The sequence below is a fragment of the Pogoniulus pusillus genome, chromosome 11, assembly GCF_015220805.1.
Source record: "Pogoniulus pusillus isolate bPogPus1 chromosome 11, bPogPus1.pri, whole genome shotgun sequence".
Taxonomy (NCBI): Eukaryota; Metazoa; Chordata; class Aves; order Piciformes; family Lybiidae; genus Pogoniulus; species Pogoniulus pusillus.
This window is the reverse complement of record NC_087274.1, coordinates 24,484,269-24,772,626: the sequence shown is the minus strand read 5'-3', so window position 1 is coordinate 24,772,626 and position 288,358 is coordinate 24,484,269. Positions and strand designations below refer to the sequence as shown.

Below are 288,358 nucleotides of genomic sequence, written 5' to 3'. Positions count from 1 at the left end.
AACCTAGTTTTGCAGAAACTAAGAACAACAAACAATGCACCTTGTCATCCAAAGCTGTAAGTGCACTCAGATAGCTGAACCATTTCTGAGCTGCTGCTCACCACCATGGTTTCTGTACAAATTGAGTAATCCTTTCCATGGCTCTGCTAATCTTCACTAGTTCACCTGCTCTATAGTACAGCTTGTGGCTGTAGGTTGAGAAGAGAACTTAGACCACTGCATTAATAGAGAACGAAGTCCAGTATAAAAATGGAGACTTATATCATTGTATTCTGCTTTGAACTACTTACTAGTATCTAGCAGTATCTTCCACAAGTTTAGAAGCCACTGGTTAATGAACTGTCTATAACGTGACAGTTTTCAAAGCTTACATCTAAGTAGGTTCGTATAATGCAAAAACGCAATACAATGGTTAGGGCAAAAAATCAAATGAAAAGAAGCCATTTAAGGAATGTGATTTGCCAGGTGCAATGTTTTTTTTGTTAAGAAAAAAAAAAGTCCATATTTTCTTCATCAAGAAGAGGAGAAAAAAAGTAGCGAAGTTTTCTCTATCTACTAATAAGCACCAAATGTTCTGTATGAGTCCCTTGGGCATCCACCTTCATTGAACTTTCTTTCGTGAGGAATTAAAAGTGCTCTGAAGGCAATCTGCAGTGCACCGATGGTACACGAGAGGGTGCTCACTTCCCTCCAAACAAATTTAGTGATCCCATCCTTGGGCAAGCGGAGTAGAACTACTTCTGAGACCTTTTCAGTTTGGAATTCATATAGAACAGTACAGAACATGAAAAGAAGGGCAACAAAGTGATGTAGAGGCTGAAGATGAAACATCAGATAAAAGCATCCGAAGATGAACAGCAAATGTGAAGGACTAAAGGAGCTAAGCTGCCCCAGCAATTCAGCCAGGGCAGTCCACAGACATGAGAGGTGACAAGAGGGGCAGGAACTGGTCAAACTGGTGGAGCATGCAGCAGTGGTCTGAAGGAAGAAATTATTTAGATTTTATATTGGGAAGCTTTCTTAGCAGAGTGCTTTAGCAGTGCTTTGGTGTCTTAGGATGGGGTCAGTATCCCACCCTATTGAGTATTGAAGATTTCAAGAGTGAGGGTGCCTGTGCTAAACTTGGTGGTGCAGCTTTGAGAAACAGAGGGCTGGCCTCAAGCTCTTCTTAGTGTTTATCTGCAGCTTTCTGACTTTAAGTCATAAGAGGGCACTAATTTATCCTCTGCAGTTTTCTGGGAGGGAACACAAGAGTGTCTGTTTCACTGCAAGGGTGTTTTATGCACATACAGACAATAGACCGAGATTTGGTTACAGGTCAGAATCGTGCTATTCATGCAGTGGGGTCAGCACTAATGCTGAAAGCATCCTCCTGTTTGCATTAGCCTTGCCAGCTCCAGCTTCGTTTCATAGGCATGACTCCTCTCTTCACAAGGTGCTGCTTACGCCATATAAGGCAGCACCATGTCTGTCTCTTGCTCGGCCACACAAAGGGAGTCTGTTGCAGGCGAATGCTCAGTCTGTTAGACACAATACCTGATACTTGCCAAGCAGTTTTCTGCAATTGTGCCAATTAAAATGGAAATTGCTACCACTTATTGTTGAACTCTGGAGTTCAGGCAGTCAGGAGAAGATGCCATATCTCATCAAATGAGGCACTCTCAGCTTATCTACATTAGTCCTGTTTTGCCTCTAGAATTTAACCTGCTGGTGACCTGAGGAGACAGAATTAGAGGACTCTGTCTTTCTGTGGTCTCTGTGTCAAAAGTGACAGCATACTTGGGTCCAGGTTGGCTTTGTGTGCCTCTGAAGATCAGATGTGTGGTCAGATGTGTGCCATTTTGCAGACCCTTTCTACAAAACTCTTCTGTTCATGTAGAAACCTCCATGCAGGTAGGAAGACACTGATCCTGTCCACACTGGGAGTGTCCTTCCTGCTGCACCTTTTGGATTACTTGGTGTGCCAGCAGCACCAGCAGGCTTTAGCACTTAGCAGTCACAGAATTACCCGTGTCAATAGAAGCCCTGACTGCTACAACAGGGACAACTGCCTGATTTGCACCAACATGCACCAGAGCCCTTCATTAATACAAGCATGGGCTTGCTGAATGTCTGTGGAAAATGTTGGTGATGTCCTGCCCCAAGGGTCCTTTGACCAGTGAGCTCTGGAGAGATTTCTCTCCACTTACGTTAAAGCCCTGGTGCTTTGTTCCTTGGAAAGAGATGAAATATTTGTTCTGGATTGACAAGAGTACAGCAATAGCAAGGACTAGGGTGCCAGCTGTCTGGAGAGGACAGAGAAAGAACTTTCTTGAGACAAAGTGGTGTTTGTGCGGTGATGAGGTGGGGAAGGAAATGACTCTGTGTGTGAAAGGCTTTTCAGTGCTGTGAGTCAGTGAACAAGCTGTGTTATCAAGTTACTCACAATTTACCACCAACAAAAGAGGAAAACTCTTTCTGTTCTACAAACGAAAAGAATTGCTTTCATTTTTTTCCAGGCAGGACATGGGAAAGGCCCCTCATAGCCCTGCCCACAGCAAGCAGCAGTCCTCTGACCTTGGTACCGCAAAGCTACCCAGAAACCACTGCAGCTTGAAAAGAAGCTGATTTACATCCTGGTCCACCTGGCAATACTCCTAAACCAAACAGATAGCACACTTGTGCTATTAAGGCCCATAAGCTAAAAAAAAAAACAAAAAGTTTTTACTCTGTAAAAGAGCAACAATGTCAAAAGAATCCACCTGAACTCTGGCACTCTGGAGCACAACCCCATACAGGTGGCATTTTGTCCTGTCCAGCACAGGACTCACAATGACAGGCATAACCTCCATCTCCTATCAGGCAGCCTCCAAGGCTGCCTATCCCCGTGTTAAGGCATATGGAAGAAACAACAAAGAAGAGAAGGGAAAATCAAGCCCACTAGACATCCTCAAAATATTTTTCTGGTCCCTGACTTAACCCAGCACATAGTTTAGCCATGTTTGACATCCTTGTCCAGCTCAGTGTTGAGTCAAACAAAAGCTGCTGGAGATGGTCTAAGTAGATGTTTGTCTTTGCACATTTGGCTGTACAGGATACAGTGAGAAAACATCTCAGCCATCTCCAGCTGCTCTGAGCTTGACTGATGTCAAACTGGCAGGATAGAACTCTGTCCAGTCTTTGCTATGCCTGTGACCTATCTTTACAAACAGGACCCAGCCTAGGATGGGGACCACTATGTAGGTCAGCTGTTGTGCTAGCAGTTGTAATCTGGGAGAATTATGAACTGGAGATGGCACAGGGGAAGGGCAGTAAAGTCTATCCAGGAGATGGAGGGAGGAAGAGCAGAAGCAGCCAGGAGCATTAAAGAAATATTTTCAGTGTAACTCCCTTTCCCAGGCTTGCTCAGCTTTTCTCCTTGTGTGCACTCAGATGTTCATGCGTGTTCTCCTTTCTGCTGCTGCCCATGCAACATTAGCAGTAGATAGATTCTGGGAGCTGCCTAAAGCAAGGAGAGACTGTGGGATACATGAAGGATACCTGTTTGAATGCCTCTGGTCAAGACTTCTGCCATTTTGTGCTTTTGCATCATTTTCTTGCAGACCTGGATTATCTGTTGCATTTAATTGTAAACTCTGAAAAGGGCACTCAGCTTTCTGTGTCTATTTCCTCTTAGAACCTCTGCAGTTCCCATTAGCAGTGAATAGGTCTTTACAAACTCTTCTGCTTTCCTAACCAAGGAATAACAAGACAGATAATAAGCCAGGCCAATAACCCTCATAATGCAGAGGACTTGTGCTTCCTCACAAACACAGTGCACTGGCTGCTGCTTCTGGCAGCATTTCACAGCTCACCAACAAAGCTTATAGAGTGTGAAAGTAACTCAGCCTAGTAACATCCTGCAGCACGCATTATGTCTGTGGTGAAACATGAAAAGAGAGTTCCAGCCTGTGTGTGTGAAATTACCAACTTTGCAGATTATTAGTGTGAGTGTGAAAAGCTTCTAGCACAGCATATGGTAAATACATTAGTGCTATACTCCAGAAAAGAGCATTTTCCCAAGCTGTATGTCTCACTGACACGTGACGGAAAGCCTAGTTCTGCCAATTGTCTGCTTCCTTCATACCCTCTGATTTTGGTGCGAGTTTAAAGCAATCTGCTCATTAGCCTTAGCCTGGTGCTTTGAGAGATGGCAATACTCTCTGTGTGGAAAGTCACGTAGCAGTGATGTTGGGTTGGCAGAGTGGGCTTTGAGAAACATGGCAAGGGAAAGAGTTGGCACTGAGAGGAAATGTGTCAGTAAGTGTGAGTCTGTGTGCAGTAAAGTGACATTTTATTTGGTCATACATCACTGTGTCAGGGGTTTCAATAGTTCTTGTGGAAAATGTGCAAATGAAATCTAAGGCAGCTTTTGCATGCAGCAAGAATTTTTTCCTTTACCCTAACTGATATTCTCATGCCATGTACTGTGTCCTCCTAAAAGCCTGGAGTCCCCAAAGCAATGTCTTTGTTGAAGAGCCCATCCATCCGTTTTTTCAGGGCATGTGTCAGGGTAGATATGAAACCAGCTGAAACCATCCCAAACACCTTTACACCAAACAAAAACTGAGTCTGCAGTCTGGTGCAAGCCTGAATGCAGCCTGCAAGCCCTGAAGGAAACAGGAGCAGCATTCCCTCATTGCCACACTGGAGATAACGAAGCTGAGGTGATGTGAAGCCAAAGGCACTCTAAATGATGAACTGCTGAGTAAGAGCAAAGCCCAGCTTACAGCACAGTCCTTGCAGCTGCCAGCCAGCGGTGGGGGAATGGGAAAGGTCTCTGAAAAATGTACTCAATCAGAGAAAGTGTCCCACCTGCAGTTCATTAGCAGGATTAAGTCCTGATACAAAGTGACAGTCAGTGTTATTTGCTTAGGCAAAAAGCTCACACTCCTTGTCGGTTTTGGCATATCCAGCTGGCTTTAACAATGTGGATCTGAGACAGCCAGTGGAGCTTTAATGTTAAATTAGCCAGGGTGAGAAGCTTGCCAAGGCCAGGCAGAAACAAAGTGTTCTTTTTCCCAGAGTTGGCACATGGAACCAGTTTCATTTCAGTAGCACCCATGTGGCAGGTACTCCACTTTCCACATTCATGGCAGCACTGATCCAGGTATCAGATGTGGTTTTGTCCCCACGGCTGCATGCTATGCCAGTGGAAGAGAGATTGTCACCAGAGCTGCATGCCATGGCAGTGGGAGGGAGACCAAACAAACTATGTAAACCCCATGGCTTGAGACTGGTGGTCTGTGCTCGCTGGCACTCAGTGTGCTGAGCAACCCCAAAGATCAACCCTTTCTTTAGAGGAGGTTCACACTGCTGAAATCTGAGGTCTGTGCTGTAGTTTAAACAAGAGATAAAGGCTCAGGCCCTCAGCTGGTAAAAAGTAGTGCTGCTACTGTGAACTCGTGGAGCTGCTGCAGCGAGGTTTGTTGTAAGGCAGCTGGAGTGTGGCCTGCAGCGTGCAACTGAGTCACTGCTGCCCCATTTCAGCTTTGCATGGAGGAATGGGTGCTGGAGAGGAAGCTCCTGCTCAGTGTTTGCTGAAGATGGATGGTGGCCTGGGTTTAGCTTTAGAAAATCCATATCAGAGGCTATTGTATCACTTGTCAAATTACTATTTCACAATCAAGGGGATTGTAGTTTATCTTCTTTTCTGTATCTGGAAGGCTCTAGTCTGAGTTTGTGGATGTTAGACAGCAGAGGTTGGGTCAACGTGTTGGGGGAGTTATTTGTGTGTTCCTGTACATCAGCACAGCATCTAAAGCACAGAAATTGGCTTGGTATAGTAACCAATACTTTCTTAATGCAACTACTACATGATGCTCCCTTGTACCTGCTGTTGCCACCCCACTGCCCTGCTGCCCAAGGCCAGCAGAAACCTCTTCTTGCACTGAGAAAATTATATGGAACTAAGTCATACACACACAAACGTTTCACCTTCTGCATGCATCCTTTTCAGAGCTTAATCTACTGCCAGGCCAGGCCTTTTAGGAAGAAAATTTCTTTGGAGGTTCCCCACATCTGCTTATTTGAACCTTTTTTTATACAGCAGCTGGTCTAAGAGCCATGAGTCAGTCTGACCAGAGGCAGTGGCTAGTCCTGCTCCTCTCCAGGAGAGAAGCAATGCTTGTGCCTCTGGGGTCATCCAGCTTAAGGTAACCTGGTTTTGAGAACTGCTATTTATTGTGCTGAAGAGGAGTCATCTTTAAGCTCTACACCATTCAGCAGTGTCAGACAGGACATACTAATATCTTAAATACCTTAAGTAAGCAGGGTAATTTAAAATCTATGAACCACTGTGAAGTTTAGCAGAAAATACTGGAAAAGTTTAATCATGCTTAGCAAAATCCTAATGACTGGGAATCATCCAAGCAGGATAAAAGGAGCAGAGTTGAAGAAAAGAGAAGACTGATGCATTAAATGAGTTTCATCAAAAACCAGAATACAGTCCTTAAGAGGCTGGGGAAGGTCTGTGAATCAAGCTGTACCAAATCTTTACAGACCAGATGTGTTTATGGCTGTTGTTCTGGCAGTGAAAGTAAACGGGCACTATAGCTGTGTAAGGCACCAGTCTGTCAGCACTTAGAGCCAGAACAAGGCCATGCATAATGGACCATAATGCAATCCAAGCAGCACTGCCATGAAACTAGAGCAATTTCATTTAGATCAGTGGATTCAGTCTGTGTGGTGTGGACTTATGAATGTAATGATTCTCAGTCATGACAGATTAGCCTGGCAGTGTAACACAGCACTCTGGGCTTTTGCAGAAACACCATCCTCAGCTACGCATTTTGGTTTAGTCTGTGCCCTGTGGTATGTGTTGGATTCGTGATGTGTATGAGCCACTTAAGACCCAGCTGAAATCCCTAAATCCAGAATAACCTCAGAGATCATAACATAAGATGTCCAAAACAACAACAAGGAATCTGTACCATTAACTCAGAGGATAGAGATGATCGTGAGTAGTTTTTCAAACAAGTTAGAAACAAATTACTCAAAGGCCCAAGTGGCTGGGAGGAATTATCCCTATTGCAGGAGAATGCCTGTAGGCAAACAGTGAAACTAACTTCTTGCTTGTGCTGCAGACGAGGAATTCCACACACTTTTAACCCTATGTGTGGGAAGCAAGAAGGAACTCTTCCTTTGCTTTGATTTCCCTACTTTTTGTTGGTAAATGTTAAACAACACATAGATGTTGTCTGTCCATCTTCTTTTGTGTGTGCATAGTCTCACACCATGAAAAATTCCTCTTTCTGGGCTGAAATCTGTTGTCCGGAGCAGGGATCTTGATGGATCTTGCTTTGGCTTCCTTTCCATCTGTGTGCTAGGGTCCCAGAGGCTGGAATATGAGGGCAAACTGGAGGAGGGTGGAATGGGATGGCGGGGAGTGGAAATTTATACCTATGGTGCTCCTTGTACAGGAGATGAGCTTATACTCAGAATTAGAGCTGAAAAATGCTCCAGGCTCCTGCAGTTCACACTCAACCCTATTCATTCCACTCTTGACATGTAACAGAGGCATCATCACAGGAGAACTGATGTTTCTCTGCAGTGTCTTGCTTTGGAGTGTCAAATCAGTTGTTGGGTTTAAGGTTTTCTCTGGAGCATAAGGAAGTCACTAATGGCCATATTCATGTTCTCTCATTGCAGTTGTCTGAATCTTTTATAACTATGATAAAAAAAGTCTTGAGGGACCTTGGGCCTGCATAGAAAACAAGCCATTTGGATTTATTTAGCTACTGCATGTTGGATCATTGAATAGAAACTTCATAGTAGCTCAGGAACAGAGTAGCATCTTTTTTAACTTGTTTTTATTCCACATACTTTGAACTCCATAGAGGCTCAGAACAGTCATTGTGACCCACAAGTATAGTTAGTTCTTAGCGTGTGAGGCGTTTGCCTGCTGAGCCAAGGTTCACTTGCATTTGCAGCATATGGAGCAGAACTTCTCAGTTCTTTTTGGCCAAAAAAGCATTAGGTCAAACTCCTAGCTGGTGTAACAGTGCTGCTTTTAGTTAGTTCAGCCACAAAGTAACCCATAGGTTTATTTTAGGCCAGATAACAATACCAGTGAAACAACACCAATGACTGTAAGTTTGGCTCACATTAATAGATTTAAAGTGAGTAGCTGCAAACAGATGGCATTGGTTGCTTTGTCCCTTCCTGGCAGAGCTGGCCTCATCAAAACATCAATTTTGCTGAAGCTTTTGTGCATGTGATCGAAGTTGCCAAAACTTTTAAATAGGCAGAGTTTCAAAGTGATATTTGGGACAGTTTCCAAATGTATCTGGCATAGTACAAGACTTGTACTTGTAAAGCTGAATGGTTCTGAGAAGAAAGGAGATCTTTCATTTACCCAATAGGCATTTTTATCATTTTGTGTGTCATCTGCTGTATTTGTAGGAATGTTTGTTTCCCTCCAAAGAAAACAGTCGGTGGGATGTAATGAAGTGTTACTTGGTAAGCAGCATGCTAGATGCCTGTTATAGCACTGGTGCTTCTTCTCTGAGCTTTGTCAGAAACACAACAGGATGAAAAAGTCCTCACAAATGAAAATTTACAAATGAACGTGGGCGAGAGGGAGAGACAAAGGTTTGGAGGCTTGAGTGCAACTTCTATTGCTGACAGTAACTCAAAGTGCTGACAACTGCCAGCTCTTACTGCAACTCTAGTTCGCTGGCTTTGCAGTGAGAGGTGGTGCTGCTGATGGGAAGAACAACTCTGTTCTCAGGTGGGATTCTAGGGTGTCTGCAAAAGCATCGGGGTTCATTGCCCTGGGAAGTGGCTTTCAGAGCTACACTGGCACCCCTGTAAGATGCCTCATCTAGAGAGGTCTAATAAACACATAAGCAAACACTTTAACCTTTCCATCCCCTGATTTTCTCACTGTCAAAGTGGAGGTTTGTTTGTTTGTGTGGTAGTTTTTTGGTTGGTTGGGGTTTCTTTGTTTGTGTGTTTGTCTTTTTTATAGGCTGGACTCAATGATCTCAAAGGTCTTTTCCAATCTGGTTAATTCTGTGAATTCTGTTAATGGAAGAGACCTGGAAATTAAATTGCTACAAGATGGTAAGAAAACAATATGACCTGCTAGTGTCTGTAAAATGGATAGGCATAAGGGTAGAGAACAGAAGTGGTCTTACTTTTGTGAGTTGAGGAAGATGTCATATTAGCAGAAAAGATTTTTTCCTAACTGCAGTTTTGAGCAAGTTAAAAATAGAGGGGTTGATTTTTGCTGTTAATTAAGACTTGGATCTGGCAGTGAGAGATGCTGAATGAAAACTCAGGTGAATTTGTTGAGTGGAAAACTTAAACTTATCTGACATTTGGATAAATTAACCCAATATTTTATAGGTCTGAAATATGTAGCAAACATTGCAATTCCCTTGGTTCCAGCAATATTACAAACAGCCAGATATAAAACCCTGAAGTCTGATATGCAGTATCTGGCTTTGGGAAGGAGATTATGCTTCCCATGTGCTGGGTCTACTGCACTTAATGACATATGAGAAACACAGTTTAATGAGTTCACAGATTATTTATTACAGGAGCAGAACATCATAAATTTGATAACCAGGCCTCAAAAATATGAAAGAAATACATGGATGTGACTCTGCTTGTACTGTATTCACTTGTGAGGAGTAGTTTGATTTGTATTTATGGGAAGTTTCCATTCAAAGGCAAACCATGCAACAGCATCTGCTTCTGTGCACCCATGTGCAGCAATTTACATGGACATGCAAATTTCTTCTATAAAATATTGACATCCCCAGGGCAAAGAAAGCAAAAGTAAATGGACTGTTTTACAGTTACAGATCACAAACTATTCATGAATTTGCAGGTCTCTGAAAGGGAAGTTTTTATGTGACTCTGTTTATGCACATTTATAGATAAATACTGCCCCAGTAGGAAAAGTAGAAATCAACAAAAGCCTCTAACAGGATCTATTCCACTGGTTCATTAAGGCTAGTCCCAGAGATGTGGAGGTCAGTCTGTCAGATGCAATTCTGTCCCATCACGTGCTCTGACTCCCCTTCTAAGCAAGAAGTCAAGAGCAGCACAGCATGAGGGAGTTTCTTGGTGCTCTGTGGAACTTTTCTGTCTTTTAAAATGAAATCAGAGAGGGATCAGTATTGTTCCTGAAAGGTAGCTGGTTGCTGAAGTGACACATTCCCACAGCACCGTGCTTTTATATTTTATAACAACTAGGAAATCATTCATCAAGGGCAAAGCCATCCCCAGTTTAAACTGAAAGCCAGAATCCATTCAGATGGGTGTAATGAACTGTCAATAATAGACAGTCTCATGAGATCATTATTTTAGCTCTTTTCAGTAGCATCTGGCAGGAGAAGGAGGTGGAGGAAGGAACTCAACCAAACTGTGCAAAACCTCTTCTTTCCATGCAGTGAGTGACTCTCACATCCAACTCCTTCCTGCTTCTGCAACGGAAGCTGCAAATTGGTCAATCTGGACACACAGGTTAAGGAGGAACTGTGCTGTCCTCAGGCCAAAAGCCTGACTCTAGCAGGGATACAGCTCTGAACAGTGTGATCCAGCTGACTGATGAGCAGCCCTGATCATGGGTCCCAGGCCGAGAAGGTGATAGGTTACCAGGTGCAGACGACTCCTCTTTTCACTGCACTCTCTTGAAAAGGAGGCACTGGATAAACGTCCCAGTCTGGGCTATGAGCTACCTGGGACTGGAGAGCAGAAACAACTCTTACCCCTTTCCAGGAGTAAGAATGAGGACACTGCACACTGACTGGAGTTTAAAGACAAATTCTATTTACAGAAGCATATATGCAAAAGGCAATTCGGTAGAATGAGCAAAAAAAACCCCCAAACCGAAACGCTTAGGCCCAAGCTGGCCTGCTGGAATCCTCCACCCCTTCCGCCCTCACTCAGCCCGAGGGGAGGCCGAAACCGCCCGCCCCGCCTGGGGCCTGCAAGGCCTGAGTGGGCTGCAGTGCCGCAGCTCCATTCCCTGCCAGCCCTCCCCTCCATGAACCAGATAGGAGTGTGTGCTCTTCCCAGAGAGAAGCCAAGGGAAGAAAGGCAGCAAAGAGAAGGGGGAGACAGCAGTCAGGCACTTTTTCTTTTCAGCTGGGCTGCTGGAAGGCGGAATTGAATCATGATATTACAATACCCTGGGACGGGCAGGTCCCCCCTGCGATGGGCCTCTGTCCCTGTGGTTTTGTTAAGGGAGATTCAGGATCCCCCTAACTGCCACAATAAAAACCACGATGAATCCTCCCACGGCTTGTAAGAGGCCATGGATGAGACCTATGATTTCCCTACTATTTGGCTCCAAAAGACGTGAAAGCACAAGGCATCAGAGAGCTGAGCCATCACGCAGGCAAAGGAGGACCGGGACCATGGCAGCATTTCTCAGGGGCCACTGGGAACGGTAAGCCCTGTCACTAAGTGCCGAGGTTTGAGGGGTTCCAGGTTATTCCAGACTCCCTAAATATCTGCAGAGACCAAGATGCACCCTAGGGGCCAAAGCGAGTGGCCCCGGATAGCGTCGGTTTGTTATTCAGTCCCATAAATCCTGCCAACACTACAAGTAAGCAGCAAGGTCGATTCTTGCTCTTTCATCCCTTTTCCTCTCAACTCTCCAGAGGGATCCTTGTCTGGGTAACTGGTATCTCTGTAGGAGTATGCCATAGGCCACTGCCTTCAAGGCCACCACCACAGGGAATTTCAGCCTGCTTGGGCCTAATTGGGAGACAATGGAGGGGGGGGGAGGGGAGAAAATGAGCACTGGGGTTTTTTGGTGGGTTTGGTTTGCCTGGGGGGAAGGTTTGGGGGGAAATTTTGTGCATCCTATACCTGCATTAGGTGTTGAGGATTCACGTATGCCGTATCTTTCCCTGCACAGTTTTAAATACTACCTTGCTGTGCTTTCTTCTCCCATTCAGCAAAAGCGTTGTTACTATTTTACTGCTCTTTTACCCTTAAAAACAAAAGTAAAGTAAGATAATCTAGGTCTCTAATGTTCTTAAACAAAAATCTATGACGCTGAGTTTGAAGGACTTCTTTGACTTTTAAGGCTGAAGCCCCTAACCCGAAATGCCTAGCAGATTAGCTGGCTGCCCTTGCTGTACTTGCTGTGTGCACAGTAATAGAGAGGTGTGTTTTCACATTTCTGACTGTCAGTTTGTGTCACGGGTCCTGAAGAAGTGTTAAGCCCATTCCATGTGAAAGTATGGACTGGGAATTAGAAGAAAGGCAGCTTTTGTTCTGCAAATAACTAAAAATAACTGTAAGTTTAAAATAGTACAGGAAGGAGTTAAAGAGAAGCTGAAAGACCATTTTTAGTATTCCTTTAGGCCTTGAAAGCTCCTCAGCTTAGGAACCCTGTGCTTCCTTTGGTCTTTGACAGTTAATGTCCCTTGATCTTTGTGGTGTTTAGTTCAGCTGCAGTCTTACATTTGTAGTATTCTAGGAAAAAGAATGGTCCAACAACCAGACTTCCTTACATCCTCTTTCCTAGAGAACTAGATGCTTCATTTGACACTTGCTCGTGGTTATCAGTAGCTGTTACGCACAGGGTTTATTGGCTGCGTTTTGAAGGGAGTGAATGAGTTTAGAGCAAGCCTCTGTGTTGTTCCTCTTTACAAACAGAAAAAGCCTAAGCCTGTGCAAGTGGGCTGAATATTTAAACTCTTTCCTATCTGATGTTGCCCCTGAAAAGCCACATGTCATGTTACCCTTAGTAGGTTCTATTGGTTCATCTCAGTAATGGTCTGTCTGAAGCGCAGCAGGGGAGCAGAAGGGACAGCTGCCTATCGGCAGCATTTCAGAGCCACTAACACTCTCATAGGGGAGAGTGGCTAAACCTTCCTTTGACCAGGCATGACCATGGCTTGCCAAACACACACAAACAAAGCATTGTGGTCTGCCCAAAATAAAAACATTTGCTAATGTGGAAATGGAGCTGTTAGTGGAAAAATGAGACTCTGTAACAGCAGTCAGTCGTATAAAAGCTTTAACCCATCACTCTCCTGGTGTGACAGGGTGCCAGGCCAAACAAACAGGTGGGATATTTGTCAGAAATACCATCCCCACAGTTACTTGCTGTTTCTGCAAAATGAGAAACAACCTTGTTGCACCCCCAACCCCTCACTGCCCACCTACCCACACCCCCTGGTTTGTAATCAGATCGTTCAGAGACCTGCAGAAATTTTAGGCTTGTTTAATACTGTTGGGCTTTTCAGGAAAAGTAGGAACTGACCAAAATTCTGATCTTGGAGGAATAGATCAGTGCAACTGCTCCTCACCCCAGCTTAAAAAAAGATGACTAAAGTGAGCAGTGACCAAGGTAAGGAAACCAGAGCTGGTTTAAATTAACTTCCAAAACCAGTATAGCAAGTGTCAGATACATTGGTCCCACACAGCCGATTTCACGGCTGTGCCAGTGATGCCCAATCCTGTGTTTTCAGTTTAGCATGCATAGCCATAGTGTTAAAAAGCCACCAGTGCACACCAGTGAAAAGAAATCCACCTCCTGAGCACCTAGACACTGACTGTATTCAAAGAAAGACTTGCCTTGAGCAGCTTTCCTCTTTATGAGGACTTCTTTCTAGGTGGGTTGACTTTTATAGGAAGTGAAACATTTTTTCCAGGTTCACTTGCATTTTTTTTTTTAATATGCAGGGCAGAGTGCGTCCAAAGCAGCTCAGCACTTACATGCATGGTAACTCCTTGCTCATACAAAGCTCCTTACACAAGCTAAGGGAAGTCAGAAAAGCTAAAAATGGATGCAATCTCCTCTAGAAATGGACAGAACTGCGCAGAAGGCCTCAGTGTAAAGAAAAATCAGGGAATAGCTGGCAAAATTTTATTTCAAGCTGTTACTTCCCAGAAAAAGGCCTTGCTCTGCTGAAAGCACCAGAGGAGAGGAGCTTGGAAGAAAATCAAGAGGGCAGAGGAGGGAGAAGAAAAGAAACATTTTATAGATCAATATTCCTGTCAAAGGCAAATATTTTCTCCTGTTTAGTCTGGCACAGGCAGTTTTGGAGGGGATATTTTTAGAATACGTTACATGAATTTTTGATTACCTTAAGAGATTTATTTTCTGCCAAAACAAAGGCATCGTATTTCTCTAACCAAAATGTGGCACTTACTGCAAGGAGGGCCAAACCTTGCACATAATCACTGAGGTCATATGCAAATAAAAGGCGCTGTACTTTGTGTAAAGTCCCATTCTCATTATCCTTACAACATTTCTTGTTTATAATATTGTGACTATTTTATGAAAAGGCTCTCTGGAACTGGTCTATTAAATCCTAACCAGCCCATTTTCTTTCTTCACTTCCTGCTTAAGGAACTGTACTCAAGGAATATTTTGAGATTCCTTTTTTGTTGTTGTTGTTGTTGTTGTTGTTTAGTAATGAAGCCATCTTTTAGCAGTTTAATTTGAAACCATTCTTTAAACGCATCGCTGTCATTGCAGCCTTGCTCAACTGTCTCTGTTGTTGGTCAGCACATCAGTGGTGGTGCCTGTGGGATAGGAGGTGCAGGAGGAGATCCCTGTGCTGCTTTTCCTCAGCCTTCAAGTGAGCAGATTCTACTGTGTTCTGCAAAAGAGAGAGTGACACAGCCCTGCTAGACCCTTTGCATGGTGCCTTTCTGTGCTCACCATTTTGTCACTCCTCTTTCTCTCTCCTTCCTCTTCTCTGCCCTGCCCCAGCCTTCATCAATTTTTTTTTCAATATTTTCCTCTTTTTTTTTTCTTCTTTTATTTCATCTTTTCTGTGGAAAAAAATATTTGTCTGATATGTTTAAAGCTTTGTGGCATGTGCATTGTCTGTTGTAATTGTGCGTGAGGAGGCTGAGCAGGTGCTGCTGCACCCTAACTCTTTCTTGTATGCAAGCACAGCAGCTGGGGCACAGCAGTCCACGGCCAGTTTAAAAGGAATTCATGTTCAGTCCAAAACCATTCAGGTTCTGTCCCTGCTGATTCCTCTCTGCAATCATACATTAGAAAGCTTCCTACTGTTCTTCAGAGCCATCTTGTTCTGGGCACTTACTGACATCAAGCAGAAGAAAGACCTTCAACAGGGAAATTAAAACCAGGGGTTTGAGTTATTTCACGCAAAGGATTACCTGTTTTAAAGCTGCACCCAAAATAGCTCCCTTTTTTAACCCTGTGCCTTAATAGGGGTAGATGAGAGTGGTGGGAAGATTTTGCACGCTTGGTCTTGTAATGTGGATTTTTTGTCTTTTCTGGATGATCTTGGAGGTCTCAATCTGGTTGATTCTATGATTCCTGTACAAAAATTTATAAACTTTTTAGCTACCTGTAATCTCTGCTTTATCTTCTAGATGTTATTTCTACAACCCCCACAGCAGAAATCTGTCCCCACCCACACCCCTCTTCTGACTTGACAGTTGCCAAATTAAAGATTCTAAGCTGCACTCTTCCCCCAAAGATGGACCAGGTCCTTTGCTTTTACCTGAATAACAGAGCTCAGCAAATTATTTTTCATATCAGCCTTAGCAGGCTGCCAGCTCATCCAGTCATCACTGGCATCCTGTTCCAATAGAACTGACAATAAAGAAGCTCTGGCTATCCCACTGTAATTGATAAAAATCTTTATTTCGTGGGTAACAGTAAGAAAAGTGCCAGGTAAAGTCAAACACTTCCAGGAGAGTGAAAAGAAGACCTCTCTGGATGACTTGAATGACAGATCCACTTTCTCCAGGAGACAGATAAAGCAGAGTGCACAGGTGCCATCTGGAAGTTGCCCAAAATCAAGGCCATCCACTGTCTGCCTTCCTTGCTGCCTTCCCTTCTGGCATGCGCACTGCTCATAGGGCATGGTAGACATGGTTTATACAGACATGCTCTGTGGGGAGGATATGCCTGGTTGTTTTGACATGGTCTAAAGGCAAAGACAACTGACCTCCTATTTTAAATACACCTTCTGTACTTTATCATAAAAGATGGCCTAGTGTAGGATGGGACTCCATAGTAATCTCCCCAGGTACTTGAGATTTTGGGGTGCTTGAATGGGTGTATGTTTTGTTTGGTTGGTTGGTTGGTTGTTTTTTAGTTTGGCACACAAAATGGCACCTGAACTGCAAAGGTTCTCCATTTTTATAAATCAATTCTTTACTCTGGAAAGTGTTTCTCCTTTGCTAAGGTTGATAAGGCCATTTCTGCCAGTCACAATCTCATTTTAGTTCTGTTTTGGAATAGCTTTCTCTTTGAGAACTAGTGTGTCTGATGTGTGCTATTTGTAATTCATTTCTTATCCTATGAAAGCTATTCCTCCAGTTTATTATTACTGTTTCCCTCACAGGCGTCCCTTTGTAGAGTGCATGTGAAAGCTTTTGGCAAAACTCTGACTTTCTCTTAAAGAAGGTCTTTCTGTTATTTAGTCTTTGCCAAAGACACTCCAATATTCTGCTGCTGTTGGAGCTGTATGAGGTGATGTTGATTAGCAGTGATGGGTGTAATGTTCATGCTAGTCACTTACTCAGGTCTTCCATTTCTGCATACTTGGTGAGTGATGTGACCTTTCCACCTGGTTACTTTGCAAAGGGCCTGTTGTGCTCAGAACTTCTTATTTTGGGTAGGAAAACAGAATACTACTTCTCATGAGCTCTCCAGCAGATGCTGTTTCATGAAAGTTCTCACTGAAAGCAGGAAACGGACTTTGAAATATCTTACTTTTGTGGCGTTACATCCAGCTTTAGGTGCTGATGTAGTTGTAGAGTTAAGGAGGCCATGCTTTCTGCTTGCGTAAACCCAACATGGATTTCTGATGTGGAGCTGGTGTGCTAATATGCTGGTACCTGCTGGTCTACGTTCATTGTGTCCAGTTCTGGGCCCCTCAATTTAAGAAAGACGTTGAAGTGCTTGAACATGTCCAGAGAAGGGCACCGAGGCTGGTGAGGGGGCTGGAGCACAGCCCTGTGAGGAGAGATGAAGGTGTTCAGCCTGGAGAAGAAGAGGCTCAGGGGAAACTTTATTGCCCTCTACAACTACCTGAAGGGAGGTTGTAGCCAAGCAGGGGTTGGTCTCTTCTGCCAGGCACCCAGTGACAGAACAAGAGGACACAGTCTCAAACTACACCAGGGCAGGTTTAGGCTGGATGTCAGGAGGAAGTTCTTCACAGGGAGAGTGATTGGCATTGGAATGGGCTGCCCAGGGAGGCGATGGAGTCACTAATCCTGGAGGTGTTTAAGAGGAGACTGGATAAGGCAATTAGTGCCATGGTTTCGTTAGTAAGAGGGGTTAGGTGATAGGTTGGACTCAATGATCTCAGACGTCTTTTCCAACCTGGTTAATTCTGTGATTCTGTGATTGTGCACAGGTACAGCTCTTCAGGAGCATCAAATGTGATAGAACTTCCTTGTGAAGCAGAAGTTTAGGAATCCATTTACAAAGAAACTTCTGAAATGGCATAGAAAAATCACCCTGCAGGTATTGAGCATTTCTCAAAAGGTCTGGGTGATTTTGTATCTATTGTTTTAATGGAATAGTTTGTTTATTGAAAAATGCAATCCAGCTGGCCCCAAATAATTTAGATATTTCACCCAAATTCACCAAAAATCAGCAAGTAGTCAATATTTTGGGGACTATTTTCAACATGCAAGCATTCTGATGGAGCAAAGCACTTCATGAAGGTGAATCAGTTGAAGCTTACATTTGTTGTTGCCCTCTGTCCAGGGAATATTAGCCAACAGACACAGCCAATGAAGATGCCTGGTCACAGAGGTAGATCCCAGCTGAGCCAGGCAAAGGGAAATCAAGGTCCTTTTGTTCAAGGGGCTTTAACAGCATGTAATGAGATCCCAGGAGCAAATATGTTGTGCTGCAAAAAGTCACAGGATGAGACAGATTGCGCTAGACAAGGTTAAAAAGTTATTCAAGGTCATTGAGCAGCTGAATGGCAGGGCTGAGAGCAGAGAGGGGTCAGTGCCTCATTCTCCAAACTGGATTGCATCCTGCAATTATTGCTGAAGTTTCTTAGTGTTGAGCAGGGCTGAGAGGGGGGAAAGGCACCAGCCCACCCTATGAGGGAATGAACAGAGAGGTGACAGGGTGCTTGGCAGTGTCAAAGAGGTGAAGGACTTTGTGTTTTTCTTTTGACCTCTTATTAGTTTTAATTTGTGGGATTTTGAAAGCAATATTTTGTTAAAAAGGACTTGAATGAGGCAGAGATGCAAACAGAAACACTGTCAGGATGCTCTAGGTACAGCAGCAACAGGGAGAAGAGACACAAGAAGCAGAAGGGAGCAGCAAGCTGGACCATAATGATGGTCCACCAGATGGTGATGAATTTGAAAGGGAATGGTAACAGCTGAAGTGTCCAAATACATACAACAAAGACAGAGAAGGAGGCAGCAACAACAACAAAAACCTGACACAAACCCCAAACAGTTATGCAGTTTCTATGTTAATTTAGAGTGAAGGTCCTGGAGACTAGTGAGAACTAGAACTCTAATGGTCCTTTGACTTGTCCTCTAAAGGTATAAACCCTGTAGTTCCTACAGGTTCAGAACTGACCTTGACACATGCAAGGATGTGAGGCCAGTACGGTTATCTGAAAACCTTTCATCTAGCATCTTGTTGTGGTCTGACTATGCCAGGCCTTCCTAAGTGTTTAGATTGGGGACTCCATTCTTCCTGCATACAATGCAGCATTGCAATAATGCTTTCTGCAGGAAGGTCAGAAAAAATGCATCTGCAAAGGAGGGTTCTATATGTTCTGTAACAAACACTGATGGGGAAAGATGGTACAGAATGGAAGCTCATGGTGTGATTTCGGAAATGAAATGTAGAAATCCAAAACAATCTCCAGTAGAATTTGCTGGAGAGTTCTGTGTCTGCACCCAGAGGCCAAAATCAAACTTACACAAAGAGATTAATCTCTCTTCCCTCTCCATGAGGCTGACACCAGGCTATTTTGTCTGATTTCTGAGCACTTCAGAACCAGCAGCACAGACTGGGCCAGTGATAGAGATTTCAGAGATACCTGGACCTTAATCACGTCAGAAGTTCTCTTAATGCTGTTGAAACCAATTACCCCTTGTCCTATCATCAGTGAACACAAAGAACTGTCTCTTTCTCCTCTACAGCAACTTTGTAAGTCTGTACTGCTCCATCTCAGTCCTCTTGCGTGAAGACTAAAGAAGCCCTTTTTCTGTACTCTTTCTTCAACAGCTCTAACTGTGCTTCTGATGCTTTCTGCAGCTCTGACTGTGCTTTTTTTTTTCCTCCTCTGGACACCCACAATTGGTTCAGTTGCTAAAGTTGATTTAGGGAATTGGAGAAAGCAGATGATATCTTGATATACACTTAGAACCAGAAGGGATTGAATGGCAAGTAAAGTATATTAAAGAAGTCAATACCAACCCCCCTCCCTGACAACCCTTTCTCCTGCCCAGACATGCTGTGTTCATCCGTGAAGCTCCTTCTCCTTTTACTCCAGCAGCTGTGAGGTTTGTCAGCCCTTTTGTGGTAATTACTTTACTTCCCTGAAATCAAAGCACCTGCCAGAGAAGTGGCTTGTTTTACAAAATCAAGGCCTATTGAAACATTTTAAGGAAAACAGTTGTTTCATTCTATAAAGATATAGATCTTCTCTGGAGTCAAGGAGAAAAGATAAAGGGGGAACGTTTGACACTTGACTTCACTCAGGAATGCACGTGAAAGTTTGAAATATAAACTCTGAGATGAACAGGTTTGATTAAGATATCGTTTTAAACTACTGTCCCTCTTTTCCTTATTTATTTGTAACTGTGCAAGAAAGGCAAATAGCCTTATCTTTGCCATTGGACAAAAGGGCTGCAAGCTGGCAGCTTTCATTGGGAAAATCTGAGTGACTTTGATGGCTACCATGAAAGTGTGTTGGTCTGTTTGATCTTTTGTTGACTAACTGCAGGTTTGAGGATGTTACAATACACGTTTACATAATGGAGACTAGTTGCAAAGCCTCGCCTCCAGTGAGAAGATGCAGGTGGTTTTAAAAGCAAGCTAGGTCAGGACAAAAAGAATTATGCAACAAGTTAGGAAGTTTGGAAGTTAACTCATGGGTTATGCAGCTAGCATGAAAAAAGACAAGAAGGTTGTAGGCCAGAGAAGACTGCAAATAGACTGGGATTTGATGAGATCCCTTGTAGTTCAAAGACAGCTTAGTGTTCAGCATAGAGCCAAAAAAAGCATTCCCTTTGAGGTCTGTTTGTTAAGGAAAAGTAGCTAATTCAAATATCATTAGCTAGGCTAATTCTTCTTCTCAGGCAATCTGCTTTCACAGTTCCTCTCTCTTGTGCTGTGTCAGACACAGCCTGCTCCTAGCTCAGCTCGATTTTCTAACGTTGATGATGGAACTAAAATCTTTAGTGCTCTGGAGAGTAAGCAGCTAATTGCCAGTATTTGTGACACAGACAGGTGTAGTTTAAGCGCCCAGCTGCCCCATGCCACAGCTGTGTTCAACTACAAATAGCAAAGTAGGAACATGAATGGTCACTAGAATCACAGAAAAGTCAGATAGCATTATAGCAGATGACCATCAGGTGCTTCTGCTGCTTCAGGAAGTAAGGCTCCTTCCCTGTCTCATGCATACAGACCTGTAGACACCTAAGAACTGGATTCAGATGAGCCAGAAATATGCTTGAAGTAAAACCTCTAACCAGGAGAAAGTGATAAGGACAGAGCTAGGCCTTATGCCTTGCTCACAATAACTTTGTGACTAATATGAAAAAGGGACAAAATTCTTAACTGAGTTTTTACAAGGCTGCTCCTACAATAGCAAGCAACTTAGCAGAAAAGGATTGTCTCAGCTGCTGAGATCCTTACATCCACGTGTGATGTGGTTCAAAACATTATTTCCATTTCCATTATGGTTTCCTGCACAGAAAGGCCCTACTAGGCACATGAGTTGAAGGAATATCCCAGGGAAACAGTCTGGGACCCTCATGTCCCTGTAGAGAACATTAGGAGTTTGCTACAGCAATGCTTTGGTTTTGTTTCCCACAAAAGGAATCTGGTGAACTAAGACTGTCCTATGAACTGCAAAAGTGGTGGAGGGAGTGATGGGGTGGGCGTGTGCTTCACAACTGCTCCAAGCCCAAATATCCTTGTAACATAGCCAAAGTCTACACAAAGAAGGAAGGGCCATAAAACACAAAATGTCCCTTGAAACCACAGTAATGAGGTCTCTTGCCAAGGACTATGAGTTCAGGTTGCCCCCTGTGCCCGAGCAGAACCACACTGGTATTGTGCTGCTCCAATTGCAAACACCATTGTCCTATTGCTTTGGTGTGTGGGTGGAAGCTGAGGAAATCAGTCCAAGCCTTTATGCTGCACATCAGATAGACAGAATGCATTCTTGCTGCTTGGATGGGTGGTGCCAGTGAAGAGTACCTAATGGGTCACTGGGTCTACTTCACGACTTTCAATTAACCACATCATTTTGAAGCTGCAACCTTTTCCACTGACTTAGGAAGGATTTTGAACTTGGGCCTGACCTGCAGAAATAGCCAAGAGAAAATATTCTGATTTTGGCAGTGTTGATTATAAACCACAACTGCTGATTACATGGAATTTTTGTCATAATTGGCAAACCCCTTGTTTTTCACTGTCTTTGTGCTGTATTGAATATTTTGTGGATATAAACAGTCTGTTGGTCTATTCATAAAAACAGCAATTACTTTTTACTCTGTTCTTTGGAGGAAAAGTGAGATTGAAGAGGCCCTGTATAGTCTGTCCATGATTCACCCTGAAAAAATTGCTGTGCAAGTAGTGGCAAACTATGCTGGTAAACAGAGAGGGACAGGGAATAATTTTCCAGTTGTGTAGCAGGTTATTTTCAAGTTTTCTGTATAAAGATGGATGCAGTGCTCTTAGCTCAATGGAGATGGATCCCCTCCAGATGAGACATTCATCAAACTCCGGATAGAAACTGATTTGTCTGGGTTTGGGGAAAGCTATCTAGGATCTTGTCAGAGTGAGAACTGAGTGAGAGGTTGTTCTGAAGTTTCAGGTCAATCCCTGGGTGAGTACAGGTTACTCCTTTTCAGGATGCTCTGCCTAACTTCAGGGAGCAGTAATTAAATGAACAGGAATATGTTTGAAACCAGTATGAGAGGTCTCAGCAGTGCCTGCAGATACACTGAAGGGCAAGCACAATATAAACACAACAGAAAACCCTTGAAGTTAAGCTTAGTTAAGCTGATTGCTTGATGTAGGCATTTTACACTTGAAGAATGAGCAGTAATTCCCAGAAATCTGTAACTAATGAATGAGCAGGCAAAAAGGCTTTGTTAAATATAGAATATTCCTTAGCTCCTCAACAGAGCCATAACTGTCTGCAGGACAATTCTGTGCCTTGGCTCTGCTTTGCCATTGCCACGCCTGGCTGGATGTGGAAAATACACCTTACTGTGAGCAGGGATTTCTCTGAATAAACACATTTATGTGGATTCCTTCTCATCTGTGACTAGCTTTCACTGTGAAAATACAATTTCCTTTCATGAAACAAAGTCCTCTTGCCTCAGGGATAGAGACACTTTTCAGATTACATTTCATAATTCAGTCTGCAGCAGACTAGGTTTGACTATGAGGAGCCTTCTGGGGACCATTTTCATCTCTGTAGCCTGTGGACTCTCTCCTCCAGCCAGCAACTATTTATTCAGCTTCCAAAAATAAGTGAGGAAAGTAGAGATGGGACCAGTGCCCCTGAGCTGGAAATGCCCGACTGATGAATTGTGAACAGGGGAGCTGGTTTCTGCCTACTGCTCTCATTGGGTTTCTAGCTGGCTGCCTGGCCTAGAATTTGCAGTTGCTAAGGTTGTGTCACAAACTGCATCAGCAACCACCGTTGCCTTAGTCCCAGTTGTGCCTTTAAGGGTATAACATTCCTTGCAGTGTTCAGCTGTGGACACCTGTCTGCTTACAACGTGCAGTGCATGCAAGACTTGATAACCAGCTTTCTCTTACTGTGATGAGCATCTTTACCAGCCTGGACCTCAGCCTGTCTGTATCAGTGAGGACATTCTCCTGTCTTGGCTGATCTCTGCTATAAGGCCTAAGAGAGATACTGCAGGAGTTCCTGTGTCTTTGGGGTATTGTTTACAGTGATCTGCTGCTAGGAGGGTGCTAACTCTCACTTATTTTTCTGCTGGGGAATTTCAATGGCAATCTGCTCTGCTGCTGCCATGGCTACAGCACTTCCTCAGTTGTACTCAGCACTGATCAAGCCACACCTTGAGTACTGTGTCCAGTTCTGGGCTTCTCAATTCAAGAGAGATGTTGAGATAGTGGAAAGTGTCCAGAGGAGGGTGACAAACCTGGTGAGGGGCCTGGAACACAGCCCTGTGAGGAGAGGCTGAGGGAGCTGGGAGTGTGCAGCATGCAGAAGAGGAGGTTCAAGGGGGATCTCACTGCTGTCTACAACTACCTGAAAGGAGGTTGTAGCCAGGTGGGGTTGGTCTCTTCTGCCAGACAACCAGCAGCAGAATAAAGAGACACAGTCTCAACCTGTGCTGGAGGAGGTATAGGCTGGATGTTAGGAGGAAGTTCTTCACAGGGAGAGTGATTGGCATTGGAATGGGCTGCCCAGGGAGGTGGTGGAGTCACCATCCCTGGAGGTGTTCAAGAGAAGACTGGCTGAGGCACTTAGTGCCATGGTCTAGTTGATTGGCTAGGGCTGGGTGCTAGATTGGACTGGATGATGTTGGAGGTCTCTTCCAACCTGGTTGACTCTATGATTCTATGACAGGTCAAGGGTGCTATGTTCTATCCCTTGTTAAAGCTAATGAACACAACTTTTGGGGCTATTCTCTCTTTATTTTGACTGATATCCTTCTGTAGAACTGATGAGAGTGTATTCTGATATACAAAAATATCACCAAATGCCCTTTTCACCTTAAAAAATGCATTTTTTTTTTCCATTCAAAGGCTGCTTCTGCTTGCCTCTCTCAGCCCTAGTAACTCTGAGAATTCTTGAGAAAAGAGTGCAGCACAAGCCTTTTCCAGATCCCATCATCCAAACTTCTATGCAATGGGAAGGGGGAAATCAGCCCTGTAAAAGGTTTGTTAACTAAGAAAAGGTAAGTTCAGGCTCCCTGCACAAAAGCCCCTTCCACTCATGGGGTGTTTCCACACTACTCATGCTGTGCTGACACTCCAATTTCAGAACTTTCCAGTGTTTTCCAAAGCATTCTTCCCTCCTGATTTCTATCCTCAGGACACAGTTCTCCTGCAGGAGTTGGGCTTGCATGTAGCGTAGGGTCTCTGCATGCTCTGCAGGACACTACTGTGAGCATCAAGGGCTCATTAAGTACAGAGCAAACTTCATAGATTTAGTAGGAGTTCCAGAGAGCCTCTTGAGCAAATGCACTGAACTCCTAACTACATGGGGGGAAATTAGGAGACAGCATGGCCTGACTAAGGTGCAAACATTTTCCAGCAGAAGGTCGAGGCAAAAGAAAGAAACAAAAATCCCTTGGGAATCCCTGACAAATAAAAGGGGATTTCAGGGTCCACAGCCCTTCATGGTTACCGTGTGGGTTTCTGCCCAAAGCCTGTCTATGGGCCAGCTCTTGTGCTAGGCGTGGAACGTGGGGCAAATGCTAATGACACATTTCTGCTGAAGTCAAACTTTGACATCGTGTTTCCCTGACAGGTGATCAAAACACTGGGTTTCCTACTGTCAGAAGCAGTGGTGTTATGTGGACTGGGAGCTATTAACGCCGTTACTGCACTGCCTTTCACAGAGCCTAAAGGAGGATTTTTTTTCCCTTAAATTGCAATCCCTCAGGCGTGAATGAAGATCTTTATCGGCTGAAAGATAACAGCTGATGTCTTCCCTCCTGCTCCCAGACAGGGAAAGTAATATCCTGCATAATGGAACAAGGGAGCTGTAGTAGCTCCAGTGAGAACAGAGAGAGAAGGGAGCGGATTGTGTTTCAGGTGTAAGTGTTGAGCTATTATGTTTCATGGAGCAATGATGTCCTTCCTTGTAAAACAGAGTAGAAAGAGGCTTTTGATTCAGTCCTCGGGGGCACGGCACGGCTGTAATCCCAATCCCATTGTGTAGGGGTACCAGGGGGTGCAGAAGCCACAAGCTGTTTTCCTACTTCAATTTATCTACCTGAAGGGGAAAGGTTAACACTGATAGTCAAGACAAGCCTTTTTGAATGTGGTTTTGTTTTGACTGGTAGAAGAAGCCCCAATTAACTAAGATGGCAGAGTTATTAAGGAGCCTCAGGAACGGGATGACTTATTTCAGTCAAGGTTGGCCCTTGAATAAGCAGTTGCTGTGGGGTGGCTATGGAGTGGTCTTCAATAATTTGTGTTTCTAGAGCTGGTAAAAGTCATGCTGAATTTATTGTTATTTTAGCAGTCGTGGCGAAGCTGAAGGAAGTGTAATCTGGGACTGTGAGAAGTTAACACCGAGGTCCCTGGTTTGATCACATCACTGACAGATGCTTATGAGGGTGCTTCGGGCTGGCTCAGGAGAGCTAGGAATGCCACCACAACAGACTGCAGGTCTGAGAAAGCTTGATACTCTGCTTCCTAAGCAGGCTTTGCTGCCTTCCCTGAGCTGTGTGCTGCTACTGCTACATGGCTGAAGAAGGTAAGTCAGCAACAGTACAATAGACACAGACAACTGGTGTCAGAAAAGTTTCATGAGGTTCACACCAGTGAAGGAGTGAGAAACTTTGGTTGTCAGAAGGGGCTGTAGTATTGCGATGACATTTTTCTACCTTTCCACTGTGAATCGTGCCAGATGCCCACAATGCAAAGAACATCTTAGACAAAGCATCATTTGCATGTTCACATTCCAAGATCAGGTTGCATCTGTGTAACTGCTAGAAAGTGGGTTTCTTTCAGACCTTTCTTTCTCTACCTCAAATATGACCAATGAATTTTTGCACTGAGCAGATATCAAAGAGGAGGTTGTGGTTTTCTTCACAAAGGAAGCGATATAAGAATGAGAATTTGTTCTGCTCCTCTCCATGTGATGAAAGGCTGAAGCCAGGTTAGTGCATTACTTCAAAATAGAAAGCTTTCTCTTTGCTTTGTGAGACACTTTACAATTACCCCTTGCTGTAATTTACCTGTAAAATTACCTTTACCTGTAACTTGAGACCCCTCTTCACCCACCTACTCACTTACTACACAGTTAAATGCCCTTCTGAACAGGAACACAGAAGCAACTAGAACAGAGAGCAAACAAGTCCAAGGTCATTACACAGGGGTGGGAACAGAGGTATCTTGCTTTGCAGGCTTTGACCTTTCATCCATCTTTAACAAAGACCTGAGAAAACTGTTTTGAATGCTAAATATGATCTCAAGTAGATGTGGAGAAATATGCAGGCAGAGACAGTTCCTCCAAGGATCTGTGGAAAACCCTGCTACATCTGTCGGTGCTACTGCAGAGGGTCCTTTTCCATCAAAGTATTTTAAGATCACCCAGCAACAGTGGTTTGCATCCAGGATGGTCTCTGCAAGAGGAGTGCTCTCAGACTATCACCTGGTGGTGCTTTCAGCCTGTTTGCACATAAATAAATGAGCAGAGACTGCAAGGTTGATGACATGTGCCATGTGGTTCAGTTGTCTCTATGTGTGTGCCTGCTCTTTTGCTCTCAGGGGCACTATGGTCTAAACGAAGTGTAAAAAAAGATCCATTTACACTTAAAAATCCATCACCTTGGCACTTCAGCAGATGGTTTTGGAGGCTCCCTTTTATATTGTGCATCTTAAAACTTATCAGATGCTGCTACTTCTGTTTCAACCCTTCCCCACCCCTCCCCTTTCATCTCATGTTCACTGTCGCTGGCATTGTAGTTAAACTGCCAGACACACAACTGCTTTTTTTTCCATTAAGGTTGCCATGTTACCAAATAAGTACAGGTTTGAAGGAGGAACATGGATTTAATTCCCAAACACCAGTGAGACAGATGTTTCTGTTATGAGAAATTAGCACTCAGGGCTTCCTTTCTCTTACTCAAAACAAACATCCATGTTACAAACATTCCTCTGTAATTAGTAAATATCTACTTGCTCTCTACATCCCCTCTGCTGAAAATTTGACACACTAGGGATTCTGCCATTTGTGGTGTTTTGCAGCATTGTTTAATGGAGCAGAAAAGCTCTCTTGCCAATAACTGCTTGTAATTTCTTAAATAAATTAAATTAATCTCTTAAGTAAATTCTCTGCTGTTCTAAAAGGGGTAAAAAGTTTTCTGAATCCAAAACATTGGATGATCTAAGGTCTGTGTAGCTGGAAGATTCTACAGAGCTATTCATCTGTTTGACATAGGCATCTGCTCCAGGGCAGCTGAATCCCATGCCATGATCCTTTAACTGTGCCAATGGCACCTCTGCCTGTAGAGGAAGCCTGAGCTCTTGATTCACACATGGACACCTATGCCACACCTCTCAATCATCTCTCTTAATATGTGACCTAAACTTCCCCTTGGTGGAATTATCTGGCTGCTTCAGTGAAGGGGCTTTTTGAGAGCATTAGGGCGCTGAGACAACCACGCAGGACTGGTAGAGATAACAAAAGATGTCCTGGAGACCCGTGCCCTTCTGGGGTGGCAGCTGGACACTAGCTGGGCAGTGTAAGAACATCTCAAGTGACACAAACACCAATGTTTTGTCAGTGGAATGGAGTGCCAGGTGTCTACTGTCAGTGGGACAAATCACCCTCTGGAGATGCCTGTCTCCATTGAGTGTGGCTGGAGTCTAGATGGTCAGTTTAGATTAGATTCCCAGCTTTTAGCTGGTGAAATTTATCTCGCTTTATGAAAAACTGGAGCTCTATTGGCTCAAATTTGTTATTTATATTTACACTGCAGAGACACTTAGCAGGCCAGACAGGATTATTTCATTTCACTCGGGCCTCCACAAATAAAAAATGAGTGTTTTATTTTTCTAAACAAAAACTCTAATGTATTTTTATATGCATATTTTAGAGAAGAGAGGACCCACTGTTGTCTTCATCCTACAGATTCTGACCTGAAACAGAGAGAAATGAAGTGATTTGCCTAGAGTGACACAGAAAATTTGGACAGGAGAAAGAAATTCACCAGGCTTTCCTAGCCTTGGTTCTAAGTCTTAATGATTAAAATGTTTTGGGTTTTATTTTCTTCAAATAACACAGTTGTTAAAATCTGTATATAAGTTTTGTCTGAGTGAATGCCTGTTGTGTATAAACTGCATCCAGCCACGCAAGTTAGGCTTCTAAAAATAGATGGATAATAAGAGAGCCTTTTTCTTTAATGGCATTTTATGTATCATAGCAAGCACAAAACTGTGCAGCATAGATTATATGTGTTTAAGCCTTGGTTTCAGTCAAATGGTTTAGATTTAAGGAAGAAGGGTTTGAGCACACCTCTATGGGCAGTGCCATGTCAGTCAAGCATAGACAGAAGTAAGCAGTAACATGCCCTGGAAAGCTTCTGTGATGAAGGCTGTACCCTGGCAGGATGTGGTATACAGAGCAGCTCCAGCTTTTGGAACAGTACATGCAAGGGTTACTTTGGAAAAGTGTTCGGTTAACATCTGCTTGCTGCAGCAGATCATTAGGCCCTGTTTCTTGTGCTGCTTAAGAATTTTATGGCACTTTTCATTTGAATCTCTTGTGATATTTGGAGGCATCGCAACCCCCTTTGTCTTGATCCTGTGGGTTCTTCTCTGTTAAGTCTAAGGCAGTTAAAGGCTTGCAAGGTCATAGAGTTTTCTGTCTATCCTGACATAGACTTCTCATGAAACCTCAACAGACTTTCCCACAAGCTGGTACATAGGTATGGAAACACACTGGGAAGGCATCTGTGATAAAGGAAACTGCCTGGCTAAGACTAATTCTTTTTAGGTCTGGAGTTGACTGCCACAGACCTTATTCCATATGTGTTGTGAAACCTGAAGTTCACAAAAGTCAATAGCAGAGGACTTTGTCAGGCTTGTTTTTTGACACGAGGCTCCTGCCTTCAGTGCCCAAATGCATTGCAAATGCATTCTTGATGAGTTGTTTCTTATCTCTCTCTCTTCTCTCAATGACTTTCCTGCTTTCTACTGCTGCAGGTTTAAAAATTGCAGAGAATTGCCTTGTTTCGCTAGAAATGTAGGTGTGGTGAGGAAGTTTTTCTTTGAGCAGATAAGACGTTCTCTGGTGCAAAAGACCCTAATGTACTCCATTTTTAAGATGCTGGCATGGATTGCTAAAGGGGTCTTTCAATGTATCCTGGCATGCACTGGGTGCTTAGCACTCGTTTCCTCTCGTGAATCTAAGTATCAAACCCAGATGATGAAAGTTTAATCCTTTGGCACAGGTACTGCACTTTGCATCTTTCAGCACAAAGGAGCCCATTTTCTGAGGAGGGGAGGCATGAAAAGCACCTTGCACAGGACTTCAGTGCCAGTGCTTGGGTGGAAACCAGCAGAGGTTAGCAAAGGTGCAGATTCTGCAAACTAAGTCCCATCTCCAAGAAACACGTCTAGTGGGCCAGGCACTACTTAGGAAAGAAGTGAAGTGCCTTAAAGCCATCTGCACAGCTTCTTAAAACTTCACTTCCCTGATGGATAACAGATGGAGGAGGAAATTTACAAGTAAAAGATTAGAGCAACCCTGCTTATAAACAGGAGTACTAATCACTCTGCCTTTGCCCTGGAGACCAGATTTAATCACAGAGTTTAACTTAATGCAACTTCTTTCTGCTGCCAACTGAGAACACACAAATACTCCCATGATAGGAGATACTTTGGGATGATACAAAGCTAAACATTGCTTGGCAGTTGTTGAGCCAGCATTTAATCTACGATTACGCTCAACAAAACATAGTGAAATAATGGACTGGGTAATTTGTGCATTCACCATTAGTCACCTCCCAGTGTTTAAATCTATCTGCTCAATGCTGTTCTTCTGTGTGTGCTTGTGCCATTAGTGCCTGCAACTTTGTACCCTCATCTGATGGTTTTATCTGGCACCCTCTGACTGTGTTGGGAATAAGGCATGGGGAGGTAGATTAGCTGCAGGAGAAGTCTTTAGTATCTTCTCATCCTTTGGAAGAAGTTCTTGTGAGCCGTGTAGGGGACAGTGTGTGGAAACCAGGTCTCAGTAACCTCATGTGATGTCTCTGACAATAGACTTTGCTGGCTGAGAACAGGAGCAGCTTGTGTCCCAGCAGGATTTGTAAGCTTCAGCTAAGCTCTGTGTTCTCCTCACGCATATCTCCAGTCCTCTCAGAATGACTTATGGGAGAGTGGATTTCGCACTCTCTGTTTTCTATACCTCAGGTTTTGTGCTGTGTGTGCTGATTTTCAAATGTTTGCTGAAAACTCACCTAAAAATGTCTTGCCTGTGAGTACAGAAAGGCTGAAATACCACATCTGCTGTGGCATGCTTGACTTAAGGAATACTCACCTGTGTCTGGAGCAGTGATGGCTGTTGAAGACAGTACTGAAATGGGGATGTCAGTCTTTTTCTCAGCAAGAAAGCAAATTCCCTCTAGTGGTGCAACATTTGGACAACGTGGAAAAGTGCTTGTCACTGGAGCTTAAACAGCATGTTTCTTGTTGTTTCTGACTGCTTTCAATGATCTTGTCTTCTCTGCAAGACCAGTCCCAGAGGTGTAAATCTCAAATCCCAACCTTTCTTGTAGATTAGTGTCACATTTACTAACCTCCAATCAGCTACAACCTTGGTGAGCACTTCCACCAGCTCCTTCAGTACCCTCAGGTGCCTGCCATCCATCCCACAGACTTGTGTGTCATGAGTGGTGCAGCAGGTCACCAACCACCTCCCCTTGGATAATGGGATTTTGTTCTACTCCCCATCCCTGTTTTCCAGCTCAGGGGGCTGGGTACTCAGACAACAACTGGTCTTACTCTTAAAGACAGTTGGAGCAAAGAAAACATTGAGTATCTCAGCCTTTTCCTCATCTTTGCCACTGTATTTCCCCCTGCATCCAACAGAATCCTCAACCCTCCTTTTTTGTTGGAGACATTTCACAGAAACTTTTTTCTTTGTTGATGTCTCACTGCTCACAGGGAGCAGTGAACTGCTCATTGCAAGAGGATTTTCCTCCCCTGACACTGCCAGAAGTTGCTTAGATTGGATCAGAGAACTTCTAGTGGATTTTTTTTTTTTGCTATTATTATTTAGAAAATGGTCCATGTATATTCGTTCAGAGTAGCACCCAGCTTGTTAATCTCTCCATTTTATAATGAACATTTGGCCTGAGAGGTGTTAAAATCAATTATGATTCATGCTAGTGACACAGTGGATATTGCAGAAGTGTCAAATTATATATATTTAAAAGACTACCTACATTCAGAATCTGTGTAGACACTCAGGCGTCAGAACACAGTTTGGATCTGGCCTGAAATGTACTTTCCCATGAACCTTCTGAGGATCTCAGACATAAAAATCCCTCATTTCTTCTGTGTTTCTCTCTGCTCTCCCACATTTCACATCTCCCTGGGAACATTTCCTAGCAGCTCAGAAACAAGGTACCACCTCCTGCTAGACTTGGTTTAACCTTGATAAAAATATCTTTTGAGATAAGTTAATTGCTTAGCCTTGATACACTCCTGCCTTGTCTGCACCTTTAGTGTCTTTAGGAAGTGGTGGGATTCTGGTGGGAAAGTGTCTGCTGTTGGTGTGTGGTTGCAGCTTAATGTGCTATGCCTGAAATAAATCACCGAGGGAAGATTTCTTTCCGCTGTCTCGTTGTGGAGGAAGAGTTTTTGAGAAAGCTAAAGACAATACTGAGATTAGGCTGCTGTTGTTTCAGCTCAGTGGCAGACGTTGAAGCTTTGGCTGAAAGCCCATTGACAGGACCAGATGTTTTAGTCTTGCACTTCCTTTGCGATGGCAAAGCATGAAAACTGAGCCTTGTAAATGAAACGGGACTTCGCTGGCTTAATTCCTCCTGTCATTGTGATTCATATCATCAAGACATCTCTCTGCCAGGGCTTCAGGATGGCAAAACAGGAGCTCATAAGGGAGCTGCTAATGGGATTTCACAGGTGCCCTCCTATGCTGTTTTCAGTTTTCACATCTCGCATTTAGTAGCTCCCACCCTGAGAAGCCTATGGGGCTCTCTCAGTTTTCCAAAGGCAGGTGCTTTCTAGGAATTGTTTGTCATCATGTGCATGATACAAACCTCTCCCTTTTTTGCACCAGTCTAGAACTCATGAAGGGTTTCCATTCAAAGTAAAACACAATGCTGAGAGAAGCTAATGACCTTCCCAAAGCTCTGTGTGTATGTTGAATGTCACTGTGCTACCTGGAAACATAAGTTTCACCTGAAGCCATTAGTCTCATGTGTTTTAGCTCTCATCTATCCCATTTGGCTTACCATAGGCACCCTGCCCTTGCTTTGGGCATCCTCCGTGCACAGTGCAGATGGAGATATCTGCAGAAGTGATTCAGACCTTTTGGTGAAGAAATTCTCCTTTGGCAGTGTCTGTTCCTGTGCTGGCTTTGTAAGGAGTGTGAGCAGCTCTAGATGCCTCCACGAAGTGGGATGAACTCGAGTCCAACTATTCTCAACAAAAGGCAAGCAGTCTATTTTTTTATTATTTAAATTGCCTGCTCTTCCTCACACCTGAATATGAACAGTTTGCTCCTCTGGCAGGCTGTGCTCCGGCACATTTTCATACAATGACTCACAGGAGAAGCTGTGTGAAGTAGGTTTAGACATCTTTCTTTTCAAATACAGGCAAATAATGGAAGTGCTAAAGGTGATTGAAAACAGAGTTGGCATTGGAAAAAAAAATCCCTTCAGTTTCCCTTAGAAAAGTGTTTGCAGTTTGCCATGACTTACTGAGCTTTGCTGAAATTTAAGCTAGAAGGAGCCATCATGACCACCTAGTGTGATAGCTCTGCATTTGGTTTTCCCAGAGGCTTTTTTCACTGGAACATTTCCCTGCCAGAAATATCAGCAATGCTCTTCCAGACTCACAGCTCCAGCACCCTGAGGCTGTCTGTGATCACTAGTGCTGATGCTCTCCACAAACCCAGAAATCCATCACAAAAGCCCTGTGCATTCTGGAGCAGCAATTGCAAAAGCAGCAAAGTTGGGGCGGCTCATAAAACAAACAGATGATAGAGGAAGAGAGAACAATATCTGATTAAAACATCATTCTTAGCAACAGTCAAGGAAATGTCCTTTTCAAAAAATCAACAGTGGAAATAAGCTCAAATACATATACTGTTTTCCCCCTGAGAAATGCTAATGATGTTTGGGGGCTTTTTTGAGCTTTGATTATTTTAATGGCCCATATGTATTTTAACATCTATTTCACTCTGTGTTAAACCAGAGTTTAAAATCTAACATATTGCTTACAAAGCCAGACTTTTACAGATTGTCTTATTGTGGCAGAATAAAAAAAAATTGCAGTGCTTCACTCCTATGAAACATAGATGGAAACATGTATCTGCTTAATAGAGTCCAATAATGTCCTAAAAGTATGCCTCAGAATATTCAAAATGCTAAAATCTTGAAGTAGAAGTCATAAAATGTAACAGATTTTCATTTACTGTGAATGAAAACCAGAGGGGCAAGACTCCAATAAGCATTTGACCATCCCCACAGCCAAGCTCTGACAAACGTTAACCAGCTCACTGCTACCAGCTGTCCCTCCTGATGCAGAGCTCAGCAGCTTAGATGAGTTATTGGAAGGTATGCTCCAGTTAGGATCTGGGTTATGGTAGCTGGGAAGAATGGGATTTTTAGCAATCCTTTAGCTCTCTTCCTGTAAACCTTCAGCTGGCTTCAGTAGCTGTGGAGTTCAGTGGGAGCTGAGGCTTTTGAAAATCCAGATGTTTCATGTCTCCATGTGTTGGGTCAAAATGGGTGTTTTTGAAGGAGAGGATGCTTAAGGCAAAGCAGGCAGTGAAGCTTTGGAGCTCCCCTGTTCTACATATGACAGGAGGTCAGGTTTACATTAAATCCAGCAAATTGTCCATAGCATAATGAAAAGACAAGATGCAAATTCTCCCACTGGCAGTGTTTATGCAAGGGTGTAAATGTGTGTGATAATTGTATTGCTCTTCACAAGTTGCTTGCTTTCCTGACACTTTCATCTGCTTGTCATTTGCTTATGAGACATCCTGAGCCTCTATGGCAGCCCATTATGTCCTGTATTGAAAGTCATGTTGTTGAAGGTTTATTTTTTCCTCCTGGATGTCAACAAAAGGAGCTTGTGCAAAAGTTACCTGCACCATAGGCACTATTGTCATAAAAAATAATTAATAATAACTAGCAGCAAGAGTCTGGTCATCAACAGTGCCAATTTCCCAGAGGAAGTGTGGAAAACATAGTTTGTCAAGAAGGAGCCATGTATGTTTCTCCTCTGCACTTTATCATGACAAAGCCATCATATTTCACTGTTTAACTTCCACACACAGCTAAGTGCCTTATTTCCAAGATGACATTATCTGGGGGGAGCCTTAAGGAGGTAGGAACCCATTTCCTTTGACACATTCTCTCTTTTAGATAATTGTGTCATATTTCTTCTTGGGATGCCTCCGCCTTTAATTTTCAATTGTCTTGTGCTGTGTTAAAAAGCCTTTTGATATCTGATATATATATGTGTGTGTGTGTATGCAGTCTTTAAAGAAAAAGCATAGCCTTTTGACACTGAAATAATATCTTCCCTTGGTCTTTTTGAGGACTTTAGAGAAGTGACTGCATGACATTTCTCTGTAAAGCTCTCCAACCATCAAGACCTCACAGGTATCTCTATGCTCTGAATGCTTGTGAATGTGATATTGAAAACGTGCCCAAGATTTGGTGTTGCACCTTACACAGTTGTGTTTCTGTGCACACAGACCTGAACATGCACGTGTAGAAAAACAGCAAGCTAAGCCACCATGTGTTAAGGACATAAGGACAAAAAGAATAGCTGAGAAACAGCTGGGAGAAAATGTGCCACTGTGAATATTTCATATGTTATTGTCCTCCTGGGCACCTGCCTGCTGGGGTCCTCTGTGATTCCCAGGAGATGTCCACAGAAAGAAGAGTCAGACTGCTGACCAAGCAACATTTAAAATAACAGAAATAAAATCCTCACATTTTCTTGCTGCATTTCAAAGAACTAAAGAAGGCTATAAAACTGTCCAGAGCAGTGTAAGCTGACCCCATGTGTGGGAACGTTTTGCTGCTGCTCAGACACGACACAGGCTAGAACATTATTGAAAATTACAGAGCCATTTACATCCTGTTTGGCAAACAAAATGCTGCATTTTTCTTCTTAATGCAATCCATTCAAAAATGGAGACAAATATAATAGAAACACTGACAAGCCATTACTCACAGTGTCACTAGGACATCATCTGTGATTTAACTGCAAGTGATTAAATATGCTGTTTCCAATGATTTTTGAGGGCATGGTGTCTCTGTATTGTTGTGTGCAGGGACAGGTTGGTAGATCTAACATCTTATTCCTGCTAAGTGCATGTCAGGATGAAAGTGATTTCTTCTATACACCAGTGTAGGAGATGTGGTTCTTCTTGGCAAACACAGGAGCAGCAAAATTAAATGGGAGATGTCACTTTGCCTTCATGAAACACTGTAATCAGCCAGATCCTGGAATCTCTTGGCTGTATTAGCATCCACATTTTGATAAGGATATTTAGAGATGGGAGAGAGGTCAGGGAAAAGAAAAAAAATGTTTTATTGCAGCAAAATATCATCACAGTCAAAGAAAATAATTTGCAATGAGGGATTTATGAAGCGAGTTCTTAGGTTATCAGAAGAACACTGAAAATAAAGGCCAAGGGATGAATTAATTTCAGCCTGTATGTTCTTTCGCACAGAGAAAAGCACTGAGACCAATGATCCTTCTGCTTTTAGGGGCAGAGGCATGGCAAGCTGAATCAAGGCACATTTCTATGGAAGAATGAAAGCATGGGAAAATATCCCATGAGAAGTGATTGGATTCTCCACCTCCTGCCAATCCTGGGAAGTGTATTATGCTGGTGCCTGCCAGAAGACTTGCAATGAGTGCACACAAATCACTGGACTCATTTGTGGGGCAAGAGAGCAAGTGTCGATGTCACTTGGACACACTGGTGCAGCCAGTGTTCTGCTCTAAAACTCACAAATGAAAAATGAACAGAAGCTTCCTGTTTCTGCATAGATGCAACATTTTCAAGTCATGATGGTAACTCCAATGCAGTGGACAAATCAAGCTTAGATATACATTCACATTCATATGGGGGAGCTGCAAGTGCCTCTCAAGCATTGTACTGGAATCCAGTGCTTTAATATGGCCACCAAATACATCTCAAGAGAATTCTTTGGAAGCACAAGATTTAAACAAGCACTTTCCTCCTTCATGCATTTCCAGATTCACTTTGAGATGGAGAAAAAACTGTGAATTTCATTTGTCAGCTCCTCACTAAACAAAGACAACCTCCACACCCTAGGAATATATCTTAGTTGTCTGCATAAGGACTTCTGCAGTGGCTGAGGCAATGGAAGAGAGAGATCCACAATGACTTGTTTATTCAGTACAAGAACAGTAATTTCTTTCTGTCAGCAACAGAAACAGAAAATCTTTGTAAGTGTACATGTGTACCAGGCTTCCAACCAAGCAGCATGAGAGCCAATATTTAGAGATGGGACACAGGGCTGCCTTTTACAAGGCTGTTAAAACACCAGTGTAGCTCCCATATAAGGCTATTATTTTGATTATGAGATCTAACCAGAAAAATTGGCTGGGCAATGAATGGGATACTCATCTGACTTCTGCATATGAACAGAGAGGAACTATAGCACAGAAAGAAATTACCCATGGAAGCCTCTGCACATTTTAAGTGCCTATTCAAATTAAATATTCATAGCATTTTGGAAAGTGTTGGCCCAGTGTCATACAAGAAGTTTTCCATGTGTCTGCCTGGGATATTTCTAGGCTTTGCTATTTCAAACAAGCAAAGAATGCTGGAAATTGAATCTTTATTCACTTCCCAGTCTGCTGGGGGTGAAAAATAAAGTAAATAAGCTGAAGGGAACTTTGAAATGACAAATGAGGTCCTGTCACAGGGACTGTGATATCTCTTTTGCCTTTTTCCAGCCCCTGATCAAAGGAAACTTCCTGACTGTGGAGCAGTGCATGGCTTGTGGCACAGGCACACGAGCAGGAGATGGCAGCTGTATGGTGTTCTCAAGTGAAAAAGACAAGATAAGCTGGTGGGGTGAGTGCTACCTTACTGTTGTACAGGTGAGAGCAGAGGGCATAGTTTGTCCCAAGTGAAACTTCAAGAGCCCACAGTGGGGTGCAAATATAAGCCAGAGGCAGATGCCTGCACTATGGGCCAGGTGGGCTCTGCCTTTGGCTTGAACCCATTATCTAGATCTGCTGTGCAGTGGAGAGCATGAGCGAGACATCTCCAGAGAGCGAGGCCTTCTTTTCTCTTCCCTTCCTTTACTTCCCATCCCATACCCCTGCTGGAGATGGGCAGATCATCCAGCACCCTGTGCAAGTGGTGAAAATGAACTCCACCCAGCACCTTCTTTTGGGGTTACTTTTAGCACTTGTTGGTTCCCAGATCTCCAGGAGTTCATGCCATTAGTCTGTAAGCTGGGGGAGCTCCAGGCCAGGTGAAAGGACACAGAGGAAGGTTTACATGATCCAGAGCTGGCAGTGATTGTGTCCTCTACAGCTGTGCTGGTGTGGCACTGAGAAGGGGCTGGGACAAGTCATACTGCCACTGTGGAGAGAAGTCTTAAAGCCATGCTAGCATGGCTGTGGTCTAGACACAGCCTGTGTGGCTTTGCCCTGTGGTCTAGACACAGCCTGTACTTGCTCTGACATGGTGCAGATGAGGGAAAACAGCTGGTTAAATTGGATTAAACTCTCAGACATCCTTAAAAGTTCTGTCATTGTAGTTTGAAATGGTTCTGTGGAATTAGGACCCAAGCTTTTGCTGCTTGTGGCCAAGTCTTGTGTGCAGTGGTTTTGTTCATGCACATAGATTCTGAAGCTGGGGTGAAAAGTTGCACAAATATTCTTTTTACAAATTTGATATGCACTGCAGGCAGGGCAAACCCCATGCTGCTTGAGAGACCCCTTCTTGTAAACCTGGGCATGTGTGTAGGGCTTGGCTGGGAGATCACTAAGGCATTGATACAATAAGCACTATAAATATTTGAAAGGTGTCAACATCAAGGTCTAGATTTTACCCCTAGATGCCAGCACAATGTTTCCATTGATTAGCTGTTCTGAAATATAAGCCTGTGTATGCCTGTGAAAAAGGGTCCCATACAGATCATGCCAGGGTTTCACTTCCTTTGCTTTTGTTGTATCAATCTGAGCTGACTAAACCCTCTGGAAGTTTGCAGATGTTTTTATTACAAGTTAAAATCAGGAGCTTATTGTAAAAAAATAATAATATTTTTTAAAAAAGTTGAATACTGGACTGGCTAAGTCTCAGAACAGGATCATTATTTGAGTCCATCATTTCCTGTATAATATTATCTTTTGGTTAACAGGTCAGCAAGCAGCATTCATTCAGGGTGTTAATATTCCTCCTAGGTGGATACTGAACTGTAGTTTTTCTCTGTCTAGTGGGCTCCTTGCATCGTGCAGCTGTGCTCAAACCTCTTAAGAACGTTTAGGATTTCAAATTCTTTGTTATTCACTCATTTAAGCTTGAGTTGATGCTGTACCACCTGCTTGTGCCAAAGTTACCTGTCACATTGATGGCAGAGGTGGCGGCAAAGAGCAGGTCTGCTGAGTCTGTGGTCTTATCTTCCAGTAAAGCAGCTGACAAGTGCTGCCTCGTTTTATGTGTCTCAAGAATTTGTGAAGCAAATTCTGTGTTTGAGGTTAGCCATGTGCCACATCCAACACCATATCTAACGGAAACAAGTGCCCCATCCAGTGCCATACCTGGTGGAACAGGTCTCCAATGGTGCCGTTAATAATTTAATTTCAACCTGTAGTGCTCTCACACATCCTCACCACTAATAAAAAATGCATTTTCCTTGGAAAATTCTTTCCACATGAGGAAAATGAACATCTCTTTTCTTACAAAAGGATTGCACTCAGCACTGTACTCAGCATTGGTCAGGCCACACCTTGAGTACTGTGTCCAGTTCTGGGCTCCTCAATTCAAGAGAGATGTTGAGATAGTGGAATGTGTCCAGAGAAGGGCCACAAAGCTGGTGAGGGGCCTGGAACACAGCCCTATGAGGAGAGGCTGAGGGAGTTGAGAGCGTGCAGCCTGGAGAAGAGGAGGTTCAGGGCAGACCTCATTGCTGTCTACAACTACCTGAAGGGAGGCTGTAGCCAGGAGGGGTTGGTCTCTTCTCCCAGACAATCAGCAACAGAATAAAGAGACACAGTCTCAACCTGTGCTGGAGGAGGTATAGGCTGGATGTTAGGAGGAGGTTCTTCACAGGGAGAGTGATTGGCATTGGAGTGGGCTGCCCAGGGAGGTGGTGGAGTCACCATCCCTGGGGGTGTTGAAGAAAAGACTGGCTGAGGCACTTAGTGCCATGGTCTAGTTGATTGGCTAGGGCTAGGTGCTAGGTTGGACTGGATGATGTTGGAGGTCTCTTCCAACCTGGTCAATTCTGTGATTGGTCAGAGAGCATTTGAAGGAAAAACTTAGGTTGAAATAGATTCCAAACTTGTAAATTTCATAAACAATGGTCAGTTGTTGGCCTGTCAGAGGAAGATCATTAAAATGCCATAAAATAATGCATTTTTTCCATCTGGACATTTAAAAATGGAGTCCACTATTCTTTTATTTTGAAATATATTTTCATTTTATAGTACCTTTCAAACAGTGATAATAAATGATACGAAAAATATTTCAGTGAAATAAAAAGTTCGTATTTGAGACACTTTCTCCTTCATGTAGAATCTTGAAATATTTGGGGTTTTGGTCTGATTTGGACAGAAGCCTGTCTGGAATTTCCAAGTTCCTTCATAAAGTGTAAGACTGGATCTTCCATTTCCATGCAGCTTTATTACAGAATTACTTAGCAAAGCCCAGAGAGAGAAACCAATGAATTTTTCATTTCAGTTTCCGGTTGAATTGAGCCACAACTGAGGCTTTGCCAGGTCAAATTGAACAAAAATTCAGAATAATGGTTTTGGTTCAATAAAAAAGAATTAGGACTCAGACCAAATTTTTTGTTGTTGTTATTTAAATTTCCTCCCTAAAAAAACCCTACAAAACCCTTGCAAGTAGTTTTTGTGCTGTCAGCCAACAATGATCTCCATCTAGTGCTATAAAACTAGGATGGGCTGAACTAAGCCCATCCAGCCTGTTTCATCTACTTCAGCACTTAAATTGTGTTCTTCAGATGAAAATATTCAATAACTGATTACTGTGGGCTGGGGTTTATTTGTTTCTTTGTCTTAGCTGACAGCAGCTAATACACCCACAGATGTGTACTCCATAGAAATAGTGTCCTGATATTACATGCACAAGGAAATACCCCATAAAGCATTTGATGAGATTTCAACAATCCAGGGACTGTTAATATTTACCCTGTATATGACAGACTTCCTTTGTTTGCAGGTCTTGATGTGAAAATCGTTGTGACCCCGTTGAGAATCATGCCAGTGATGGTTTGTCAATGGTGCTGGCACAGGAGCAGCTGCCCTTTCACTGAGCTGTGTCTCACAGGGTGACTGACTTGTTCTGGAGGGTGCCAAGATCCTTGTAAGGATGAGGAGCCTGCAGGCAGCCATAGGTGGCTGCAAAACAAGAGCTGAACAGCTGCAGACAGCAAACCTGCCCAGGTGACGTAGCACGATTTCATTTAACAGGTTCTTGTGAAGAACTTTAGGTGTCTGTTAGCCAGGAAATACCCCTGCTGGCCCTTGGGTCAGACCATGATGTGCTACACCACAGTAAACCTCTAGTAGGTCCCCAGCATCCTCTGTATTTTGAGATCCAGGAAATGAACTGATGTTGGCATTTTCATATGTGCTGCGTGTTCTTTCAGGTTGTTTTATTACCCCTGGAAGTGTCTCACCTTCTCTTAAAAAACACATCCTGGGCTTTGTGCACGTGTTGGTGAGAGAGAGCATCACCACCAGGCACCTCTGCAGCCTCTGTGCTCAGCCATCAGGGTTTTGTCCCAGATCTGCAAGCTCTCACCAGTAGGAGCCATGACTGTGTCCCCATCATAACAAAGTGCCCTGGGGCAGTGACCTTCAGTCCATACATCTGGGCCAACACACCCCCAGGGCTGTTTATTCAGTGGGACCTGAGGTAAAGTTACAGGTGCTGTGGATCCTGGAGGAACTTGAGATGTGTGAAGAGATGGTACTGGATTCTGTGTTCATATTTAGACCAAAAGAAGCAGAAGACCTTTTAAATTCATTACTGCAATGAGAGTAGCCTTTTAACTACTTTAAATATTATTATTTAAAGGTCAAAAGAGTCTGCCAATTAATCACAAGTGATATTGGAGGACACTATGCATGTGTCAGGGAAGGAGTGGACAAATTCCCTTGCACTTTTGTGCATGATGAGGATGGCCAGGAGGATACCTCTGTTATGGATGGTTGTAGGAGGCAGAAATCTCTGAGTTGTATTAGGGTATTAAAGCTGAAATGATGCCACATCTAACTGTGGCTGAGAGCAAACACAAGTCTGGAAATAGCTTTAACTAATTGAGTGCAGTAATTCCAGATTTCTCTCCAGATCTTCGAGCTGCCTTGCTAAATCTCTGCGTACTACAGCAGGCGCAGCAAAATGACACCACTCACCATACAGTGCACCCAGTATTCACTCCCTGTGAAGCTGCTCAGACCTTAGCCATTAGGTAGCCCAGACCTTATAAACACTTGCAGAAAGGACTGCTAGCACTTAAAATGTTGACTTCAGATGGTATTTTGTTCTGAGGTGAAACTCAGCAATTAAAGGTGATGTATTCTCTTCATAAGCCCAAGGATGGGGCAAGCTCATTCTGAGGACTGAAAAATCCTAGCAATGAACACCATTCCCTGGAAGGAACCAAATGCTTCCTGTACTCCAAAGAAGCAGAACTTGCAGGGACATCGGAAAATATAGTAGAAGAAAATACTTGTGCTGCCTTGGGGCAGAGGGGAAGGTGGCCTCTTAAATCCCTTCCTACTCTTTACTTCTGTGACTCATCCAGACCTGCCTGCAATGGGCTGCCTCGTAGCCACATTGTTAGTTTAACTTCTTTGTATCCTGAACTGCCAGTGGACTGCTAAAAGAAGCTCTTTGTGCCTTTGGTGGGAGAGAATGGCACAAGGGTTGTTCTTGGAAGAGGCCCAGGAAAAGTGTGGGGTGAGGAGGGAGAAGGGAGTAAAACAAAAATCCCCAGAAAGGGGGGAAAAAGGAAAAGAAAGAAGGTGTCTGTTTCACAAACCCTGACCTTCTGCAGAGCTGCTGTTTCCCGAGGCTGCACAAAATGTCCCAGTCTGCAGCATTCAGAGGCCTGGCACAGAAGAATAGAGCCATGGAGCTGGCTCTCCTGGGTCTCAGGGAAAAACTCTCTAATGGCATCCAGGCCAATAAGTACCTGATGCTGCTCAACCACAAAGAGCAATGCAAGCTGAGGAGCAATGCTTGGCTTGGCTTGGAGGGCGAGGAGGAGCTGCCTGCAGTAACCATTGCTTCTCACACCAGGGTCTGGAATGGCAGCACTTTCAACTGCCCTGTTGTCCTTGAAACCTGCTGCAAACAAACATCTTGTGAGTAAAACTCACCCTAAAGACTACACCTCCTGATGAAGTGGGCCCTTGGAGAGCTGTTGGACCTCTCTTCTCTGGCAATCATTGTGCTCTCTGGTGCTTCACGGGTAAACATGCTGCTGAGAGAAGGAAACAGGTCAAATTGCGTGGAGTCTAGAGAAGAACTGGGGTTATTCCAAGAGGAAAAGCCAAGGCAGATGGGGACCATCTTTCTAGTAACAGAGTCCAAACACAGAATATTCAGGGAGGATCCTTATCAGTCAAGAATCACTTCAGTCTCTCTGCTTCAGGAAACAAAGCACTTACTTGGGTCAGCAGTGACACTGCTAGGAAAGGTGACAGGGAATAGCCACATGCTATGGCCTAGCAGCCTCTCTTCAATGCCAACAGTGGTCAGCAGTGTTTTTTTATCACCGAGTTTTCCTGGAAAACCTCAAGGGATGTATTTCTTATTGCCTAGAAATGAGTCTTGAAATGTTACTGATCTCAAAAGCTTCACAGCTGAGAGTAAACTGGGGCACTGAGTACAGATCAAACATTGCCCCCATAAGGATGATGGAGCTGGCAGTGGTGGCACCATCAGGGCAGCTACGTCCTTCTTTCTTCCTGCAATCACTGGGCACATTAATGTGCTGCAACAAGAATCAAAGGAAAATGTCATCAGAAAGATCTCTTCTTTCTCCCTGTCTGTTGTCTTGCTGTTCTTTCTAACAGCAGGGCAGGGATTTGAGGGAGGTGTGCAGGGCTCACCTTCACTAGTGGCTGGAGGTACTGGATAGTCAGGTCCCTTCAGAATGTGAGGTATCTGTGTTCCAGCTCTGACTCAGAAAATAGAAATTCCTCATTACTTGCAAGACAAAGCAAAGGGAGAATAGTTCAGATGTCTTCCATGTTCTGTATTTTTTCTTTTAGTTTGAATCTTACATTTTCCATGGCTTAAAATAATAGTGAACATCTGCTTGGCTAAGGTATCTGGGACACTGCAGGAGAGAGGGAAACATCTTGAGAGGTGTCAAAATATGCATCAATCATGGAAGCAGTGTTGCTATGTTGTACTTCGGTAGTTTAAGCCAAGCTTCTCACCAAAACCTTCCAGAAATGCAATGGACACACACAAAAGGTGGGAATCTTTCCCAGCTTCAGAGTCTTAGGCTGCACTTAGCACATCCTCACTATGCATCAGGAAGAGTCATGGGTGCACATGTCTGACTGTCTGCCCTGGTTTCCAGATGAGTGTAATATGGATAACCAGGGAACTCAGAATGGCAAAAGGATGTGGAACTCACTCTCCCTGCCACTGAGGTACAGCCAAAGTCAGCACAGACAGAGACTAGCAAATTGTGATTGGCACAGATACATTAATTGTTATGAGCACCAAAAAAAAACTCCTGATATCTGTAAAACCAGATGAGAATTTGCCTGTTCCTTCCTTTATTTCTCTCCTCAAATAAAACATAAAAAGATAAAGCCTTCAGAAGCTGCTACCTGAGGGAAAAGACCCTGTGTATACAGATCTTTTGCCCTGTTATTCCAGGATATCTGGACAAAGGAAACTTGGTGAGAGCCAAACGCATTTTGCTGTTTGTTTTCCAAGTGTGTTGAATCGTTAGTACTGTCTGAGCAATGTGCTGGGTTAACCAGATTTATTGGTGACTTTTGGCACCATGACACAGGCTGCCTTTGCCCAAGCACTGCATATTAGCTGATATTTCTGCCACCTAAACCAGGCTGCAAATATCCCTTGGTATCTTGCCTCCTGGTTTAGACTCCCTGACACTCTTCGGCCATCGCACGCTAAGGACAACACATGCTAGACTATCTACAGAGGCTGGTCACAGCAGATCAGTCCTCATGCCTGACAGCAGCTTCAGTTAGTCCTGCTGACCCAACAGCCAAACCGTAAATCACAGTTTGGTGAAGCTTTCATCTCTAAAACACATCATTAATATTAATCTTAACATCCCTGTTAAGTACCAGTAGGTTCAATGGTCAAAATCTAATCACTTGCAGATTTTCTGTCATCCAAGACACTAGTTGCCCACTATGCAAAGCTGAAAGTAAGTCAGCATGTAGCTGATAATGTTTATTGCATCAGTGTTACCTTCTGAGGTGGATCCTGACCAGTCTCTTAGGGCATGCATCAGTTTGGTGGCAGCATTCAGGATTCTGCCTCATGTCCAAAATGTTAAAACCAGGTGCTCATGTATGTCAAAGTTGAGCTGGTGTGAAAATGGCAATTAAGAACTAGACTAGATTTTGCTCTTGGTTTAGCTAGCAATAATAGATGGACTTGGTGCAGTGTTCTGTGTGGAAGGGCTGTTGTTCACTAACGGAAGAAAGCCATACCCCCAAAAGCCAAGGTGGGAAGGTTCAACTGAGTGTCAGTGCCCAGAATGAACACTGTGAGGCTTAAGCCTGACCAAAGGCAGATCAGGTCCCTGTGCAGCATCACATGCAGCAATGCTCTTCAGGCAGGAGCAAGTCAGAGGCTTCTCTGAAGTTAAATAGATTTTGATGTAACATGTGAAACTCCATCCCAAACAAAATCAATGGAAAAGGGATTTCAGCACTCATTGAGTTACAAAACATTAGCCAGCTAGCCGCTTGGAAAACCACTGCTGCTTTGATCCAGTCCTACCAATACCGTTGGACTTCTGCTGTAGAATGAGCTCTAGGTCAGTAAAACATTTGCCAGTCATGGTGAAACATTTAAGTTGAAATTTGTTAAACCAGGGACACAATTCCATGGGTAGAAATTGAACTCTGCATGTGACGTTTCTCTTCTTACACTTTAAAGTATTAAATTGTGCAGGTTTTTACTTCCATTAAAAACAAGCTGCCAGATTTAGCATTTTATTGCTTTGAAGTCCTTCTTTTATTCTCCCCCAAAGGGCTTTAACTTTCAGACATAGCTATCCTTAAAAATATATTTTAAATGTTGGTTTTGAAACCTTACAAAGGATATGGCTTTAGAGAAATTAAAGATGGAATGACTTTCTCAAGGGCAACACTTAGGGAATGGTTAAATATCTCAAGTTTTCTTCCACCTCCACATTTCCCTTCAGTTTCCAGTATATTTAACTTACTGTCAGCTCTTTCTACCCCTTGTATAGAGCTTAATGCTGAACTTTTAAGTAAGCTTTTCTTACCATCAGTTTCTACTGAAATTGGTTCCAGAGGATTTGCAAGTTCCCAGCAGCAATCTGAGTTAGGAACACCTGTGGCTGATCCTTTGTTAACACAACCATAGCCTGCCTATCCTGGATGCTGAGAACATAAAATAACTTCTAGTATTTTTCACTGCCCAGTGAAAAAGGATAAAATTGCCCTTTAAGAGAGAAAGAACTAGAGAGAGCACACTTCTGAACAATTTTCTTCAACAAAACTGATCTTTGCGTGCTGCCAAAGGTAGTAAGAGGATCTTTCAAAGAAAGTCAAGCGAGTCCCTGAGACAGGAACAGTTAATGCTGTTATTGTTATGAAGAATTGCACCAGGGGCTGGCTGCAATTGTTCAGAGAAATGACAGTGAGTCAGTGTCAAGGAAACCAGTTTGAATGAGGTTAGGGTTTTGCAGAGTGACACACTGGTCCTTATCACTCAGGATATTATCATCAGGCAAGGAAATTACTAGTGCTTTTATATTCTTCTTATAAAGACTCTGAGGTTATGATTGTGTTGGTTGGATGATTATCTAAGGAACAACAGTCAAGATTCCTTTTGCTCTCTAAAATTCAATCAGCACAGAAACACTCCTGCCAACTTTAAGAATGTTGTGAGAAAAAATAATAATAAAAAAGTTAGTCCTAACTTAGTTTCCACTTTAGGCAGAGTCTCAGCTTGCTCTCATATACACTCAGAAAAGCTGACTTACAATAGAACTTCTCATCTGACACCTTTGACCTTGCAACTCTCCCACTGAGTGGAAGCAAGAAAATGGCAATTCGGATGCTTTTCTTTGCTGTGTTCTCAACTGCCACTGTACACCATGCAGAGTGAGTTACAATTTCAGCTGTGACAGCATCCCTATCAGATACCACAAGCTGGTTTTCAAGGAATTCCAAAACCTCCTGATTCACTACCACCATCTCAGAGAGCATGAGGAAAGTCTTCAGATAAATAACCATCCTTCAATACCTTATAGAGAAACGTTTTATGGCAGCCTGACACAAGACAGTTGATAAATGACTGAGCCAGTGAGTACATTTAGATGAATTTTCCATTTTTTAACGTGGTACTTTGCATTTTTTTCAGGAGAGAAACCAGGGACTTCCTTACCTTTACCTCACAAATGAAAAATACAGATACAGCAAAGTGATGGATTTAACCTCCAAGTGAGTATGTGTTAATTTCAGTTGCTGAGAATGTGCAGCATTCAACTATTCTTGACAGAACTGAATAGGAATTTTGGACATTGCACATCAATAAGTAAGTGCTACCTTTGTTATTTTAAGTGCAGTGGTTTTCCTTAGTTGAGAAAACCTGGCTCTTTCACTTGATTTATATAATGCTATGCTTTAAAAAAAGGTAGTAATGATACATGTGTTATTCATGTACTTGGAAGTCTCAAAGGATTTTAAATATATCTTGACATATATGCTCATAAATTGTGTCTAAGGTAGACACTTTGGCAAACTGGATATGGAATTAATGTTCCTGAGGCTTCCAAACACCACTGATCAAAAATACTTTCAAAATTCTCCAGTACTCCAAACTGGTTTCTTTGAACCTGCCTGTGTGGTCAGTGTCCCATCTATCAAATTGTCTTCAGCTTAGAGACATAGTTCATGGGCCCAGGCTGTGTGTCAATGCAAATTTTTCCCATCACAAAGGCCTGATTTCAGCAGTTTGAGACAGAGCAGCTAAGTCTCTAATGAAGCAGTACCAAGAGTGAAACATGAATGAGCACAGAGCTCAGCATTCCAAGTGTGTGTCTTTGTGAGTTGCTCAGTGATGATCTTTCTAGGCTCAGTCTTAAGTGTGAAACACAAAGGCTTTTGCAAACAGCCTGTTCACTGTAAGCAGTGTGCCACATGGTTTCCATGGGGTGGATTTGGAAGGATGTTCTTGAGAAGATTTGGAGAGGCAGCATCAAACACAGCATTTGACTGAGGCCAGGATTATGTGTTTGGTTCCCCTTTTGTAGGAGAGTTTAACTCCTCTGGACCTTTTTCTACAAATCTCCTCTAGCTGTTAATATTCTGTCCTGGTTTGGGCACTAAAAGTAATTTTCCCTTACTACAGGTGTCTGTAGCCTTCAGGTAAAGGTGTAGTTTCAGTAAGCATCACTGCATTTTGGTCTCTGCAGCTAGCCCTGAAAGTTGTTTTCTCTAGGAAAAGCAGATGGCAACCTCCTATTTCTTTGACAGAAAGTATTGTTCTGGATACAGCAGTAACAAAATTAAAGTCAGTTCCCTTGCTTGCAGATCCAAGTCCTTTCCAGCTCAGTCCCCCTCCACAAATGAGTAGTTGATGTTTCTCCAGGTGTGCTTCAAGGGCTTCCTTAACTGCTGCATTTTTGATACATTCCACAGCTGGATATTTCTAGCTTTTGGAAAGAAGGATGTAACTGGTGCTGGCTACTCTTCTCCATATCAAAACATCTTTCCACTGTAATTTAGAGCAGGGGGGAGAGGAAAGAGATTTAATTATTTATAATGTTTTTTATTGATTGGTTGGTCTTGGATTTTGGTTGGTTGGGTTCTTTTGGTTTGGTTTGGTTTTATCCTATAAGGCCATTCTAGCATCTACTAGTCTGACCAAATCCCATTCAATCCTTTTTCCCTGATTATCATTACAGCTTGTGGAAGGGGTCATTCGCTGTGTGTGGCACAGTTGAGTTGCTAGAGGACAGGGATCCATCCAGAGGGACCTGGACAGGCTAGAGAGATAGGCCCAGGCCAACCTTGTGAAATTCAACAAGGCCAAGTGTAAGGTCCTGCACCTTGGTCAGCGCAATCCCAAGCACAGATACAGGTTGGGCAGGGAATGGCTGAGAGCAGCCCTGAGGAAAAGGACCTGGGGGTCTGGGTTGATGAAAAGCTCAACATGAGCTGGCAGTGTGAGTGCAGCCCAGACAGCAACCGAGTGCTAGGCTGGGCTTCAGCAAGAGCACATGGGCAGCAGGGCAAGGGAGGGGATTCTCCCCCTTTACTCTGCTCTCCTGAGACCCCACCTGGAGTACTGTGTGCACTTCTGGAGCCCCCAGCACAAGAAGGACCTGGAACTGTTGGAGTGAGTCCAGAAGAGGCCACGAAGATGCTCAGAGGGCTGCAGCAGCTCTACTATGAGGACAGGCTACAAGAGTTGGGGCTCTGCAGCCTGGAGAAGAGAAGGATTCAAGAAGATCTTGGAGTGGCCTTTCAGTATCTGAAGGGGGCCTACAGAAAGGCTGGGAAGCGACTATTTAGAAGGTCTTGTAATGACAGGACAAGGGATAATGGATTTAAACTGGCAGAGGGGAGATTTAAATTAGATGTTAGGAAGAAGTTCTTTACAGTGAACATGGCGAGACATTGGCATAGGTTGCCCAGGGAAGCTGTGGATGCTCCCTCTCTGGAAGTGTGCAAGGCCAGGTTGGATGAGGCCTTGAGCGACCTGTTCTAGTGGGAGGTGTCCCTGCCTGTGTTGGGGGGTTGGAACTGGATGATCTTTGAGGTCACTTCCAACCTAAACCGTTCCATGATTCTATTCTACGATTCTGTGTGTCTCTGGTGGATTCACAGGGTCACAGGATGTTAGGGGTTGGAAGGCACCCAAAGGGATCATTGAGACCAACCCCCCCTGCCAGAGCAGGACCATACAGTCTAGGACAGATCACAGAGGAACACATCCTCACAGGCCTTGAGAGGCTCTAGAGAAGAAAATGCTACAATCCCTCTGGGAAGCTTGTTCCAGTGCTCTGTGACCCTTACAGTAAAGAAGTTTCCCCTTGTGTTGAGGTGGAGCCTCCTATGCTGCAGCTTCCACCCATTGCTCCTTATCCTATCCCAGGGAGCAGTGAGCAGAGCCTGTCCCCCTGCTCCTGACCCCCAGCCCTCAGATATTTAGAAACATTTATTAATTCCCCTCTCAGTCTTCTCTTCTGCAGACTAAAAAGCCCCAGGTCCCTCAGCCTCTCCTCATCAGGCAGTGCTCCAGTCCCCTACTGTTTCTGCAAAATCTGCTTTGCTTGGTTTCGGGAAATAATTTCCTTCTAGTACAACTGTTGCAGTCTCTGAAATGATACTCCTTGATTCTTGTGGCAAAACCCTAAAATAGTCCAGTGACATCTTTTTGGGTGACCCTGCAGCATTCAGAATTCTCCTCCACACTTTATTCAGCCCATTCCTCCCCTGGCTATGCCTACACTAAGTAAAATACTTCTAAAAGTTCCCTGCTTGGATGTGAAAGAAACCTTTTATAAACAGAAAATCACTTCTCCAGCAGAAATTACTTTCTTTTTTTTTTTCTCTTTCACTTTTGCCATGTAGAAGTCTTGTTCCAGATCCACAGTTCTGTGTTTCTTTTCAGGAACCACATATGAGAATTTATGGAGGACCTGAGTTTATGCAGCACTGTGGAAAGTGCCATGATATATTTTACTGTCTTTTTGGAGTGTTGGGGTTTTTCTCTGTTCAAAGGAATGGAATATGCTGTTCCCAGTCTTTCTGGGATGCATGTAACCAGATGAGCTGCTACTGAACCATACTAGTACACCATCAGATTGCTGGTGCAGAGGTGGACATGGAATTTGTAGATTCACACAATCTAATAACAGACAGAGCATTTTTAATTCAAAGTTCAAAAGGCTCAGGGACATCTCCAGTGTCAGTATGACTGTGTTTCCTTAATTCTTTTGGGAGCACATGTGTGGTGCTGACAGTGTGAACCCATGAACAAAAAAGGACCGGGAGCAGAATTTGATTTACTGTAGTGAAGTCAATTTCCCAGGGAGAGGTTGCTGCTTTTACCTGGCAGTGCCATGACTTGTCTGTAAAGTCAAAACCTTGCATAAGCCTGAAGCTCTACAGAAAACTGTGTTGAAAAAGGTTTGTAGAGCCGATTCTTCGCGAAAGCTTCCGTTTTCTGACTGTAAGTGGAGATTTCTCCTTCCTGCTGGGGTTCATAGCAAATATCTTTTTATGCTAAATCCTGTTTCTTTGTGCTATGTCTATGTCCTATGACTTGCTTTGCCATCAGACAGCAGTAGCAAAAATAGCAAGATCTGCTCAAGACTTTAAAACACTCTGTGGTATTATCTGGGTTTAAAAACATATTTTGACACTGGCAGGCTTAGCCATCCAAAACCTGCTCCAGGGGCCTTCCAGATAGGACAGAAATTTTCCCCAGGGTAAAAAGCTGTCATTTAAAATCACTACAGATCATACTTTGGTGTATTTTCCCTTTATTTGGGGCATTTTCCATTTCAAAGACCAATATTATACAACAGACAGGGTGTCCCCCTTTCCTGACATGCAGAGGAATCCTGTGCCCTTCCCTGGAGTAAGATTTCTGTGCTTCAGGCCACAATGACCTCTGCTGCTTGTTCAAGTCATCTCCTTCCTGAGGTTCTGTTTCTCTCCATCCAGCTCCCTGAGTAGAAGAGAAGCTCCCCACGAAGACACAAGATGATCTGCCTGGCCAGCCAGAGTCTTGGCCATGAAACAAATTTCCTAACAATAGCTTTTATCTGGTCCATTTCCTGCATTTTGCAGATTTGCCAATTTTTGTCTTTAAAAACTAAATCAAACAAAACAAAACAAACAAAGAAACACATAAAAATTGAGTTTCATTGTTCCCCTGTAAGCTCATCATGAGCCAAGTTAGAATCCCTTTGTTTTGGCCGTGTCAGGGATTCATCAGTCCTTCAGGGCTCACAGATATCACCTCCCAGCCTCCTTGCTACCAGGGGCTGTTCTCCCCACTGAGGGACTGTTGACTGGAAAGTTGGAACACCAGAGCAACCTATTCCATGTCCTGGGGTACCCTGTGCTTTCTGATTTAGGAGGCATTTGTGCTTCAGGCAAGCATCTCTATGTTGTCTTTTATGCCTTACAAGTCTTTCTCTGAATCAAAGCCCATGTAAACCAAGATTGCACAAGTCTGCTTGGATCTTCTCTCTGTTACTTAAGATCTTCCCTAATGCTTTCCATGCAGCTGCAATCTGTTATCAATCCAGCTCAGGCTGGTGACAGATCTCATGCAGATGTAGATAAAGAGTGCAGTAGGTGTGTTGTGTACAACTTACCAAGCAGGATGCTCAAGGTGATTCTGGTTGGAGAGGCACACAAAACTCCCATCCAGCCTTTTAGGATGTGATATGGGCTGAGGCTTGTAAGGCTTCAAAAAGCCTGACCCTGAGCTGGCACATGCTTTCTCTCCCATTGGAAGTTCTCAGAAACTGGAGTAGAAAGAACGACCATTGTCCTTCCTGTGAAAGTCCTTTAGATGGTCTAAGTCTACACTTATTTAGAAAGTAGGGGTGGATGTATTTTTGTTGTTTCTTCTCAGCTCCTCGAGACCTTGCCTCAGTTGAAATGCATTAGCAGGTCCCAGTTGGAAAAGGCCTCCCACTTTTAGGAGAAGCTTTGTAATCCATCATACTTCATTGCTCAGCACTGTGTTGATCCATTACTGAGTGAAATTCAATAGCTGAAAGACAGAATTTGTGACAGAAGAGCAGAGACAGAAAAATCACCTTGGGGTTTGGTTGGGTTCATTTTCATGCTCCTGCCCAAAACTTCTAATACTGGCTGTTGCTAAAGAAAGGATGCTGTACTATGTGGATCTTTACTTTCTCTTAGAGTAGTTTTCTAAAGCTCTTTTTGTGTACTGGTGTAAATTGTATTTATGTCAGCAGAGATTTTCAATCTGCTCAGACACACTTCATGCTGTCCTCAAAGACTTGGTCTTATTTCTGTCTTTTCTGAGAAGCTAGGGAATTTTGACTCAGTTCCTTTCCAGAAGGCTCCAACAATTGTTTAGATCTTGTTCTAATTATTTTCTGGCCATTGCTGAGCTTTGTGAAAACCTCCATCATGTTCCAGTTTGATTGCAGATAGCAGCCTAGCTTTTCTCCCCTGGGAAATTTGATGCCTCTGCTGATACTTGCCTGCCATATAGCCAATATTTTTGGTGTGCAAAACTGTTTTCACTGGAAGGAGAAACTGGCAACAGGTATTTTTGCAGTGCAATCATGTTTGCTTATAGAGAGTGCTCATACAGACCTCAGCAACGAACTAGGAGTCAGAGTCCTTACTCAATGCCACGTTTCTCCTCAAATAACTCCACCTCTTTCCACTGATTTTATTGTGTAGGTGCTCTTTATGTTTGCTGCCTGCCACTGGTGCTCTCTGTCACTCGTACAGACACATGCAGGCCAACCAAGCCATCAACAGTGTTTAGGGTGTGTGTCAGTTCATAGCCAAACCACCAAAGACAGCTTAATATCTTTGTCTGTCATATTAACAGGAACTTCTGGTGTTAGACAAATGAGCATTTTTTCTGCTGACCCATTTGTCACAGACAAAAGGCTGCAGGTCCTTCTCTTGATGAATCCCTTCTCATGACACTTGTTCTGTGCTCACTTGGTTGAAGAGACATTTTTCTGCTCAGTTAATGGATGAAGAAGGATAGTGCTTTGCCTCCAGCTCATTGACAGCTCTGGTTCCACCTTTAATGCCCTGCTTGAGACTCTCAACTTTCCCTCTAAGCCCTTTCCTCTCTCCTGTGAATATTTTAGGTCTTCTTTCCACAGATTTTTAATTTTATGTCTTTTCATTGTCCTGGGATGTTCTCTCCTATTGGATTGTAAACCCTTTCTTTGTCTTTACAATTCTCTTTTGCTTCTTCAAGCCTATAGGCATGCATTCATTCATCTGCTCTGGGGATGGCTCTGAAACATCTTTCTTTCTCTTCCAGAATTATCTCCTGAAGGAGACTGGCTCTGAACTGACTCAGACCTTCTCCCAAGGAGCCAGGACATGTTTGAGTTTCAATCCTCCTCTTTTGTCTTTTGTTCAGAGATGGTTCTAGTGGTAACATCCACCAAAACACAAACAAGTTTTGCTAATGTATGTTCCCTAGTTATTTTCAGATACAATTTATGCACCTTCAAACTTGCAAGTCAACTGAAGGAACTTTTGGCATGTTAAAAATGGTGTTTAAATGCTGAGAGGAATCTGGCAGAACATTGCTACCCTACCTTTCCAAATGTTGCAAGATATTCTTGGCATATTGCTTATTATATAACAGAGTTTCTAAACATGGATTATCTTTAGAAAGAAAGTCAGAGACTGTTGTCAAATCACAGTGATTAATTAGCTGATGCTGATGACAAGCATTTGCAAAAGGAACTGGCCAAGAGAAGTGAGAAGTAGCCAGCCTGTTTTTGGAATAGCAGTCTTCTTAAAGACAAGTAAATAATAGTTATGATCCCACATTTATTGTTCTCTTGGAATGTTTTTTTCCAACTTCAGAATAAACAGAAACTTTGTTTACATTATGGCTGTCTGCTTTTCATAGGACTAACTACAGACTTCTGGCTGTTAGTGGCCAAAATTGAGGCTTTGGCAAGATAAGCATCTTCATTTCTCTACTGGAAGTCCTACCACACAAGCAATTTCTGACTGATGGAGTCACTGTAACTCGTGTTTTTTCTAGAACTCTAACTAGCATCAGGAGAAGATCCATACTGGTAGAAAAGTTAAAGGAGCAGACTTTTAATGTCTTAATTCACTCCTGCACTTTAAATAGATGCTGCATCAAAGCACTGAGATTTTGGTCTTCAAAAAGAATAAAAGAATGTATCTTGGATTAGCAGTATCATGCTCCTTGTAGAATTATTTGTGCATCCTAGTCTGACTTCAAAAATTCTTTTAAAACTGGGAATACTTTGCCTCATTTGGTACTTGACTTAGCATTAGGGGCTTATGATTTCTGAGAGGAGTAAATTACAACATGCTTTTTTCTGTGAATATTTAATAACTTGATCTTAGTGAATATTTAATGTACAGCCTAAATGAGAGCCAAATCAAAACTCCCATTCCTGCTGGTGAGATTTTGCCCTTTCTGTCAGTAGCAGCTTGCCAAAGAATGTGGTGGATTCTCCATTGCATATAATCTTTAAATCAGACTGAATGTCTTTCCAAGAAAGATGCCCTGAGTCAGCCACAACTTATTGGAACTGATTTAGGAGTTGCTGGGCAACCTCCTCTGGGCTATGCTCATAGATGACAGGGAAGGTGACTACAAAGTTTCCATATGATCTTAGAATATACAAATACATGGCTGATCTTTGAAATATCAGGACCTTAAAACTGGGGTTTTGTTGTTGGTGGTTGTTTTTTGGTGTTTTGGTTTGATTTGGGTTTTTTTTTGGTCAGGAAGGCTTGAAAAACTTTGATGTGCTAACGATCAGAGTCATCTGGCTAGATGATAAATCTCAGATGAAAGAAGTAGATGGTGAGTTAAGACTTCTTTCTCACCTCTGCCTGGGAGCTATGGCACTTCTTAGTAACTTCCTTAATAAACAGTATGTGTGTTCATAGGATTGGGCATGATTTTAATTGCAGCTCAACAGGAAGCTATTTTCCTGTTTTATGAAAGCTCTCTTGATTTTTCAGCATGTCCTCATGCTTTGCAGAGCTGGAACTGTACCAGCCTCACACCCCTCCTAGCTTAAAGCCAGTGTAGAAGGCTCTGGGGCTGCAGTGCTGTGTCCTTGCTCTGGGTCAGACAGAGACTGATCTTTCATCCTCCAAATCTTCCTGAAAGTGTTGGGCTGGGGTCTGTGGGCTGTTTCCTGGTAAAAGTCCATCTCCTTGTTTTGAATAGCAACTCTATCCTGGACCCTGAAATTTTCCCTAGGGAAGGTGGCTGGTGCTTTCTGATGAAAATGTCACTTCTCACATTATGATATTTCTTGGCAAATCCTTCCTCCCCAGACAGTAAAATATTTTATCAGAAGATTCATAACCAAGTCTACCAGCAAAGATTGTGAAAACAACTACACTCAGATACAGACAGAGTTCACGTAAAGCTGTGATGCTTTAAGTATCTCAAAAGCTTTGTGAACCACCAGAGATAATAAATCACAGCAAACTGAAGCCAGAATACAAACTGTGTCTTCGCTTTTAAGTGGCCAGAAGTTTTTTAATGAATATGTTTACATACTTTCCAATCAGATTCTTCTGTCAATGCTAGTGTATACACAGGGCTAAGAAAAGAACAAACCTTTTTCTTCTCAAAATCAGATTTATTAAGCACAAACAAACTCCTTCCCAGTCTGTCTGAAGCTGGCAGTGCTAAATTTTAGCTATGCAGAAAGTATTTAACATAATGAGTGTAAATATTATGCTAAAGATTTCATGTACTGTTTTGAACAGTGGCAAAAATTTCCTTTCAGCCTTTAGGTTTTCCACTAATTTATTTCAGATTAAATCAGAGCAGTCTGAAAAAAAATGCTGATCAGATTTTTACTGAGCTTTATTGTAATGTACTTTAAGTGGATACAGACAGATTTTTTTTCTTCTTTATTTCTTTTTTTCCCCCCCCTCCATGCCTGAAATGTTATACAGGAGACCAAAGTTCTTGTGGCATTAACATGAGAGTCTCAAAATGAGCCAAAAAATAAATATTGTAAAGATCTATCATCCAAATCAAATACTGTGTGAATAAGAGAAACTGGAGAGGTTACAGTTGTGGTTCAAGGTGTTACATGCAAGGTACCTCACAAGCTAGCAAAATACATTGCAGATGGATGTAAAATGCAGAGGAAATGTGCTAAGTATCTTCCTTTGATGAGATCTCAAGCTTGGCTCAAATAACAACCTTGGAGGTCAAGTTCCCTTGTGGTTCACCTATAGGATGATAGAAACAGGCTCAGATCCCCCTCTCCCTGGTACAAAGGCAGAGAATCGACTGTGGCCTGACTGTGCACTGTGGACTTCTGAGGTCACAACAGAACCACGCTGCCGTGCAGGGAGCCTTGAGGTTTCCTTACACTAGGCAAAGGCTTTGGCTACTGACTTCTCATGGTGCTTAGCTGTGTAATTGTCTTAATTATGCTAAATTGCACTGTGCAGTCCCCTAACAATTATGTGGGTATTAAATGACCAAAATGACATAAATGTAATCTAACATTGTCTAGCAGAAGCATGAAAGTCAGTAAATAATAGAGTCTGCAGAGGTTTTAGATGAGGGACTGTTCTGGCAGCTGCCTGTGGCTGGCACAGAGGGTGAGCATCATGTCACTGATTATGTGAAAAGTCTTCTCTTATGGGACAGCTTTATTGAAATGCTTACTTTTGAAGTATTCACTAAGCGGGGACTGTTTGGGTAGAGTTTGCACTCAGTGGTTCACATCAAAGTGATGGTGTTGGCTATCTGCACTTGAGGAACACTTCTTTGCTGAGGAACACTTCTTTGCTGTGAGAGTGCTGGAGCCCTGAAGCAGGCTTCCCAGAGAGGTTATGGAGTCTCCTCTGGAGAGATTCCAAACCTACCTCGGCATTGTTACCCTGGGCAAGCTGCTGTGGGTGACCCTGCTAGGGAGGGTGGTTGGACTGCGTGACCTTCAGAGGTCCTTTCCGACCTCTATTGTGATGGCATTGTGTGATTCTGTGTGGCTGAAGGGTTTTAAGCTGGTATCAAGTGTAACTGTGAAATCTCACCATTGTCACTGAGCTGTTCCCATTCAATAGCTGAGGACAGTTTCTATGGACAGATTATTATCAGGGTGCAGTTCTGGTCAGCAGTTTGACCATATTGCTTTGCCATGGAGTCTTGAAATGAGAGTTTGAGCAGTGAAAACTGAGGAAGAACTCACACAGAATTCTGAGGGTAAAATCCCAAACTTTTTTGCAGGTGTCCAGTTGGTGACTCTGCTGAGCATTTCCTGCAGCCCTGCTGAGCTCTTCCTTCCTCCAAATAGAGAAGGGCTCTGTCTCTCAGGAAAGGTGCAATTCCTTCTGCTTTTCCAGAAAGGCCAATCTGGCTCCAGTAAATGCAGTATGGTAAAGAGATACCTTACTTCCATGCTGCACTCTTTGCAATATTATCCATTTTAATATACATCAACCATATTTAATAATTTTAACATTTCAGGTTTTCCACTTTAATAGACAATAACACTGCATTTGTACAGCAAGCTGTGAGCGACAGATGTGCCTTTTCTGTCATCCACTGCTTCTCATGGGACTTATCTAAAACCTGTGCTCTTTCAGTCTCAGTGGCTGGCAGCAAGAGAGTAGCAACTAAACATGAGAAAGAACTTCAGGGAGCCTAGAATGTTCCAGAGCCAAGTGCCAGCTTTCAGCTGTGCTTTGAAGGCTAAAAAAGGGCTGCACATGGATTATTTAAATATTTGACCAGTCTCACTGTGAAATAACATCAGGAATGAACAGAAACTAGCTTGTTCTGATTGAGTTTTCATGTTGGGGTTCTTTAAAGGGTTATGTAGGATCCTCTGCAGCCAGCAAGCTTATGAAGTGTCTATTTTTAAGAAGGTGTTTCTTGGTTATGGATATGAAATAGCATGGCCACATCAATGAACCCCATCTTAATTACCAGTGATACATTCAAGCTTGTTGTCCTAAAGTGCTGCTCAAATCCAGAGCAAAGACCCTAAGCTGAACTGTGTGATTGACTGCCTCTGCCAGTGAAACCATTTGTAGGCACTAGGATTAATTTATATTATTGCAAAGTAATAACAAATCCTGGAGAAATATTTTTTTTTCTCTTAACCACCTATGGAAAAATCAGTTCCTCTGGAAACACCAGTGTATTCCTTTTTTCATATTCTAGGGTAACTCATAAATTAGTTCCTTAGGAATGTAAGAGGGCAGCTCTGTGTGTGGGATTTGCTAATAAGCCCTCCCAACTTCCAGTTTTGGTTTCTTCTGGTGAAGTGAGCATGCACGTCTTCCCCCCACCCCCAGTAAGCCATTTTCAGACCCTCTTCAGTCTGAAGAATTTAACCCTCCTTTAAGGTTTAAGCATTCCCAGAAATTTTCCTAGTAAATGGTATTTACATTTTTTTAACAACCAGTATGGAAGAGGTCTCCCATTTATCAGCTACCTACTCTTTGAGCAAGGAAAGAGAAAAAAACTTAGAAAAGCTAAGAAAATCTGTCAGGAAGGAGGAGAGAGAGATATTTTCTCTAGATGGTATGCCTTCTTGCCTTTGAAGCTCCATCTTCCAGAATATATGACCAAAGTTCAGAATGCTGTGGTTTTAGCTTGGCTTCCTTTGGCAAATAAAAGCATATATTCCTTGCATGGACCTTCCTTTAATATCAAATTCAGACCCCAGCTCCCTCCACAGTTTGGCAAATTAGGATAAGCTGGGAAAAACAAAAAAGAGGGAGATGTATGCAGAGCCCCAGGATCCGAGATTTCTACCATTTAAAATGCCTTCCACATGCAATGTCCCTACAACTGACTGACCTGTGAAGACATACAAACTGCACTCAAAATGAATGCTGTTTGTATCTGGGTGCCAGCTTTGTCAAAGATACCTGAGTGTGTCCTCCTGAACTCACACTCAGCAGAGCTTCTGAAAGCACTCAAATCAAATTTTGCAGTTAAAGATTTGCTTGATCAGCCAAAATGATCTATAAGAGTAAAAGCTCAAAGATTTTTTTTTCCTGAAGAATAAAATATTGTACTGCAAATATTTGCTCTGCTCTATCCTGGCAGTTTTCCTGCTTTGAATCTATTGAAAATTTGGGAGGAAAGACATGTTATAATTTTGAACTTTGTCTCAGTATTCCTGATCTACTTTCTTCACAGAACATGTTACAGCAGCAATTCCCTTAAAAATATCATTTTGTATTTTGCTACAAGTGGAATGGTGTCAGCTTTGTATCTTTGCAAAATACCTTTCCTGTGGACATAGATCTCAATGAAGGGCTCATTGGAAGACAGAAAGCTTTCTCTGGTCTCAGCATTACTCAGTTTCTACATATGATAGAATCATAGAATGAACCAGGTTGGAAGAGACCTCCAAGATCATCCACTCCAACCTAGCACCCAGCCCTAGCCAATCAACTAGACCATGGCACTAAGTGCCTCATCCAGGCTGTTCTTGAACACCTCCAGGGATGGTGACTCCACCACCTCCCTGGGCAGCCCATTCCAATGCCAATCACTCTCTCTGCCAACAACTTCCTCCTAACATCCAGCCTATACTTCCCCCACCACAACTTGAGACACCCTTGTTCTGTTGCTGGTTGTCTGGGAGAAGAGACCAACCCCCACCTGCCTACAACCTCCCTTCAGGTAGCTGTAGACAGGAATGAAGTCACCCCTGAGCCTCCTCTTCCTTTTCTCCAGGCTGCACACCCCCAGCTCCCTCAGCCTCTCCTCACAGGGTTTGCATTCCAGGCCCTTCACCAGCCTTGTTGCCCTTCTCTGGACATGTTCCAGCACCTCAACATCTCTCTTGAATTGAGGAGCCCAGAACTGGACACAGTACTCAAGGTGTGGCCTGATGATGTGTCCACTGGTTGCATACTTGACAATTACTCTTGTCCAAATATAAAATTAAAAAAAAGAGGCAGCATCAGCATCATTATATATATAAGTGTGTGTGTGTGTATAAAATGTATTGGTTGAAAAAGTTATTTCCATTAAAGTGACAGTTGTGGAGGGGGTACAGATTAGGAACCTTGACAAGGTCCCTATCAGATCTATATTAGCCAGCTCTGTGCCTCATTTCAAATGCAGTTATATCTATTTTTGTTGCCATTTTGGGTGTCTCCTGCAGGCTGTGGTTCCCTCTGGACTCATTGCAGCTTCAGAAGGTCATAGTGGTCAACCTCAAAACCTGGGGCAGGCAGTAACAGTGATGTACTTTGCTTCTTGTCCTCTGGAAGACACAAGCTCCAGCCTGAGAGGTGAGTTTTGCAGTGTAAGCTCTCTCCTGCACTACCACCCCCAAAATTTAATTTTAAAGGGCACACAGATTAATGTATTTGTTTACAGGAGACATTCCCTTGAAACAGTGGTCTGCATTCCTATCTCACATCCATGCAAATCTGGAGTAATGGCTCTCATCTTGGAAATCACTCTGGTTCATGATGCTGTAATCAACCAGGAGTTGGCTACTGTGTTCTTCCCCATCATCATTTGAATCCCAGCACATACTTTCATGTGTTCTGCAGTAAAATCAGAAAAAGAAACATCTGGCAAACAAAGCCATTACCAAATGGATGTTGTCCATTGGCCCTGATTTCACGCTCAGAATATTTAAAACAAATGTTCTGGTGCTGCTGAGATCTTGATGTGTTTGTGTTTAGCTGGTCAGGTTCAGCTGCCTGTGTTCACAGTGATCCCTGAGTCCCCGATGCTTTGAGTCACAGATTATTTAGGCTGTTCTCAGTATGGGGTACAACTCAAAGCTCCTTAGCAGCGTGACTCTCATAACAATGATATAACCCAACAGCAGGTCCTGTGACCTGCCAACACGCCCCTCACTCCCAGGGAAATGGTGTAGCTAAACAAAATATTTGTGAACTAGTGGGAAAATAGCAGTCACCTGCTGTGAATCTGTCTTTGTTTTCAGGACAGACAGCATTCTGTGGCCTCTTTTGATTTCCTGGAGTATGGTTCCAGGGGGTTGTGTGGAAACGGAGCAGATCTCAAGAGATGCTGACAGTTTTCCTTTACTCTTCTCTTCTCCGCATTTGGAGATGACCACATGCACTGTTTGTTTTGGCACCTTTTGTTTCAACGCAACTCGAAGGTAAGATGGAGCCAGCCTCTCTGCTCAGATGGTAAACAAAAAGTGACAAATAGGCAGTAGAGTCCACAGAAGAGTTTTGTGCAGGCAGCTCAACACCATGTGTGCATAGGGAACTGGGAAGGAGAAGAAAAGGGTATATATGTCTCTGTGTTTGAGGAATGATATTCTCCAGAATCTGAAGACGGGTAACCTCACTAGGAATAAGCACATGTGCATGCATCAGCCGACCTTAGACTTGCCCCTTGTTGCTCAACTCTTTTCTTCCTCCATTCCTTCTTATCTTCTTCTTCCATATACAAAACCTTCCCAGTGAGTCCACCTTCCCCAGACTTCCCTTTCCCTTCATCCTAACACAGTGCAGAAAGTTGCTCTTTGCTCTCGTCCAGTCTGAGATCAGTTTCTCTCTGTTAAGACAAACAGGAGCAGGCAGCTGATATGTCAACCAGAAATTGCTTTGCTTTCCTGGTGTGACTTGTTCCTCACATGCAGTATGTATCACTGTCTCTAGACAATCTACCTTTTCCATTGTCTCTGTCCTTTTTATGGTGCTTTGGAGACTGCCAAATCCACTGCCTGGAGTAGGCTGCACTCATTAGCTTCTGGCTTTAAAACATGTTCTCATCTGACACCCTGCTCTGCTTTTTTACTGTCCAGCTGAGCCTGGCTTTCTTGTTAAGAGTCACAATAATTTGAGATGTTGTTTGGGGTTTTTTGGTCTCTACTGGAATAATTTCCCTGTTCAGGAAAGACTAAATCAGTCTCGGTAGGCTTGTAGGGATCTTAGTGCAAAAGAAGAAAAGCATTCAACCTGAGCCAGTCAGAGCCACTCTAGTGGATCCATGTTCTACAAGTACATGCAAATTTGGTCAAAATGAAACACTTTGGGAGACATAATGATTTTGTCAGCACTCTGGTTTGAGAAAATAGCAAGGAGGAAGAATTTCAGTCGTGTTGAAATGTGCTGGTTTTAAAATGCCGATGTTTTAGTTTTGTTTTCATTTCAGAGAAAGTTTTCTTTGGTGTTTTAACATTGTGGTGTTGGGTTGGGTTTTTTTCCCCCTAACAAAATTAAAGTAAAAAAGCAGAAAAGAATTGGTCTTCTGTGTTGAATTCTGAAGTGGTTTAATTGTTTATAATAATTGTAGGCTTCACTTTAAAAGGAATAAAATTACATATCTGATGAGCAGCAGCCAGAACTCATTTCAGCAGAGATATACAATAAGTCAAAAAGCTGAGGCAATATCCCTACCATCTCCCACCATCCAGCTCTGTCTGGGGAAAGTGGGAATGCAGGGGATTCAAATGACAAATTAACACACAATCATTATGAGTAATTTAACTTTTGAAATGAGATATTTCTGCATGAACAATAGATACAGCTTGAAACCTCTTTTTTTCCCACAGCTGTCAAAGATGCTTGTTTTTATGAGGCCTGGGATAAAATTCGCTTCAGCTTCCTGATAACATCTTTTTGGTGTCAAAGTAAGTGAATGTGGCACAGAGTCTTAAAAACTAACATGTATATGCAAAATGCAAACTGAGTTTGTGTTAAATTTTTGCATTCTCCCTGAATTTCTCTTAATTTTTTCCTTTTATATGTATTATATATTCTTCAGTTTAAGTGTTTTTAGCTAAAAACATAGAATCACAGAATTGTAAAGGCTGGAAGGCACCTCAAGGATCATCTAGCTCAAATCCTCCAGCCATGGGCAGAGATATCTCACACTAGATCAGGTTGCTCAAAGCCACATCACAGGATCACACAGGATCACAGGATATTAGGGGTTGGAAGGGACCCAAGGAGATCATCGAGTCCAACCCCCCTGCCAGAGCATCCAACCTGGCCTTCAAAACTTCCAGGGTTGGAGCTTCCACCACCTCCCTGAACAACCTGTTTCAGCATCTCACCACCCTCATGGTGAAGAACTTCTTCCTAACATCCAATTTGAATCTACCCACTTCTAGTTTTGCTCCATTCCCCCCAGTCCTATGACTACCTGACATTCTAAAAATTCTCTCCGCAGCTTTCTTGTAGCTTCCTTTAGATACTGGAAGGCCACAATAAGGTCACTTTGGAGCCTTCTCTTCTCCAGACTGAACAGCCCCAACTCCCTCAGTCTGTCTCCACAGGAGAGGTGCTCCAGCCCTCTGATCATCCTCGTGCTCTTCTCTGGGCACCTTCCAGCACGTCCATATGCGTCCTGTAACATCTACTGTGGAAGACTTCATTTACATGAAAATCAGTTGATGTTGATATTTGATGACTTCTGAGTGATGACTACTAAGTGAGCAGGTCTAACTAAAGCATCTGATTTATTTTTTTTCAGACTGCGCATGGGGAAAGTAGACACAGTCCCAACAGCAACAAGAGGAGGTATGTATCTTATGCTGCTTTTGCCATCACAGTAAAAACAGTCCTTATTAATTATAGCAAAATGCACACCTTTATTATTCTTAACAACATGGGAGAGTAAAGGACAGACAAATATTTACAGAGTCTGAGAAATGTCTGGTATATTGACAGTTAATAAAAATAGAAATCATCATTAAGGAAATCCAACAAGAATAAGGTAATTATGCATCATTGTATCCTCCCATTAAGGCTGTCTGTTTTAATGAGCTATTAAAGTGTAGTCACGTGGATGTAAGTGAACATGATTAAGAGTGAAAACTCACTGTTCCCCAGAAGGAGTTCTGTTTCAATTTGTAAAGGGAGCTGGTTGTTTAATTATGAACACACAGAGGATCAGAGTCAAAATCAGATTCAAGCATTTGTTTAACTGCAAGAAAGAAAAATTGTGATTTAATTAGTGACATGAGGGTCAAACAACTCATTCTCATGAGGACTAATCACTTTCCCAGGAATGCTGAGCACTGTCTCACACAGCATCTCCCAGAAATTATCACTATTTTGCATGACTGATCTCAGTTTAATACAACTGTTACAAGTAGCTGTGATTATCTGTGGTAGGGAGGACAGAAGAGGGAGAGCAGGTTGCTATTCCTGAAACAACCGTGGCAGTCCAGGCTCCCAAAGCTTCCTCTTGGTCATTAAAACCACCTCCATCCAGTACAGGATCCAAAGACAGACTGGATTTTATTACCAAGGGAAATAACAGAGGACAACTCCAAACAAGCAAGGAAGTAAGGAACGAAAAGGTCAGGTTTGGAGAAGATGTTGCACAGTTGCTTTAGGGTGTTAACATATCCACACAGGCACAGCCATCAAAGAAGGGACACAGGGCAACAGAGGGTGCCATCGTGCCATGGCGCTAATCCTGCCAGTGTCCTTAGGGGTGGCTTTCCCTTGTGAGTTGCAAGTTCTAGGTGACAAAACACAGTAAGATACATTTACACATCTTTGAGGAATTGTTTATACAAATGCAGGAAGGAGGGCATCACACATCTTCATGTATATATATTTAGAAAGAAATATATATATTACTGGGAGGTGCATAAGGCAAAACCCCCCAGACCTCCCAGGTGGGCTGGGACTTCAACATATATTCTTTCCCAGCTTCATCTGCAATCCATCCACTAATTTCTTGATTTGGCAATCTACAAGATCCTTGTTAAGCCTTATCTCTTCCCTATTCCCCAGTGCTTTGGTGATGGAATATTTCCCTACATATCTGCTCTGGGTCATGGTCCAGAAGATCAAACAGCTCAGTCATGGACAGCACTTGTTTATAGTAAAAAATGTCATAGCTTCATATCCAGATTTAGCCCTCATTGCTTCATGCTGCAGAAAAGGGACATTTTTAGATGCTTAGTCCTAGATCTCAAGTTATCAGAATTTATGATTGTGATCTCTTACAAAGGAAGAAGTTATTTTTAATCAGAATGGAGGCCCAGGATGGTCTGAAAATATTAAGGCCCTTTATTAACAGGACAGTAAAATATAGTCCTAATTAAACATGTTAAAGGTCTCCTAAACTTTCCTAAAATATTTTTTTTTCTGTAAGAGAAAGGGCAGAAGCAGAGAGTGTGACAGGGCAGTGAAATTTTCATGACTCTCCTTTAGCTGCTTGCAGAATCCATGGTGCTTGTTACGTGCCCAGACAAAGGCTGGTGTAGAGTCCTCTGTTCCTTGTCGTGTCCTCTGCATATCACACACAGGCACTTGTACACTGCAAGCAGCATCTGCTTCAGGCAGCAGAAAACAATGGGTAAAAGCACTGATGCCCTTTAAATCACCGCAAAGTAGGTCGAGGTCTTAAAAGCTGAAGAGTAGCTGAGCTGCTCAGATGTTGGTGTGAAAGCTCCGTTGTACGAACAAGAGCTGCGTTTCACTAAAGAAAACACCCCCTCCTTATCACCACTGAATTATTTAGGCTGTGAAGCCTCAGGAGAGGAAACTTTTATTCTGAACCTTGTACTTGACAAGTCCTGCAGGCTCAGGACCCTTCTCATACCAAAGCACCTCCTGAGGTGCATGCTGCATTGCTGCACTACAGATTTGAACACAAGTTTCAGTTTCTGTGCTTAAAATGCAACACAGACCCAGCTGACGACAGCACCCATTTGCTGTCTGCAACAGAGACATTCTGTATCATTTGTTGGGCACTTGGAGGCTACAGCAATGAGAACAGCTAAGCTCCAAATTCGTGCAGGGCAGCCACTAATGGCTAGGACAAATGAGAAATCAGTATATAGCTCCTGCTCTTCCTGGAAGTGTTCAAAGCCAGGTTGGATGTGGTACTGAGCAACCCAATCTAGCGCAATGTACTCCTAGCCAGGGCAGGAGGTTCAGAATTAGATGATCTCTAGAGTCTCTTTCAACCCAAACCAGTCTGAGATTGGTGAGACACTGGAACAGGTTGCCCAGGGAGGTGGTGGAAACCCCATCCCTGGAGGTCTTTATAGGCAGGCTGGATGGGGCTCTGAACAACTTGATCTAGTGTGAGGTGTCCCTGCCCATGCAAGGTGGGGTGGAAGTGGATGATCCCTGAGGTCCCTTCCAGCCCTGACAATTCTATGATCTTATGAGCTTGGTTGTGAAGGGTGTCCATCCACGTTGTTTTCTTTGCTAGCCAGAAGCAGCATGTTGGCCCAACTAACAAACCAACCTGCTGTCCATTGCCACACCACCATGGGACTGGAAATAAAAAGTGTGCAGGAATAGCCATGTTTTAAACAAAACTCATATTGGTACAAGGGAGCTGTGAACTTCAACCTACTGAAATTCATAGAAGCTGTGATGATCAGCCAGAATTTTCTTTGGAACAATGGGAACTCCCCCATTCAGACCTTCAAAAGATAAATTGATGTCTAATGTTGCCAGCCTCACCCTTCCTGTCCCCTCCTCACCTGCCTTTGATGGTAAGCCAAGTATTGTTTGGATGACTTATACACCCAATTCTGTTTCTTCACCACTGAAATGCCACCAGATACAATGGATCAGCTCGCTCTTTACCTGAGCACATTGTGGGCATGAGGGGTTGATAATGTGATCACTTTCCTTGCCCATAAATCCTGTGGGCTTTTCACCCACAGATGCTTTATGAAAGTAGTGTTGCAGTAGAGACTCTCAATGGGCCTCTGAGCAATCAGAATCACAGGATGTATTGAGTTGAAAGGCACCCTCAAAGATCATCTTGCCCAACCTTCCTGCAGTCAGCAGGGACCAGATTGCTCAGGGCCACATCAAGTTCCACCTTGGGGATCCCAAGGGACGTGCCTCCACCATTACTCTGAGCAACCTGATCCAGTACTTCGCCACTCTCATTCTGAAGAACCTCCTGCTGATGTCTAACCCTGTTCTAGTTTCAAACTTTTGCCCCTTGTTCCATCACCCAAGCCCTTCCAAACCGTCTCTCCTCAGCCTTCTTGTAGGTTCCCTTCAGATGTCGAAATGCTGCTGTAAGGGACTCTCGCAGAAAGGGCCCCAACTGACCATAATGGGTCAGGATCCAATCTGTGTAAGCAAAGAGCATCTCTCAGTTCCCGTTTCAGGACCAGTCCCTCACTAGACACACATGGAAAGTAGTTCTGTCTAGATGCCAAAGGCTGCCTTCTAAACATCTCTAACCCACCTTTTCAACCAAAGCACACTATCTGCTTAGCAGTCCCTCTCTCTAGATAAGTGGGTTTGTGATTATACACAGTTATATGCAGCACAAGGTCACACGCAGCCCAAACAAGATTGTATTTTGCTTTTGTCAGAGCCCAACTGTAATACAGTAAGAGTTAATCTCAACATTCAAAAACGAGGTCTTCATCCAACTTTCTGTCCTACACAAATGCTACATCACCTTCTGAGCTCTGCAAGAGGGACCATCAGCCACAGCCTTGTAACAGGAGGCTGAAAAGTACCAACTGGGTTGCCTGGGGCAGAGGGAATTAGTGCTTGCTCTGTGGCATCTGTCAACATCTTGCCATGAGCTTTCATTCTATATTTATGAAAAGGTACTGAGGCACAGCAGGCATTATGCATGATCTTCAGCATCAGAAAGGATCATGCCCTTATCAGTTTGCTACAGTAGTTCATTAAATGTCATTGCTGTTACCCAGGTCTCTGGGTAAGGCAGAGCCCTGGCGTGCTGCGGTCCTGCTGAAATGCAGCCTGTCCTTTCCCCCACACTCATGCGAGTGTTTGCTCTGTCATGAGATCTTCTGAATGCTGGATGTTTGATAGGCCAGTTAGCTGCCTGAACAAATATTTTCACTTTCATTTAGTCAAAGCTAGAGCCAAAAATTCAACTGAAAATAGCTTGAGGTAAGTATTGTTGCCTTAAAATTAATTCTATAATACACTCTGTGCATGGAATCAATGATTAGTGTTGCTGTGCTGTGTGCAGTATGGCAGAGAAATCACATTTTTGCCACTAGAAGTATTATGTTTTATTAATCTCTATTTTTGGAAGGCTATCCTAAACAGTTCATGGAGAAGTAAAGCAAAACATTCTAGCTGGAAAAAGAAAAAAACCCAAAAGTGACACGTCCATCACTAGACAGGAGATTTGATTGCTTGACTGAAATGGCTGATTGCATTTGCTGGCTACTTTTCTGCAGCCTGGAGAGATTTTAAGGGAAAAAAAAGAAACAAAACAAACAGCCAAAAAAACTCCACAAAACCAAACCCCCGAAAGATTCTATCAACCGGAGACTTAAGGAGAATGTTTTAAAACCTAAATAAGAGTTGTACAAGTAATAAATAGGTAAAGTCCTGGTTTGAATGCTGAGATTTTTTTTTAATGTTATTTGATATAAGAACTCAACATGGATCTTTCTGAAATGTGGTTCTTATTACCCTTTGGACAGAGTACATTTCCCTTTCTTGATTCAATCATGAACAAATTCCACTTACAGATAGTCCATACATTAGCGCAGCCTCTTTCACACATTACTGCATCATAATGCACTTGGCTGCACTTCCTTCCAATAGGTCCACTCTACCCATATGGCCTGGCTTTATTATTTTGTGCTCACATCTGTTTTAAGTTATCTTCTTTGGGCTACACGTTGCCAAAAGAAGTTCTTCAGCTACATGCACAAGGGCTGTTTCTGGGAGAATATGTGAACAAGGGACTTTAGCTCTCTCGCATCTATGCAATGTTCAGTGAAGTCTCCCCCTGTAGATTTTGGCTCTGCAGACTCTGTTAAACCCCGTTTTGTCTGCATGGCCTAGGTTTACACTGAGAAATCCTAGAGGCCTGGATTTGAAATCCTTGGTTCATAAGGATATTCTTGCTGTAGGGATGTCTTTCATTTTCCCATTCATCTCTTTCCCACCTTGTGTCTCCCCACTGGGTCAGTGAGTACTGATCACATGCTCCATGCAGGAGAACTAAAGCTACAGCCCTTGCCCCAAGACTTCTCTACCTTTAGTAGACAAGTTAAAAGGTCAAAACCTACGGGAGATTCCTACTGACTTCCTCAACCTTTTGCTGAGTCTCAGGATGGGCTGCAAAACCAGGAGAGGCAAGTCCAGCTCACAAAGCCTCCTGCCATCTAGCCTTGCTCACAAGGTGGTCAGATCATCAAAGTCACTTCCTTGTTAGGAAGTCCATAGTCTTCTCCTTTCTTGTTCTCTCCTGAAACTCGATGTTGCCAACATAGTGATGCCATTTGACATTGCTGATCCCTCTTAAACACCTGCTATCAAATGCATCAAATCTTTTCTTGTCAGCTTGCGTAATGCCCCAGGTCTTCGCAGCATCGAGCAAAACTGATACCACACAGCTGTTGTAGAGCCTTATTTTTTGTTTTGCGGCCATGTCACTGCCCCACACTTTTGCCCTTGAGTTTACTTACATTGATCTTCACCTTATGCTGGTCAAGCTTAAAAATGCCACGGGACAAAATGCAGGCAGAGTGGTCCATAGCATAGGGAATAACACAGAAGTGTGAGCACTGCCATGGTTGTGACTGACTCCAAAGAGAAAGGGCAAAGCCAGCGTTTCAGTTCCTCAGTAGACCCAAAGCCGTTATTTAATCAAAAGATTTGATGCTTCTTTCTACTCAAAGTTTCTTTTTTTTCAGTAGGCTTCTTGGGTTTTTTTTCATTTGTTTGGGTTTTTTTTTAAGATGAGCATTGGCCTTTGGGCTCATGAAAGAAGAGACAAAGAATGTCGTAATTCTTGTTAATAGCTTGGCACAGAGAGTTTATGAATCCCCTCAGAAAAGGGGGACAGAAGGCAGTGGATGTTAAACAACAAATTAAGTATGAAGGATGGGGTTTCCTTTATGAAAGGGAAAATTTGTGATGCTACCAAATTTAAAGTTCTGCACCAAAAGTTAAAAAATAAAATAACAGATTGAAAAAAAAAAAAAGAAAGAAAAGGAAAGTAAAAGCTCAGTGCATAACTGTTTGCATTTGCTGAGAGGTTGGTAGCACAATTTATCTTTCGTAAGTTATATAGAAGGTGTAAAAGAAAACATACAAAGCTTGATCCTATTAATTTCTAAATTAAATTTTCCTGCTTTAGTTTGTTTTCTACTAAAGTCTTTTTTTGTGTCACTGTGGAAGAACAGAGGAGGGTGTGTGTATATTTTCATAATATGGAAATAATTTGAAATAATTTTGGGTTTAATTTATTTTTGAATCTGAAAAAAAGCTAGAACTGTGCAGGATGTATTTTTCTTATATATAAATGCCAGGAAATGTCTACATGATGTAAAATCAGCCCATGCCAGCCCATGCAGACCATTGTAAAGGTAAAACAGTGTCACAAAATAAAGAAAAGTTCCTTCCTGGAATTATAGAAATTTGTAGGGAAAAAAAAAATAGAAAATTAAAGTCCACTTGACTGAGACAGGAAAGCATACAGTAAGAAGAGACCATTAAAAAAATTAACCTGCTCCCCAGTATTAAAGCTATTAATAACATGAACAATATATGTTAAAAAGCATTTTGAACAATAGTTCAAACATAAAATATTCTATGTGTAGTAATAAATTATATACAAATATACATAATATACATTATATAATATATTAGATATATAATAATATAATATATATTATGATATATACACTAATCTAGATAATATAATATAATGTAAATTATGTAAAATATATTTACATATATCATACTAATATTAAGTATTAAATATTAAATATACATCGATAATAAATATTCAAATACACAGGAAAAATAATTGATGTATTATATTACTGTAACAATAGTATTTAATAGCATATTGTTGAAAATAAAGATTGCTATAAATACAGATATCAATTTATTTTGATTTCTATAATTCTATATTACTGATTGCTAATTATATTATTTTACATACAATCATATGTACAATTCTGTAACTGCATACATTCCATATAACCTTCTTCTATATACTAAATGTAGAAGCCAACTGTTTACAGTTTGCAGTGCTATTTTTCTGGGAATTAATGTAAGGCTTTATAAAATTCTGGTGTATTTTGATTTTTTTTCAGGCTTATTAAGTCATGCAAACATAAGACTTTCTAATATAAAATTGATTCTATCAGCAATTTGGTCATTTTCATCTAATATTTATCAGCTTAGACCCAGCTCATATTTTATATGAATCTTGAAACATTTTTATCTTCTAAAGGAAAAAAAAAGTACTGTAAGGCACAAATCAATTCCTGCATTCAGCAGTTCAGGCTGTGAGCCTTTCTGTGATTGTGCTGAGCCTTTCTGTGATTGTGCTTTACATTGCTCCTTCTAAATATTACCTTCATTGCTCACGTACCTAAATAAATACAAAACATAAAACATGCAACTGAAACATCAGTGTGTGATTAATAATAATAATTTTTAAGTGTGTTTGAGAAACTGTTCTTTAATTGCAAGATAATGAAATAAATGTTAAGTTGAAAAGAATTTCAGTCTGATCTACAGAACTTCTATAGAGAAAAGATTTCCGTTCACAGGCACAGAAATTGTAGCTTTTAGAGTTCTTTCTAGATTTTGTTCCTGGTGAAGACCAAAGAAATGGACTCATCAGGGCTGTTGGGATAAAATCCCTCCACAAACAGGCACCAGAATAATTCTTGTAGGGGTTTTGGGTTTTTTTTCCTGCTGGTTTTTGCCAGATGAGATTCTTTTGAAGTTAATAACAAAAATCAACTTGATCAGAATTAAAAAGGAAAAAAAAAAAAAAAAAGGCAGGTTCATCTATTTAATTTACAACTTCAAACTGGAATGATTTAGGGGGCAAATATTAATTTCAGTGTAACTAATAACATGAGCAACCACTACAGCAGCTGACACATGCTTTCTCTATTAATAATGTCCTTTTATTTCAAAAGGGGCATTAATTTTTTTAACTTTACCTGCCTTTCTTTACAAAATGGGACTCTGTCAGGAACTTCAGCCCTACTTCAGCTCAATTTGCTTTGAACACAACAGTAGCACCATAATGAGAAAGAACATTTTAAAAGCTTTAAGACAGGAGCTGGGCACTGTACAGACTGAGCCCTTTAGCAGCAACAGTGACAGGAGATAGAGATGCCTTTCAACTGCCTTTTTTTTTCTTCTTCTTTTTGCCAAGATCATGTCAAATGAACTGAAAAGGGGCCAATTGACAGTGAGGCTCTGTGTGTGTCTGAGGTCATTATTTCTGGGCAATGAGGTAACAAATCCTGAGCAGCACAGTTCGCTGTGTAAAGAGCAGTAAAACAGAGGTGATTTTAACTAAAGCATTAATAACATGCAGTATGATCTTCCTTCACTATAAAACATGAGAATTTGCATTCTCTCACCTCCACCTCTGCATTATTTTCTTAAATTTCAGAACTACATGAATGTGGCCAAAAGGAGTGGCACGTCCCTACTCCAGCCGAGGTGCCATGACCAGCTGTGAACATCCCTTACTCTAGAAAGAGGAGTGAGGACTAGCTCAGCCTTGGTGGAAAAGACTACACATAAAGGAGATGAATCCCACCACAAAAGGTAAGAGCAGTGTATTGAAACTGGCATAGAGGGTCAGTGTGCAGACACTTCAGTCTCCAGCTCTGGAGGATGACTGAGCTGAAGCCACTATTCTACCAGTGAGATAAAGATGTTGGACCTGAGAACATGAGGCTCTGTGAGCCTCATTTACCCTTACTTGGGTAAATCGATCAGACAATTTTTTTTTCTTGCAGAAATGAGTTTGGAAGCACACAGGCACATGGACACAATGTCCAGGCTAAAAGCATTGACCTAGAATAACACTAAAATAACATCTCTGGGTAGAGAGTGTGACATTGCTCAGTTGAATTTTTCCCTAGGACACAAGCAGTATGGTCAGAGGTCCTCTGTAGAGGCTGGTGGCCATAAAGCTGGTTAGTTTAATCACTGTCCATCTTCTTGTATGGTGCCCTGCCAGCTTTGATCTCCAGAGTTGACAGTCCTCATGGCAGAGCAGCTGCTCCCAAGGAATTTTCCAAGAGGACTCTTGTCTCTGTACTTGTTAGATCTTCTGAGCGTATTAACCTCTCTTGGTCCAAAGCAGCTAAGCACCAGTGACATTTACTGGGGCCCTGCTAGTGAAGAATGAGTATAAGGAACTCATGGCATAATACAGCTGTGTGTTGCCTTTGGGTAACCAGATGAAGTAACTTGGGGAACAATGCCTTAGGTACTAATTATTACTTTGTACTTTACACAAAAGTTAAGTAGGTAACTATGATATCGAATGAAAATCTCAGCTCCCAACATTGTTTTTCCATGAATAACACCAGAGTAAATGTTTAGGCAGGTGGCACCCACAAAAGCAAAATACAGAGCTTCCTTATCTGCTAAAGCTTTGTCTTTTCTCCAGCTCAGACAGGAAAATTGTACTTTTTAAGCATTGACTTGCGGTCCCATAGGGACCTATTCTGAAGCCTCCCCCACAGATAATCATGGTGCATGGATTGCAAAGAAATGCAATAACTGGTCCTAAGCTATCATGGCAGAGGGAAAGTTAATGAAAATGTAACAAGAACACATGGAACAGAAACATAAAAATGCCATCCAGATGAAGCAGCTTGGTACATCTTCACTCACATCTAGATCAGGGATTAAACTACACAGGTACACAGAACACCAGCTCAGCATCCCATAGGCCCGTATGCACCAGTGTCCTCCCTCTGTGCCAGACATGTCAGCAAGAGCTGAACCTTGGCAGCACTCCCCCTCCAGAATTCGCATGGGACTGGGACTGAGAGAGGAACAGAAATTGGCTACTGTCCTGGATTGAGAAGAAAGCTCTGAGGGCTAAAGGAGCAAATCTGGTGCAGTTGCTTTTACAAACAAGAGACATCAGGGTCGGCAGGGGGGACTCTGGAGGCAAACTGGAGCAATTATATTTTGCAGTTCTGCCCTGCAGCGCTGACTCAGGTGGACAGGCTCATTAACAATAATTAACATCTCATTTCCAGGCATGGCTTGTAAAAGTACAAGGGTAATCACTGACTCAAAGCTGAAGTAACGTTTAAAAGTCAGTTTTACTGGATGTCCAAGTCAAACAAACCAGATATGAGTTTTTGCAGACACTCAGTAGTCTCATGAGCTGTTTCTGGGCAACAGGGAGTTGGTTACACAAATAGCCTTGCTACAGCTCCAGTGGGCTGAAAGCAAGCTTTTTCAAACCGTTTCTGAATGGTGCTTAATTGTATTCTGCCTCCCTGATTATTTATTGTTTTGCATGAGGTGACCCCGCTATCAGTGCAGCTTTGTGTGCAGAACATCAAAGCAAGGCTAGGGAGTTATCGGAGCTTTCTTATCTTGTAGCCAAGGTGATTTCCTGATCAGCACACATCTGCCTTGCATTTTATGAATTTTAGCACATTGAAATCGTTGTGTCTCAGAAAAGCTTTTCTGGAGCCTGCTTGGTCAGCATACACCAGATCACTGCTGCTTCGTGTCCTAGTCCTCCTTGAGTTACTTTACACATACGGGCAGTCCCCTTGACCTAGAAGGAGTATCTGAATGGGTGTCTGAAAGATCCAGACCCTAGATCTGAAGTGAGGCTGAAAAGCGCCAGTGAAAAGAGGTCACAGAGATGGAAGGCCCTGATAAAACCACATCAAGTCTACTTCAGGTAATCAGAAGTGCAACAAGAGGCACCTGTAAAGCAAGGTGTTACTATTTAACTTCTCATAATAAAATGATAAGGAACTGCTGGTAGCAGAGGTAAGGTAACAGACTGAGAAATGAAAGAAAGCAACACTAGCTTTTAATCAAGTCATATAATCCCCTCTTGATCACAAAAAGTAATTCATTCTGGTAATTAATCAGAAATGCAACTAGAGAACAAGTACTTGTTCCCAGCTATGGAAGAGTGAACCATGTGTGGGGTTAGTATGCAAGGGAAAAGATACACAGCAGTGATGGGACAGTTGCCCTAAACAGCCTGGAAGGTGTTACTAAATAGATTGACAATGAATTTAGGTGCTGGCTACCACACAACACAGATTAAAAATGAAACATCACGAATCTGGTAGGGAATAGGGAGAACAGTGGCAGCTGAGAGAAAGAAATTTGTATGCATTAGGCTGCAATGTAGTTTGAGGCATGGATTTGCGACGTGATATATTTCTATGCCACTTCTGCATCCTATTACCAAGAAGTATTATTAAGCCAGAAAAAGCCAGTTTAAAAAAAAATTACATTTTCTGGTAAATAATACTTTTGAAGACCTGTGTGCTGGGGAGTCCCAGTGCTCTTTCAGGGTTTAACCCGAGTTACCAGGATTAGAGACACAGTAAAAGAGGCTCTTCCATGACCTCGGACAGCCTGCTATGACATGTAAAAGTGACTTGCTCTTGACCTGCTGGTCTCAGTTTTGGCATCATGCCCTGGTTTGAGTAAATGTGCCTCACTGATACTATACAGAATTACAGTTTCCTGGTTATTAGGTCATTCACCATTTCTTCTGTTGCAATCCTTTCCACTCCCATCTTTTCGGAGTGCAGCATTGGGGATAAAAGGTAAATTTGCCGAAACACCACAATCAGCAAGCACAGCACAAAGTCCTCGTCGTGGTGTCCGTCCTTCGTCGTGTCCCTTGTGTCCCCGTTCCCCCACTTGCTACACATCATAAGCTGCAGTGTGCTGAATTTAAATTGGGAAAAAACTCTCCTTCTCCCCTGCATCAGTCCCCATGACTGTTGTAACAGAGCCACTGAGGAGTTAATGACAAGAGCTGAGTTTGAGTCTCAACTGGCAGAGCCCCCCCAAACGGAGCCCCCTTCCTCCCCCCCCAGCTCGCAGCTCCTGGCACTGATGAGCAGCCAAAGCACAGGTGGGGTGCAGAAAGCAGCAGTTTTCGGTGGGGGAAATGCCCCTTTGCGCCGCCTGAAGGTTTCGCAGCAGCTTACGGAGCCTGATGACGAGCACCCGGGAAAGAGCTGGGAGGGGGACCCGGAGGGGACTCGAGCGATTCGCCCCTCTCCTGTGTCCAAGCGGCCAGAAAAACCCCTCCGCAGCCTGACAAGGACTTTCCCAAGGGGAGCAGCCACCTGGGTGGCTCCGCGCTCCGGGAATCACCTCGGGGTGTCCCGAGGGGCAGCGCATCGAATCCCCCCAAGCAAATCCAAACTCTTTCTTGTCTCTGAAATGCCTGGAAGGAGTCTCCGGCAGCGCGGAGGCAGGGCACTGCCAGGGCTGAGAGGGGAGCTGCCTGTTAACAGACTTCAGTGACTCTACCAACACACCCGCATATCGACAGCCTCTCTTCCTGCCTCTTCTACCCGCTCTCTGCTTTCTAAGCGCCAAGATTTTGCTTCTGAGGATCATGCTGCTCCCTATCCAGGGATATGCATTTCTTTCATCTATTTCCACGTTGTCTGGGATACTTCATCATCTTACACTTAAATTATCAATTACTTTGCCAACAGCAGACATGGCTGAGTAGATGAAATACAGCGTTTCAAAGTTAGGACACCCGAGTTGGGATTTGCCTCATCTTGAGTTCTCCTACAGCTTTGTGGAAGGTTCTGGGCACCTCACTGCAAGTTTTTGCAGCCTGTTTTTTTTACATATATCTCTTGCAGAGCTCAAATAATTTATTTGTCCAATTTTTAAAGTGTGAGTAAATTAATTAGCTTCATTTTGGGTGCTGAAACACAAACTATTACTGTTTATTGAGCCTGGTAATCAAAAATAATTTGAATATAATGTGGCCTCAAAATTAATAGTCCTGAAACAAATAAAAGCAATAGACTTTAAGGCAAATTACCAGAATAGGAGCACAGCAGGCTCTCTTTAAATGTGTCTTTAAAAATAAATTGCATACTAATAGTCCTATTATTCAATAGAAAAGAGCTTCTTTCTATGTTCATTAGCCTGGAAATGCCTTTTTTTAAATTATACCACTTCTCACAAATCAGTTTAGTGCTGAGATACTGTACACTTCATCTCACATTTAAGTAAATATGTTTATTTCATCCTGGAGAGAGATTTTAACTTCAATACTACAATGATTTTTAATAAGCCTGCCACAGAAGGACATGAGCACTGCCAAATGGAAATACACACCACCCCTCTCAGTATGTTTAAAAATTAAATATCTTTTCCTCCAGCACCGAAAAAAAATACTTATTTGTTCTGACAAAGAAGCAAGGGACAGCGATGGGGGACACTGGAGTTAACTGCTGCCTGAAGTCATAAACATCTGGTGGCTATTTTAATTGCACTGTGAACCAACCACAAAATCCTCTGCTAAGAGAATAGAGGCATTTCCCCTGTGCAGTGCTGTATTTTAGAATTCCTCCCTTCTCTATCAATGTCAGACGTGGTTGCAGCACAATGAAGTCTGTGTTTTCGTGCCTGCATCATCCCCAGTGCTGCAGATACTACAACTGCAGTGCTGCTCGGCGATCTGCACGCAGACCAGTTATTCAGGCTATGGCTGCAAACCCTGACTTCAAGATCAACCCAAATGCTTACATCACTGCCATTTGCTTGCACCCAAGTCGAACAGGTCAGTATGCCTGTATGCAAACAGCAGGCATTAGAAAGCACATGGGTAAGGATACAGCTTTGCATGCATAATTATGTATATACACATACACCCCAGCACACAGATATTCATACACATACATTCACATACATGTCAATAGAGGATGCATTTAGCAAGCACTAACACAACCTACCTAAATTTGTGCAAAAATTATTGTTAATAAAATACTTGCAGGAGTTGTACGGGGAACTTCTAAAGGTCTGTGCTTCCTGGGGAGACCAAATGACCTCTTTTTTACAGATACCAAGATCAAAGCTCTTGGTTTAGATACTCCAGCTGTCTCTCTCATTGGCATTTGACATGCAACCCGCTCCATTTAAAATCAGGGGGCATGTAAACATTTTAACCCTTGGCAGCAGTATCTGAGAAAGATGCTAGCAATAAATGGTCATAACTGCCTAGGCCAAATCACATTTGGTGTCCTCCCTTTGAAGTCCACGCAGGCACTGTACCCTATGGTTTTGACAAAGAGCCAAGTCCAAAAAAAGGATGTAGGCTCTCAAGGCTGCCCGGATGTGGACTTTGGGCTCCTGAGTGGCTCCGTGCAGCTGACCAGTTGTCTCCAATCTCCCTGCAGGCCTCCCTGGCTGACCTTGGAGGGTCTTTGCCCATGGCTCTGCTTTGGTGAGCTGCCTGCATCTCCCCAGTAGTCGAGTGGCAATTTTTTTGCCTGGGCAGAGGGGCACTTTCATGCTTTGCGAAACCTGCTTTGGTGGGTGCACACGTGGGTAACACATGCTGACAGGATTAGACTCCACACTTAACACAGCCACAGCTGCTTGCTTTTTAGAAAATCATTACCACAGGAGGGTGCCATTTTTCTGTTTAAGCCCTCATTGGTCAGGTCCCTTGCTCAGAACTGAGTCACGGGGTTCAAATCCCTCTTGACATCCATCATGCTCCAGGAGAGCAGGGGGTGATGGATATGAGCCCAAGAAAGGTGTCTTCACAAGCCCACATTCTTCCCACAAAAGTCATGCTATGTCCTCACAGACAGGCAAGCCACCAACATCAAAAAGGTCCTGTGAGTACAAACACTTCTTCTGGAGCGGACTTCTGATCCTCCCTGCCAGGGTGGTTTCTGTCACAGTTTTGGAAGAGATGGCAATGGAAATCCATCTCCCTTCTCTTCTGCAGGCATGCTTTTTAAAAATTGAGTCTCTCTCTTTCCTCTTTTTTAAGGAAACACAGGTGAACCTCATCCCATTTGACTCCTCAAGCTACCTGCCTCCTGTGGTGTGGAGAAAGGATCAGATACATACCAAGACTGTGGCTTGTGTCTGACTGAATGCTGTTCTCCTCATGGAATCAGCCTGGCTGCTGAACCCAGATTCTTTTCATGTTCAGGTACTTAAACCCTTTTGCCCTTTCTTTCTCAAAGCATCCAAAATGCCCCAGGCTGATGTGACCCTCCTTATCCAAGGGGAGCACTTGCCTGGTCAGCAGGTGCAGAACCCGAGCTATGGCGTGTCCTCATGAGCATCCCTGTGCCTGAGACCTGATGTCTATGGGCACATGTAGCTAAACATGGACATTTTATGGAGCAGCCCCTGAGTCTCAGTCCAAACAGTGCCAGCATATTTGTACCCACACTGCTCTTTGCCCTGAGCTTACCCTAAGGGAATCCATCAAGGTGGAAGCCACTTCAGCCCTGTGCATGGCTCTCCATGGCATGGTCACAACCACTCAGGCTGTGATAGTACCTCTATTATTCAACTCATGAGTACTCAAAATGACACTCAGAGATTAATTAGAAATATTTAATCCAAATTTACTTCAACTGACTTTCAGCACATGAGTATTTAAAGGCAGTGGCAGCCATTAAACTCAACAGCAAATAAAGCTCTTAATGGCACTGTAAGCACTGGAGAGTGTGTTTGCATTCAGCAGCTATTGTCAGTAATCATGTGAGTATTTTATATCAGCATAGATCTCAGCAAAAATGATCCAAGGAGGTTGTTAAAAGGAAATTATAAAACAATGATGACATCTGAAGGTTTTCTCCATTATTCTTTCTTACAGAATGGCAGCTCTTAAAGTGTCTTGTTAAATAAAAAAGTAAAAGATGCTTTTAAATAAGTCCCCCACTAGCACAGAATTTACTATGACTTAGTATTCTTTTCAAAGTTCTGCTTGTATCAAGAGATAAAGCCATCTAGCTACACTATACCAGGGATTAAACAAATAGACTGTGAGCTGTAGCAGGAAGATTTGGCTGTTGTTGGCTGACTGTAATTGTATCAGTGCATTTATTTCCACTTGCAGATGATGTTACAGAAAACCATCAGGAAAGGGTTTCCTGATAAGTGCAAGTGTCAGTGGAAAGATCTAAACGAACACTATGCTGAATCCCTGTCATTGGTAAAGAGCAGAGTGCAGGTGTTTGTGGCCAAGAAATTGAAGAAATCCACCAAACATCTTTGGCCTGGTGCTGTTTGAGAATTCCTACCTAAGCAGAAAGACTTAGACCTGGATTCCTCACGTACCAGTCCTGCACTTGGCTACCCCTTGCTGCTCCGGATCAGCAGTCACAGCTCAAAGTGAGTGATTACACAAAAGCACTTTGCAAAAAGCAGGCTAAGCCTCTACAGAGCACGAGTTGCAGTTCCTAGAGGCTGGCTCCGAGGGAGCTTCAGAGTTTGCACAGATTCGCCAACACTGAATTTGCTGACTTAAAAGCACAACTCGAGGGATTTGTTCTGTGTTTTTAAGGAGTCTGAAGGAATAATGAACAGAACTGAAACAGGCAGTTGAAACATTAATTGCCAGGGTAGAAGCTGAGCAGCAGTATTTGAAAATTTATTTTGTGTTTGGCTTCAAGTGAAAAAAGGATTTAGATCAGAATTGGTGTTAATGTTGGAAGATCAGCCTTTGATTTGCCGGCGGCAAAGCTGAGATGGATTTGGGGAAGAACGATAACAGAAAGTAGCACGCCTCTGGAATAGGATTTCATTGATGGGGCTGTGAGCTTTTTTTTTTCCTCTTCTTGTTACCTATTTCAAAACTAATTAAATTAACTGGTACTGCATCTACCTATTTACACTGTAATCTCCAATCTAATTCTGCAAATGCCCTTTAGACATCTTTTGTCTGTTGCCTTGGAAAACAGGAAGAAAAACAGAGGCAGAGGAAGGGAAGCATAATCAAAATTCCTGGTAGCAGGCGAAGATCTGAATATCAAACTGTTTTGTTGTCACAATTATTTAAGAACAAGCCATGTCACTTCCAGCCTGCCCTCTGATCTCACATGGCAAATGGTGGAATATCAGATCAGGAGCACAGAATTTATGTAATAAATTAGTCACATCAAGCATAATAAGATTTTGTGATCCCTTTCATGAAGGCTAGAATACATTTAAAGGACTCTCAGACTTTTCAGGGACACTTCAGAAAGACCAAGAACAGAAACTGTTATAGCATTGCAACCTAATACATTCTACCAATGTAGTGGAGATTTCACAGTATCACACAGTATCACAGTATCACCAAGGTTGGAAGAGACCTCACAGATCATCCTCTTCTTGCAAAATTCAGAGGAGATAAAAGAGTTAAAACAAGAAGGCAGAAAATTACCTTCCTGTAAATCTTTGCTGACTTCTATTTTATGGGAAGAGACAAATGTAATTTGGGGCAACAGATTTGTATTAAAATGTGACCCTTTACAACTGGAATGCCCATAACGGGTGGCAGTTGAAAGATCTGTTTTATAACCCCGTCACTTCTTTAACAGCCTGGCCTGCAAGAATTTTTGCATTCAATTTCCTGTACATGTGTATGACAGCTTGCCCAAGGGAAGGGTTCCCCTGTAATTCTCCTCCTTTTCCTGGAGACGGAGGGAAATCCCATAAGCCCTCCCCCCACAGTAACACTTACTGTATTTATGAAGCAGTGAACAAGTTTCTATTCTTTGCTTCCAGGGAAATGGAAAAGGTCACGTCCTGATCCCACCAGGCTGTGCCACAACTCTACCATCTGGAGAACAAACCTTCTTCATAGGGGAGAGCAAAGCTGTCCCTCAAGGCAGCTGCCAGGTCCAGATACAAAGTGCTGCATTCCCCTTCCATTTCTTCCAGTTGAGAATGGAAGAGGAAGGGGAGGAAGGAGAAGAGTTAAACTCAGCTGACAGAGAACAGTCTTGAGCCAACTATGACAAGAGATGGTAAAGATGTCATTCGGTTCTAATATTAATCTTCCCCACAGTAGTTCTGGGCTGTTATGGCACACACTGTATGACTTACAATTTATTATTTGGCATGGGAAATCATAAGGAAATCCTTTACTTAACAATGGAAAGTGCTTTCAGCCCAGCTGATAACTGACACTTCCTTGTCTATTGTTGCTGAGAGTGATCTGGGAGCTGCTGGAGGGAATGGGTTGCCCAGGCTATGCCCAGAGGACTGACTAGACAACTGATTAATCTCCTCTGGCCATGCAGGTCATCCACAACAATAAAAATAAATCAGCTACTGGCCTATATAAGGAAATTTTATACACTCAGTTATCTTTGTTAGCAAATGCTCTGGGCTTTTGGAGCTGCCTTTGGGCAGATGAGAAGCCTAAATGCCTTCAGGAAAACCTTGTGTTAGGTGTGAGCCTTAGCCTGGCTAGCACCGGGGCTTGGAAGAAACAGGTCCTGCAGGCCTTGAGGAGGTGAGGTTGTCTGTCTTGCAGTGGTTGATAGTACCTCCCACAAGTACAACCCAGCACTGCCAGTAGGTGATATGGTGGCCATTCCAGATCTTAAATGTAGGTCATTTGTATTTCAAGCTTTTGGGGTTTGTAACAAGGCATGATGCCTGGTTTTGACAGAGTCACATTCTCCTGGAGCAGTGCAATGCCCCTCTGCCATTTTAGGGGTGAGGATGGTCCCCAGGATGCTAACCATTGTACTGAAAAGGACTTGCAAGCATAATTGGAGCACAGATGGTGTTAACAGAAAATTAAACAACCTTTCTTTTTTATTCTTCCTTTTTTTCCACAGACAATAACCATCTTGCAAAACCATTTGGCCAGGCAATGCTGCTCACTGCACCCTAATACAATAAGAAATCCATCAAAGCAGTCAAGATGTTAACCAATTTTTCCAATTTCTTTTAAAAAGATCGAGTGCTGTGGCAGAATAAACTCCCATCTAGATAATTTTTGTTGACACAGTAGTGTACATCACCTGGACAAGCTGCCTTCTTTGATTTGTTTCACCCACCAATAAGGTAAGTGGAGCTCAGATCTCCAGCTCCATTATGAATGAGAGCATTAGCATGGCTGCTGTGCCATTTATCTGCTGTGCTTCCTGATATGTCCTTCATCCTGCTGTCACAACAGATATTTCTGCAGCTGGAGACACTCCACAGTGAGCAGAGCAGCCCAAAACAGGTGCACCTACAGCAAGAGGGAGCTTAAACACATAGCACAGCCTTTTTAGAAAGGTTGCTGTTTCCTCCTGGGAAGGCAGGAGCTTGCTGACAGCACCCTTCCTAGCACAAAAACAATCACTGCACCCAGGAAGTGCATTGCTGAAATATCCCTCATCAGAGTTAGACAGAAGATGCGGACAGAAAAAGGAGCAAGCCCTGCTTTACATTTCCCAAAACACCCTCGAGGATAAAGAGAACCTAGACACTTCCACCAGTACCAGGGCACCAATGCAGCATGTTTGGCAGCTGTAAAACTGCACGAGATTCTTCTGGCTGGCCAATAACAGAACTACAAACTGGCTGAGGTTAGAAAGAACCTCATTAGGTTATCTTGTCCAACTCATTGGCTCAAGCAGGGCCACTTAAAGTCTAAAATTATTTTCTTTCTCCAGCCTTTGATTCTCTTGCCTGTTCAGCCTGTACATTTTCTCTGTGCTGCGTGGCAGCAGGAGCAGGGCTCCAGCACTATCTGGGAATGCTAACACTGCAATATTAACTGTGTCCAGCCCGCATTCAGTCACCACGCACTTGATGCAGCAGTGACAATTTCAGTGGAATTAGGCTAGAGAGAAATTTATCCACGAGTCTTTAGCAGTGATTTAGAGATGAATGCCCTTTTTATGTAAAGCGATAGTTGGAAGGATTAGGATTGGGAGGTTAATCTTTCCTCATGGCTAACTCATTGTTTTCTCACGATTCCAAGATTCTTTGGTAAGAGCCACGGTCTGGACAGCTCACCATGAGCAATTCTGGAATGGAGAGCTAGCCACAAACCAGTCAGAGCTGGAGATCTTGCAAAACACACTCAGAGACTGATTTCCCTTTCAGTCTTTCTTCTAAAGACGCCAGACACATTCCTATCCATGTCCAACAGCTCTGCTTTCTGAAACAGGCAGAGATCTCTGAGAGACACAGAAGAGACAGCTGAAAGCCTCTGCCAAAGAACACGTAGGCTGGAAAATATATTGATTAAATAACTTGTTTTCTTATCACAGGCTAAGCAAGCTCGGCCATCATGAGAAAGGATGCTTCTCAGAGGGGAGGCCAGCATCAAAGGTAACATTAATCATTAATGATTTTTTTTCCCCACTTTGGTTTCTGAAATAGCAAACCATTCAAACAAATATTTGAGACAGAAAGGAATTGTGTTGCTAGTCTCTCCCAGGATGAGAAAGGCTGTCAAAGAACTGATGGAAAGAAAAAAGCGGAGGTGCCATGGATACTTTTGGGCTTAAATTCCAATGTCTGCAATTTAAAATGAGACCTCTTGGTGCAATGCTAAATCTGCTTCCTACCTCCATTAGTGAATTTTGTCCTTAAATCCAGCCATGTAACAAGTTAACAAAACCTTTTTATTTTCAGCAGACTTCTCGTTGGTCTTTCTGATGTCCTTCTAAGGTTCAACTTTGTGTCCATCAGACACCTTTGTCCATCTCCATTCCTCCAGGGAACTTATATTATTGTCTGGCCATTTGGTGGTTGCATGGTTGTGGGCTCATGGGCCACTGTTCTTGCCATGAGGGTTCAAGTGTAGTTAGAGGTAAATGTAGAGAGGTCTGGGGTTTTATGGGTCATGCCTTTCGTATGCCAAGGGTCTGGTGACTTCAGGGCAGCTTGCTTTGAGGGGCAATCTGGGGTAGCGACTGCTGCTCATGGTGTAATTTGTTCAAAACATATTCAAACTACATTTAGGGCCAGGATTTATGAAACAGCCTTATATTAGGCAAAATCTCCATGGAGATCTCTGAGTGGTACGTAAATGGAGCAACACTAGGCCAGTGAAGGGCACATCTGGCCAACTGCCAGAGCACACAGTTGTGGGATGACATTTCTCAGTCACACCCCAAATTCTTATATTCTTCCATCCTGTTAGAAGTTGAAGCCTTGTTACTTGGAAATCATTAGTTACGCTTCCAGTCCCTAAACAATCCTTGAAGAGGGATATCTTGGCTAATTTATGGCACAGCTGCAATCAGAAGAGATGGTTGTAAAAGTGCCATCATGGATATCTAGTTCATGAGCGGCTCTCTGCGCTCTGTTTACAAATCGGAGGAGTTGTCAGCCTCAAAAACTCAGCCAGGGAACTGAGATTTAAATGGGGTCATTTCTGGCTCAATAATCATTAGCAGTACTGAACTTTCTGCAAGATAGAGCCCTCCATCTAGGCACAGATTTATATCAGCAGGATCAGAGCCTCCACCACACAAATTCTTTTGAGGCCACCCCTGCCTACATTTGTGTTTTCAAAGCATCTCACTGAAAGGGGCCTCAGAGCCATATCGTATCAGAATTAGATGTTATTTTTAAAATTAATGTGTCCCTGCAAGTTTTGGGCAACCCCAGGCATTGCTGTTGATAGAAAAACCAATAATTTTATTTTACTGGGCAATTCATTCCAGACAACTTTAGATCAGGCAGTGACCTGATGTCCTTCCCAGCCTGGTGGAGAGTCAGAGAAAATATGGGATAGAAAAAAATTAGAGAGTCCAAATCTGAAATAAAGAAAATTTGTGCTATACAAATTGAGTTAGTGTGACTTTGGGACTGAACCATAATTATTTTTGATAATGGTATAAAATGAAAAGCTATTTGTAATGAACCCAGTTCTAGCTGTCCTTGCTGGGTTGTCAAGTCCATGTGCTGTGCACAGGACATAATCAGCCTGATGCACAAGCCAGTGAAATAAATGGTCCTATCAGGGTGCTGAAAGAAAGGAGTAGCCAATGCAAAAAACAACAACAAACAAGTATTACAACTGGCAATCAAATAACACTGCTTCTTGCAAATGACCTTCTGGCTTGTTTTATCATTTTGCCTCTGGATGTTTCTTCTTTTTTTCTTTTCGAGTTGTTTCTGTGTTTTGTTTTGTTTTGTTTTGCTTTGCTTTGCTTTGCTTTGCTTTGCTTTGTTTTGCTTTGCTTTCATTCGCTTTGATTGAATTATTCTTTATGGTTTCCAAGGAGGTAAACCTGCTGCAGCCACAGACTTCCCAGATTATCTGATCTTCCTATGCGGTCCCAAACAGCTGCGTATTTCCTACGTTACACAAACCAGCCTGGGCAGCTCCCCATCTACAGCCCACTGCTGCACATCCCAGGCTATCCAGTGAAGACTCACCTGGGCCAACCAGGATGCAGGCTGAGCAGGCACAGTCTCTGCAGAGGTGAGAGTCAGAAGACTTCTGATCTGCCCCCTCTTCACTGTGTAGGAATACCATGCAATTTTCAGTCATTCTTTTTTCTTGGAAGTGGAAAAGCTTTTCTGGATCCTACTGACTTCTGCCTCTGGCTTCTTCTCTTCAAGAAAGAGCAAGTTCAGTCCTGAACTTTCGGCCCTTTGCTTGGGAGCTGTCATTTTGAGAGGGACTTGTCTGGCTTTAAATTACTTGAGTTCTTAAGTGCATGTAATTTGTGAGAAGCACATCTCATGCTAAATATACACATCTTGTAGATGTTCATATTGAGAAGCCATCCTTCTTCCATGATGAGCTGAAAAAGGGAAATGAATCATGAAGCACAAGCCTCTGTGAGCTGGACAGACCGCAAGTGTCTCCCTATCTTGGTTCGAAGAAGCTTTTGGCTCTGAGCCCTATGTCCTTTTGAAGTGGTGGCAACCTTCCCACTGCCTCTAGTGGCACTTAATTTGGCCCTTGGACATTGATGTTGTCAAATGGAGCTAATAGTCCCTGGGTGAACCAGGAGAAGGGTCCCCTCCAGCCCACAGGGTCATGGGGTCTGACTCTCACTTACTCAAACACACGAAACAACACCATCAAAAAGCTCATAAAGAGCAGCTAGGGCTAGAGGTTAAAAGAAATGTCTGCATGCTTCACAGAAGTCCAAAAGCAGTTGTGCAACTGCAAGCACATTAAAGCATGAGTCAGTCTGGCTTTTGAAGGGGAAACACATCCCATGCTGAACAGATACAGTGGGTACATGGCCCATGTGGCCCACTGCCATCCTAAACTGTTGCTATTTTATGTCTCTTGCAATGTATTATTTGCAAAAACCACCCCTTCTTTGTGCCATATAGTGGGGTGTAACTTCCCTGCAGGTTGGGTTTCTGCCCCAGATCTCATTATTTATCTTGTTACACTCTCAGTTTTTTAATTTCCTTTTCTCTAGCTCTGCTCCTATTTTTCATAACTTTACTCCTTTTTTGCTCCCACCTCCATGCTCAGACCTCCTTAATCCCAGTATTTGCAGTTATTGTCTTGTTAATTTTCCATTGGTCAATATCCTTCTGTCTAGTTCACTTATTTATGGAGCTCTGATTAAGTGTTGCTTTCTTCTCACCTGTTGCCCACACTCCATGTTTGTTTGTTTTTTCATGCCTGCACCAGTATTGGTGCTCAGTTTTTTGTGTTATTATTTTTTACTGGTTTGTTATGTGCCCATTTTTTTTCAGTTCAATCACTACACTTGCCCAGCCAGTTTGATGAAGTCTTTCTCTGCTTTTCTGAGCAACTTTGTTAAATGCTTTTCTCCTTAACACATTTAAGGAAAATCCATCCTGTTTGGAGCTTTGCTGTTAGAGATCATCTTGTCTGAGAAGAGCTGGAAAAGTTAAGATGACTCTGTGATTCTATGAGTTAAGCTACTGATGTAAGATTGCTATATAGGCAGTATTTGCCTGGTCATCTTCTACCAACAGAAGTCAGCATCCCTTTGCCTCACCTTGTCACACAGCTGTAAGCCTGATGCAGCTTGTGACAACACCCACAGCAGTGAGTATGTGGGAGAAATACAATTCCAAGTCTAAAATTTTACACACTGCTGTTATGAGCTGTGAACTGATGGCAGCTTTCCATCTGGAAACAGTTGGACTAGTATGTGGATAAAGTAAACCTTGTATTTTACAACTGTACTTGTCTTATCTGCTGCAAGGTAAGGATTTCTGGAAAATGGATCAATGCACAAACACGTGCTGCTAGCCTCACAACAAGTGTAATAGAAAGTAATGAAATTGTCACACTTGTCCTGTGATCCCTTTGCATGTGGATTTTCAAACCCAGCTTGGCATATTTTCTTGGAAAATGTGATTATTTTTTTTTTTCAGCGAAGAAGCCATTTAGTTGTTAAAACATCTTTCCTTGCAGAGCATGATTGAATGTTCCTTGGATGCCAATCAGTGAGGAAAAAGAACAGACAAAACTCTTGGAGTGTTAAAAAGCTTCTTAGCTGCCATCCCCCTTCCTGCTTTCCTTAAGCAGCCAGTCTTGTGGGGAGATGGTTTTTCTCTTCTTGCAAAAACAGTGGGGCATGTGCAAAGCAGCTTCCAGCAGAAGCAAGTTGCTTCTTAACTAAAAGCATGGCTAAACCCAGAGGAGATAGAAGTGAAAAATTAAAGGTTAATATTTTGGATCCAAGGTCTTCCTGGCAGACTTGATATTATCTTTGGACATGTCAAGAAAAGACTTCAGGACAGATCCCAGAGCCAAACGTTTCTGAAGTGAGTAGCAGTTTTGGGAAACTCAGCTATGCCATGTCCAGCTTTGAGAAAGAGGGATCTGCAAAGTCACCATCAGGCCCTTTGTGGGGTAACTCATCCCTCCACCTCTGCAATATGATTCTCATTTCAGTGTGAATATTGTGTCTGGACCACATTAGCTTTCGAGATGTTTTTGCATTTTGCAAAATTTCAAGAGGAGTGCATTGCTGCAGTATCTTAAAGGCTACCTGAACTTCCAAACCAAACATGAACTGACAGCCCAGAATCAGATGAGCTGGAGGGGAAATTCTTGCACGGCCACACCAGCCACTCAGCTGACCTCAACAGGCCTGTATTATCTGAACATCCCCCATGCTTCAGTCCATAGGTAGCAGAGAGAGAAGAGTAGCTGCTGTGTGAACACTTTGAGGTTCATGCTCATCTCCAGGTTTCTTAGCTTTGCTTGCCAGCTTCACTTAGACTTTCTGGTAGAGAATCGGGTGCCTGCTGTGTGTCAGGTGGCAGCTGATGTGAGGTCTGGAGCATCTCACCAGAGCCCATGCTCTGAATTTGTGCACTTCATCATCCATCCTTGCAAGGACACAGATTCAGATGGTAAAATCCAAATTCTGCTGCACCACCACTTCTTCAGGCACCATGGTCCAGAGGTGTCGAGCAAGCAATGTGCAAAATACACACAGCTCTTCACCTGCACTGCACAAGTTGATCATACTTCTTTCACTGAAGAACATTCCTTCCAGCAGCTCATCAGGGCAGGAGTAGATGCATTTGCCAGTTAAGGATAGATCTTTGCTTATTGATCCTTTGTGGACAGGTCAGGGCAGTAGTGACTCAGCTGTTGCAGCAGCACACAAGCTCCAGACTACGAGCTGGCTGCTGCCTGCTTCTGCTACACTCTTGACCCTCAGCCTGTTTGGGCCTTTTTTTCACCCCAGACACTGGCAGCCAAGGGAATGGAAAACAGAACGTGTTCAACATGTAGGAGTGTTTACTTTTGTCATGACACAATTTGGGATTTTCCATTTAAGCTTGAAAAACAAACCCTAAACAGAATTTATTAGGAAAATAGTAGCTATGAGGTAAATACATATCAACAAATGCCAAGAGGTCAAACAGACGACGCATGACACTTTGGATAAATATTCTGTGTGTTCCTAGAAGCAGTGTGAAAGCTGGCTCACAAAATATTTGCTAGAGCCTTAGAGTGCCTGGGGAGTAGAGCAAGTCCAGAAAGCTCCTCAAAGCAAAGCCTTATTCTGCTTTGTTGCAACAGAGGTCTTTTCTTCGTGCACCAAACCTGAGTACTCCAGATGCCAAAGGCTGGCGAAGGGCAGAGTATGCCAACAGCAGCACAGCCGTGTCGTCAGCGGGAGCCAGGGGACACAGGACAGGCTGGTGCCATAGACATCCCTGCTCCAGCCTGGGTGGAGCATAACCCTGACTTTACTCCCCTAACAGTCCTAATCACCCCACCAAAGTGCTTCCACCCCATCACAGCTGCTTTTTGTGAAGGTGCTCTGCTCTCAGTAGGAGGCACAGCTCCACTCAGCCGGCAAGACTAATGGTGAAAGCTAAATGGGGGGGATGAGGAGGGTATTTAGCCTTTCTTTGGAGTTAATTAGGGTTGTTCACGGTGTATTTACCGGCCCACACCCTTTCTTAAGTGATCTATGGAGGATAGAAGCCACAGGCCACAACTCACAGGTGTGGATCCTTCTCTAGCAATTAAACTGCTAAGGGAGGTTCTTAAATGGCTGAACTTCTTCAGTATAAATCTTTTATTAGTTCTAGATCTGGACCTCCCAATATGCTTAAAAATAGGATAATTAGACTCAGGGAAAATCTTGTTCTTTCATTGTGAAGAGACACATCAACATGTCTATAACACCAGCACACATTGCTTGCAGAGATTAAGTGCTTTGGTGAGACATCCATCCGTGGTGGAATATGAAGTGCAGGTCTTAGTCATTTGGCAGGATTCAGTTTTAAGTGCAAGGATTTTAGAGCTTTAAGATGTTGATTTTAAACCACTAGATCCAGCTGCTGTTGTTATGGTGTAGTATGAAGCTGTAGGACTAGGATGAACAGGGTAGCAGAATCTGTTCTTCTCCAACACAGGGGAACAAAGGCCAAGCCTTGCTCTGGGCAACCTGGCAGGAGCTGGCTGGCATGCAGAGGCATTCCTGACACAATCCCACAGCGGATCCCAATAAAAAGACAAATGGAGGTCAATGCACTTCCCCACCCTGCCATTCTTTGATGCTGGCCCCCCCTCCTCCATTCACCCACACAAACCCTTGTGTAAATGGGTCAAGACTCACTCTCCATATGGGGCTGTGCCTGCTATTTTTAATTTCTGAAAGTTAAACCAGCTCTGAAGCTGGATTAGTGATGGCAGATCCTCCAAACTATAGGCACGTAAACTGAGGGTGGACAGCTGCTCCGGCCGACGTTCCTGGCTGGGAATCCAACCCTTAAACACGGTGGATGCACATGCACATACATGGCTTCTTGGCTGCCCCATTTATGCCCATCTGTTACAATGGCACACTGCCTGCTTAGAAGTTGGTTAGCTCTTTGCCCTTGGGTAATATACCAGGCAATGATGGATATATAAGGACAGTCTGCATAGGGTGGCAAGAGATCTCTTCCCTAGAAAGCGCCTTCTCCTGCTCTGCCTGAACCTTGAAGTCTGGTCTGGTGGTGTATGCTTGCACTTCAGGCACACCTGTTTCCTTACTGTCCTCCTAATCAACTAAGCATGCCAAGGAGAAGAAAAGGAGCCTGTGGACTTTATGGAAAGTTCTGGCTGTCAACAATGAGCCAGGTTGTATTACAGAGCATTCCTGAAATACATGTGGTCACCAATGGGGCCATCAACATGATAGTTCCACCCACTGGCACTCTGCATAACAGGCAACAGGACCAGGGGACAAATCAAATTTCAAAGGATTGCATACATCTGAGCCCAAGACATCACTTGTACATTTCCCTTAAGAAGAGAGCCAAGGGACATAACCCACCCTGGTCTTTAGTAGGGTACATGATGCCCTTTCACATAAGAGCATGATGACATGAATAGCTCTGTCAGGTGAAAAGCAGGGATTTTTTTGTGTTCCTTTAAGATACGTCCATTTCCCTTTTCTTAAAGTGAGAGAATCCCCTTCAGGTGGAGACTGAGAACTTTATGGGCTTCTCTGTTCCCTCACCACACAGATTTTTTGCCAGAAACCAAGATCTTGGGTCTGTAGGGCAGGTAATATTTGGCTTGATGCAGAATAGGGCATGCTCTGATCTGCCTTTGTCTTTGCAGTAACACTTTGATAACTCTGCTGAAACTGGAGCCTCAGAAACTCTTCAGAACAGCTTCTGTCCTGAGAACCATAAAATATAAGCACCTGATATGAAAGTCAGCAAAAGAAGAATATTATCCTGCAGCTAACTACCAAGAATTGGATAAAATTACTTATCTGTGCTCACAAAGGGAAGACTTATTTTAGCAAAGTGCCTTTGAATGCCTCACTCTCACTTTATGAGCTAAGTCATCCTGTGTTAGAATTGTCTCCAATATACTTGCATGAGTGCAGGTTGGTAACAGTGGCTCTCCTGCTGCCTTTCTCTCAAAACCTCTTCTATCACCTTATTATTCTGCTTCAAGTTAGTCTATTTAGTTCAGCCAAAGCTTAAGGGAAGCAAAAAGGGAAGCTGTTGTGATCCTCCAAGATCAAAGACCCCAACTCAGGATAGCAAGAGTATGCTCGATGTAATGTGTTGTATTAGTGATGATGCTTCAACTCTCTCACCTTCATCTACTCTCCAGTAAGCCTGCACCTGTTTCTGCACTGTCTGCAAAGTGGCTTCCAAACCCTGCATGAGCCCTGATGCCCAATGAGAGCAGTGGCACTAGCACAAGGGCACTTCAGCTCCACCATCTCATGGCCAGGCAGGTTGGCAGCCCTTCAGAGGCCATTCTTGCATGATGACACACATGTCCCCAAGGGTAGGTCTTGGAAGGGTAACCAAATGTCTAGATCCCACTGAAATCCTATAGTCTCCTTGTCATCTGGGCCTTCATATAAATTTGGAATAACAGGAAATCTCCAGCTTAGAAGAGTTCTGTGAGGCACTTAGATACTGATGTGGCTGCAGCTATTTCTGTACTTCAGGTGGACATATCCAGTGTGTTAGCTCTGATAGTCCTCTTGCTGTCCAAACCAGCCTGCAACGTGTTGGCCCATATCCCATCACTAACAACTGTTTAGAGAGTGCTTTGAGATTTCCTGGAGAAATCTCTTATCATGCAGTCACCAGGATGAGTTAATGTTTTAATGAAAGAGAAATGAAGATTTTGTCACCATCACCACTGAGAAATCCTTGGAGCAAACTCCTGCCTGTGGGACCGAGGTGCAGGGTGCTGCCCCACTAACCTCAGAATGTAGCTCAGACCCAGAAGCCAGAAGTGAACAGCGTATGCAGATCTTGAACACAGGCCATTTCTCTCAAGCTAATTAGTTCTGACAAGCCCTGTTTCTCCTTACACATCAAGTTCACATTTTCCCTTATGACAAAATTATATTCCAGCTGCTATTGTATAATTAGAAGTATTATAAGTTTTGTTCTTTCTTGCCACATAAAGTGGAGGGTTTTTTCCTCTAATTGGATCCATAAGAATGCCTTTGCTCCTGAGATGAGTCAGACTTTTGCCAAGACTAATACTGCAGACAGGAGCTAACCTTCTTCATACCATGCTTTTAATTCAGCAATAGAATTTTATCACTGAGTTACTTGGGTGAGTGATATGGAATGGAAGCCACCTAAGTGACCCAAGCCTTCATGCAATCATGTCCCAAGACACAATGACAGCAGCTGAGCCAGAGCTGCAGGACCTTACTTTCGTACTTAGGACCAGAGGGAGTTTTCCAAGTATTTTGTGGAGGTCAAGAGCATGGTGGCCTCTTTCTCAAAATGCCTTCTACTAGTTAAATTCTGTTTCTGCAGGCAATTAGGGGTCTTTGACTTCTCTGGAAAGCATGTTTCTTTCAGAAGAAAGTTTATATGCAAACTGGCTAGCTCATTACCACACCAAGGATCCCTTCTTTATTAGCAACAGACAACATCTGAGCACGGTCAGAAACAAAACAAAAAACACAAAGGACAACACCTGAGCATGGTCAGAAACAAAACAGAAAACACAAAGGACAACACCTGAGCATGGTCAGAAACAAAACAGAAAACACAAAGGACAACACCTGAGCATGGTCAGAAACAAAACAAAAAACACAAAGGGAGACATCATGGGCTTGGGCTTCAGCTCCTTACAGTGGTACCAGACGGGAAAGTCACCACACAAAGCTGCAATGTGGTGTTGCCAGGTAACTGCTAGGATTAGATTCACCTCTGAATCAAAGACTTGGAGGTTCATGGCTGAGGACTGCTGGTATTGTCTTAAAGATTTCAATGTCAAACAGATCCAGCAAAGCTTTTAGAGCTAATGTAGGGTTGAGAAGCTCTATCCTACATAATACATGAGTGCAACTATGCTACATGGGAACCATGCAGAAGGCAAGGAGGAAAGCACAGGGATATGTCCAGGACATTTGTCTTACACAATACCTTCCAGAAGAAAGGCCAAGATTTCTAGCTTCTTGGATATACTCACCCCAAAACTTGCCAAATCTTTTAATTCTCTGTGCTGTGAACAGGCATAGGGTAATGGTAATGGGAGGTGAAATTCAATTAGGTGGAACAAAAAGAACCTTTTATGGATTTTCCATCATAAATCCTTTACTCTAATTTTTTACTGGGGGTCGGGGGGGAGGAGAGAAAAAAGTCATACTGTTTAAAGAAATGAGGCATAACATATAAACCAGCAATGGTGATTAAATAAACATCAATCAGTACTTAGTGAAAAATTGGTGCAAATACAACAGCAGCACAATATGTCGTTCTCCTTTTGCCAGGAAAACTGCTTAAAAGTAATGGCTGAAAAACTGCTCTTATTTGGGTGTCATCTAGGCACCAGATGGATGCCAAATGGCACTTGGGATTTTAAATCACAGCCTAGGTTTAATGGACAAAATTCAGTGAATCTCAAGCCAGGAACCACTTCCATTCCTTAGGCCCTCCACACTTAATTCATGCTGACTTCCATCTTTTCCTGTCCCAATATAACTAGGACTTGCAAGGCATAAATCTTGGCTTCTTCCACTCATACTGAGAGGATTGATTCAGGTCCTACTGATGGCAGGGCAGCTGCTGCAAATATAGATCCTGACTAGCCTCTTCATTATATTATTTAGAATTTTTCCCTGGCACATCTTGAAACCCTTTAATGCTGTCAATGTTGTCACACTAATGTTCTATGGCACTCACTGTACAAATCAGTGATGTGTTTACATCACAAATAACTGTCTTCCCCTGCCCTCAAAAAACCCTAACAGTAAAATGACCTCATTTTGGGGTCATCAGTCCAGAGAAAATGGGGGCATAAATCAGACCCAGAAAACTAAGTCACGATAATCTTTATCTCCCACAGGAGAGAGTAAAAATGGGCCCTGCACTGAGCAGGTAGCTTAAATTTCTCCTCCCTGATGAAACAAATATTGCAACGAGAATATCTGTCTTCTTGTAGAGCCCAAACTCCTTAGGTAGAGCAGTATTTGTTCACAGAAATAACACACTTTGTTATAGAAAATCACAACAAACAAATAGCAGAAGAAGGGAACCACATGTTTTCTCTCTCTTCCAGGAACCCACAGCCACCCAGGCCTTAGATGGAGAGGATGTGGGCACACCAATCACCCAGCATCAGGCAGCATTTACTGGTGCTGCACACAGACAGAGACATGTTGGTCACACATACACAAGAGCTCAGAGATGGGCCCATGGTAAAGTGTACAATTTAAACCCCATCCACTTACATTCTTGGAAACATTCTCTCCCAGGTCAAACCCAGAAAAATGTTCATTCCAAATACCATCGAGAGGCACAAGGAATTGCATCACTCTCCTGTGGCTCCAGGGCTGCAGTGTGGCCAGACAAAGAAGAAGGCATGAGAAGGACAGGATGCAAAGCTGCAACCCTAATTGTGACCTTGGAGGACACTTGAGGGTCCTTGGGCTCAAGCAGGAGGGTCACAATTCTGCACCACAATTCTCCTCAGCTACTAGCAGATCACCCATAGAGACAGTGATGGTCCTGCTCTGGCAGGGAGGTGGGACTTGATCTCTTTGGGTCCCTTCTAATCCCCAACATCCTGTGATCCTGTGAAACACAGTGAAACTGGTGCCAAGGCTTCTCACTCTTCCTGAACCAGCAGACCTGAGCACCACTTTGTATGACCATGACCACCAGTGTCCAGCTATCTGCACAGCAGCACACCAGCACTGGTGACATGGTGAGAAGAAACTGTGCATTTGCACACTCACGCAGTCACAGCTGCCACCTGTGGACATGATCTGGGGTTTCTGCTGAAGATAAGCCATGTATCTTTCAGAAGGTGGGGCCTTCTTTTGGAACAACCATGAGCCTTCTATTTTTTTCACCTTTTCAAAGCCTGAACAAAAGAGGGGTAGGTTTAATTAATGTTCTTTTTTCTTCTCCTTTTTTTTCCTAGAACCATTATTTGCAATGTCAAGAATAGAGATCTTTTAAAAAAAAATTCAAATGCAACCTGTTCTTTAATCTGGCCTTTCTTTGAATCTCTCCTTTCTTTGTAGACATGTCCACTACTCCTTAACCTAATTTATGTGATTGGCCAATTGTGAGGTAATGAAGGGGATAAAATGTTTTCTGGAATGCTGGGATAATCAACAAATAGCAATGACCAGTAACTGGACCACGGCCAAGACAGGAACTTAATCCCCTGAAGTCCAAGGGTATTGTGAAGTTGCACTGAAGTGGGAACTGAAAGAAACAAGTTACATCATTCCATTTGTTTCCTTAGATTGGGACAAATGCACTCACTCCAGTGAGCATATTTGAAAACTAATTATACAGGGAGAAAACAAGTCAGGAAGGAATTTCTCTACTTCTAGGCATATGTGATTTCAAGTGCGGTTTAAACATTTTAATCCTCTTCTTTTCTGGCAACTTTTTACTTTTTGATGCATTCAGCCTGTGTCGTTTATTCCAGGGGTCACACACTCTTGCCCCTACCTCTGCTTTCCTTAATGATGAGGAGCAGCTCCCTCGCCCTCTGTTAAACACTTCGCCTGAATTCTCAGTGGCAACACAAGAGCCGAATGGTTCAGCTGCAAGGATTAAGGAGGTGGGTTTCAAATGGATGTGTATCCTTGGAGTGTAAAATTTAAATGAGAAGAGAGAGGCACCCTCACTTGCTCTGCCCTGGATTCTGAGTAAAGGTCAGAATTCATCACTGCTGGGGTCCCAATGAAGCTAAGCAGTTTTGTCAAGGACAAACTTGGGGCTACTCAGCCCAGCCAAGTGTTTCTGGTGGATCTTTCCAGGTTTGGACATACACCACAAGACACATGGTCGAGGAGGATGAAGAGAGAGGATTTTTCAGGTGGTTGGTATGCAGTCACTGGATTCGACACTTCAAACTACACACAAGAAGCCTCGATCAAGGCTCACAAGTTCAGCACCTAGACACAGACTGAAGCACAGCACTTGTAAGACCACCAAGAAGTGAGTTACCATGCCTATGGTGGGGAAAAAGGCTGGATTACGGCCAACTGAGTAGTGCTAATGAGAGGACAAAGGGCCCTCTTCAATATCCCCTCTGCCTGTGGTACCATCAGCACAAAGGGGCTTACCAGAAGTAGGAGCAGGAGAACTCCAGTTAGACATGTGTCCTTACAGAGTGGTTTGTTGACTCAGTCCTTGTGCTAAGACTGTGCCACATATTTTCCAGAAGGAGATCTGGGGATACTGCAGGTTGACCTCCGTGCTCTGATTAGCACCCAGATGCTCAGTAGTGCTTTCACAAATACAAATCATTTTCTAAACCCTGCTGAAATAAGAAATATCAACCTAAAAACCAACCAAAGCAACCGAAGCTCTTCAGGGACTTCCACACTAACTCTCATGCCCTTCTGTGCTGCTTAGGCTCACTTTTCCTTCAGTGACTGGCTCACTTTTACACCTGAGGAGGTGTAAAACAGCATTGCCTCTGAGGAGGCAATGTTGCATGTGCAGATGGATTGTAAATTCAGTGGGGAGAGGACTGAGGTTTATTCCTCATTTGCACCTCAGACAGTGGGTCATGATTTCACTGCCACGCCTAATTCACGTTGTTGATGGGTAAAAAAAAAATGAACATCTTAAAATGCCTGAGAAGGCCCAGGAGAAGATCCAAATAGAGTCATTTCTTTCCTTACAGGAACAGTTGGGGTCTGTAAGGATGTGAACTTTGAAGGGAGCATGAGATGGTATTTGTGGTAATGAGATTTCCAGAGCTGGAGGCCCATGGGGAATCGTAAAGAAGAGAGTGAAGTGAGACATGAGGAGTGAGGAGAGATTAATTAATGGTAAGGAATATCCTCTGGGTACTCTTTAATGAGCTAAACCACTCCAATTTGTAAGAACTGTGTTAATAGCCCACGGTAAAGCACCAGATGGGCCAGCACCAGGGTCTACACCCGAATGCAGGAGCTTTGGGCAGTCCTGCTGCTCCTCTCTCTCTTTGGCTCTGATCTGAATTTGCAGACTCCTCACAGCTCCAAGCCCGTGGACCACATTTCAGATGAAGACAAGTTCCTCTTCTTCCTCCCCCTCCACAAAGATCTCTTTTTTCTTCTGGCCTTGCTCCGCGCATTGCCTCTTCATTTGCATTCCAACAAGCTGATTGTTGTCCCCCCAGGAGCTGGCTGCAGGACCTGGTCTCCGCGGCAGCTGCACCTCGCTGCGCGCAGGGATCTGCTGATGAAAGCCGTCAGCTCGCAGCGTCCCCCAATCAGCTGCGCCTCCTTTGCCGCTGATGAGGAGCACGTGTCGGTGGGCCTGCAGCCTTTCACAGCCGAGCTCGGCCGCGGGGCGAGGCGGAAGGCAAGGCTGGCGGACAACGGGCAGGTAAGCTCTGGCGCGTCCAGTTTCTTCTTCCCATGGTTTCAGGGTGGATCTGTAGGGATCGGTGGAAATGACCAGCGTAGAAAGCAGTCCGTAGTCCAGAATCCCTTTGAAGGTGAAGTTCCGCAGGAGGTGGCTTCAGAAGACAAGGCCTTTGTGGAGAAAGAGGAAAGGCAATGGCGGTGGCTGGGGAGCTGCGGGAGGGCTGGGGAGGATAAGAGTTCCTGTGGCAGTGCCTGGTGAAGCAGCAGAAGCTCTTGAGGTGCGTGTGTGCTGTGCTAAGGATATCTACTCCTACACTGCATGCGTTCAGGAGAGTTGCGCCTGCCCTGTCTGCGGAGCGGTTTGGGGTGAAGCCCTTGTCACTAGCCAGCTCTCCAGCCAGCTCTCCGGCGCTCTGAGCAAGGCGATCCGATTAGCTTACAGCCCCAGGCGCTAAGCCTCCTGCCCCAGCCTTTAGCCAGCAAAAAGGCTTGCAGAAGATGTTCACAAAGATGTGGGGGTTTCATCCGCCTGCGACCCTTAGGTGCTGTGGTAGTCTGAGGGGTCCTGGGTGCCCCTTAGCAAAACCCCGGGGACGGAGGCCCATCCCAGGGTATTGTGCTGTTGTTATCCGATTCAGCCTTCCAGGATCACAGCTTGTAAGGCAGAGCCTGGCTGATCCCTGCCTTTGCTCCCTTGGCTCCAGGAGCAGCACCTTCCCGATCTCATGCTTTGTGGGGACATGGCTCCCAGCTGGCAGGGACTAAAGAGCTGCGCCATGCGGCCTGCTCGGCCCCAGCTGCGGAGGGCAGCTGCGGCCTGCCCTCAGGCCGAGGGAGAAGGGAACGGGTGGAGGGTTCTGGCAGGCCGGTTTGGGCCTGATGGGTTTTGTGCTTATTCTGCCTGACTGCATTTTGTATATATGCTCTTGTAGATAGGACTTCTCTTTGCACTTCCAGCCAGTGTGCAGTATTCTCATTCTTACTCCTGGTTGTTTAGCCTGTAGAAGAGGAGGCTCAGGGGTGACCTTATTGCTGTCTGCAACTACCTGAGGGGTGGTTGTGGCCAGGTGGGGTTGGACTCTTCTGCCAGGCAACCAGCAACAGAACAAGGGGACACAGTCTCAAGTTGTGCTGGGGAAAGTCTAGGCTGGATGTTAGGAGGAAGTTGTTGGCAGAGAGAGTGATTGGCATTGGAATGGGCTGCCCAGGGAGGTGGTGGAGTCACCACCCCTGGAGGTGTTCAAGCAAAGCCTGGATGAGGCACTTAGTGCCATGGTCTGGTTGAGTGGCCAGGGCTGGGTGCTAGGTTGGCCTGGATGATCTTGGAGGTCTCTTCCAACCTGGTTGATTCTATGAAAGGGGTAAGAGTCATCTCTGTCCTCCAATCCCAGGTAGCTTGTGTCCTCAAGCTGGGACAGATGTCATATTAAGGAACAGACTTTTAAGGCCTAATCAGGAGGACAATGAGGTACAGCTGTCTAGCAACAGATGTCTGTGATAGCTCAGCTCAAGGCCTGATTCTCCTATCTTAGGTATCTTAAAAACCTCCCTATGCAGTCTCCCTCAGCACTTCCTTACCCATTTGCAGACCTTTCTGGTGTTCAGAAAGTCTGATTCTTTCCTCCAGGATTTTTCCATCTATCTTCTCCTCTGGGGTTTGGATCTTGTGTGTCTGGAGTACGTATTACTTAAGCTGTAGTGCCTGGAGCTGAACAAAGCACTCCATCCACATGTCTCAGATATGCCTCTCTCAATTAAAAACAGAGACTCTAGCTGCCAAGTGCTGAGTTAATAACATATCTATTAATAGTGACTGTTATCAGGGAAATGGGAAGAACAGCAGACAGATGGAAGGAGAAAAACAGCATAGAATGAGACATTTCTCTGAAAATACACTGGAAATGAACCACAAAACCTGGTTGTGTAAGCTACAGAGTGATGGTGATGTGGGTGGTAAGCATCCCTCTAATTTTTGCACAGGAAACCATGTTTCAGATTAACTTTTCAGAAGGGATAACACCGGTGATTTACTCCTACATGAACAAACCCCCACACCAGCAGGCTTAGGCACTGCCGCGGGCAGTGCCTTACAAACATTCTTCTCTCATCACTGTGCAAACCAAAGGCCATTTTTGTGGCTTACTGGGCTATAGCAGCATCAGTTACTGAGTTTGTTACAAAATCTCAGGTAACATAAACATTTAGAAACATCTGTCCTGAGGGATTGAAGAAGAGCAGAGCCTGACTGTTACAGGAGTTGTTGGTTACCCTGTGGTGTTGGTCAGCTTGCATATTCCAGAGAGAGAAACTCCAACTGTGTAGGGCTGCACCGATGTCTCCTAAAGACTCAATGTCCATACACACAGGACCAGATTCATGGGATGGAATTAAGGACCAGTATTAGATGCCATTCCTAAATCATAATTAGGTGATTCCTAAAGATCACAGAACATTAGGAGTTGGAAGTGACCTCAAAAAAATCACTGAATCCAACTCCACTGCCAGAGCAGGATCATCTAGAGTAGGTCAAATCCCAGCAGCTCTATTAAAACAAAAGGAAAACAACAACACCCCACCACCACCGCCCCCAACAAACGAAACCACAAAAATGCTGAAGGGGAGAAGTTTTATGTGGTGTTAACAGCTGGAGGGGGTTTTCGTCAATCTGAACACTGAATCATGTCGGTCATTCCTCTCCCTTTCGTCTTCCCCCTAGCGTTGGGATATCTTCTGCAGAACTCTTCTGCCCCAAATATCAGTCTACACATCTCCAGCATGACAAAGCTCCTTCAGTGCCAACACCCTATGCTAAAGATCGTATTCAGTGCTGGGTCGTTAGATGTTCTCATGTCATTGGGAGACAGTGGGGCTATGGTGCGGCAGAAGTGCGCGTAGAGGATAGGCTTTCTGCAGTAGCTCATGGGGCATGTGCTTTGTTTCCAGCATGCTTTCCCCACTCGTGGTCTGAGGAAAACCTAAAACTCAGCTCAGAGTTGGAGAAGGTAGCTTTATGTGGCAAGCCACTGGGCTCATACACAACCCTATTTTGGATGGAAAAAAAAAAGCTTCAGTTCCAGCTCCAGAAACATGCTAGTGTCAGGGGCCTGACCAACTTATAATTGAATCTCTTTGTGTTATTGGTCCCTTGGACTTCCTAAACTGAAGCAAGCTACATTTGATTTCTTTGGCATCCTCCAGCATGTGTATTGCCAGCATGCTGCCCTTGGTGCCTTGTGCAAGCCAAAGTGGCCACTTCTGTGACCTTTTGTTCCTTCTATACATGGAACATATTGCAATGATTTTATAACTCCTCAAATAAGGTCTCTTTTATTCTAATGTGAATGCCCTGTTAACTGGGTTTTGGATCCTCTCCCAGTCTCCAGAATACCTGATGGTTTATATTTTGGATATACTGGGCTGCCTGCTTGGCCAGGCTGGGAAAGAGGGTGTCTGGTTCATATGTGTCTCCCTTTAGGCTGCTTGTTCCAGATCTCCATCACATTCTTTTTATTTAAAAAAAAAAAAAAAAAAGGAAGAACACAAACAACTTTCTTCTAAATTCTCACTGCAAAAGCTGCCCACCAGCTCACATGTGCAGTCTCAGCAGCTACCAAATGCAAAATGCCCCTCTTGTTGCTTAGTACAGCTTGTCCAGCCCATGTAAGTGAATGAATCCGTGCAACTTTGCAGCCCGTAAAGCTTGAGCTGGGTTGTTTCACCACAGGTCCAAGGCCAGTGTCTGAGGCATGAGGTCGCAGAGATGATCTCCCAAGCAGTGCAGGAAACTGGCACAAGAAAAGCTACATTTCCTGCAAATTGCTTTGTCAGAAGCCAACCTGCTTGCAGGAACGTTTAAGGAGGGAAGAATCTTCAGACTAAACATTTTTAAACTATACTTTTCAACTTGCCATGACACTGCCTCTCTCTTTCTGTCTCCTTTTATTTTCTTTTCTTCTTTTTTTTCCCCTTAAATGAAGAATTTCTTTGGATTCTAAAGCTCCTCTGAAATTGCAGTACACTGAACTTTTCAGAAGTTTTTCATAATCTTTAGATATCACAATTGAAATAAACTGCTCCCATATGCTTTGGATTACAAATTTCAGTGGAACCAATCTGAAACTGGAGGGGGAGAGTCTGGCATGCAGGTTTACTTGTTCTTATTTAATATGGGAGTGGAAAACTGAAAGCTCTGAAACCTCTCACAGGATGGGGAACAAGTTTCCTACTTGCTTGTGGGGGCCAAGCACTGCAGGCGGAGAAGCTTTCACAGCAAACCAGCCCTGATGAAGGTTTCTTTCTGTCAACAGATGGAGAGGAAATGCTCTTTGCTCAAACATAAACTGGTAAGCGAGGGTATGGTGAAAATTTGGAGGTACACTAAGCCAAAATGTTTGGCTCTCTCTCATCCTTAATCCATCCTTCTCCTCTTTCTCTAGATTAACACTTTTCTTTGTACATCTCCTAATTAGCACTAAGTGTGCAAGCTCTACATCCTGTGTTATATTAAATAGTAGCTTTTGACTCCAAACTTCTGCTTTTTACACTCTTACAGTTGTTTCTGATTTTTTTAACTTCTCCCCTGGCCTTGGACATTTATTCCTTAAGCTTCACCCTCAAAAAAGCATCTGAAATCCTGAAACAGCCTCTTGTGTCTCCCTTGCCTGTACATTTTCCAGCTGATGAATCCCAGAACACACCAAACTGGATATCTTTTAGAGAAGTCTCCCAGAGGGAAGGTTCAAGTGTTTCCCTCTGCTTTCCCCTTGCTCCTCTTCACACTTTTTTTTTTATGGTTTGAACTCTGGGCTGTATCATCTCTGAAGACAGCAAATTATGCAGGAATTGAGCATAAGTATATTCAGCACCATGTGGGTTCCTGTCAGTTTCTTTGCCTTGCTCTGCTGCAGCAGCCAGGACAAAACAGTGGTTTCAGCAGGGAAAAAAAAAAGCAGAACTCATAGAATGGTTTAGGTTGGAAGTGACCTCAAAGATCATCCAGTTCCAAACTCCTACCACAGGTAGGGACACCACCCACTAGAACAAGTTGTTTAAGGTCTCATCTAACCTGGCCTTGAACACATCCAGGTAGGGAGTGGTCACAACCTCCCTGAGAAACCTGTGCCAGTGTCTCACCACCCTCACTGTGAAGAACTTCTTCCTAACATCTAGTTTAAATATCCACTATGCCAATTTAAACCTATTACTCCTTGTACTGTCATTGGAAGATCTTGTAAATAGTTCTTCCCCAGCCTCCTTGTGGTCCCCCTTCAGATACTGGAAGGCCACTACAAGGTCTCCTCAAAGTCTTCTCTTCTCCAGGCTGAAGAGCCACAACTCTCATAGCCTGTCCTCATAGCAGAGGTGCTGCAGCCCTCTGAGAATCTTCTGGCCCTCCTCTGGACTCGCTCCAACAGTTCCATGTCCTTCTTGTGTTGGGGGCTCCAGAAGTGCACACAGTACTTCAGGTGGGGTCTGATGAGAGCAGAGTAAGGGGTCAGAATTCCCCCCTTGCCCTGCTGCCCAAGCTTCTCTTGCTGCAGTCCAGCCTAGCACACGGTTGCTGTCTGGGCTGTACGTGCACATTGCTGGCTCTTGTTGAGCTTTTCATCAACCCAGACCCCCAGGTCCTTTTCCTCAGGGCTGCTCTCAGCCATTCCCTGCCCAACCTTTATCTGTGCTTGGGATTGTGCCGACCCATGTGCAGGACCTTACACTTGGCCTTGTTGAATTTCATGAGGCCTGGGGCCACCTCTCCAGCCTGTCCAGGTCCCTCTGGATGGATCCCTGCCCTCTAGCAACTCCACTGTGCCACACAGCTCAAACTTGCTGAGGTGTACTTGATTCCTCTGCCCATGTCACTGACAAAGTTGTTCAATGGCATTAGTCCCAGCACTGACTCCTGAGGGAGTCTTCTTGATGGTCATTTTGTCCCGTGGCATTGGGAGGTGTTAGCAAAGGCACACACACTGGGCAACCAAGACGTTGGCTTCTTAATGGACATGACCAATGGATTTCCAAAGGGTCGTGAGGCCTAGGAAGTGTGGATAAGACTATCTGCCACCCTCATAAGGTTTTACAGAACCAAGATCAGCCTCTCTTCAGGTGTCACCAGGAAAGCATGTGATTACTTCTTAGTTTCTTGTCCTTGAATTTTATTCTGCACTCATTACTGGAATCAATTTTTCCCTCTAATTGCGTGTCCCAAGCTTTTGGTTGGGATTGAAGCTACTAGCTGGGAGCCAAGGACACATTGCCAAGAGAGCACAACATTTATCAGCCCCAGAACAGCAATCAAGGCAAAATGGAGGCCAGGTTGGTTCCCCCTATGTCTGCCAGGACAGGTATAGCGGATATGATTCCAGGCTGTGCTCAAAAAGATCATGCTGTAGTGGCAGAGAATGATTCAATGCCATCTAAAGTGCCACCTTGTGCACTGAGAGCAGCAGCTGCTTGGGGAAATCCCTGCCATGATTGACATCTGTAATCCTGGGCAACAGAGAAGCTGAGGTTCCCACAGGACTCTTGTGACCAGGCAAAATTGCGGCAGTGAGGAGTGCTCAACAACAGGACAGATTCTGTGAGCAGCAGGAAAATATATCTAAGGGTCCTTCAACAGCCCAAGTGGCCTTTTCAGCTCTATATCTTTCTCTCTTTGCAGCAGTGCAGTTTTTCTAGACTTTTTCTGTTTGGGAGGACAATCCAGAAGGGGCAGGGAAGTTTGAAGTGCTAAGAGAAGGTCAGGGATGGAGAGAGACGGCAACACCAGAAATGCATGACAATGGGGAAAGGCAAGGGCTATGGATACCTTACCCTGATCTCCCAGATAAGGATAATATCCAGGTTTTCCAAGGCATCTCCAGTCAGAAATAAGAACAGAGAACTGCAGTCAGACATTACTGCTATTCTGAAGCTTAAAATAATAGCCTGCAATCCCTAGTGAGGAAGCAATTACTAATCATAAATGTAATATAGAAAATATGTTATGAAAAAAATCTCACTTCCTCTTTTCAGGGAGTGATTTGTGAGAAAAGGATTTTGTGCAAGGGTTTGCTATTCACAAACCTTCATTTGAAAAAATTAAGTAATAACTTTCAGGCAGTGGGATGCCTGTGAACTGCTCTTCTACATTAGTCTGTGTAGTTTCCTAGTGAGAGATGGCTGCAGTGCCACTGGCAGTGTCAGAGGCCAGCCAACCCTTCCCATGGTGTCTGTGGTGCTGTAGAAGGAACTGTGGCAGCAGGATGTGTGCAAAAGGCTGAGTGGAATTGTTCTGTCAGAAATGAGTGGTTAAGGAGATGCAAACGTTTTGAGAAACCCCCAGTGGCTGCTCCACATGTTCGTGGCTGTGTTATTTAATTATTTAATGGGCTCTGGGTTGCTATGGGAACTTGATGAACTTGGAGAGACAACAAAATGAGGTCCTTCCATCTGGGACCACGTTGACTTTGCTCCCAAGCACTTCGTGATGTACTGTAATTCTTTACATGCCAGCAAAGCAGTGATATCATGCAAAGACATGGCAGGTCACACTTCTCTCATGTTAGGAGAGAGGGCTGGAACATTTGAATATGTGCACAGGAGTCTGTAATGAAACTGCCATTATGGGACCCTTGTGTGCTTGCAGTCTCATTTCATCAAGTTAAGAGTACTCATTTTTCTTAATGCTTGCTTAATGTGTTTATTTAAATATATTTAATAGTCTATGGAGTCCCTTTACTGTTGGAGTTTATTAAGAGCATCACAGTGGCAAAGCTGCATAAGATATCTGTGAAAGACATCAGTGATGATAACAGATTGAAAGGGCTGAGGGGTTCATGGTGAGGATGTAAGAGGGCAATCTCCCTTTCTGTAATGAAAATAAGTAACTGTGGGGATGTATTAAAGTAGAGCAGCCAGCCAGGAAAATTACTCTTTGCCTTTAGGTAGAAAATTTGTTAGGAAGGGCAGTTTCTTTTTTCAGATGTTGCTCACTGTGGAAGAAAGAGATGCTGGGCTTGGTAAAAAAAAAAATAGTAGTACAAGATTCTGCTCCCTGTGCTCCCTGTTTTCCATCTGATCTCATCACTGTTGCATCCCTGGCTGCGAAGCATCTCAGATTCAAGCAAAAGAGTGGACAGTTCTCAAGAAACCCTATGACCTTGTGGTTAAGACACTTTCTTAGTCTGAAGGAAAGGAAGGTTTAGTGTCCCTTGGTCACAACAATCAACTCTTCCTAGATGAATGCAGTAGCATGAGAACTGCAGCCACAACCATGGGCAAAGGTAGTGGCTGTCCTGACCACACTTCGGAATGTTCTCTGGGAGATCTTGGATTGACATGGCTGACTGGCTGAGACTGTAATGGAGCTCTAGGTGGGAGATCACCACCTGGTTTTGCAGTAACAGGCTCTTCTGATTGTGTCTGTGGGACTAAGATAAACATCTAAGGACATTCCAGGCAAAGCTGCTGCACCTATTCTCCTTCATGGGTCAGAATACAGGAAACTCCTTGCTGAGGCCTGGGGGAAGAGAGGCAGTGGAAGAGGCTGAAAGTCTTGAAGCAGAGACTTATCAAGCAATTGAGAATCCACCCTTAAACTAGAGGAATGACAAGGAGATCTTGTACTCTCTCCTTCTGTGTTCCAGTACCAGGAGTCTTTGTTATTCCTGCTAGAAACATCTATATGTTAGAAAAGCAGGTCCTAGTGGCAAGGGACACAATGACCTCTTCAGAAGGTTCCCAGCTGCCTTTCCCTGTTCAATGTCACTCATGCTGCCAGGCCTGGGGAAGCAGTGCTCATGCATGTAAAATCACTCTTTAATTTTCTGTTTCTGTAACATGACCTATTGCTGCACTACATCTTCATGAGGCAGAGCTGTCTGGAGAACATCTGTTGCAGTCACAGCTGTTCAGGTACTTCCTCCATCTGATGTTTCAGCCCTGATATGTGCAAATCACTGGTGGTAATACACCCCCCAGTGCCTTCCACAAATCTTGTTTGCTCTGCTCTCACAGAAGAGGGGAAAAGAGTTGCTTTGCATGGATAAATATGGGCTAGATGCTTTGTTCTTACCATATCACACCAGTAGGTTCATTGTGGACTGACTCATACCAGAACAGACAGTAAAAACCATCCCTATGTTTATTGCCTTTGGAGGCTATATAATTAAAGCTGCCCACCTGCTCCTGATTTTTGCTGTCATTTTTTGATGCTATGGGCAATGTGATACTCCATTATTATCATAAACTATGTTAAGCTCTACCCACTATGGGGTTTATGACAACAATCCTGGAGAAAACTGTAATCCTCTGTGCTCAAGTATATCTCCTTGTTATAATGCTTATGATTCTTGGCTTGAGATGATGGCAGATGATGGCCATGAAAGACTTCTAAATATGGGTCCTGGCAACTTGCTCTCCCCCAGCTTGCCTGCGTTAGATACTTTAGCTGAAGCCATTGTCAGCTTCTCTTCCAGCCTTTCGGGACAGCCATCATTCCTGTTCCAGGATGCATTTCTGAGAGGAGTGATAGACTGCTCCTGGAAAATCAAGCTCCTCTCATCTCCAAAGCAGACTTGCACATATCTGATGTGGGTTCAGTGGGAACCAAGGTGGCTGCAAGGTGACAGGGGGCTGGGGTGTCATCTGAACAGCTCTTGTGCAGCTTCAACCTGATTGAAAGAAAGTTGCTTACCTCCTTCCCCTGTCTTGTCCACAACTCTCATTTTCATCCCAGCATCGGAATGCCAAGCCAAGGGTGCTCAGTAAGTCAGGGCAATTTACAGGGCTTTGGCTGGAAAATTTGCAGGGACTGGAATGTATGGAGCTTTTCTCCCACATCTTGAGCAAGAGTTATAACCACCAGATTATTACCCTAAAGGGTGGCAAATGTTCTATGTATTTTAAAAGGAAACACTGCTTGGATTTGGAGATAGGGGTTGTATAGAAGAGCGTGGAGTTGTGCTGATTTTGTGGGCCCTTGCAAACCCATTCTGGCTCACAGGAGTGTTGGGCTTGGTGGCACCCACATGAGAGGGAGGTGTTCTGTCACCTGTGACTCCAGGTTGAACTTGTCCTTACATGTAGCTTCTCTTGTGCATGTACATTGGGAAGAGAATTTTAGATAAAGAACAAGATTTGCCTCTCCTGATGCCAGGCAGGAGAGCCCTTTGCTCTGACTTGAGCTATGGTAGAGGGCAGCTCATGTGCCTCTGGCAGCACAGGAGCAAGGCCAGCCAGCACAGCTGGAGTAGGTCCATGAAGGCTGGGGCTTGTACCAGCAGGAGACCTACCCCAGATGCCTCTCCTCTCCCATTCTCTCTTTCTGCTTCTTATTTCTGTGGTCAGGGAGTATGCAGAACACCAGACTCCTGCACTCAGAGCGATGCTCCAGCACAAGCACTGCCAGTTATTTGCCAAGTTCCATGCCATATTTGGGCAAAGTTAGTCTAGAGGGACACTTCACTAACCTGAAATGTATTTTTGTGACTTCACAGCATTATGTTTCAGTGCTTTTGTTTTATGGTACCTGGATGACAAGTTTAGTGGAAGAGTGGACACCATTGAAGGTCTTTCTCTCTTATCCAGCAGTCGAACCACCTTTGGGATGTGCCAGACTCTGCTCCCTATTAGGGAAGCTCATGGTTACTCTGTCTCTAGCATTGCTACCTCACTTAAGAAAGACGAATCCAGGCCTTAGAACACATCCTTCTTTCTCTTTGAAATGCAAGGCAAGACATGCTTTGAATTAAACTCTGCAGGGCTGTGCTCAAGAAAAATTGCCTGTTGAGTGGATATGTCTGGTTTGTCCCCCATCTGAGGGGAGCACCCAGGCAGCCCTTGGCTACCTCTCAGGCTCCAACCCATGCAGACTGGCCAAAGCAATGACTTCACCCTGGAAACCCCCTGTGACATGTCACCTCCCCACCTTTATTTATTCCCCCTTACCATTCACAGCTCCTCTTTTCACATTCACCTTCTGGTCTGGGCAGCCCTGGTGAAGGCATTGCTCTTTTCAACCACCTGTATTAAAATAACTTAGCAAAACTTGCACTAAACCCTTACCCGTGTCCTCAACAACATTTCAGATCCCAGCTCCCAGCAGTTTCAGGAGCTGGGCCTCCATCCTTATCTCTCTGATGAAGTCATCAGCTTTAAAATCTTTCACCATTTTCAAGTCGATAAGGAAGCACAGGAAAAGGTAGCTGTGAGCTTCATGAATATTTATTTTTCCAGCAGTGGAGGAGCAAGTTTACCTAACAGCTTTCCTAACTGATTGTCTGCAGAACAAGGAAGTTATGGCCGTGTTAACGCAAGCAGTAGTAGTTTATTGTTTTAGTAGACACTTCTCTTTCCTTCCTTTTGAATAAACACACCGCAGGGTCTGGGGGAACGTGTGCCAAGAGCATTACCGAGTGCAGCAGCAGCCCAGCAAAGCGCGGCAAAAGCACAACCTTAATCATAACAGAGCCAGCAAGTATTGTTACAAATGTTCTCTTTAGTATGGAAATGAGCCAGGGGTAATAAAAACACCATAAAAATGTCAGGATGACTGATCACCACGCAGCACTAGCATTTTATAACCAAAACTTGCAATGGACTTCAGAAATTTCTGCGTTAAGAGAAATGCCAGTTTTACTTAACGTTCTTGTTGGGCTTCTCCTCACTCGGCTGCACAGCTAAGCGATTGAAGCAGGGAACAACTTCAGAAAAGACCTCACTGATATTAAGTGGCATCAGAGCAGGATGGTGGACCCTGGATGGATGCAAACTGTTAACCAGGGCATTAATGTTAACACTGCTACTGCCTCTTTACGAGAATATGGGGTGTATTTAAGTACTAATTGTTTGAAAAGCAGCAATAAAACATAATGCTTAATGACATACAAATGAAGAGCTGTGTAACTCGGGTAATTCCATCAGAAAATGCATGGGAGCAGCAGCCTGACTCCTTAATTACTCAGATCAAAGGGGAAAAAAGGGCTGTTTGAAGTCTGAAGTGTTAGTTATAACTCCTCTCACTAACACATTGATCAGCTTGGACAGAAATAGAATTTTGGACTGGATTTGGTTAGCAACAATGGGGAAAAAATAGTATATCCATTGCTTTGCTGATGGCCAGGTATACTGGGGGATACGTTAAGGCATATTCACTGGGAGGAAGAAAGGGAGAAAAGAAAGATAAAGCTAAAACAAGGACAGCTAAAGGTCATAGCAACACTTGTTCATCTCAGAAGCCTCAAGCAGGTAAATGCAAACAGAGGTGCCTGGGCTAAACACAAACCAGAGAATGGGCATCCTCTGCCTCTCAAACTTTGTTCTATACACATACACTATGCATGTGCCACTTAACAGTCAATGCAACACCAGCATTTTGTGTGTTTACATTAGCCATTGCCTCTCATTTTCAACTACAATAACAGACTTTTTTGGTGGGCTTTGTTCTGGGATAGTTTGGATGTTTTTTGCCATTTGGTGCAAAATTAAAACCTTGCAGTCTTAGTGTGAGAAATGCATTGCTGCAAAGGTAGGGCAAAAAAAAGTCTGAAATATCAACAGCTTCCTAATTATTGTCGTTTTCTGGCAGGTCTGTCACGCAGAATCTACCTGACAGGTGGCATCCCAGTACATTTGGATGACAGAACATAACCCTGGCCAGGCAAGTACCTTTGTGCCTCTTTTCTTCTTCTATGAAATTCTCATGAGATCTAGAGGTGAAATCCACTCCAAGAAGACAGGTGTTTGGTGACCAGGCCCCTCACTCCCTCACTGTGTCCACTGAACTACAGAGAAATGTAGCTGGGTGCCCTTCCTGTGGGTCCAAGCATTCACTAGGATCCTATGTGCACAGGAGACCTGCAGGGTGTCTCTGGCTGAGCAGCACAACCCATCATGCAGCCCCTCATGCCTGAACAAGTGTGGCAGGGAGACACGAGCCTACCCCAGGGGGAGGACAGGGTGAGATGCCAGCTGCTCCCATTCATGCCAAAAAGGGACCTGAGAATGCTTACATCAGTAAGGGGTTTGTACAGCTGAGCAAGCCATTGACTCAATTTACCTGCAAACCCTTCGTGGCACCAACCACAGCAGAGCCAGGCAGCTTCTCTGAACCGCTGCCTGGGCTAGGAGGAATTGTGGGCACACACAGGGCTGTGCTGCTCTGCCATGGGGGCTTCTTCCGCAGCCCAGTTTGTACAAACACCACCATCCGTCTAGCCATGAAGCTGGGAAGAGCTGAGCTCATTTATGAGATCTGTGCTTGCATCTACTCTGCAACTCACCTACGCTTCTTTAGGGCCAGAAGGGAGTACCACCTGACCCCAGCTGGACTAGATGTATCCCTTTATCCTAACAATATTCCCAAAACCTAGCTTCCAACTGAAACACCCTGTCCTCAAGGTGCCCAGCCTTGGTTTGGAGCTTTTGAGAGATGTGGTGTCTACCCTTTCCTTTGATAGCTCCCCCCCAAAAAATGTGTGCATTGCTCATGTAAGTAAGTCTGTTTTCACTCTGGCTATCACCTCCTGTCACATTTTTCTCTGACAATGGACCAGATAGAGCAAAGAAGTAAAAACCTTCCAGTGACTCAATGCATCCAACCAATTTCCTAATGGGCATTACAAGTTTTTTTTCCCCACTGGCACCTGCAAGAGCTGAGTTCTGTATGTGGAATAATCATCAGCTTTGGGTAATCTGGAGTCCTGGGCACATTCAGCACACCCAGTGCAGATGAGGTGATGCCCAGATAGGAAAGCTGTGATGAATTCCCCATTAACCTTTGACCACCTCCTGGTTTTTGCTCACTGCTACATCTGTCTCAGGGCTTTATTCCAGTATTTCAAACCTCTGAAGAGTTTCAGACAGCCACAGAAATGGAGCTGACAAAGAAATATTTTCTCCTCCCACCCCAAGTGTGCAATTTCTGCACAGGCTCTGTAGGTCTCAGTTCCAGGTCAGGTCAAGATGCAGTTTGGGTGCAGGCCAGCTTTGCTGAACTTAAGATGTCACAGCCTGCACATTTGGTGCCTGTGGAGTGAGTAGTGAAACTCTCACACATTTGTCTCAAAGGAGCTGTGGTGCTTGGCTTGACCTTGAAATCCCTGCTCTAATCCAAGCACTGAAATTTGGCCATAACCTCCAGGGACCCCAGAATTTCATCTTGCCAATTGCAGTTTGGCTCTTGATGCAACTACCACATTTGGCTCCAATGACAAAGAGACCAAAACCAGTCCCTTTTTGCTAAAACCCAGACATCTTTTCCAAATCATTTTAAGAAGTCATGCTTCTGCTAGAGTCACAGCACCAACAATCAGCACAAGCCGTGGAGCAAAGGTAGCTCTGCAGTGCTGCCTGCTTCACTTTGCCAGCAGTAGCCCTGGTGTCTGCTGACAGCCAGCCACGCACAGGCACACCCTCAGGCATCCTTCCCTTCAAACCACAGCAAGTTTCCAGCACTCTATGGACTATTAACACAATTCCAGGCTTGTATTCCTCTTCTTTTTTATTACATAGGCATATGCTCATCCTGTCTCATTTGGATGTCCTGTTACCAGGTAACTCTTTATATTTTCCATGTTTGAGAGAATTTAGTTTGAAAGGGGCCAATCTTCCAGAGATTGTCCCTGCAAAGCTTAAACATGGCACACACAAACTGGCACAGAAGAACATCTTTGCTCTGTAAGGAAAACAACTTTAAGCCTAAAATTCAGAGAATGGATTAGGTTGGACGAGACCTCAGAGGTCATCTACTCCAACCTCCCTGCCATAGGGACATCTCTCAACTAGACTTAGCTGCTCAGGGCCTCATCCAGCCTGGATGTGATCTTCGAAGCCTCACAGCATTAAAGGTAACAGCCTCTCTATCACAGCCTGGCACATACAGCGCTATGCCTATATGCACGTGTACACAGATATATGGGATAAAACCCACTTGTAGTCAAAGCAGGGTCAGCAGCTAAGGGCAAGACCATGTCTTTTGTTAAACACCTTCTCTTCATGAGCGAAGATGAGCCTAACTCTTGTCACGCTGAAGTAAAACAAATTCAGTCATGAGCAGCACCTGGCCCAATTTATTTAGACTAAGGAAGCACTTCCCTCGACCTGCTAGCCACATGCTTCTTTGATGCACCCCAGGACACCACTGGACTCATGCTGGCTCATGGCCATCCTGTTGTCCATCGGGGCACCCAGATCTTTCTCCACAGAGCTGCTTTCCAGCAACAATTGCAACTGCCTTCCTCCCCCTCAAAAGAAAAATAAAAGAACCCCAAAACCAACCAAGCAAAGCAGTGAAACAGATTTCCCTATCAGCAGAGAACTTTGCTGCTGAGGAGAACAAGGGCTCCATGAGAAGAAGTGAATAAGTGGAAGAAGTCAGTTTCTAATGGAAAGGGTGGCACCAGTGGTACCCAAGATGATGTTAGATGGTGACACCTGGCTAGTATAAAAAGGCACAGAGACAGATGACCTTCAGCTTGAGAGAATTACAGGTGGTCATGTGCTATAATGAGCATCTTGTGAGGATGGCAGCTACAGAACCTGGAAAAAAAACCAACCCCAAATCTTTATTTTCTTTGATCAAAAATACATATAGAAATGCCTGTTTTGAGGAAAATATCATACATTTTTTTGTTTAACAAAATAAATTAAATATACAGAACTTCTGTTTAAACTCTATATAGAATTACAGAGGTTTTACATTTGCAATTGGACTCACTTCCAGTCCATTTAATATGGTCCTTATTTATTTTCTCTTCTTTCTCTTTGCAACATCATTTGAACTGCAACAAAGTTGTATCATTTCCAACACTTATCTGAAGGGAGGGGACAACCACACACAATCTAGGTGAATATTTCTCAGAAGCATTTTTTTCCCAACAAGATTATTTCATTCTCTTTGTTTCTTACTAATTTTTGTCCTATTTTTCTCACATATTTTGCATTGATGTAGAAAATCCAGTAGCTTGTCACTGCGAGCCATCAGAGGACAGCGTGTGTTGCTTTCTTCACCATCAGCAGTTCAATTATTATTATTATTATTATTATTTTTATTATTATTTCTTAAATATAAATATAAAGGCGTTCTGTACAATGTTGTTCTTTCCTTTTACGTGGCAGTGGCACCGAGTCCTAGGACTAGGGGAGCAGAGCATTCGTGGTCTGACCTGCACAACTCTCCATGGGAAACATCACACCTTCAACTTGCAGAAATCCAACCAGCCAGCTTGGTGAGCACTTGAGATCAATGACCATGACTGAGAAGCATTAGGCATTTCATGCTGTGAAATCAAATAATCAAAATTTCCAGACTCCTTAGTGTTGTTTTGCTTGTGAACTGTTTATGTTTCCTGGTGCTTTGGCATTAAATCTCAGGTACTTTAGAGATCGAGTCATTTGGAGCAGGACAGGTCTAGGGGCTCCCCACTGCAGTTAAGTGCTGGGCAGCAGGCTCAGGAACAGCAGTGCCCATCTAGAAAAGCACCACAGTCATCTCCTTGCTCTTCTCACTCCTTTCAGTTACACGAGGAAGGAGGTGGTGCTTCACATCACTGTGTCCCATCTCACTTGTTGCCACCTTGATTAAAGAATCTGGGAAGGCTCTGCTGTTGAAGATGGTTGACTCTCTGCTGGGGTTGGGAATTCCTTCATTATTCCTCAACTATGTCCTGATTGCAATAATTATTTTAAAACAACAACAAAAAATCTCTTCTCTCTCTGTCTTTCTCTATTATATATATATATATATATATTTAGATAGATATAGATATATACACATATATATACACACATACACACGCATATACAATTTTATAGATATGTATATAGAGATTTAAAATTATATATCATCTTTCCTGCCTGCTTTGCCTGCTGCTGACAGCGTGAGCTGACCTGGAGCAGTCTCTTCTGAGGTACCACAAGGAAAAGCCCAAGGGAGCTACTGTGCACAGCCGCCTCTTAGCACTGGTACTGGATGTGCTGGTGCTGGTGAACCTTGCCCTCCACGTGCGAGTGGGTGTGGGTGTGGATGTCTGTGTAGATCTTTGGGTACATCTTGGATGCCATGGCTGGGGCCAGAGCAGGCCCTTGGGCCAGCAAATGCTGCTGCTGGGCAACGTATTCCTCATAGTTTATGGAGGAGATGCAGTCTTTGTCGGGGACCTGGGAGACACAGATCCTGTCCCGGGGCTGCTGCCGGTGCACAGGGGCAGCAGCTGGGGGGGAGCAGGGCTTCTTCTTGCTCTGGCAAAGCCACAAGAGTATTGTCCCAAAGATGAAGACAGCTCCGGCAGGGATACCAATGATCACTGGCCAGGGCAGGCTGCTGGCAGAGGAAGGGGGCACAGGTGCACTTGGAGGCTTGGGGTCTAGACAGGAGAGAGACAGAAAGAGTTAATTAAAAGTAGGCAATGTGCACTCAGAACAGATGTCACACTTGGGCTGGCTTCTGCACAGGCTGTCTGGTAGCCTTGCCAGGCCAAGCAACGAGGGCAAAGCCAGTGTGTGATGTTAGGTAACTACTCTGCTTTCCATGCTCCCAGAAATTCAGCTGTCAGTGGAGATAAGATGCTTCAGAGAGCACCTTTCACACTTAGCTCCCCACTTCCTCTTTCTGCTATTGACAGCCCTGAGTAACCACTTCAGTTGCTAAGCTTGATCTCTTGATTTCTGGACTAGATAGCTACCAGCTGGGACTTCCAAAGCCCTGAAAAATACTTGGTCACAGAATTCAGCTTGCAGGGAGACACTCAAGAAACTTGGAAACCTGCAGGCAACCCATATTGCCCAATATGTTAGTCAAATCTACACCACTGAACTTTCAACCCAAACTTAAGACACTAATGCCTTTTTTTCTCTCCTTGACAAATAATCCTAGGGCTTGTTTGAAATATTGAATATGTACCATGTGGTTTCTTCGAAGTCAGAAGGAACTACACTGCTGACCTTAACAGACAAAACTTAGATTCACCAACACTGGAAATTACAGAATCAGTAAGGCTAGAAGGTGAGTCTGGAGGTCACCTGGTCCAGGGCCCTGCTCAATGCAAGCCAGGATCAGAGAGCTGCCCCATCAACTGGCCATGAAACCAACGGCCTTCATCTTGGTTGGCATAAATCCTACCCTAGGCTGAAAGCAAAGTGTTTTGATATTCAGCCATGCTGCTATTTAAAGCTGTATCAAATCTGACAGATTTATGAGCAAAATGGTGCTTTGCTAATTCATGGCCTTGCAGCCACAGCTTTACCTTTGAGGGCAAGCTGAGTTGTCCTTCTCTGTCACTGCCAATAGCAACAGGTCTGCAGGTTCTGGTTCTGGTATGAGGCCTCATGATAGTCCCAGTTAAATCAGTGGAAATTTCCCACTGATGTCAGTGGGAGCTGGATCAGACTCTGACAGGTCAGAAATTCCTGGAGGATGAGCTATATCCCACCCATGCAAACTTTGCTTGGGACTGACAGGCTTGCTAGACTGAGTTCAAACAGAAATCTAAGTGATACAGAAGAAGACATCCAGAACATGCTCCTATTTGGCAACCTGCTGTCAGGGACTAAATTCAAGCTAGGGACTCTTGATGGCTGTTGAGATGCAGAGCTTTGGTGGTGAGCAGAAACAGCCAAACTGCCTCAGTTACAAGAGTCACGAGCATCTTCCCCACTACTTATGCAGGACACCAGTGATAACAGCCTGGGAGAGTCAATGATTTGTGTCTTGAATGAAGATGTTGCAAGAGACATGGGAGCTGAAGTGCCCTGTTAGTAGCACCAGTTCCTGCCCTCTCTTAGCTGTGTTACTGATGGATCTGAAGCTAGATTGACATGGCAAGATAAGGCAGAAAGAAATGTCCTTCTGAAGTGAAAAAACATTTCTCAGGGCAGGACTGCACAGTTAGGAGGCAAAGAGAGGATGGTGTGCCCCAAACACATTGATGCAACCCCAGCTGGACATGGTCACCAGTCCTAAGGCCTAGGGACAGAAGGAAGCAGAAGTTTGGTACCAGGGTGACCTTACCTTACTGGGTAAGGATTTAAGTAATAATTCTCCCACACTCGTTTCTTTCCTTTCCTTGTGACTGGAACAGGTTTTACTCTTCTCTCATTTTGTGGGCCTGTATCATTGTTTCCCTTTACCAGTAAAGCAATAGAAATAAGAGCAAGACTAAAAGGGAAACATAAGATAATAAGGTTCTAAACTGTGCTGCTCTTCAGTGCTCTCCTCATTCCCTGCACCCTCTTGCTGAAATGATGTGGTGCCTCCAACTGCAGTATCCTCTCCTTTCTCCTCCTCCTCTACACAGCTCATTCAAGTTATTTCACCTTGCTAGAATCATTATTCCCCAAGAAGAGAGAAAAAGGAGTTTCCAACAGGGAATGATGTAAATCAGAGATGATTTAATCCCTCTCATTCATTTTTAGTGGAATTGGGCTTGCCTAAATCAGCACAACACACAGAGAGCCACGGAACCCAGTGGGCAACAGGATCTGCATTAATAAACATCATGCTGTGGATTCTGTGGCTTCAGGTGGAGAGGGAAAGGTAGAACTCACCTGGCAGGACCGTCAGAAAGGCGCTGCGGAAGCTGTAGCCCATAGTGTTGGCCCCCAGGCAGATGTACATCCCTGCATCCTCCTCCTTGGCTCGAGTAATCATCAGTTTGTTCAGGTAGGAGCCATCAGGGCGGGACCAGACCTCCCCTGTGGGCAGCACAACAAACTTCTGTCCCCCAACATCGATGGTGGAGTTGTACTTGCTCTCAGTGCCATACTCCACCCTCTTCAGCCACTGGATGACAGGCTTGACGTCACTCCGTACTTTGCACTGGAAGGAGGTGGTCCCACCGTAGTCCACCGTGGTGTTGACAGGATGCGTCCCTGTCAGGATGGGCTTCGACCTCGTCCTCTCTGCACAAAAAACACAGGCAGCTCCATGGAAAAGGGCTTTGCCAATCTCATTAACTCATGATTGCAAAAACAGAGGAAAAAAGGTGTAAGAGGCATGCAAAATAATTGTCTAGTCCAAGCCTCTCCCCTGACTTTGCAAGCCTCTCCTGGCAGAAACTTCCCCAGCCTCCTCCAAGGCCTCTAAGGTAGATGCTCTCCAGCTTCTCCAGACAATCCTCAACTGTCTGAGGCTTAGCAAGCCTTTTGCCATGCTCATCCTGAATCTTCCTTTACTAAGAAGGAAGTTACTCTCTGGGCATCAGACCTGCAAAAGAGGTTACTCTCTCTCTAGGCCCTTGCATTTTGAAGATTTTCTTCATCCCTCTCTTATCTACAGTGAACAACTCCAGTAACTGCAAGCAAATAGTGTCCTACAACTCTCCTACAGAAGGTTTTGCTGTGTCTCTGCTCTCTCAGGTCGCTCATGAAGTTTACAAACAAGAAGGTCCGGCAAACCTCTCTCTCCTATGCACAGAGAGAAATTACAGTATCATAGTGGGTGGTAACTGCTGGCAATCATCAGCTGCTTCTGAGGGCAAACACTGTTGGACTAAGCGTAGAACAAAGCAGCTCCCCTTATACTAGCTTTAGAGCAAGAGGAAGGAACAATGGATCCTCTCTGAAGGACTAGGATACTTTTAACAATGAAGGCGCTAAAGATGTGCTCGAGAAACAAAAATACCACAGTGGTCTCTACGGGCTTTGCCTTGGGACCATGAGCAAGAATCACAGATGGGGAGACTGAGTCTCAGATAAGCAGAACCTAGCAGCGGAGCCTCAGTGGGAGAAAAAAAGGAGGAAATTGAATAAAACCTGTAATACTCCACAGAATGATGTTAAAAATAGAAAGACATCTGAAAACTGCTTAATGCCCTTATCTCCTCGACTCTGGTTCCAGCTTTGGTTACTGTTTTCACTCCTGGCCAGCAAAAGCTAGTGAAAACAAAGGTTACATACATCTTTAAGTTGATAAAAAACAAGATAAACAAGACACAGAAAAGGGCTTGTTCCTGGTGCTGTCTGGTTTTGATGAAGTGAAAATGCCACAGCTGCCATTAGGATGGGGCTTGATTCATTTCCCTGTCTCTGCTTCTGGTTTTAGTGTAAACATATGTTTTTACTATCTCCACACAGCTGCATCTTTATCAATCCCAGATGTCCAGCAGGTTTGTGCCTTTGGAGCCCAATGAGCTCCCCACATATGCTTTTAATTCTTGTGATTCTAGAGAAAGGACTTATCAGAGAACAGATCTTTACCTTTAAGAACAATCTTTGACACTGTAATAAACCTTCTCATGCTAAAATGTATGCACAGACAGACAAACTACATGCTTGCCATGTGTCCTCCATGCCCCTGCTCCTCAGTAATGAAGGTTATTCAATCTTCCCTCCACTCAAGCTCATCTTCTCCACTTTCTTAAGTTGGCAGCTTTGTAATCATTTCCATGACAACTAATGACGATGTCATGGATGAAGCACAATGATTTAAGAATCTCTTCTCTGGTAGACTTAGGTAGGATTCGAGTACAGTTATCATCAGTAATAGCAGGGGAAAGAGGAGATTAGAGACCAAGAATCAGAACAACTTGACAGTAACAAGAGCAACTTGCTCTGCCCAACCACAATGCAGGTTAATCCCCCACAGCTCATCTTCTGAGGGTTGAGTCTTTAAATCTCTGTAGGCAGAAAAGACACAGTATCTCATTTGCACCCACCTGAACTTTCAGATGGCCAAATATGTTTTAAATCTGGCCCCGAAGCCTTGTCTGGATAATCACTCAAGATTTCTGCTAATTCCCGTAGCAGACTTCTCTAATACAGTAGGCCTCCTACTACAGTCAAACAGAGTAAATCTTCAGCTGATTGGTTTCACCCTGTTAATCGAGGTCATCCTAAATCCTTTCACCTTTCCTCTGGGCTACATGAAATGGCCTTCTCAGTTCTGTCTGCCCTTAAATTCAGTCTGTTGGCAGCATAAGACTGAACTGGGCAATGTGAACTTTCACCATGCAGACGACTGTTGCCCAAGAATCTCTCCTCACTTCAGCTACTAAATTGTATTGCTGCCACTCTCTCTCTTCGCCTGGTGTTAGGTTTATTCTAGAGTTTCAATAATATTTTCTCTGTCTCTGATGATGTTTTTACCACTTTCCTATTTCTGCACACCTGCCAGCTCTCTTCACTCAGCCAGCCCTGCTCTCACAGCTCTCTTTCTGCCCCCTCCACCCCAGAGGCTGCACTTACGGATGACTTCAACCTTGTAGGTCGCGTTGATTTCTCCAACTCTGTTAAACACTCGGCAGGTGTATTTCCCACTGTCCTCTGGCTTCAGGTTCTTCAGGTTCAGCGTCCACTTCTTCTTCTTGTTCTCCCCAATCTCTTGGGGTGTGAGGGGCTTGTTGTCCTTCAGCCATGTGATGTCAGGCCGTGGGTTCCCACTGGCCACGCACTTCAGGCGGATGGAGCTGCCCACAGGATGGGCGATCACTCTGCGCCTCATCTTGGCAGGCTGCGTGAACCTGGGCCGGGCTGCAACAGGCATGAAAAACAGACTGTGGTGAGCGAGGGGAATGCAAAGGAGGATGCTGCCGTCAGGGGTTAGGGGCAGGTTTGCTTGGCAGGTGCCCAGCAGCCCCATATGTACTAGTACACCTCTCACATTGGCCCAAACCACTTTTCCTAGAAAGGAGACACCATCCAGCCTGACGCATTTGCATGTCTGCTGTGGCCACGACAGCCTTCTGCATAGCACAGCCAGGGAATTCCTCAGTATCTGTAAGGCCCTTGCATCAGACCACCCCACAAAAGAATTCCAAAACGGCACTATTTGCAGTTGAAGGCAAAATAAGTTCCCATAATGCAATCACACTTAGGTCATGTTAGCATTTACACTGTGATTACATGGTCAGTGCTAGTGTAGTCCATGCCACACATGCACGCTGCCAGCCAAGACCAAAGAGATAACCCCAGATCTCTGTCAGGCTGACCATTTGCTCAGCCTGGTCAAGTGAAGCTTCATTTTCTGAGGATGTTTTGCCCCTTAGGTCTCACTGGCTTTAAGGATGGGACTTAAGAAGCATCAATACAATTTCAAAATCTGGGGAAGTCTTGTAAGTGTGCCAGACTCTGTATACTACTACATGTATGCCATTCAGTCAACATTAATTCATGAAACACTCACAACGAAAGGCCCAAAAAAAGCAAAGAAATGGAAAGATTCAGTAAAAGCCCCTTGAGTTCATTATTAGAAGACCCCTCATACCAGTCCATCCCCAAAATGGAGATAACTGAAGCAACAGCTGCTGGTGAACAGAATCTCCAGTTCAGATAGTCACCTTATCCTAGCAAGGAAATCAGCATTTCTAACAGCAAGGTCCCCACCTGGCAGAATCTCTCCTAGATAGCCAGCCCTGCTGCCCAGAGCTGAGGGCCAGAAGCTCTGGGATGTGCATATAGTGGAGCTTTGCTGGGTCGGGGAGCCTGGTCTGCAGCTTCTTCTCCTCAGCCACTGGGGAATGGCAGCCATTGCCCTCCAAGGTCTGCCAACATATCCCTTAGTCCTTAGCCCCCTGCAGACTTGCCTAACTTCCCTGCCTCTCAGAAGACACCCTTTGACAACCCACTCTCTTCACAGTCCTTTTCAGCAGGGGAAGCCATTTGCCTCTTTGGCCTTTCCTTACCCCTCCTTGCCTGTCACACTGGGTCTCAGTCATTTTATGTTATTTCAAACTCTTGCTCAGAAATGCTTTACTCTGCACACAGAGGCTTTCATCTGTAATCTAATGAACTGGAGCAACTCTGGCACTGGAAGTCCTTGCCATGACAGCTGAGCAGCAAATGTGACATACTAGCCCATTCCACAGGTCATGGTGCATAAATTGCTGGGTATTGCCCTGGGGATCTGCTGCAAGAGGAGTCCCCCCTCCCAGCAAAACCAGCCCCCCCTCTCACAGAGACAATTAACCCTGTCAGAGCTGCAGGTTGTGAGCAGTGACATGCCAAAGTCTAAGTCTGAGCTGAGGGAGACGTGCTGATAAGGGCTGGCATTGTGGAAATTGAGTACATGTCTGCAAGGTGTATGGAGGGCTTAAAACCCAGCTGTGAAGTGGGTCTGAGCAGCTATTCTCTAACATGGCAGTTATTTACTCTGAGATGAGGAACTGTAGGTCCAGGTTGGGGTGGACCCTCACCAGCTGGGATTCCTGGGCTAGGACTAACGTTGCAGATTGGAGACAAGAAAATCACACAACCCACGCAGAGCGAAGAGTCAAGTGAGCGACTTCAAGCTCTCCCCTTCCCTTTACCTTGCTTCCACAGCAGTATTTCAGAAGGGTTTGGTGGTGTCCCTGCCTAGGAAGAGCACTGCAAGACAGAAACTCCATCTCTACTCAGCTTTGGCCTAATGCTAATTCTCCTGAAGTCAGACCTGCCATTTGTCCTCAGTGGGAGCAGCATTACATTGGCACTGAAGGCTTTTGGAAACATTGCTGTAGAAGTCAATCTGCCTTTTATACAGAGTCTGTGCAAGCTGTAATACCTGCACACGCACAAGTCACTGCCCAGAAAAACAAATGCAATGGAGAACCATGCTGGGGCACATGGCAAGGGGCCTAGAGTGAAGCACAGGCTGTTTTGCAGAAGGACCCTTGGATGGGATCCATTCACACCAACATGTTCAGCTGACACTCTGTTTATTGTTAGACCATCTGTAGGGAGAGCTCATTCCAGTCTCTCTGCCTTTTCCTCAGCAACTGAGAAATGTGCCACAGGAGCAGCGCTGACCCAAGCACTGAGGAAACCCAAACCCACACATTGCTCCTTACCCCACTGCTTCCCAGAATGATCTTCATATTCTCCATTGGAGCCTTCAGGTGCCTGGCTTTCCTTTCCTGAGCTGGCATCATCTGCAAAGGAAAGGAAAGGGAAGGTGTCAAAATCTCCCGAAGCACAGCAGTAAGGTAACAAGAGTTTGCACTCACATCTTGGCACTTAGAGCCTGGTAGTTTTGTGAGATTTCCAGCAGGTTACCAAAGCAATGAAGGATTAATCAATGTTTCCATTAACAGCTGACAAAAGCCTCTTAGTTTATGTTTACAGGTTGCTGTTCCCTAGCAAGAGCTGATCAATTGCACCTTCTATGCAAATAATGGTATAAATCAAAATTAGAGATAATTAAAGCTAGGAGGTGGGAGAAGGCTTACATGATCAGTCACAGAAACCACAAGCTTGGCAATTACAGCCACTAATTTGTCTCTCAGTTTCCTTACAAAATCAGGGGAACAAGCAGGTCTGGGGTCAAATGAGCTCTCAAGGGATGATGCTGCATGCACTGCTCTAGCTGGAAAAAAAAGGAATGTTGATTTGAAAAAAAACTACTCCTGGTCGATTTTTCTTTTTTATTTGAGATCATCCATCTATCTGTGTTAACAACACTCTCCCTTTATTACTCTACTTGTTTGGAGCACTACCACAGAGCAGCATCAAGGTCTCTAGGAGAAGCTGACATTACCAATGGCTAACCCCTCACCTCTTCAGCAGCCCTCACCTCAAGTTGTTGCTGTAATAAGGTCACCTACAAAGTCTCCTTGAGGGATGAGGGAGCAGGAGAGTGCTCTGAGCACTGTTCTCAGCCCAGGTGATGATGGTGGCTGCACATCTGTGCACGCCCAAATGTGAGGTTTGCTCACCCTCCAGTGACCTGTACTGCACAAGGGCTCAGCTCAGAGCATCCTTATAGCAATGAGGAGGGAGGTCCACTTGAGGGTCTTTGTGCACCTACAAGTGCACAGCAAAGCATGGCTCTTCCTAGGCTACTTTTGCACTCTACAAGTGGCACAGCACCCTATGGCAGCTAGGTGAAGATAACGATCAAGAGCTACCCAGCTTCCAGCTAGTGTACTGAACTGCCTGAAGTTTGATTTTCAGAGACAGGTCAAGTAAGACTGGGAACAAGGTCACCTCAAGAAGGAACTGCTTTGCAATGGTGTGATTTTTTCTTTTAAATCAGGAGAAATGAGAAACATCCAACCTAAGGAATAAATATCTCCAAATGCTCAACTCCTAAAATCCACAAGGAAAAGGTTTCATGAGAGGAAATTTCTTCCTGTAATCTCTGCAGCCAAGAGGAAAAACATAAGCGTGCTCCCCCCCAAAAGTGTAAACAGTAGAGCTGCTCTTTACAATTGTTTTAGTAGTCAGGCTGTGCTTAAACTGCTTAGTGCATAAACCTGTGCATAGTCTCTGTGTAAGGAGAATGTGTTTAAGCTCATCCTCATGGCAGCTTCTGCTGCCTTGGAAATCGCCTCCTCTCTTCAACATGGGGCAATTCAAGCCCACACATGCTCTGCTTTGGCTTGCTGCTGTCCCTGAAGAGCATTGGCTCCAAGGCCACAGTGGTTTGTCCCCCTGTGCCCCTCTTCTCCTCTCCTCATGGTTACTTCATCACAGTTTTGCCTGGACTTAGACACACTGCCCTGTGTTTTTTGAGGGCAAAAGAGAGCTTCCTGTGCAGCAGCACACACTGCTCTTCCTTCAGCTCAGTCCAGCTGATTGCCCCTTCCCACCTTCCTCTCACTCTCCATCCAAACCCAGAGGCTTCCCTGGATGCCATGCCAGACCTTAAGACTTGCTGTTTGCGTTTCACCCCATGCTTCACAAATGCACCTGGCTTAGCAGTATTCTTCTTAGAGAGTGGACATGAAAATAATTAGCCACGGTCAGCTGTGTGTGGCCAGCACACAAAAGAAATGAGTTAGCAGCAGATATCACATGAGTCTTAGCTATACTCAGAAATTACCTAATAAGCTGGTTGCCTACTCGTGCTCTTGTCACCTCCTCCAGAGGCAGGCAGGTCAGAGTGGTAAGTACATAGAGAAAAAATCAGCCTGCAGCCAAAGGCAGCAGAGACCAGCTCTGCAGAACTGCCAGCTTTGCTGCCAGCACATTACCGCAAGAGGCAGTGCTACGAAGGACAAGCTGCTGAAGTTTCCTACAAGCTCCCTTTTCTGTGACCTATATTGGAAGGTCATCCTGTACTGGACTTCTTGGACAGTATCACAGGCTTAGGAAAGCAGCCAGTTGGAAGATGAAGTGGAAAACCTGCCTTGAAAAATAGTCATTGACTAATTTTATGTCACGAGTATCTGAGGCTATGAATGCATACATGATTTAAGTGTCCTTACTGTACGGCTCGGTTCTGTGGTGTAACAAACCACGCTCGCAGGTCAAGAAATCCAAGTGAAAGACTTTGGTATCACATCAGGTGACAGATTTGAAGACATGGTACAAATTCATGCAGCCCCTTCCCTTCCAAATACTGCACCTCACCACATGAGATAGGGCCAGGATGGATCCTGAAGCATTGTTTAGGAATGTCATCCCCAGCTGTTCGCCACCCATTGCCTCTCTCTTGCTTTAGGCTTTCCTTCCAAACTGGCTTCTAGGTCTCAGGTGCCACAGGACTGAGATGCTGGTGCTGTGGTGAGGATGAAAGGGGCAGTCATGGGATTGGTTTTGCATGAGAGTGGACACATCTGAGTGTATGAGGCCTTGATTAGCAGCACTGATGTCAGGACCAGATTGCCCTTTCTCATCCCAGAAAGCACAAAGCTCCATACATGTTGCCTACCACAAGTCTTTCTGGTCCACTTCCTGTCCCAAAGCAGGCTGGATTTTTTGCAGAAAAGAGATTTCTTTATGTAACCATCAAATGACAAAGCACTCAGTGAATCCCATGGGACAAAGAGTGCCACATTATTGGGATACTGCTTATTACCATAGTAGGATTGTTCTGTTCCCTCTTAAAAGCTACTAACACAGGGAGGAAGTTCTGTATAATGGTCTGGAAAATGTTCACAGGTGGTTACCAAGCCAAGATCAGATTTGATTTACCCACAGACATCTTTTAGCCAAAGGCTATGACTGGTTTTCAGGCCAACACTACATTTTGAACATCCGACCACGTGTCAAAGCCATGGCACAATTTTGGAAGCAAAAATCTTGCCGTAGTATTTATGGCTCACAAAGTTGCTTTAATTTGTTGTGATGCAAGGCTCGTCCCTGCTCTGACTTGATGGGACCAGCTTTGGAGTCTTTGATGTCAGAGGCCTTGAAAGCCCTGTTTCACAGATGAGCCAGCTTTGCATAAATAAACAAAGTGACCTCTGAACTGGAGCCTGAGACCTGAGCACACTTCAAAGCACTGGAGGCGAGGCAATGGGGCGGGGGCAAGGGAATGAAGCAATCAGCATGCACCATTAAGGCAGCCCCCGGCCAACACTTCCCCCCAACAAGGGGTGTAAATAAAAGGAGGGAGGCAAGTGGGGAAGGACTGAAACAAGGGGAAAGTGATGTAATCCAGTGAGGCTTGAACAATGACAGGGAGGCCTTCTCCCATGGATAAAAGAAAGAGCTCGCTCTGAACTCCAGCTCTGAGAGCTGATTCTCACATTTACCCAGGTGCATCGTATTTGCACATCCTGCTCACTCCTTGATGTCTTTTGCTGCTGCAGACTTCTAGTGAGTGACAGAACACAAGGTGCTTGTGCCAGGTGAGTTTGGGACTTCTAGGAGTTAAATCAGGATTTCTTCTGCTGAGCCTAATCAGGAAAACTGCAGGATGAGAATACACCATAAACTTAGAAGTGATTGGACTCACTTTTCAGTAGCCTTGACAGTGCAGTACAAGAGAAACAAACATGCAAGCAAGTGCAACCTGAAAAAGTAGGTCTTTCAGGATTTCCTGTAACACTTGCTGAATTTAAAGGGAAACAGAATGGAGAGATCATTTTGTACCTTGGTGTAGGGAGTTTTCTGCTCTCATGACTGGTTCATCTGATGCCCAGTTGAACAGTCCATGAGGTACATATGCAGGCAGGCAGTAACAAGTTTATCACTGGGTTTGCAGAGATTAAGGCACTTGCTTTCTCCAGATCTCCTTAATGTGGATTACCACTCCAGGCTTCACTAGAACCCCCAATGGCCAGGGAAACACACCCCAAACTAGTAGCTAGTACATTAGCTCCACCTGAAAGCTAACCACTGCCAACTGCCATGTTTTTATTGCTCCTTCTGTGAGATTTGAGTGCTTCTGGAGGACCTTGACCCTGGCAAGCCACTACTTGAGAATCTATTTTTTTGGTTATTGAATAACGATTCTGAACTTCTATGATTGTAAAGAACTCTACACAATTATACTTTAAAAGCTGAGAGGAAAATGAACAATGCACTCATTTCTGAGATCTTGTGATTTTCTTCAGCTTGTTCCACAGTTTTGCAAGGTCTGAATTACAGCTTCAGGACCCTTGGGATTGGTGATCCATAGATGAAACCCACAGCTGATTTGAAATCATAGATAAGATGAAGATGCAAAGTCCTTATCTTCACTAATTCTGAATTTTCTCCTATCCTTGCAGTCTAATTTAGCAACCCTCTTTTCTGTCAGAGGCAGACAGGACAAAACTCCAAAAAACTCATCTCTCTAACATAAACCTGGTATAAATCTTAGATACCCTTTCAAGTACTTTTCATAGCGTCTTCATCAGTTCTTTACCTCATGCTCTCCATTCCTTAACCTGCCTACTACGTTAGGTGTCACCTACTGTATTAACGTTGCTGATGCTATGAAAAGCAGGAAGTGTGTTTTCAATTTATTTGGAAATGACACAGTGAAAGCAAAGGGATCAGGAATGTCTAGAGGGAAGAAAAAAGATCCCATGAAGGGAACCTTTCTCCCTGGACTCAGACAAGCAAAGCCCCTCTAGATGAAAAAGAAACCCACTCAGAGGAGCACATAGCCAACAACATTCTACTTTTCTCAAAAAACAAACACCTCAAAACAAAACAAGAAAACAAAACAATCAACAAGATCAATACAAACTAAATGGTTACTGGCAGAGAATTTGCCTCTGTAACAGGCACTGAACACTTCATTGCCTACTGCCTCTGACTCCAAAAATAACCAGAGGTATTGATACTAGAATTTCCTGAAAATAAATAATAGTGTTAGTGACTTTTTTGGCATTTTCAGCTCTGGTCATTTTCATGAGAAATACCATGCAAAAACTTTCATGGATTTCACTCCCAGCACTGGGAATCTCTCTGTAAGGAAGATGCTTTTCAAAAGAATCACTTCCAGCCTGCCTACCTCCTAAAACATTGGAGAGGCTCCACAGTTCATTGACCAAAGCTCTTATTTGGAGCAAAGAATCACGACTTCTGACCCTAGCTGGATCAGTAACTCCCATTTGGAAGCTATGATGATGCATAGGCCCAACCTATTACCCGTAGATGACAAAGCTCTGAACTGGTTGTTGCTGCATCCCACAGCTCAGCATACAAGTGAATGTATATCAGAATGATCACCTTAAAAACAAAGACGGCTTCACTCTCTTCCACAGAATGACAGGAGGAGGTACAATGGGGTAGCACAGACATATCAGGGCCAGTTTATTTTACAGGCTGGTACCAATCTAGCTTCAACAGCAGAGGCAAACCAGTCCTGCTTCTCCAGAAAGTTTTAGCAGCCCACATTGAATCTAGCTTTGCTGTGCAAAAGCTGCTACCAGCACCTGAGCTAACTCTTTTACCACCAACTCCTTCTTAATACTGCACCATCTCTGCTGGGAGTCCAACACAGACACGTCCCTGCTCCATACCCTTGCAGATTACTGAAGTCATACTCCAGTACTTGAGATGTAGCCTCACCAGTGCTGACAATGACAGCCATGGTCCTGCTGGCCATTGCTGATACAGACCAGAAGGCTGGTACAGACCAGGAGGCTGGTAGCCTTCTCGGCCACCTGAGCACATGCTGGCCCATATTCAGCCAGCTGTTGCCCAACACTCCCAGGTCTTTTTCCACCAGGCAGCTTTCCAGACTCGGTCCATGGAACACTAAACATTCTCATGGTCTAAACATGGCTGCACTAGACATTTTACAAATCCATTTGCCAATGCTGGCTCATGACTTCTCAGTCAGAGTTTCAGTAGCTCCTTCACTCCTACTGTGAATACAGCATGATCAAAAAGAAGGGAAGAATGTTCATGAAAGACAAGAAAATTCTCTATTGATTACATCTATACAGAGGAGCTTTCATGTTCTTCTGAGTCCATGCAGGGTGAGACCTGTGCATACCATGTTCCTCTCACATCTCCTCTTTGTCCCCATGATTTTGTCTCTGGTCCAGATCTGCACCTGCTTTGTAACTCTTTCTCCCTCTCCTTCCCCAATCACTTTAAGGAGGAAGAAGCCCTTCTGAAGGTTCAGTTCTTCCCTTGCACCCTGTGGTCTGTCAGTGCCCATAGCTCTCAAAGTCATCTTAGACACTTTCTCAGTCATGGTTCTTCTGCACCATGGCATGCTTCAGCTCCTGCTGTAACCACACAAGAACCACAAGGAGAAACTGCTGGAGTTCTTCACTGAATTACTACAATTCCCTGGCCTACCATTATAACAATTACATTACAAAGGCAGTCACAGGCCTTCCACCATGCCAACTCCTCCAGACACCAGGACCTGCTGTCTGCCCTTGGGTCTCCATTCCACAGGGGGCAAAAAAACAATTCCTCCCTTTTTGTTGATGTGGTTGAGGTTACTTTGTCTTTTAATCAGCATGGTCCTGCACACAGAGACAGTAGCCCCAAGAGCACTGCACCACAGGCACCAGTCTGCGGTTATAGTCTTGATCTACTGCTGGAGAGGATGAAAGGAAGAAATGAGAGAGCAAGAAGAGTGGTTAGGCTTCTGCCTTGTCACCAGGACTTTCTGAGCATAAAATAGCAGTGGCAAAAAGGCAGCAATTCCCAGCTGTCCCAGACCTTGAACAAATTGCTAATATTTCCCAGTATTATTGAGCTGTTACTTGCATCGTGATGGTATCAAGATTTCTGTAAGCCAGGTTCCCAGACCTTTAGTCATTGCTCACACAGCACAAAAGGCAGGCATGGAGTGGAAGCCACATGGACTAAGGTTCCTCAAGAAACATATTTTTTAGCATCCACCCATTCTGGCCTGGTGGGGGAATGACAGGACTCCTGTACTTTCATAGAGTTAAGAAGTAAAGCTTTACCACTGACCAGCCTATCTGAATTTATAACCATTTCATGGCATTTATACTAAACCATTAGTGACTTCCAGCAAGTTTATAAACATTGGGAAGACTTATGTGACTTTAACTGTTATCTGGCAAATCAAGATGCTGAAATAGTCCTTACTTTAGAAACCTAACTCAGGCGCACAAGTCAGGAGTAAGACTGAAAGGAAAGTCAGGTTGACATCTATCTCTCTTGCCTGATTGCAAGAGATGATGGGGGGGGAGCCTGAGACATGTAGCACGAGTGCCAAAAGCAAGGTGGTATGAGCACTCCACCCAAGAACATAGGCAAAAATTCCATCTTCTGCAATCCTAAATGACTTAGGACTGGGGGAGGGAGGCATGTCACTGAAAGGACTAATGCAAGGTTAATGATAAGAAGATTACAGTAGAGCCAAGGACAAACTGGTAAGACATGGCTCTCAGCCTCCTATTTTAATCACTAGACAGTTGCTGTTCCCCATGAACTTGCACCTCTATCACTCTGCTTCCTAGCAGCATTGATCAATTATTGCTCATTATTTCCTTCACCAAGATGTGCAGGAACACCACTGATAGATCTTCTATCTCCCTGAATGTTCCCGTGGTCAAGATAGCCAGCACAAAGACAGTTCCAGAGGGAAGAAGAGAGGTCATATATGCCAGTGACTGAGTAGAAGAATTCTTTTTGGAGGGCATTTGTAACAAAACAAAGCTAATCAATCGTACAGTCCTGTCCCATCCAAACACTGAGTTAATTCCTTAGTGTGGAATTACCCAATCCATCATGATGAGCTGGGAATTGCAATACTGGGCTCTACAGACAGGAATGTGGATCCAGCTGTTTCTTCAACACCAGTATAAAAATCATTGAAACACATTTTATGAGCTTGCATATTTCATAGCCTTCTGGTAGAGAAGTAAAAATACCTCCTGTGGAAGCAAATGAAACATCTTATGCAGTATGACAATTTGCAAACTCTCAGGGAGGACTGCTGCTTAACATCTTCAGTGGGAAAAGTGAGTCCCATGTTTGTGTTTGCTGGAGGCAAAAAGTCACACTTCATCAAGATCCATCATTAGCCTGTTATGCTTTAACTTTGATTTCAAGAAATAGCAGCACCTACGAGTGGTAAAGATGCCAAGAAATCCACAGAAGCTGGCAGCTTTCAGCAGGACATGACAGAACATACGAAAAACTCTTGAGCCTGAGATGTTAGTTATAGTCAGTAGGGCACAAAATGTGGCCGGGGCATCCTTCCCCTCAGGTTTCAGAAGAATAACTTCAGAAAGCAGACTGCATATGCAGTGAACACAGGTTAAAAAAAATAAGCCATTTGCAGCTGAGGGCCCCTCAGCAGACACTAACCTATGACTGGTAAATGGACTTCCTGAAGGACTGGTAAGCCACTATGACAGGAAGTACAGAAAAGGCATCTGAAAACCAAATTTTAGCTCACTTTTTAAACTTATCTTTTACTGACAAACCTATATGCAGCAGGACGATGAAGCTGGTGAGAGACCTGGAACACAGCCCTGTGAGGAGAAGCTGAGGGAGCTGGGTTTGTTTAGCCTGCAGAAGAGGAGGCTCTGGGCTAACCTCATTGCTGTCTACAACTACCTGAAGGGAGGTCGCAGCCAGGTGGGGTTGGTCTTTTCTCCCAGGCAACTAGCAAGAGAACAAGGGGACAGTCTCAAGTTGTGCTGGGGGAGGTCTAGGCTGGAAGTTAGGAGGAAGTTCTTGCCAGAGAGAGTGATTGGCATTGGAATGGGCTGCCCAGGGAGGTGGTGGAGTCACCGTCCCTGGAGGTGTCCAAGAAAAGAGTGGATGATGCACTTAGTGCCATGGTCTAGCTACCTGGACAGGGCTGGGTTTGGACTGGATGATCTTGGAGGTCTCTTCCAACCTAGTTGATTCTATGATTGCATGAAAGGCAGTATGGCAGTGGTGTGCACTCACAGACCATCATACAGCATGACAAGAAGCTAAAGAAAATGAGATTTTGTGGTCCAGTCATGAAAGAAAAAGTATCCTCAGTGTCCAGTCCTCCAACACATCTCTCACACGCTGTTAAATAGCAAAGAAGCATGCACCTTGTACATAATGATCAGTGAATGACACACAATTCTCCAGGTCATTTTAAGACCAATACCAAACTGATTTAAGCAGCAAAACATTACCACTTTCACAATTCTGTCCAAGAACAACTCTGGACAAGTGGCAATTTTGTTGGCTCCCAAAACAAACGGAATACTTGGCTCCCTACCTAACAGGAGGATTACAGTATATTACACGGGATAATACAGGCCTGTGTCTCACCAAAATTAAACCCAGCCTAATTGCTTGGAGTAAATTACAGCTTTCCATGTGGGGTAAAAACAAACTGTAAAAATGGTTGCTCCACAATTAACTCTATAATTCCAGAGCTGTCATTACAAATTTCTAAGCCACAGAATACTTCAAAACAATGGCTGCTGTGATTCCTGTGGGATGGGATTAAACTCCCTTGTGTTTCCTGCCTTCCCCTCGCCCTGCCTTCTTTTTTCTACATGCCTGTCTTAGCACATGAGAAGCAGCAGAGCAGAACAACCACCAGCGTAGGTCCAAAGAGTCCAGAGATAGAAGCTACCTAAGAAAACTCATGAAATTCAGGATTAGTTTAGAATTCAACACTGGAAGATACAGAACATTTAAGTCCCCTACTGGTAATACAGAGATGGAGGAATTTATTCTTTAACTGTTAACCAGTGCTCTCTCCAAAATCTCTAAATACTCACTCTGCAGTTACACACCTTATTTTCTGCTGTGCTAATGTATACTATTATTAACATACTCATATGAATATTGCATACTGAATGCATCCCCACATGCTGCTGGCTATTTTGAACAGCAGATGTGAGGGGGATTTAAATGCCAATTCTAAAGCTGTACAGTTGATTAAACTCCTCTGAACCATTCATAGATTATCAGATATTCTGTTTACATGTATCCCTCCCATGTAGAATACTTCAGGGAATACTCTAGACCTTGGCACATGGTTTAGAATGATGATAACCAATGTTGGAGATGCCACACAGACAGCAGGACATACTATCTAGTTACATCTGTGTGTAAAATGTTTCAAGATTTTTTGATGGAAGGAGTTATGAACGTGTAAGGCTGAGATGCTATGCTCCATTTATGTCCCTCTAAATCACGCTCAGAGATAACAAGCAGTTAGAGCCTCAGCAACGCAAAAACAAGCATTTTTATGAATGCACTTCATTGCATCCATGTGCTGTTATCCCCTAGGATAATTATGACTTGTGGGTGAACCTTGAGAAACTGCAGAGCATCAGCTTGAAAGGAAAAGTCCACTGCCAAAACGCATCCAAACCTTGAAAATGGACACCTTGTGAGAATAGGCTGTGCAGAGTCAGCCTGCAGCGCGCTCAGGGCTTAGTCCTCACTTCTTGTAACCCCAGGGAAACCCCTATCCGTGCCACAAATCTGACTGACTCCAACTCCTGCATCTGCAGCCTCACAAATCCCACGGGCCCGAAGCTCCCACGCTCTGCAGCAGAGGCTGTGCCTGACAGATGACACACAAGTGTTACAGATACACCATGGGCTGCAGCCCAGGAATGGTCACAGCGTTGCAGGCACACTGGGGAAAGAAAAAAGATTCAGCAGGACCCCTTGGTAAAGTCCCTGTGGTCATACATCCTGAATGAGGAACTCGATTGTGTGAAAGCATTCCTCATAATTCCTTCTGTTTTCATTAACAATATTAAATTTCCTGCTTCTGGGATATCTTTTTGTTTTAACAGGCGCAGATTTTTTGTCTCGCCTTCCGAGAGGCTGTGCCACTGCAGTCTATTATTACTGTTTACGCTGAAGTAATTTAAATGGACCAGGCATCCATATCCAAAATCAGCAATTTGCAAGCCACACTCTCATACCAACCAGATTAAGGTAACACCTGAGATGTGTTTTCTTTCGAGACACAGGAGTCTGAATGGCTGAACGCGTGAGAAACGCATGAAAAAGCCCTTCTGCTTCAGAACCACGCGTGCAGTGGTTCTGTGGTGTTCACAGGTCACCTCTGCTGCCTTTTCTTAACAAACAGCCCACTAGAATTCAATCGAAGTGTAACACACCAATGGCCTGGAATCACTAGACAAAGGCAAAAAACAAGAGTTGTTTTCTTACGATGTGAAGCGTCCCATCGTGGCCCAGACATAAGCAGGGGTAGATAAATTATCTGGTCTATGATTTTCTCTGGCATATTGTTTTACTCGTGCCTTTCTTCTTCCTCTGCAGGGGGGCTTGTGGCCGTATTGTTTTGCTCTTTGTGGCTGGCAGCCTTTGCAGTGGCAGCACACACGCTAAAGCGCGGGCAAGAGCGGGAACGCACATTCCTTGTGAGGCAACCAAGCAGTGCGAAGTGTCCCAGACCATGCCAAATCTTTACAAGCACAGCAGTCAAACAGAGAACTATACCCTTCAAAAACCAAACCTAGGGGGAAAATCCCACTCTTAATTAGAACATCGTGATTTGGATATTTACAAGCTTTAAATATAAGACCTGGCTCCCTATTGAGGCCTAATTGGTTCTTTTGAAGACCCCTTATAAAACAGTGCTCACACTCCCCAGCTAAGCATTCCCCTCTCCCTTTTGCTCGGTGATGCCTTGCTTCCACTTTGAGTTGGTCGCTCCCAGGACTGCTCTCTGGCTCAGCTTTCAAGCCGATTTCTCTGACAAGCTGGCAGCAATGAAATAATTCATTCCAGAGGCTGAGAGAATCACCCGCAGCACACACGGTGAGGATCATCTGGCAGCAGTACTGAGGCCTACGCAACGGGGGGCTGGGGTAAGCCCTGCACCGGGACACGCGAGCGCGGCGGGGAGGGGAAGCCTTCAGCAGGCTGGCCAGGAACGAAGGCGGCAGCATGGCAGCAGGCTGCTCTGAGGATACACTGGAAGGAGGACAAAGCACCCAGGAAAGGAACATTTTCAATAAAAATGGCGTTTTCACATGAATAAGGAAGCCCCTGGGATGAACCCTGTGACACAGGACAGAGGTTCAAGATGTGGCCTGTGGATTGACCACTTCTGAGGGTGCACAAAGGACCCCTGAGAAAGATGAACCAAACGAGTGATCTGTGGCTGGGGTTTCCCTAGGGCAAAAATCCAGGCAGTCAGGACTCTCTCCTGTGAGCACAATGTGTAACAACCTGGCCGAAGATCTCACTCAACAGCAGCTAGCCTGTTGCACAGCAGTCTGATTACACATCCCTGTGCACTTCCAAACCAGCCTCATCTGGGCAGAGATTAGTCACTGTAAACTCCTGGACTAAGGTCTGCTGCCTGATGGATTTCTGAGGACTAGAGACCCTGCTACATGCATGCCCTGAAACCTGTAGAAGCAAGAGCCCCAGCTGACTGCTGCCACATGCTCCCTTGGAATCCCATGTAGGGGCAGGCAAGTCAAGGTGACTTGCCAAGTCCCTTTTGAGATAACACAGCAGGAAATAGGTTTGAACTGTGCTGGCTTTGCTCCCTGAGCACTCAAAAATTATACCCTTTGAAAACTACATTAGGTTCCATATATATCTTCCTTCATTTGACTTCTGACTGAGGTTATAACTTGTCAGCATTGCAAACTGCACAAGTCTCTTTCACAAGACCTTCTGGTAACAGGGAGCTGGCCCTCCTGCATAACCCACTGTGTTCAGCTCAGCAAACAGGCTTCCCACTGTCTGCATTCAACCTGCCCACACTGTCCCAGCTTACATAAAGTTCATTGATCCCTAAGGGTAGCCTGGCCAAGGTCAACTGCCTGACTTGCTGTTAGGATGGCTCTCCAGAGAAACTGTCCAGAAGTTGATGGTCCATATTGCCTCTTCACAAGCAAGAGTTAATGCAACCACATTGTCAGTCAATACCCCAGAGATGCAAAGCAGACTCCATCACATTATATTCAATCCCAAAGCCCCACAGGGAAACCTTTCCACTGAGATGCCAGGCTGAAGTTGGCAGAATTTAAGATTATGCCTGAAATGAAGCAGAAAATTGCTTCTGTTTTATTTCTAAGCTACATGTTACTCCAGTGACCAGATATTCCACATTAAAAGTGCACTGGAAACTACCCAGAAACCGAGGTGTGGCATTAATTCTACCTCCTTTCTATAGTCTGAGTGGTTAGCTGGTGCCCAGCAGTCTTAAGAAGATTAAATATCACTTTAGTTTCAAAAGCCTTCTGTTCTGACTATAAAAATACTACCACTGCAATAATAATACAGCTGATTGTAAAGCTTCAATGTTTGGCTTGGATTAATACTGCTGCTACTTCATTTCACAGGGAAAGTAGCACAGTGGTGTTATCTCCTCCAGACAAGAAGGGTTAATTACCCATTATTCATTACAGCAATTGTGGTTTTGCTTCCCTGATGGAAAATTTGTGTTGTTTTCTGCTTCATAAACAATGGGATAATCTTATCAAAAGAAAAAAAATGACCTCTGATAGCAGATTTTTTTTCCTCCATTAACCTTTTCAAAAAAGGAAAAGCATTAAAAAGTGCAGAAATACTTTTAGCTAGTGATTTATTTATTTATTAAGGTTAAAAAGCTACTGTGGAGCCAGTAAAGCTGGAGGACATGCCCATCTCCCTAGCTGAACACCACAGTACTCTTCTGCAGGAGACAGCTCACAGAAGAGACTTTCAGGGAGGTGTTATCTGAAAACCATCCAAGCCCCTTTCCGCTTTCTCACCTTCAAAGAGGAAAAGTAGAGCAGACAGCATGGCACTTGCCAGGCTCTATGTCCTTCACCACCACCAGGAAGGTGACCTCCCCTGCTGATGGCCCAGGACTTCATCTGTGAAATGGGGAGTAAGAGTTTCCCACCAACTGGGAGTAACATGAGGATAAATACAGCCAAACTGTGTGCCTCTCTGGTACCGACAGAGATGCAGAGAGACAGGCATGTTGTTTTAGTCAAGTGTGTGTAACTCACTTAAATTTACCATGCAGTTTCAACTTGCAATCCCATATTTCCTGTCCTAATCTCATACACAATGTGCCACTTGTGCTGTTAGGCAGCTTCTCTGTGGCTGCTCCATAGCAATGGGCAAATTGATTCCTACAGGAAAGGCCAGACTCGGAGAAATACTTCCAGATACATACACAGTTTCCACTGTTCTAAAATGGGAGTAGCTGTTGTGCTCAGGAGTAACAACTGGTGGAAGAAAAAGGCATAGGTATAAGGCACAGAGGAGCTTCCCAGTCTCAGCTCTGCCCAATGCCTCTGAGTAAATGCAAGCAAGTTCTTTGCACCTCTTACTGTCTCAAGAGTTTGCCTGTAGTAATATTGATTCTGCCTTTTCTGCTCTTCCTACAATTACTGATTCTTTGGGCAAGGGTTGCTAAACTGTCCACAGTCAATTGTGCAACAGGACCCTTCTACAAAGAGTTAGTAATAACTAAGAGTAACACTGGTATTCCTTTAGGGAAAAGGCTAAGTGAAAACTCCTTCTAGCAACCCCTACAGCACAAGAGCAACCTCACAGAACTACCACAGTCTTGGTCAAAGCACATTAAAATCCATTAAAATGTTTCACTGGCTTCAGAGTACAATGGATGAAGGACATTACTGTGAACAACACTGACAGACCCAACAACTCAAAACTGTTCTCCAGTGACCATTTCCTTGAAGGGCTGAAATGTTCTCCATCATCTCAATGGACTCTATCCACAAGATCGAAGCAATGCCACAGAAAAACAAAACAGAATACACAGAAATACTCCATAAAAAGGAATGGAAAGCACAAGCTCCCGACTGCCAGAGCTGAGAAAATTGGACAAATGCTTTGCCTTCAGCAACAAACATCCCCTGCAGGAATGGTGGACAGTGTGAAGCCACTCCAGCAGGGGCAATTCACCTGATAAAAGGATGACAAACCTGAGACAGAGACAAGGAGGTGAAGTTCCAGTGGGAATCAGGGAAATGCTGTTTGAGAAGGCATCAACTAGTCTCATAGAGGTGAGAATTCAATTGTCTAGACTCCACACAAGCAGAGGACCAGATAACCAGGGTAGTACATTCTGCCTTTGCTATTCTCCTAAGGTGGAAGGGAAGCTGAAGGATTGGCTTTTCCAGCTCACTGCATTTCACCATGGGGCTCAGCTGTTGGTTTTTTTAATCATATATCCTGAAGATCTAAGAGCAGGAGCCAGTTATTCAAATGGTAGCAGCTATGAGTGTACACAGTTGACAAGCATAGCCCCAGAGGGAGGGGAAAGCTGGCTTTTATGTCTTACATTACTGCTGCTAAGCAAGGAAAACATAACTGGCAATAAATGACAATGAAAAGAAATAGCCTGATCAAATGCTGAAAAAAAACTCTTGTTAAGAAGAAACTGATTTAACCTGTCACAGTATAGTGCCCGATGACACAGCTGAGTTTCACCTTCAGAAAAGCAAAGGAGATGCTCTTAGAAAATCAGCTAAATGCCTCATAACTTACAGAACATACAAGCAGACACCTGTAGTGCAAAGTCTCAGCTGAGAATGTTTCCAGCAGGTAAACCAGACTCCCAAATGGCAGGACAGAAAATTGGTCTCTTTTACTTTATGCCTCAACTGTTTGATATTCAGCATGAGCAGCAGTCACCTGCCTCCTTCACTGCAGTCTAGCTAAGCAGGACAGCCCAGAGCCAAGTCCAGCACTCAGAGAGAAGTGGGACATCAGTGATAATCTAACAGGTCTAAGCACTGATTCACAGTTCAAGCAAGGTAAGAGTAGACAAATTCTACTGAAGTCCAAAACACCAGAAGAAAGCAAAAGAAACCAGAAGTCAGTGCATTTGCTCTGGAGGAAAGGCTGACTGCAACAGCAGTCCCTTTCTCCAAAATTTGTTTGCCAACAACCAATATTGCAGAAACAATTATTTTCTAATACCAGGAAAGTATTGGCAATGTGCAGAAGTTCAAGACAAACCTTCACCCCCAAACCCCTTGCCTCTACTATTAATAACTTCTTATTTCTGAAGAAGCTCTGCACAGAGTCCCTAGAGCCAGGAAAATGCAAACCTACCCAAAAATGAGGCAGGTGAGACCCAACTGCCTGCATCAGCCTGAGAGCACAACCAGTCATTAACTGCAGCTGTATGCCATTAAGGCACCTATTGCAATTTCACCCTCCAGAGCTATGGGCATGGTGGGCTCCATTCACACAAGTGTCCTTTAGTGCAACATGCAGAGTGCTCCAGGAGACAAGCAGGAGGATTATCCTACAAACGGTTCAGTAGCCTTCAAAAGCCCTCACTATGTTAATAGTCTTTAAAATGACATTTCAGAGGACCATCAGAACCTGGTCCTGCTGCTCATGGCTCCGCTTCCATCTAAACCCCTCGCTACGCATCTCCCAACCCCATGGGCCAAGGTGAGAAGGGCTTGTGCCTGCCTACTCAGTGCTAAAATTTATTGGTTAGGCAAGAGGAGAGGACACAGGATTCTCCTTCAGTTTCTTGTGCACATTCTCTTCTACAGCTGCTGAACGTAACTTTAGCAAACATCAAGGAGAACAGGAGGCTTTACTGAATTAAAATATTTAACATACTGGCTAGTCATCGTTCCCTTTGAAACCAATACCCATCTGGGATTTGACTTCATGAAGACTGCTACAGTCTTTCCATACCACATCCCAAAAAAGTTCAGAAGGGAAGCACATTGTTGTGTACTTTATGGAGACCCACAGAAAGATTTGGTTTGGAGTGCACATGCACACAAAAGCTTTTTATCTCCAGGGACCTAACCTCTGATAACTGTCATTGCAAGCATTTTATTTTGCTCACTTAAGTAGCACTATCAATAACCACCTTCTGTTCTAAAGACAAACGTGGTCTGCTTTTCCAAGCAAAGGAAAACAAATTAAAGACTTAAAGTGCCCATCAGTTGTTCACTTCAGCAATTTGATCGCTATTTTTATTTCTTTCTTTCCAGAAGACCCTTCATGCCAGATAACAGTCACTCCCTGCCTGCAGCACTGCCCTTCAGGCCACAGCACGTGTATTCTTTTGAGAGCTCCAGTGAAATATGAGTGAGAGGCACAGATTAGAATCTGGCCTGGAATTATGATTTGAACTCTGCAAAAACGGATACAGCAGGTCAAATTCTCCTCTCGGTTACACCGGAGCAGCATTCCAGCAGAGAACAGCAAATCCAGGTTTTTAGCCCTCATTTTTGTTTATACAACTCGGAATGATGGGGGTTTCTTAGAAGGATTACAAAACATTTGTAGGAAATCCATGGCAAGCTGCATGAATGCAGCTCACTGGGGCATCAGCTGAAGAGTAAGAAAGTGTGTGGCTCTGCCACTTGGGAAGGACAGACGGCTCGTGCAGTCTTGCAAGTCTCATGCCTCTCTGTGGCAATTCTTGGAGTCTGTTTGAGTTTAGAGGAAGCTCTGCAGGCAGCAGCAATTTAGTTGCAGCAGCACAGAGTGCAGCAGGGGTAATTTTACTCAAATGCTCAGGATTCCCCAATTATTCTGATTTACTCTGCTTAACAGTATGATCAGACACAGATTTTCATACCACCATGGCTAGCTGAGGGTTGCTCTCCATGATATCTAGTCTAGTTGTACCTGTCATCACCCCATTATACTGAAGATAGTGCTGGAGGCATACCCAAAAACCAGCAAGAGACATTGGATGTTTACCTTGAAATGGGAGGAACTGACACAAACATGATGGCAAAGAACACAAAATGCCCCTGTGCAATATAGCCTAGGGAGTGCCAGTATGGGAGCAATGTGAAGCATTTCCAATGTGCACACAACACAAGCAGCACCTGGAGCCCCAAACACACACAGACACAAGTGAGTGCAAGTGTGAGTTGCACCAACACACACCCGTACCCATGTGAGGAAGGCAACAGAGCCCATGCACCTCTGGTGCTGCTGCAGTGGAGTTATTCAAGAGACAGTGTTTATCTGCTCTTGTTCCTCCACTTGATTGTGGTGGAGACACATCAGGGACAAATTTCATCCTGTGATTTTAAGCACCTGGCCAAAACAATAACACTGCGGTCTGTAAATGTGCTCAGACCTCCCCCCCTGCAAAAAAAAAGGGGAATAATTTCCCTTTACATGCACACATGCACGTTGTTCAGAAGTATCAGCCATTTCTCCACTCTTCCAGCTCTGGTAAGGCAGGTAATTGAAGCTTCAAAGGAGAATCACAGTTTAATGGAGCTGTGCTTGCCAAAGAAGACAAAGGACTTTCATTAGTTTTCTTCTGGCTTATTTACATGACTTATCTTTTTATAAATTCAACTTCCTTCCAAAGCTGATAATGAGGTGCCTCAAAAAAAAAAAAAAAAGAAAGAAAGGGAATGGTTTATTTGGTCACAAGACAAGTGATTATTTTTTGTGATAGACTATGTCTGGTGTAAAGTTCAAAAACAATGGAAGCAACAGACTTTAGGCAAAGCACACAACTGGTTCTGATAGCAGCCTACCAGGGAAAAATGGCATTTTCCAGAATTCTGCATAACAGCACTGACAAAAAACCTTCCAGGAGCAGCTGCCATGGTTGATTTCTGCTCTGAGATCTACAACTAGGGATGTTTTTTTCAATTACACAGTGTTCATAACCTTTCCCTTCCCTTCCCTTCCCTTCCCTTCCCTTCCCTTCCCTTCCCTTCCCTTCCCTTCCCTTCCCTTCCCTTCCCTTCCCTTCCCTTCCCTTTGATTTTCTTCCTCTTCTCCAGTAGAGAATGAGCATTTCCAAGACAGGAAAAGAACCATTAACATATTAGAGTGTTTCCAGGCATTTCAGCCCTTGTCATTCTCACTTGGACACAAATGTCTACTCCATTTCTCCATGTGGAGTCCTAGTAAAATGACAGGCATGCTGATGTTTTCTTTCACTGGCCTCTAAAGTGTGACAACCAACCTTGTAAATATAGACTTTTAGTGATGAAAAAAACAGGAAAAGAGCAACTGGGTAATTTGAAATAATGACAGAAGTTATTTTCTAGGTAGTAAATGATCAAAAAGTGATCAAAAGGTGATTTGCCCTGACCTGTCATTCCGCAGCTCAGATGCATGGAGGAGACTTATCCAGAACAACAGAATGGGGCAGATGATCAGAAAAAGGATGGAGCAAAGGACGTCCCCTCTTCAGAGAGCCAGCTTCAACCTTTTAACTGCTTCATTATGGTTTGTATAAAACTCTGACAAATATGTACTCACCCAGGGCACCTGAAAATTTACTCTGAGGGTCTATGTGAAATGATCCCAAATCACTACCATGGGTAAATTGTGCCTTAGGTGAATATAAATTCACTTGACAAACACTCAGTTCTGACCCCAAGATTCCTGTTTCCAAGCTTTTCTGATACATACATCAGCAAACAAATGGCTTATATATTTGAGTTTGACTCCAAACAAAATTTAAAATAATCCATGTCATGAAATAAAAACAGCATTAGAATAAAACTATGTGTGCAATAATTAAACAAAAATATAAAGCTCTGACATACTTAAGCAGACAACCTAAAAATAGTATCCAAAGAGATTCTCAACATCCCTAAAAATACAAGCTGTCATAATAAGAGCATGTTGCAATAACAACTCTTGCAGGAAAAAGTTCTGAACCTTATGTGTGTGAACTAAAAGAAACTAACTCAAGAATTTTTACAAGTCACCTGACTCGACATTATGGTGCATTAACCTTGATATTTATTACCACTCCACAGTTTTGCTTTTGGACCAGACCGAAAACCCAGAAGCACCAACGAATACACATAAGGGTGGGAAGGAGAGAAATGGGAAGATCTGTGTTGTAATCACTGAAAAAAATGCAGTAGGAGTCCTGTGCTAAAGCCTGAGTAGTTTTTTGGTCCAGCTGATTAACCATAATTAAACCCCAACTTCTCTCCCTAGGGGCTATGAACCAAAACATGCACCCGAGAACCACACAGGAGAGACAGGCCAGGAGGGGATATGGGCTCTGGTTCAGGGCACAGCTCAGCTTCACTCCATCAAGACCAGATATCAGGAGAAAAGCAACTTGCCAAAACATCCATTTCACTGACCACCTCTTATTCAGTGGAACATCACATGTTTGCAAATAAAATGGCTAAAAATAAAAAGGGTAACTGCTCTGCCTTCGCACTGATGGGAAAAGCAGATGCTGCCTGGAGATCTACCAACCACAATTTTATTCTCAATTTACCCACCACCCCTTCTTTTATGGCTCACCCTGCGGTAAGATACTGGCAAGCAGCAGCTCTGACTTCCAGTATGAGCCTCATGCTGGTGTTTATGGTGCCTCATACTGGCAGTGCTCTCTGGAAAACAGTTTGGAAAATGTAGGGAAGCAAACTCCTATCATTCTAGTAGGAGCCCACAAGAGCTCTGAATTAACCTTGGCAAAAAGGAAGTGAACAGGGAAATAAAGAGAAGCAGTGGAGACAGCATTCCTGATAATGTATTTGGTTTGTGTCTACATCTTGCCCTCTGATAGAAACAGGTAGCTCCACTGCTAAACAAATGCTCAAGGATTTGGCACCCATCTCTAACCACAGGTCACAACAAAGAAAATCATTGTTGCTGCCCTTCGTAGCATGGCAAAGGTCATTTCTGAAAGATGCAGGGCCACAGGAGTGTTCTGAGAGGGCCAGGAGAAGCCCTGGCAGAGCACAGAAGGCAACATGAGGTACCAAAATCAGTTATCTCAGTCTCTTAAGGCAACTGAGTTTATATGCAGCCTTCCAGGTGTGACTTAAAGCTGCTTGAGCTTGACAGAACAAGATGACTGCCATGTGGCTGATGTCCCAACCTTTCCAGGCTTTCTCCCATTAGTAATCTAAGGGTCTTGTGATCACTGCAGATTCATCCCATTCCATAGATTTAAGCCATGCTAATGCAGTGTGGATGCTCTTCCCTGCCCTGTGTCTGCATCCCACCACAATTTGACACCTTTACATTTGCCAGCAATCAAATGGCATCATGTTAATGTGGGGCTTGTCTAAAATAAACACCTGGGTTATGCCCAGTGAAGGGCCACAAGGATGATCACAGGGCTGGAGCACCTCTCCTATAAGGAGAGACTGAGGGAGTTGGGGCTGTTCAGTCTGGAGAGGAGAAGGCTCCAAGGTGACCTTACTGTGACCTTTCAGTATCTTAATGAGGCTACAAGAAAGCTGAGGAGGGACTCTTTAGGATGTCAGGTAGTGATAGGACTGGGGGGAATGGACCAAAGCTAGAAATGGGTAGATTCAGACTGGATGTTAGGGAGAAGTTCTTCAGCATGAGGCTGGTAAGACCCTGGAACTGGTTACCCAGGGAGAAGGTCAAAACACCATTTCTGGAGGTGTTTAAGGCCAGGCTGGATGAGGCTGCAGGTAGTCTGATCTAGTGTGAGGTGTCTCTGCCCATAGCAAGGGAGTTGGAACTAGATGATCCTTGTGGTGCCTTCCGGCCCTGCCTGATTCTGTGATTCTCCCAGAGAGCTTCTGCACTGCTTTGTGGACGCTGTTCCCCTTCTCCATGCAAGACCATGGGCAAATAGGCAGATGCATTTTGCAGAAGCCAAGCACGTTATGGCAAACACACTCGCACCGAAAAGCAGGAGACAAGAGAGCAGAAAAGGAGCTCAGATTTCTGCAGCCAAACTGACATCTAGATGAGTTGTTCAGCTGTGGCTCATCTCGAGTGGAAAGGCAGCATATGCTGAGTATGCCAATGATGTGGCGAATGCAGTTAGCACAGAAATGCAAGCCCAGAGAAACACATGGCTGGTTTTTCGGGAGGTGCAGATGGCCTCATCTCAGACAGACTCCCTCATCTTTAACCCACCTCCAGCTATAGCCAAATACTTTTGCAGAATGCCTAAACTGCCCAGTGGCCAGCTGCGTGTCCCCTCACCCACAAAGCCCTGCACACTGCTGCCCAGGAAATCACCAGAGCACACACAGGTGAAAGCCAACAACTGGAACTTGAAACTTGAGATTTTTGCTCCTAGTCGGAGGTGGTTTTTGTATTACTCATTTGTGGCTCTTTCATCAGGCTGAATGATTAGGATGCCTTTATGTATGCAGGCTGGCGTGGTGAGGTGGTGAGACCGGACCTTCTGGCCCACCAAAACTCCCACTGCTCCAGAGGAAATAGCTCAGAAAGCATCTCTGTTTAGAGCTGGCTCCAGAATAACTCTTTTGCCACCAGCCTCACAGCAACACCCTTATTTGCATGCTCTCAGTCCAGATGAGGAATGCACGGCAAGATCAGACACCTGGAAGGGGGGGTTGGCACTCCAGAATTGATGTCTAGAACCAAAGGTATGCCACAGTATCTTTTCCAGAATTTTCAGGCATAAGAGCAAGCGCAGCAGACAGCTAAACCTGCAGCAATTCTGCTTTTGATTGTACTCCTCTGAAAGAACAAGAAGTATTTTGGTTTGCAAAAGGAATGTTCCACAGGAACAGCAGGAGGCAAAGCCTGGAGCCTTGACTGGCCTGTTATAGTGGCCAGCACTCAAGAGAGGCTCCTAGCAAAGACAGAGGGAGCTCACCTGAACACAGACTTCACATATTGGCCCCAATGCCAATACCTGATGCCTGAAAGAAACCCAAAACAAAACAACCCAAAAAGAAAGCCTCTCTGCCTCCACAGCAGAAGCATTTGGGAATCGAGGGGAAGCCTGACAGCTCATAATGAAGGGGAAACATTTCTATGCAGAAACTCCTTGGTGAGGGCAAATTAGAACTGGAAAGAAATCAAAGCTCTGGAGAGTTTTATGCAACAGTAGCCAAACCCTTGAAAGAAAACATTGTTAAAGGTTTGTATTTTCCCTTTTCTTTGGGGGGACTATTTCTTCTGGAGTGGCCTACATTTTCAGGCCTGAATGCTTCCAAATTAATTGCTTTGCATCCTCTTCCCTCCCCCCACTCCCTTTTCTTTCTCTCTCTTTAGTTTAGTCCCAGGCCGAAAAAGTCTTGGCCAGGGCCCATAATGAACTGGCAGAATGATAAAGAGATGCTGGGCAGGAGGGATGTGGGGGCCCAAAAGCTCGCTAATAAGACCAGGATCCCCTACTTACACTGTGCCCCACCACAGGGAAGCCATTAAAGACCTGCAGAATAGAAGAGAAAAGGAAGAAAGTTCTTACAGAGAGAGCTGCCCTCCCCAGGCCCTCTCCGGCACTTTCTCAGAACACAGCCCCTCGACAAGGCTAATCCCTGCACCGCTTAATGAGCTACAAGCTTCCCTTTCTCTCACACAAAAGTTTCTTTCCTTTCTTGGGCCTAATCGCAGACAAATGGTCCCCCCACCACGAGGCCTGTTAAAAACCCATTCCTTTTTTTTGAGGCTGCAAGGCAGGAGGAATGCCACTGGCAAGAATAGGTACCCTTGAAATGAGCTCCTTCTGCACTTCTAAGAGATAAGTGGGAGATGACATTGGAGCTATAATGGAAGAAATACTTTCACAAGGCAGCATCTGTTGTTTCAGTAGATGGAGCCCCATTTTTGTTCCAGAGTGCTTCTGTGCATCTGTCTGTATCTTCTGTCAGTGGAACAATCACCTCCTGCCCGCTTTCTCTCCACACACATCCATCACTGCCAGGAATGCCGCATGGCTACACAGCGAAGCTGCCACCGCCTGTGCCGAGTCCCGTGCAACAGCTCACTTCAGGGAGGAGTTGTCAGCTTGCCTCCAAAATGACTTTTGCTATTTATTAACTCGCAGAGCCTCAGATGAGCTCAGATATTGTCAGTTCCACACAGGAAAAGCAAGATACGCTATCTCACGGCATATCAAATAGCTGGGCATCACAATTTCATTTATCCGTACAATAATCCAAATTATGCATCCTTATTTCAAGGAGAAGCCTTTGCATTTCTCACTTCTGCAAAACAACAATGAAAACAGGCCATTTGTTTGACTGTTTAGCCTTCCAAATACCATATGATCTTGGATGATTTTTTAGGTGAACATTCAAACTTGATTTCTGTATAATATACCTATACCAGAGCTGGATGTGTGCCCAGTTTGCCAAGCCTCACTCCAGAGCAATGTCTTCTGTCTCACACAGCCTTTAAAACAAGTAGGGACTGTATGAACATCTAATGTGAACCTCCAACTAGTCAGTGCTGCTGTATTTGGCAAAAACCTTTTCCAAGAAAGCTTCCAGAAATTAGCTAAAGGCATCAAAAGACAGAAAACCCATCCTTTCCCTCAGCAGTTTGTCCCAGCAGGGTTTCACCTCCACTGCCTGGCTAGTTTCTACCTTGCTTTTGTCCAGCCTCACCTTTTAGCTTTCATACCATCTGATGCCTTTTTTTTTTTTTGTTAAAGTAAAACAATGCTGTTTAATATCCTGCATCTTCCACACCACAATTTTGTCACCTCTCAATCTTCCTGTTGATAAGGTTTACAGCTTTAAATATCTTTCTTTAAGGTCCAGTCTTCATCCTGTCAACATTTTGGTGGCGCTTTGTACAGCCTCCCTGATAGGTCAGCATGCTTTTGGATGCAGGGACCCTTTTGCTGTTTGCAGCATCTATCATCTCAACGATGCAGTTCGTGTGACAAAACAACCTTCTGCTCCTAGCAAACGAGACTGCACCAGTCCCTTTGTAACAGCATCATTCACATCAATATGCAGTCATAGTTAACAGAGAGAGGTACACAGCAGATAAAATGCCTTTCTGGCCTTCCTGCAGAGATAGATGCTACTTATTTTCTGTACCTGGACTAAGGGAAAAGGCAGGCTTTACCTTGTTTGCAAGACAGTGTTTCATTACTGAATTTGACTAGAAGGGAAGGTAGAAGAACTCTCAAATCTATCCCAGCACAGAGCTTTGGGACACAGGTTTCTCTCATGATCCTATTATAAGGAAATACTGGAGTCTGAATCCTTGTCTCAGTAGGCTTCATATCCAGTTATTTCATTTTAAAAAGGGGGAAAACATCTGCATGGATTAAATGAGCAGCTGTTAATTAAGGCCAATGTTCACAACAGAGAAGGTTACACCAATAAGCAGATTAAGACCTGAAGCATGTCTCTTGGGAATCACAGATGCAGCATTGCCTTTTCTATTACTGAACATCACCACAACAGGAACTGCAGTTCCTAACAGGCTCTTCTGTAGATACTAAAGTTTTGGGTAAGTCACCTGCCCACAGAGCCTGTCTGGGAACTCCCAGACTCATTTTTCCCTGCAGGATTCCCAGCAGCTCTTGCTCCTTCTCTGCTTTCCTATCTCTCTACTTCTGCCTGTGTTCTGAAGAGATTCAAAAAATGCAGAAGCAGTTAAGGACACGACAAGTAGGAGCAAAGATACAATCGGAGCTTTCCAAAGCAATCTCACATTGTTGAGTACTACAGAGACAGGAACTGAAATCCACTAAAGCAAACAGGAGCTGTGTGGCTTTAATCCCATCTCCAATCACCATTTTCATCTAAAACATGGGTGATGACCAAAAACATTTAAACTGAACAGCTACACAGAATCAGGAAAATGCATTTTTGACAGAGGAGATCCACACTAAGGTGATTTTCCAATACTACACCACTGAGTTATGGCTCTCTCAGGAGAGGCTCTTCCTGTGCTAGCATCAGAGCCCCCTCTGATATCTGGGTCTCTCCAGGCTTTTGCAAAAGTAGCATGGATCTTATCATCACCTACTTGCAGCAGAGTTCACACCACAGACTAAATGAATCCTTGCTACGCCTGCAAAGCTCCTAGGACATGAGAAGTGACAGGTATAAGTACCTTCAGCCATGCATTTCTAACTCCAGAGCAGGCTTAGTTTCAAAGGGCTGGATTCATTTCTCATTTCTCTCAAGATTGTCTGCCCATCAGTACTTGCAGGGTCAGGCATGAGAGGAAGGGATTTCTAGCCAGCAAATCAAGCAGCTACAAAACAAAAGGAATCCCATTCAATTATTCCCAGCAAGCGGATTAAGCAATGAAAGCGACATACGAGTCCTTTGTGTGGTATTTCTGCAATTATAGTCATTTTTCCTACATTACTAATACTCTACTAGAAACCAGACACCATGCCCAATAATGCAAAAACAAGACAAAAGAATGGAGCCAAGAAGGCGAAGAAACAGAGTGGAAAATGCAAAACAGTAAACTGGTCCTCCTAGCAAATGTTAAGTACCAGCAAGGACATATTATAGCTGGGCCCCTAGACTCACTCGGCATTGAACCAAAGCAGCAGATGGTGGTGCAGCAGATTAGACATTGCTACTGTCTGTCTGAAGAGCTTTGCTTAAGATTATGGACTTGAGAGTAGAGAAAAACTTGTACTGAGGGACATCAAAATTTAGGCATTCTTGAAACAGGAACTGTCCAGGCTTCACAGAGATCTAATCTGCCTGTCTGGCCTCCACCCTGCCAGTGCTGGAGAAAGCAGATAGAAATGTTTTGTGAATGTGTTATGGGAAAAAGTAACTGGATTGTGCTGCTGTTGTGAATCAGTGCAGCTGCACTAGCACCAGCAGATCCAAGTCAAAATGTACCAGGAGCTGGGCCTCAGAGACCAGGATAAAAGTGATGCAGGTAATTGACTTCTAGAATAGTGCAGAATAGTGGCTTGCAGAATAGTGAAAATGAAAGAACAACCCTGGGGTATGCATTTCCTAGAAGGAAACACCAAAAGCAGATCACTTGCTTGTGTGTTGGGTTTTTTTAAAGACCACTTATATACTCTAACCAGGTAGAACTGGAGCAGCTCTGACAGGTCTGAGTCTCTCTCTGCCCCTTAGCACAGCCTGGTAAGCAGCGTGCCGAACTCTCCATGTCTCCATCTATCTTCTGGCCACAAGGATTCAATGTGCCAAGATTTCTCATATGGAAATGTACCTGTGGCGGGAGAGCTTTGAGCATTCCAAAGTGCTTATGGTCTATGAGATTCTGTGGAGGTCAGCCAGTAATTGTCTTGTACTCTTCTATCCTTGTTGTCTTCAGGTTTAGAGTGATACATTAACATTTCACCATTAAAGTGCCATTGCAGGGCAACACTCTTGTCCCAAAATGCTAATAAAAAATTATGGACAACATCTGAGAGGTACACCCTGTTGGCTGCTTAGAACAGTGACTGAGTGAAGAGTGCTGCAGCACTCTTTAGTGTGCAGTAAGTGTCTAACAAACTATTTCATTCACAAGGTCACCCTCCTGCTAAATGGTTCTCAGTGAAATTCCTGTTAACTACCAGCAGCTTGTAAGTGACTCAGTGCATCTCTAACTACGAGGTGACAACACAGCTAAACATGAACTACAGGGGGCAAATGAAGTGACTTCAGGCTTCACTGGATGTAGGCTTTCCCTTGCATGTCCAGAGGTATTTTCCAGAGCAGAAGTTAGATGAAAGCCTGGGAGATCTGCTGTATCAGGACAGGCAAATGTGTGTGTATGCATATTTGTCACTGCAGTTCCCCCAAGGATTCCAAGTGCCTTCCACTGAGCGATACAGTTTCTTTACTGGGTGATGTTCAGGCAATAGCTTTTATCCTTGGTTTTAACTAATTAAACACTGACAATAAATGGCAGCAAGCTGTATCTGCCCTGCTGAACCAGTGTGTTTGCACAAGCAGTTCTGAAAGCACATTTTCCTTCATGAGTCTGTAATTCAACTTGGTGAGTCACTACAGTCTGTGCTAAATGGGATGGGAGAGACCTTCATGGTATCATTCACATGGCCAGAGATCTGAAGCACATCTATTAAATACATTATGTTATTCCAGACATTCAGCTGTGGAAATAGGATCAGGATCTGGATTATGATCACAAGAAAAATGTCCCTTATGACCTTTGTCTTTCAGGAGTGAGGGGGGGAAATCTGCCACTTAAACATATATAAGGTTTACTGATATAGATTTCAATCTGGGCCAAAGAGGTCCTACTGAGTGGGCCAAATGTTAAATCAAAGTAAGTATTTTACAGGAGTTCAGATTTAGTGCTCCAGTTGTCAGTCCAGTCAAATGTTGACCTTTCTGCTCCAGCATCTTCCAACCAAAGCAACATAGGCTAGCCAGTCTCTCTCTAGAATGCAGTTCCAAGTAGCCTTGGAGTTTTACTACACAGCACCTACACACATACTTTAGAACGGCACCATTGCCTCAGCAAGACCTTGTTTAGTTTGAGAAAGTATCTTAATAAAATTCTTTTGAAAATAAAGAGTGTGAAAGGGAATCTTCTCCCTTGAGTACTGCCCCACACTGATGAAGGAAGTCCAATTACCAGTGAGGTAGTTGCCCTTGATATAGAGGGCAAATACAAGGTGGCGGAATATGTCTGGCTCAGTACTAACTTTTTAGTGCCACACATAGATAGAGTTAGGTGTGTATATGTAGGAAAAAACATCTCATTTGACAGAAACAAAACCATTTCTCCTTAGTACAGGTGCTCAGAAAGTATTTTCACATTTCATTTGTAAACCAAATAAGACTTTGCTGGAGAAAAGGGGGGAAAAAGCAAGCACACAAGCCACTGCCCTAAAGCTTTTTCAAGAACACTGGTGACAAGAGCAACAAGATATGACACCACTAGCTGCCATGGGGGTCAGATCCTGCCAGCCATTCCATACAGTGTACCCTACCAATGCACACTGGGAGCTGTGGAAAGGAAACAGTCAGGGTTTATATTCATGAGAAATAAACCTTGATTAGACCAGCCAAGGCAAATGCTGGCCTGTCCTCCCACTTGCCACAAAGGTCAGGGGTGATGGGGCCAAGCCAAATGCTGGCCCTCATCTGCTGAACCAGTGCCATTCCCCACGCAGAGCAGGCTCTGCTTTTCCAATATGCAGCTACGGCCAGGTCTGGCAGATGCTGTTTGTTGGTCATGCCAGGACTATCACCTTGGCTTGGCTTCTCCCAGTTGGATGGGAGTCATCACGAGCGTCAGACAGGCTGACGCCTCATGAAGGGTGCTATGCAGGGCAGGATGCAACCTCTCAGCCATGACTAAGCACGCCCACTCCTCATGCCTCCATGTCCACACTCTAGCCCCAGAGGCAGAGAAGAGGAAAGCCTGTGGTGCGCAGGGGTGCTGGATCTACATGTTGCCACTCAGAAGATACAGACAAGAAAAGCAGTTGCTCCATCCACTGCAGAGAACTGGTATCTATGAAGTAGCAGAGCTGTCAAAGGTGCTTTTAAAGCCAGTGTTCTTTGTAATGAAGGCAAAGGAAGTCTGTTAAACTAAAACCCCCAATTATAAAGGGCTTCTCACATCAAAAGAGAATTTAGAAGCTGTGTTGCTTTCACAATAATGGAAAAAAAAAAAGAATCACTTCTCAGGAGACAAATTAAATATTTGTCTTCTTGGCTGATGGAAAGGGTGAGGTTTCCCTCATCTGCCACAGCACTGATTTGTGTGTGCCCCTCTCCTGTAACACTACCCCTCTCCCCATCAAAGAAGTGTGGGCAGATTCTAATCACTGCCCCTACTTGCTCTGCTCACAAGGCCTTGCCTTAGAAGACAGGCCTCCCTTCAGAGATGGATTTTACCATCAAATCCCTCTTTTCACTGTCACACCCATCGCACAAGATCACAAGGAAAGGGGATTGTTTAAACACAAAACCACAGCTGTTTGATCACAGCAGTGTTATCACTCAAATACTGCAGAAATCTTTCAAATCTCCAGGTATTTATATAAGAAATAGTTAATCTCTGCTCCATGTCTTAAAGACATATTATTCTCTCTTCACTAAAGAGAGTTGACACACTCAGAGAATTAGAATGGCCCTTACATACAAAACACAAATAAATTGTACTCCCCTTTCTATGCAGTACAGACTTACTTAGAGATTAGGCCAAGCCAAAAGCCAGCACCTACACAACCTCAGGTAGTGGATCCAACAGAATTAAGGCAAATGTCCAATAATATATCATGATGAAACCCTGCAGCACAGAAATTAGGGAGTCCTCCTTCATCTGAATCAAATTCTAGCAGAGTCCTTTCTTCAGGCTAAATGTCTCCAGAACATCACTATTGGTTGGGTGTAATTTCTGATGCAAGCTCTATGCAAACCTGTAAGTTCACTGAACTTAAAAAAAAAAGAAGATGGAAAAATTCAGGGAAGAAACATACAAAGTATCTTGAAATAAATAACTAGGTGACTACCCAGTGACTTTACAAAGATGTATGCTTAAAGCATGCAAAAGAGACTAACATAACTCTTGAGGCAACTTTGAGAATGCAGCAAACCAAAGAACACAGAAAAAGTGTAGAATTTCCACTCTACAGAAGGTTCTGGTATTTCAACAGTTGTTTTATCCTGGGTCTTAAACGTTAACACCTTTTAATATTTGTCTAATGGACCAAAACAAACTGTTTTGTTTCCACACTGTCAAATCAAACACTTTCAACACTTCTTTTTGATGTGTTCAAAAAACCTGCAGCGCTCTGTTGCCTGCTGTGTCAACACGAAGCTGTCTTCTCCTCCTGCACACTGCCTCACGGGAGCTGTAGTTCCTGACCACACCATCTTCTGACGGCTCTGCAGAACAACTGAATCTTGCAACGGGTTCAACAAGTCTGAGCAAGTGATACAGGTGCTGTATTTCGAAAACAGCCCAAGGGAAAGAACGTGAGGCTGAAGCGTAACTGCTAGGAGGTGCTTGCTGCATTAACAGAAGCATCTTAACCACTTGTTGAACTGACTCAAAACAAAGGAAGTTGAGCTAGATTCAGTAAAACAAAACATGATCAATTGAATCATGCATAACCAAGCCAGACGTTTGGGGGGGATTTTCCCATCAGAAGAACTGATTCTTTTTTGGCATAATTTTGGATTTTTTCTGAATATTAATTCAGAATTCATCCCATGCAATTAATTCTGTGGAAATTCCATTTGCCATTAGAAAACGTCACCAGGAACAAGTTTCCAAATAGTGTTGCTGGTTGAGGCAGCTATCATCTGCCTGTTCTTTGTACAGTGGCTAGTAACACAGAGTCCATGTGTGTGTTGAGACTCAGATCTATCCTGTTACCAATGTAATTAAATAACAGAAAAATTACAGCCCTCTTGTCTTATTTTGTAGCAGCTTTCCTGGTTTCTTGTGGTGTATTTCTTTCATCTCCAAGCCATAAGTCAATGTTACAGTCAGGAATTTCTTGCACTGCCATATAAAGAACTTCTCGGATCATGAAAGAAGCTGGCAAGGCTTCCTGCTCCTGGCAAAGCTTTACTGAACATGGCTCAAATACCAAATTTACTATGGAAACACCCAGAAGAGAAGCCTCACATTGATTTCTTGTACTTCACTGACACACTACCACATTGCTCTTCTCCTGTGGCTAACAATTCACAGACAGGCGAATAAATGATCTGTTTTGTGCTAAGCTTCATTCTGGTGGCACATACCTACTCCTTCAGACTAGCAGCTATTTTCTGGGCCTGGGGGAAAGTATGTGACAGTAACTGATCAGGACGGATGGCTGCTGTGTGCCTCTCCGAGGCAGTGACACACGGTAATGCGCCACCCAGCATCTGTAATGCTGCAGCTTAAAGCACATTAGTAAAGCAGCCCGATCAATAAATCCTCAATGAACGCTCCAGCACATTGCTGCACTACACACGAGTGGAAACAACAAATGTGTCACTCCAGCAATTGTTTGATGTGAAACCACGTGGAACGCCTCCTTTGGAGAGCAGCCCAGTCGGCCTCTCTGAAACCAATCTCCCTCGTGCCATGCTAGCAAACACCCAAGCGTGAAACCCAACCTCCCATCTGTGCCGCTGCAGCCCCATTTTGTGCCCGCTACGTGTCAGCATCTGTTTTGATTTTCTGGCACCTTGAGCAAGTGTTAGCAACTCTAAATGATAAGGGACACATGGACACTTTGCTTGCAACAACCACCTGGACCGGAGCTTGGCATTCATTGAACCCTGACACATTCCCCCCTTGCACTCTTTTCAGTGCCTTCCTTTCTTTCCCTTGCCACACGATTACTCATGTGCCTACTGGCAATGAGAGAAATGGAAAATACAGCATGCCCCACTGGCCTAACAACTGGACCATGATTCCAGCAAAATTCTCCTCCTCTATGGTCCCTTTTATCCTTTCTGTATGGCACATTTAATAAAACCACAGGCACACCTTGGTCAGCTTTCTCATTAAAGAGCATTAGGCACTTGTTTTTTCCTCACTGCATCAAAACCAGGGATGTCACACACAGGTGCAGTCAAGCTAAAAGATCATGGATGGAGTTCTTTTTTCAGATGAGGGAAGTTAACTGCATCTCCCCAGCCTTGTTAACATACAAGAAGCCAGAGTTTTGGATGCATGTCTTGTGCATAAAGCTGAACTTGAAAGTAAAGAGCAAAGCAAGCACCAACATCATGTTGAGACCTGTCAGGGCTCTCTTACCGTAACTACTCACCACCACAGCATGACAAGGGAAGTGCGTGAAGAAGGCACCCCAGGCAACCACTTTACAAGCTTGCAGAGATGAATTCACTTTGAAATTTGTATTCTTGTAGAAAACAAATGTACCTTGTGAACTTGACTGGTCCAGCCTATGTCTATCCTAAACTAGAAACTAGGAAGCCAAACTAAAGGTCTTACTCTTCACAAATTAAGAACCTGAAGTGGTTTCCAAATTTAACTTCAGATCCCAGTTTCTGTATGTTATGAGTCTACCAAAACATACAAGAGAAGAAGCACATTGGGTTAACTTGTGGGTGATCAGGAAGTTGCCAGCAGTCATGCTCCTCAATGAATCTGCTGTGTGAAACATCTGTTACCCTCCAAAGATGAAGCGCTGTCTAGGGAGTTTAGAATGGCTGTGCCAGACTGCACTGGGCAACGGACAACAAACCAACCATTTCCAGACCATGTGAAGGAGAAATTTATAACCATTACCTATGGCCAGTTCTGTCCAATAAGGTTAGCATGGACTGATCATGAGGCTTGTCCACAAAGCGCCTGCTTTCACGGGCTGACCATCTACAGCCATTAGCAAAGACAGTGACTGCCCTTTAAGCCCCTGTAGTCATGACAGGTGTGGGGTTTGTGGTGGGGTTGTGGGCTTTGGTTCCATTTTGTTTGTTTGTTTATGTAATTGTTGTTGTTGTTGTTGTTGCTGTGCTTGTTTGATTTTGTTTTTTAAATAAATGCTTTGAGTGTTTACCTCAGTGTTGAAAAGGGATGAAGCTGGCAAAAGGCCTGGAACACAAGCCCTATGAGGAGAGGCTGAGGGAGCTGGGGTTGTTTAGCCTGAAGAGGCTCAGTGGTGAACTCAATGCTGTCTACAACTACCTGAAGAGAGGCTGTAGCCAGGTGGGGGTTGGTCTCTTCTGCCAGGCAACCAGCAATAGAACAAGGGGACACAGTCCCAAGTTGTGCTGGGGGAGGTCTAGGCTGGATGTTAGAAGGAAGTTCTTGCCAGAGAGAGTGATTTGCCACTGGAATGGGCTGCCCAGGGAGGTGGTGGAGTCGCTGTCCTTGGAGGTGTTCACAAAAAGACTGGATGAGGCACTTGGCGCCGTGGTCTAAGTTGACTGGATAGGGCTGGGTGCTAGTTTGGACTGGATGATCTTGGAGATCTCTTCCAACCTGGCTGATTCTATGATTCTGTGAACATCCCAGTGACAAAATACTGTCTTGACTAAAACAATGTGTGGAACTAATACTAAAACATTAGGCCTATATACACACACTGGTGAAGGAAGTCAGCAAAAGAAAAAGGAGAATTTGTAGCAGCACAAATTTTTGTGTTTCATTCAACAGCATTTTCAACAGCCCTTGAGTAAACCATTTTGGACACATAGATTGGCAGAGAGCTCTAATATGGGACTGAAGTTAACTCAGTTAACTGTTGTTTGTTTTTTTTTTCCATAGCAAATCTTTCATGGATTCCTAAACCTGTTTAGTCTTGGAAAGTAGCAATGCTTAACCCTACTTTCCTGAAGAAACAAAAACCAACCAAGCAACCAGCAACAGCAACAAAACCCCAAACAACAAAAAGCAGCAAAAATCAAATTTGCAAATCCAAAATATTTCACCATTTTTCCAAACAAGAGGAACTAATGGAGCATAGGTAGCAACTGTGATGATATTTGAGATTATCCTATTATCTAGTTTCAGCCTTCTTGCTGGAGAGTGGAGGCTGGATGGCTTGAAAGCTGTTTGATTTCAAAGGCTTAACAGGCAAATAAAGGCAACGCAGGCCAACGACAGCAAATCTGCTGTACAGTGTGTACTGTGCTGGAACCAGACTTTCAACATGTCCTGTGTGTGCAAAGTCTGCTATAAACAGCTACAGCAAACCAGAAATACATGCTGCCTGCACAAGATGGACTGGAATTCTGTCCTTGCTCACATCTGATCTGCTCACAATGAAGACAGCAGGATCAGCCAAAGGAAGAAAAGTTCTCAAGACAGAAAGTATTTGACAACAACAAAAAAAAACCTAAAAAATGTGATCATGAAGCAGGGAAGGTCATGAGGAACAGAATATGCATCTCTATACTCTTTGTTTTGGATTGTACTGTGTGACTAGTTCTTGTCCACTAACTTAATCAGGAAGACATATATTAATGAGTGACATGCAAGAATGAATACAGTCAGTCTTGTTTTCACCACAGGACACAGAGATCGTCTTTGGATGCCTTTTGAAACATTCATTTGCCAGGCAGAATGAGAGCCTGAGGGCAGAAAGCTTCAAAAAAGGAAAAAATACATATCCCCAAAGTCATCTAAAATACAGGACTACACTGTTAGCTAGTGTAAATGAATGTAACACCACTAATGAGCAGAAGCATCTATAGTATAAACCAGGGGAAAGTCTGTTCATGACAAACCAAAATTGTGCCCTTGGACACATCTGACCTACTCACAGAAATATGCATGCCCTCCAGAGCAAATCCTACTATCTGCTCAAGTTTGTTCAGGGAACTGTGTCTGCTGGGAGAACCAGGAGGGGCAGAGGGAGTGCTCTGGCATAAAAATCACTACATCATTAAACATCTTAAGGAGCATATTCCATCCTCAATTGCACAGAGGACAATTTATACTCTCTGGAGCTCTGCTGCAGACAATCCAATGTCCAGTTCTCACCACTCTCGTAGCAAAAGTCCTGCTAGAGCCATGCTCTCTGAATGTTATGTTGGCACAAAACAGAAGGAACTTTGCTGAAACAACCGCTACAGCCATTCTGTCATAAAGCTGAGCTGAGTGCAAGGAAGAATGCAGTCAGAAAGAAGAATGTTATCTATCAAGAGTGGTAGTGTGCTCCAGAGCAAACTCCTTGTCATCTATGCATGCAGCCTGTGTGGGTTTAACCTTAGCATCATCGCTGTTAAGTCAACAGTAACAGAAGGGGTTGGGAGGGAGGATGATTTATTTTTTCCTTTTTGTTGCCAGAGAGCAACTGCATATTTTCCTTGTCAACAGCTGTGGTTCATATACAGCACAGAGATAGGCAGAAAGAGGCAAAGAATCTACCCAATAAACAAGATACAGGACTCCAAGGAATTGTTATTACAAGCTGAGCATGCCAACAGAATGCTACTTGCACTCTCCTCGTCTAGGTCACCAGAGATTCCAGTGTCTTTTGTAACAAAGAGTCGCTCTTCCCCAGGAGTCTGTGCAAACCCTCAGCTCCCTGCCACACCACCAAACCCCAGTGGAGGCTTTATGCAAGAAAGAGTGAACAAGCCTCACTTGTGCACCTAGCTGAAATGCCTCTGCTCTTCACACCGAATTACCACATGTCTATCTGCTCTTTCTTTATATCCCTCTGTCACGCTGCTTTTCTGCTGCTTTCCATGTGACTGCTCGTGTCTGCAATCCCTTCCCAGTCCCAGACCTCTAATGCCTTCCAAACGCTTTTGCTGGGAGGATTTACTGGTGTTGGAGTCCACAGGGACACGTAATCTTGACACAGACAGGCAGTGACACTCCCATTTGCTCTTCACCTTCTGCATACACAGTGCCTTGCTTATGGCTTAGGATACTGGAAGCTACAAGACAACTCTGCCCAGGCTCTCTTTTAGCACAAAGGGTTGCAACTGAAGTGGTGGAGCTGCTGTGTCTATTGCAGCCAGCTATTTGTCACATAAACGATCGCTCAGTTTTCCCCAAGAGCAAATGAAACTTGGAAATCTCAACTGCTGTGAAAATGGTAGTGTGAGAATGTCATTTTGGCTACCACAGCTCAGCTGGTGAGGTGTAGCTCAGGAAAGGGTGATCACACCAGCATTGTTCAACCCAAACCTGGGAAAGCTCAGGTTGCTCGAATTTAGATGTACATTCACTAAGCCCATATGGGCATGAAAATACAAGTGCATTCAGAATCAGTTTTCTGCCTCAGCTGTCCTCTGGGTAAGGTAGCAAATACCATCAGCTGTCTACAAACAAAAGCACAAGTGCTGACTTAAACCTTAACCCACCACGTGAGCCAAAACTGCAGGAAGTTTGGTACTGGCAGTGGCACTGATGACAACAAAACATAAAACATTTCACTCTCCTGGGCTAGGTGCTGAGCAGTGCTACGTGTCTGGAGCTAGACACCTTCCTGCCTGGCTGGCTTTCACAGTGCCAGCTTCTCCTTTGTTGTGCAGCACATCTTGCACAAGGGATCACCTATCTGCTTCCAACTGCAAGGGAAGGTCATGCACAGAGCAGGATCTCTGTGTGCCCAGAGGGAAATCTTACTGTTTTACTTGGTGGGATTTATGAGGGATATCTTTTGATTTGTACAGCAAACATATGGCCTGATCCAAAGATCGTTCAAGTCAACAGAAAGGCTACTCTTTACTTCTATAGGCTTTGGCTTTTGCCAAAGAAAGACATCAAGGAACTGTGGCCATCATAAAAAGGCCACTCCAAAAACAGGGCTGCACACATGACACAACTCTCACCCTAACCCCATTCTCATCCCCCACCTGCTTCTACAGGTCACTGCTTTGTAACCACAGGAAGATGTTTACATCATGGTCCTGTTAACACAGGTCAGAGTTCAAGGAAGCCCAGTAAATCATGAGTCTAAATAGAGTAGGGCTGGAGCTGGGCGGAGGAGAGAGGGGAAGTAATGAGAGCAGAACCACCTCTTTGAAGAGGAGCAAATGTGAATGTTTACAGTCACCCTTGGTGCGCTTTCCCTCTGCTGAAAGCCCATTCAGACACTGGCTGGTTAATCTGCCTTCTGAGAAGCAGTGCTGAATGGCAGCAAGCCCTATTCATGCCATCAAACAAGGTCGCAGCCTGTGCTTCAGCCTACCCTGCAAAAATGTTCCTGGCATGGAAGGCATTAGTTCCGTATTTTCACATGCACTGTACCAAACAGGCTGAACTATGCAGTGAGTATTCCCAAAAGTTAGGGGAAATCAGACTCAGTCTTGGCACATGGTGGGATTATTTTCAAAAGAGAAAGGAAAAAAAAAACAACAACCCAGCATCCCAAACCACCAAAAACCCAGTCAGCAAGATATGCCATGGTTTTGCACTAAACCACAGTACACAGCTTAGCAACCTTTCACAAATCCTCTCCATTTATCGCTACTCTGAAAGCAACTTCTTTTTCCCCAGCAGAGGATGTATGACCCAGCTCCTTTATTCTACAACATTCCTGGCTTTCCTGGGCAGCTCAGAGGAACTCAAAGACATTCCTGCTGCCTGCAATGACTGCAAGGTGCATTAGCACTTTGCTCTGACACTCAAAGGTTTCCTCTGCCTCACTAAGGCTCCAAGAGGGCCTGATAAGAGCTTTTAGTTAAAATAAATAATACATTTTCCAATTTTCAAGCAGCTACATCAAGCATAACAGTGACAGCCCAATCACTGACTCACTTGCTAGGCCTCGATGATAGAGAGGGTTATTTGCTGAGGTAAGCCCTGAAACTAACAAAACTCCTGGATGCAAACACACACACAAATATCTTGAGACATCTCTGCCACAAGCCCTAAACAAAAAATTGCTGGCTCCTACTGTGGCAATGAAAGGTCCTTGTCATGTGAGACAGACACAGAAGACCGAGAGTAAAGCCATCATGCTATCTCAGAAATAAGAAGAAAGACTTCCATTTTGTTGACATGACCTACTGGGTTGGGCTAGAACACAGGAGAAGAGGAATTGTTTCCTGGCAGCAACTATTTTCCTTATTTTCCCTGACTTAATTTGGGGAATTATAATGTGGTAGTAGCTATTTTCCTTATTCCTCCCTGAACTAATTTGGGACAACCTGTGAACGTTAACAGCATAAGATCACAGTCCTTGCAATGACTGCCATCCATGTTATTTATTATTTGTTCTGTAGCTATTGTTCAGTGACTCCTTTCAGGCCCTGAGACACAGACCAGGAGGACAAAGCACGAGGTGAAAAGGTTATGCAAACAAGCTCTATGGCTAGTTTGCAGGGTTTGAGTTGTTATTATTATTTTCTTCCTAGCTAACTACATGTGAGATGAAATGCTATCAGTCATCCTTCCTGGCACCTGCCTAGCTAGGAGGCATAAGCAACCCAGGCCACTGCATGGCTTTTAGAAGGGCACACACACAACTCCCTCCTCTGGCTGCCTAGCACAATATGCTTCAGTCTGATCTGCAGAGGAGAAAAGCATTTTGTTAGCAACCATACTTGTTAACACAACATTCAGCATGATGGAGCTGGGGGTGTTCAGCCTGGAGAAGATGAGGCTCAGGGGAGACCTCGTTGCTGCCTACAACTATCTGAAAGAAGGCTGTAGCCAGGAAGGTGTTGGTCTCCTCTCCCAGGCACTGAGTCACAGAACAAGAGGACACAGTCTCAAACTGTGCCAGGGCAGGTTTAGGCTGGACATTAGGAAGAAATTCTTCATGGAAAGAGTGACTGCCCATTGGAATGGGTTGCCTGGAGAGGTGGAGCCACCATTCCTGGAGGTTTTTAAAAGGAGGCTGGGTGAGGCACTTAGTGCCATGGTTTAGTTAATTAGAAGAGTTAGGTGACAGGTTGGACTTGATGATCCTAGAAGTCTTTTCCAACCTGGTTGATTCTGTGATTCTATGATTTGTCCTCCAGAACAGTAAAACACATTTAATGACTTCAGACAGTTCACAGAAACCCAGTTCAGTGACTTGTTAAGGCACTTAACTGTGTCTTGGCTCAGGCCCTCTGGAAAGACAAGGACAAGTTTATCTCTGTACCTGCAAATGACTTAACTACCTTTAGGTGATTTTAGAACAGTTGGTTGTAATATTTGGTTGCTGATTTCTCCACTGCTTTCTGCTCCACATATTTTGAGGCAGTGGAGCTGCTGCAGGTATCTTTGATGACCCTCAATGAGAGGCAATCCTGCACAGGTCTGGATTAGCATCCAGCACACGGTGCCCCCTGCTCCATCAGGATTGAAGTCTACCAGCTGCAGCTGTTCGGACAACTTTCCTAACACCATGCCATGATGCAATGTCTCCTGCTTAGAAACCCAGCTTACAAAAACAGGACACAGGAAGAAGGTTTTCAGGACACCGAGGACAGGCTGGCAGAACCACAGCTCTGTCAAAATATGTGTCCCTCTGTGGGCATAGTAACGCTCTTGCACAGTCAAGCAAAGCAAGCTGCCATGTTCCAAACAAGCACCAGCTGCCATTTGCTCCATGTTTGGAAAATTAAGTGTGTCTATCAAGAGTATGGAACACTGTCAACACAGCCCCCAGTCTGGTGCAACTTAAGTGTCCTCAATCCAAACAGAATAAAAGGAAACAGTCACAGAAACTCTGACAGGGAAAGATGATCTTGGGTTGATGGCTTTCTAAGCAATTATGGCTTTAAACTGGCAGGGGGGGAGATTTAAACTAGATGTTAGGAAGAAGTTCTTTGCCACTGTAAAGAGTGGTGAAGCACTGGAACAGTTTGCCCAGGGAGGCTGTGGATGCTCCCTCCCTAGAGGAGTTCAAGGCCAGGTTGGATGAAGCCTTGAGAGACCTGTTCTAGTGAGAGGTGTCCCTGTCTATGGTGGGGGTTGTAACTAGATGATCTTTGAGCTCCCTTCCAACCTAAACCATTCCATGATTTCTTAAAATCCTGAGGGTGCCTCTCGTGAAAATCTACTTTTGGGCAAAATTCTGAAAGCCTGAGTTGCCATCACTTTCCAGTGGAACTGCCTTAAAGACTTAGAAGATCTTGTCCAAGAAAAAAAATTCCATTAAATTATGTTTCTCAGTACTGCCTAGAAAAGGATGCCATCTTATACTCATTTGCCTGACTTTTAACCATTTCCATAGACCACATTTTTTAACAGAGAGAGGTGACTGGGCTACCTCTTAAACTACCATAAAAAGCTTGCAGAGAAAATGACAGCTTTGTGCCCAGTAAAAAACAACATAGTATTTCCCTGGCACTGTGCAAATGACTGATTCAGTGGTTGTTATCTTTGTAAAGGGCTCAAACTATGGAATTCTTTGTTGGTTGGCAGTTACAAAAGACTTCTGGGCAGAACCTGGCTTATGTGATTTGAGCACTGCTTAGCATCTGTCATGAGAAAGGCTTTGGATGACTTTCTTTTGCAGGAGTGTGAAGAGACTGAAAGAAAACATAGGAGCATGGGGAAAGAAGGAAGTGAACGGAACAGCTAAGTTGCTACTACTGATGTGATCTTCAAGTGTCTTTAACCACTAAACATTAATGTGACCCTGTCTTCTTGGGGATGATTAGATGATCTCTTTCTGCAAGTCTTTTCCAGCTCTTACATCTATGATTTATTCCTCTTTTGCCCAAAATATAAACCCAGATCATTCATCATCATTACAAGTCTCACTGCATTTTTCACAGAAGCAAAGACGTTTGTTCCAGCCCGAATTCCCCTTTGTGTAATTTCTGTGCGCTGCTATCTAAAAACCTCCCTTTGCTTTGGATCACAGAATCATTGCCCCAGTGGATGTTCTAATCAGAGGAAACAACCTTCATTCTTCACTTTCTTGAAGGTTGTGCAGTCATTCACCCAAAGTGGATAGGAAACACTATTTACAAACTGCTTGGCACACAAAACAGTAAAAAAAGCTGTTTCTTGCAATAAAGGGAGGCAAGTGACACTGTCCAAAATAAGAGAAAACCAGTTCTAAGATGAGGCAGGCAGAGTTCACAGCTAGAAAAGTGCAATAGACTCACAGAATCTAGCAGATGAATGCTGCTGCCTCGCTATCAGGACAGCAGGATGGGAGCTGACAGGAGCTCTGGATTCCTGCTGGGCTGCTCATCTTCTAGTTTCTGTCTTAAAACCATTCTGAAATGCTGCTGAGGGCTCTGTCACCAGCTCCTGCTCTGTCCTCCAAGACATGGCACCTAAGATGACTTTGATGCCTCACCATAACTGCTAGCCTGGTGGATACCCTTTCCTCCATGCTCCACCAAGGGTTTATCCTTTCACCCACCCCTTCACCTGACGGATACATTTATTTCCTGATGTTTCCTCTGCTGCTAGCCACCACAGGATAGGTACAATAGGACACAGAGAAGACAATGCCATAGCCTTGTTTTCACATGGTGTAAATTTTGGATTGTGAAAAATACATGCAAGATTTACCCTCAGAAAGAAAAGAGATTTGAAAACTTGAGAATCAAATTCAGCCTTGGCATATTCCCAAGCAAATGAACAACTCAGGCTAGGCTTACATCCATGGGACTGCACAAGGCAGCATCCTGCTTTTAACAATATGCTTCTGGCCCTCACACCATCACCACTTCAAATCAAAGGTCTGCAAAAGTCTCCACTTCATAAGCCTCTACCACGTACTCCCATGTCATACAAAAATGTAAGTGACAGGAGGAGGTAAGTGGAGAGGGAGGGAGGAGAAGGAAAGCCCCAAGGAAATCAAATGCTGTATGCACTACTGACATAAGCAATAAATATTTTCCTCAGTTTAAAATCTTAGGCTATTTTTCTCTTCAGTCCTATCAAATCACCTTCCTAATCATACACACTTGTTATTTTTCCCCAAGGACAGGAACACAGCTAGTAAAACATCTATTTGAGGAAAAGCAAAGTGTTGCTGGTGTGACATGAATTGCTGAAGAAATGCTGCTGAGGGTCTGATCTGAAGGGAAGCTTGAGCCACAAGTTTCCAGCAATACCAAAGACATAAGTCTGAAAATCCTTCCTCTCTCTCTCTTTGTGTCTTCTGATTCAGTCACTCTGTTAACCTTTCAGATTACCAGAACCCACCTTTCATTTAATTCCTAAAAGAGTAGAATTATAATGAAAAGCTGAGGTCAGCTGCTTTTGCCTGAGCCTGAGATCAGCTACTTGAAATAAAGGGACTTCTTTTTCTATTTCCATTACATTATTTTTGCAAGGAAACTGTTTTAGCAGCAGCTACACAAGTGCTGACTCTTCTGCAACCTGTGAAGAGCCAAAGAAACTGTAAAGCTTTTCTCCCATGGCCGTTGCATTGTTTTACACAAGAAAGGACAAACAGGAGGTCAAAAGCAATGCAGGAACAGGAGCCTTTGGCCAACTTTTTGTACTGAGGACCAGGAAGTGCCACCAGGAATTCACTTTGTGTTATACAGAACAATATGGTTTCTTTTAGAGGCAAAAAATCCTGCCCCATCTCCTCAACAGTGGCACGTAGGCCCTACAAGAAGCTAAAACTGCTTTAAAAGTATTTCATCCTGTGCTCTGGCTAAGTGTTAAACCAGTCTTCCCTCTACCACACAAAGCTCACTAGAAAAAAAGAACCAAACTCTGGCAAAGACAGTATCCAGAAAGAGGTCTTTGAATTTCCTCGCATCTAGCATAGACAGAAGCAGAAATAAACTACTCTGTCTGAACAGTTACAGAGCGAAACAAAAAGAAAAATGCTTTTAAATAGTCTTGTGCAGTTTGTGACTCTCCAGTAATGATGTTCTTTGAAACCCTATCAGAGAACTGCAAAGTATGGTTACAGCATGAGCACACAAGGGGGTGAAATAATTCCAGATGCACTGAGAAGAGAAAGGAAGAGAGCGCATCATGCTCCTTCAGAATGACATCTTCAGATGACTCTTTCACTCTAGCTGAGATTTCCCACTCTGTGTTCCAGCACAGGAGGTCTGCAGTGCCTTACACACTGGTATCACTAAGATGGAGCCCACGATGAATAATAGCATTTTTGTTTCCAGTGAGCTCCAATTCCCATGGTTTCTTTCAAGATCTCTCTCCCCTTTCACAGATTCTATATTTTGCTGACTTTTTCTTATATTTAAGTGTCAGCCAGCAAAGAATTGGCAACAATTGTGGGACAATTCCTTCTTCTCATCTCCCTCTTGTTGGGAAACCAAAAAGAAAAAAAGTTAAAGAGACAGCCTGCATGAAGCAGTGAGGCTTAAATCATAAGCTGCACATTTTCCATTTGTGATCTGGATGGAGGCCATCCTGCTTAGGTATTTCTCCTACCTCTGCATGTGGTCAGAGGGGACATTTTATCTCCACAGTGCACAAGGACTTTGGGAAGATGAGGTAAGGACAAACAGGCACAAACTTAGGAGGGAGGCTGGCAGTGTGCACACAATCCCCAGGAGGCTGGTGAAAAGCAGACAAAAGGATCTCAACAATCTTAGGCTTCATAGGCATGAATTTGGGCCCTTGCTGATCTTCCACACAAGGGTTCCTGAGATAAACTCTCTGATTTATTTGCCTTCTCACCTTATTCCCTTCCATCTTCCCTAATGCCATTAGACCAAATGAAACCCCAGAGTCTCAAGAAACAGCTTTGCCATCACTCTGGCATGAATACACTGGTTGCACACAGGAATGAGAGTTTAGCCTGGAGACATAAACCCAAATATACAGCTGTGTATGGTATGCTGAAAACTAACTCAGCACAGAGAGCTGCTTTTATGGGCAGGATTTGTTTTTCCAAATGGGATTTATTTAAAAGAAAATTGAATGGCTATAAAGAGCTCACTCTAACAATAACACAGAAAATGAATCCAGTGTTCACTGTTGGCTTTCATACACCCTACAATCCAGAGAGAGAAATTTTCCTTAGAAGAGGGTCTTGGCAGCAAATTACCTGCCCTGCAGAGCAACGCACGGGGAAGAGCCCCAAAGGCCAACAGCTGGGACTTGCTAATGACTGAAGTTGAGGTAGGAGTTTTACTGGGAGAAAGTGTTGCAGTGCCAATGTGAGGAAGTGGCTATGGGAACACCCTGTTTCAACAACCCATATCAGTAGCATAGCCAGGGTGCAGGAGACAAACAGGACTTCCCTCTCCAGGAAATTATTGCAGGTCCCATTTCGCCATCTTTGTCATGAGAGCCAGTTCTCCTTAAGACAAAGGTCACTTATAAACCCTTGATGCTCCAGTCAGCTGCATAAAGCTGCCTCTGTCCAGCCTCGTTTCAATTCTGACGGCACCTGGGATATGATATACATATAGGTACCACAAAAGGATGTATGAATAAAAACCTCAGCATTAGGTTTCAGTATAAGGTGTTCATAACCTGCCCTACTGAGTTCCTTAGCACTTGGGACCTTTTGACCATCACCCTCCACAAACCCTTTCTTCCCGTTTGTCCCAGCAGGCCAACAGACCCAGTCATCTAACTGCATTTATCTGACTAGCTGAAGAATAGAGAAACAGTCCAAAGCTGTGCCGGAGGTTGCTCAGACTGAACATCAGGAATCATTTCTCTTCCAAGAGGTTGGACAAACACTGAAACAGACTTTCTAGAGAGGTGGTCAATGTTCCAAGCCCATCACTGTTTAAGAAGCATTTGGAATGCCCTTTGCAACATGCTTCAACTTGATCAACCATACGTCAAGCAAGCAGTTGTCCAGATGATCCTTATAGGTCCCTTGTGACTGAAATATTATACTCTATTCTGTTTTAATCTGCTTCTTCTGTTTTACTCTATTCTGTTCTGCTCTACTCTACCCTATTCTATTCTATTCCATCCCATTTCACATATAACTAGCCAAGACCATCAATGGTTTCTGGCACAATTTTCTTCAGAACTACAAATATACTTCAGTGACTAATTAGAGAGATTATTAGATGTCTTTAATTTGGGGCACGTTAAAGACCTTTCCTCTCCAGTTAGGCAATGGGTTTCATTCAGTCCTGCCCACGACAGTAAACCATGCACTGTTGCACAGATGTTTTCAAGTCGCAAAGCAGAGTGGGTGTGAAGACATTTTTTACAGCTCTTACTGGAAACCTATTAAGGTCGTGATATTGAGAAAGAGCACAGTATGGTCCTCATATTTGAAGCTTTGGAAATATCAATGCCAGAGTTAGAAGATTATTTATACTGGAAGCTGTCTAGTAGGCAGCTGCCAGAGTAGAGCTAATCAAGGGACCGGCTGGCCTGTTAATCCTTACCTATTCTTCAGTCCGTAGCCTGCCTGCAGCCTTCCATACCTGCCCCACAGTCAGCAGATAAGCCAATACACAAAGATGATGCGATGAAACCCCAGAGACAACTAAGTTTTTTATCTTGCCTAAATGAAGCTGGAAAGAAGCAGTTGGTTAAGTGTTACAGACAGAAATTCAGAGATCTGGATTAGCTTGGGGAGAGCCATCCTCAGTGGATGCCAGTTGAGGTTTAGACTGGACATTTGGAAGCACTCCAGTGTTAAACACCAGAAGAGACTGCCTAGAAAGGTGGCTGATGTCCCAAGTCTATCAGTGTTTAAAATGCATTAACGACATGCTTTAACTTCCTAACACACAATCACAGAATCATAGGACAGCTCAGTCTGGAAGAGACCTAATTGATCATCTGCTCCAACCTCTCTGCCATGGGCAGGGACACCTCTCTGCTAGGCTTGGCTGCTCAAGACATCATCCAACCTGGCCTTGAACACCCCCAGGGAGGAGGCATCCACAATGTCCCTGGGGCAGCCTATTCCAGAGTCTCACCACCCTTGTACTGAAGAACATCTTCCTACAATCCAGTCTAAACCTACTCTCCCTCAGCTTAAAATCATTTCTTCTTGTCTTATCACTAGACACCCTTATGAAAAGTCCCTCTGCAGCCTTCCTGTAGGATCCCTTCAGGTATTAGAAGGTCAGGCAGCTGACTAGAAGATCATTGTAGGTTCTTTCTAAGTGAAATAGTCTGTCCTTTCTATTCTTACTCTAGTCCAGCTAGTCTAATCTAGTCTGTGCTACTCTGTAACATTCCAGTACACTACTTTAAACGATGGTGAAAATTAAAGGAGATACACAAATTATATTACGCAAGCAGTGTTCTAAGACCTCTGCAGATAATCTGCAAGCAAATGTTGTTGTTTTTTTACCAGTACACTGGTGTATTTGCTGAGGAATCCTTAGCAGGTTACCCAGTGCTAAGGAAACTTTGTCAAAGATCTACCAGTGTTGAACCGAGAAATTTCCCTTACTGAACCTTTGGACAAAGCAAACTGTAAATCTTTCCAGTTCAGAAAGTGGGGCCTTTTCAACAGCACTTTCAAGGAAATCCACTGCCAGAGTTTTTCCAGAATTGAAATGGAAAACCTGACACTGTTCACAGTTTCCTGCCACTGTATACCTGTTAGCAGTGCATGGACTTTATCAACCTGAAGTGTCAAGGTTAGGAAACCTTTGCATTTATATCACAGAATCACAGACTACATCTGTTTTGAAGACTCCTCAAAGATCATCCCATGACCCAGTACTGAAGGGTCAACATTAAACCATGTCCCTAAGTGTCAGGTCCATGAACCACCTCCAGAGGTGATACTGTGATACAGAGATGGTGACTCCACTGCTGCCCTGGGCAGACCATTCCAACGTTTGATAACCCTTTCAGTCAAGAAAAATCTCCTAATATCTAGCCTAAAAACACTTCCTCTAGTCCTGTCCCTTGTCAGCAAGGTCAAAAGGCTGCCTCCACCTTGGTCCGATCTCCCTTCACGTAGTTGTAGAGAGCAATGAGGTCTCCCCTAAGCAGTCCACAAGCATGCACGTTGCCATGAGGAGAAAAGGAGAGCTAACAGGAAGGGAGCTCACATGGGAGGAAGATGCTATGACTAGTGTTGTTAATTATTTCAAAGCCATCCTCACCATCCCCCACTATAAGCTATTTTTTTTAACAACAGAAAAAGCATTTGAGACAGAAGGCATTTGGTTCAGCTGTCCTCTCTCAGCCCTGCAGAACCACAGGGCACTCTCTGTATTGACTCTCTGGGAATGACATCACCTCTGCTTGAGGGGGCTGGCAAGCCAACAAAAATAACTGTTACTGACCAAGAGTGCTATTGCAAGGAATATTTTTGGAACCGTACTCCGCATTCCTCCAAGTCCCCTGCTTCCTAGTCCAAACATATCATGGCCTAAAAATTCTTCACATTTTCTATGCAGTGTTTCCTTTGGGCTTGCACAATGGGGCAGTTCTTCTGCTTGGGAGCACTAATGTTCTGGAAAGGGAAGGGATAAAATTAAAGCTGAAACACTAAATATCCCTAATGGCAACTGCAAGGTCCACACTTAGTTTTAGGTCAGGACAATGACACAGAAAGCCACAGAGTCATCTCAGATCTACCTTCTGTTGCCCTTCTCTGAACAAAAGGCCAAAGAGCTTGGCCATCTCTTCTGCATGGTGGTAAGGGGGACTCACCTCTGCTTGTGGCAAAGACCTAGCTATTTAGTGGGGTTTTGCATAGGAGGAGAAGGCCAGGAGGATGTAGCACCTGCCTGTGACCACCTCAGGGACTGTGCATGGATAGCATAGCCTTAAAGCCTGTTCACCTCTGTGTTCAGCTGCCCTTCTGCTACAAAGGTTAAAAAAAAAAGGAGGCAAATGCTAGCTTGTGTCCAGACTGTGCAGCAGCCATCATTTCTCTAGAGGAAAGAGTAGGGGTCCCCCAGTGGGGACTGCTCCTCCTAACATCCCATGCAGGTGACACTGTACTGATTCTTTCCATTCCCACCTGTGGCAGGATATTAACATAAGGAGGCTTTCTTACTAGCAAGTAAGTGATTCTGGCAAAACATAGAATCATAGAATATTTTAGGTTGGAAGGGACCTCAAAGATCAACCAGTTCCAATCCCCCACCATAGGCAGGGACACCTCCCGCTAGAACAGGTTGCTCAAGGCCTATATTTATGTATACCTAAAAATACTCCTGCCTAAGCCAAGCAAGGAAAAAAACCTCTTATTTCTCTTACCATTTTATTTTTCCTCCTTCACTGGAAGTAAGCCATTTTCCTTATTATCAAGGTTAAAGTCCTGGCTGACCTTGCAGGGAGAAGTTACATGAACCTCAGTGGGGCTTTCAATCCAACCCAGCTCTTCCCAAGCAGAATGATTTACCCACTCCTGGTACAAATTTCTATTTGAATAGGAACAGAAGCTATTCACGACACGTGCCCTCCTGGCCAATGCTTTCTTTCTTTTTTTAGCTGCAAAGATAAGAAAAACAATGCAGAGAAGAAACTAGTAGGGGGTATAAAAAAAGGCCACTTATGCCACTGATGTCCTGCACAAGGCTTAGAAACTCCCATTTCTTGTACCTTCATCAGTCCTTGATCAATTTCATCCATTTAGACTACAAAGTCTGGGACTTGCTTTCTGCTCTGCCCTACTCTTCCCTCTCAAAGTTGGGCCTGGAAACATCTTTGTTAACAGTTATTATATGTTTAAAAGCATTTAAATTGAGTGCACATCCACAATTCATCGTAAAACCATTTGCAAACACAGGGAGAGCACAGAAAACTCTCTCTTTGGGGTGTTACAATTGAGAGATGAGGAATGGGCTGGGGAAATCAGTATTTAGGTGGAACTAATTAGCAGCAACTAAAAGCTAAATGACAATGTAACCCATAGCCCCCTTGTGGGACATTCTAAAATGGCTGTGCATGTCTGAAGCATTTCAAGGACTTCCATTATCTGCTCCGTCTAGTGCTGCCACAGCTCAGATAAATCAGTGTTTTCAACCACAGCATTCAGCCTGCTACCCTGCGGAATAATTCTCCCCTCATAACATCCAGAGATACAGAAACACACAAAATATGATCTCTTTTATTAGGCTAATAAAAATCAGAAAGTATACTGTATATATTTTATAGACCTCAAAGGTCTATCTTCTGCAGGAGGAAATTGGGACTTCAGGCTACTGTTGGAACCGTAACAGACAGACAGATATTTATCAGCTGCTGTGGAAAGCCCACCAGGCAGAAGTCACCAGCAAAGTAAAGTAATTTAACTGTGAATTTACCTGAATACTTCCTCTCTGCAGAGCTTTTTCATGTTACAGTTTCTGCTTGCAGATTAAGACTCCTAAAGCCACAGGAAAAAAGAAAGGGACAAGCAGCAAGAGAAACGATTCTGCCTCTTGCAGCCTGCCCCAAGCAGGCATCTCTGTATCATTTGATTGCAAAGCAGAGGGGCTGGAGGGGCCTCATGGCATCTCCTTGGCCTTGCCATGCTGTGGGGCCACCACTTCTCTCCAACTGAGCTGGCCTGGGGCCCTTCAGAGGACAGAAGGTGCCTGCTTTGGGCAGAAAGTCCTGGTGATGATCCAGGACCCTCTCTGAGCTCTGCTTCTAAAACACAGCAGCACTTGACACACTGCTGTGTCACTGAGCGCACTGAGGTGTGCCAAGCACAGCCCTTGCTGCTTGCTGAACCAGGAACAAGAGACTGCAAACTCAGACACCTCCTGAAAGCCACCTTTCAGGCGCCTCACGGGAGCTATACCCCAGTTAAGAAGATGCATATGGATGCAGCTTCTCCACAAAGTGAAGAGTGGCAGAGTGCAAGCAGGGGAGGGAAGGAAAGGAAAAGATTTGTGCAGTTTTCCCCAAAGAAACCAAGGACTGAAGTAATGCTTTTATAAAGCTGATTGACTGGGCAAGAGGTGGGAAGGGAAACTTTTGGATTGTCCAGCTGATGAAAGTGGGAGGAAGCTCAATACTGAGAACTCAATAGAGAGCAAGATCATGCTTCAAGTAGAAGCTGGAAGCTGCAAAAAGAGAACCCAGATGAGGCAATCTGGAGACCCAGAGAGGCACTCATAGAGACTTTGGAGATCTTGTCAAGGTTGGAAGGCTGACAACAGCAGTGAGTTCACTTCTTTTAATACAGCTCCTGCCTGGTATAGAGCAGAAAGCAACTGCTTCTGAGAGCCTTCTGGAAAAATCCATGTCTGTTTGCTAGTGGGCAAAGCCTCATAGCTCAGACAGGTGAAAGCAGACACTTCAATTTATGTCCTGCATTCTCACAAAGTTCCTGAAGACCCCGAACTTCATCCAGTTTCCTTGAGATCAGGGGCAAGAATGATGTCTGAAGAGCAGACTTGAGCAAATGTCTTTGTGCACCTTAGTAGCACTTCTAAAAGTAGATGTGGTTCTCCATGAAAGTGACTTCTTTCTCTTCAGGTGCTTCACATCCAAAGTGCCTGCCCACCTCTCTTCATCTTCATTTCAGTGATACAAAAGTGAGAAGTTTCAGAGGGTGGATACAATACTTGTGCAAATAAAACCACCCAGGGACCATCACATCTTTTGAACCTTGTCAGAGACTATAGGGTAATCCAAGCTCAGCTGAAATCCAAAGGATGTTTTTTACTACCCCTACGGTGATGGTTAGGTTGGATTGCACAAAGAAATCTGATTCCTGACAGGTATAGCAAGCCCTTCTTGGCCCTGGGAAGCCATTCCCCAGGGCTTTCCATGTCACATCCACCATGGATGTGGACAGCACTGACCACCCTCCACTTCAGCCAAGCCTCAAAGATCTGTGGTAAAGGAAGACAGATGGGTTATTTGTTGTGACTAGCTTCCACTTACATAACTTGGAACTTAATGCCCAACTCATTAGTTGATTGTATCTAGCAATGAACAGTCCCTCCCCAGATTTGGAGAATGGAGGAAGACTGCAGTAACCTTGACAAATCTGGGGAAAACAGAGAGAGGAGGAACCCTATTGAATCAAAGTTTCTAAAGGGAGATGCACCTGACTAATCTGGAGTATTTCATCTTCACAGGAGAGAAAGAGAGCCACATGGCCAGCTTAGCCCAGTTTAGTGAGGTGAGGAACCTATCCCCAAAGGCTAGTGGAAAAAAAATACCAACAACTGTGGGTGTCTCTTCAGCACAGCCTCAGTCCCAGTTTCAGCGCTAAAAGATGGAACAAAGATCTTGGTCATGACTTTGACATTTGCTCTGCTATCATCATCAGCTCTATCTGATAGGATGACACTGCTTATGCTGTGGTAGCCAGAGGAAATCCAGTGCTAAGGAAATGGACATTCATTTAATGTTTATCTAGGATCAGCTCCACCAATGAATTCCAGATGTTGGCTTTAATTGTCACATTCTGGGATGTTTAAGCAGCAGGAGTTCGTAAGGCCGATTTGTAAATCAATCTGGCAGGCTCATACTGAATCTCTTCTTTGCCAGCTTTGCTAAGTAAGAAGATGCTCTTAAAATATTAAGTACTTAATGTGTCTGCAATGCAAAAAGAAGGACTTTTTTTTCTAACTCCTTATGTTTTTCTCCTTTTGCTCTTTCTCTACTTCACTTTCTCCCTGCAGAACTGCAAGACAAGCCCTTCCCTTCAGATGAGTCCAATGAATTTTAAGAGTCCTAAACCTACCAAGGGCAAGTAACCAAGATGCCACTCTGCAGCATGGGCAGAGCACCCTGCCCACCATACCAAAGCATTCCTTCTGAGTAACTCCTCTGACTTCCCACCACAACCAACAGCAACTGCATGTATGGGCTATGCCTTGCAACAGAGCTGCTGATGTTTGAACCTGGAGTTTTCCTAAAGTGAAAAACAATCCAAACAGACTAAATTTTTAAAAATGATTACTGCAAACCTGGGACTGTCTCAGGCCCCAGCTCCCATGTTCTTATTACTTTGCACTTGACTGATAGAGCAGCTACAGCTCACATCTATATCTTTCATATTCTGAACTGCAAAGCACTGTACAATCTTCAAGTTAGACACCAGAAAGCCTTGCAATTGTTGTGTGAAGTCAGTGGAGCACAAAACAGCTGAATGCATTGAACTGCTGTTAGAGGGACTGCTTATTGCCACAGCCAACTTGTCAGCCAGGCCTTGATTACAGGAGACAATACTATGTCCAAAAAATAGCTTCAGCTGGAATGCTGGATCCCTCCTTACTCAGCAGACATCATAAGCTCATTAAAACTGCTCGAGAAACCTGCTTTCTCAAATTCCTTTCCAACACCTGCCCCTGAGAAAGCACCTCAGCATTCAACCAATGGGAACCCTACTTACATTTTCCCAGGAATGTGTGCTTAGTACACACATTTTTCAAAAGGTGTCACTGGATGCCTGGGTAGGGTTTCAAAAGCTTTCAGTGTTGGTAATGCTCATCCCGTGGAAGTTCATGGGAATTCTTCACAAGGGACTGACGCTGCCTCGGCTGAGTGCTTTTGAAAAACTCCCCTTTATCTCCCATCTTTGATGGCCCCCGAGATGAAATGCTCTAAGTTCAGTTTACCATCCTCCTTTAAAACTGCTCCACTTCTTCCCTCACTAAGAACACGAAAGCGTTTCTGTCAGGACAGGAAGCACACACCTAGCACCTTGCTTGCATTTCAGGTCAAAGGCACAGACCAGCTTCTCAAAATTCACCCTCAGTATTATCCACTTTCCACAAGTGAAGGCTGCTGCATCTTCCAAGCCTCCTTGAAGGAAAGGAATTAACAAAACCACACTCGAACCAAAGCAGCTCACAAGACACCTTGGCTGAAACAACCTCATTCACGTTGAAGTCCCACAGCTTTCTCCTTGGCGGGAGTTTCTCCTGCCAAAGCACACACTAGTGCTACCAGGAGAAGCTGCTGTGGGTTTGCAGTTGTTGGGAGGCGCTGCAAACGGAGCACAAACACTGGGCTGTGCTCGGGATTGGGGAGGTGCCATCCCTCTCCTCCATCAGGTTCCTGGGATTGTTCTGGACAGAGCAGCAGACAGGTCTGAGAATCCCAGCCCGCATCTGAAGTGCATTCGACTCCCTTTCCAAATTCCCTGCCAGTGAACAACGAGGACTGTCACCAACTCCTCTCTCTCCCATCAGCTGCACATTGAACAAAGGTGAGATGAAGATCCTTGCTTACTTCAGCAGAACGTTTACCCTAATTTATACTAGCATGAAAAATAGCAACACAAACCTAACATGCCAACTCACATGGTTTCTCTTTAAGAAGAGAAACATCTAATATTAGACCAAACAAAACTCAGTGAAGAATTTGGTGGTGCTGCTTTTTCCAAATCAAGAGAGTTTTGCAATGGGGGATTTAATGCCAAATCTTTCAAAGCCCTCTGTTTACAATCAAGCAGAAAACTAAGTTAATTCAACACTTAACTGACTTGACAAGCTTTTTTCAGGAAAACAATTAATTGGAAGTTGGGATAAACTCAGATTTAGTGGATTGGTTGGTGCCAAGAGATCAGACAAACATCAATACTGTGCATTTTTTGCCCTACGTGGCATGTCTGCAAGAAAATTATATACACGCAGAGGAACAAACAAGATGAAAGAAAAGGATAAAAGGAGAAAGACATCAACTGCCTTTGTTGTGCTGGATCACTGCAGTGGAAAATAAAACCATTTAGTTCCTTTCATTTACGTTAAATATTTTCTGTACAGGCCTGTTAATAATTTAACTCACTATTAAATAACAGCATTGTTCTTCCTATTTGTCTCCCTATTGTTCTGCCACTTGCAGTAATTTAAAACAACCCAAAAGAACTCACAGACAGATGCACTGTGTGGAGGGCAGATGTGCAGACTCACAGAGCACAGCTACGATTGCAAGGATGTTTATGCTCTTTGCTTTTACTGCATGTTAAAAGAAGGCTTTCTTTAAAACACTAACTCCAGAGCTGCAAAATACATCACAGGAGTAGCAAGTGAAAGGATAAATTCTGTGTTATCTGATTCTTTTTACTGCTCAGAGGGGTTTTATTTTTCCCCCTCTTTTCTTTGGCTTCAGCACAAGGAGCAGGTTCCACCCCGTGAGGTGATCAGAGTCAAACTGATGTTTTATGAGTGGAAACAGTCCAAGGATGGTGGCTCATGCTCTTAACACCCTGACATCTCAACCTCTGAGAGCAGCAGTGGCATTGTTTCCAGTGGCTGCAGAACACCTTAAAAAAGCAGCACAAACTGACAATGAAAATAAACTACAGTTGCAGCACTGTTGGAATCTGGCAGCCCTTAACAAATACAGCAGTGTCTGGGTGTTAAAATACATAAATCTGTCATCATTACCAGGCTAAGGGGTCGTCATCCTAGTCACAAAATAAAAGAACTGTGCATAATCAGTAGGGCAGGGAGTTCAGAACAAAGTAGGCCTTTTACAAACTCTCAGCTGCTGATAGATGGATGTTTGCAAGGGACTTAATGTCTTTAACAGGGTACGTTCAAGAGAGAGCCTAGGCTTCAGAACTCCTGGGATTTGTGCCTTTTTTTTCCTCTTCCTTTCCAAATTTATTGCCAAAAGTCTATATGTAAATACTCAGCTTTTCTGACTATGAGACCCATGTCCTTATAAAGTAAGAAGAAACAAAGGGTTCTAGCACAATGTTGTTATTCACCAAAGGCAGCACAGAATATGTTTCTTCTCTCATCGAACAGAAAAAAAAAGGATTTTAAAATAGGTTTCCACACTAATTGCCAGAGATTTCATTGAGTGGGTTTTGTTTATATTTTCCTTTTCTTTCTCTTTTTCTTGATGTGAGTGCCAAAGACAGCAGAGGAAAGGTAGAGAACCAGACCCTACAGGAATGTTAAATCCACCTTCTCAATAACCACATACCTTACCAGGCAGCATACCTACACGTATGGACTGTGAAGCTGCACGTGAGCCATCAATACTGCATATGCACATTTACACATGAAGAGGGAGCCTCCAAAATCAACATTCAAGCTACACCTTATAAACTAGCCCAGCACGGTGCTGTTCTTTCTATAAGAAACATTATACACTGCGCCTTAATTTACAAGTGTCTCTTGTGCACTTCTGAGTTGAGAGATATCAAAGGGACTAAAATTTGGCTAAAAATCACCAGCAGTGGAATTTACTGGGCAAACTGAGGACAGTAAAGCTGTATGATGGCCCTAGAGAATGGGGCAAAGTGCTCTTTGGCAGAGGTCTTATGGAGATGCTCTGTCCATGAAACTCAACCCAGCTTCAGAGGTCCAATGAGGCCATGTTAAATCCTTGAATCCCAGTATTTGGCAAGAGAAGGGGTGGAACAGAGATGTCAAGGAAATTCTCAGGCAAGGGGAGGACAGTAGCAGTCATAAAGTTAACAGAAAGGTCCTGACACTTGAGGAAGACGGTCACCTTGGATGGTTGGCAAGACAGAAGATATCTCAAAAGTGCTGATTACCAGGTCTGCAATTAGCTTGATGGCTTCTCATTACCTGGGACGCTATATTTAAAAGACTTCACTGATATTCTGCAGATACAGCATGCCTTGGCTGGTGATCTAGACCACTTTCTGCTTTCCATACACATATACGCATCATCTGCTTGGACCAGGGACTGGCTTGGCTTTACTCACAAGTGCAGCTATTTCTAAGCGTTACAGTTCCACAGATGTGGGCAAATCAACACATCAGCGCTGCACTGTCAACACAGCCTGAGATTCTCTATGGAAGACTGCAACAAAACCAACTCTGATTAATAAAGTCTGAGGCAAGAGATGTTTTTTCACCTCAGACATACTGACGAGAAAAAAACCACATGTATGCCAAAAGCTCCTTGGGCTCAGAGGCTAAATCTATTAATATCATTTAACAGACGGAAGCCATAAACTGCTCAGATCAAACGCACTGTAACGCCAGCCTGCCTGGCATTGTGCATTGCTTCCATTCCCCAACAATCATCATATAGCAGCAAACAGAGCTGCAGCTTGCTGTCTGCATGGGTGTAGCAGCAGCACTCACAGGACTACCACTCAGCAGCATCTGCAGAGGATTGGGGGCAAAATGCATCCATATGGCCTGCACGCCTCCAATTGACGCTGACTGTAGTTCTGGGCTGCTGCAGTCTACCATAGGATGGAGTATAGGGGGAAATTATATATCCATACATACATGTATGAATTTCATGCTTACATCCATGGAAAAAAATCTCTTCATTTCCTTTAAATTGTGAACAGGTGTTGTCACCTTCTTAACTTGGCTTCTATGTTACAGCTTCATCAAGTGGGGGGAAAAAAAAAATCTACCCAAAACAGTGAGGCTTTTGTTAGTCAGAACATGATGTATTGATAAGCATGCTGTAAAGTTCGTTATAAAATCAAATGAAACTAATGAAACTTAACAAAGATCTTGTAAAAACTGTGGACATTGTACAGCATTAGCACTGAGCTACATTCTAGAGCTAGTTGTGATATTTTCCAGCCTTTCCCACCCGTTCGCAAGGACCATCAGTATAAATGACTCACTGCTACAGTTTTGATCAGCCAATTTTAGGATGGTTGCAGCTAATACTGGCACTCAACATCATCACCTCTTTATGGACAAAGAGCTTTTCAAAAGCAAATTATTACGGGCTGTTGTGACATCAGTCCAGCATAGCACTCATCAAAATGGCTAAAACTAGTGAATCAGTTCTTTTCTGCAGCACTCCAGAAACAGTCATCATTTCATTTTGGGGTATTTCTCTCTCCTCTTTTCCTCTGCCAGGCCACTGGGCATTTTTCGGAAGTCAACATGCCACGCATCAGCACAGGGAGTTGTTGGACTCTGAGCAGGATTCCCCAAATGAGGAATAAATAAAGCACCACTGAAATTCAGGGCATAAGATTACCTGATTGTTTTTAGACTTCGTTTTACATGTTTGTGTTGCCCCTGAGCAACACCAAGTTTGGTCAGGGTGTGTGTCCTTATGCCTATGATATGAAACACTCAGAAGGAAGAACCCTGCTTTGGGTGAGAGCATCATTAGTCAATTATGAGTCACTTTCAGTGGAAAAGAAACTTCATATCCAAGTTACCAGTTTTTAGCTAGGGCTTTGCAGCAAAACATAAAATACTCATGTTACATATTGAGCATTTCATTGACTCCTCTACTCAGTGAAATCAGTTCATGAAGATTGACAATTTCTTCCCACAGGCTGGCACACAGGACCCCCTCACTAGGCAACGCCAGAAAGAGAGATCTTATTATGAACTAAAGCCTCCCACCTGAGTCTCCAGCAGGGTTACCGTGGATGCAATACCACAGTATTGCATCCAGTGATGCAGTTACCCAGTGCTGCAATACCACATGCTGGCAAAAAATCCTTGTGCAATGAATGCAATTGCTAGGCCTTGAGAAGTAAACTAAGGCCCCCCTTTTCTACTCAAACCAATCTGAGCTTTAATTAGCAACATAACCATTACTAAGCATCAGTGACTATGGCCAGATCCTCATCTGGTGTTAATCACGCTGAGTATGCACAGTAGGCCACCAACGTAGATCCAGCTGCTGGATTGGGGCCTTAACAAATAAAGCATAAGAACTTTGTTACTGTTTATTGTCACAAGAAATTCTTCATTTCCATGTAACAACTGACTAATCATCATTAGCCACGATTATACGCCCTGTGACTGTGTTAATGGTCTCAGATTGGCTGGACAGCCTTTCACACATGGGGTTGAAGGCAATGCGCTGAAGACAGACTGCTAACTCCACACCATGACCAGCACAAGCTCCACCACCTTGCTCTCAAATGCAAATACTGCACCTTTTTGTCTTTGTTTTTTGGTTGTTGCTTTTTTTTAATGCTGACTCATTTCAGCTTTTGCTTAGCATTAGCAGGCCCTTGTGCATGCACTGCTGACTCAGCACTGACTGAAATCTCTCTCCAGTCCCCAGGGTTTATTAAGAGGCCAAACCTCAAGCATTAATTAATTTGTCATGCTTTTCCGAGATGGCCAGTGGCACCTGACTCTGGGCTACAAATGTTTTCTCAGCTTTTGCACTACAAATGAGTTCTGAGACATGGATTGATGACTTCATTGGAGAACTGTAACGCAAACCATATTTTACTGCACTTGATTTTCCTTTTCACACGGCATTTTCTATTACTATGAGCAGAAAAAACCCCAACCCATTAGAATAAATATCCATTCAGATACTGCCATGATTTTTTGCAGGATCTTATTCTGACTATTGAAAAAAAAAGAGAGAAGGTTATTTTAATGGACTTTTTTTACACATGCCTGTTATCAAAGAGACCTGTCTTTGGACAAGCTGAAAAAAAAAAAACCAACACAAAACCAAAACAAAAAAAACCCCACTCATAAAATAGCAGCTGGCACAGCAGGAAAAAGCTACTTTAAAGATAAATCATCAGATGTCAGCAAAGATTCTCAAGGCCATCAATTGCAGCAGCCAGATAGCAGACATTTAATAGTAAATTTGATTTGTTTGAAAATGAAATATAGCTCAACTTCTGAACAGCTCATCAGAGGTTTAGGACAACAAGCTGCACTCTTCCTCCTGCTCTCTACATCAAGATCTCACTGCTCCACAATCCAAGTAGGGTCAAGTGGTTTGGTCACTGAGAGGGCTGGGCACCAGAGGGGCACATGAACAGCATGCAAAATGAATTCTTCAACAGAATCTTCCTCTAAATAAACTCAAAGGGAAAAAAACAATTGCAAGCAGTCAGAGTCTCTTTCAACAAGAAAGAAAAGTACTGGAACAGCTGCTCCTTAGACTAAATGTTGGTCTTCTATCTGCTCAGTGCACCCAAGCAAGATTTGTCTCCAGCAGTTTAACAAACTCCAAGCGATGCAGCGCAGAGACAATCCCCAACTCTGCTGTTGTTGCTGCTTCCTTTTCCTTTGCTACAGAAGGTAACAAGAAACACGTGTGCAGATGCAAAAACAGAGGCAGTTTGATATTTCATCACTTGGTTGAGCAACCGATGCAAGATGAAGTATTTACTGGCATCACCTGTAGCAACACGCATGTTGCAATGCTGGCACACCTTGCAGAACTTAGCCCATAACACTTCTGCCAGTGAAAAGTCCTCTGTGCTGTGCATCAATGAAAGAGGTCATTGTGCTACAGCATCAATATTTCCTAACACTCCCTCTACAGCTGTTTCCAAACACAGAAGGACCAGGCTTCTGGAACAAGTTTATACTGTTTGTTATTGCACAGAGCGAGGGAAATGGAGGCTGTCCAGCACGTCCTTGTTAGAAGACTTTGGGGTTGGTTGCTTGTAATTCAGACAAATCTCACCTATTTGGGTGACAATTTCCCAGGCAGTGCCTGACAACTGGAGCATGGAATAACTCCATATGTGCAGCCTCACAGCTTCTCCAAGCTGGCCACAGCTTGATGAAGACTTCAGTTACATGTGCACACACAGTGGACAATTTTCAAGTAATTCAACATTTTGCTTCTTCCTCTTTGCCTTTCTTTTAGAGCACAATGGAAGTTTTATTCCATAGCAAAGAAACAGGACATTTCAAGCATCTAAAACCAAACTAAAAGTTACTTTTCACACCTGTGGATTATACTCCAGCAAGACAAGGAGTTTTATTCTGCAGTAAAGAAACAGCATGCTTCAACCAAGCATCTAAAACCAAAACAAAAGTTACTTTTTGCACCTATGGCTCTTCAGAATTGATTCAGCTGGGAATAAAAGCTTACAGATAAGATTTTCATAGTCATTACTGGGCAAGTAACTTTTTGGGAAGGTACAGCACATTTGCTTTGATGAGCTACAGACAATTCTCCACAATAACTGCAAAAGTGATTTAATACTGATTAAAGAGAAGTTCTTCTTCCAGCATTTATAAATCTGTCTGCAGTGTAATTGGCATCCCAGATCTTGTGGTAAGCCACAAAAACTATTAAGGCTGGCTAAGAGAGGAAATTGTAATTTTGACTTATATTGGTTATCTGCTTTTACTGGCTCACATTTCACTTGGGGGTGTATTAGAGCAGGATTCTTTGGATCTTTGGGATCCAGGCCCTGCAGTCTGAGAAGATGGGGAAGTAAGCAGGGCAGAAACCAATTGCTACCATCTGGGTTGGCAAAACCTTTGTCTGAGGAGGAAGATCAAAAGCCTAGAACAAGAGAAGACTCCCTTTCCAGCACAGCGGCAGGAGGATGCTAAATTAAGAAGAAAAGACTTTAGCAAGTGTTATGAAGCAGGAATGGTCTTTTAGGGTGAGATTTAAGAGGTTTAGACTCAACTCTGAGCCACAGCTCACATTTTATGTGGTCTTGGACTAACCACCTGGTCTCTCTTTGCCTTTGTAAAATCCCATTAATCCACACTTGCAGGTTGAGCTCCATTTGCCTGCAGACATGTCAGGGCAGATCTGTGTTTGCTCTGCTCATGCACTGGGCTGGCTGGTTGCAAGCGAGATCCATCATCAAAGTCACAAAGTGACATTCAGAGAGGTTCATAACAAAATTATTACACCTCACAGAGATCAACCTGCAACATAGGCAAGGGAGCTCACCTCTGCCATGTCTGCTGGCACCCACTGGTGTTGAAGGATTCACTGCCCTTTCTACAGTGTCACAGATCTTTGTTGGTCCTCTATACTGCACTGGAATGCAAGGACTAACCAGACTTCAGATTAGTAGGATAGCACTGAATGCAGGCAGAGAGACTCAGGCCACTAGTCTCAGCTCTCTGTAGGGTCTTGGATAAACAATCACCATATCCTGCTGCAGTGTACACATATACAGCACAGGGGTGACAGGTCCTTACTTGCCAGCGACGTGGCAGATCTCACTTAAAGGATGTATGCAGCATTACTCCAAAACCTGTCAGCAAGCTACTGTATCAACTCCAGATATTACTGCCTCAGTTCCCAGAATGTTTTCATGTCAAAATGAATTCTAGTTTTTCAAGTCACAATATTTAATGAATCATTTAGTGCCACTCTAGATTTAATATCTTAACCACCTTGCCCGTGTCTGACACCTGCATGTTTTTACACGTTTGGCATCAGCAGCAAAGCTGGAGTAAGAGGGCTTTTTCTGCTTTGAAGGAGCAGAGAAACAGAGCCCATCTGGTTCAAAAAGCCACTCTCTCTAATGAATTTTATTATTTCCGGAGCACAAACAAAACAGTTCCAACAGTTTGATCTTCATCCTCGAAACGGACATGCAGTTGGTTTTAAAACACTGCCTCCTTCTGAGAAGTCAGCAAAGGATTGATTTGCTCTCAGCCAAAAGCACTTTCACCAAGATGAACAGAAGCACCTGGCCAATGCATTAAACGTCTGGGTCCTTTGAAAGAGTAAGTCAGTGATATCTTGTGTTTACCTGCAGACACTGGGGGGACATTTGTTTTCAGGGAAAACTGTCATAGTGAAAAGCAATTGGTTTGAACATGAACACATGAGCCTTGAGCTCTGTGGTAAAGGGTTGGACTTGATGATCTGTGAGGTCTCTTCCAACCCTAATGATACTGTGATACTGTGATACATCTGTACTACTAGAGACAGCAACCATCACAAATGGTCTGAACGACAGCAATGCACAAGGCCACACTGCGAGAAAAGGAAGGAAGGCACAAAGAGTGCAACAAGCACTGAGTTTAGCCAGCATTACAAGGACATATGGAGATGAACAGTAACTCAGCCCATACATCTGCCACACATTTAGTTACTCTTTTCTTGGCACCTGGTGATCAATATTTGTTTGCATAGGGCTTAGTCTCACACCCACGGAGGCCAGTGAGAGCTTGTCATGTCCTTATATAGCTGCCTGATGAGGCTCTAAATAAGCAGTGTTTGTGACCACAGTTTTTCAGCACCAAATATAACGAACACTGTTCTCCTTAACACAATTAGATTCGATAATTCCATTTCCCAGAGCAACTCAAATGGAGTTTTAGCCTCAGTCTCTCCTGAATTCTGGTTCAACTTTTACCCTGTGTCTCCTGGTTTTCCCTTTCATTTATTTCTCCACATACTGCAAGAGGACAAGCAAGACTGAAGCAGGTTCCTACAGTATTTCTTTCTCCACATCAGTCTGGAAAGCACATCCAGAAGAAGTCTGTATAGACGAGACTCTTTACAGACTATTATCACTTCAGCCCTACTTGTTTGGTGTAGCAAACATAGATGAATGTAGATAGGAAAAAGGTGAAGAAGGAAAATTAAATCCACAAACTGTGAAAACACTAAGATGGCTGTGGTGGTCCCACCCCACTGATGCTACAGGAGTCATATTGCAAGAGTGTTTTCCTCATGTAAGCATCTCTTTCCTGATAAGAGATTTACATTCTGGCCTCTCTCCTATACTGGTTCTGCAGCAAAGAGCATTCTCCAAGAGTCACCCTGTTATCGGGTGATAATCCTCCACCAAGCAGCACCAAGTGTTTGCTACATGCCCTGAGTCCTCAGTAGCCTTACTGCTGTAAAGGGGAAGAAGAGGAAATAGAACAAAAACAAGCCATGTGCCAACCAACAGCAGCTGGAAGCTGCCCTACTCTGTCTGCACTTCCACTGACTGAGAGAAACAGAACTTTGTAGACAAGATATCTGAGGTACTGATCAGGCAACAGAGTGAGAAAGCTACCTTGCTTTATATGTAACCCTTCCCTTTTCTCCCTCAGCATCCTCCAGCATGTTGAATTTCAGCTAACGTTTTCCTTTCTCACAAAGGACCAATGAGCATTAATCTGCAGCAGCCATAGCAGAGGAATCTCTAATTATCTACAGAAGTGTCTTTGGGGGCCTTTGGGAATGCTCAGTCCAGGAACTGACACCAAAATCCCACTGTCAAGCCAAGCAAGCCCAAGACAGTATCTGAAGCTTTTTTAATCCTGTCTCCACCAAGGGGATTTCTCAGGCAGTGAGCATCGCCGGGTCATACGCCAGCTGTGAGGTTCTTTTCAGCCTGCACATTATGACTCCTGAAGACATCGTGCTTTGCAGAAGCTCAGGACCTGGATCCTCTGTGTGTTCATATGAGTGCCTTAACATTTGTTTTCAGAACTGTCCTGTTCCAGCAGCAAACGTAAAGATCACTGTGACCTCTCCTTATCACACAGCCTTTCCTGTGTGGAATTCATTGTGATATGACCCCTAACAACTATTGCATCATTTCTGTTTATTTGTAACCTTTGGCACTGTGTAATCTTATCTCCTTGCAGCCGGCTGCAGCAGAAGATGTGCAGCAACCCAGCCAGCTCTGACAATCCTCAAACACTGGAAAGGGCCAGTTCAGAGTGGAGGTCAGTAAATGATTAGCAAAGCAAATCTGCAATCACTTGACAGCCACACAGCGCTCAGCTCTCTCTCCCCTCCCAAAGCAGGCAAGGCCTGGCTTTTCTCCAGCTGTACTCACCAATCACAATGAGGGTGTAGTTCACGTTGGTGCTACCAAAGCCATTGGTGGCTTTGCAAATGTAGGTTCCTGCATCTTCACTTTCCACCTCCTTGATTTTCAACCCTTGCTGAAGGATCCGGAACCTGGTCCAGCCGCTATGGATGGTGCGTCCATCCTTCATCCACATGGTGAGAGGTGGGGGGTCACCCTCAACTGGGCACAGGAGCTTGATGGTCCTCCCTAGCCTCACTGACTGACGATGAATCACTTTATCAGCAATCCTTGGGGGGCCTACAAAAGAGAAAGGAGCATCTGTGATTAATTCTGCTGGTGAGACAGCATGGATCTACAGAAGAGTCATCAAACAGGCCATGGACCAGTGATGGACTGAAGACGCTTACCAAAAATCCCTTACAGCCAAAGCTAAAAATGCAGACAGTTACAGAGAGATACAACAACAGAGATACCAGCTTTCTGCAAGGCTGGAAGCTGCAGCCCTGCCAGCAGCAGTAGCTCATCCTAACCCACCAGGGAGGCCTGGTTCTGAGTGTAGTTTTCTTTTCCAAATCACCTCCATTTTCCAATAGCAAAGAGGAGTCCAATATACAAACTGTCCAGCTATATTTAGTAAAGCAACTGAAGTTTAAAACAACTTAACACTTATCCTGGAAACATAATTAGTAACAGCACTGGTACTTAAAAAAAAAGAAACCCACTGCCCACCCCCTAAAGGTTAGAATCCTTTCATGTTGTATGTACAGTAATTCTTTAATAGCCACCAGATGGGCTTTTTCTGAGATGCAGAAGCCTGCAGTAGTTGGACAGAAAGCATTCATCAGGTAGTGCTTCACCAAAAGATGCTGCACAATGTGACATGTTAGCTTTGATTATAGTACAAGAGGGTTTTTATAAATTGCCTCTGGAGCCCTGACAGTTTACCCTGACTGACAAATATTTGTTCTTTGTAAACATTGATAATTTCGGGCAAAACAAAGTCTCCCTGCATACCTCATGGCAACAGGATGCACTTGGACAGGCCAGCGCTCAAAAAAAGACTTGATCAAGATTCCAATGGTGAGAATGGACCCATAGATTAATTCAAACTGGAATTTCTCCTCAAGGCTCTGAAAAGCTGAAGCAGAGTCTTTTCACTGCATCTGCCTTTTCTCCCTTGCACAAGTTCCACACACAAACTGCAACAGCAATACTCTTCCCAGAACAGTCTATTAATGGGTGTGATAATAAGTGCCCTGCTCTTGCATAAGGACAAAATGTTTTGCTAAGGATTGCTAATGTTGAGTTGCACCCAAAACCCACAAGATGTTTGTGGGATTTGGAACTGTTCCCTCATACTTTATTCCTGTTGCCAGTGTTTTGCAGCATTGGACCCACATGGGATAAGCTACAGAACTCATATTTGCACTTCCTCATGACTAAATTTCTATTATTCTAATGTCTGCCTGAATTTTCCCCAGCATGACTAAGGCAGCACATCCAGTCCAACTCAGGAATGACTATAGAGCTGCTGTTGCAGTTACTCATGCTGAATCGCACCCACGAACTCCGTAGCTTCTCTGGTGGACCAAACTGCTGAGAAAAGGGCCACAAACTGACTTGAAACTCATTAGCTAGTTTAACTAAGAGCCTGGTCAAACCAATAGGATTTAAACACACTCAGCTTCTGATGAACTACTGAAGACCCAAAGTGGAAATCTTGAAAGCACTCATTATGATGAAGTCAGCCCCTGGCAAACACCCATCACTGCACACCTTCTGTAGGCTCCTGTGGGACCACGGCAGAGGTGCTGAAGCCCTCCCCATACTCCAAGTGATCTGGCAGAACACCATTAGAAATCCTTCCTATCCAGGTCCTTCTCAGCACTGCAGACCACACTGTTAATGTTCTTCACCTGAGGTGTCCAACCAGCTTTGTGGACAGAGGGACGGTCTGAAGATCATCTGAACGTTAGACTGACACAAGTTGCTGAACCTTTTGTAAAAGAAGCCCACTCACCAGGAAGGGTTGTGTGCGTTGGTTTTGATAAAGTAGAATTCACCAATACCAAATAAAGATTCAGCCCCAATTTCTGCTACATTCCCCTGCGTGGTCTAGCATCTCATTCAGTATAAAGGAGCAGAAATGTCCACACAAGTCCACAGTCTTACTGAAATTCTGAGTTGGCCCTTGGATTGGTCCTCCTTGACCTAGAGCCCTATGAAACCAGGTCAAACTTTAAGAGTAGCTTCACTGCAATCTACTTGTGACCCAGGGTACTACTCCATGCATATTCAAATAGCAAAAACAGATCTATAATTAGCACTAGGGAAAGTGCTCGGTGAAGGGCAAGCAGGGACAGTGCGAAGAAAGCACCCTCCTCCCACTTGGAAACCTGCTGTAGCTCCTTCAAAATCCCTTTCCTTCCGACATTCAGGTTGACTCCTGATGAATTTTGAGACCTGGAGGAATCAGATAGTTTCCCAATCATGTCATGTGCCTCGTTGGGGCAGGCTGCACAAGCCTCTCTCCTGATGGCACCAGAGTTGCCTCTGGATCTGTCACATGTGTGGGTCAGCGGTAAGCTTGGTCCTCCTAAATGCCATTTTCCTCTGATTGACCTTTCATTCTGAGGAACTGCTGGATCACTCTCTGTCACAGGATCTATTTGCAGACCTTTATGACATTTAGAGACTTTCTGCCTGAAAAGAAAAACACTCCACAGCTCCTTGTTAGCCCCTCCAGTGACTTTCTCAGGATGAGTAACACGAACTTCCCCCTCCCTCTTTTTCTTGCTGTGAATTTTGTCAGATACAGCTGCATGAACTTCTCAGTAAGGTACAGTCCCAGGACAGAGATGATAAAACTTTGCTTCTCTTCATTTGGTCCTGTAAATACTCCCATTTTATTAGCTATCACCTTTACATTAGTGACTTTGCAGCAGTATTTTCTCTCTGGAATCAGTGCTTTTGCATACACCAGAGACTTCAGAGGGCCTGGCAAGCCAACAACAGCTGGACTCCTACAGCAAGAACAAAATGTTGGCATCATCAGGTATCTCTCTTTTTCTAAGGTACAAACTCTCGGCCTTATTTCACTGCATATCTGTACAGCCCTGCCTTGGGACTGCAACACTGACAGATGAATGCTTTTCAAGTCAAGATCCACTCTGGCACACTTCAGCACTGCACACTGTTGATATTTGGAGGAGAGGCAGTGCAGAAGGGTTGTTTTGCTGAAAGGACCTCTCCAACCTCCCCTGGCCAGCCGGCCTCTCTCCAGCCTTCCCTGGCTGCTGGCAAAGAGCTGCCTTGCACACCATACCATAGAAATTCCACACTCACCAGATAAAAACTTAGTCCTCCCCTGAAACCATACATTTTGCTGCCCAGAACCATGCAGGTTTTCCTGGGATTTAATTTACAGAGCTTCCTTGTGGCACCTCCAACTTAAAAGCAGAGCAGGAAGATGTAGTAAAAAGGTGCTGGACACTCAAATTTCTCATCTGCACTACTGGTACTGGAGAAAGTTCCCCACTTTGCAGACCTGGCCCATACTGTGAGCAGAGTGCCCAACAGCTGCCGGCCCCCACCAGGCATTGATTTGGGGGTATCCTTTGGAGGCTGCTCCTGCTGAGTGTGGTGGTGCAGGAGAAGAGCCCAGGGCATGGCCTACAGTCTGACAGCAGCTTCCAGAGGCAAAATCCCAAGAAAGGACCTGCTGCTTCACCGGAAGCTGTGAGCAAAGTACCAACAGACTGAACTCCGGCTGCTGGCTCCCTATTCCCTGTCACTGTTGGTTGCTGCCTTATGCTCTAATGCAGCATTACAAAGCAGGTGCAGTTACTCCTTCATCAGCCAGCACCACAACTTTAGTCCCCCCAGACTAGGGCTTTGTGTTGTATGTGAGCAGAAATGACCTAAAGTATTTTGAGACTAACACTCTATGGTTGCACAGTCTTGTCTGGTTTGTGATTCCCATTGGAATGGGCTGCCCGGGAAGGTGGTGGAGGCACCATTCCTGGAGGTGTTCAAGAAAAGACTGGATGAGGCACTCAGTGCCATGGTCTAGTTGTCTGGCTAGGGCTGGGGGATAGGTTGGACTGGATGATCTTGGAGGTCTCTTCCAACCCGGTTGATTCTATGATTCTATGATTTATGTATTAGGGCAACACCACAGAAGCTCAACAACACCACCATAAAGGACTGTTCCAAATCCCAAAATCATCTTGTTAAGTCAGATTGTTAAAACTGTGAATTCCTACACCTAGCAATACCAATTCTTTAAAAAGTCATACCACCTTTCTGGCTAGGAGAGGTATCCCATGAATTGCCACGTGGCCACACTCAGGGGTCAGTTCTCCAGACTGATCAACAGGCAGTAATTCATGACAAAGATCAGCCTTTGAAAGTGCTGAGAATATGCAACCCCTGATGCTCCTGGAAGACAGAGATGATTTCCTGCACCATTTCATCATGACATGTGGGACAAGGGGCTAAAAGCAAGGAAAGACAGTCCATCAAAATTGCTGACAGATTTTTGTACACATCTTTATAATCGGGAAGGGAGAGGGAATTTCTTGCTTCCACTCTTGCAATTTGCCATTAGGCCTATGGCCACAGAGCACCACTAAGGAACATACTTTTAAGTCACTCCAGGATGGAGATGGTGTAGCTGACTTCACAGCCTATGCAAACAGAAGGAGCTATTACAATAAGCCCTCCCCAAACCCAGCAGGGGTAGGTTTTCTTCAGTTCCTCTGTCAACCCAATAGTCTGAGAGAATAATTTCTTAGTATCTGGGCCAGGGGGGAGGGGTGGGGTTTGACATCCGTGGATGTGACTTGGGAAGAAGCGACAAGAATGCAGCTGCCTCCCCTCGCGCCTGGCTGTTATTCTTTCTCCAAATACAACCTAAATATAACTTTGCCCCATAACATTCAGATCATTTTAGTTACTAGAAGGGATCATGCCTGAAGTTCCAAGGGCCAGCGAGCAAGCAGGCTTAAAATATAGCTCAAACAATCCAGACTCTATATTTTCCACCAAGTTGTTTTCTTGCCTGTTGTTTCCCTATCTGCAGTTACATGTAAACACATCCAAAAAGAAGCCAATAATCCCTGCCAGATACCAAGTTTTCTGTTCAAGATCATGTAAGTCCAACCAAGCATTAACAAGGAAACGCCATGATCACCTCACTTGCTTTAAATATTTCTGCTCATACCCATGTAGAAAAGTGTGCAGATTTATTTGCCTCATTTACAAATACAAGCAACTGGGATCTCCATTCTGTTCCATTATGCAGAAGACAAACCTCACACCTGTTTCACTGAACAGCTGGGCAATTTTCAATTTATATTCACTATCCTATGCCACAGAAAAGTCCCCCCTTGCTGCTCTGCCGCTGACAATGCCTTACCAGCACTCCTGCTCTCCCCTCACAGTGCCTCGGGAAGGCTGGTGGTTGGCACTTCTTGGCAAAAGGAGCTGTGTAAAGCCCATGAACAGCCCCCTGCTTCAGCCAACAGCTATTTCTGGGAAGCAGCAAAAACAATTTCTCAAAGTGGCTTTAAGACACAACACTGGAATAGCCTGGAGCTTCCTGTCCGTATTTCTCGCACACATGTAATTATATTTTCCTGGACTGCACTGCAAAGTTCGTGCACTCACTCGGCTCATGCATGTAGTAAACATGATTTACAGCTCTGTGTGGAAGCCCTCTAGATATATGGTGTTTTGATAGTGACTAGAACCTAGCGCTATAATTTAGTAACACCTAGCAGTGAAAGTTAAATCATTTCCCACTCCGCATTCCTAACTTTCCATGAACCCCTTTTACTGCTAACCTGGGGAGGAGATACTGCTTCCACCATTGTTTGGACTTAGCCTTGTTACACCTTCAACTAAACTGCACACTAATGTCAAACTTCACATATGGTGAACACACCAGCACTGACCCATGTCCTATGAGACCATTTGCCATGATACAGTTCAAAGTGAACTTTATTAACACATTAGACATAATTACAAAGAGGAAATTCCAAGGAAGGTCAACCAACTCGGACAGTTTCTTGGAATGGAAAGTAATTTACAATATCCACATACTGTATTGTAAAGTTTATAAAGAAGTTAAATAAGTTTTAAGAGCCCCGTGGGTTACATATATTTTATTCCTTAATACCAAACACACTCACTTTCCATGAAGATAAGATTGCTTTTGAAGTGCTGTGTTGGTAAATTAGAAAGGTCATTTACCACGAAGCACCCAAACAACTCATTAATGCATGCACCATCAGGGGCTGAGGTACCACAAATGATGTGTGTGTCCTATGAGGAGAATAGAGCCAAGCACAGAAATCTTTCATGGTGACAGTGAGATGAAGGAGCTGGACAACAGCTGCTGACCAAACCACTCATTTGGTGTGAAGAACAATTTCTAACACCAACACTTGAGGCAACATTTGGCCTTTGCCATACTCATCACTGCATAATCTGATCTTCCCAAAGCCTTACTGCAGGCGTGGTTCACATCCAAGTTGATTTCTTTCACCTCTCCCAAACTGCATGGAAAGGACCACCTAAAAGCCATGTTTTCTACTTGCATCTAGAGCTGGGTAGCTTGGAGTATCCACTGCTAGAAAGCTGGGCAGGACAACTTACAGTACAGCAGGAGATTAACCCTTTCCACAACAGTTTAACCTCCACAAGACTGACTTCAGGATTGTACACGTACACTGGCCACAGCCATTATGATCATTATTTGTATTGGCACTGCAGACACAATGATAGATCTATGGATGAAGACTTTGCTGTGCTGTGAGCTGGACTAACACCCACAGAGGAGCAAACCCCACGGGGAAGGTCTCTAAAAGTAACTATTACAAGAGTTTCCATTCCTGAAAGAGAGGAACTGTTGCCTTTCTGCACAGTGGAAGCTGTTACACCATGAGCAGGACTGACAAAAACGCTTTTTGAGAGAGATTAAAAGGATGAATGTTTTGCCCTTATGCACTATTAACTATTAGAATAAGCAGTTCAAAAGACTGGAGAAACCAGCATCTTTTAGTATGTTCAAACCGAAACAGTCTGCATACCCAAAAGCTGTACATTAGTCAAGTAAAGCAGGGGTCAGCAGAGGGGTAAACTGGGCCAACTGCTTTGCTATGTGACACAAGGAGATCAGATTAGATGAGCTAATGGATCTTTCTTGAGTTGAAAACACAGACACCCAGAGACAAAAACAATGCTTGCCAAAACCAATCAAAAGATTAAAGAAAAAAACAACGGCATCTCTGTAGAACAAAGCCTCTTAGAGAGGCACAGGAAAACACCACAAGTGTTTGATGACCAGCCCTGATGAACCATCAGGCTTGGCTTTGGGAATAGCAGGAGCAAGCTGTACAGCTGAGCCAAACAACCTGATGGAGAAAACATCTTTGTGGATTTGTTTTGCAGCAAGTGAAGTACCATCCTTTTCTTTTTCTTCCCTACCTCTGTGGCTGCTTGGGTATTTATTGACAGCACAGGAAGAGCTTGCCATTATTTCCACAGGAGTCACAACTCACCCCTTGGATGAAGGCTGGCAGTAAATTTTCTATTCTAGATGTTCCAAAAATAAGAAAAATAGAACATTTGGGAACGTGCTGCATTTAATCAAGTGTCCTGCATACACACTTCACTGAGATTCAATAAAGTAGTTTTTGTCTGTCAAACAATTGGCACTTGACAATATATTGAGCAGATTTATTGCAGCTCAATATAAAGAGTTGAGATACATATCTCTAACATGGTTTTTAAGTCCTTTGAACACATGTTTTCAGTAATCAGTTGGTATTTATTTAACATGAAATAACCATGTTATTAAATTAAATGTGCATGGGTGACATTCAATTTCAAGTGTCGCTGAACGTTTTCTCAGCAGCAAGAAACAGAAACTTTATCCCTCAGGTTTTGAGGTAGCAAATGCAGAGGAGAGTCAGGATTACTTCGAATTGCTTTTTAAGAAATAGACTTTGTATGCTAGAAGCTTTCTTTCCTGGTGTGGAAGAGCAGACATTATTTATTGTTTCTTAAGTGCTGCCAGTCCAGTGGGCTTAGTGTGAGCCAAAAGAGAGGAACAATATTTCTGCTCTAAAACTAAAATGGGGCAGTTCAGTGGATAACCAGAAGGCTTTTTTTAAAGAGAAGAGATAAGCACAACAAAGGAGTGTTGGCATATGCCCATACAATCTACCTTCTTCACTCCCATCCAAGTAGGCAAACCCATTTGAATAACTGCATTCCCAATTTGCTTTTTCAAAATAAAAGGCATTAAATCACGTTTTCAAGGCTCTGAAATTAAAAATACCTTCTTTTCCTCCTGTCTCCAGGAAACTGTCTAATTCTGGAAGAAAGCCGGAAATCCTCTGGGTTGAAGGAGGGGAGACGATCCAGAACCCAACTGAAAAAATCCTGACCCAGAGCCTCAACCTGCTCTCACCAATCCTAACCCAAACGTTCAACATCACCACCATAAGTCAGACAGGGACCATTGCTGTCAACAGAAGACCTCTGTTTGCTTGCCATAATCTCTGGGAAACAATACAGTGAGGCAGACCTGAATTAGCTTGTGGGGATAATCTACCCTAATTTTAACATCAGTGCCATTGTGCTCTCACCTTCCAGGACTGACATGGTTAGGAACTAATTGGTTCACCAGCCTTGTGGATTTCCTAGCCAAATTGCCCATCATCTCCAAGACTTTCAGCAAAGCAAACCAGACACTCTGCAAATCTCAGTTTAAGTCACTCATGTTGTGGCAAAACTTCCCTTTGACCCACCAGCTGCAACCATGCCCAAAACCCAAGGCTTCAAACTCCTGAGCCAATTTGCCCCCATTTTTCCCCCTTCTTTGTTCCTCTTGCCTGTGTGCAGCATTCTGTCACCTAATCAGTCCATTTGGAAAGCTCCTAGAAAATGGGATGGCCAAGTTTGCATTTGGTGACAGATTTCCCCTTGAACTTAGGCTGTCAATATTTAACTCAGGCTAAGCACAGGACAAGGTTTAATAAGTAATGAGGCATTTCCCTCCCAGACAGGCATTCGTGTGAGCGCTGCAGAAGCAGGAAATTGTAAGTGTCATTGTTTGTGTCTGCAGGGAAACAGAAGCCATGGTGCTTGATTCCATGCCATATTCTGGAACCACATGAATGAGGATCTTCAAGAGGTTGGTTTGCCTTCCTGAAAGTACCCAGCAGCAAGTCTCCAGCCATACACTGACACAGCAGGCTTTTCCATTTGCACCCAAGAACTTGGTTTTCCTCAAGATATTCTTTAACATCTTGAACAAGTTTCTCTCTAAGGGATGAATCTGGAGAAGACTTTAAATTGTTCTGTCCAATGCTGGTTCCTACTGGCCTTTCCCAAAAGTCAAGTTGGAAAAAATGTGATTAGGGCATTAAGGGCTCAGAAAACAAAAATCCTGAACACTCACTGGTAAACAGGAGACACTGCCACAATTTCCCTAAGTCTTTTTGCTGCTGGGAACTCAGCAGCACTGCCCTATGTGGCAAAGCTGCTCTCAGACCTCTCTTTGCTCTGCCCTCCTCACTGGGGGCTTCCAAGTTTGGTTACCACAAAAATGTGTTGACAACTGTTTGTTGGTGACCACAAAGGGAGAAACACTGTGGTTTGTAAGAACTCAAGATATTTCTGGAGGCTTCTCTAGAACAGAGAGTGCTTCTAGTTGAACGGCAGAATAGAAGACTTGGTATGGAGTGGTTTGCATTTTCTATCAGAAAATGACATTTTTTTCCAGAACAAAGATTCTGCCCAGTTTTCACTCCCAATGTCCCCTTTTTTAGTCTGACAAATCTTTTGCATCATAATTTTGGCAAATTAAAATGCAACACACACAAAAAAAAGTTGGGATCAAAAAAGTAAACTGATTAAGCAATTCTCATCTTTTCTTAATAAATTGCTGTACTCGTAGAATACCAAAACAGTTTTGATCTGGGACAGGAATCAATTAAAATATATTCAAAAAATCACAAGGGAAAAGAAAAAAGAACCCAAACATACATATATATATATATATATATAAATATATAGAAAATCCTGACTTGCTCCAGAAGAGAAATGTAAAGTAGAGCTAACCTTCAACTTTCCAAAACAACAGTATTTTACAGTTCTGCCTGGCACCATGCACTGTTGTTGTTCCACCAACAGTTCCAGTTTGTGGTAGGTGTGTAGGAGGTGCTCCATCCATCTCTCTCCAAATTGAAGTATCACCATAAGGGTTTACCTTAAGCGTGCCTGCATCAGTATTGTCATTTGGACCAGGAGCGTGCTTTAAAGGGACTTCTTTTAATCATTCCCACTCTGGTTTGCATCATGAAACTGTTTTGGAGAACGTGAATCGAGTTGCTTTTATAAGAAATTGAGTGGCAAAGGGTGTTCCAGTTCAGACAGGCATTTAGTTCACAGCACCAAGCTAGGGCTATTCTGAAGTGAAAAACTCCTCTGAAATGGGGGTGCCAGGACCTCAGCACCAAATGCTTTGCTTTACAGATCCAGTCAGTAATGCAAACACAGCCAGGAGTCATAGTACCATAGAATGGTCTGGGTCAGAAGGGACCTCCAAAGGTCACCTAATCCAAGCCCCTCTGCAGTAAGCAGGGATGTCCTCAATTAGATCAGGTTGTCCAGAGCCCTGTCAAACTTCACTTTGAGTATCTCTAGGGATAGGGACTCAACCACCTCTCTTGGCAACTTGTTTACCCTCATGGTAAAGAACTTGTTCGAAGTATCCAATCTCAATCTACTCTTCAATGGTTTGAAATCACTGCCCCTTATTCTATTACTACAGCTCTTTGTAAACAGTTTATCTCCATCCACCTTGCAGGCTCCATTGGACCCTAACTGAAGGTCATTATTAGGTCTCCCCAGAGACTTTTCTTCTCTAGGCTGATCTGGAGCTGCTGTCTGAGTCCACAGTAAAACAAAAGCAGAAGCTGTGCTCTTGGATTTCCATTAACAAGCCCTCAATTTACATGAACAGACAAGCTAATCCAGAATAAACTCCCCAAATGCCTATAAGTGTGAACATCACCTCCTCAGCACCAAATATTTTACTTTCAAGACTTGCTCCTGTTATGCTGTTCTACAGGTTAACTTAGACACATCTGTACATCTCTTCCAGAAGGGAGAGGGGGAAATACTTAAATGCATTTTAAAAGAAAGTGTTCCCAAAGTTGATTCAGTGAAAGCTTACATTTAAACTCCAGAGATGCCAAGTCTCCTGCATATGTAAACAGAGAAACCATCACTGAATTCTTACATCATTCACACCTGGTTCCTGCTCCTCAGACACTAAAGCAATCAGATGCAAAAGCACCTGACACTTGACAGCATTGGCAGGACTCTGGACTTCTTCATGATTGAAATGTTCAGATCTGCACAATATTGTCAGACCACATCTAGGAAACAGCCTCAGCTCCAAGTCATACTCAAAGGAAAGAAACCACATTTCCTTCAGATGGACGGACCCTGGTCTGGTGCCACAGCACAGCATTAAGATGTGATGATGCCTACAAAAGTCCATGCACAAATGACTTTCTGACTATGAGAACCTGAGTTATTGGCACAGCCTGAAGGTTCAGCTGGTGCCTTGGATGGAGGCTAGTCCAGATTGCTGCAGCCTGTCTGCAACTTTCCAACCTTGGTGACACTGTGATGCTGTGATACAGAAGGATCAAACAGATCCACTTCCTCTGCTCCCCCTTTCCTACACGTTGGCTTGCTCAACTGCAAACGTGCTCTTAACTGGCCTTGATTAGTTTTTCTAGTAGGTGATAGGAAAGACTTGTTGTTCTGTTAGGTTTACTGTATCCCATTGCACCACCATGTTTTGTGTCTAGAATTGCCAGATGCCTTTCTGGACAATTCCAGGTTTGTTTCAAGATCAGATAAAATCAGTGCATTTCATCTGGTAAAACTGAAGCTGCGCTACCACTCTTGTTGCTCAAAAGCTGCTTCCCTTCATCAGGTATTTTTTCCTGTACACTCTACTGCACACCATCAGGGCATGTCTCAGGATGAATGCTATTATGAAAACAGCATCTAACTGTGGTCCTAGATTGAAACATTCAATATAAATATTTAAAATGTATATCTATTTAAATTCCCCAAAGGTTCTGGAAGTATTTCTCCTTTGCAGAAGGTTCCTAAGTGCTTGCCTTTTATCTCTACAAATGTGCATGAGTAGGAAATGGTGCTAATTATTGCCTGATATACAAGTAAATACCTGTTATTAGCCTGTCACTGTCAGCACAGTTGCTTTATCTGAGCTGCCCAAACCTCAGCAGCTCCAGAGCACATGGGAGCTCTGCTGACATGGATTGCTCTGCAATTTGAAATGACGTCGTTCCTCTGGCAGGCTGTACCCTGGTGTGTAACACAGCCATCAGGTAGCTGGAGCTACCCTGGAATATCAATTAATGTGCACTCCTATTACCTCACAGTCTGGTAATGTGGAGTCTCAGCTACCCTCCTGCATCTGTGTGTGCAGGGAGAAACCTGGAGAACGTAGCAGCTATGGAGGGAAAGCTGTGCCCGAGGAACATTGTCTAGCTGCTTTATCCCCCATCCCAACATATGCACATCGCATCAGCTGTCAGCAGGAATTCCTAGCTGTGGATCAAACCACAGCCTGTCTGCTCTGCCTGTCCTGGTCGGTACACACTCACATGAAGATTCCTCAGCTTCTCTGCTCACAGAAACAGGAATTTTCACTGTTGCAATTACTTGAACTTGTTCCTGAAAGAAGCTCCCCCAGAAATCACTTTGTGCTGCATGCTGGCATTTCTAAGTGAGGAGTCAAGAGGTCAAAACCCAAGGTCAGAAGAAAGCAGGCACGCAAGGCCCCTTGCTGTACCTGTAGCTGGATAAAGCAGCACTTTCCTAATCAACTGTTAATCCGCTAATCTTTATTGCATGCACATTCCAATCCCTCCCCAATGGCTATGCCATGGTAATCTCCAATCTGATTACAGTGAAACCCCAGTGGAAGAGTCATTGACAACTGCTGGAAATGTGTAAAATCAATTTGTTATATATGTCAAACAGCACTACACAGCCCTTTGGGATCAAAGATCCACCATCAAATACCAACCAAGGGTTGCTAAAAACACTTTTTATCTAACGGTGAACTTGACTGTTTGATAAAAGACAAAATCCACTTCTGAAGGGAGAATGGAGGCACTGATTTACATACAGTAAAGGATTACCTGGTGACCAAGGTGTAAATGGCAGTGCAAGAAATATCACCTGCCATGCTACAAAAGTGCAAGGACAAAAATATAAAAGAGAGCCTGGATGTGCTCAAGCTCACAATTTACTTGCAAAAGCTCAGACTCAGCCAACAATCTCAGCTCTACTTCCAGAAGGGACAGCAGAAGCAGTGTTGACATGAAGTGTCTGGCCAGTGAATGTGTCATTTGGTATTTATCTTGACAAGAAGCAATAATTGGTAGGGCTGAGAAAAAGGCTCCAACTTTTGCTCCTGAGCTCCATCAAAGCTTTAGGATGATATGGTCTCAGCAGTAAGGACCACAGCTCTGCTCCACTGGTAACAGCTTGGGCTCTATCACTGCTAAGCACCATGGTTTAGTTTTGAAAATAATGATAAATTGGTAATGCTTATAAAAATGAAATATCTAGGCTGAATCTCACTCTCATATCACTTTTCTACAGTGAGTAGAAATGAAGCCAGAGCCTCCTTTGTGTAATCTACCAGAAGGCAAAAATACTGAATTAAAACAAAGTGGTACCCAAGCTATCTCCTATGTTTCATCCTTTGAAGAGAATTTGCCAGCATTCAGAATTCTGTTGTTTAAATTTTGTTCTATCAGGTATAAGGTCTCATTTCTGAGGACATGAAGATTAAGAATTTCCTGTTTATTTGAACACAAAAGACAAATTGTGACCTTTGTAATCATGGGGAATCACTAAATGCTCTTAAAACCAGAAGGAAATAAATAAAATCCAATTTGTTGCAACACTGATGCTGATTTGCTGGGGTTTGACCCGGCAGAGCTGAACACGCAGGATTAGTAACACGAGTGCTTCCCACAGATGAGTCCCATGGGATTTATTTAAGCATCTTTATGACATGCATTAGCAAAAAGCTACACTGGCTGTGGGATCCAATAGCTGCAGGATCTGGTGTAGCTTGTGCTGCATGCACACTGGATAGACTATTAGCAGGTGTCTCTCTAGAAAAACTGGTGCGCTACAATCAACAGGAAGCTGGCTCATACTCCAGATGTTTGTCATTATGGGAAGAGAGGGAAAGAGGGATGTTAGGGTCAATAAAACCACACTGCTCCTCTTGCAGCACCTACAGACCAAGAGGAACTTCAGTAGCTCAGCTCTGCCATTGACAAAAGTTTTATAAGACCTCTGCTCCCAACGGCCATGAAATCAAAGGTCTGTTTACTTAGCCTTTGCTTGCTGGGCTTTAGGATAGTGCAGGGAAGATCAAAGGAGTGACCTCGTTTAACATGTCCAAGTACACAACCAGCAAGTCTGTTTATGCTGGATTCCTACACACTGAGTGTGCTGCTGTCTGTCAATACCTCAGGCTCATTTTCTGCAACATTGGGTGAGGAGGGAAATAGTCCAAAAGGCCCCACAGATTTTGGTCCTCCTCAGACAGAAGTGGAAGTCAAAGAAGGGAGCTCTGCTTTTAACTGTGACTGCTAAGGTCAAATATGAACTCCTCGCAGGAAAAAAAAAAGTAGACCTATGGTGTTTGCTGAAGTGCTAAACCACTAAAACACAGCTAAAGAAAACTCTAAGTAACTTAAGGAGAAGACCACACAAACTGTAAACTGAAGGAGCCCCTTAGACCTCCTTCCCATGCATCTCACTGTACTATCAACAGGACTGACTCTTTAAACAGAGAGAAGTAAAAGGAAAGACACCATGAAAGTCAAGCTGCTTTCTTAGGTCTCGATTCAAGTCAGACAGCAAAGGGTACCAAAGTGCCACAATTGCAGAGAGGTATGTCCCTCTCGTGGGGTGCTGTGAGGACAAACACCATATGAGGGTGCACAGGGGTAGAGATGGGTACCTAGACTGATATGTAGGTGTCAACACTCATTGAAGTCTTCCCAGTTTCACAGTGGAATGTTTTCCCTAACCAGACAATACAGCCCACTTTGCTCCACCTAATTCCACTGCCTCCTGTCAAAATTCTCATCTACACCCCTAAACTCTTCCCTCCCCCTCCTCCTGACTCTGCTATCCAATCCCTTCACACACTTGTAGACAGTTATTGTCCCCTCAGGTGTCACTTAACCAAGCTATACACATAGTTACAAGCAGCTCTTTTAATCTTCTCACATAAATCAGTCCCCCAGTTGTCTGATCTGATCAGCAAGGCCTGTCTCTCTCCGTCCAGACAAAAATTTCGCCTGTCTCTCTGACGTCTCATGGATGTTGAGCTGTCAGCTCAAGCTCAGAGCTCTTAATCTTCTTCTTCCCATCTCTTTCCTTAATTGCTGCAGGCACCACTACCATCCGTCCTGTTGCTTGAGCCCAAAGGCCAAGTGTTTTTTTTCACTCATCTCCCCCTCTAGCTGTCTATATCCTCACTCAGACCATAAGCCACAAAGTCTGCAGCTCGGTGCAAGGCCCAGCCTTGGCTGTCCATCCTGTTCTTGCAGTTAGTATCCAGGCTTCCATCATACTTCATCACAACTCCTCTGCTCCAGCCTTGATGAAGCACATTCTTGCCTCATTTATATTATATTTTTCTCTAGATACTGTTCTGGCCACATCTGCTTCTCTTTGCATCCAGCTCTCTCTTTCCCTGTCATATCAAACAGCTGCTACCTTTCTTCACTTGTCAAGGTTCAATCCTGGCTTCTCCCTGCTGTTCCTATCACCTCTTCCCTAACACAGGTTTGCCCTCTTACAACTGGCACAGAAATCCAAGCTCTTCCCTCCTTATTTTTTTGTTTTTCTAAGAAAATTATAGGTAACTTTTGACAAACTGCTTGCCTTGCCTGGGAGCAGCTCCCCATCAGCACTGGCAGAGGTACTCAGCCCTGTCCCCACATGCTTCTCCTTAAAGTTTCCCTGCACCATACACTCACCATTACTGGCCAGCAGCTAAGGCTATGCTGGCCTTCATGGTCATCATTATGACACCTCTGCTTTGCTCCAGCCATCTCTCCATCTCCTGCCATCATCCTTCATCTCACACCCTCAGGCAGCTCTTCAGGCACAGACTTGTTTAGTTCAGGAGCACCCCGTACAGAGGGATGAAGGCCCCGAGCACAGCAGTGGCACACACAGATCACTCTATTGACAAGAGCTTCGCTAGCACCTTTCCACTGATTATCCTCATTCCTGCATCCACAGCATTAAATTAATTGCATTTTAACAAGCTTCATTAGCACATTGTCTTAGCCAAGCTTAGCACAGCTCAAGCACTCAAGGAAACCTCATGGTGCTTCTTTTCTGCTCAATATAATTTTCAAGGCTTCTGTAACCTGATTTGTTAGGAATAACCTCAGGGCTGAAAAGCTTTTCTTCTGCCATACAGCAATTAAGGAATAATTTGTCACAGAGCAAGTCAAGCTGCAGGGCAGGAAAGCCCTGTTCAGTACAAAGAAGCTGTGTCAACCATAGCCCTCAGTGCAGGAGTGAAGTGAGCATCCCTCCCCTGCTCCTTCATTAGCCAGGAGCTTGTGCTCAGCAGCAGCTCCTGTACGTGCTGCAGCCTCCTCAGGAACAGGCAGAAGTGCCTGCAGACAGCCTGCCAGGGTCCGCTAACTGTGGCTTTGCCCCTTCTGAGCATTCTTGGACACTGTACAGAAAGGGAAACAGTCAATTGCCAAACCATAGGATTGGCCTGAGCTCTGTAATGCTTTTTTGAGCAAGTTTCACAGAGCTCCAAAGAACAAGGGAAATGCTACCATTCAGAAAAAAAAAAAAAAAACAACAAAACCAACCCCAAAACCCACCCTTGTGCCATGGGCTGAGTTGAATCTGCTGGTGCTACTCAGTGCAGTGCCACCATCGTGCCAGCTTTGAACTGAATATGCTGGCTGGAGCAAAGTATCATGGGGCTTGAAGTTCAGATGGAACATGAGAGGCCTCCTCTTCCAGCTGCTGCTTCTGGGTTCTGTTTTTGGGGTGCTGGGCTTTTCTGCTGGGTGAGCTTTGGGGGAATGGGTGGAAGCAGGTTGCTGGCTTCTGCTGCTTCTTCTCCTTTTTGCTGTGCTGTTCTGCAGGTAGGCTTAGGTCACTGCACATTGAATCACTCCCAGTAAAACTCTTTATCTCAATTCTTTATCTCAACCCAGAGGGTTTTTTGGTGTTACTTTCTCTCCTATCTGTGTGAGACGAGAGGGTCTAGTGAGAGCAGGCTGCGTTAACCCAGGGCAACTGGGGGAAAAAAATGTCAGTATCTTAATTAGAAACAATAGGTAAAGATAGGTGATGAGTTTGCAACACTCTAGATGCCCTAAACTCAATTTTTGTGCCCTAGACATGAGGTATGGTACCCTGGAGAGACCAGGGCATGTGTCATTGGATGGGGATGTGATCCCAGACAGCAGCTCCCAAGAGACACACTCCACAATTCAACCATCGTTCATAGTCTAATTGTTCATGCAGCCATGTAGCACATGCATACACTGAGGAGAAACCCATCTTACATTAGAAAGAAGGAAGAAACAGAGCTGGAAGAGTATTTCTGTCTGGCTAAACCTTTGCTAGCTTGAAAATTGTTTAATACTTTCTTCTTTTATCTCAGTGGCATTAAGGTCAAAGATTTCCCCAAGCATTCCTGGAAAGATGCTTCCTGTTCTGGTGAGAGAGAGAGGATGATTTTAAATAAAACACTGTCTGACTGTGCACTAAGCCCAGTCACAAAATCAGAAGTAGTTTTGCAGATGGAGGTTGTTACCTGATTTTTTTTTCCTTAATATCCATAGATGAAGGAACTGCTAGCAAACCTCAGTCACTACTTCTAAAACCACATGTAGGAACAGTGTGGCAGGAATAGAAAGCTATACAGTATCAAGTGCTACAGGGCCCCAGACAGCTGTCTGAAAGCAGAAAACATGGGGTTAATGGTTCTTTTATACTTTTCTTCTAGTACTTGCAAGCAACTGAGGACTGGCATGAAGGTTATTGATCACTTCTGGAAATTCTGCATGCAAAGAGAGAGTTTGATCTCGTGAAGCATGAGCAGCTCTCAAGTCCCGTTAAAGGCAGGTAGATCAAAATTGTCCAGCATTTTGTAGGGAATTCTAAATCTATGGACAGGTAGGCTCCCTCCTCACTATAAAAAGGGTTCTCCTCCAGCAACCCCCTCTCATGTTTCTGTTTTTCCATGCTTTGTAATTTTTCAGCTTATGAAGATAAAGAAGAACAAAGCAGCAAACAGTCGCTAACTATCTGATACTACAACGGTACCTTCTTCAGGAATGTATAATTTTCACATCCCTACCACCATTATTTTAACATTAAGAGGTAAAGGAAAAACCTCACCCATCCCCACCTTCCTCCCCTTAACCAGACAAATGAGGCATTCAGCTTGTCTGAATTTAAATTTTCATTGGAGCTGATCCAGCAGCCAAGGCGCACTGTTAGAAGCCAAGGTCCCGCTTCCCTCAATGCACCTCCTTCATTCTGGCTCCCCGCTTTTCTACTGCCTTGGTAATCTCAACCTGTGGTCAGGGACAGGAGAAAATGTCAGCTATTTCCCCCCATCAACTGCACAAACCAGGGCTTGCTCTTCGATCTACCGACTTAAGCAAGACTTTGAAATCACCATGGGCTTTTCCCCATGCCCTCCCTTTAGCTGTAGCTCTGAAACCCACAGAAGAAAATTAATTTCTCAGTATCAGAAGTATTCAGAGGAAACTGGGGGAAGAAGGCACATAGGGTGGCTCCATAGTGGTTTTTTGGCTTGATTCTTAGAGGTAGAAGGCATTACCAGTCCTCATCAAGAATGTGAAATTTCCTCCCTTATCCTCTAGGCCATGAGGACATATTGCTAACTTCTCTGGAAGCAGCACTAGCAGCCAGCAACTGGAATCCAAGCAGATGTCCTATTTCTGCCACTGCTTTGGTAACCAGCCTCCACCTTTCTCTACAGGATGGTGTGAGCTCCCACATACCTTCTATTAATGCTCGCATTTTCCTCTGTATTTTTCCTTCCCCCACCCCCATTCCCTCTCCTCTATACAAATAACAATTCAAGAACCATGATCAGCCCTTCACTTGGCTCCAGGTCTCTTGCACAGGCTAATGTTACCTTCAGTTCTCCTGCATGATTTAGGGAATTTATTTATATTCCATGTTCGGGAGATAGACCTCATGTCTTGCCAAGGGCTTGCATGGGTCTTACAAAAGGAACACTGACAAATATTTATGGAACCTAAAGTGAAATTCAAGACACTGCTAAATAAAGTTTGGGGGTTGTGTTTTTTTCCTTCCTGAAGAATTGACCTGGATTTCTTGGCAGCAAGACTAATCCAAATGCTATTGGTATCGTAACAGCTCATAAGAACCACATGCTTCAAATAAAGCCATTACTATCAGACACACCGAGTGGTTCAATTAAAAAAATATGAAAATACACACTTCATCCTGCTTTAACTAAGGGGGATCATTTCATTCCTGAATCCAGACTGACAATGAAAATGATACAGTATTTATAGGGTAGCTTTTTGATCCTGAAGGCTTATGCAGGCCTTGCTTCACACACTACCGAGATGCTGCCACTTCCAGAGAGGAACATAGGAGCTGTCCCACTGCACCAGACAATTTAGATGGAGGAGCAGAGGAGACTTTCACATTCAGCTGAAACCACAGAAGGAAATTTAGAAAAGCAGAAAGGAGATTGTTTAGACTCAAGAACATCCAGCACAGAGGAGGTATAGTGCTCAAGGGTTTTAAACAGAAAGGTTAAGGCAAAACAAAAAGTTCTGGCTTAAGCTATCCAAAACCCAGCATTTAAGGCAGAAAGTGATACACCATCTTGAAGGGGAATAGTTTCATTCTATTCACTTTACTCATGCATGAGAATTTCTCTAGAAGAAACTCTTGCACTTCCCTACACAAGAATCAGGACTACTCACACTTTACAAAGTCACCTGTTAATGTAAGGATGATATAGGGCACTTTATGAATTAAAGGCTTCAAAATGCTTGGACTGGTAGTCTCACATGCTTCACAGAGAAGAAAATACTGAGTTCATCAACATCACACAAGGGATGACATAAACTGCTGCCAGGATCTCTGCTGGCATCTCTGCCCACTTTACCATAGCTGCATTGTAAATGTAATGCAGCCCAGCATGGAGAGAGGGAGCAGCTTGTCAAGGATGCCCTGCAAGGTTGTGGCAGCAGCATCAGTTTTGACCACCACACATCAGGTAATGCATCCCCTCTTCAGGACATGTTCTCTGCTATGAAATGATGATGCTTCCCCTCTTCAGAAAATACTCCCTCCACACATGAGGAGCTCAGCAAGCCTCAGGGTTTTCAAAAATTATGTTAACAGGTGGCCAAAATCTTTCCAATGGAAAGCTTTGGTGGAAGAAGAAAAAGGAAACTGCTGATTTATGGAGCAGAAGCACGGTAGGTAATGGTGAAACAGGGAAAATCCACAATTTGAAGCTAGGGACACAGTGACATAACACTGTGCATGCTGGAGATGCATGAAATGTTATCTGCAACTCTCAAGGTCACAGCATGGACTGGGACTACCTCAGCATGAAGAGTTCAATGGAGGTGCTTTAACGTAGCAATGTCCATACAAAATGCCACATCTAACTCTTTTTCATTTTTTTCTCTTCCCTGAAGACTTTACACCTGCTCTCCTCCAAAAATGACTATTGATAGTCCTTCTGATTCACAAAGACATATACTTTAGGTTGGAAAAGACCTTTAAGGTCACTGAGTCCAACCATTAACCCAGCATTGCTCATGTCCCTCAGCACCACATCCTTGCCACTTTTAAAAAGAAGAGCAGCAGACCTGGCACTAGTGCTGAAAACATTCCCTCAGCACAGCAGGGTGAGAGAAATACAGTTGTGTGGTGAGAGTTCCTTACCTGGCGCAAAGACCAGAGCTAGCAAAAGCCTCTTTGCAGAACAGCTGGCAGAAAGCACCAGTCTTATAAAGCTCCCTTCTTTTTCTCCGATAGTTTAGCCTGAAGTAGAGCAATCAAGGCTCTTCTGTCAGGAGATCACATTCTCAACAGGTAACCATTCTGCAGCTATTGCAGAGAGATGTCTCAGGAGAAGAAATCTTTTTGCAAGTAAGAAAGTTCTTTGGAGTGACTTTTAAAATAATGTCAAGCTGCCTCTTTCCGTCTCTTTCTTTCCCAGGACTGAACTATGCACCTTTCTTTTACTACTAACACACCTAATCTTCTGTGATTTAAATGAACCCCCTCAGGCAGATAATCATGTACCAACAGGAGGAAGGGTCTGACTCTCTAGACCTGCAGCTTCCAGGTACTTCTGCCCTGAAAGGGAAGAGAATGTGAAAAATCAAAAGTAAAATACTCAGTCTTACAAGGTGAGCAAGGAGGAAGGAAAATGTTGCACACTGTGTGGCATTGCAACTGCCAAGGGCTCAGCCTGCTCTCTGGTTTAAATGAATTTTGGCAGGGCTCAGTACTTGGAACTCATACCACTGACAGCAGAAGGTATGTCCCTGCCATGACAGGGGACCCTGTCCCTGGGTACGACAGAGGAGAAGGACACAGAAAGGTCAGCCAGGTCCGGCTCAGGGTCCCGAGACACTCAGGACAGTGGAGTTCCAGATCCACATAGCAATGCTGAGAAAGGCTGCAGGATGTACCAAGGCTGAAAAGGTTAGGAAAGTAGGTGCCAACTCTGGTGGGCCAGTCTGGGAGGTGCATTGGACTGAGGCCACCAGCTCAGAGCTGGTTTGGAACAAGAAATCCTCTATTTTGACTTTTTCTGAGCAGAGCCAGATCGGGCTAATGAACAGCAGGCTGAGCTGGAAGAAACTGTGCAGCAGTCTTAAAGCAAAGCAGCCCACATAACCCATGGGACTCAGGGCTTCATGTAGAAGTGACTCCGTTCCTCTGTTCCTGTGTGAACATGCTGTTCGCAGTGAGTAAGCCTGTGTCATGCTGCAAGCCTGGGACGTTAGAAACACACCCAGCTTCAAAAGCTTGTGCATGGTGAACGTTTGTAGTGGCAGTCTTCAAAACACGGTGCAGGGCTGTGTACAGCTAAGAAAATCATACACCTGTGAGGTTTTAACCGAGCAGTGAGGCATATGCCCATCAAAGCTGCTGGTAGGGGCTTCTGCAGAGATTAGCTACCACAATGCAGGCCTTGGGGGACCTCTGGCTGGTATCCAAGGTAAAGAAACCGAGCCCAGCAGAGAGCATCTCTTTTCTGACCTATCCTCCCAGTATCTTTAGGACGGTCCACTGTGCTTTGGCTGTCCTACACACTCTTGCTGATGCACCCACATAGCTGCTGCCTGCCCAGCCTGAGTTCTCCTACAAATACCCTGCTCAAATCCTGACACTGGAAATACCCAGCAAGCTACTCCTGGTATGGAAAACATGGTCTGCAAGCAAGAAGGAAACTCACCAAGACCTCATGCCAGAGGTTTAGCCAAGGTTTAGCCAGGGCCAAGCACTGAACTTGTGCAACTGGGGCAGCTGTCACAGCATCCGCAGTGTGGCCTGCATGGCTGTGATATTTCTGCTGTTTAACCAATGCCAACTGCCCTCTGAGCCATCCCCTTCAGAACCTGACAGCACAGACATGTAATTCAGTTTGGGAAGGTGTGAGACTTGACACCCACTCTCCCTTCCCACCTCTGTTCACTTTCTTTGCTGCTGTGTTCTATCAGCCCAAAAGCTTCTCTGAGGAGGACAGGAACAGCTGGTTCTCTCTAAACCATCTCACCTGATTAAAGAAAAATCTGCAAGCCATGCTCATGTGTTTTTATGGTGGATGAGGCACAAAGAGGGCAAGGAGTGACCTCACCTCCCCTGGCTGTGCTGACTTTACCAGATTCCTGGAAAAAGCCAGCTGAAGAAGAAGGTACCACTTGTAGCCTGTCATTTCCCAGAGCAGTCAGGCTTGTACATCTTAGCACTTACGGAAAACTCTCTGAGATGCCAAGTGTGCTCTTTCAATCCCAAATTAATTATATTTAGTATGTTTTCATGAACTCCCAGATTCTGGAGTCATGGAATAACACAAAAGGGTGAATCTTAAGGGATCTTTTAGCTGTTGTGCTGACAAGCTTGTGGAAAGCTTGAGAATTTGACTCCTCAGCCAGAAACCAAGTAACAAGCACCCAAAAGGGGAATTTAAAATACCTTACAATATTGAGTGGTGGAGACTGAGTCATGGTTCTGGGAAGGGCAACACTACATCTACAGCTGCAGGACTTGAGGAGGATGAAATCAGAGGGTTTCACTAACAATTTTGAGCTTCTGTTCTGTGGAGGGGATGATCCTCAGCAAGGAGCAAGGGATGCAAACTGGCATTACATCAGTGAAATTACAAGTGCTTAACAACCTTCGTGGACCAGGACAAGGCAGAACATTTAGGTGTCTAAGTGGCTTTAAAAGCATCTGTCATTTCATGTGAGTTTAACGGCTTAGGTCTAACTTCTTAGAGTTATTTCTTTCGTATGAAGTAGGTTTAAATCTGAATCTCTGTCTCAGCACAGTATCATGAATTATTCTAGTGCCTGTAGAGTAACCACAGATTGAGTGAGATGAGCAATGTCAGTGTGACAGCCAACGCTTAGAAAAGGCAAGCTTTGGAAAGAGCTAATGTAAGAAGAGGAGAAGAGGCCTGACCAATGTTTCGCAGCAGTTCCTAGTTAAGGTCCCCAAGTACAGCTCATTTAGCAAGAAGCCAGCTATACTGACACAACCATCACAGTGTGAACCTGAGGTCAACAAAAGGGCATTTGGGCAGGTCAAGGCTTTAGTGGCAAAAGCTGTCACTTTTTACTGTCCCATCCTAACCATCTCCTCTCCACTCAAAACATAAGCAAGTCACACTTATGAAGGAACTCAGAAAACAGCATACTGATGCTTACAAAGCAAAGCATGATATGTGCTGAGGGTCACGGCAGGGATTCACTTTCCTCTGTAAGCCTCTTCACATACCTATCTGCAGAGACAAGGCTCCTATGGCTTCCAGTGATGTGTGTATCACTACCATTCTCCAGAAGGGTCAGCTCAGTACCTCTCACACCCATAAGCTTTTAATCAGGACTTTTTGCATTGTCACAGAACGATAGAATGGTTTTGGTTGAAAGGGCTTTTATAGTTTAGTTCCAACTCTCCTGCCACAGGCATAGACACCATTCACTAGATCAGGCTGCTCTAAGTCCCAACCAATCTGGCCTTGAACACTTCCACAGAGAGGTCAACCACAGCCTCTCTGGACAATCTAATCCAAATCTCTCCTCTTCCGATTTGAAACCGTCACCCCTCTTTCTACAACTACACTTCCTAACAGTCCCTCCCCAGCTTTCACATAGGCATCCTTTAAATACTGAAAGTCCACTATGAGATCTTCCCAGAGCCTTCTATTCACAGGACAGTATTCAAACCCCTTGAACATCTTTGTGGTCCTCCCCTGGACCCATTCTAACAGGGCCACTTCTTTCTTGTGCTAAGGACTCCAGAGATGGACACAGCACTGCAGGTGAAGTCTCACCAGAGGAGAGCGGAGGACAGAATCACCTCCCTTGACCTGCTGACCATATTTCTTTTGATGCAGCCCAGGACACAGAACGGTTCTGAGCTGCAAGTGCATGTTGCTGGCTCTTATTCTGGTTTTCATCCACCAATACCCCCAAGTCCTTCTCCACAAGACTCTCTCTGTCCACTCAGTACCCAGCCTATATTTATGCTTGGGATTGATTATCATTGATTTTCATCACATTGACAATCAGGAACAGGGAGAGGGGCTTCCAGTAGTGCTGGATGCCCTGGCAAGCATGACTAGTGCTGAAAGACAATAGGACTTTTGCTCTTCAGCCAGCTGGGAACTTCAAAGCAGTTTTCATTCAGTTGCTGGTACCACGACACAAACACACACAACAGTTGTTGAGGTATCACAAACCTTGGCAGAGGTCAAAGCTGCCCAAGTCACACTATAACTGCCTGCTGCAAACACTAAATAGACATCTTTCCAAAAGGCTTTTTATGCATGTACCATGTATGTTCTGTGCCCAACAGAAATAATGCAGAAAACACCATGTGAGATTTTGTGAAGCAAGTTATGCAAAAGCTCAGATAAGATTACAAGACAATCATTTTCCAGCTGCCTGCATGTCAGACAGAATATGCCAGTTGGAAAAATGAAGTGCAAAACTGGGATGACTATAGCAAAATTGCTCTACTGGTCCAGGATGGAAAGTTATGCTTCCCAGAACAGCCACAGCTTAGATGACAGAAATCTCAGTTCAAGCCCTCTAATGAAGCAGTGAGAAGAAGATTTACGTATTTTCTCACAGCTCTAGTGGACACACAGATGCACCTCTACAGCCTTCCTCTTTTTTCTGGCCCAAGGAATGCTAACTTTCTAATAATAAAGAGCTCCATGGAGTGAGACTGGGAGTGTTGTGTCCAAGTAGCCAGTTTGATGAGAACCAGCTTCACACCTACCCCAGTGATACCCCTCCCATGTTGGTGCAATTTTCTGTCTCATTTGGGTTTTTTCCCTGACAAAACTCCAAAATCTAATGGAAAAAATGAAAAGCCTATTATGATCAGAGAATTCAAGTCATCTCTTTTGCCTTTCAAGTCTAAAAAAAGATGTTTCTTGCTTCCAGAAGGCTTAAGTTGTAGGCTCAAACTCTGTAGTGGTTTTTATAGGGGAGTTTCCTGCAGTGTCAAGTCGAAGTCAAGGTAAGACAAAAACAGGTAAGTGAAAATCTGCAAAGCGGAAGGGATGAGACTACCACTCTGCAGCATGAAACAAAGTGAACAAATAAAGCAAAACACATTAAAACCGTTCTTAGGCTGACTACATTTTTGTTTGTTTGTTTTCCCCTAAGGGTTATCTAGAAAATAAATGGAGATATTTAGTTACAAAGTCCACATCTCTCTTTAAAAATTTACATTCCTCCTCTTCTGCTCTCAGTAAGTTTTTACTGAACAATTGGAAGATGCTGCTTTCAAAACCAGGACTCCTGTAGGTTAATTGTTTCACTTCTTTGTGTTGCCTTTTCTTTCAGTGAAAAACAGCGAAAGGTTTGCAGGAAGGAGCCTCAGGGCTGCAACAGATGTCATGAGCCACTTCCTACAACTTAGAAAAGGAAAGTAACCCCCTTAGGCTAATTATGGGGAGAGGCCACACATGGAGCTGTGTAATGAGTCTGTGGGACGGAGAAAAGGCAACTGCTTCATATTGGATTTCAAGAGACCGAGCATGAAATCTCTGTGCTGACTACATGCTCTCACGCTGCAAGAGCGGCGTGTGCTGCTCTGTCAGGACAGAAGCAAGCCAGGCTGCATGGGGCAGGCAGCAGAGCTGAGGAAGGACACACTAACACTGCTGGGCTACCCATCCAACGACAGGTCTCAGTGGAGATGTCCTTCCAGCAGACAGCTGCTGCTCTGAGGCTCAGCACACCAGGGCTTGGCATCTGCCTCCCTGTTTGCACAGGTGCAGGGCAGCCAGAGAGCCACAGTCTGATGACCAAAGCACAAAGACAGGGGCTTGGCCGGCCTGGATGTTGTTGTTTTCCTGGTGGGATGAATAGACTAAAGGCCTTGCATTTTTCTCTGCCTCATTTCCCCACCTGTATAATGGAGCTGGTAGTATTTATCTTCTTAGGTTTGGTTTGGTTTTTCTATAAAGTAGTTAGATTTTCACTATGGGAAACCACCACAACAGTCCCATGCAACATCATCACCAGAGAGCCCTGTGAGAGATCAGGTTATGGCTTTTCTCTTCTCTTATTCTTCCCTTTTCCATTTCTCCCTCTCCAACAGGTTGGTCAAGGACTGCATGAGAACCTGTGTTTGATGAAACTGTTCCCTTAGGGATTGGATCACTGTACAAAGTCACAGATATTCAAAGTAAACTTGTGTAGCTAAGCAATTGTAACTCAGTTATGAACCTCAGCTAAAGAACCAGACCCACATTTCCTTCAACTAAACTATACATCCATGGTCAGGTTAGCATGACCTGACCTGACAGCAAATCCAGCAGTGACAAAAAAAGCAACCCTGGCTGAGCTAGCTGGCAATCCTGTGTTTACTGCAGGGGGAGTGGAAATAGCTTGGTGTTTACCTAAGGTATAATTTGCAGATTGGGGGTGAGGGTTCTAGTGACAGTTCATGGGTTCCTCCATAAACAAGTAGATTCTAGGAGGAAAAAAAAAAGAGCTACAGCTTCTTCACCCTGCAAGGCATTGCTGCCATCAGAGGAGAGTTCAGTGGTATCTAGGTAATGCTGCACGGGTGGAGCTGAACCTTCTACTGCCCGGGTGGCCATATGCAGTTGTCCATGAAGAAGCATGGACAAATAACTGCATGTTTCAGTAAGCTTGTACAGAGGCCAGGAGGAATGAAAAAGCTCAAGATCTGCAGTCCGAAAGGGACATTTTGTTGACATTCCATGTTGTGGGGGGAAAAAATTTAAACATTTTGGGTTTGTTCCAGTGCAGAACAGTTATTTTTTTTTCTTTTTGTATCTCAGAAGAGCCAGAGAAGATAGATTTGCCATCTTCTGGACAGCTGTAATCACTGTCTCCTCCTGTAACATCTCCCCAGTTGTGTGCACATCACTTCTAACACTGTTGTTGATTCTATGCTCAAAACAGAGGCCAAGAAGTAATGTCTGAATCTTTTCAAACTCCTCATAAAGCATGAAAAGTGCAGGAAAAAACACAGTTTCCTCAGGGGAAAAAAAAAAAAAAAAAAAGGCAAGTAGTGCTTGTGGGAAAGGATTTTCATCAACACCTATCACTTCCAAGTGCACAGGAGGATATTCACAAACACACTACAAGTAGCTACTGGTCAATGAATATCAAATGCCTTCCAAAATTTCCACACCCAAACACAAACAAGCTGTCTCCAGACCTGAACTGCTGGTTTGCATGTCCCTCTTACTTCCCACTCTCTCCAAAACAAGACGCATCAAATCCACCCTAGTTTCAGCAGGTAGATTAGAGGCTAAGCAAAACTGGTTTTCTTGAGCAGGATTAGCTTGAGGTGCTTCTGAGATAATTCATCTGCCTTCCAGGCACCTTCCAAATACTTAGAGGCACTCATTTGTCATCACTGCTGCAATATCCCTGCAAGAGGTTATCATCCTTGCATGACGGAGCTACCTGATCTGCAGGGTGGGACTGTGCATGTCTGTTACCTTGCACGTGTGTATACTGGAGAGAAAAACAGTTTGTGGCCTGCATGTTTCACACTGAACACCAAGGCTGCTGAGCTATTACAAGGAGACACACTGATGAAATCTGATCACCCTGTCCCAACACTGCAGGCTGGTACCCAACTGAACTACAGGAATGCAGATAGTAGGTCTTCCAAAAAATGACCATTCAGCAGATCTAAATTAGCAGTTTCAGCTTCTTGCAGCAGATGAGGGGCACAGTCCACCTGGGCAACTCTCAATGTTCTGTTAAATGTAACACGACAGGCAAGATAGCCTGGAAAACTAAATATTCTTGTTCAAACTCATACCAAATTTTTTTGGGCTCAAAGGATTTTGCTAAAATTTAAACAAATAACAGGGTCAAAAGGTTTTAAGATGCTCCCACAGGCTCATAAAGGGCTCAATCCAGCCCAAATGCAATTGTATAGTCACAGAATTGTTTAGGATGGAAAAGACCTTTAAAATCATCAAGTCCAACAGTTAACCCAGCACTGCCAAGGCTAACCACTACACCATGCCACTTGGCACCATATATGCACAGTTTTTAAATCCATCCAGGGATGGTGACTCCACCATTTCCTTGGGCAGCCTGTCCCAGGGCTTGACAATCCTTTCAGTGAAGAAATTTTCCCTAATGTTCAATCTAAGCCTCTCCTGGCACAACTTGAGGCCACTTCCTCTTGCTCTATCGCTTGTTAATTGGGATAACAGACTAATACTCACCTTGCTCCAATCTCCTTTCAGGGAGTTGTAGAGAGCGAGGTGGTTTCCCTTAAGCCTCCTTTTCTCCAGGCTGAGGAACTCCAGTTCCCTCAGCCACTTGTCAAAAGCCTGGTGCTCTAGACCCCTGAGCAGCTTCACTGCCTTTCTCTGGATGCACTCCAGCACCTCAATGTCTTTAAGCTTAATGTCAGGAAGTTTAAAAAAAAACAAAACAACTATCTCCAACTTAAACACAGCTATCACGATATACACCAGCTGAGGATCTATCAGCCTGGCTTTAAAGGGAACATGACCAGGCTGCTTGCCAGCCCTTTGGGCTGTGCGGCAGCAGGAGTGACGTTCAGGTATGCGTGACCAGTCACCATCAGATCTCTTTACAATGACAAGCTTTGAAGTCAGAGCGCTTTGCTCTCCTTCCACAAACCATTTTCACTCAAAACAATAACTATTTATACAGGAGCCTCACCAAAGCTCTTGCAGATTCTTTTTAAATCCTCTGTCAATGAGACAATATAGTTACATCATAAAACCAGAGAGACCTGCCTGCTCCCCAGCACCTATTCAGCACAGGCTGGATAACCCAGTGTCGAACCACCTCCATTATTTTTTCACTGCTGCCAGAGAATCCACCAGTAGCTTCACCCAACACTACACTGAACCACTAGAAAGAATAACATCGACCAAATAACTCTTTTTGATGAAAATGTTGTTAAAGTCCTCCCTACAAGACCCACTGAAAGTTGTCTTTTTGTAGCCAGTGAGGTTGCTAGAGGCTTGAACACGATTTGTGGACCTCACTCTGCCCATTCAGAGCAAAAGATAACACCTGCGGGAAACAGGCGAAAGGTTAAAACCTGGTACCTCTGTGTTTTCCTAAGTGCAGAGCTTGGCACTAGAACTGAGGCTGTGAACAATGGCAGGAGCATTCTGCCTGTTTTCTTTTCCCTTCAAGTAACATTTTTGCTGCAGTGTCATCTTTCTGCTCAGCCAAGCAGGCGCTCTGGGTCAAATCAGCTGCGGGAGTTGTCAGCAGATTTTTTCCAGCCCTTTCAAAAGATCTTCAGGCATTGTATTAAGAAGCCAAATTGGTGAAAAAACAGGGAGAAAGAAAGGAAAAAAAAAAAGTCAGACTGCCCACACATTTTACCGGTCAGGCACTTGCATGACTGTGAAATAATCAGCATTCTTTTGGTGAAATGTAGCAGCTTTAAGCCAGCAATCTGGCTTTGCTGGCTGGAAAACAGTGTGCTTTCTGGAAAAAGCTAAAACCCAGGGTATTACAGCCTGACAGCTCCAGCATTCCTCAGACCTCCCATTGGAATTGCTCACAAAAGAGCAAGCTATTCCCCAGGGCTGGATGTCAGGGAAACAGATCCTCTGATGGAAAACCCTAAGGGAAAGCATACTTCCATTTATACCACCTTCTATATTTCAGCTAAGTGGCTTGTTTGTAATTGTTGCATTGAGGCAAGAGAGTCTTCACCTTTCCTCACAGTTCCTGTAAAGCAGCAATAAGAGCTCTGGGGCCCACTGGGTCCCTTCCCAAGGAGATTATTGAGATGACAATTGGAGTATTTCATGTATTTTGGCAAGCATCTTCCAGCAGGAACAGACACAAATAGCATGGAGAGCAGTCCCAGTTTCACAGCCTTTTGCACAAACTATACCCATTTCTAGGAGCCACCATTCATCAGCAGAGCAGAGAGAAGCAAAGAGGCATGGAACAAACTCCATCACTATTTGCCAGGACTCCCACAAAAGAAAGAGCATTTTTAGGAAACTCTACCTTTTCCACACAACATTTCTTCACGGACTATCACTATCCCAAAAGAAACTGAGGAGTTACGTAACAGCTGCCACCAGTCTCTGTGGTTATGGTGAGAATCGACAGGTTGTTAAAACTAATTAAGACAAAAGTTTAATGGCTCATAATTTTGTCAATCAGAATTGCTTGGGCCAAAACTTTGCCATGCTACTACACATGGCTACATTCTTGAAAGAAAAAGAGCAGGGAAACAACTACTGAGAAATTCCAGGACTTGGTATATGCATACATGAGCTGAATTAAGGCAGAAAAGGGTATTTTCTTCAATCTTTTGATTTGTAACCATAACAACTTTTGGATGTAATTTTATGTACTTGTAAATACATTTAATGGATGGTGAGTGACTGCTAATTCCTAGTACTTATGAAGCAGAGGAATTGAGCTAATCATCAGTGCACATTAAATATGGCCTGAATTTCTACTTGTATGGCACTAAAGGAGTGGCCATCAGGCTTACACTCTCCTTGCTGCCCCTTCTCATGAACTTCCTCCAGTTTGCACAGTAGTGACAGATAAAATAATTTCTAAAATGAGACAGAGGCCTGAAACGCAAATCAGAGAAAGAAGTCATCAGAAAGGGGTCTTCATGGAGATTCAGAAGGTTATCAGGTCTGTACCTGCCTGGTAATCAATCCCGGTGCCTGATCAGCTTCAGGGGATGGACCCAGCAGGAGCACAAAGGCTCTTTATTCCCTCTGCTCATGTTGTGGCTCTGCTATAATGCCTAATTTGCTGGGAAGGGCAAGGTGGAGCTGGACATGGGGCCTATCAGGTAACGTTAATGTTCAGCCAAGATATGGACCTTGTGTTTGAACGAGACAGACAGTCTTTGAAGAACATAATCTGTGTTGCCAACAATGGCTGGAGTGAAAGAAACTCGCTCTCGTTACCTTACAGGATGGACTGGCAAAGTGTAGTTGGACTCTTATCAAGATGCTAGGTTTGGGGGTTTTTAATCATCGATTCATATGCTAATGGCTGCGAATACAAAATGCAAGCTCTTCAAAGGCAGGAAACATGAGAAGGGCACAGCTTCACTCGGTTCACGTTAAGGTTGCACACTCTTGCTCTGTGTGATTTTTCAAAATATATAAACCCTGCTAATCTCACAGAGGCTAATCCTATCCATTTCTTTACAGACTTCCTCCAGTTCCAGTTGGACACAGGCTCACCAGCAGCAGTGAAAAGCAGCAGCTCTCCTGGGGTGCTGTGTTTCTCAGACTGACCTTAGCTCTGTTTACCCTTGCTTCGAAAGTTTGGGCCAGTATCTGCTCAATAAACTGGAATGCTGTGGAGATGGGGATGGGGAGAGGGAGTTAAAAACAAATGAGATTGTTCCGAAATGAGAGAGAGTAGGTAGACGAACCCTAGGGAGCTTGTTGGTGGTCAAAATATAGATGCAATTCCCTTTGAATCAATAGAAAGCCTTCTTAAGACCTCTCTGATCCAGTTTTGAAGCATGCAGAACATAGCTGTTCAAAGGAAGAGTTCCCAGTTCAGACTGCAGCACACTTCAGAACACCCAGCCAAGCCACACTGCTTTTTCTTCTATCTCCTCTTCATTTGCAGCAGATTGAAAATACTCTTACACTTCACTCATGCATGCAGTGGTGGCTTTGCTCAGACAGCAGTTTATATTTAAGATAACTCAATCTGCTTTCCCTGCTAGCTGAGTTCAAGTTAACTGGCCCAAGAGAAGCCAGCTGAAAGCACGGGAACTAGAAGGGTCTTTTTAAAACCAATGATTTGCACATTCCAGCAGATCATCTTCTAGCCCCTCCCTATCAGCCAGCACAGTATTTCCCAAGTCGTTGCAGGTCCTCTCCGACAGAGAGGACAGAGATCCGGTGTGCAGAGAAGCAGCCTGCACAGCATCACTACATTGCCATGTGTTATCATAGAACTGTCAGGACTGAAAAGGACCCCAAGTATCATCTAGTTCCAACCCCCCTGCCATGGGCAAGGACACCTCACACTAGATCAGGCTGCTCAGGGCCACATCCAGCCTCTAAAGATGGGGCTTCCACCACCTCCCTGGGCAACTTGTTCCAATGTCTCACCACCCTCATGGTGAAGAACTTCTCCCTAACTTCCAAACTGAATCTACCCACTTGTAGTTTTGCTCCATTCCCCATAGTCCTATCACTATCTGACATCCTAAAACGTCCCTCAACAGCTTTCCTATAGGCCTCCTTAAGGTACTGGAAGGCCACAGCAAGGTCTCCTCAGAGTCTTGTCCAGACTGAATAGCCTCAATTCTCTCAGTCTGTCTTCAAAGAAGAGAAGCTCCACCCCTCGGATCAGACTACCAGTGAGGCACTAACTCTGAAAGCCAGTGGCATGTGCTTCTGCCTCCAGAAAGCCAGGAATAAACAGTAAGCTTTGGACAGAGCCAGGGGCTACCCTAGAAGATGTTATCCCTGTGAGGACAAAGCTGCATAAGAGTCATCCAGTGTAGACAAGACAGATGGGAAAACCAGCAGCTTCTTAGGTTGTCAGAGGACGCCTCAGTTGTGTGGGCCAGAGCACAGCTCTGCTGTAGTAGCTCTACTTGTACCAGGAAGCCACTGACTGCGTATCACATCCTTATACCAGCAAAGCACTCCTTAAATAGCTGAATTCTCAGCATATGCCTTTAAAGCATCAGGATTAACATCCCTTTAAAAAGGAAAAAAAGAGTAATATGAGAGCAGATATTCCCATTATCAACATATCTACATATTTTTTAATCCCAACCAGCACGTGGCTCTGGTATTATCTCATGGCAGTACACACCAGAGCTTATCTAGAATAACTTTGCTTTTCATCACCTTCAGAGTTCCCTGAATGTTTCCTTGTTCATCTGTTACACTGCCTTTGACTTACTGGACAGCTCTGCTCATACTCGAGGCATCTGAGAAAGAAACAGACCCCAGCTGACTCAAAGACTCCTCTAGAAAATAAAGGTAAAGGAGGCCTCCTTCACAACAAGCTGCTGGATGCTCTTTTTTCTACGCACAGCAACAGTGACACTCACACAGTGTCATCTGAGCTGAGAGGGCAATCTCAGCACTCTACAGTACTCTCCTGAAACCTTGAGCAAACAAGAGCAGGTTGACAGCCAAGAGAATTCAGTCAGAACCAATATTTCTCAGTCAAAGAGGCCAACTAACTGAGAACCCGCTTTGGATATGAAAAATTATTTTCTTGATATAAAATGCTGATGCTGAGTTCAAACAAAGCTTCAATAGCTCATGCCAACCAGGCAGGACAATGAAAAATAACTCCTCTTGTTGGAAAGCACCTCTCTGAGCCACACCAGAAATTTTCAGTTGCCATAAGGAGACGGGGACCAGTAAGGTGAGTAGGTCAGTCACCAAGAAGGAAAACACCTGGCATTATGCAGGAACGATCAACTTCAAGGAGCTTTCCCAGTGGAAATCTTCCAAAAGTGTCCACAGAGTAAGTTTAAGAGTATCACAACAATTTTGGCACCAAAGCATAGCATGGTGTTTCGAAGCTGGAAGGCTCTCTCTCAGATCTCCAACTCATTCACCACCCCAGGGCACAGTTGGATGCCACATCTGGTGAGAGGAAACCAATAACAGACAATCTGGTGCATCCCAGTCAAGTTATTTCTGTGAAGCAACATTGTCCTTGTTTCACAACCAGGAAACTCACATACATGCTGGTGATAGCAAAGACAGAAGACATTTTGCTCAGCTCAGGCACAGTGACTGCTGATTCACAGAGATTAAACCAGAGTTTACTAAGTATGTATTTAAAGGGTGGCTACAGGGAAGATGGAAATTTCATTTCTACAAGGAGTCACATGGAAAAGACAAGGTGTAATGGGTACAAGTTGCTCCTGGGCAGAGTCCAGGTAGACACGAGGAAAATGTTTCACAAGGACAACCAGCCATTGTAACAATACCCCAGGGAAGTGATAATGTCCCCAGCACTGGACACTTTTAAGATCTGCCTGGACAGGGTGCTGAGATTTTTGCCTAAATCATGCTTTTGCCAAGAAAGGTTGGACTAGATGATCCTTGAGGTCCCTTCCAACGTGATAGACTGTGATTTTATGGAATACCAGATGAGAACAGTAACCACTACACCAATCTTTCTCCTCTCTAGGTCACTCCTCTTCTAGAACACATCTCAGCTATGCTGATGTCACATTAGAATTCTTAAGGGTTAAAACAGAGTTGACAAATTATTTTCTCTGCTGTTGGTAAAGCTTTTGAAATAAACTACAAATAAAAATCCATAAAAATTGCAATGGAAACTCTGTTGATAACTATCACAGCAGGAACTCCCTGAACCATATTTGTAATCAAAAACAGCAAAATAGTAACCTAAGCCTGTTCAGTTCACCTTTAAAAGAAGAAAAACAGAAGAAGCAGGGAGCTGAAATCTGTCACTTGATAGCTCCTGGCAGACTCTTCCTGGCTTTATGGTTATGCTTCTAAATCCTCTGAATTTAATGGTGTAGGTTTCCCTATTTTTAGATGACAACTTAAGGCAGCTCCATTTTTCTTCCCAGCATTGTTTTTTAACCAGACCATGGTCATTAAACTTAGCAGCAAAGGAGCAAGAGTGTCCTTTAAATAAAAAAACCCGCACCACACATGTGAAATAACTGCAGGGCTGGAGCAAGGAAATCGCTCCCAGGGGCTGACAGACCTCTTAAGTTTCCACTTCACCGTCCCATGAGGCAGGGCTGGTGCTGGGACTCCAAGAGCCCAGAGGTGCCAAGCGCTTGGCAGCTGAGGGAGAAGCGGCCTTGGCACAAGGCTTCTGTCAAGCACAGGTCACCAGCAGGTCTGCAGTGAGCGCGGGTTCACAAGGCTTCAGCTACAGCAGAAGCAAACAGCCCCCAGTTTAACGCAGTAATGGGTGAATATGGCACCTTGCTGCCTCCTCTCTGCCTGGCTGCAGCCAGGCTCAGGGAGCTCCGCAGAGGGAGGGCAAGCTGTCCTCCAGATTGTTTTGAAACAACAAGAAAAAAGCTTCTCTTAATCCTGCTGGCAATTAGAGCCTGCCTGGCCACAAAGTGCAAGGCATTTATCAAAACCTCCTTTGAAGGCGCTGAGGGAAGTGAATTTGAAGCTGCTGGGGACTGCAGGAATAAGAGAGCTCAGCTGCTCCTGGGGAGCCTGAACGGGGGCGAGGGGGGCAAAGGGAGGAGGCAGAATTCCCTTGCCTGGGACGTGTACATTTTCCATCAGCCTGTTTGTGCAAGGATAAATAAAACGTTATCTCTCTCCCTGCATCTCCTGAAAGCTCAGCCAATTACAGCTGGCATGCTCCGGGGGCTCTTCCTACGAGGTTCGCCAGAAAGTTAGCCACCTCTAGAGCCATAAACCATCCCAAGGCAGGCTTCTTCTCCCCTCCTCCCCATCAATGTGAGAAAAACCCAAATTGCTTTAAAAAAAAAAAAAAAAGATATAAATTTGCCAGCTCCATGAAATATCAACATGGGCAGCTTCTGCCCTTTTCACAACGTGCAGCAGCAGCAGTTTCTCAGATTCACACTGAAGGAGATCATCTCCCTTTGCCACAGAACAAAGGTCTGCTCCAGCAGCCTGAGGTGGGATTACAACAGAGAAGTCTTGTAAAAACCATCCAATGTAACAGGCTAAAGAAGTGTTCCCAGACTTCTACCACCACAGACTGAGTATTGGCATCTGTAAGTTCTCCAGACCCCTTTCATTTTCTACCTAGGGCCTGCAGCTCTCTCTCTGCAGCCTCAAAGGCCTCTGGACACTTCATTCCTCTCCCCCCTCCACAAAACTACAAGTTGTATCCTCAGAGGGCAGAGGGAAGGAGACTGCACATGATGCGCTCTCTCCTCATCTCCTTCTCTCTGGCTGTCACAAGTATGCAATGTCTTTGGCCACAGGACACTCTCCTGTTGAAGCAAATATCATCCCTCTGAGCAAAGAGCATGTCCCTGGATTTTTATGCTGTAATGTAAGTGGTCTCCCCACAACAACTAGGAAGGTTGATCAGGACACCATGGCTCTCCTAACACTAGGGAAGGAGCTGAGTCCAGTCCATGGTGCAGCCAACCAGGGCTACTGGAGTTCTTTGCAGAAGTTCATTGACACGTACCCTTGGGAAGAAAGAAAGATGTCAGAACAGGAAGTAAAAGCCAGGGAAGGATGGAAAGAAGCAGATGGGAAAGGAAGGATGAATTAAAGACCAGTTAAATTGTCCTGAGTAAACTGTGCCATTCGCCTGCATCGTCTCCTTGCACAGAGTGCAATGTCTCAGTATTCCATATAGATGCCTCCTTCCAAAAGAGCTTCTCTTCTCTGTAAGGTTTTCTTGATCCAAACCCACTGAACAATCATTGCCTTGAGTTACTTTGTTGTTTTTTAATCACTCCCAAATGCCTGTCTTTTGGGAGATTCCTGTCGAGATCCCCAGCTGGTTTCTCCACTGGAGTCAATCAGCCTAGCTACTCTCACCAGGCTGCTGATTTACATCAACTAGAGATCTGCTCTCCTCCCAGACAACTTCACTCCCTGTGCTCACCCGTGCACAAGCCTCGTCTGAAAAACTCCTGGTGAAAGCTTGCGGTGCATCCTCCCCTGCACAGGGCTATTCCTGGGATGTAAGGAATGCAGGCATTACACTGCTATGAAAAGGGGCACTGTACCGAATTCACACACGGGAAGGCTGCAGGCAGGAGAGCCAGAGTGTAGTAGCCTTACATCTGTGACAACGTTACAGGGGCGACAACAGCAAAAAAAACTTTGATCAATCCCAGAGTACAAATGCAGGTTTATATTCTTGCCATCTGGCAGAGTATCATGTTAAGAGCTGAGCAGACAACAGTGGCTGCTACTACACAGTGTACTATATACCAGCAAAAGCTGAATGGTTCTACAATAAAGCAGACTTTTGAAATAGCTGTGAAAGGAAAATCTAGGCCACTAAGTGCTAGTAGAAACAATGTCCTTATATTTTCCCCTTCCCTTACTATTCTCCTCTGTCTTGCTTCTGCTCTTGGGATTCCTCTTCCCTCATTTTTCCCAGCCCCAGTGGCTGCACAGAGAGCTATCAAGTGAAATGCTGAACCTAAACTAAAGGTTGTGTTCATTCAGCAAGCATTAAATAACAGTCAGAAGAGGCAGACTGGCAGCTGCCTTCACAGCTGAGGCCAATCCCCCTCCATAAATGGTAAAGTATAGCATCTCCACTAACAGTGGAGATGACTGCAGCCCCTTCTTTCCTACTTCTCCCTCTCCATCTCAGTACAAAGGCATACAAGACCCATGGATAAAATCCTGGGCTAATGTACTCATTGCCTTTCGCACTCCTCCAAAGTTTCTTCAGCACTGGGAGCTCTATTTGTTCCTGGGACCTTGCCCATAGCAGCTATAAACTACCAAATATGACCAAGCCACTGCTGCTTAGTGGACAACAGTGCTCTGCAGACATCTCAAATGCAAATATCTTAGCACAAATATCTTTCATTTCACTCAGCAGAAACTAAGTGGACACGCTCTGCCCTGCTCTTTTCAGACACCAAGAGCGCATCTGTACTGATGGATGCAGTAGTGCCTTACACATCGTTACTTGGGCTGCAAAGAGACACAGTATCCCTCTGATGGGGATCAGAAAGGACAGACCCTTATTTCGCTCAGGAGCTCACCATAGCTTAAAGATACTTGCCCAAGCCAGTAGCAAAGTCAGGGTGAAATGATACCCATCCTGGTTCCCAGAAACCAGTTTCAACACCAAGATCACCACTCCTGCATAATTCAGCCTCTCAGGCCATGGACTTCAGCTCAACCCATGCTTGGTATCATTCTCAACAACAAGCTGTATAAACTGTCTCAGCTACCAAATCATCGCACCCACTGGATACAGACAGACGTGGACACACGTAAGCCAAGGTGGACTCTCCCGTGATGCATTAGTGAAAATACCATGGACAATGTCACATCACCTAGGGGTTCTCCAGTCTGAGTACATCCTTCCTATTAGAATTTGTAGGAACATCAGATAGCAATTCAATGGATGAAAAAATTTAGCCTGGCAGCTAGGTCTCATTGTTGCTAAATTTTCCTATCAGGAAATGCAGCGGTCTCAGAAGGGAAACAATGGAAACTATCACTCCAAACAACTGAGCACACTGCTAGAGTAGAAACTACAGCAAACACTCCTGACCAGGCAGGAAGACCCAATAGCCCTATTCTTCCTCTTTGGCATCTGAGATCCTACAATTGCTCAGCCATTTCAATAAATCCATCAAGTCCTCTGTCAGATTTAATTTTTTACTGCATTAGTTCTCAAAAGAACTTACTGCCCATCACTCAGCCCAGCTTTTAATCTTCATTTGCAACTCTGAGCTTTCTAAACATGCTCAGAACCCAAGAGGCTATCTTTGGAAAGTCCCAAATGAGATATCATTACTTTGCCAAGACTCTGAAGTACTAAGAGTCTATGTGATGGCTGCCTAACTCTTCAGCAGGAGGAAACAGTTGCATGATGTTCTTATGGACGTTCACACTGTCAAAAGGGTTAGATACTATTTTCCCAAAGTAACCTGACCCATTTAAAGACCTTCTCCGGGAAAGCCAGTTGACTATCTCTGACATCTGCATTACCACAGACACTCTGGTATTAACCATCCCCTTTATCTCACTATATTTTTGTTGATAGCTGAACTATGCAGTGCAGCGGTTCTGGCATGCCAGCAATGGCCACTTATCAGGAGTGAGAAAGCACGAGGTCTGGGAACTCACTGCAAACATTCAGAGGTGATACATGAGGGACTGGGAGAGATTAGACAGCGTTTGCTGGGACTCCAGGAATTCCTGCAGTGAAGGAGTTACATGGTGAGATTTCTTTTTTTACACGGGACAGCAGCAAGCAGGAAGATGGAATTTCCATTTCTCTTTAAAGTGTTTCTCCTCAAACTGTCACACATGCATAGCTTCTCCCAGTTTTTCTCCATTGCTGCTTCTTTTCCACAGCTGGGGAGCCCAGAGCAAGTCCTCAGAGTAACAAACCCCACATAAACTGAAGAGGCTCAACCGGGCTCTCATTTCACCAGGAGATAGATTTTGGAGCCTGACCGGCAACATCCACAGCTGCTTCCCCCATGATTTGACACTTAGAAAGGGATAATTAGCATGAGGTAATTACTTTCAGACAAAGAATATTTGAGAAATAATCTCTGTGTGTAAGGTTAGCCATCCTAGCTTTTCTTCAACATACTTTTTCCTCTGCTGCTGAAACACATCACAGAAAGCTAATGTAGGACACCTAAATGAGGCTGGAGATTCATAGAGTCAAGTGCTGAAACGCACTAAAGAGCTTGCACATGCAGTTTCAACCCAAAATGCTCATGCTGTAACAGGCACATAAAACACAGGAGTTTTATGAAGGATGCTAATTATCCCAACAGTTCACCTCCTTTTGCCATACACCCCCCACACCTAGGTTCTTGGTTCACCAGGGAAACAAATGGGACAACACAGAAGTGATCCAGCAGAAGACAGATGTGATAACGATGAGGTCTTGCAAGAGCTGTGGCTGCATTTATTTGCCACTCAGCTCCTGCCTTGTCATGGAGCAGCTGTGAAAATAAGGCCACTGGGAAAGCATCATGTGAAGCCAGCAAGGAAAATGCCAACACAACCCCAAATAACAGCAGCCAGTCCCAGCCACAGATGCTACAGTGAGAGCTTTCTTGCATTGTTCTTTTTCTCCCCTAAAATAGCCTGTAAGATAAAGAGTCAGTGATTAGCTAAGTGCCATCTCCCCTGATACATGTTTGCTCATTATCTGCTCCTGACACCAAATATCTAATTGGGCTGGAATGTCCCAGCAGGATGGCCTGAGAGGGACTGAACAGACCAACTTGGGATGGGGCAGGGAGAAGGGTTGACTTTAAAAAAAAAAAAAAAAGCTTTGTGGCACATGCAAGAAATGAAAAGGCAGCACCTCAGCAGGGTTAGGACGTCAGTATGGGGGTTTCAACTGCAAAGGTGCAAAAGGTTACTGCTAGGAAGGGTTGGCTACCTCTCAGAAGCACATCCAGGTTCCAAACTGTTGGGTCTGGTAAGGTTTCCCACCCACAAAAACAGACATATGCTCTGTATCAACTAGACTTGGGCTCTTATGCTTAGGTCCTCTGTGCTCCAGAGACACAGTCCCTGCCTTGCCATGCTAAATATATGCACAGCGATAGGGGAGAGGAAGCATCATCAACTCTCAAGGACTTAGTTATTGCCATCTCATTTTCTGGGGGCTTGCTTAGTTGTGTTTTTGGGTTTTGTTTTTTTTTAAATTGGTTCATTCCACTGACCCTGTCTGCCAAGCAAACACATGAACAGCTCGAGCAGCAAAACATGGCACAGGAACAGATAATGAGAAATGAGGCAGGAGAAGGAATCCCACCTGAAAAAAAAAACAGCCCAAAGTACATTTGTATCTCCCAAAGCAACTCAGGACACCTGTGGCAGAGCCCAGTCCCCTGTGCTTCAACCTAGAAGGATGAGATCCACTTGTCTTTTTGTCACTTGGTAATTAAGGAGTGGTGGAAGTGATACCAAACACACTGTGCAGTCTCTGGGACGAACAGGTCATCCTGGCCCTGAGTGCTAGGAATGACAAGCCATCTGAGAGCATACGGGTTAGGATTAGAGAGCAGACCACTGTGGTCAGTGTTGTGATGGATGTCATCTGCTCAGGAAGAAGTAGGTGAAGCCCTCGGATAACTAGAAGAAGCCTCACATTCATGGGAAAGCCTCGGGAAAGCTTCACTTCACAAAAAAGTTCCTATCACCTCTAGTGGTGAGTGACTCAACTTAGTCTCTAATCCAGCTGCAACATGTGTGTTGTGTAAACCTGGTGTGACTCTGCTGAAGTCAGCAGATGTGGTCCAGATTTGCAGTGCTTTCTTCAAATGAAAAATTTTTGCTTTCTATTTATAACATGCTTCCTCAGTAAAGAAGCAGTCCTAAAACAGCACTCACTTTTCAGTACACACTTTAGGAAAGGAAACAAAAAGGACCAGCAACTACAGTAAAAGCCCTTCCCATGCAACTGCAACAAAACAGTCCAAGTTTTGCTGTTATGCTGATGAGAAGCTGCAGTCATCGTGAAATTGTCATTAACATGACTACATAGTCCCTCTAATTTAAACAGGCAGCAGAAAGCTGTTCTCAAGCAAATAATACACAAATCTGCCAGGAGCTGGTAATACTTAGCTCAGTTTGACAGCTATGCATACCATCAGACAAGTATTGATGGTGAATAAAGATAATGGATGAAAAAAATGGTGTTTAGCAGCCTAAGCAATTGAACACTAAAAGCAGGCAGGCAGACAGACAGATGAAATCTGTCAGCACATGGAAAGGATCCACTGCATATAGGACGGTTTGGGTTAGATATAAGTGTCAAAAAGGGACAACTTCCACTCGTTTGCTTTCCAGAAAGACAAAACAATCAGGTTTAAAACGAAGGTGCTTATCCAGGGCAGCAGCTCCCCCCTGAGCTGGGCAATGCCATTATCTGCCAGGAACATTTCAGTTGTTCTACCCACAGCTCCTCTGCTCTGCAAGAGACACAGAACCACCAAGAGCAGCCCCTCATACTTAGATTTTTCTCCCATTAGTCAGGGAACTTTCCTGTTGACTTAGCTTCCTCTTCTTTAATGGCACTAAGGTTAGTCTTTCCAACACAAGTCCCATTCATATTTAATCGTCTACCTCTATTTAACTTGTCAAGACTTTAATAAATGGGGAGGGCGCTCCTGGCTGAAGGCTTTCCCTCTGATCTGCTTGGTTAGAATAGGCACACGGAAGTGGATAGATACTTCAAATGCTACAGCTCATGTCTCAGAGGACACAAGTGTCCACTGCAGCCAGCAGTGGAACAAGAGGGCAGCCCAGCCACACCTCTCCATATTGTAATAGAAGTCAGGCTCCAGCACCCACCTGAGCCTTGCTTGTATATCCTAGTTAAACTCCTGGCCAGTAGAGAGTCCAGAAGTGAAAATTAGCCACTGATTAGGTTAAATAAAAGATGTTTCAAGGAGACTGCAGGAGGCTAGGATGCTGGGTTCACCATGGTCTCCTCTCACCTCAGAGAGAGGCTGCTTTAAAGGGTTCCTCCACCTTTTTTTTTTTCCAGAAACAGGTATTGATGCCACTCAGCCCCATGGAAGATGCTTTGGCTCTGAGACCTCGATCATCAGCACAACTTCTGCTGGAGAAGTGAGGCAAGTCCCCTAGATACCCTTCAAGTGAAAATGTAGGACACCTGATTTAGCAAAGAGCTGGCCCTGGCTAGCTGAAAGGGCCACAAACACCAAAGAATCAAGACTGTAATTGCCGCATTTCAGAAACCTTACCTCTACTTGAGTGCACTTCTCTCCTTTTTTCCCAGAAACCTTGGTGTCCTCATTGCTCACAGCCCCAGAGCTGCCTCCTGTTTCACCAGCACCTTCCCCTCTCTCTCACCCACCAATAGTGGCCCTCCCCACAAGCATCAGGGCCACTAGCCACCTAAGGAGTTTACCGCTGCTGTGCCCTACCCAGCAGGTTGTGCTGCCTCCACCATTCACATCCTACTCACCAAACTGTCCAACCCAGCTTCTCATGGCAGCCATCGCAGCAGGTCTGGAAAACTACCTCAAACAAAAAGAATGAAGCACAGGCTCTTTTCTGCCTCAGCTGCCAATTTTTCCTCCCCTGACCTCCCCATGCCCAGCTTTATCTGAAAAAGGTCACCTTTGGTGCCCCATGGGGAGACCAGCTGACAGGGAGAGGGAGGCCTTTCTGTCCCTGCTGTCCAGATGCTCCAGCAAGCGGCACTGTCTCGGGCACGGCTCCCTCCTCAGCTCACAGCCAGCATGGCTTCCTCCTTGACTTGCTATTTAAAAACCATCCCAACACTGGCATTCAGTGGTTTCAGATTAACAAACTGCAGCAATTAGTGATGGCAGTGTCCCCATCTGCTGCAAGTCACTGGGTACTCCCACAACAGATCTGCTGCTGCCTCCATGCCAGTCCATTTACTTACTGGTGGCTTGCCTTATTTTGTAATTTAAGGAGGACCACTTCCAAAACAGACTGGAAGTTCCAGGAGAGAGGAGGCCCAGTTATGGGTATATAGTGCACAAATTAAATATAGGTGGTTGTTGCACTTCCACATCCTCATCTCAGACACACTTCACCAGAAGCTCTTTATCTGCAGATGACACTCGATGACCTGGGATGAAGCCAAAGCCTGCACCAAGGCAGACAACATGGCTCAGGTAATATAGCTCCCTGGGCTGTGGCGGGCAGGTGGTGGGCATTCTGCTTCACCTATAGTTTCAGAGATTTTGAAACCAGGATTGACATTGAACAGCAGCAACATGTAAAGTGTGGAAATGATCTCAAAAAGAAAATCTTCTCTTCCAAAGGATTTTCTAGGTCTGAAATTCACTAAAGCCCACACAATTCTCTGAGGCAATTTCATTTCAGTGGGATGGGACTGTGATTTTTGATGGAAAATCATTCCTTTCCTTGATTTTTCTTACTCTCTTTGTCACAGCTGATGTAATTACAGCACTGCAAAACAGGTTACAGGGTTTTGCATTACAGCTGTTCCCCTAAGGTCCCAGTCAGGACCAGAACCTGGATCAAACAAGGCATGATGCAAACACAGATTGAGAAAGCATGTCCAAATGGAGCAACCAGACAGAAAGCAGGATGAGCAGGAGGATGAAATCAACTGGCCAAAGTCCCACAGCACGTTGACCGCAGAGGCAGGAATCATCCCAAGGGCAGGTCACCCCCCTCTTTCACATAGGTTTGCACAACCCTAAGAGAAACTTTTTAACCATGCTCATTGTGTAGAGAAACATAGGTCTGGATCACCACCAGCCTGGACATACAGGCCAGAGGCCTCCTCTTTACAGCTCACAGCTGCACTCTCACTTTCTGTGGCAAATTTGGGCCCAAACAGCACTGTCAGGAGATGGTGACATCATTCAATACCTTTGCTTATTTAGAGCACCTGGCCAAGAAAAACTGCAGACATGGTGTGTTGATTTGGGATGCACCTGGAGAGTCCAATGCTCTCAGGGTTGATTTGTAATGCAGGATGAGAAGCCTGGGGAGACTGATGAGGGACAGAGGAAAAGAAATATCCAGCAAGAAGAGCAAAAATCAGCAACTGCAAGAGGATTGACACTGGTAGAGCCCGAGTGAGAAAAACCAGGTGCAGAACACAAAATGGCTTTAACATTCAAAAAGAACTAAAAAAAAACACCCCACAGGAACACACACATTTATGTCATACTTGTGTTAGCAGCAGACATCTCCGTGCAGATGGGCTAATCACTCAGGCTGTAACCATCTGAAGGGCTGAAGTGACAATCTTGAAAGCCAGTGGATGGGAAGAGCATCAATCACACTGGGTCAAACCTCTCAGCAAAATGTATGATCAGCTTGATATCAGAAGTCATTACTTGGAAGAAACATAACTGAAAAGTAAACTCACTGAACAGAACTAGTTCTGTTTTAACTTCAACCAGGACACACAGCCATAGAGATTTCTGTTCCTTTCCACATGTCCACTAACAACACAGCCATGAGATGACGTTGTTCCCTGGGTGATGCCATCAAGTCACACCATGCAAAGGGAGGGATTGGAAAATGGAGAGGCACTAGTGGGGATCCTGAGGGCAACTTTTGTTACCCAGAAAGTCCTAAGTTGCTGGTGCTGCTGAAAAAAGTTGCTGCTATGGAAAAGATGTGATTTTTACAAAAGCACTTCAGTCCCAAGAAGTGCATAGCCCATAGAAAATATGGATCCCCAGAAGACAAACTGCATTCGAGGCTAAAAAGCTATCTTGTGAGTCCTTAGCAGGCAATACTTTGCTTTCATCAAACATCCATTCTTTTTAAATACCCTATCAAACAGAAACTCCAACCACACCATTCTCCAAAAGCTATCTTCACAACAGCCAACCATATGGCATCCTTCACCTCCCCAGCCTAACAAATCTGAGCATCTACACAATTCTCCTTTTAGGATTATAATATCCCAAGAGTCTCTTCTCCTAGGATTATAATATCCCAGAAACAAACTGCATCCTTTGCCTGAGAGCTACAGTTCAAGGGGTTGTTGGTCTGAGCACATTAGAAGAGAAGACTCATCAACTTTCCTGCCCTCCCAAGAATATTGAAAAGAGACTAAGTATGAAACACAGGGCCAGCCTCCTGCACTGAGACACCCATCTAAAGAGGCACCACCTTGCAGCCAGGGCTTGATTTGCAGAAAGAAAGGGAGAAGGAAAGCAAAATCTCTCCAAACGCACACAGCACCTGTGCAAGCAGTCAGCTTGCCTCTGGCAGTCTCACTTTGGCACACTGCACGCTGGATTTGGGCTGTGAAACGTTGGGTTGCAATACACCTGTAAAAGTAACAGCCACCATTAAAGGAAAGGGGGACTCCGGGTTTCCTGTAAAATGTAGCTAGCAGGAATTAAAATGTAAAAGAAACACCCTCCAGGGTCTTCACAGAAGCTGTAAACCCAAGCAACTGTTTTGCCAGGTGTTATTGTGCAGTGCCTGCTGTTAAAAAGACTCTGCTGGCATCTTGCCCTTCTCATCTTCCCAGTACCCCTCAGCCCACTGGGCAGGCAGCACTGGGAGGGAGCAGCCAGGGAAGTTATTAGCCAGCACTGCTCAGCAAAAGCTGAACCAGCAATAGGCTTTGAGCTGTTGAATGAAGTGCTGTCATTTCCCAGCTGGGAGCAGGAAAGAGTACAGTGCTGCTTCCTGATGCTGTGATTTTATTTTGCAGTGGCTTCCCCTTCCCGCTGGCTGAATGTCACAGATTACTTCACTGCTGTGCGAGTGTCAGGAGCGGGAGAGCAGAGGGGGAAGTGAAAATTCTGGCCAGAACTTCCCAAGCTGCCAGCATCTTTGATGCCCGACATGCTGCACAGAAACCAGGCTGGATGGAATTAGTGGAAAATTCATCTTCTGGGAAGCAAGAGCCATGCACAGCTCAATAACCCAATACTCAAGTTCTGCAAACACCCAGGGATCCTGCTTTCACTACCATCTATTTAACCCCTCTGCACTAAGGCTCCTGAAGGCTTGCTGGCTCAGGAAATATAAGCCCCGGGCTGCTTTTTGGAGCCTGTCAGCAGCGTTCTTTTGTCAAGCAGAGGCCTTCCTGTCAAGTGATACAAAGTGCTTGCCCTCCTTTCCCCCGGGAGCAGTCCAGCCTTTCCCAGCCCAAGAGGCATGGCAGCTGGCAGGATGCCCAAGTGTCTGGCAGGAGGACCACTCTACACAGCCATGCAGCTCACCACTGTATAGCACGCAAAGAGTATGGGCAGAGAAGGTGGCGAGGCATTTGAGAGACCAGTCTGGAAGAAAGGCAAGGATCTGTGCATTGTTTCAGAGGAAAGCTCAGCCAGTCCCTCATGTGCTAGGGGCTCACCTACTGCATGGCTGCTGGCAGACAGCAAAGCCAAATAGTAAAAGCAGCAGTGAGGACTACATCCAAAGGCAACACATGCTGCTTTCGTCTGGCTTCCAACTGAAGTCAGAAAAGTAGAGGGTCTACTTCATCAAGAGTGTTGCAGCCACATGATTTCATACAATTTAAAGAAAACTCCCTCCCACAGCAGGAGTCAGCTAGAGCTGAATTGAAGCACCCAGAGAACTAACGTGAATAAGAAACAAAAGAGCTGTGATATGATTTCCCCAGTGATGCTACTCAACTACAGTAACAAGAACATCATCCTCCAGCATATGGGAGAGGCACCTTTCACTCAAGTGTCTTTGTCTTATCTCTGAAATTTCATTTGGCCATCACCCTGGTTTTGGGACTTTGCTCTGTACTCGCAAACTTACATGCTACACTGTAGCTTGCACACACAAAATATGCTGGGCCAAATTCAGTTCCTTCTCCAGATCTTAATAACCAATGCCTCCATCCCAAAGAAAAGAGCCATGGGAAGGAGAGCAGACAGAAGTAATTTGGCTAGAGGAATCTAAAACCAACCTACCATGCTACCATAGACTATCAGGTGGGTCATACTCTCTTTTTCTTGCTGCTTGGTTTCAGTGGAAACTCTTCCCTGTGCCTTGAATTTGTAAAGCAGGGACAAATATCCCATCTTGAGTACTGTGCAGAGTTTGGAGCACCTCAGTGTAAAGATATCAAGTGGTGGGACTCAATGATTTCTAAGAGTCGTTTCCAATCTAAATGATTCTATTGTCCTCAGGGTGCTAAGTTGCTCTGTAACACATTTTGAATCCTACCCACTACAAGGGGTAACAGGCATGAATTTCATCAGGACTGCTGCCTGCATAAGGTAGCACACAGATCACTCAGAGTGGGCCAAGGCTCCTACAGTCATTCTTTGTTTTAAAACAAAAAGAAGATGCAAATTAAAGTATCCTACATAATCTCTTCACTCTGAAAGAAAAGTGTTTTCTTCACTATGTAAATACAGGGAGGACAGCTGAAACTGGGGCAGCGTGACAAGTCATTGGCACAGTCTTATTTGCAGGTTCCTCATGTAATTGCCACATCAGAAACAACTCATACCTGTAACATCTAGCATAAGTTTTGTCAGGAGTGATTCAATTTACAACATTTTCAATTTTTACCCTTCGAGAGCGCATTGAAATCACTTTAAAAAAAGCAAAACATCAGACTTGATGGCAAAACTGGAGTAAATTCAATTTAATAAGCAAGAGCAATAGAACGTTCTATGGCTTGTGCCTCACAGCATCAGGACAGGAAGATCACAATGGCAGTCTAGAGCTCTCTATTCTTTATAAAGCTTCTAGCCAACTATCTGAGAAGCCAAACAGGACAGGCAGGAAAACCTCAACACATGCAAACTTCTTGGTGAATCCCCCCACAGTAGACAAAGAGGTATGTATCAGTGTGTCAATGCTTGGTAGGAAAGGCTTGAGCTCCCAGCCCACTTTTCATTCATCTAGGCTCATCCTGTATTCAGCCTGGAGAGACCTTATAGTGGCCTTCCAGTATCTGAAAGGGGCCTACAGGAAGGCTGGGTAGGGACTACTGACAAGGTCTTGTAATGATAGGACAAGAAGTAATGGGTTTAAACTGGAAGAGGGGAGATCCAAACTAGATGTTAAGAAAGGGTTCTTTCCAGTGAGGGCGGTGAGACACTGGCACAGGTTTCCCAGGGGGGTTGTGGCTGCTCCCTGCCTAGAGGTGTTCAAAGCCAGGTTGGATGAGGCCTTGAGCAACCTGTTCTAGTGGGAAGTATCCCTGCCTGTAGCAAGAGGGTTGGAACTGGATGATCTTTGAGGTTCCTCCAACCTAAACCATTCTATGTAATCACACTGCCAGCTCTGGGCTAAAGGACAGAAAGCATTTGGTAGAGCACAGCATTGCTTTGCAGTAATTCAGGCTAGGAGGTAAGTTGACAGCCCTGTGGGTGCAAGAAGCATTTAAGCTGACAGGTAACATTAAATCCCATGTCAACATGCAGCCTCCGGCTCGGATGTCTGGACTGAGTGAAACTCTCCACTGACGAAAACAGTATCCTCACCTGCTCAAAGGCACAAAGAAAACCTTTTCATTCTCCCTCCTTTTTCACCCCCCTAAAAGTGATGTTGTTACTTACCAGCTGTAATCAGCACAAATGCTCTCCCAAAATGCCACTTAATACTGCCATGCAAAACTGCAGCATGATCCATTTGTGGTTATTATGTGCAATGATTGCAAGACACAGCAGCTCCAGTCTGTCAGTCTCCAAGAGGCTTTCTGCAAGGGTACTCTCTCAATTCCCCCTTTCTGTGGACCCTCAGCTACATGCCTGAGAGACAGGCAGCATTTCCCTCCATCCCATCCACCCCCACCTTCACTTAATTTCATGCTTGGACTGTGACTGCCCTAACAGGCCATATCTAGTTTCTCCCTCGTATGCTGATTAAACTGACATGGTGCTTTGCACAGTCTTCCACGGGCTCCTTATCACAGTAACAAGAGGGAGGAAAAAGCACAAGGACAACTCTGAGCAAAGCAACACTGTCTCCTTTTCTGGCCCTGGTAGAAGTCTCTGGGAAATGGTGTGCAACCTCTGTCAGGAAGCTGGGAGAGAAAGCTACGACAGCTCAAAGGCTTGTCAGGGCAGACTTGTCCTAGCAAATGGGAAATTCTGGAGGTCTACGTAACAACAACAGCAACAACAACAACGTTGTCCAGCCTTTTCACTACATTTTTGAACGGTATCCCATCGAAGAGGTAGATAAAAATCAGAGGCTCAGAGAAGTTGTGCACAAGGGTTTTTGAAGCGACCTCTGCTTTGAGAGGTCTGCAAGAGATCGCCAGGACTGGGTGGTGCCCTGCCCTGTTGCAGTACATATCCAAGAAAATTAGGATCATGGCTGTGGAAGCAGGGCATTAAAATCACAACTGAGTGCTTCTACTTCACATGAGCCTACAACTCCCTAGACCAACTTTAGCCAGGTTATTTTTCCCAGTACTTTCCTCTTGACTGACAGGCTTTGGTGGTGTTGAATGTTTTCTAGAAAGCTTACAAAGCTTTTCTGAAAAAAAGACCAGGTTTTAGGGCCAGAAAAATATTAAATCAGGGATGTACATCTAGTCTCAGTTCCTTGTTTTTTCAAATGGTCATTCAAGTAGGAAATACACTAAGGCCAACAATAATTACAAAGGGAATTGCCACCACACCAGGATAAATCTGTAGCAGAGCCATGCACAGATTCAGGGAAGGGAGACAGGTCTCCTGACTGGAGACCCTGAGTTACCCTAAACATAGGATGCCCCAAGTCATCCATATGAAACTGGCAGACAGGACACTTGAACCTAGGGGATGCCCACATTCCTGTGGACTAGCAGAGTCTTGGGTAAGAGCCCAGACGTACCAGTTATCCGTGTTTGGGAAACTAAATAGTATCCTAGATTTCCACAGTGCAGCTGCCGACATTCAAGCCAGTTCCCGTCAGCTCCCTGTACCACAAGTACAGACTCTGGTAGTACCATGATAATGCAGACACTTAAAACAGATCTGATGACTCCCACAGCAGGTTTCCTAGTCTACAGTCCAGCAAGGACTCCATCTGGCAGGCTCTTCAGACAGCAACAGAGCCTGTAAAATTAGGATGGCCTCAAACCAAAGACTTCATCAGTGCTATGATCTGAAGCTCTAACAGACCTTTGAAAAATACAAAAGCATAAACTTTCCTTTCTCTCCTTCCTGTTCTTGTGTTCTAGCCAGATACAAAACTGCTTTGGTACCCTACAAGAGACTTTTCATTTCTAAAGGCCTTGTGAAGCGCTTGCAGCTTGGATTTTTTGATGGGAGCAGAGAATTGCAGCTGCTGTCACTATTGAATGGAGCTAGGCCAGGAGGGTTATCACTGCAGATAGCAGTCTACTGGGAAGCACTTTCACACACGCACACACACCGTGCTTGGCTGGACTGTGCAAAACGCTGCAGCACTTACTGCTCCTTGAGGCTTATGAGTTCACTTCTAGGCTCCAGGCCAGCCTGGAAATCAAATAACCAACCCATGTGAGCAGCAAGGATACAGAGATGTTTGACAAGAAAAAAAGATAGTTCTGAGCACCCTTTCCCACAGAGCAAATATCAGCAACCCTGAAACCAAAGTGGTAACCTGTCAGCACATCAGGGGCTACTCTTGGCAAGGTGAGGCAAAAAATGACTGCCCACCAGCAAGAGTCAGAGCGCTGCCATGCTGAAGGAAAAAGGAGAAAACACCTCCTAGGCTTGGCTCTTTTCTCAGAGAAGCACAGAGATTTTGAGTCATATTCTAGCACTTTTGTGTCAAGTAAAAGGGCCAAAGAGGTATAAAAGCATCATAAAACATTTGTGCTGTCTAGAAAAGACAGTGGGACATGGTAGTTACATTGCAAGCTCCTCCTTGCAAACATCAACAGGAGAGGCAGGAGGATGATGCCAGATAATTGAATGATGGCACGCTGAAGAGAGATGGAGCAATACAGGGTAGCCTTACATGGTCTACAGGGCACCCCATTTATAGCCATGTTTCTAAAGGAGATTGCAAATCACCAGGAGTCTCTTTCTCCCAGCAGATGGGCAGGCAGCAAGGTGAAGAAATGGCTCCAAGGTGAGAAATGACCAACTCACACAACAAGGTCCTTTTCCCCAGATTCTGACAGGGTGCTGGCCCTTAACAAACCCATGATGTTTTGTCCTGCCTCTACAGCACCTGCTGCATCAGCTGGGATCAGAACAGGCTCTGGGACATCAGGGGGATCAGGCAGCTTTTTCAGGAAGAATTCTGATACAAGAACATGGAGGAAGACAACTACTGAGGAAGACAATGGATATATTGCTCATCAAATGTGGATGGAATTTATGCTGAAAACAACCCCAGTTAAGGGAAAACCCCTATTGCGTCATGATGCAACAATCTACGTGAAAACACAGCCACTGACACAAAAAATGCACATGAAAACAAAGCCAATAATAGTCACATTTTTCCTATTTTTTGCTGCTAGAAGGTAGCTCATTATTTGAGGGGGCTGGTTATGTTCTCTTCAAATTGCATTGTGGCAGCGGTGTGCAGAGAAGCACAACACTTCCTCTCTCTCACTGGGTAAGCTGCAGCACAAAGGCTTGGGGCTGATCTCACATCCTCTGCAACAATTAAAAGTCAAAGCCAGCAGCACAGCCAAAACTTGACACGCTCTTTAGAGAACAAAGGTCACAAGACTGAAGTCTTCACTCCCAGTTTTAGCTGAAGCAGCATGAAACATCCTCTTCAAAACCTAAGGCAGTTGAATCTTTATCAGGTGATGATGGCTTTTTGGAGAATAAAGACAACTGACCTCTGTGTCTTCCCTCCTACTGTTCCACAAGAAACCTCCAAGCCACCGAATTAGTATAAATAATTTTCCAGTAAGTGCTCCTGCCCCATGATGGCCTCATCAGACACAAGGTGCAGAGATAAAGCTCCTCATGGTCAGAACAGCAGCAGGGCCAACTCTGGGTATGACAGCTAAAGCAAGCCAGGAGCTGGACAGCCACAGGCTGTAGTCGGCCTCAACTCCCTGAAGTGGTCACTGAAGAGCTACAGGTGTGACCTCTGCACAGCTGTAGGGTACACTGCTGCTTAGCCAGGGGACAGGGATTTGGAGAAGACAACAGCTGGGCAGGAAATGAGCCAAAGAAACGCTGCATTAGAAAACCCAGCACTCCTAATGCTTTTGCAGAATTAGCACTTTTGGAAGATTAAATAATATTAGAAGTTATTACATGGTTAAATAGTTAATTTCATGGCTGTGCTCATAAAGCTGAGAGAAGTCAGTGCAGTCACTGGGAAGGTCCTGTCCAAGCCTGACAGCACCAACACTCCCCAAGAATAAGGCTTCACTATGTGATTTTATTTTGGCTAATTAATCCTCAGAGCACACTGCTTGGCCAGCCCAGGAGTCTCACTCTTGAAAGAATCCAAAACACAGAGATATTGGACAAAAGTCAGCCACCTTCGTGCCCGTCCCAAGGAAGGACTAACATCTATCCCAGAGAGTTCAGAGGTCCTTCTGCCTGTTACCTCTTCTCAATGCTCACTGCTTCATCCAGCATGCTGCAATTCTTTGTGTGAATTCTGAACACAGACTAATAGGATCCCAACTTCATCCTCTTTGCTCAAGGCAAGGACAACTCATGAAGAGAGCCTACTGGGCTGAAACTGTCTTGGGGTTTGTAGGATTCATCTTACTCCTTCCCATTCGCTTAGACAGACTCTGGAAGAGGAGTACAGACTGACCATGTTTCCCTCCATATTTTGGTCCCACTCTAACACAGCTCTTGTCCCAGCACAGAGTCCTTCTGATGTTCCTCCTGCAGCCAGTGAAAATCCCAAACAGATATTTTTAGGAGCTGTTTCCTCCTATCAATCTTAAAAGCAAGTAGCATTTTCCTGTCATTAGCCCACTGAAAATAGAAAGCACGAGGCACAACAAAATCAGACCTCTCACTTCCATGAAGAATTCAAAGACCTAACCCTTAAGTTTTTTGAAACTAAGGCTCAAATTGCAAAGACTAAACCAACCAGTGCCCATCAGCATCAGGAAGGCATTTGGATTCAGCTGTGATCTAAGTCCAAAGCAAGGCTAAAGCACAAAAAATCCTGAACAGATTCATTCCTGTCCTCAGAGTGTGGTCATTCCTGAGGCACCGATGTGGTAACATTTTGTGGCATTAGTTTTCAGTTGTGTTAGGAGTTCAATTGGTCCAGTGTGAAAAGGCAGTAGAAAGGCAGCCGCAGTGGGGAGCAAAGGGCCTTCAAAATTAAACTCACCTGAAAACTTTTTTTGTTGTTTTTTTTTTTAATATATGAAACAACCTCTGCTGACAAATAGTTCTTTATTCCAGCACAGACAGCACGCTTTGGACAGGAGTTGCTAAGGCAGAATTTCCCCCATGTAACTCCCTGCTGAGGAAGTGCTGCAGAAGCCAGTACCTGCCTCCATGCACCCTATCTGTTCTGTGCTAACAGAGAAAACATTTCCAGCCCTGTGCTCCATTTCATGTACTAATTTACTCCACTTTTGCTGAGTTAAACTGAAAAATCTTCATCCAGTACACCACTGAAGTCAGTGGTACCACACTGCTGGGGTCCCAAGAGAACCACTGCTCTCCTGAAAGTGTCATCTGTGCTAAGGGAGGCTTAGAAAACAAGGCAGGGAATAAAACAGGAGGCAGGTTAACACCTTAAATTCCAGCACATAATTCAAGTTTGAAAAACTTTGTCTTTCACAAAAAATGTAAGAGTCAAAAAAAAAAAAATATTTTCCTCGTTTTTCTTTTGTGGGGTGCAAAAGACAATCTAAAAGATGAATGGATATACCACAATATAGACTTTAAAGCAAATAAAGGGTATTTGAACTCCAGAATTAGCTAGCTGGACCTTTCATCAAAATGCATCCCTAGAAACCTGAATTTGGGGTTATCAGACATTAATTACCTATATAAAATATTAATCCCACCTCTCCTAAAAATAAAATTGATAAAGAAGTCATGACGGATGAATACACAAACACACACATTCACCCTGCTACTTACTAACCACAGTCCCTAATAGGAGATAATGAAAGCTGCTTTCAAATGAAACGTCTAAATGGGCCTGGAGCTTGTTTTCTCCAAACTCAGCCAGGCATTACTGCTGCCACAGCCACTTTCAATCAACCTTTTACTGCAAAGCAAAACAAAGGAAGAAGTTAAATCCATGGGAGATTTCCAATGAATACTTAAAAATCTTTTCATGGGACAGAGTGAGGGAACTCTGTACCAGTAGTGACCTCAGAGATCTGGTGAGTTCACTACATTGCAGGCTGTTCCCTCTCTCCACTAGGTTTTAATTAGCTAATTCAAGGCCTTGTGTGGAGGAGGAAAGAGTAGTGCTTAAGCAGCAGAAAGTTCAGCTAAATTTGCTGTGTGCCTGGAATTTAATACACAAATACCAAGATCCTTTTGGGGACTGTTATTTCACGTGGTTAAAGGCAGACATACAGCCACTCGGAGCTTTGCAAAGGACCAGGCACACAGACAGCAAGTCGGAGCATGCCGCCGCAGAAGCTCTCCTATTAAGGATGTGCCCAGATTTGTGTGCCACGTACACCTCCCAGCACAATGGGGATGGATGCGTGGCGAGACGTGCTGCTGCACTCTGCACGCACGAATCTACTCCTGTAGAGACACACAACACACACCCTGCCTGCCTGTTTCTCCTCTCTAAGTCCTTTTCACCCCTCTGAGGAACAAAGCCGGTGATTGAAGGATTCATCCAAGGTGTCTTGTTACGCAGAAGATACTTGAACTCAGCTGTCAGTAAGTTTCCCCCATTTACATGTGTGCAGAACACTGTGAATAAATTAGGTTTCCAGGATTTAGCTCCGTGACACCAATCTAACAAAAGCAGACTTAGAGCTCCAGGTGAAGGCTGAGGGGGGAATACATTTTGCGCAGGATAAAATCCCTTCTAGAACTATGGTGACAAAATGGGCTTATGTTTTACTTTGAAGAGTGTGGCTATTACATTACTTTCCATTGCTTTTTGAGGCACGTTTTCTGCTTTAAAGAGCTGGGTTTGCATCTACCATGGAGTCAGTTCCACGTATAGTATCTGCGGGGGCAAGGATGGGATGAGTTTGCTTTTTTGATTACAGATCCAACAGGATTAAAAATGATGGGGGAACCATGGAGTGCCATTGATGTCAGGTAGAGATGTGCCCATCATGGGTTAGATTCTACCTGGATAGTGAAATCTGCTGTTTCAGCTCTTTTGCAGAATCAGCTGCCAACAGAAGCCTTTAGGAGACAGTAGCTGGGGTTTGTATCTTCATTTAAATACACACACCTAATGTCCTCAAGCTACTCTGTCTGCAGAAAGTTTACCTGTGGGACATGGAATAGAGGAAGATGCAGTCAATCACATCACCAGGGAGCAGGAAAAGAAGCTTCTTCATGGACTGGTCCTACACAGAGGAATCACTTCAGCATTTCGCTAATTAAGAGACTTTTGGAGAGGCAAAATCCCACTGGAATAAAGTTTGTGGAATTTGCCAAGAAAAATACGGGAAATTTGGTTTTCTGATTATTGAAAGGATGCCACCAGATGGTGGAGACTCACCTCTATCCACTACTTGATTACTAGAAAATAATAACATATAGAGATGTTAGAATGGGATTAATCAAACTCAAGTTTGTGCCCCTATAAGAGACTACATTGGTGAAGTTCCCATCACTGCCAGGCAGGACAGACCACCCACTCCAATGGTACACCTTGATGTTTGCATCCTTCAGATGGCAATGCCATGAAATAAAACCTGCCTGCCCTCCACGGTTACACTGGTCAGTGACTTTAATAAAAATTAAAGTGAAGAAAAATAGATCTGTGAGGCTGAAAGCTCAGGCAGGTTCCCCACAAAAATAGCAACCCAACATATCCCCAGATGATAGGCTCTGCAGTGCTTCAGTAGGGATGGGCAGTCAAAAAGAGCTAAAGAATCACACGATCCCTTCCTCTTCAAAGGCAGCAAACAAATTCCTGACCTCCCTGATATGAAAACTAAATACACTGAAAGTGGGAGAAAAGGAAACCACCGACATCACAGCTTCATGTTTAATATCAACACGAACACAGCAAAAACTTTCTTCACAGCTTCACGTGAGTGACTCATCCCCTTTGCAGCAGCAACCCTCACAGTCACTGTCAGTGAAAGAAACAAGTGAAAAGAAAAAAAATACCACAGCCAGGTGAGTTCTCTGCTCTCAGCATGCACTAGCACATGGTGCTCCACCAACGATATGGGAAAGCTTCTGAAAAAATGTCTCATCTTCTCTGCAACTACCACCCTAAGTCAGTCAAAACCACTGCCAGAAGCACACAGATTTCATTGCTTTTAACCTTATCTGCAGAATAGGATCCTGGGCATCAGCTTCACTGATGTTTCCAGGAAGAGGAGCCCTAATCAAGCATTTCTGCCCATGAATAACAGACAAGGAATGTATCTACTTGGCCAGTAGTATACTGTGAAAAAGCAACAGAACATTACAAAATCCGCTTTGGAAGCTGAGGAGAGCCAGCAGAGGGTGTGAATGCTGTCTTATCTCCACCTATACAGATGTTACCATGGGTGGCCTGTCGTTCCAAGACGGCCTAACTGAATCTGCAAGGCCAAATGCAGACCTAGGCAATGAGTCTACCATGCTGGATGAAAATCATCCTAAATTAAGTTCTCTACCCAACAGATGCTTTGATTTATTATTGAGTTGTAATCATCACTGAATTTCTTACAGCTTCAGCTCCTGTAGCATGCAGCAATGTAAAAGTTGCAGTCAAAAAAAAACTGGTGTTTTTTTCAGAAAATTCTGAATTGTGCAGCAGAAATAGTCAAAGACTCACAAAACACTTCAGGTACAAATCTGAGACTAACCAGCCCTGGCTTGGGAACTTGACCCATCATTCCAGAAGACACTTTTTACTAGAAGATATCCCCAAAAAAGAAAAGCAAATGTTTACCAGCTCTTTTTCATGTCATGCTGATGTTGAGATGGCTGTTCCTAAGCTAGTAAAAGCACTTCCAAGTGTGTGAGTGTATGCAGATCTGTCTTGGCACTTTCTTAAAGATGTGACAACACACAGCAAAGGGTCAATAGTTCTCTCTGGAAGGCTGTGGTGATATCTGCTGCACGATAATGCACCCTGCAGTCAAAGAGACTTACTAGGCTTGTTATCAGTTGTTGTAAGTAAAGCAGTACTATGTCAAATGCCCCTTCATTCTGACCTTACCATGGGCAGGACTCACTAAGCTCTCATGGAATGTGAAATAATCATTAATGCAGTCTCTGTGGCAGCATTAATAAATCATACAGCTCAACACCTTTTTGCAAAGCAATAAAACTCTACCCAAGACATACCAATAAACTGTACATAAGAGAAATCCCCCACCCCTAGCCTCTTCCCTCACATTCCAGAAACACAGAAAAGCAGCAGTAACACTGTCTCCCACCCCTTAATCCCCAAATCCCCAATTACACTGAGGTAGCCGAAGATAACACAGGTTTAAGACCTGGAAGGAAGCTTCTTCCAGAGGTAGAAGAAGGATGTTAAATCAACAGTCCTAAGTAATGGATTCATTTACCATGACACTTCTCTGTGCGCAGACAGACAAGCAGCATAATGTCTACAGACCTCTGGCCTCCCACACAAGAGAGAAGCCCCTAAGAGAGGAGTTTGGTGGTACCTGAGTCTTCTGCAATGAGCTGAATTTCATGTCATAAAGTTTTGCCCATGTAAGGAAATGTGCTGGTTCACGTATCAATCCTTCCAGTGCTCATGGAAGCCTAAGGCCAAACTCACTTTTACTGACTTTAAATTAGCTTCTCCTCCTCCACTTCAAAGAAAACATTTCTGATTTACACTCGGACATGCTCAATAACAAACCACATCAAGTCTGCAACATAGCAAAGGCCAGATGAGCTTTTCTTCTTCACACTGTCAGAGGGACCATCCCTGTTGGTGGATTTTCCAACTGATGCCATGACTTGATGCTCCCTCTCATGGCCACCACATTCAACTTTTCTGCTTCACATAAAGCAGGAGTTGCTGTACCAACTCCGTATCTAGCCATGCTGAAGGCCACCAAGTCCTCTGCATGCATCACCAGCCTTATCAGCCAGGGCACAATTTGCAGCATTGACTCAGAGACAGAAGTTTTGCTTCCAGCTCCTTACCCATCACCCATAACTCCTCTTCCTGGATCCAGCCAGGATGCTCAAAATCTTATAAAAAGAGATGTTTTCAGGGTCATTGTGAATCTTTTCAGCAAACAGAACTGTCTAGATATGATTGATTTTTGTGCATCCCATCTATTCTTCTCAAAGAAAACACCATACAAAGTTGCAGGCCAGACCTTTGAGTCCCTCCTGCTTAGGATGCGAATTCCCTGCAGGGTGATGACAAAGCCTCAAGGGCTTTTAATCCTTCCCATTCTGGGATGCAAACTGATTACCATGAGGTAGAAAAAACACCCCTTCGCTCAAATACATCTAGTATTACACCCTTAGAAGCAATTACCCTGTGTGTGAAGCTCCTAAACACAGCTACTTTGCTGGTAGTAGATAAAATGCACCACAAGTCTGTCCTCAAAGGTCTGTTCAGTGTGGACTGTTATGTGTTCTCTGGAACCAGCATCCAACAGAGTCAGGAGCCAGTCAGGCTTGGGGCAGAGCGGCTGGAAAGCAGCCCAGTGGATCTGGGGGTGCTGGCAGACAGTCAGTGGAACATTAGCCAGAAGTGTGCCCAGGTGGTCAAGAAGGCCAACAGCACCCTGGCCTGTATCAAAACCAGTGTCCAGCAGGAGTAGGGAAGCGCTGGTGTCCGTGTACTCGGCCCTGGGGAGAGTACAGCTTGAGTACTGTGTTCAGTTCTGGGGACCACAGATTGGGAAAGACAATGAGCTCCTGGAACACATCCAGAGAAGAGCAACACAGCTGGCAAGGGGTTTGGAGGGCATAGCATATGAGGAGTGGCTTAGGGAGCTGAGGTTATTTAAACATGAAGAGAAGGCTAAAGGGAGACCTTTACAATTACCTGAAAGGAGGTTGCAGTGAGGCTGCTATTGGCGATTTCTCCCAAGTAACTAGCATTAGGATGAGAGGAAATGTGTTTAAGCTTTGCCAGGGGAGGTTTACCTTGCAGATTAGGAAAAACTTCTCTACTGAGGGAGTGGTAAAGCATTGGAAGAGGCTGCCCAGGGAGGTAGTGGAGTTGTCATCCCTAGAAGTACTCGAGAAGCGTGTAGATGTGGTGCTTCAGGATACAGTTTCACGGCCATGGTAGCTGGGTTACGGTTGGACTCATGATCTCAACATTTTTCTCCAAGCTTAATGATTCTATGTGCAGGCAGTAGCTTTCAGAAATGTTTTCTCATTCTCCCTAAATCCTCAATCCAAACCTTTCCCTTTTGCTCAAAGTCTTTGCAAACACTAGCAAAACATTTCCCGTTAATCTTTCTTCATCTCGTTAAAACAACACAGACTGTCTGTCTCCAGGGAAGGCTGTCACAGGATATGGGGGAGGCATCTATCATTTGTAATGCACAGAAATATAACTCACATATATCAAAGGCATTTTCTGTAGAAAACAAACACACAGCAAAGATTGGGAGGCCAAACTCCCATCGCCTTCAAGCTACTGTGCTTAGCAATGATGTGAGCAGCAGCCTGAGCAAACTCAATTAACCTGATTTGTAGATTGCACAGATTAGTAATTGTGTTCCAACAGCAAGCAGCCCTGCTCGCCTGGGCTTCTGTACAGCTCCTCATTTGTTACCATAACACACGACAGCCCCTATCTAACAGCCTCCAATTTATTTACTGCCAGGTATGCATCCCTGGCTTCCAACAGCACCTTCAGACCAAGGACTGTGAACATCTCTGCACATTTTAATTCTGAAAACCCTCCAATGTCTACATCAAGTATATGAATAAAAACCTTGACACTGAGGCACTGGGGAGGCTCAACTCAGCTGTTAGCACAGGAAGTTTAGAACAGAACTGAACTACCTTTAGGGCACAATTTCTGATGGGCTTCACGCTTTAGCCATCAGCCATGCCAGTGCTTCTGCATCCTCCAGCACCTCCGTTCTGATCAAAATCCAACTCTGAATGTGTTAGTTCCCTTTGTATGATAACGACCCAAATGAGGGGCATGTAAGCAAAAAAACCAAGAAAACAACTTACTCTGAAAACTTGAAAATTCTACACAATCTACTCCAAGAATGGAAATTACTCTTTCAGCTTCATGAACAGTTTTCTCCTACATACAAATGCCTTACATAAAAGTACACAGCCAAAGTTGCACAAGATTTTTTTTTTTTAAATCAGAGATGTTTCTCTAAAATGAAGACTTTGGTGAAGCACGGAAAAAAAAACCCACAGACACAACAAAAAGGGAAAGGAAAGGTTTTGGTAGTTTGTTTGTTGGGTCTGTTGTTTGTTTGTTTGTTTTTAATATTGAATCAAGTAAAAAAAAAGTTCTGCTATTTAAAATAAAATAAACAAACTGGAAAAGATCTGATGAATAGTTCTACTGCTATTGACTAGATTTCTGTATTTTAAAAGACACAAGCACTTCATAAAAAACACACTGAAACACTCTGTCATCTCCAGGCAGAACATGCCAGTTTTCTGTAGACATCTGGTGGTGGTTTCTTCTACTGCTATGGGTTTCTGGTGTGAAGAATGCTACTTTGGAGTGAATGCATGTTGGAAATTAATTTCATATGTGATAGGTTAGGCTAAAGAGTTCCAATACTGCTCCTGACCCTCTGTATGAGTTGCCTGCATGACACTGTAGGCATGAAACACCTTCCTCCAAGCAAGGCAGTGAATCTCATTTAACACATGCCCACAAATTGCACTGAAGTTCAAAACAGGACTTGGTGTTTGGTCTCATAGTTCCAGTCACGGTGAGACACTGGAAAGACAGTAAATCACAAACTTTCCTACACCACTACACATTTTTGCCAGTAAATGAACATTTACAGCAACTGTTTCTCCCCACCCCCCCTGCATGGGGGTCATATTTTCCAACTCGACCTATCAGAAGAGCAGAGCCCAGAGCTACCCTCAGCATGCAGCCTCAGCTGCCCACCTTCCCTGTTCCCCACAGCAGACATCACTCACTCACCAGCTACGTTAACACTTTTCTTTTTCCCCTCTTTCAGATCACCCTAAAAGCTTTTTTGGAACTGAATACAAAGGGAAAGGAGAGAGCTATGGGACAAGGACACAGACAACCCACTAAATCCAGTGTCTCCAGATAGCTCTCAGCATGTGTCAAATACTCACTGAAAAATCCAAATAAAGACAAGCCCAAGAAGCTCGATGCCCTGTGTTATCTTTGCAGCCTGGCTGCTGCCTTATCAGCTCTGACAGAAGCCAGCCTTTAAGAAAAATTGAGTAGCCTTTGGGTGGAAGCTGGTTCCTAAGAAAACACTCAGCCAAATTGCTGGAAGTTGATACAAGAGGAGAGGATGAATGATAAAAGATGGCCTGAAAACCTCTGCCATCATCTCCTGGTTCTCTGTCAGGAAATATGCTGCTGTGCATGATTTTAATTACTCTTTCATAATTCACTCTCTCACCTCACAGCCACTGCTCAGGCCAAGAGCTACAAGAGGGAACAATTACTTGAAATGCCACTTGCTCTCATTAGGGACCCACAGAGTCCAGGCAAAGCCACCAGTCCTTGGTACCAGGTTTCAAAGTGCATCAGAAATGAAAGAAAGCAGAAGGTGACAGAAACTTGTGTTCAGTACCACTGTCCTGACAAGGAAGGATAAAGATGTCTCTTTCCCCAACCTCACTTACAACAAAACCACCCTTTCTGGATAAACTCTCCACAGGAGAACGTGACTGTTAAGGAGCACTTTCCCCATGAAGAGCAAAGGTGCCAAAGGTCCTGTTTGCTCTCGCACATAACTCAGCACGCACAGATGTTGGCAGCCTCACACAGGACCTGGACCTTACCTTCACAAGGGTGTGAGGATCCCACTCCTGAAGGAGTCATGACGTGATTATCAACCACTTCTGCTTGACATTTATTGATGGGTAGAAGGAGCTAGAGAGAGCAGAGCTGCCTCAAGGCCAAGGGCTGCTTTTCAGCGTCTCATTTGTAACTTGACAGAGGGAACAGGTGGGGCGAGGCCCTCTGCCCCTTGTCAGCCTCAGAGCGAAGGACTGACAGACAGACAGACACTCCCCAGGGAGGTGCTCTGGCATTACAAATGCCTCCAGTAGAGGGTGAGCAGCTTTCTACCTCTGACTTGATCCTTTCTTCCTTGGAGGGTGCTCAGAAACCTTCCTCAACAGCTAGCACAAACTGCAGTAACTCAGCTGGGCCTCAAAACCACAACTCAGCTCTTTCTTCTCTTCTCAGGATTTGCCCCATAAAGCACTGCAGGGGAGGCAGAGGGATGAAGCAAAGGGAACTGCAAGTGTGAAGGGTGCATGAGTGGGCTCAGGCCTCAGCACTCTTGGGGCATTGCCCCTCCAGCACCCAAAAACCATAAAGCAGATGCCAGAGAAACAGGACTGCTTTAGAGCAGTCATGGAAAGCTTGCTCTGTTCATTTGTTTCCCTTCCCATGTTCATGCCAGCCAACAAGGCTGATGAAAGCAACTCCCACTTTCAACATATCCTTCAAAATCATCAAGGCTGAAATCTCATGGGTTGTTTCTTCTTTCCAACTGGAAGCTGAGTTACTCACCAATTTCTGTGAGCCCAGAAAAATAATTTTGAGAGGAAGGCAGTGTCAGAACCGTTGTGAAATAATTGCTACCGCTTCAGCCTATGCCTCAGCAATTCAACGTAACACCCTGTGTAACGGGGTCCTCAGCAAGTGGTCTTTCTTTGAATCAATAAACACAAGTATGTGCTTTTAAACACTCGGTGGCAATTGTGCCTGAGATCAGAAATCTCCGCAGCTGCAGAAGTGTGTTGCAACGCTAGGGTTTGTACCTCCCCTCGCGCGTCTCCAATGCCCTGCTACATGGGTTTCAGCAGATTCAGAGCAGGGTGAATTCAAATACATGTGTCATACAACTATTTTCCTTGTTTTATTTGACTTTAATTACTTCTTAACAGTACTGCTGTTTGAAAAATCTTTCTCAATTGAGGGTGTTGGCTTTGCCTAGGGCTGCTTGGCCCTTTACCACTGAAATGCCCTTTCAACAACCACCACAAATCTTTCCAAGCAAAACAAAATCATTTGGAAGAATCTCTTTTTGTCTGCTAGTGTAAAAATCTGCTTTTGTCAAGTTTCTTTCCCTCTCCCAGATTTAAGGTGGCATTTTCTTTGCACTTTTCCAGAAGCGAACGGAAACCTTTGGTGGGCTGTAATGAGATGTGGAACAGTACTTAGGAGATCGTGTTGTTAACTTATATGAAAACACCATGATGACAATAACAATGATTATAAAGCCTGAAAAAATCTCAGTGTAGGTTGTCTTTTTTCCCCCTTGAGGACTTCTGACTGTTGTTCCCATAAACCACAACCATGGTGTAATGGCCAGCTCTCCCTACACTCAGCAATGATCTTTGTTTGCAGCAAAGAGGGGACAACTAGGCTTGTGACTCACACACAAACCACGCTGGGTGTGCAGCACAAGCACTTCAGGCCTGTGCACAAACGATACCTTTGCACCTGTTTCACCTTGGGCACTTGCCCAGGGTCTGGGCACAAGATTATCAGCTCTGCGGGTCTGTATCGCAGCGGCACCAAGAAATCCTTATCAGGGCAAGGTCTGCTTTGCACAGGACGCTGTAGGCAAATATGAGATCTCGCCTTTCTCAGGTTTACACAGGTGAAACCAAACTCAGCTGCCCAATGGCTTCCCGAAGGAGCTACTAGTTGCTGCTAGTAACTTGCATTTAAGACTGTAGCTGCCTGTCACCTATTCAGGGTTTGACAACCCAAAGCACAAGAGGGCTTTGGTCCAACGAGGACTTCTTGGCACCAACCCCAGTACTAATAATATAACTTTAAAAATTATCACACTAGCTGAAACAACAACTTTGCCTTAAGCTGATCAACCAAAACTGCTGGTCATTTGCTGACCTGCTCTCCCCAAAGCAATGCTTAATATTGCAGACACTGTAGTCCTCCTCCAGTTCTGCCTTAATGTATCTGTCTTGTAGATAAGTAAGTATGCTCCAATACATGCCACAGACAGCAGTCCTGCTCCAGTTTTAAGGCTGGAATACTTCAAGCACAACACTCATTCGATTACTTGGGTGCACTTTTCATCTTCCTCAGACAAATTTTGAAGTTTGCTGGCTGGTTTGCTTTGTTTTATTGGCTTTTTTTTCAATAGAGTATAGCACCTGTATTACTCTTCCAGGGGTAGAAGCATCTGCAAGTGCACAAATATACAAATCAAGAGGCTACTAAAAATTATCCAGGCTTGCCCCTCTTATTTCAGTGAGTGTCTGATAAGTAATCTGTTCCCTTTCAATTCTACACTACACATGTTTTGTTTGGTTTTGGGTGTTTTTTTTTTCTCTTTCAAACACTTTTCTCAGCGGAAGTTTGGCAGTGTTTTTCCTTCTGGAGAATGAAACCCCCAAGATGTATTTTCAACCTCCCAGGTCAGTGCTTCCCAGATACTTTGAATCACAGACTGCTGCCAAGATTCACATTTTTCCACACCTCACCGCACACCCTCACACTAGCAGCAGAAAGCCACTGCAGCTCAGACACGGAGATGGCCTCTGGTGCAGTGCTCACTGCCCATACTGAAGTCCCTATGCCAGCATGGGAATCAGTGCTTGCCCCTCTTGCATCATCCAGGCCTAAGATTTGGCAGATTTTAAGAGTACATCCCTGCTGCCTTGGGATGGTTATAATTATTTAGTGCCAAGTTCTGATTTTCCTTAATGTACCACTTTAGTCCTCCAACACAGAAGCCTTCATGTGGGTATTGGGACATGCACCAGCATCCTCCCCTCTCTACAACAGAAAAGAATCAACAGGCAAACAAAAGCCACAGTTTCTCTAGGGTGCAGGGGTCACAACAGAAAATTGTTTAGATACAGTGTGTGCAAACGGCAGTCTCTAGTGCAGCAGGGCCAGCAATGTGCTACCCTCTGACTGAGCTGAACCAAGAGCAAAAGTTAATGATGACTAATTACTGCCTTGCTCAGTACAACCCAAACCACTTCTGAATGAGAAGTTTCTACCAAGGTAATATACTTTTACCAACAGGATCCACTGAGTGAGGAACCAGGATCCAAATCTAATTTTTCCTTCCATTCGCTGCCTCAGGCACTGCTACATATTGCAGCATGGACCCTGCTGCATTTTACATTCCCAAAGGGTTACTTTATGGATGGCCATATAAATGCTCAGTCCTCCAAAGTACTGACCTTTGCTGCCATAAGAGGAAATGGAAAGGACCTGCTGCCTATGGTCATGCTGTGCTATCCCAAGAGCTCAGACCACGCTCCTCTAACAATTTAACTCATCACATTTTTTTTTCCAGGTTGGCTTCATGACCAAGTCACTTCTTCAATACACCCAAACGCAAGATCAGAAGAGCTCTCGAGCTGGCACAAAGGAGTTACAAGGCTAGCAGCAGAGCAGGATCAGGGCAGGATGGTAATAAGAGTCAAGTTCAGACATCAGTTGCCACAAGATCACACCTGAGAAGCATTTATTCATTTGTTACCAGGATCCAAGCAACTGGAGTCAGGTGGTGGAAAAGGGCCTTATTTGTGCTGGTAATGACCCAACTTAGCAAGACCCAAATCACATGTTTGACCTTTCCCAACATCATGTGAAGCAAATGCGCCATATGACAGGGCTCCAGCATTATCCACCAGGCACAGGTGCACGACTGCAATTAGAAATGACCAGCATTTCATATGGAACAGCACCCTTCTGCTCAGCTCAGCCCATTCAAAAACACTTGGCGGCTCAGTTACCATCTTCTTCCCATCCAACTCTTCCAGGCCCTGCCAGCTCAGGAAGCACTAAATAATTCCCCCAAAGTGTCACAGCTATTAATTGGAAATTAAAGTGGAAGTCACCACATCTCTCTCCATGCTGGTAGATCTTAAGCTTGGCACTTGGTCTGTCCCGACCCCATTTCTCACCCTAAATCAACTTCCGCAGAGAACAATGCTGCTGGTTTGTGTCCACAACAGATTTATTCCCCATTCCTGCAGCTCGAGCTGCCCGTACCTTCAAGGGGCTTGAAGCAAATGGTTCCTTCTGGTTTCTGGGAATAGAAGGCTGCCCTCCATAATCAGGGTATTGTTCTCCCTAAATGGGCCCAGACTCTGTAAACACTCTCCTCTGCACAGCGCGGGGAGGGCGACTGCCTGCGTGTCTATACGGACATGCTGGGAATGTGTTTTGCTCTAAAACCCAGTAAATTATGTTAATTCATTTCCTCTGCCTAAACAGGGGTAATAAACTTTGGGAAAGGAGGAGGAAAAAAGTAAACAAGAGCCAATTACAAAAAGGTGAGGGGGAGAGGTAACCAAATAACTCCATCAAATGCCTCCTTTGGGAAAGGACATTCCTGATACAGCTCGGACGGCTCCGCACAGCCCTCCCTCCATCCTCCCGGAGGTGTAGATGTGACTGTAGCAATTTCTTTCCTTCTACAAGGTTTCAGCCTGTTTGCATGAGTTCAATCATGGGAGCTGGGAAATGAGCCCCCACTGGTACTGTGATCCACAGCAAGTCCATCTCCAGGGGCTTTGCTCCATATAAGATGCAAGCACTCCAGCGACTGAAGGCAATGCGAACAGTCAGAGCCTATTTGTAATTTTCTAACAGAAAAATAATTTCACTAAGCAAACTGCCATACTTTGACTCAAAAACCCTGATTAGCACAGTTTGAAAACAGGGCAGCATACTGTTCTGGGAATTAACTTGCTTGACCCCTAGTCTATAACAGCCCTCAATCTGTGAGTCAGACGAAGTTGAAAAACTCTTGGAAGACCACACTGAAAGAATTTACTGGACTTATTGGATTTTCTTGGATAAAAGAAAAGTTAAGCCTCAAACTCCACTTAGCTAGTCTATGGTCTAGAGAAAGGCAAGCAAGCTCTTTCTCCTGACATTATCAGGAAGAAGAATGCTGCCTATGCTGAGCAGCACTTTTTAGGTCCCTTTTTAGTTTTGTCCATTGGAAATCCCCAATAAATATTCTAATTACACCAGTCTATTGCTGTGACTACTTTTGCTTCTGCATAGCACTGGGCTGTTTTCTTTCTTGACATCAGTAGCAAAATATAGGAAAAGAGACAAATTCCCATCCCTGTGAATCTACAATTCCTCTGCCAACAGAGTGATCATGGGGAGAAGAATCCCAGACTGAGACACACAGAATCACTGTATGATAGGGGTTGGAAGGTAACCTTTGGAGATCTAGTCCAACTACCCTGTTAGAGCAGATTCACCTAAAGCAGGTTGCACAGGACAGCACCCAGGCAGGTTCTGAATGACTCCAGAGATGGAGACTCCACTTCGAGGCTGGAGGAGCACCAGAGCAGGCAGCCCAGAAAAGTGATGTTCCTTTTATTGCTAGGAAAACAGATAGTTTCAAATTGAATATTCTAGGGCTACTTTACAATACCAAGAAGGACTACTCTGATGTTTCAAACTGAACTTCCAATGCCAAGATTAATCCTGCCTGCATCACTACCACAAAACACTGCTTGAAATCCCCCAAATAAAAGAACCATGAAATTGTTTCAATTGAAAAAGACCTTTAAGATCATCAAGTCCCACTATTAATAACACTGTGGCCATTAAATCACGTTCTGGAGTGCCATATCTATGCATTTTTGCAACTCCATTACCCCTTTCAATGCCTGACCAACATTTCAGTAAAGAGATTTTCTATAACACCCAGTTTAATCCTTCCCTGGTACAATTTGAGACCATTTCCTCTCATTCTATCATGAAGACAGCAACCCCCACCTCGCTACAACCTCCTTTTAGGTAGCTGTAGAGAATAGTGAGGTCTCCCCTCACCCTCCTCTTCTCCAGAGGAGAAATCCTATGTCCTCCCTCTGTTTGAGCAAGCAGGTAACCAGAAAAAACATTCTAACAGTGATACAAGAACAATCTTGCTCTGGTCTAGATAAGACACTGACCCACCCCCACCTTATAGTTTCTCAGACTCTGAGCAAAATGCTCTGACCAGCCTCTACCACCTCTTTCTGTCTCTTTGTATCCCAGAAATAACAGCTGTGTGCTGAGAGCAGTGGCAAACATTTTCAGATAACAAATCCAGCAGTCAGGAATCAGCTGTCCACAGCTAGTTCCCCTGCACATGCAGATATCTCCCTAACAGGTTTATAATTCCTTGTCAATCAAATCTGTCAAGAAAAGGTAAACATCTACCCTGGTTATGATTAAGTTTAAAGCTCCACTGTCATTAGCCCTTAAAAAAAATTAATCCCATCAATACTGCATTTCTGTTTGTCTGTGAATACCAGGAGGAGAAAAGACATCAGCTCTCAGTCTGTTAATCTAGTTTTATATTAACTGTTGCAGATCGCGATGAACCCTCCCATGGCTTGGTGCCACGCTGTACAGAACTGAAACACAACCTCCTCTTATGAGGCCCCAATTTCTGCTCTTTGGTAGGATTATGAATTTAAACCCTACTCAGCCACATCTCACTGACCCTAAAGGGACTATCATCTTTATAACAGAGAGCAATATTCAACCCTGAATATTAAAATAATAAATTATGTATTAGAGCACAGAGTCTGATCTCTGCTGGCTGCAGTGGCAACTCTTCTCCCTCCCACTTCAAACTGCCCACAAATACATTAAGCACTTTGTAACATTCCTTGTCTGGGTAAAGAGACAATGTGATTTACACCAAAATGTGTTAATCTGCAGAAGAACACAAAAGATTTTGACCCACCTAGAAAGTGAGATGGCTCACAGAATCTTCTCACACAAAGGAAGTTTTAGCTTCCAGTTCTACATCAACTGGCTGATGCCAAGCAAGCACTACTCCCTTCCCCATATAGCCTTCTGTATCCCTGGAGAGATATTCCACAATGTCCACAGGTTTACTCTGTTACTCATTAACCCTTCTATCCTTGACATAGACCTCACACACCTGTAACTTGTTGGACACTTGTCATTGCCTAATCAGTGTTAACAGATCTGTTTAGGTGAGAACAGCTGCTGAGAGAAACAGCTTCCTCAATTACTCCATCTCACACGATGTGTTTGTCAAGAAAAAAAAAAAAAAAAGAGAAAAGAAACTACAGCAATTCAGCATTTGCAGTAGCCTAACTCCAATACTTTGGCATGTTCAAATCTGAGAGGCTGGCAGACCTTAGAAACTGTCTTTCCCTCTTCTGGGGCTCTGCCCTCACCCCACCCACTTCTGTCTAGAAAAAGGAAGATTTTCATCTACAGCTGCACCAGGTCTCAAGAGCAGCAGTACACTAATCCAGCCTACATTTTCTCTGAGAAGTTGGCTGATGCTTACATTTCCCTCCACGTTCTCCAGCTTTTACCCCCTCCTGAATATCTTGTCCTGGGCAGAGCTAGCAAGCCCGCAATTGCTGTGAAGCGTCTGCAGAAGGCCAGGACCAAACTCCTACAGTCCTCAGTTTAGTGGGCATGGGAAATATGAAATCTAAAAACTGCCTGTCACACAAATTAGCCCCCATTTCTGCAGTTGTCTGCCAGTGCCATGTTTTTATCTAACATACACAAACAGTGACAGCTCCTAAAATACCCACCAAAGTCAACACCACCCAAGTGGAACATAGGGTATGCCACCTCTTGCATTACTCACTTCTCAATCACTTGACAGGATACCCAAGAGTGCTGCAAATCTTTCATGGAATTTACCAGACAGAAGGAGAAATTACTTTGGGCCCCATCAGACTGCTTGTGGAGAGGCTGAGAATAGAGGTGCAGCAGTCCCAAGAAACATTAACCTGCTCTGAGCAGCCTTGTTTTCCAATTTCCATTTGTCTTCCCATAGTGAAGCTTGAAATCAAGTTTGAACATTTAATGGCAGAAGTAGCCTGGAGTTATTGGCTGAATTTCTTCCTGAAAATCGGAGTGGCTGAGACAAAATAAAACTGTTAGGTTATTCTCAGCACTACTGGATCCTGTGTTCCTACTGCGATACAATGGGGAGACTGTGTAATCAGGGCAGGCAACCAAACTTCACGCAGCCTGTGTTTATTTGACTCAGAAGAGGAAAAAAAACCCAGAGATGTGAATGGATTCAGTGGCAAGGAGCATATATTAACTTGTGAAATAACACTCAGGCCAGCCTTCAGCCCTTCCACACCTAGCAACAGTGTCTGCACAGTGGCATCCTGTCTTTGGGGACAAACATCACTGTGATGACCCAAAATTAAAACTTTCAGCCCTGGCAGCACATGCTCCAGCCACCAGCCAGAGCTTGCAGCAGGCAGAAATGTGTTCCTGGAATAAAAGAACCTGAGTCCAAGCTCTCTGGTCAGGCAGGTGAATGGCAGAATCCAAAATACTACAATTAGCCCACATGTCTTCTGCTGTCATGTATGAGGGATGCATGCTGAGAGGCTGATGTCACAGATAATCTGTGCAAGTCATCCCTCAGGGACGGAGCCAATGTCCACGGGATTGAGCAGGAGTCACAGCAACAACACTCACAGGGTTTGAATCAGGTCCTAGCCTGTTAAAACTGCCATGGGCTGCATCAGTGTGTCTCATACAACGTCAGGGGCAGCAGGATTAGATTATTCAAACTTACTTCAAGAATATTTTTATTTTATCTTAGCCCCACAGCTGCCATAAATGAGCACCAGGCTCAACAGGCTTGCAGCTGTGGTCTTTGCAACTTCTACATTCATACTGGCTCCACTCTTCTAAAAAAAGTCCCTTATATGACCAAAACTGTTCCATCGTTGCTGAAAAGATCAGGACACATCACCACAGTTAAATACGTGTGCAGGCAACATTATGAGCTCTACATCAAGGCTCATTAGAGAAAACAAAATAAGGAATAGAAATACAAATTAGATGTTCAAAAGAAGATCAAATGCATCTCAGCTTGAGTAGCTCACCAGAAAACACAGAAAGACAAATGCCTTGCAACAAAACAAAACGAGCAGGTTAATAAAAGGCAGGGGACAAAGGACACCTCAAATGACTCTGGCAATGCTGGGATACGCTCGTGCAGCCCCTTTGAGAAGTTTCACTTTACAAGTCGCTGCAGATACAAGAGTTCTACGTCCCAGGAAGCTGCACTGGTTCTACTCCCACTGAATAAATAAAGCTATGACTAAAGGCTGTTCTATTTGGTTTTGTGGGGTTTGGGTTTCTTTAATTCAGAAAAGGCACAAGAGGACCCCTCCATTACTACTGTCCACTCTCAATGGAAGTTTTTATATCTTCCAATAATTAATCCCAAAATGCAGCCCCATGGGGTGACCATCTTTACTGCATTCACACCATTCCATGACAGCTATTCTGGACCCAGACATACCAGCCACTCAAAAAGGAACTATCATATGAGTCAGATCAGATGCACCCTATCAGCCATCTCATGCCCAATGACGAACTCGATCTTTAGCTAGTAAGTGCCAGCAGCCCAAAGACCTTGAAAAGTGGGATCCTTCTTACTAGCAAGCGTCAATTTGGCTTTTGTGGATTGTTTGGCTTTGAATGATGCTTTTTTCCCTGAAATCATAATTTTCCTGTAATTTCTCAAGCACCACCTCATGGCACGTGAAAGTTTCTTCTGTGGCTAAGTCTCAGACTTTGGATTCTACCCTGTTCTGTGTATAAGTTCAGCACAGAAAAGATGTGTTTTAATTTGCTACTAGTGTCTTTTAAATGAAAGTCAAAGAAACATACAGACTTAGAAAACAAAGTTATAAAGTCTTCAAGGAAAATCTAAATATATTTGAGCAGTTTTCAGAGTTTTGTAATATTCCTAATTAATATATATAAATTCAACCCTAGTTTTCCAGTATGACACAAGCTGTATTTTATGTTTAAGCTCAGCCACAATCTAAAGCAGCTGACAGCCTGAGAAGAGAGCCAGGGTTTAAACAAATAACGAGGATCTTCTTAGATTGTCACACTGACTCCAGGTGCAAGATCAAAATGCCCCAAACTTAACCAGAAGATGTGCAGTGACTTAGGTAAAAAGGCTGTTAGATCTGAACATGCTTCTCTTTCAGAAGAGAAAAAATGGTTATTACACAGTAACAACCATTCAACAAGAATATAAGAGCAAAGCAGAAGCCAACTAACATCTCTCTTATATTACCATTATTTATCTTCACCACGTCAGCTACCGTTAACTCATTTAAACCCTGAAATTACCGAAGGGTATATATATTCAGAAAGAACTCATCTACCAAGAAATTAAACAACCTTCTAGTGACCTATTCCTTTTTCTCCAACAGCCAGAGAAACAAAAAGGGCACAGAATACTATTTCCACACAAAACAGTTGCATTTTGAGTTGGCCCCATCAGCAAACACTCCCTGTAAAGCAGGCATCAACCAGGCTTGCAAGCAAAGTGTTGCACAGAGAAGCGCCAGAGCAGAAAGCAGTTAAGGTCCCATGCTCCCCCTCACTATGCAATGCACCAAAAATGAAATCAACATCCAAACTAATTAGTCTCTAGCAGAATATCAGTTTACCCACTAACAGGAGGGTTATTCTTGCTCTTACCAAAAACTTGAAAACATACCATACAAAATCTCGTTTAAGCCACGGGACCAAGCCAAGCACACCCCAGTGTTACCATATACGGTCACCACAGCGAATACAATGGCAACTTGACAGATTTGGAACAAATATTGCATTGTGTGTCACTGAGATAACATAGGCATGAAAATACCAGATTGTATTACCTGTGTCTGACCCGAGGTGTGGACTGGTAGGAGCTACATTGCTGTGGACATAGTCACTAAAGGTTAGTGACCCAAGATGGCATTCGTCCCTGCAGAGGAAGGCCAAGGCAGGACATGGAGGACATTTATGCCTAGTATACAGCTGTTTGGAGAGAATGGGACTGGAGTGACATGATAGATGCGCCATTAGACCTGCCTTATGATCCCAGGTATTGGCACAGCTGGCAGTTAGGCTGAAGCTGTTGCCCTAAATGTTGGCCATCAGACAGAATGCACAGTCCCTCTTAGAAAACCACTGCACACAGGCTGCGTTCTCAAACAGGGGAATGTGTGCACACAGAAGTTCTTGTCTTCATCCACCATGAAAAAAATGGGTTTGGATGTTTACCAAAGTAGCTTCCAAAAGCAACTTTTTTGGTACAGGCTCCCTCCAGGAGCCTTAGCCTGGAACAAGATTGGTCACTGAGGGATTTTGCAAAAGTTATTCCAGTGCATTTACAGGTGTAGACAAGACCTTAGATAATGCCCTTAAATTCTATCCCTGAAAACACCGGTACAAGCTTAGCCACAGCTACCTCAGCCTTCATCCTCCGGACAGCAAATTCTGCACCTGGACTTCTAAAATCAGACCTCCTCTCTGCTTTGTGTAGGTACTGCCTCTTTCTTAAGATTTAATCTTTGTTTGCTAAGATCTCTTCTGTTTTGTACCATTTTGTACATCAGCAATGCGACACATTGGGCAACATGAACGGACAGAGCCAACAGACACAGCTCCAAAACTGGAAAGATGTCTCCATTTGCTGGGTAGGGCAGGAAGTCACTTGCATTGGCCCAATCAGTCACCTCTGTGGGGCCCTTTGCCTTAAAAGGCATCACCTAAATAAAGATGCAAAAATAATACAACATAACATTTAATGCAAGATTGCAGCTGAGTGCTCAACTATCGGAAAATATCAAAGCTGGAGTACATGGGCAACTTAACTCTGCCCCCTTGTGCAAGTGCACTGGGCACAGCCCTTCCCTGGAAACAGGCACACAACCAGCCATCTCCAAATTAACACCTCGATGCCAGCATAAAATGCTTTTGCCTAATCTGAGTAGAAGAGAAGGACCAGCACTTTCACAGAGAGCCTCCTCAGTCACCTTTTCTTACTTAACTGCAACCCGGTAAGCACCTATTTAACTTCTGACGCCTCAGATTAGGAGGTGTTGGCACATTTCAGGCCACACACACATCTAATCTGCAGTCAGGATACAGATATTAAATGCTCTTTGGTCAAAACAAAGAGCCCTTCTTCCTCCAGTCTCACAGCCCGAGGCTGAGATTTGGCCAAAGGACTGTCTATAAAACCTGAAACAGGTAACATTTACACACCTCCAGTGGCCTAACCCACCATGCGATACATGCAGAAAAAAAACACAGGCACCTGAACAAGCAGCCACGTTTCTCAAAGAATCTGAAATTATCTCAGTATAATCCTCCAATTGATGGAGATAGTCAACAACACAAAGTTGCAATATGCTGAAGAGTCTCTTACCTCTGTTCATTTACAATTTGATCTTTCACCTATCGCTACCAAGAACACTCTCAAACTCAAGAGGTGCAAAGCAGGATTTAAATGTTAGGAGTTTATCTTTTTTTTTTTCTTAGAGAGCAATAACTTCTTTTTCTTTTTCACTATCCCTGGTCTTGATATCAACACATGAATGAATGACATTTCTCATGAGTTAGGCCTTGCTTTTGAAACTCTATTTCTAAGTCATTTTAAATAACCAAGATCATCTCTTCATCCCCTTGCAGAATGGATTTTCCAGCTCTGAGGAGTCCAAATAACCAAGTTACCAATACGATCCTGCCAAAGTTACTTTGGAAAGATCTTCCTATACCAAAAACAATTAAGTCCTGAAGTTACCGCTGGTGAGTTTGTCACTCGCATGACAAGAGCCCACAGCACTTCATTTTCCAGGGGCAAGAGTACAAGCAAGAAAAGTGCAAACCAAATTTACACAGAGTCAGCCAGTACAGCAGCCAACACCCCGCTCACAACAGACACAAAAATCTTTTTGTCTTTTCCTGCCCATTTCAGATCTTTTCCCTAACTCCACCAACTTCTCAGGTCCATTGCAATAATATACAGAACACCCACAAAGTCATCTGAATTCATACACTGCTGCCCACTGCCTACAACTTAAACTGAGTCTCCACTGTAAACCTTGCCTGGAGTTCAGGCTTGCAGGACTTACAGCCTATATACTGTTTTTCATCCAGCTTCTAGCCAAATCATTTTACAGTGCTTTTGCCTCCGCTAAGTATTTGCTTGGAAGTCAACTCTAAGAATGAAAATAAAGTAATGCAGTAACCAAATCCAGGGTCTTTGCAGTGATCCTGAAGGTGATCGCACCTTCTCCTTTCCCAGCCTCACTCCCAAGGCTAATTTTTGTCAAGTTACAGCCCGAGTGAAAGACAAGTTTAAACCTTTTAATTTGCCACTCTGTGGCACTGGGAGATTTAATGGTCTTTCAACAGTTCATGCAACTCTGAAACTGTTGGGAATTGCAGCTGGAGCGATCTGCATCCTACAGCCAGAACCACACTCTCCTGGAACAATGCAGCCTCTCCTTTGTGACCAGAGTCAGGGGAGCTGAATGTGTGGTTTCTCATTCAGGCTTCCCAAGGACAGCACCCACCAAGATACAACACAGGCAGGAGTAGAGCCACTGCTCCTTCTGCTCCGATCCCAAAGCATTGCTTAAAGCATCTTCTCATAAAGATACTTCTTTCCTTTTTTTCTCCCCCTTGTCACTGCCAGACAAACACATTTCAGTTTGTTACTGGTAGTATAGGCCATTTATTGAAATCTGATCAACTGCTCCCCAGCGTTAGAACACGCTCTCACTGTTGGGAACTGCTACTTGTCTGTCACCCCGGAAGTCAATGGAGATACTTGTTTAGCTTGCTAGCAGGACTATACGGGGCAGAGGCTGGAGGTAGTATAGGAGATGTGTACACAGAGAATCATTGCTTCTCTTTAAAGCTGTCTATGTATTTTCACAAACGCCTCAGAAAAGCCCCTGCAAGTCCACCTGTGCCTAAGGGATCCTAACAGACCTGGAGCAACCACGCTCCATCCAAACTAACGGCCCCGAAAGACGCAGGCAGGTAGATGCGTGGACACAAGCCTGCAGTGCCATGCAGACAAGCAGCGTGCCAGGTGCGAGTCCTCGCGGACAGTGAGTGCCCCGCGGGGTGCCTGCGGGGGCACAGGGAGGGTGCCTGCGGCGCAAGGGGAGGGCGCGAGCCCCCGCGCGCCGGCAGCCCGCGCGCCCGGCTTACCTCTGGCCGAGTGGGAAAAGGCAATTACCCCTGCGAACAGGAGCGCCAGCTGCAGTTCCATCGCGGCAGCCGGAGCCCTCCGCAGCCCACCGGCTTCTGTCCTCTCAGACCTGGAGGCAGCAAAAGAGAGAACAAAATAATTGCTTTGGGGGGGATCCCAAACAACACAAAACTTTCGAGAGTTTTAAAATCTATTGCAAAGGCTTAAGAGCAGGAATGGCAATTAAAAGAGTAACGTGTTTATAATCCCATTCCTTGGTGCTCAGCAAGTTAAAACTTTGCCCTCCTCTCTGCCTCAGCCTGATATAAATCAAGAACCCACTGAGGCCAAAAGCCTCCTCTAAGTTTACAGTTAATGCATAATTGTTTGGTATTCTGTAGAGAACCAGTCTAGAAGGCAAACAAAACTCTAGCAAGTGGCCATAAAACAAGACTTTAGGTTAACAATTTGTGGAGGAACATGGGGAAGGGGGAGGAGGAATGTTACCTCTCCCATCAGCAGCTCAGAGAAATTTGCGTTGCTGCTTCAGTGCCCCTCAGACGGGCTCTGCTCTGGTTCCGCGCCTTCCTACGCTCCCCAAGTCCTCCGAGCAGCGCCGATTTTTCCTTTCCTCTGCGCCCTCCCACTCCAAGCCCCACTTGTTTCCGAATGCTCCAGAGGTGCGTCCCAACGCAAAACCGCACTTAATTAGCCAGATTCTTGAAGATGCCTTCGCTGTGAAACGCAAACCTGGGGTAGATCAGGTTTACGTTAATTACGCCCTGTTCTCCTCCCAAAACTCTCACTCTCTAAACACCGTCTGAATTCCTCACCCTTGTAAACTCTCCGGCTTAAACAGTCCGTGCCCCCAGGACACACAACAGCCCGCGTACAGCATCTAGCAGAGCAAATACGGACGCTTTCCCACCAGCTTCCCAATTTGCAGCTGGGAGCTGGTACAGAGGGAGGGAGAGGAGGAAAAGGAGGGCGGAGGGCGGCCGGCGGGGCCGGGCGGGCTGAGGGGGCTCCCCTGGGGCAAGACCCGGGGCCCCGCGGCGCGGCCCTGCGGCAGTCGGTAACGGGGGATAGTCGTAACCGCGAGTTAGGGTCGAGAGGCTGGGGAGGGACACCCAGCGCGATACCAACTGGTGCTGCCCCCCGCTTCGGGACAGCACCGGCGGTTCCCAGCTGTTGCGGTAGCGTCCCCCGGCCCCGCCGCGGCGGCCGGAGCCGGTGGCGTAGCGGGGCACTTACCTTGGCTGCTGCCGGGGCTCTAGCACCGCGCGCTGGCGCCCATCCCCGCCGCGCGCCGCCTCATGCCCTCCGCAGCCGCGGCGCCCGGCCGGGCGCTCCGCCGCCGGCCTCTACCTCATCCCCTCCCGGGGGGCGGTGGGAGCTGCCCGTTGCTTCGGGGCGCCTTCCCAGGGAGCGGCCCTCCCCCTTCACCACCGGCTTATTTAGTAACCCGCTCCCTCGCCCCGCAGCTTGGCCTTAGGGGCAAGTTTTCCACTAGAGAGGCACGGGTGAGGAGCTGAGAAAACGGGAAAACCTTGTAAATTATTTTCCCTGCTTTCCGGGTCGGGCTGAGCGTGTGTATGAGGGGAGGGACAGCGGGGACCTGCCAGAGCCGACGGGGCTCCGCACCCGCGGGATGCCCGATGATGCGATCCCGCGGCTCGCCCGGCCGGAATCCCGTTTAAGGAGGGAGGGGAGGAGGGGAAAGGGGTTGGGGAAGGGGAGGGGAGGGGGGAGCTGGGGCGAGAGAAACAAGCGATAAAGCAACTTTCCCTGCAGGGCTTTGTGGCTGTGGGGGCAGAGCCGCCGAGAAAGGCGGGACGGTGCCGCCCCGCTCCAAACTTCGGTCCAATCCCCGGGAGCCCCCGCCCTCTCCTCGCCGGCCCGCTCCGCGCTGCCGCTCCCCTTAACCCTTTGTGGGAGCGGCGGAGAGAAGCCTCGGCGTCCCGCGGCGCAACGTGAACGGCGGGGGCATGCCCTGCGGTCCTTGCCCCTTCGCGCCCCACGGCGGCGGAGACCCGGAGCGTCCGCCAGCCCTCCGGAGCCTCTCGGGCTCCGGCCGCAGCGATGCCAGCCTTGGGCCCTGCTGTACCCCACAGAGTCCCCTCCGCTGCCCCAACGCACCCACTGGAGCCCTCTGAAGACATCCAGCCCAGCAGCCCCCCATGGACGCCAACACCTGTCCCTGCCAAACCAGCCCTCTTCCCCAGGCGAGGAGGCAGCCCGCTCTGTGGAATGTCACCGTGGAGGTAGTGAGCACAAGATTGGGGTCAGCTGTGCTGGTTCGATCTCTCTGATTGCATGCAAATCATTCCAGAAAGAACCTGGACTGAACTAAACTAAACCAACTGGAAAATAAACTGTGGGGTTGTTTGTTCCTTAGATTAGCTGTTACAATTATTTATCACTTATTTTCAAACAGGATTCAGCTGATGCATCTGCTCTTACAGCAATTTACTCTGTTAGTTTTTATTAGATCTCTTCTTTGATGTGCTCCAGCATGAAGGCCTCTTTGAAAAATAAGCTGTCTTAATACTAATTCCATGTGATAGACATCAGGAGAACCTCTTACACCAAGCCAAGAAGTAGTCTGAACATCCATCTTAAGGTTTTTTTAGGACTAAATGTTTTCTACTCAGTGGTTCCTGGTGGCATTAAATCTCAATATACAAGATCAGCGTGGAAAACATTCAAGACCAAACAGATAAACCCTCTGAGCCAAAAACAAAGCTGACAACACTGGGTTTATATTTTACCTATTTATATCATCATTATTAGAGTTCATTCATGGATGACTCTGCCTATCAGGCAATAACTTCAGCCTCACTGACTTCAAAGACAGTGTTGATCAAGGCAAACCTTCAGGACTTGACCTACATGGTCATACTCATGCCATGGACTCTGATAAAATCACTCTTAACTTGCACCAAGAAAAAGCTCAACCACATGCCACACTCGAGGCATGATGTGTACAACACCTCTTTGTAACATTTCCCAGCCATTTCACCACAAAGGAGTGGTGTACCAAGGCGATCATCATCCAAGTCATTCAGCTCCAAAACTATTTACATACTCTTCTTTGGACTGAAGTCCAAAGCAGCCTCAGTTCTGGCTCAGATGGAGGCTGTCTGTTGACCATAGGAGGGCTTTCTACTAGGTTAGAGGGACCCCACTAAGGAGCTTCTACTCATGGTCTCATTTTTCTAGGTCATACACTCAGACCAAAGTTTATCTCCCAGCTTCACCATGGCTTTCTCATCAAAGCCTGCCTAAGATGGTGTGAACCCTGTTTGGAGTCTGAATCAGCTTCAGTCTGGAAGAAAATACCTTCTTCCAACGCGGGCTATACCAAAACCCAGCATCAAGCATCCAGCTCACGTAGAACATCAAAGGAAAAAAAACCAACCCCTTATGGATTCACTTCTTCCATCCTCACTTCCTTGCTAAAAACCCTACCCTGTACCTTTGTGAGCTCCAACATCTCCAAGACTGTGGACATTCTCAGTACACCTATAAGGGAGCAAAATGTCTCCTGCAGTGGGAAGTTCTGGAAAGTGGAGAAATACACAGGTGGTAGAGAAGATTTTGAAAAGCATTTAGGTATTTGAACACCTTCAGATCCCCTTTCAGTCCCTGTCTTTAGGCATGCAGAAGCATTTTAAGAATCCAGCTTTAAGTGATGTTGCAAGGGGATTAGATGGGGCAGGGAACAGAGCCCACAGCTTCCATACTGCTGAGTGAAATAACCAGAAAACAACTCCTACTGACTCAAAAATATTTGCACACATTTTTATATACACATAAGCCACTTTTTAAGTGGCTCGGGAGTGCCTGACAGACAGTCTGAAGCCACGCTGTAGACTTTGTCCATCTCATTCCCAGTACAGCAGTGGAGGAATACACATAAAACATTGATACAACAAAAATAATTAATATTCCTGAAACAGCTCCTAGTTTATCAGAACTAAAATCTCATGCTGTTTTCCCAGCACTTCTACCTAAATCAGGAACGTGCAGAGCTGTGTTTTTTCTGGGATGGCTGTAATTTGCAGGATGATTGAGTAGTCTGACAGGCAACAACCCCAGTTTGCACCTGCACCCCACAGTCCTGAGACAAGGCTGTGGGAAAACAGCTTTCTGGAGCTGACAAACAAAACTGAATGCTAAGCAACAAAATACATGTCTCCACATGGCTTGAGAAGCAGCCTAACAGCCCATTTGCATCCCAGTTGTTCCCAAAGCCCTGTTTCCAGACCATGACTTTTCAGATTTTGCATGGCTGTGATGGTCTAGTGAACATCTATCCTCAGAATGACTTTCCTCATGTTTCTGAAATCATGACTTGGACCTTTTCCAGCTTTCTTACCTCTTTTCTCCCAGGAGCTGCCCACCTCTATCATCACAGAACTACATTTTTACCCTGTTTTCTTCCTTCCATCTTGATTGGTTTGCTGTTTCCTTTTCCCTACAGATGATTTGGTAGACATCACACCTCTTCCATGATTTTTTCAAACCGTAAACATTAGCCATGCAGTTGAATTTCCCCATCACACTCAGCACCCCAGGGCAGGCTGAGGGCATCCAAGTGATTTGGGTTGGCAATGGTGCCTTGCAGGAGCACAAAGGCCCATGGCACATGTCCACGGGAACGTGCTACTGGGAGAGAGGATGTGCAGGACTGAATGGTTGGGCACAGCTGACAAACCCCATGAAGGTGATGGAAGGGCAAGGCCAGGATTAGGCACACTCCCTCCACCCTCTGCCCTGTTTGTGCAGCCCTCCTCAGCTCACTAGGAGGAGCAGGCTCGGCTTAGGGTCAGCCTAAACATCTGTCTAGGATGCTTAGGGGATGACTCTGGTCATGAAGAAAGGTAAGTAATGTGGTTAACAGGGCAAAATTCTTGTGGTGGATCCATTCTGATAAAGCACTTGCCATGTGACTAGACAGCACAGAAAATATCACATCTGGGCAGACAAGTAGCACAACACAGCTCTTTCCATTTGCACACCACTGGAGTCCCTGTGCTGATCTGTTTTGGTCTAGACTTAGGACTGAAGCTGTCTTTTTCAGAGAAAATGGTGTTTTATGAGAGCTGAATCACCATCTCCTCTATCTGTGGTAATTGAGACTTAGCTATAACCTAGGTGATATTCAGAGAGGAGGTATGGACAGGTGGAAAGATGAGCCAGGGTGACACAGTCCTAAAATCTGTATTTTTCTTTCTTCATAAATGTTGGCATTTCTTCCTGTTCCCTCAGACTATGCTTGGCTTTAAGCAGCGTTGCAAAGAAACAAATGGTTCATCATTTGCATGAGTTAACTTTTGCACATGAAGCTTGAATACCAGTGTCAGGCAGAGAAGATGGTAACATGAATTAAATGTCCTGCCAACCACATTTTGTATCCTGTACAGGATGCTAGGAGGTTCCACTGTCCCTTTCCTAGGGGCTTTCAAGACTTTTTGCAGGCACAAAGGATCCCCCCACTACCTTGTGGTCTCTGTCTTGGTTTGAAGTATCACAAGGCAAGGAGCCCCAACCTTTCCCCTGTGGACTGGTCACACACACTACCCAGTCTCCCTGTGCCTGGAGAATGTGCTTGGATTTCTCATTGATGCTAAATTTGCACATGATGGCATCTGCAGGAAATGCTTTCCACCATCCCCAGTTGGCTGGGAGTCACTTTTGGCCAGGTTGGGCACGCTGTGTCAGCGCTCCCTGGCACTACAGAAACGTGACAGCCCTGAGCATGGCACGGGCAGCACCTGAGGAATGCCAGCAAGCCCAGCCCAGGAGGAACGCATCTCACTGGCAGTGCGAGTCCTTCATGCTGCCTTCCCAGGGGCTGCCAAATAAAGTTCAAGGTCTCAATGGCAGACACACTACTCAGCCACTTAGTTTAGGTCTCCAAGATGGATTACAGCAGAGGACAACTCTTCAGGCTAAAATGAATTCTTCTCTCAAAGACAAAGCTTGTTTGTGTAGAAGAGCCAAAGCATCCCAAGTCAGCTCTGAGAAATACAGATCAGTATTTCCTGGGTGACAGCTTCAAAGTTCTCTGCCCCAAGGTGTGTAGAAGAAGGTCCTATTATTATAAACCACTACAATCCATGCAAAATTCTCCTCCCTTTCAGGAAGGGTATGCACAAGGAAGGGTTTAGAACAAGGAATACATATGAAAGAAGATGGAGAAGATTTTGGATGCATAAATCCCAGACCTTGTCTGCTTTTTGTCTGACTTCTCTCAGTAGATCTAAGATATTACATCTCTCAACAAAATTTTATTCCTTTCCACCTAGTGACCACACTACTGTGACTGCTACAGCAGGAATAAACCACATCTGGCACTCAGCACATCACTTCCAAACTCCCAGAAGTTGCTCAGCTATTCAGGCAAGGGACAGTGTATGAAAAGCTTATGACAGACTGAGTTGGCATTCATTTAAGAGACCTTTACTTCTGCTTTCTTTAACTGTATCTCGTTCTTCTTTCTTGTATCCCTTTGCATCTCATCAACTTCTATATGCTCTGCACTTTTATCCACTCTAACATATTTGCAGGCAGTCCCCTTACTTAGTGTTTGCTCAAACTACAAGTAGTTAAAGTTTCCAAATGTTCTCCATAAACACATCCTTTATCAGGCCCCTTGTCCTTTATATCACTCAACACTGGTTTCTTGGAGTCAGTCTGACACCGATATATAAAGGATTTGACTTTGCTTTCCTTCTACATCTGGCTAGTACAAGAATAATCCCATTGGAGACATTTGAACCACTGAAAGTGAGAACAAAAACCTGATCAAGCCAACAGACTTATCTGTACAGCAACTATTCAATCTGCGTTGTCTGAGCTGAAGACTCTGAACATTCCAAATCTAAATATCCCATTTTGAGAGGTGACCACAGTATTGAAGGTCTAAATCTCCTCTCACTGCTACCTCACATCATCCTCTTGTGCAAGGAAGTTTGTCTGTGCTGAGTTTAGAAAACAGATGTAGCAAACATGAAAAGCGACAAGCAAAAAATAACCAACACAAACACACACACCACACCCCCCCCCCAAGGTCAACAGACAGAGTGAAAAACAGAAATGTCAAATATTAATTGCTGCACAGACGTGAGGAATGTTAAAGGAAACTGTTTGGGGATTTATGGTCAAAAAAATTAGACAGCTTCCCAACTATTTCCTTTCAAATCTCTCAGCGTTTTCCATGATTTCCCTGTGCATGTGTGGTGCTTTCTGATAACACACAAATCTGCATGCATAAACTGTTTTGAAATGTTTGTACAGTCTCATCCAAAAATGTGACTATATGTTTGTATTTTAATTGTCAACAATAGAATATTGGGCAATAGCCACATGCTCCATGTCAGAGGCACTAAGTTTAGGTGGTGCTAACACAACCTCCTCCTTTCTGCTTGGGTCTGTAACTAAATGAAACCAAATTATCTGCAGGAAGAACCTGAAATTAAGCAGGGTGCCAGCCACAGCACAACTCCTGCTCTCAGTGACTGCGGTGCTGGCTCAGACAAACCCACTGAAACCAACAAAGCCATTCCAGATTCATGCAAGTGCAACCAGGAGCAGAATCTTCCCGATTTCCAGGTCAGACATCAAGGTTTTTGCAACTCTGCAAAAGAATAAAGCCTTCTGAAGGGGTGGGAGGGAATGACACTTTGCCTCAATCAGTGTTGTTTGAAATGTCTTTCATTTATTAGCATTCTTGCTGAAGCTGAACATTAGTTCCACTTTATCAGGAATATAATGCAGCTGCATTGTCTGGATAGGAACACCACCAAAAGTATGTTAACCATATAGTTGACAGATATGCCTTGTTTACTCTGATGTAAAACCATATGGAAACAATCCTCCTGGGAAATCTCTTCACTTTTCTCTCTCTGTATGCAAATAATAATAATAGGAGAGGCTGGAATGGGATGCTTGCTGAAAAACGAGGTGGGAGGACTTTGCTGCTCTCTCTCAGTGGGTAAGGACTTGTCCCCTGAGAGCAGAGGGGAGCTGGGTCCTGAGGAGTCTCATGCTCCATTCTGCTTGAACTAGCAGGAACTTCATTTTGCCCAGGCTTTGCTAAGAAACTGTCCTTGGTTCCCCTAAATGCAGATCCAACCAGGTTGGGCTGCTCTGGTACAACAACAGGGTTTTCTTGGAAGATGAATCTATGTCCTCAATGCTTTTCCTCTAGGACACTTCTCTTGGAAGTGAGTTTTCTATGAAGCAAAGGCTGAAGACAGGGGGATGGCTCTAAGCCCATGCAACTGCAACACCATGAGGGCTTGGCATTACTCATGCCAGGGGACGAGCTGCCTGAGAAAAGTGACTAGGTCTAGAGATGGGTTACCATGGACACAGGGCTTGGGGATGCAACAAGGGAGGCATCTCTAGAGAGGCTTCCCTTGAGCTCAGGGGAGATCTTTCGTCTGATTAAATTCTCTTTATTCTGGTGGTGTGCCTGTGACTTCACCCAACAGCACTGGCAGGACAGCTGCAGGCACAGGGCAAAGCCAGTGGGAAGACAACTGCACCAGAAGGACAAACCTTGATGGACCTGAGGATCACAGCCTCCTTGCCTACAGCCAAGGAAAATGGCTATGACATCCACCAGGATGTGACTCACTGGAGACTACAGGCAGAGCCTCCATCCCCACCCTCCTCAGGCATAAGCAGGGTTAAATATTAACCACACTGGATCCACTTAGAAAAGGGTGCTGCAAGACAGCCCCCACAGCTATCCCCACACTAAGGGAAGAGCAGAAAGCACTCTAAGGAGCCCTGGAAATATGCAATGCGCTGCCAACATTTGCTGCCAAACACTTTTATCTTTAGACAAAGATAAATTCATTGCTTACTTAACCAAGCCTTTATGAAACTCACAGCTCTGGGTTTCCAAAATAACAGGAGCAGAGAAGGGTTGGCTGATGTCCTGATGAGCAGCAGATATATACAAGACAGCTAGAAGGTGGCAAAGTATCTTGCCAGAAAAATGTCTGGAGAATAAATCATGTGCCACAGAAATAAATAAGAACTTCACCTCCATGGCCCAAAGAACTTATCTGCTTGTGTTTCTCTAAAGTGCAGGTGTCCGTTTACTTAAGAGAACAATTAAGAGGGAACGTTAATAATGAACAAAAGGATCTGCTCCTTAAAAAGAGTAACAAAGACCATAAAAATCTTGTAACACAGATGTGATGCAACAGTGAGAGAGGAGAAACGTGCCATAAATCCAGAAAAGGATGTCCTCGGCTGTCACACCATTTGTAACTCAAGGCTGGAGGGAAGAAAGATGCCAGCCCCCAGTGCAGAGCTGGCTCTGATCCCCATGGTCTGCTCACCAGGGTGCTTTTATTCATGTTACACATTGCTACGATTCAAACACATCAGTGCCATCTCAGGGTTCTGGCGTGGAGCTCTGCTATGCATTGGGACCTGCCTCTTCTAAGAGCTCCCATGTCCCACTGACCAGGCTTTACCTGTTTACCAGAGCTTTTGTCAAACCTCAGGCTTGCTGCAAAAGTGAACTAGACTCCACTCTCATTTTCAGGTCATTTGCCTTTTTATTGGCAAAGATAGGTGCTGCCAAACCATTGCAAATAATGTCTGGGAAGAGTAACTCCATTTTTAGCTACAAAACTCATCAGTCTTAATAAATAATATTTTTTCAATACTGGAGTTATTATTTGACGAGCATATTGTCCCTTCCTCTGCCACCCATGACCCAGGCTGAACCTCTATGCCCTATGTTATTGTGCTAGTGTAATTCAGTGGAAAAGAGACTGGATTAAACAGGCAGCTCTGGAGGAGTAAACAAAAGGGACATGCTTTAAAGAGTAAATAGTCGAGTCTGAGTATAGAGGAGTAACTCCTGGCCATGCTGAATCAAAGAAAAAATAATGCTCTAACTAAATCTGAACGCAAATGTTTGTCTCTGCAAGGATGAGAAGCCAGCAAAACACAAAGGGCATGCTCTGGGGGCATCCAGAAATCCACAACAGAAACACCACCCCCCCACACACACACACAAAAAAGGAAAGTATTTAAAAAAGAGATAAAATCTATAAATGAGGTAGGATCTCTGTAACAGCCAGACTCATGCTGGGGAACAACCCACATTTCTGAGATCCACACAGGTTTCCTAAGAGGAGTGCAGAGAAAACTGGGTTAGCTCCAGGTAATCCCTCACTGATTCCAAAACAAATCTGTTTAGCAGCAGAAATAATATTTTGTTCGTCAGTTGCAGCCCTGCAATTCAACCTGGACTGGTGGGTCAAAGTCCTTGGTTTCACCTCTCCTTTTCCTTTTATGCTGCTCCAGTGAAGTTAAGAGCATGTCTGAAGGCAGTAATGGGATCTTCCTAGCACAGGAGATCCTACAAGAGTAGCCAGCAGGCCCTGTCCGGGCCAGCAGCATGATGTGTCTGGGCAAGAGAGAGCTGAGAGAATTAGATGCTCCCTGGCAGCCTCAGCATGCAGATTCCCACTTTGGGAATGATTTGCTAACAGCATAAATCAGTCCAGCTCTAAAGTCAATTGATATGGAGAGCTCTGTTCACCTCTGGAGACCCCAGCATAAGAAAGACAAGGACCTGCTCAAGTGGGTTCAGAGCAGGGCTATGAAGATGATCAGAGGGCTGGAGCACCTCCCCTTTAAGGACAGACTGAGAGGGTGGGGTTGTTCAGCCTGGAGAAGAGGAGGTTTTGAGAAGACATACCAGTCTTTCAGTACTTAAAAGGGGAGCTAGAGAAAAGATGAATAGGGACTTTTATCAATGAGCATAGTGATATGAAATGGGCTAATGGTTTCAAACTGAAAGAGGGTAGATTCAGATTAGATGTAAGGAAGAAATCTGTCACCATGACAGCAGTGAGGCACTGGAACAAGTTGCTCAGAGCTATGGAGTTATTGGGGCTTCCTGGAAGTAATCAAGGCCAGGTTGGATGGGGCTTTGAGAAACCTGGTCTGCTGCAAGTTGTCCCTCCCAATGGCAGGGCATAAGATGATCTTTAAAGTCCATTCCAACCTAAACTATTCCATAATTCTCTGATCTTTCTTCCTCCACAAGCTCTTCTATCTCAAGCAAAAAAATTGAGAAGTGGATGATACAAAGCTAACAGCATTCCTCTCCAGTCATCAATGCTTTGCATTCCCAGGAATGCAAGAGAAACAGGACACTCTCTCCAGCACTAAAGCAAGATATAAAGTTTTTTGGCAAGCCAGGTTCTGATTCTGGTTGCATTCATACCTATATAATCCAAGGTGAGTCCTGGGCTGACTCCATCCCTGGCTTGGCCTTCAGAGGGTAGAGAGAAAGGCTTTAACATTAATTCTCATCTGAATGTATGAACAGTAAATACCCAGGTAGGGTAAAGCATTTGTGGCATTGCCTTTCAGAGCTGACACAGCTTTCCCCAGCACTGAGGTCAGACTGATAGGTCTATATGTTCCCACATCCTCCCTTAGGGAGGCATCACATACCCCAGCCTCCAGCCAAGTGGAACTGCCCCAGTCAGCTAGGACTGCTGATAGATGACGGAAAGGGGCTTGCCATGCCAGCTCCCTCAGCACTTGCACTGGCAAGTTCAGTCTTTTGGCTTAGCTCTGCCAGCCAGCTGCACCTCTGGAGCCCAGACACCCAGTTCTACCCAGTAAACTTTTGTGCTTCATTATGGATGCCACCCACGTCAGAAAAAGAGCAGTGTACAATGTGAGAAAAGTATGCCTGGCACACGTGTGCTGCAGGACAGACCTCAGGGTCCCAGAGGAACACAGCCAAAGGGCTGTTGGAGGAGGGTTTGCCATCAAGGACATATCCAAACTTCAGCATGGAGAGTAAGATAAAAGCCAGCCCTTTTGCCCTCACTGTCAGTTCAATGTCAGTCACATGCAGGCTCCTGGTTTATAGCAAGTCATGCCATCGTGCCTGTGAGCTGCAAGTGGGAATGCCTGCATGAAGCCCTGGATGCCACCACAGAGAGCGAGATGTACGGTGGGAAAGTGTGTCTCAATGATGCAGTAGGTATAGCACAAGTGGCTGACACAATCATCCTGTAACAAGGGGGGGTTACAAAAAGAGCAAATATGAGCAAATGTGATAAGCTTGACAGAACACGGATCAGACATGAGCCATTGCCACAGAGTTCATCTCTGAGGTAACATTTTCCAATGCTCAGGAGCATTTGGGCCCGGAGCTCTTGTTCAACTGATTGGAGACAGAAGCTTTCACAAACACAGTGTTGGATATCTGCTGCTTTGGTTTCTATTGCCTGATCCAAACATCTACATAAGCACACAGCACTCCTCTCCCATTGTCCTGAAATGTTCTCATAATTTTGTTTGATTTAGTAAGATGTTCAGGGAAAGCTGAAGACACATTTTAGCTTTGCTAGGAATTTATCTCCTCAACTTAGTTTATCCTGAAGATAGTCTAAGAGAGTCATAGAATCAACCAGGTTGGAAGAGACCTCCAAGATCATCCAGTCCAACCTAGCACCCAGCCCTATCCAATCAACTAGACCATGGCACTAAGTCCATGTTTCTGTAGGCCATAGGAATTACTCTTTGCTAATCATTCTCCATCTTCACCTCAGCATTAAGGCAAAAGAGAAAGGAAGAGAGAAATGCCACCACATCTCAGTTATGGGTGAACAACAGATGGGTAGTTTACCTCTCTGCTGCTAAACCCTCCTGGTGGTGCAGACATTCATCTGAGCTCCACCAGACGCAGTGTGCCAGAACTTTGCATCTTACACTTGATGCCATGAGATCTGAACCACAGGATTTCCAGGGCCAGGGCAAGAATCTTTGTCAAGATCCCATATGTGGATAAATCCTCTGAGATCCAGAAGTGTTAAGGAGCAAAAGCAAACACTGAAAATGCCAATATTTACTTGATTTTTTTTTCCAATCTACATATCACTCTTAGCTGGTAAGTGCTGCACAGCCTGTGTTTTGCAATGTGCAGCAGTAGTGTGTGAATGCTAAACAACAACAATATGATTACAGCCAGAAAATAAACCCCATATGTGTCCTTAAGTCTCTTCTTTTGAAGAATTCATACAAACATTGGTTCCAGACACTGTTAGAATCATGTTTACTTGTCAGTGCTTGGAGTGAACATGTAATTACAGTTCCACTGTAAGACACTTAACATGTAATTCAGTGGCAAAGAGCTGCAACATTATTATAGTCTTCTAAAGCTGGATTTATGCCCTGAAATCTAAATCAGTCCCAACAACTTCTGGTCAAAGGAATATCCTTTAAAGCAAATATTATCAAAGCACACCAAAGAAAAATATTCCCTGAGATAAGAATCAACACAAGCAAGTAATTTTTTCCCCAAGCTTTCTTAGCCATCACAGTTTTCTTGCACTTTTATCTCCCTAGATAGGCAAAGGGTTTGTGTTGAGTAGGGTGCAAAGGTGGAATTAACAAAAATCAGTAGCAATCAAAGCAATCTTAGGAATCAATTCTGTCCTTGGAGAAATGCAAAAACTCTGGGACACATCTCAGTGATGCAACTTCAATGTCAGTAGCGAGCTAGAAGATGAAGAAAGTTTTAGGAGTATCTGGTCTTTGCTCACCTATTCACCCTGATGCAGCTATGTGTCTAGGATCTGTTGTTAAACTACTGCCTGTCAAAACACCACCATCAACAACATTAGTTGGGCCCTGCCTTTAAAATAATCCATCCTCAGCAGAATACTTAGCACTCCTATGGGCCTGTTCATACAAGACACTCAGAGGGCTTTACATGTCCCAACTGCTTAAACAATACAGTGTGCCCAAGAATTTGGTTAGAGGCGCAATGGGAGTAGCTGCATTTGCCATGATAAAGCTACATGCTTGATAATGGCAACTGTCAAAGCTGCTCAGGGAACAGACAGAGGACTCCAGCCCTTGCCTGTGTTCTTTTTCTGCATGCTCAGCCCTGTATTTTGTTAGGAGCCTCTGTTTCCCATTTGTAAAAGGAGCTGTGTGCTTTTAGTCCTCCCATGGAGGCAGGGTGACACCAGTCATGGGACCCATCTAGAGCAAATGACAACAGTGGAGACACCTAGATCTGCTTCATTGCCGGTCAGCAAGCTTGCCCCTCTCAAGCCATTCTCTGACTCCCAAAGCTCCTTGACAGCCTCTTTTGGTACAAAGGAAATGCAGCAGCTTTGTTAAAAGACACGGAGGCCACAGCTAGGCTCAGAGACACTACAGTCAAGCAAACGCAGGTAGGAAGTCCCCAAAGCTCAAAGGAAGAGGAGCAAAGGAATGCAGCAGGGGGAGCACGTGGGACCCAAGCTGCCAGCAAGCCCAGGTGTGAACCACACGGGCCAGGGGGACCGGGACTGTGAGCCAGTGATGACAGCTCAGGGTCCCCAGTACATTAGTTCCTGGGCTCTCACGTGCATCTGTGGGAGTCTGAGGTTTGCTGTGGGTTGAAGGGATAAAGAAGCAGGTGCACTGCTGGCCATTCAGCACACCTGCCGGTCTCAGGCCTGCTACAAGTGGGGGTAACCCCAAGGAAATCATGCAAACATGTGCATGTAAATGCAATATCCTCACCCGTGAATGCACACAAACACAGGGGGGAGAGGGAAGAGCTGGGAGCACGCACTGGCTTGGATGTATTTGCAGAGGCACAACAAGACCCCAGCAAGCACGACCTGCAATGCAAAATCAATCACCCGAGAGTCACCATCTGCCCTTTGGAAAATGTCTGGGCAGTTGAGCTCTCCTCTGAGTGACTCTCCTCTCTATTCCGGGAGAGCTCTCTGCTGGGCCGCCGGCACCGCCAGGTTTATACAATGGTTACATTGTGCCATCTTCTGGTTAAAGGCTGCGAACTCCTTCTCCGGGAGTCCTGCCGAACCCCAGCACAACTGAAAAGCTTTCTTATTACGCCTTCAAAAAGTGAGGTGTGGAGATACCTGGGCAGCGCGGCTGCTGTGCGACAGCTTTCCCTGCGGAAACAAGGATCATGGGGAGGCAGGAGCTGCCAAGCAGAGCCCTGGTCTGCCAAGCCTCCAGCACAAATGATGCCTCAGCATTTCTCTCCAATGTGATACTGAGATATTCCTGCATCCATTTGGCCAGCTGTGTGGCTAAGAACCACATGTAGGTGATAAGCAAAGCCACAGGAAAACAAAAAAGAAAGTAGACTCCACGGAGTCCTCAGAGATAAAACATGTTCATCTCTCTGCTAGGGAAGACCATAAATATCTACACTTGCTCACAGGCAGCTGCCAGTTACTCATCTGGATCATGAATATGAGGAACTGGGTGTTCCCAACCCACCCTCTGATGCAGGAAAATGAAGATATACAACTGCAAAGGGATATATGATCTTGGAGAGGGCTCTCTGTGGAGAAGTAACTGGTTTAAATATGCAAGCCTAGGCTTGACTAAAAACAAACAAAAAAAACCCAAACCCTGACAAATCCGCTTGTTTTTCAGCAGTATAGTTTATAATCCAAGTTTCAAAACATTGAAGGCAGAGCAATTTCCAGCAGTGCCACATCACACCCAACTCACAACTCACTTGCATCAACGTGGCTCACTTAATTTCAACAGCAACATTTCTCCAGCTAGCAGGATCACTTTACGTAAGTAGATATGAAGAGTGATGAGTTCAAAAGGACCTAATTAGGCACAGATTAGACAGACAAATTAGAAACACTTCTCTAAATACTACTTCAGCAAACACAGCTTCAGGGAGAATACATGCTAGGGATTGTCAGCAGCAGTACTGGTGTGCTGGATGAATTTGGAGCAGTCCCCACCAAAAAGCTGATATGTAATGATGTTGCTACAGGAAACAGTATGAAAGGATGAAATCATCTCAATGTTCCAAGGAAGGGAAAATAGCTGCACTTCAGACACTGCAAAGTGTGGGACCTGCAAGCATTTGCTGTCCTAGTAATATTTAATTATTTGGCTGCAATGAGCTCTGCAAATATGTTTAGTCTCAAAATGTCTTTTTAAAGTGGCCTACAATTTCGAGTAAATCAGGATTACTATGAAAGCAGGTTGATGGTGTTACACACACATATTTGCCAGCACTCGGGTACCATTTTGTTCCTAGGTTAACTGAAGTGAGAGAAACAAAGGTAGAGTGTTTTGCAAGCTCAAGATGGCTTCAGCCTTGTTTGCCTGCACTTCCTAACATGTCAGCTATCTTCTTGCACAAGTCTGTCATCAGGAGGAGATACAGGAACATGTCCAGATTCTGAAGTAATTCAGCAGGTCTGTATCCTCAGTGATCTGCCACACGAGCAATCAAGAGCTTGGATTGCACCATGCTGCAGGCCAGCAGTGTGTGACACCTCTGCATTACACTGAGAGCAGGGATGTGCTTTCTGAGGCTAAGCTGGGACCTACATCAGGATCACCACCAACAGCAGAAGGCTTCTGTTAGCTGCTCAGGTGGGTTGAAATGAGAAGCATGTAACTAAAACTGAAGCACATAACCTTCTCTTGAGAAGACATATGCTTTTCTAGCATCTGACCACTACTGCTGTCCAGACATCTCCCAAGTCCCTCCCTATCTTGCATCATTGCTTTGAACATATCAGCAATACAATATGAAGTGCTTTTCCTGCCTGCAAGAATACTGAGTATCAGTCCTCGTCATAGATCAGCTTTTAAACCCTGCACCATTGTTCTTTTGATCATTTCTATGCCTACATTTCTTAGGCCAATCTGTAGATTTATGTGAGAAATAGTTTACCTCGGTGGAGAAACAAAAACATCAGAGTGCAAAAGGAAGAGGTGGCTGAAGACACAATGCTCATATCACCGTTTAAATGTTCTTCTCACTTCAGAAACAACAGTCTGCACTCAAATGAAGTGATAAGTGGGGACAGAGATTAAGCCAAAATAAATCTCCTTATCTTAAAAAAAGTTTCCTAAAGCCAACCTGGATCTGATCTGTGTGAACAGCAAGAGAAAATGCAAGAAAGCTGAGCTATTTCTTAAAATAATATTACTGTAGGGTGCAACAAAAAGTAAACTCTGCTCGTGGGAGAAAGTTTGTTTACAGCCGGCACTGCCACTATGCCCACGTGAGGTCAGATAGAAAGCAGAGCTCTAACCCTCCTGTGTTGGCCTGCACGTTTCATTTGCAAACACAGGCAACAGTCCTGCAGGGAGATACCTTGGCCAGACATTAAACACCAAATGGTTCTCATTGTCTGTGAACTTCCCTTTAGAAGCAACAGGACTCCTCTCAGTCCCTAAGGTTAGAGGCCTTAGGTTAAAAACAGTGTATTAGACTGATTTCACCAACTCCATGGAGGCAAGAAGCATGATTCCCACCACATGGCACTGAGTAAAGGGCTTCATTTTACAACCCTTACCCTGCAAGAGTCTTCTTGGGTACCTCTCTCCACCAAATTTAGCTTCCTTTTTTAATCCTACTCCTTGAGGTTGGATTGAAATGTAAAAAGTAAATTCTGAGGGTACACTTTGTGAAGGGCTATAAATGCCTTTTGGACACCAAGTCAAACCCTCAGGTGCTGTAAATGGGTATAACACAGAAACCAACAGGTTAGGTTCAGTAAGATTAGTGACTAGGAAGATGACCCAAGCTATGCTTTGAACTCCTTCTAACCCACTAGATGGTGACCAGAGGGTTAAACTGTGTCTTCCACGCACAGTGCAAATTCCTCCAGTGTTACAGATAAATTCATCTGTCCCAGCCACTCTCCCCACCTACAGCCCTGGACTGCAGAATCCCTTCCTCCTTCCTCCCTCATTTCAGATTTGCTTTGCCTGCCTGTTGTGCAGATCACTTTCCTTTACGGCAGGAAACATGTACATATTTAGACACCTGCACAGCAGCTTGCGTGTATAGGCTCTGTCTTTTAGTTAACATAACCAATGAGGAAAATAAAGAGACATCAGAGACATCATGTCGTTAAACCTCCAGGACCTCTGTGGCTTCTGCGTGTGAGAAGCCATCCAGCTGCTGCCACAGGCCAGCACCGTTTTTTGTTCTTAAGGTTAGCAACAAACTGGCCAATCTGGATTTTGCCTACTAAACATGCTATAAGCTCAAATGTCCAGCTACGCTTTCACACAGGCTCTGAAGGACTTTTAGGGTGCCCCTGTTACACAAGCCTAAGAAAGGGCTGTGCCAGATGTGAGCCAGCCCATGTGAACTGTCTCACCTTCCTCATCCACTCTGTGTTTAAAGCAGCCTTAGCTTCAAGTAAATGGTGCTGCAGATGCATGATGACAGATCTGAAGGAAATGTTATTACTCACACGGCACCAGCAATGGACAAGTTGTCATCTCCACATGGTAAGGATGGGGCTATGGATGTGCCCAAAGGGCTGGCAGTCCAATCACAGAATGTTCTGGGTTGGAATGGACTTCTAAAGTTAATGCAGTCCAACTCCTTTGCAGTGAGTAGGGACATCTTTGACTAGATCAAGTTGCTCAGAGCCTTGTCCAGCCTGACCTGAATTTTTTCAATGCAAAGTCACAGGATCCAAGTCCGTCACTGAGCTCAAACCAAGAAAAGCTTGCGGCTTTGCCAAGTATTTTGCAGAAGGGGGAGAAAGTCTTCTCCTGTGACACTGTTTCCCAGCAGGGCAAAGAAGAAATGACAATTCAGACATGCCCATCCCATCTAGGCATCTTCTGGAGCTCGATCTAGTAGTGCTATCCCCTTCCAAAGCCCATGCCCAAACTAGTACTGGTGCTGGAAGAAGCACGGCCACATCATCAAACCGTCCACAGAGGGAAGGCACTAATGAAGCAGAGCGCGCACTGGGAAAGCCTTTTCTGACTTGCAGAGAGTCTCTCAACACTCTTTCAATCATATGACACATTCAGCAGCAGCGCAGCCTTAACTGTTGCTCCTCAGGGGTCTGTCTGCCAAGAAAAATGAGGAATGACTCACGCGGTGGCAGTCAGAGCAGGGAAGGCAGGACCAGGAGATGACTAACGATTAAAAAGCACAGAAGTCGAAGCCAGTCCTACGAGCCACAGAAGAAGATGAGCCAGTCCTACGCACGATGCAGGAAAAGGCCCTTGCAGAACATCAGGTGATGTAACAGAGCATAGGTAAATGAGCAGTGAAGAACTGCATCCCTGTCCTGAAGCAGAGAGAGCACTGACATGAAGAGGCGAGGTATCCACCATGGACTAGGAGGCTTAGAGGATATGCATGGTGCAAAGCCAAAGCAGATAATGAGAAAGTAAATGAGGACTGTTTGATGGCAACCTGAAATGGAATTTGGAGGTTTCCACTGAATTTCTTTCTAAAGCACAAGGAAAACTCAGTGAAGACATTCAAGAAAAGCACCAAGATGGTCCTTCCTCTGTCAGAGGAGAAAAACGTGTGTGTACCTGTGTTGTATTATCTCTCCATGGAGATACACTATGGTCCATACTGTATCTGTTTTGGAGAGACCCAGATCGGCTCTATTGACATTTGTGGGTAGACAGTCTCAGTGAAGCCTTGAAAGTGGGCAGCATAAGGCACAGAATACACCCCTCTGCTTCTCCAGATATTTGCTTTGCATAGATTACTTTAGCCAGAACAACCACCCATTCACAGAGCCCAAGGGGCCTGTCTTTTGCACTTCTTGCTGCTTAACACATCATATGGAAAAAAACTGTACTTCCTTTCCCATCCCCTGTCCAAAGGACAGACTCGAGCAGTGCAAGGTGGGAAACTGTTACAGACCTGGTGGCTCCTTATGACACCTCTGCTTTCTTGCATCTCTTTCTCCATAGAAGTCCCATCCTGCTACACATAGTAGCATCCAACCCCAGCTAGGGTATCTTGCTAGAGGCAACACCACATGAGAAGTCAGGAAGGACCATGTGAATTTTAGAGGGAAACAGGTAAGTTCTGAAGAAATCATACCCAAAAGGGAGTTTTGCCCTGAAGCTCATATAGAGTATGTGCTTGTGCTTACGTGACACTTCATACTGCCAAAAGGAGCATGGAGTGGGAAAATAAAATGCTCTCCACTCCTCTGCTCACTGCCTGTGTCCTGACTGTGTCCAGTTGCTAAATCAGAGACAGCTCAACAGCTATGGGGAACTGGGTCAGGTTCAGCTCCCCTATTGCTGGTGGGCATGAGGAAAAGCAAGAGGTTGTTCAGCAGCCCCAGGGACAAAGTGGCAGCCAAGTGTGGCACCAAGGGCAGCACTCAGCCTAGGGCTGTAGTACAGAAGTTGAGGCTGGCTCCCATTGTAACTAAAACATGGATGCAGTTTGGATTTGGCAGGAGGAGGGGTTGCTGTGCCTTTGCATCAGGGCCAGTTGCTGGGACGATGCCTGGACCCAGGCACTGATTAGAAATGATCCCAGATGGAGCAAGGCAAAGGCAAGGGGAGGAGAAGTGAATGATGGATTAACCCATTTTGAGTCACACTCTCCCTACAAAGTGCAGGTTGCTTTCTGCTCCAGTGTTGAGTTATGATAACAGGCACTGCTGAGACAGAGCCTGGGTGAGACTTATTTCTTGAACCCCTTTAAACATTTCAACACCCTGTGGCTGTGCAACCAGTAAACCTGTGAAACCACATGCCTCACAGTTCCTAGCCTCTCTCCACTCTTCACTCCTGGTTGTTTCACTCCCTCCTTGCTGCAAGCCAGACTGCTTGTCAAAATTAAAAATTAAGCCATGGGAGGCATGCACTTGGCTTTCCCCCATGCCCATCTGGCAGGGCCAAGATCCTGCCTGGGGATGGTGGGACTTCTCATAAGCACATGATCAGTGCTAAAAGACTCCATGGCCTCTGTTTTAACTCCAAGATCCAAGGCAACACGGATGTCAGGAAGCAGCACAGTATGAGTTGCTCCCTTGAAATCTTGTTAACTCTGGAGTGTCTCACACCACATGCAGGGAGAGGCTTCATGTGTCATGGGAGGACCTCCTACATCTGCAATCCATCACCTAGCTGAGGAGCTGATGTGATAGAGTCCATTTGTTAACTTCTCCATCCTGCTAACTAACCAAATGCAGCAGGGATGGTTTATGGGCTAGCCCTGACTCAAACTAGATTCCCTGCACCCTTATTTGCATCCAGCACCTTTGCCTGGAGGATGCACTGAAATTTTCAGGACTTTGTGGGAACATGGTAGATGCTAGTTACAAGTAAGCTGTTCCACCAGCTTCAGGAGAGCTACAAAAATGAGAAGGATGGCAGTTTATACCAAAGATTTCCCTGCAGAAGGAACAGGCAGAACACGAAGATTTGTCTGTCCTACTCCTGCACTGCTGGATGCATTTTTCTTCCTTCCGCCTGTTGAACCCGGGTTAAAAGCTTGTACCTCAGCCATACCCTTCTGTGCTAGTCTGAAGCAAGCTGGAATGTTTTGGTAAAAGAACTAGATAACGGGCAGTGAAATGAAAACAATTGATGTCAACTTCTCTCACAGTCACGCTGAGAACTCTGGGAAGAAGAAAGACTTTTTCTCCATTTTGTCTCTCACTCTTGCTTTTGCCTTAGACCTGGTCACATCTCATTAACCCTGCTCCCACTAACCCTGCTCCCTAACCTCTTGGCTGCACCTCTTTTCTTCCTGAGAACTGGGGTAAGGTTGAGAGGGCCGGGGGGAGGTGTTGGGGTGGTTTGAGAGCCCCTCCTGGGGACTCAGGTTTCTGGGAGGGGAGTTGTGCTTTTTGTATTGTTTATCCTTTGTATATTTCTGTATATAACTGTATATAACTGTATATATTGTAAATAGCTGCTTGTAAATTCTGCTAGCTGTAAATAAATTGCTTCATCTATATTCCCAGGGTCCGTCTGAGTTAGCTGGGGCAAATTCAAAAGTGTGAGAGGGGCGGGGTAACCCCCAAACCATCACACCTTCCAAGCTGCCCTTTATTCAAAATGCATCTTCTCTCTGCTTCCAAAAACCACAACATTCAGCACCCATCAAAGCAAGAAATCCTTGGCAAGACAGGTGAACATTTCAGGTTTCTCCTTCACAAGCATCTCCTGTAGCTTCATAGAACCATAGAATGGGTCAAGCTGGACAATCGCCCTGCTGTGGGCAAGGACACCCTCCACTAGATTAGGCTGCTCAAAGTCCTATCCAACCTGGCCTTGAATATTTTCAGGGAGGGAGTACTGCATGGCACATGCTGCTTGTCACACTGCCTGGTGTGCTTCATTATCCTGCTCTTCCTACTATTATAATATTTTAGCACAATTCAGAACAATTTCTTCCAAAGATCTCAAAGTACTTTACAAGGTTTAGTTAATTAAGCCACTGAAGTATTATTACATCTCTCTCTTATGGAAGAGAAAGCCAAGCAAAGATGTTAAATGACTTGCCAAAAGTAATATGAGTCAGTAGCTATGTTGGGAAAAGAACCCAGGAGTTCTGACTCTTAACCCATGGCTGTAAACCATTTTTCTCTATAAAACACAAATTAAGCAAGCAGAAGGATGGCAGTAAGGCTTTTCCATTTACTCAGACTGCCTTATAATTAGGACAGCAAGAAGAATTTTAGTTCATAATCTCAGAACATGGTTAATTTGCTTGAAATGGACTGCACAAAAGTTTTATTGTTGGTTTGTTGGGGTTGTTTTTTTTGGGGAGGGGGGCTCTCTGTTCTCCCAAATTCCCACACTATGGTCATATTTGAAGAAGCTCTTGTGCTAGCAGGAGTAATGGGCTTGCTCCAGAAATAAGCTCTGTGTTATCTAAGAGGTCACAGCAGATGACTGAAACATCACTTCAAAACAGTCTGACAGATCTATGATTCTTTCCTGCTAACTAAACTATTAAAAAAAACCCAGAAGCCACCATTTGTTCTATTCCCAAAAAAGGGAATATAAAGGCAATTTCCCTTGCAGAAAAGGACTTATATTCCTCCAACCCATCCCAGGATCTGCAAGTGGAACCGTTCCAAGTCTGAACACAGCGATAGCAAGGGCATTTCCACAAAGAGGCCAAGGAATTTGAAAGAGGAAGGAGTAACCAGGACCCCAAATGAGCCATTTGCCTGTATCCTGCTGTCCATAAGTTTTATAAATTATGGAGGACAAAATGGTGTGTGTAACTGAAAGCTGCCCCTAGGCACCAATAATTTGTCTGACCTGCATACAGACGACCAATCTGCTCAGCTCTAACTAGCCTTGGCAGCCTTCTGCAGGTCATATTTTTACATGGATGAACTGTTATTCAACAATTTCCTTCACTGTGCTAGCAACACAAACAGGCTTTTCTTTGCAAGCAGATATGTGTGCCTTCTTTTTCCAGTTATTTCTTTTCTCACACGCATGGTTCATGTGGCCATTTGTAAAAGAAAAACACCCAGTCCCCTTGTTCTTTCCTGCTAGCAGGGTTGCTATGAGCCTTGTGACAGTTTTATAGGGCAGATATGGAGGATTGCTTAGGTTTGGATTCTCTCATTTTAGAAGGCAACAGCATCACCTCTTTCCCCATTTTTTCAAGTCCTGTTCCTATCTTTCCCTAACATTTGCCTGCAGTATCATGTTTTATTACACAAGAAACTTATGCTCATGGTGACAGACTGAATTTACAGTTGCAAAAGTCCTGTTGCTTCTGCAGTAATTCTCAGAAATTAGACATCCAGGACAAATCACTGTGGAGTAGAGACCTGAGAAAGCTGTGCCATGCACCCCTGTCAAGGTTTGCTGGGTCTGACCCCGTAAGTCCAACCCTGGGATGAGCTCACTCAGTCTTTCCTCCATCTCTGGTCCTTGGAAGCCATCCAGAAGACTTTACAAATATTCTTTTTTGTTGCCTCAACCATATCCATTTGGAGAACAAAAGAAACTGCTGCTCTTTGCAAACCTTACCTGGTATACAGCTTTCAGCTAGCCAAGGCATGGCATGATGGCAGAAATAACCATCACCTACAAACTTTTTTGTACTTAAGCGTTGCAAATGATTATGTTTCTCCTTGACCAGCACACCATGTCTGTGAGATGGTTCCAGCAGACACTACTCTTGACCTGTGCCCCTGCACATAAAGAGGGACAATACTTCTTGCAAAACTCAGCTGTTGTAAAGGTTTAAAGCAGTTTGTTAAATCTCCTCTCCTAAGGATTACAATCCTACCTGAGGCAATGGATTTGGGTTACCTGTGTGAATTTTTAGTGTTTTAAAGTGGGAGTTGGTTTTGCCAGTCAGATGAAGGGGATTTCTGAACAGGAGGACTTTCACTGTGGTGAATGACACTTCTCATAGGAAGGCCTTTGTCCACGGCAAGATTTGCACAGCTGGAAC

At 44.3% G+C, this 288,358-nt stretch overlaps 1 protein-coding gene and 4 long non-coding RNA genes across 6 annotated transcripts; 4 read left to right on the top strand and 1 right to left on the bottom strand.

Moving 5' to 3' along the window:
• The first annotated feature begins 36,914 nt into the window (after positions 1-36,914).
• Positions 36,915-61,401, top strand: LOC135179771 (uncharacterized). Its single transcript, XR_010304121.1, has 5 exons — positions 36,915-37,190; positions 40,530-40,753; positions 46,935-47,014; positions 60,430-60,559; positions 61,228-61,401. It is a non-coding gene; the product is annotated as an uncharacterized LOC135179771 (long non-coding RNA).
• Positions 61,402-63,734: 2,333 nt separating this feature from the next.
• Positions 63,735-88,560, top strand: LOC135179770 (uncharacterized). Of its 2 annotated transcripts, none has more exons than XR_010304120.1 (9): positions 63,735-63,781; positions 72,627-72,784; positions 79,005-79,169; positions 80,088-80,362; positions 81,740-81,981; positions 82,804-83,032; positions 84,232-84,292; positions 86,197-86,399; positions 87,738-88,560. It is a non-coding gene; the product is annotated as an uncharacterized LOC135179770 (long non-coding RNA). The 2 variants fall into 2 exon arrangements; XR_010304119.1 differs by lacking the exon at positions 63,735-63,781 and adding an exon at positions 68,428-68,556.
• Positions 88,561-93,995: 5,435 nt separating this feature from the next.
• On the top strand, positions 93,996-97,776 carry LOC135179560 (uncharacterized). The gene is made up of 4 exons (XR_010304042.1): positions 93,996-94,059; positions 95,436-96,257; positions 96,822-96,956; positions 97,156-97,776. It is a non-coding gene; the product is annotated as an uncharacterized LOC135179560 (long non-coding RNA).
• A 16,435-nt stretch (positions 97,777-114,211) lies between these two features.
• Positions 114,212-264,237, bottom strand: FGFRL1 (fibroblast growth factor receptor like 1). The gene is made up of 6 exons (XM_064151518.1): positions 264,132-264,237; positions 186,911-187,183; positions 123,438-123,518; positions 120,859-121,143; positions 118,222-118,575; positions 114,212-116,042 (listed from the first exon to the last, which is right to left on the bottom strand). Exons 1-6 carry the CDS (start codon positions 264,190-264,192, stop codon positions 115,633-115,635), a joined length of 1,464 nt encoding a protein of 487 aa, XP_064007588.1. The 5' UTR covers positions 264,193-264,237; the 3' UTR covers positions 114,212-115,632.
• LOC135179559 (uncharacterized) lies at positions 135,563-143,155 on the top strand. The gene is made up of 3 exons (XR_010304041.1): positions 135,563-138,710; positions 140,673-140,895; positions 142,771-143,155. It is a non-coding gene; the product is annotated as an uncharacterized LOC135179559 (long non-coding RNA).
• Positions 264,238-288,358: the final 24,121 nt, after the last annotated feature.

Bases quoted from the DNA above. Each gene is read 5' to 3' on its own strand.
- FGFRL1 (XM_064151518.1), bottom strand. From the start codon at position 264,192: ATGGAACTGCAGCTGGCGCTCCTGTTCGCAGGGGTAATTGCCTTTTCC. The intron at 118,576-120,858 runs GTAAGTGCAGCC...TTTTTTGTGCAG, and splicing joins CTACAAGGTTGAAGTCATCC to AGAGGACGAGGTCGAAGCCC. The intron at 116,043-118,221 runs GTGAGTTCTACC...TCTCCTGTCTAG, and splicing joins CTTTCTGACGGTCCTGCCAG to ACCCCAAGCCTCCAAGTGCA.